Source organism: Anabrus simplex, chromosome 10 (genome assembly GCF_040414725.1).
Source record: "Anabrus simplex isolate iqAnaSimp1 chromosome 10, ASM4041472v1, whole genome shotgun sequence".
NCBI classification, from domain to species: Eukaryota; Metazoa; Arthropoda; class Insecta; order Orthoptera; family Tettigoniidae; genus Anabrus; species Anabrus simplex.
In genome coordinates, this window is record NC_090274.1 from 5,378,960 (window position 1) to 5,647,997 (window position 269,038).

Here is a 269,038-nt window from a genome sequence, read left to right on the forward strand (position 1 = left end):
TCATGGCCCCAGAAGAGTGTGACAGGCTTCGGCAGCCAGCACATTTCCTATCCTCACTGCTAGATGGGGCTTCATTCATTTCATTCCTGACCTGATCCAGTGACTGGAAACTGGCTGTGGATTTCATTCATGAATGATATCCTCTACATAATCCTCACACAAGTGTTGTATTATTAAAGTGAACACACATTTTGGGATTAGATTTCAACATTTTTCTTATTATCTAAAAAATCCCTACCCTCCCTACCTTGAAGATGTGTAGAAATGCATGATGTGAGTGGAAAGCCTCAGAACTGAAAATATTGTTATCTACTAACACTTGAGAAACTCAGATTTTCCAGACTAAATTGTTTATGACTTATTATGAATCTTGTTCCAAGATCAAATTTTTTATTTCAAAATTACAGTGTTAAGTAAAACTTAAGTTTTCATGTACTTACCGTGAATCCTCTGCATTTCAGAAACCAGCTTACAGTTCAGAGTAATTTCTAGAGACAGCTTAATTTTTTACATTGGTATTAATGGCTTCTTAATGTGAGGTATCTGATTCTTATTTCAAAGAGTATGGTTGTCCTGATCCTGGTTTACTTCCACATTTTTCACATAGTGGTCACCTTCATCATTGTTCGTCCTGCTTAGGGATTTGTCGTGCAGTGTACCAGCCAATCATCGCTTAGATCATCCCTTGCATCTCTATCCTATGACGTTCAGTGTGTAGTCCACATTACCTTGCTTCTGCTCGCATCGTATGTCCCAGACATCATTGTTTAATTTTTTACCAATTTTCCAGGATTAGTTAAATGTCAAGTTGTTTTCCTATCCCAGTTGAATTTCAGTTCAATATACGGATGCCAGCTGACTGTCTTACTTTGTTTCTGGGATTGCTAACCGATGTCATGCCTCTTACGTAGTCAGCCAATATTCAGTACCATGCCAGTACCTAGACATCAGTATCAATGGGAATGTCATTAATAACATCCAGTTTGCTGAAGATATGGTTGTGTTAGTGAGTCTTACTGATCTTCAAATTGTTATTAGCAGTACTATAAAAATCAATGCAGTATTATTTTTTGTATGAATACTGGCAAGACTAAGCTGTATATATTTTCAGAATGCCAAAGCAAGCTTCCCTGTACATCAACAACACAGTTGTTCAGCATTATCCTTGAAATACCTTGGAACTATAGTAAATGACCATTGCAATACCAAGAAAGAAATCTTAACCAGAATTGGGCAAGCCGAAAATTTGTTCAGAAGTGCAAGGGTCCTATTCTCTGCGTTTAGTTCCTAGTTCAGATGTTGCGATGCTCTGTTTTCCCTGTCCTGTATGGTTTCATAGATGGCCACTCAGCCCTTTGTTAGAAAGGTGGATTGAAGCTTTCAAATGTACTCTTACCAAAAAATGTTTTAAATATCAGTGGTAGAAAGGAAGACTTCAACCTGTTACATAAGAGCTTCTAATCACCATCAAGGAGCAAAAGCTCAGGTACATCAGGCAGTAATTCCTCATCAAGGGGAAAATGGAAATGCATCTATCTGTGGGGAGATGGAGACATTCCTGGCCTAAAGTCTTGCGCTTCTGATATGGACAAAGTACTACTAAGAACTTGTAAGATACTGTTTTGCAAGTAATCATAAAATGGGGTCTAATGCATACAACCAAAAAGCATCAAAGGCATTATACCTCTTCAAGATATCTATAAAATGATACATGAAGCTCGTGAGGCCACTTCACCCTTCAAAATTGACTACCTGAACAGGAATTTTAAAAATACGTACTCTGGATCATGAGCTAGACATTCTGCTGTGTCTTGTGTTGGTATTTGAGAATAAAGAAACTTTATACTCGTACATTTTGTCCACTACACCAAAGAACATAAAGTCATGGGTATGTTCTTAGGCTTAGAAGGTAAGAGAGTGAGTTCATATCCCCAATTCTGTGCTCAAAGTTGAGAAGACAGTGGGTTTACTCAGCTGACATCCTTCCGCAGCATCCAGTACTGTATCAAGTCTAGAAGCAAGAGATTCCGCCCGCTAATAAGGTTTTCTGAATGACTGTGATTTTGAACGTGGCGAACAAATCTCCCTTCAAACAGATACGCATAATTTTCATTGCCATGTAAAGGACAAGCTTGATCTTTAACCCTGGAGAGGGCGCGTCACGGTCTTTTTGACTGGGTTCAGAGATAAATGTTTATTGTTCTTAATGTAGCGGGCTGCTAGCTTCCATCCCCTCAGTTCCTAACATTGGACTCATTCACTATCAATGTGCTGAAACATTTCACTCCCCACGCTCCTCAGTTTCAGCCTGAGTGCATTGTTCGGCGAATCTAGTCTAAAACTCCTGGTACACCCCACGACGTATGTGTGTTGATAAGTTTTCTTCTACTTTTTCTGTTAATATAGTAAGAATGTGTCAGTTTTGTATAAAATAGTGCCTTCATATATATACCGAAGCACAACACATCATGGATAGAAACAGGGAAAGAGAAATCGAAAGACTTTTAGAAAATGAACATTCACCAAGTGTTCGGATTGCCTGAAGAAGAGCAGCCCTTTGCAACTCCACATGACCTAGAAGGACCTGGAAGATGCGCTTACTGTAACTGAAGAAAAGAACAACAGAAAACCAAGACTAGATGCCATGTATGTCAGCGACATATCTGTAAAAAACACTCGGCAGTGATGTGTTCGATGAGGTATGGAAATTCAAGAATCAAGTGATGATGCAGAATGGACGCCAAGTGTTTAAATACCTTGGTACATTATTTACAAGTTGGTTCAAAATTATTTAATAGTTTTTGCTTCTTGTTTCCTACCTGGTCTAAAACACTGTGCACACCTCAAGGGGTTATTTTTACATGCCCTTTCCAGGGTTAATGTATGCAGTTCACCAAGGAGAAAACTTGGTAACAAAAGCTCTTCGGCGAGTTCATCATACAAGAAACTGATCATTTTTGCTTCATGATCAGTGCAAGATCTAAATTATTTTCCTCTTCCACATTAGAGTATGTTGCTTAGTGAGATGTTACATGTGTCAGAATTCTTTACCACCTGGAATTGAACTAAGAGCTTGCATAGATGATGCTATTGTTCTAGTAAACACAGATGACGAATGCAGGTTGCCATGATTACAACGGTTGGGAAATTTATGACGCTAATTCCAGATCTACCCCCCGGTCCACGTTGCTATGGCGTAGTGTGTAATGATTTTCTGCTTTCTATGCTCTCGAAAGAAGGCCAATGAACAGATATCCTTCATAGACGCCACCCTCTTCACATGACTTGTATTCTCGAAAGAAGGCCAATGAACAGATATCCTTCATAGAGGCCACCCTCTTCACATGACTTGTATAAATATGTTTTTGTTTGATTTTAAGTTACTTTCTGTATTTATACGTGAGAACTCGTAGCTCAGACCGAAAACACTTCTGCATGAGCATTGTATAACTTTTGTATCATGTTGTAATATTCAGATCATGTACATTTGTTTATAAACGAGCAAAGTAAATTGCAAGATACAAAAGAAAACCACATCTTCAGTTGCCTCCAAACATTGTCATATCCTAGTAGATTAGTAATCACAAACTGCATAGCCGAAATCCATATAAAACGTGTCCATGGGTCAGTACTTGCCATTGAAACCAAAAATATCTGTTAATACTGATGGCCATGGAAACTCACATCAACATCTTTTGCTTTAGCGTTTATCCCGCTCAGATGTGGGATCGACTGCACGGATCTGCTGCCTTCATATCATTCCACCTCAGGCCGCATTTTACCAAAACCTTTCCCAATGTTGTCAAAAACTCAGTCTAATTCAGTGATATCCGCTTGAAGACATGCAAAGAAGAAGGGTACTATTAAATTCCATAGAGAAAAAAAATCACACTCTCAAATAGAACAGATCAGAGGACATACTTCACAACTAATGGTAGTAAGACAGTAGACCTTATTTTCTACAGCATTGCAATATACATATCTTATAACATACTGTAGACTACAACACTAAGAAAACAAGTTCCAGTACTCTCCATCTTTGGCAATGACCTTGACACCCTAAAGTATCAACAAAAATCAGTCTCCAAGCATTAGCAGAAAGGACAGAAGAAATTAAAGAAATACAAAAAATAATATACTTGAACATGACAACTGCTGCTCCCACACTTCAGAAATGAATCCAATCAACAATGATCAATCAATTAATCACTACTGATCTGCATTTTGGGCAGATTCCCTGTTGTTTTCCTAGCCTTTTCTTAGATGATTTCAAAGAAACTGGAAATTTATTGAACATCTCACTTGGTAAGTTATTCCAATCCCCAACTCCCCTTCCTATAAATGAATATTGGCCCCAATTTGTCCTCTTGAATTACAACTTTATCTTCATATTGTGATCTTTCCTACTTTTAAAGACACCACTCAAACTTATTCGTCTACTGATGTCATTCCACGCCATCTCTCCGCCAACAGCTTGGAACATACTACTTATAACTTACAATCCAATAAAGGTATTTTATTAGTCCACCTATTCAATACTGTCCACTTATAAATGGTTACAAATACATACTATTACATACACCTTTGAGACATGTTTTGCCCTTTCTCTAGGACATCTTCAGTCTTAAATCAATCTTAAAATATTACTCTCAAAAATTAAATAAATGACAACAATAGCAGCATTGTCCAAACAAAACAAGACAAGTGAATACTGTTGTAACGGAAGATCATGTGTAACATTTCACAGCAAACACACAACGAATGGTCCAGTAGGCGCTCGAATGTTCTCTACCAGGGAGCCCTACACACAATGTGACTACATGATATTCTGCATTTCTCACGGTCGTGTACAGAGGTTCCAGTTCACACCTCATTTACAACTACCCTAGGAGAGTGTAAATTACCTTCACATTTAATGAAAACAGTAGCAGCATTGACCAGGTCTTTCGCAAGACATAGTTCCTGTGCTTATGATACCACTTTTATTTTGTTAGAACATATGTTTTTACCTTTGCATTTGGAGGAATAGGAGACAATTCATTGAGACATTTTATAAGGCCTTCAAAATTTGATATTAGAAGGTGGTTTTAGAATGACTAAGTCATAGTGCTCCAATGACATTTTATCACAATTTTATTTAGTGTAGTCCATTTATCACACTTAGTGTACCAGAATTTTAAGTATATAAGGTTACAGGGCTAATTTTCTAGCTTCTTGTTTTAATTTTTAAGAGTAATATTTTAGATTGATTTAAGGCTGAAGATGCCCTATAGAAAGGGCGAAACATGTCCCGAAGGTGTATGTAATCGTATGTATTTCTAACCACTTATAAGTGGACAGTATTGAACAGATGGACTAATAAAATACCTTTATTGGATTTTAAGTTATAACAACTTTCAATACAGAATAATCATGAAGTTTATAACATGTAACATACCACTTAATTGAGCAGTTCATTTCCTTTCTCCCAAACTTCCCAGCCCAAACTTTGCAACATTTTTGTAATGCTACCCTTTTGTTCCAAAACTCCCAGAACAGATCAGGCTGGTTTTTTTTTTTGAATCAAGTAAGCCTGGTGAGGGTCCCATACACTGGAACCAAAACTCTAGTTGGGATCTTACCAGAGACTTATATGCCCTCTCCTTTACATCCTTACTACAACCCCTAAATACTCTCATAAGCAAGTGCAGAGATCTGTACCCTTTATTTACAATCGTATTTATGTGATTTATCCCAATGAAGATATTTCCTTACATTAACACCCAAGTACTTACATTGATCCGCAAAAGGAACTTTCCTACCATCAATGCAGTAATTAATACTGAGAGGACTTCTCCTATTTGTGCAACTCACAACCTAACTTTTAACCCCGTTTATCATCATACCATTACCTACTATCCATCTCATAACATTATCAAAGTCATTTTGTAGTTGCTCACAATCTTGTAACTTATTTATTACTCTGTACAGAATAACATCATCTGCAAAAAGCCTTATCTCTGATTCCACTTCTTTATACATATCATTGATATATACAAGAAAACATATGTCCAGTAATACTGCCTTGAGGAATTCTCCTCTTAATTATTACAAGGACAGATAAAGCTTTGCCTGCTCTAATTCTCCGAGTTCTGTTTTCTAAAAACATAGCCACCCATTCAGTCACCCTTTTGTCAAGTCCAATTGCACTCATTTTTTCCAGTAGTCTCCCATGATCTACAATATCAACTGCCTTCGATAGGTCAATTGAAATACAGTCCATTTGACCTCCTGAATCCAGGATATCTGCTATATCTTGCTGGAATCCTACAAGTTGAGCTTCAGTGTAATAACCTTTCCTAAACCCAAACTGCCTTCTGTCAAACCTGTTATTAATTTTGCAAACAATGCTAATATATTCAGAAATAATGTTTTCCCAAAGCATACATGCAATGCATGTCAGACTGACTGGCCTGTAATTTTCAGCTTTATATTGTAGCAGATTTTAGAAGGCAGTGAAAGACAAGAGACAAAAGAAATAATAGATAAAAAGGAAAGGAGGAACCTGATATCGAAAATTCTTTAAGATGATGTGTTTTTGCTTGTAAAGTCTTATTTTTATACATACAGCAGTGTAAATTAAATGCATTAAATACTGATTAGTGACCAGGACTTATAAGCAGTAACATTGGTGACCCCAACGTGATAAAAATAACGGCAAGTTTTCGAACATAAAGAAGCCCCCAATAAAACAACAGCACACTGTTACGTGAGTAGAAGTTTTCAGTCGCATTTATTTCATCATCCCATGATGAATATCCATCTTAAGCCATAGACTGTGTTGTAAATTGTGTATTCATAAACATATACAACAGGAACTAACCCCGAAATGGCAACCCAAGAAAACAAAGATATTCCAACCGTAGGATGCGAAGCTAACAAGGTTAGCGTAAAATTTCCTCCGTTTTGGTCTGAGAAGCCCGAAAACTGGTTTTTCCAAGTAGAAGCCCAGTTCAACATTAATAGAATCACATCTGAAGAAACCAAATTAATTACATAATTGCCCAACTCAAACCAAAATATATCGAGAATATTTGGGATATAATAACACGACCAGGAACTGCTAAATATACAGCCGCCAAATCGCGACTCCTGGATATTTTTAAAGAGAGTGAAGATGTGAAAATCAAAAGATTGTTTACTGGTCTAGAGTTAGGAGATTACAAACCAAGTCAGCTTCTTAGAAAAATGCAGTCGTTAGCTGGAAAAGATGTGACTGATAAGGTTATTAGAACCCTTTAGTTAGATAAGCTTTCAGATTCAATAAAAAATATCCTAGTCATGAGCAAAGAATGCCTGGAGCGTGTCGCAGTGATGGCTGATAAGATGTTGGAGATGAACACCCGCAATAACTTATTCAAGGTTGATACCCAAGATCCAAAAGGTACTATAATTAATGAGCTAGTTACTAAGATTGCTCATTTGGAACAACAAATTGCTATGATGTCCGTAGGACAACACAGCAATCAAAATCATAGTCCTCGCCGGCGAAGCTCTAGTTGTAATCGAAGCTGAAGAAAAAGAAGATACGACCCCAAAGGCAAGTACTGCTATTACCACTTCCGATTTGGTCAACAGTGCATTTCAGAGAAATGTAAACAGCCTTGCTCATGGAAGTCGTTGGAAAACACCAATGAGCAGTAGAATTAGTGGCTAGTTCAACTGCCGAGAACCATGATAGAAGCCGCAAACACTGGTTATTCGTAACAGATAATAAAACAGGCCTGCAGTTTCTTGTTAGCAGTGGAGCAGGTGTGTCAATAACTCCACCAAAGAACTGTGATCGAATCGATGATGTGTTTAAACTTTATGCTGCCAACGGGACTGTAATTCTAACGTATGGTATCAAAACCCTAACTTTGGATTTAGGTTTACGCAGACAATTTCAGTGGCCAGTTGTAATTGCTAAGGTCAACAAGGGTATATTTTTAAAACAAATTTAATTTATGTGTCATATTTGTAACAAACAGTTAACAGATGGCGTAACCAAACTTAAAAGCAAGGGTGAGGTTATGTCTATTTCGGAAAATTAAACTATAAGTACAGTGAACAAAAGTATGCAATTTGCCGACTTGTTCAGGTCCTATCCTGAAATAACATCGCCAGATTTGGTACCAGAAAAGATTCCACATAATATTAAACATTATATTAATACCCAAGGACCTCCAGTTTATTCTAGAGGAAGATCGTTAGCACCTCATCGGTTACAACAAGCAAAACAAGAATTTCAATTTATGCTGGACTATCGAATTATCAGGCCATCACAGTCAGAATGGGCTAGTCCTCTTCACTTGATAAACAAGAAGAATGGATCTCTTCGTCCATGTGGAGACTATAAGAAACTGAATGAACGAACAGTTCCCCACAGGTATCCTATTCCAAGACTTGAAGACTTTCATCACATCTTGGATGGTGCAACTATTTTTTCCAAAATTGATTTATTCAGGGTGTATTTTCAGATCCCAATAGCAGAAGAAGACAAGCATAAAACTGCCATTATCACACCATTCAGACTTTTTGAATTGAATGTCATGAGTTTTGGACTTAGGAATCCCCCATCGACATTCATGCAGTTCATCCATTGAGTGTTGCATGGGTTAAATTTTGTATTCCCGTATCTGGATGATATATTGATTGCCACCAAATCAGTTGCAGAACAAGCATCACTTACAGCTAGTTTTAGAACGGTTGTCAAAGTATGGCCTCCATATCAACATGATTAAATTTGTAGTAGCTGCAAAAGAACTTGAATTTCTAGGGTGCCTGATTACACCAAATAGTGAGACCACATCCTGAGAAGGTACAAGCAACCAAGGATTATAAGTTACCTGAGACCGTGCGAGACTTACGCACATTCCTCGGTTTGATCAACTTTTATCGTCGTTATCTGCCAAATGCAGCAGAAACTCAAGCTATTAATAATTTAATAGAGCACACAATTTGTGTATATAAAGCAATTACATGTCATTTAAACATAAGTCTACTATAGGCCTATTTCTCTTAGAGCATTCCACAACATGGTAACGAGTACAAGTCAAATTACACAGTGCACACACACAACTATCATCTGGTTCATGAAAGATCCTAGTTTTGCAGAGTTTATAGAGGTATCCATGAATTGCCATAGAATTGATAAAATGTTGGAGATCCTGGTTTGTATTGGTCAATGTTCTATTCGTCATTGCTTCAGTCAAATAGAATTCAGGACAAATATCATTCCTTTTGGCCACTGTTTCATCCAAGAGTTTCTTCCATTGTGCTGTATAAGGTAGAGCAAGCTTGAATCTCAAATCTTCAATTAAAAAAGGCTCCTTTGCGAGTTCATAAACCAGTCTTGATCTAGTAAATCTGAACACACAGGAGTTGTCTTTAAGAATCGGGCTTTGACTTTTTCTAGAGTGTGTAGGTCATTCTTTGTTAGCTTATCCCAAATGATTTCCAGTCCATATGTTAAAATAGGGATTATTTTTGCGTTGAACATGGTCATGGCCGTCTTAAGAGATAATCTATTTAAATTCTTGATGTCAAATATTGCTTTCATAGCTGCCACAGCACATAGTCTAATTTGAAGTCTAAAGGAGTTTACTGTCATCTGCATCGTCAAGCCCAGATATTTAAAAGGCATCCCTCGGCAACTACGGCATCTGCAGTACATCTCGCAGTTCACGACTGACATACGTCATGTCAGTGGTAGAGATAATGTGGTAGCCGATACTCTGTCATGACTTGATGAAATTTCAGTAATTGATTATGAAGTCACAGCAAAGCATCAAGAAAATGATGAAGAGCTGAAGGAGTTATGACAAGACAATACATCACTGAAATTCAAACAGTGTCAGTTAGGTTCTCAGTACATGTTGTGGTATGATGTGTCTACTAGCATCATTCACCCCTTTGTTCCAAAGTTATTTCGCATAAAAATTTTCAAACAGATTCATGGTATGGCACATCCTGGCGTGAAAGCAACTGCCAAAAACGTTGTTGCCAAGTTTATATGGCTAGGAAAAAGGAATGATGTGCGCAAAAGGGCTCAATCTTGGATTAGTTGTCAACAAAACAACGTGACAAGGCACACTAAGTCTCCAGTTGGAAATTTCGAGTAACCAGATGATAGATCAAAGTCGTTCGTGTAGATATAATTGGACCCTTGCCATCATCAGAGGGAAACATTTACTGCCTCACTTGCATTGATCAATTCAGCAGTTGGATGGAAATCATTCCAATGGCCAATATCACCGCCCAATCAGTAGCAAGTTCTTTTTACAACAATTGGATAAGTAGATTTGGAGTTCCAGAAGTAATTGTTACGGACCACGGGAAACAATTTGAATCGGAACTATTTAGCAATTTCGCAAAGCTCTGCGGAGCGAAGGTGCAACATACCACTTTTTACCTTCCCCAGGCAAATGGAAAAATAGAACGGCTACATCGGACTCTCAAAGCAGCAATCAGAGCGCACAGATGGACTCAGAGCCTACCGATAGTTCTACTTGGTCTACGAGCAGCCATTCGAGAAGACTCCAACTACTCACTTGCAGAAATGATGTATGGAACTATGATCAGACTTCCTGGAGTGTTTTTCAAACACTCATTGCAGTTACAGTGCAATCCAGATACCTTTATGACCCAACTCTGGGATCACATAAAGCATTAAACCTAGAACAGAGACATCCAGATCTACATTTATTCACAAAGACCTCTCTTGTAGTTCACATGTGTTCTTGAGGACAGACAAAGTTAAAAAATCCCTCGAGCCACCTTATGAAGGACCGTTCAGAGTGGTAAAGAGGCAGGACAAATATTTCACCGTCAGTATCAAGGGCAAAGATGTTAACGTTTCCATTGATAGACTCAAACCTGCTTATATACTAGTGGATGAAGAAACAGAATGAGATACAGTGAGGAATCCTAACCTACCTCCTATAACACCCCCTGTTTCCAAAAAATACCATGCCAACCAGAAACAGGAAAATACCTTCCAGAACAGTGAACGAGCCAAGGCTACACGTAGTGGTAGAGTGATAAGATTTCCTACCAGATATTGGGACAGAATTCAGTTCATGACTTCTTAGGTTAGGTTAGCTTAGCTTAGCCTTTTTCATGTATATTTCATAAAAGTTTTCATCCTCTGTTAACATAACTTAGTTACTGGCAGGAGAGTGATATAGCAGATTTTAGAAGGCAGTGAAAGACAAGAGACAAAAGAAATAACAGAAAAAAGAAAGGAGGAACCCGATATCGAGAATTCATTAAGATGATGTGTTCTTGCTTATAAAGTCTTATTTTTGTACATACAGCAGTGTAAATAAATGTATTAAATACTGATTAGTGACCAGGACTTATAAACAGGAACAATGCCTATCGCCCTTTCTTTTATACATAGGGACTACTATAGCCACTCTCCATTAATTAGGTACAGCTCCTTCATGTAAACCATAATCAAATAATACTTCAGATATGGTACTATATCCCAACCCATTTTCTTTAGTATATCCCCCAAAACCTTATCAATTCCAGCTGCTTTTCTAGTTTTCAAATTTTGTATCTTATTGTAAATGTCATTGCCGTCATAGGTAAATTTTAATACTTCTTTAGTATTAGTCACCTCCTCTATCTGGACTATCCTTGTAACCAACAATCTTTACATACTGTTGACTGAATACTTCTGCCTTTTGTAGATCCTCGCATACACACTCCCCTTGTTCATTAATGATTCCTGGAACGTCCTTCATGGAACCTGTTTCTGCCTTAAAGTACCTATACATACTCTTCCATTTTTCACTAAAATTTGTATGACTGCCAAATTTTACTTGTCTCATGTTATCCTTAGCTGACTTCTTTGCTAGATTCAATTTCATAGTAAGTTCCTTCAATTTTTCCTTACTTCCACAGCCATTTTTAATTCTATTCCTTGCCAATCTGCACCTCCTTCTTAGTCTCTACTTCTCTGTTATAATATAGTGGATCTTGACCATTCCTTACCACCTTTAAAGGAACAAACCTATTTTCACATTCCTCATCAATTGCTTTAAATCCATCCCAGAGTCTGTTTACATTTTTATTTACCGTTTACCACCAATTATAGGTACTTTTCAAAAACTCCCTCGTGCCTGTTTTATGAGTCATATGGTACTGCCTAATAGTCCTAATTTTAATACCTTCCTTTCTTTCACATTTTTTTTTAACTACCACAAAAAGAGCTTCGTGATCACTAATACCATCTATTACTTTAGTTTCTCTATAGAGCTCATCTAGTTTTATCAGCATCACATCCAGAATATTCTTCCCTCTAGTTGGTTCCATCACTTTCTGAATCAGATTCCCTTCCCATATTAACTCATGTGCCATTTGTTGGTCATGCTTCCTATCGTTCGCATTACGTTCCCAATTGACATTTGGTAAATTGAGATCACCTGCTACAATCACGTTCCTTTCCTTATCATCTCCCACATAGCTGATTATCTTATCAAATAATTCTGAATCAGCATCAGCGCAACCCTTTCCTGGTCTGTACACTCCAAAGACATCAAATTGCCTATTATCTTTAGAGATGAGCCTTACACCTAAAATTTCATGTTTGTCATCTTTAACTTTTTCGTAGCTTACAAATTCTTCTTTCACCAGAATGAATACTCCCCCTCCTATCATTCCTATCCTATTTCTATGATACACACTCCAGTTCCATGAGAAAATTTCTGCATCCATTATATCATTTTTCAGCTATGATCCAACTCCTATTACAATATCTGGTAAGTATATCGTCATCGGCTGTAACTCGATCCAAGTATATATAACTTCTTCCTGTATATATCTATTAAATTACTTGATTCCTTTCTTGATAATACTTCTACAGTTCTGCACTAATACTGTAATGTCATTCTTACTTGACATCCAGTTCCCTGTTCCCTTATCACCGCTCCCTAGGCCACCCCGTTTCCTTGAATGTACCTCCCTATAACACTTCTAAACAAATTTCCTAACTTATATGTACTACTGCGGTTTAAGTGGAGGCCATCTGAGCACAGATCCCTATCTCCTACCCGCCCATTAGGATCTAGAAATCTCACTCCCAGTTTCCCACATACCCACTCCATAGTCTCATTTAAATCCCCAATCACCTTCCAGTCAGTATCGCTCCTACACCTACACCTGTAAAAGAAAAAGTCACCAAATGTTGGTTTGATGCCCAATGTTATCATGAATGACATCTGACCCTACAAGCCCTGCACCAAGCAAAACGTACTGAATCTATTGCACTGCAGTATACTAAGGAACAGATACAAAACCCTACAAAAAGAAAAGAGAAAACAATACACAGAAACCGAAGCACAGAAATTAGCGGATGCAGCTGCCTCTGGTCCGTCCATAGTCCTTAGCCCAGGAAAATGCTAGCACTCCCTAGAACACAGATTAAAACTTGGCAAAATCATTTTGATAACATTCTGAACCCAGATGCCAGGATAAATGCATTCCCCATGTTAACAGCTTCCCAAACAACAACATATAATTGTATCACGGATGATGAAATTGAAAGCACCATCACTAACTTAAAGAAATACAAAGCAGCTGAACCGGACGGAATATACACAAACATATTATTGCATCGTACCCACTACTAATAAACATCTGGCAAGAGCTTTTCAATGAATGCCTACAGACAACTGATATACCACAACCATGGAGAGAATGAACCATCAAAATTCTTTATAAGGGAAAAGGCTCAACTAATGACCTAAATTCATTCAGCGGTATGAAAATGAAAACCTACAACCTCTTTTCCAGTCATTGACCGGGTCAGGGATGGGATGAATAATGCCCCCAACTTGCGGCGAGGATATGAATTGTGCCGGCTGCCACGGCCTGTTGCACTCCTCTGGGACAATGATTAATGACTGACAGATGAAACAAAGTGATAGGGGAGAGTGTTGCTGGAATGAGAGATGACAGGGAAAACCGGAGTACCCGGAGAAAAACCTGTCCCGCCTCTGGTTTTTCCAGCACAAATCTCACATGGAGTGACCGGGATTTCAACCGCGGTATCCAGCGGTGAGAGCCTGGCGTGCTGCCACCTGAGCCACTGAGGCTTCATTCAGAGGTATAGCATTGGAAAACAATTCATTCAAAACTATTAACAACTGTTTTAAATGAACAGCTCACTGAAATACAAGGTCCACAACTCCCACAAGAGCAATATGGTTTCAGGACAGGTCGCTCCTCTTTAAAGGCACTGAAGAATATACTGAGTGTCATCTATGACAATATTCGCATACTAGGGCAGAAATACTAGACAATTTTCACTGACTATAGTAAAACATTTGACAGTTTGGACAGAGAAATTCTCTCCAAAAAGCTAGATACATTTGGAATTTATGAAAATACTGCAACACTTCTCAAAAATACATTCTCTTATACATGATTAGGACAGATGATTCAATAACAACATAATAAGACAAACCAGAGACGTGTTACAGGGACATCCTTTAAGTCCTCTTCTCTTCAACATTGCCTCCACTGACATTACAAAAATATGTCTCCCAGGGACATCTCTATTCATCTATACTGGTGATATGGCTTTAGGGTCACCAAACAAAAACGTCCTTCAAAATTCATTCAATCTCTTAATAAATTGGGCCGCTTCAAACAAAATGAGCATAAATCTAGAAAAAACAGTCCACATGGTATCAGGAATGGTGGAAGAACTACAGAGAATGACACTGTTCTTTTCGAAAAAGAACTTTCGAAAATTGTCGAGGCCTTCAGATACCTAAGAATGACCTTACAACCAACATCTAAATCAATTCCATGTACATACTAAGGAGAGAGCTGAGGCAGCGACCAAGGCAATATTTGATATTAAAAATATTAAATGTCAAAATTATTCCAATATTGTGTTATGGCTTAGAACTGACCTGGGAAAGCCTCATTTTATCAGATCTCAGGACATTGTGAAGAGTGAACACTTGGACTATCAAAATTTACCCCATCAAGTCTTGCATATGAACTCACAAGGGAAACCTTTCTATTTGAGGTCCTACGACTAAGATTCTCAATCCCATCAACAGTAAACTGGTCAAAATTACTGCAAGAAAGAAAACAGAAGAGAGAAGAAATATGGCCGGAATTCTACGCCACAAGTGCAATGATGGACCAAACATGGATGCGACCTAACCAACCACTTTGATACGTGATCACAAAATATGTAGGACTAAGACATTCCGTGAACCAAGTCGTACACGTGTGTGTGAGATATGCAATGAATACTGTGAGAGGTACCACGTCATTAAGTGCTCAAGGAGAATCAGCCAACTTTGTAAATCTTAGCTACATTTGTATGCAAAACTGTGCACATTTCTTGTATTAAAAGGGATGAGTGGTTTTAGTAATTTGATTTCATTGGGTAAGTTGTAGGATTTTATATTTTTAAACTCGAGATAGGCCATATTTTTTTGGAATTTGCGAGGAATATGCTAATATCTTGGTAGGATTGCAGGGAGGGATGTTGCGAGTTTTTTTTTTTTTTTTTTTCAGTTACGTCAAGTTTATTTAATATTTTAAACATTTAGATGCAAGTAGAAGATTCGAGTTATATAACTTACTTACACCATAATCTAAAGCATTTAGTAATTGAATCGCATGCATGTTCAGCATCTTTTACATTTTCAGTGTTTTGGGAATAGTCTAATATTTTTTTGGCAGTATTTCTCTCCGTGATATTATTTTAAAGTTGCAAAATAAAATAATTCGACCAAGCAATTGGCTGCACAGTTTGGGTCACATAGCTATCGACTTGCACTGTCGGCAACCTGCTGATTGTTTTCCGTGGTTTCCCATTTTCACACCAGGCAAATGCTGGGGCTGTACCTTAATTAAGGCCACGACTGCTTCCTTCACACTCCTAGCCCTTCCCTGTCCCATCGTCACCATAAGACCTATCTGTGTCAGTGCGACGTAAAGCAAGTAGCTTCCTTCCCACTCCTAGCCCTTCCCTATCCCATCATTTCCAAAAGACAAATTTTTTTTTTGTTTTTTTTTTAAAGTTATTTAAAGAACTGCCAACACTCTGCCTTATTCTCAATATAAGCCATTGTTCTGTGAGCTGTCTGTCGCAACAGCTATCAATTTATAAGCACATAATCTTCCAGTATCTGTACATTAAGGGGCAGAAGGCAGTGGCGTGTTACCAGGATGTCAAAGCACCTTACACATCCACAGTATTGCATTTTAATATACCCTGGTGTATTGCAAATAAGCCGGCCCCGTGGTGTAGGGGTAGCGTGCCTGCCTCTCACCCGGAGGTCCCGGGTTCGATTCCCGGCCAGGTCAGGGATTTTTACATGGACCTGAGGGCTGGTTCGAGGTCCACTCAGCCTACGTGATTAGAATTGAGGAGCTATCTGACGGTGAGATAGCTGCCCCGGTCTACAAGGCCAAGAATAACGGCCAAGAGGATTTGTCGTGCTGACCACACAACACCTCACAATCTGCAGGCCTTCGGGCTGAGTAGCGGTCGCTTGGTAGGCCAAGGCCCTTCAAGGGCTGTAGTGCCATGAGGTTTGGTATTGCAAATAATGAATAAATAGGTTTGTTTACAAAAATGCCATGGTGAAGGTTAACCCTTCGACCGCCAACCTCATAAACGGTGTCCATGTCCTATACCGCTAAGGCCTAATGAGCACTTTTTACCTTGCAGTAAATTATTCGTAATAACTTCTGTTCAATTTAACGTAAACTGGATGGACATTTTTTTTGTTTTGAAGGTAATGCTTCGAGCATTTTATTGATGTAAATTAATGCACCTTTATTTTATGAAGTGATAATTCAAATAAATATTTTCTTTCTCTCAAAAAAGTTTTTCATGATCAAAAACGTTAGGGAAAAATATTTTTTACTATCAGAAACTGCATTATTTTAGAGAGGTGGTGTTTCCTATGCTACATATAAAAAATAGAGCTTTATGCACAATATTACCAGTTACAACATTTTTATTATTATTATTATATTAATGTGAAATTTTGTAATCTCACATTATATGCAAATGCTGCAGTTCCTGGTTCATTTTAAGTAAAAAATGATTATTAATATCTATTTCACACAAACTTTACACTCAATAACTAACGTTTTGCCTAAAAAATATGATACAAAGAACTAATATTTATACATGTTTATCACGTGTTCTAGCAAATGTGCTTAGGGAGGCACAAAGGGTGTATACCCTTCTCACACTGTTTACAAATGTATCTGGTCTTTTTCCATTTACCAATTGACTAGTACTAATATTTCTGCATACGGAACAGTTGCGTTGTTCTTTTTTTTTTTTTTTTTTTTTCGGTAAAAGACCACCGCGGGAGCTGAATTGCCGCTTGGTCACCAAGCCACCCGGCAGCAAGTTCCTCAGCAAGACTTGTTGTACATAGTCTTATTTAATCCAATACTAGTCCAAAACGTGTATTATACATTATTAAAATGAATAAATAACTTGGAAAATATTTTTCCGAAACGCCCAATCAATCGGACGTTGGCAGTTAAAGGAAACTAGAACTCGGAGAATTAGAGTAAGTGAAGCATTGTCTGATCCTCCAGTGATTAGGAGGGGGGGACAGAGTAATTGTACCTCTTGAGTGATCTCAGAGAAGGAGTACATGATGAAAATAAGTCCAAAAGACAATTGAACAAAATCAGATAGTGCAGAAAATATTAGATTAGTAAATTAAGTCTGTTTCAGAAGGTAATTTTCTCACAACAGTAACCTGACTGTCCCTATCAGTAATTCTGACATTAACATCAATAAGTATTGAGGTCATAGTATGACCTAACCGAACTCTAACGGTGCTTTGCAGTACACCAGAACAATCACCGGGTCTATTAGTTAACGTTACGACCAACAGTGGTTCATTTATTATGCATTCATTATAATGGCAGCCATATAAAACCATTGGCTATCAGAATGCCAGATAGAGAATAGAAGAGTTAGGAGAGACAGAGGGGGGAAGATAGCATGGCATTAATGTTGTTATAATGCTAACTAACTTAATGTGGTATATATTAATTTAGTACCATTAACCTATTAGGGATACTTTCTGATGTACAACAGACATTAATCAACACTGAAAAGAACGGGTTTTCAACAGCCTGCTCGAGAGTGAGGTACAAAATTTCTGGAATCCCAAAAAAAGTACGAGTGCTAACTCACCACGTGGTCCTAGATCATCCCTAACTACAGAGTTACTTAGATTTTTCTGTATTTAACAAAGAGACAAAGTTATCATTAATTCTTTAATATCTACTAAAAATCATATGGCCTCAGCTACCATATGCAGGAGTTTTGCTTTGATGTCATTTAGCATGCATGCCCCTCAGTTTCAACATTCCATTGTACTTTATCCTCCCACAAGGCCAACCCCTCGTCCACATCGTGCGAGGTGGGCAACGGCATGAAGTAGGGGATTGCCTGTAGTGGTGATGTACAGCGGGGACTGTGTGTGCCCCATGACCGCTACGGTAGCTGTGAAGGCCCTACTGAAATCCTGAAAAGTGACGGCTAATGGGGCTATGGTGAAAACCTCAAGGGCAGCAACGGCGGAGAAGTCCTTTGGTACGGCAAAGCTGGCAGAGGCAGCCCTTCTTTTGGGGTTAAACAAAGAAGAAACCACTGCGTTGTGGTAAAGAGGGATCATTAAAGGCTAAGGGAGATAACCCCTACAGAAAAATCCTGCAGTCTAGCGCAGACAGGAGGCAGCCCCTCCGCTGGACTTAGGGTACTGTGGGCTGAAAACTCGCACACCTGAATTAAAACTTATTACAGAAACCAGACAAAATTTATGCCAGCCGGATTTTATAGAGAAGACGTTTTCAATGAAATACAGGACACACATCGGATCCTGGAATGTGAGAACTATGTATGAAACTGGCAGACTAAGAGAAGTAATGGCAGAAATGAAAAGGTATAAACTGGAGATATTTGGGTTGAGTGAAACAAGATGGACAGGCTACGGAGAGATGAGGACAGAGGAGGGTGGTGTCTTCATGTACTCTGGAAGAGAAGAAAATGATCAGCATTCAAGTGGAGTGGGTGTCTTACAAAGAAAGCAAAAAATGGCATAATAGAATGGACCCCTGTATCACACAGGATAATTACTGTACGAATAAGAACCAAAGTTAGACCTGTGACCATAGTACAGTGTTATGCACCAACTGAGGTAACAGAAGAGGAAGGGAAGGAGGAGTTTTATGATAGGCTGACATCAACACTGGCAGGGATAAAGAAGAACATTGTGGTATTGATGGCAGATCTAAATGCCAAAATCGGTAGTGAAAATGAAAGAAGAGAAATCATCATGAGTAGACATGGAATAGGAGAAGAAAATAATAATGACCAGAGATACATAGACCTATGCAGTAATTTTGGATTGGTTATAGATGGATCATTATTTCCACAAAAGAACTGCCACAAAATCTCGTAGGCGTCACCTGATCTCCGGACAGAAAAGCAAACTGATCACTTGGCAATAAGTAAAAGATGGAGACATTCGGTCCTGGATGTGAGGAATAAACGGGGAGCAGATGTAGGGATCAACCATCACCTTATGATTGCTGATATTAGATTGAAGGTGGAAGCACCAGTAAAACAGGCAGCAGTATGAATGAAACGTTTCAACTCCGGGAAATTTGGGAAACTTGAAGTGCAAAATGAGTTTAAGATAAATTTGAAGAACAGGTTCGAAGCCTTCGCCAAACAACCAGATAAAGAGGTAAATACTACATGGAACACAGTCAAGGAACTCTTTCATGACACATGTGAAGAGATAGTGGGCTATATAGAGCCAGGTAGGAAAGAATGGATATCGGATGACACTTGGGAATCAATCCAAAAGCAAAGAGAGTGCAAGGCACTCATCAATTGCAGTAGAACAAGAAACCAGAAAGCAGTAGCAATTAAAAAATACAGGGAGGCCAACAAGGAGGTTAAGAAGAAAGTGAGGAGAGATAAACAAGTGTTTACAGACCAACTGGCAACACACGCAGAAGCAGCAAGAGTCGGCAACAGCAATGAAGTATATGTCATTATGAGAAAGCTTTCTAGGAGGAACTTTTCAGGGGAGAAACCAGTCAGATATGCAAACGGAATAGCCTTGACATCTAAGACACAACAATTGGAAAGATGGAGACATCACTTCAATCTTGATAATCCAACATATATGGCACCGGGCAACCGCCGGATTATCGGGAGTAAAAAAAAAACAATTTTCAGGTAAATACAGTACATTTCTATTTCTGGAAATAATAATACTCATACAGGTTTTGGCTATGAAAAATAATCATTGATTGTTTTTTGTTTCTTTTTATGAAAAACACACTCTTGTAACCATTTTAAGCACCAGATCATCACTTGCGATGCCATTTTCTTCTGCCCATTGAGAGCATTCAATGTGTCGCTGCTGGTCACAGTTCGTCAAATTGAAACCTCCAACATCTGATCGAATTTTGCTGAGGATTTCTTCATCAGACAGGGACTGAAAATTTTCCTCGCTTGTCCCTTGAAGCCAATCGGTGATATCCTCGCTTGTCAGAGTAACATCCACTTCACATTTGATAGAAAACTCTTGCAAAAATTGGGAAGTCAATTATAAAGAAGAGTTATCATCTTCAGAATGGTCAACCACGTTTTCAGAACTGAAAGCATGGGTCCATTGGCCAAACCTTTTTCCACGAATGCTGGATAGTGTCATTATTAACTTTGTTCCAGCTGTGAGCTAGATTGAAAACGACGTCTCTAATGTTTAAATGTATTACTCCATCAGTTTGTTTTATTATATCAGAAAGGAGTGATTTTTTTGTAATTAACTTTTATTTCTGGATTACATTTTGGTTCATGGGCTGCAAGAGTGGTGTCGTGTTCAGAGGCATGTAGAGGACTTGAATTTGCCTGTTTTCAGAATGTAGATCCTCTTCTTTAGGGTGTCCAGGAGCATTATCCAGAAGTAGCGAAGCTTTAGGAGGTAAATTGTGGTCTTTTGAAAATCTTTTTACACCCGGTATAAAATCTTGCTTGAACCATTCGGTAAAAACATTGCGGGTAAACCATCCTTTGGTTTGGTTTTTATAGGTGACTGGTATTTGAGATACGTTTTGAAATGCCCTTGGATGCTTAGCTTTTCCTACAACCAGTAACGGAACATGTGTGTGCCAGTGGAATTTGCACAAGGCATGAATGTCAATCTGTCTTTTGACATTTTTCTTCCTGGGGTACTTTTTTCGGACGAGTGTATGAAGAATAAACCACTTTCATCCGCGTTGTAAACTTGCTCTGGCAGAAGACCTAATTCTTGGATTTTTAATTCAAATTTCTTCTGAAAAGGGTCAACGGCCGAAACATCACTAGACAACTTTTCTCCTGTGACAGTTAAGAAACAAATCCCAAATCTTTTCTTAAAATTATCAAGCCAGCCATCGCTAGCCCAAAAATCGTCCTTTTTCGTAAAAATATTTTGCCTTTCCACGAAGAATATCACCCGATAATGGTTTGTGCCTGGCACGCTCTTACATAAACCAAGTGAATAAAGCATTTTCCATTTCAGGACACTCACCTGTTTTAACTGTCTTTCTTCCCTTCAAGTCCCCCTCAGCAGTCCTAACGTACTCCAGGATTTATCACGGTTGACTTTGATGTTGTATATTGTAGATCGTCTAACGCCATAAGTTTGTGCTAGGTTCGCCGTGGTTTCTCCTTTGTCAAGTATAATTATTATCACTTGTTTTTGACACAAACTTAAAGTCACGTGCTTTCTTTTGGTCTACATTGCAGGTAGTACACTAGATAAACATGCTACAAAATACAGTACCTACACACATACGTACAGTACGTACTACTGTATACACTAGGTTGTAAACTTGATAACAAAGACGAAAGAGCTAATGGTGGGAAAGCGGTGTATAGAATGAGTAGATAGTGAAGGGAAGAGGGAGGGAATACAATATGATACGTGTTTCCCGAGAGTGCCGGATTACCAAACGGACTAAGCGGACTGACCATCCGCCGGATTATCGAGATTGTACTGTACTCAATAATCTTGGTGAGGATTCAAGAACTGAAGAAGGTGAAACCATTTTGGAAGACCCAGACATCTCGGTAGAACCATCAACACAACAAGAGATTGCACAAGCAGTGAAACAAATGAAGAGTGGCAAAGCCCCAGGTGTAGATAACATTATCCCAGAAGCCCGAAAAGTAGATCCAGATTTAACAGCAGAAATCATGGAGCCGCTTCTAACACTAATATGGAACAAAGAACATTTTCCTGAGGAATGGAAGAGGGGGGTCCTTATCAAGATACCGAAGAAAGGTGACCTCTCAGATTGCAGTAACTGGAGGGGAATAACGTTGCTCTCGAATAAGCATAGCCGTTGAAAAGAGACTACGTCAAGAACAGGCAGGTTTCAGAGAAGGTCGGTCTACTGTGGATCAGATGAACACACTAAGGCTAATCATTGAACAATTTGCTGAGTATCAGACACCTCTGTATATACTTTTCATTGATTTTAAAAAGGCCTTTAATTCTGTCAACTGGAGGAAAATGTGGAAGGCTATAGAAAAATTTGGAATTCCACAAAAGATAATCTGTCTTACACAGGCAATGTATGATGGATATACTGGTCAAGTAGAAAATAAAGGGAAGCTGTCTGAAACTTTTGCTATAACATCTGGAGTAAGACAAGGATGTTTGTCTACTGTCATCATGAACCGGATTGTATGCTGAGAGAGGCAACAAATAGAAAGCGTGGCATTCACTGGGGATTAAATAACCGATTGGAAGAACTGGATTGTGCGGATGATCTCTGTCTTCTTGCAGAATGTTTTTGGTACATGAAAATCAAACTGAATGACTTAAAAATAGAAGCTAAAGAAGTAGGCTTAAAGATTAATAACAAAAAGGCGAAGGAAATGCACATAAACCATTGTAACAATTCTAGCTTGATTCTAGATGGAATGGAAATAGAAAAGGTAGAGGAATTTTTGCTAGTTATGAAGCATGGTAAGCCAGGATGGAGGTGCTTTTAGAGATATGGTGAGTCGTACAAATAAAACAAAAGGAACATTTGCAAAGTTACAATCAATATGGAGATCCCCTCACATTCGTATAAAAACGAAGCTAAGGATATTCAACTCAAATGTTAAATCTGTGTTACTGTAGGGAAAGTGACCAAAGACATTACCAGAAGGTTAAAGGCTTTTATAAATCTGTGTTTGAGGTACATTTTGAGAATATGGCACCCTTCTCAAACAAAAACCTTTGGGAGGCCACAGGTCAAAGTCCCATACAGGAACAGATAATGAGAAGAAAATGGAGATGGATTGGGCATACCCTGAGAAGACCACAAGAAAGTATCACAAGGCAGCATTGAGCTGGAATCAACAAGGTAGTCGTAGGCAAGGCAGACCGAGGATTACCTGGAAGAGAACCTCAGACAGAGAGACTGCTGGAGTTAACAAGACATGGAGGGAGGAAAAAGCATTGGCAGGAGATAGAACTAGCTGGGGAAATTTTGTTGAGGCCCTATGTTCCACCTGTAATTAAGGGAAATAAGTCAAGTAAGTCATAGTACCTTACCAGACTGCAGAGAAAACAAACTCTGATGGGCAATCTATCTCTCTCTCCAGTCGTTCCACTCATGACTGAGTATCGAGACCCGAGGACTTTGTTTCTTTTAAAAGCTGGTGCCATTCTGTACGAACTTGCGTTTTCAAAATAGTAATTCTCCCTGGTAAGTCCATGATCTCTCTTACTTGATCGGGCAATCTGTGGCTGACATTTAATTAATTTAGTTGGATAAACACCAAACGAGATGCCAGAGATCAGTTACATGCCAACATCATACAGCATGGAGTGTTGAATGGACTTTTACCCACCATTCAAAAATCCAATTACCTCTGCTGGGTGTGAAATCGTGGTCCTCGAATAATCTGGAGGCCAACACTCTTCCACTAATTCACAGGGGAAGCTTTCATATCTAGTGAAAATATGGAGATCATGATTCTAGTGAAAAGATGGGAGAGAATTTTCAAAATGTAACTCCTTGATTAGACAAGAATGTTCACTCTTTGAACCTCTTTCTCAAGACTGATCACTAGCATTGTCATTTCCAAATTGATGCAGTTCTTCTTACAGAAGTTTTCAGCAACCATAAAAGAATTACTGGACAACACAAGGATGCTGAAACTTACTTACGGAATCCATGGCACACGACATCATAGTGAAAGGTAAGCCTTATCCCATATTACTTGTAAGAGAGTGAATTTGTCAATGCTGAAGATAGCGACCAGCCAACCTACCCCTAGAAATAGGCTATATGTACTTTCAAACAAAAATATAATAACATTGGCTGAAAATTAGTGGAAAATAGCAGCACTCCAAGAATTCAACACGGATAGATGCCATTATAAACAACAGCACAATAAAAACTCCCTAAATAAAGTCTATCCCTTTATGCTATAACCAAACCAATGGTGATAAATTAATACACGCACACATCCAGACAAGTCTAACCCCTTACACTGTAAAGAAATCAAAGGCGAAACATTAATATATGCCTAAGATCGCTCACTTGTAAACACCTGCTAGGAAATAAGAAGCTCACTAGCAGAAAAAAAAAAAAAAGCAAGCTGCAGTGGAACAGCTAGCAAACTCGCCTCTGAAGCCCATAAGCAAGCTCTACCAGACAGAAATGAATTACATAGACATAAGTGAAGTTTAATAACCGTCGTCACAACAAATGTACAAAGATGGAATGCCATTCAGTATCATAAAACCAGACATGTGAACAAATCTGTATATATAAGAAAGTCAACAAAATGTTACAGAGATTAATCTCTAAAATAAGAATTGATGAAAGTGGAAAATTAGCACCGACAAATTGCAACTGAACAAACATGTATTTTTTATAGAAGATTTTTCACATAAGTAAAATTAAAAACTTAATACAAACCTTGTACTGATGATTAACAATATTGGTAAATTAAATGAATGGTGTTCAGGTAAAAGGCCCTTACTCACCTTTTATTTCAAATACTTTTTTTTTCCTGATACATCATTTCTCACACTTAAAGATTTTTTAAATTAACTACCTTAACCCTCATTGCCATAAATCACCAAATAATTGAAATTTAATGTTCATGTAACCCTCAAAACATAAATATTACATCCAGGTAAAATGGTTCAACCCTCACTAGAATAAACACCTACATACCCAAAGATATTTTTATCGGCACAGGTTTTCCCGGTATCACAATACAAATTACAACATGTATTCGACTATCTCAGTATTGATGCATCAGTATCAGCTTGTATAGTAGTCTGCATCACTGTCACGAAATACTGATACCTCGCTAAGAAAATAAAATATCTGCTGATCAGGATTTTTGAGAAGAGTTCTTAAATATGTACAGGTTATATCAGAGTTTATAGGATTCTGTCCAAAGACTATTAAAATACACAACTTTACTGAATGGCAACAATAGAACAATAGGTTACATATCATGGTTTAGTTGCCAAAATAATACAGGGCATTATTTTATCTATTCAGGGGATTCTTACTCACCCGGCCGCCTGCGCTGCGAGTCTGTCTCCCACCAAGCACTTTGCTGTAATGCAGCCAGCGCATTTTCACACAAGATTTCCTGTACTTTATGAAGGTATTATGTACATACACACGCTCACGTAATGAAAATGGCATTGGAACAACACACCGAGCACTAAACATGTGAACACTTGACTAAACTGAACCTTATATTGATAAAGATCACAAGAGACTGCTCAGAAGGAGAGCTTGTGGCACCGAGAAGCGCATCACGGCAAAGTGCTTGGCTGGAGACAGGATCGCAGAGCAGGCGACCAGGTGAGTCAGAATCCCAGAAGAGATAAACTGTCACTGTACATGGCTTTTGTTGTGCTTTCCAAAGAGAAACTTAAAGCAGTATTTTGTTTCTTTCACACAACAGTTGCTAAACTAAACTATTTTTTATGACTTTTTAAAATCTTCTACTAATACTAATCTGATTGCTAAAATTTTTGGCCTAGCATTCAGAACTAAATTGATGTTTCACGATTTGGTCTTGGTGTATATATTGAACTAATATTTGACACAAGTCTCGGATACTTTTATCGTGATTCGTATCCATACCTGTATTGCGACAGATCTTGACATGAATGGGACCCTTTACTCTTACGCCACATAAGATGATTAGTTGAACAAGCTTAAACATCAAGTCGCAGTGAATTGAAATTAAAATTCTGCCGTGTTTGATCTGTGTATTATGTGATGTGATTTAGTTTATAACAACACATTTTTGCAAGTCACAAGAAAATGATGTGGCAGTTTGGTAAGCGAGTCAGATGTTACAATCGTTGAAAAATAATGTTTTACGATAGCTGAAGGGGCAGAGAGGAGAGATCCTTCCTTAGTGCTTGGCAAGGACCCACCAATCTGCCCAAAATGATTTCTTACTGAAACTAAAAAAATGCTACCATTTTCTTTGTTATTACTGCGAGCAGCTGTCATCAAGACAATGTTCATATTGTCTCTGATAGAGCTTGCATGTGTGGTTACAGGGTTACCACATTCACTGAAAATAAGAAATGAGCAGAGTTTAAACAGACATGGCAGTTTGATCAGTTTGTACTCACAACTAGCACACTGTGCCCCCCCCCCCCCTTGCACTAATAGAGGAAAATCATTGATCATTAATTCACATTTTTTCCAGTGTCCAAGCCAATGTCTATCACAGATTAGAGGCTCATTTCTATGCCCGGAGCTCATATTTCCTTATTTATTAACTTAACAAGGTGTTTGATTTTATAATGGTCCGTATTGACTACAATCACTACTTCAATAAATACTCCTTCGATACTAAAAATCAGCCTTGTCAATACTTAGAGTTATTTAATTATTTGTTATCACCTAATACACCGTACATGTTTCGAGGACCTTACTGTCCTGTTCCTCAGCAGGTTTTTTTTTTTCTTTTTTTTTTTTTTTAAATAATATTACACCACCAAGTATCTCTTGGGCATCTTTATTTCCAATACCAGCAACATTTAACTGACGTGATCTCTGTTTGGAAGATTTTAGTAAAAATTTTAAGAGGTGCTAATTTTAATAAATTGATTAAATATTTAGGTAATAGCCAACGATGGCATTTTAAGAAAACTGTAAGTAGAATAGTGTAGTTTTAGTGTTCTTTTATGACATTTATGATATATTTTATTTTAATTTTGACACACATTAGATTTCTATTGAGAGATATTTAGAACTTTGGTGTTTGATGTTTAATAATAAGAGGTCCAAGAGATAATTGGTAGTGTAATTTTAAAACAAACGCTGAGGGAGAGTACAGTAAGATCATCAAAACAAGAACGGTGTACAAGGTGATAACAATTAATTAAATAACTCTAAGTATTCACCACAAGGCTGATTTTATATATCAAAGGACTATTTATTGGAGAAGATACTGTCCATATGGCAAGAAGAAAAAGGCTTTTTATAGCTCTAACCTATCCTTTATCTTTGTCATTCAACGTTCACATTATTCAGTGGCTGTGTATAATGCACCAACATTGGCAACCATGTTCATTGCATTGTGAAGTCATTTGAGCCACCTCCATGTTGGATCTATAACCTATATTTTCACGAACTGGCAACCAAAGAATTACCGAAAATGAGTTCAAATTCTAGGATGCTAGTATTAACAGTAATTACAGAATATAAAACATTGTTTTCATAATTATATTATTCAAGTTAGGTAAATAGAATGAGCCAAAATTTAGTTTCCATGTTCTTGAAAAAAATTACCTTTTTGGGTTATGTCCCATTACCTGAACACCATGAAAATGTATTTACTCACTTCCTAAGAACAAATGCTATATACAACAATGCTTCTCTTGTAACTTTACTAGGAGGTCAGTCTTAAAATTAAGACACACGTTGTGGTCCTTCTTTTCATAAGGAACTGGTAAATTTCAAGATAATTGTAACTTGACACTCACATAACACTGTTATACTATACACGGAGACTGGGCAGGCTTAATTAATATGCCTGCGTATCACAAAAACAATTCACTTCTTTACCAAACTAAAATCGGGTATGTAAACGAATCATATCCATTAAATTTCATTATAATTCTTGTCCTTAATGGAAGATAATGATTGCTTTTAAGCGAAATAAGGGTAAAATTAGCGGTAAATTAATAAATATGATTATTATTACAGAAATATATACATATGTACTTTGCTACATTACGACTACGTCACAGCGCTTCAGTATGTCATTTGTACATATAACACTTTTGTGTGTAAAGTCTTTGCTTTGTTTGATGTTACTTGGTGGCGCGAGTTGTTGACTTGTGCTCATAACTCATCGTTTAATATAATTATTGGTCCAGCGATCATGCTATTTTTCTTTCAACAAAAATCCTTTCTGTGTTATTTGCAATATTCTTTTCACCTCCATTTTCCTGTCTCAACTGCCCACGCTAGTCATGATGGACAAAGATATTGAGAGTTCACAGACGCAGCACTTCCATTTCTCGGTGCTAGCCCTAGACCTCAGGAAGGAAACAAAAGATGCTACGATGAAGCGGAATGCTACAGACGAGAGTCGAGTCTACAGCGAAATATTCAGCGTAGTTATGCACGTATGTTTCTTTAAAAATAATTGTATTTATTAATTTACCGTCAATTTTACTGTTGATTTGCGTGAAAGCAATTATTATCCTTCATTTAGGACAAAAATTGCAATTAAATTTCATGGATACGATTCATTCACGTAACCCACTTCTTTACCAAACACAACTAAAATCAATCAGAGCACTACATTGTTGAGATCTGCTCCCGAGGAAGAGGGCAGATCCACATCGTCCGGAGGAACAAACTTGCCAATCGGCTTATGGGTGCACTTGCTCTCCCTAAGTTTCCACATCTCTCGCTTCAGCTTGTCGAGTATGGCGAAGTTGGGCGAATTCACCGACGCCTTGCTCTGGAGCAGTGTGATCTCCTGCTCCTCCTGTTTCTTCTCCTTTATGCTCTTCACCGACCGGCTGCCGTACAAGCGAAGTAACGAACCCCAGCTGTCTATGTGAGGGTGCAGAGCCTTCAGGATAGCCTGCGACGCTCTCTGCTTCCCGTCACGTTTATTTTTGCATATCACCTTCGCTGTGTGACGACCAACAGTCATTGTGAACTCGTTCTTCTGGTGCCTCAGAGTGTTCACATCGTAGTTTATGTGCATCTCGCCTAGTCCGAAGTTTCTCTGGAGGCAGGTTAGTAGTATGGCATAGGGTGACGGTTCTGTTGTCTTCCCACATAGTTCAGCCACTCTCGGGTCTTCTATCTTTATCTCGTCAAAAAAGGAGAGGTCAGTGTCTGGTCCTTTCTGTGTCACTCGAGCTCCAACCCTCTGGTCAGCCTGGATCTTGTCCCTCATTTCTGGGATAAGGATCTCTAGTGTTGCTTTGGCCGCGTCCGATTTTGCCTGCTTCTTGCTAGTCCCGTAGCCAACGCCATACTGCATGCCATTGATGGTAACTGTAGCTGCATATGGAGTGGCTGCATTCTCGAGTTCCTTGAAACTGTATGAGGGTTGTTTCTTGAGAGCATGTTGGACATACTCGTGGAGGATACAGACGTAGCTCTTACCGTTCGGATTCATGATCCATTCCTTCTGTGGATGACCTCCATCATTGTAGCCCGCGTTCTCAGGGTTCTGTATGGGGAATTTGATAAGTTTGGTACCTTCAGGGAGAGTTGGACGCTGTAGTTGTTTCTGCTGCTTCCTCTGCTTGGTGTACTTACGCCTCTCCGACCAAGACTTGAACCGTAACACTTTGATGGTCTTGAAGTTGAAGAGCTTTCTACAGTAGTCTTGCACCTCCATGTGAGTTAGTGATTGGGTAGCTTTATTCTCTTGAATGGTCTCGATAGAAGCATTGGGAAGCGAGGCATCCACCAAGGGTACAGGACCCCGCTGTACCTCTCCATCCGCAGAAGCACGAACGTCATTCTCTGTTGGTTGAACCTGCTGTCGCTTCTCGGCTCGTACATCGAGTGCCCGCCGATATTGTAAACAAGGTATTGCACTCAGGGGAATCTCATGTTTCCTGGCACTACCAGGTCCCAGGAAGTAGGGCTTGGACGTGGTGCACACTCTGCTCTGCTTGTGTAAGTAGATGGGCATTCCACTGTTGTGGGTCACCTGGACCCACCCTTCTGGCAGCATATCAAAATGATTGTGGCCAATTTCTTCAAGGACGACCTTTTCCCGTTCCTCATAAGGAGACTCATTCTCACCCTCTTTACCATACTTCTTCCTCCTCTTAAACTTTTCTGGTAAACCTTCTTCTAGCATTGCTTCTATCTCTTCGTCAGGAACATCAGAGTCAAAACTGCGGTCAGACTCTCCGTCGTCGTCATCGTCATCTTCGTCATGATCAAACTCGTCCAGGACATCGAATTCCCTTAAGGCCATAGCGTCTTCGTCGTCGTGCATGTCTTCGCCTTCCATACGATCTTCCGGAGGGTTTTCGGGATCTGGCCGTTCGGCCGGAGCAGCACACTCAGATTCGTCCATCTCCACACCGCTCATTCCAACGACTGATGATAAATAACTTTAAATGACACCGTAATCAAATAACTTTGCCGTCCTAGCGAGATTCTTTGTCTCTTACGAATGTCCAAATATATTTTCTTCTTGATAGTTGAGTGAATTCTTTCCTGAAAATAATTCAAACATATAATTACAATATTAAACAAGTTTGCACATTATCTTTTGAAAACTGCTCCTTTCATGGATATAGAAATGTACGTACCTCCTATAGTCTATTTATACTGCTACACCGGCTGCGACGAGCAAAAACTATAGTAACGGCTGTGAACATTCAGTTCAGACGCCAACCTGGTTCCATTCTATTGGTCAGCTGTCGCCATTAGGCTAATCGAACGTTATTCATTCGATTGCGATTTCTATCCGCTTCCGTAAAATTATACAAGCACTATACTGCTTTTTAAATTTTGTGGAATTCTTCTTTATACTTGAACTCTGTCAATAAATAAATTACATTTACAACAAATACCAATTTCTTAAGCTTTTCCAACGTTGTCCGACTATCGAAAACTTTACTAAAAGTGAGGTTTTGTTTCTAAGTGAGAGTTGTGCAATGTGCATTTAGCGAGGACGAGATTCAGGAGGGATTTGAGTGGCTTGCACACCGAGCACAGAATAACAGGGCTTGCAGGGCTGCCACATGTGGAGAGAGAGAGAGAGAGAGATAAATTACTGTAAAAGAATTTTGTGAACTTTGAAACTGTCATGCATGGCGTGTATTATATAATCGCGGTAGGTCTTTCTCTGATGTGGATGGATCTCTAACGGTTACGCCCAGATATTTTGGAGTGTCAATAGTTCTGCAATTTGTTACCAGATGATGAGCTTCCTTGTGGAAAGCACACACCCAAGATTTTGTAGGTTTTAACTGGTGTTCACTGTAACAGCATAACAGACATTCAAGAGCATTAGAAGATTTCTTTTAACTAAAGAAAAAAGGAATAAAAATACACACTATTAAACAAACTGGTGTCAAATCAAAGAGAGAGAGAGAGAGCGAGACAAATAAGAAAGAACACAATGGCAGGTCTATCTGGGGAGAGGGAGCAACAGAAAAAGGAGACAAGGTCAGTCTCCACATCTTCGAATAGACAGACTCAGTTCTCTGCATGTTAAGCTTGTAGTAGAGGAAGTAAAGTTACAACCATGAAGCAGTAAAGTTATACAGTGAGTGGGCCAGCTTATTTGCATCCCCTTGGCTCATCACTCCCCACTCCACAGCAAAGCAACAAGCACAGCACTTCGCTCACTTTATCAATGCACGACATGAGATAACAATTAAAATTAAGAAAATAAGTTCGTACCTTTTAACATTTTTGTAGCCGACCATGCTGAGTTGTTCTTTGAAATCAAGACTTCTTTTCCAAGTCGTCTTAGAGATTTTGTAGGCGTATGTTCTAATCTTTCTGCAAATTCATTTACTTTTTCCTCATTAAGTACACATTTTTTAACACTTCACTTCTTATCGAATAAAGAAGCAATTCCTTTCAATTTGTGTACGAGTTTCCACCGATGTCTCTATGTGGAGGGCATGCACCTGGAAATTGTGTTGCAAATCGCGTAACGACTTCCCTGCAAGACTCTGTTTTCACATAATTATCGTACATAAATACCCTTTCCTCCACTGTGTATACATATGGAAGCATTATGAGAATTATACCCCGAAGTAACACTTTACAACTCGAGAACAGTTCGAGCGATAAATCAACACTAAGGACAAACCTGAAGTGCTGTCGCGCTGTGTAACGGGCAGTGATGAGTCAAGGGGAGGCAGATAAGCTGGGCGAACCGATGAGGGATGCTCGCTGTAGTACTTGCAAAAAAGAACACATGGGATCAAAAGACAAACCGCAGAAAATCCTTTGTTTGTAAGTCTAGGACGGGAAGGAACTGAACATCTGTTACTTGCCATCAGTCTGTTGTGTGTTAGTCAAAACTGCTTCCTTCCTGAACCGCTGCAGTCCTGTATGTGAGCAGAAAGGCACGCATCATGGGTGCTGCTTAATTGTAGGCCAAAAATAGAGGTACACTGTTTAGTATTTATTTGGTGTATGGCATTACACATGAAATAAAATGTTGAAAGCACAACAAGGTAATAAAAACATACTATTAGAATTTAAGGGTGGATTGCTCACTACACTGAAGTATGGATGGAGCAGTCAACAAAAAGTAATTTATATCTATGATACAACATTGAGGGCATTCAGTGTCTGTTGAGCTGCACCACAATCGCATGTCGGTGATTGCACTTTGCCCCACTTGTGTAGGAGGTAGCCGCATGTTCCATGGTTGGTCCTCGGCCTGTTTAGAGATAAGAGAAAGGAAGAGGATGTACAGTATAGTCAGTTTATGTAGGGGTGTGGTTTGGTACAATAGCCTGAACCCCACCATGAACAGCTGCAGAGATAAGATTAAGCGAAGCAGAGGAAGCAGCTTCATGAAGCAGTCTCGTTCCCTCGTTGACAGAGCAGCTGAAATGCATTAATAAATAAAAATATATTTAGTGAGAAACTCAATCACTTTCCAGACATTCTGCATTGCCTCAAGGATGAAATGGCGTATGGCTTTTTTTAGTGCCAGGAGTGTCCAAAGACACGTTCGGCTCGCCAGATGCAGGTCTTTCGATTTGACTCCCATAGGCGACCTGCGCTTCGTGACGAGGATGAAATTATGATGAAAACACATACACACAGTCTCCGTACCAGCAAAATTAACCAATGATGGTTAAAATTCGTGACCCTGCCGGGAACCGAACCCAGGACCCCTGCGACCAAAGGCCAGCACGCTAACCATTTAGCCATGGAGCCGGACATATCAAAGATAAGGTTTACCTACTTAAAAAAAAAAAAATTTGAACATTAACATGATCTGATAAATAACCAGCAGCGGCTCGGGGCCTGCACCTAACTTTGCAATAATTTGTAACATTGTTTAATGCACAGAAATAATATCCACTTAATTTAACAAAGCTGTTTCTTTTTTCACTTTCACATTTATACACAACATCCATTCTCCATTCTTCACAACAAGTGAATTTGTCAATCACTATGTTGATCAAATTGATAATACTGTCCATCAGATTCTTTCCTACAATAATCATTCTCAATGCTGAAAGCTGTTCTTCTGACGTACTCCTTAAAATGTTTTTACTCATATTAAAGTATAGAAGAATCTTTCAGGTTCAGCCATTGTCAGGGGTGTGGTCACTATTATTCGGAGCAGAGTCAATACTTCTGTGCAGCATTCGCTAACTCCAATACTCAACATTGTATCATACATCTTCATAAATCCGGAGAGATTTTGGAACTCCCGTCTTTGATATAAAACAGTCAGTTCGGTCACCAGTCGCTCTTTGCACAAGAACGGATAGGCTTCAATAGTGTCATCAAACTCCCTGGATGGAAAGTTGTTTGAGTCAGCAGATCCTTCAAAAAGAGACGCACTGAACAACTTTGCAGCTTAGTGAAAGCAAATCCTTCTTTTGCCTGACAGGAAATAGTGTCACACACCTCTTTTACAACTATGTCCTCATTTTTTCCTTTCCTTTTCCTCGCTGACGGAGCGTTTTCTTCAGGTTGATTGACTAATAAAGGGATCAAAATAATAATAATTAAATTATTGTTGTATGGTCCACTTTTTTCAATACTATGTTATGCAATATTATTGAATTACATTACTGAACTAGGGACTAGTTTCGGCCTTTGCTGGCCATCTTCAACCTTAATATAATACATCTAATAACTAAACAAATGTAAAAAGCACATTGACATGAAAACTAATGTACAAACACACAATTAACATTAAATCTGGGATAAACTAAGTGTAATATAAAAATTAGGCTCTAAATTCTTAGCATCTGGAGTATCTTTGTAATTCGGCGTTATGCTGTTGTTGATCCTGAATAAATAAATAAATAAATAAAAATAAAAATGCTCATCATCCAGACTCTTTCTTGTATTGATATTCATAGAATTGTTAGTTCCATCACTGCTAATCATTACAATTTCAACTGCAAAACAGGAACTGGTAAATGTTGATTCTGTAGTCAGATCATCAATCACCAAATCTACCTGAGTGGTGTTTGCAGTATACAAGCCACTGAATGCCACTGTAAATAACCACCAGGTGACGCAGAACATGTTCAGAACATTTGGTTAGGAGAAGAGTTCAGTAGAGTTGCTTTTACTGACACCTTCTTTACTAATTACACCAGACCACATCAACCAACGTAAATAAAATGAAATGTTCCCGTAGTGCTTGTTAAAATCATGCTGAAATGCTGTTGGACATTGTCAGGACGGCACATGAATATATGGTTAAAACTCTGGCATTGAAGTCTCCTAGAAAGATAATTTTACATGACTTGTGGTATGTATTTTAGAAACTCATTAAGTTGGGAATAGAATTCTCTCATCATCGAAGGTGAGAGTCAGAGGGTATACACTAATTATTGTATCCCACTGGTTACTAGTGAGCTGAAGGTGAAGGGTCATAAGCCTTTCATTTATATCACATGGGAACTCATCAAGATGATCAGCAATTATATTCTGGATAGCAAAAGCAACTCTATGGATATGGGGCTCATTCAAATTCTTCCCTTTCCAAAAGAAGGTATAACCTCCACCACGTTCCTTCAGTTGGCCTTGTTTTGCTGAGTGCAGCAACGACAATGTTGAACCTTTTCAGTTCACGAGCAACAATCGCTGTTCATCTTTGTGGCCGATGATCTGTGTCACTGTCCCTCAGAGTATGTATGTCCAAGTAGCAAAATTCATTCGTATTTTGGTTCGACCGCAAGTGATGTATCCCTTGGATGCAACTATCCAGTCGGGTGGTATTAAGCTGACTCAAGCTTAGTCACGAATGCAGCATACGAATTGCTCTACACCCCATCCTCGCGCAAAGCGAAGGTCACATATTCGCCATCTACATGCCGGTTTGTTGCTAGGAGCTCCCAGATAACATAATCCTGCATCTGTCACAACTCCTTGATCGTCGCAGACCTTACAGTCGTGCATGAAGAGATGGTACAATTCTTCGGAAGATGCCTGTGTGTGTCATCTCTTAATGTGGGAATGTTGTTGCACACCAACATTCAAATCAAATCAAAATCAAAATCTCTTTATTTGCAAATGAGGTGCCTACCTCGGTGGCAAATGGTACACTAAAATACATTATTGTCAAGCACTAAATATTAAATTAACAAGAGAACAAAATTTTCCTATAATACAATATTATACAATTTACGCTAACAATTTTTTCTATTAAACACACAGCTCATCCTTAGTAAATTTATATTGTTTACAAAATTCTACTAATAATATCTCCTGTACTACTTACAAATATAGTCAACTGATATACTTTATGTGGAATTACTTCAAATGATACTGTACAACTGGTATAAGATTAAAATTTACATTGCATTTATTTACTTTTTTCTGTTTTCCTTTACCCATTCTGGAACCTAAGTAGCATAACGACCTGCTGCGTCTTAACCAGAGCCCCTTTTGCCACCACTTTTCAGAGTTCCTGAAGGGCCTTCACAGCTACCGTAGCGGTCCCAGGGCCCTCGAAGTCCCCACTGTACTTTACCCCTACAGGCAGTCCCCTACTTTGGCTGTCCAAACTCCTTAGACTAGGGGATGGAATTAATTTATTCACACACATTTTTTTATTTACATTAACCTGCACTGGTCGAATGCCCTCTAACATTTCATTTATTTTCTCTGTTGCTGTTTATTCTCTTCTTGAATATCTGTACAGATTTTGGAAAAGGATCAAACACTACCCCTGGTAAACTGTTCCACTCCTTTACACCCTTCCCAATGAATGAAAATTTACCCCAATCGCTTCTACTAAAATTTCTTCTAATTTTACATTTGTGGTCAGTCCTGCCGATATAATTATTTTCCAACTGAAGCCTCTCACAGATACCTCCCCATGCTGCTTCTCCTGTATAGGCTCTATATAACCCTATAAGTCTAGTTTTCTCCCTTCTCTTACTTAAAGTTTCCCACCCTAGTTCCTTTAACATTTCTGATACACTACTCTTTCTCCTGAAATCCCCTGTTACAAACCTTGCTGCTTTCCTCTGCACACTGTCTATTTCTTTTATTAGGTATTCTTGGTGAGGATCCCAAACACTGTTTGCATATTCCAATAATGGACGAACCATACTTAGGTAACTTTTCTCTTTTAATTCTTTGTTGCATCCTTTAAGTAGCCTCATTATGACATGTAATGATCTGTATGCTTTCCCAACAATGTCATCAACATGACCCTTCCAGTGCAAATTACTTTCAAATTTTACACCTAAGTATTTGCACTTGCCATCTTTTGGGATAACTACCCCATCCAAAGTATATTCAAATTCAGTTTTAAAACTCCTGTTTGTAAATGTTGTAACAGTTGATTTGCCTCCATTAACCTTCTGTTGGATACTCTCAAGGTCCCTTTGTAATTCTGAACAATCCTCAATGGTATTTATTTCCCTATAAACAATTATGTCATCTGCATACAACCTTATTTTTGATGTTATATTATTCCCTAAATCATTTACGTATATTAAGAAAAGTAACGGACCGATTATACTACCCTGTGCAATTCCCTTCCAAACGTTCTCTTCCTGAGATACATTATTTCCTACTTTGACTTTCTGAACCCTTGAATTTAGAAATGTTTTCACCCAACGTGTAACCCTTACGTCCAGTTCTATTCCCTCCAATTTCTTTAATAATATTCCATGTTCCACTCTATCAAAGGCTTTGGAAAGATCTATGGCTATGCAATCTAACTGGCCTCCTGAATCCAATTGATCTGATATGTCCTGCTGAAATCCCACCAGTTGTGCCTCACAAGAAAATTTCTTTCTAAATCCATACTGGCTCCTCATGAACCAATTTTTATCATCACATATCCCTCTGATGTACTTTGATATTAAACTCTCCAGTATTTTACAAACTATACTGGTCAGGCTGATTGGTCTGTAGTTTTCTGGTTTCCTTTTATCACCCTTTCCTTTATAAATTGGTATTATTATAGATTCCTTCCATTCCTTTGGTATTACACTATTATTTATGACATAGTCAAAGAGAAATTTTAAATAAGGCACTATGTACCACCCCATTGTCTTTAACACCTCCCCAGTAATTTGATCACTTCCTGCTGCTTTTCCTTGCTGAAGCAGTTGGATTTCTCTGAAAATATCTTCATTTGTGAATGAGAAGCTTCTTGTTTCCCTCTGTGTCTCTCCTTCTGTATCTTCTGTTTCGGTTTCCAACTCCTGACAATCATCTACTGAATATCTGAATTCCTTACTAAAGAGGTTTGCTTTCTCAGTATCTGTTAAATAGTGTTCACCCGCTTCTCCCACCATTGTAGGAATTTGGATTCCTTTTCCTTTTTGATTCCTGATATATGAATACAGCTTTTTCCATTTCCCTTTGTGGTCATTACGCTCTTGAAGAATGCCATTCATATGATTCTCTTTTGCTTCCTTTTTCACTCTATTCAGTTCCCTCATTAGCTGTTTTCTAGTTTCTCTACTCTCCCTACCTTCTTTGATTTTCCTGTTTACTATTCTACATTTTCTTTTTAATTTTCTTATTTCCTTTGTATAATAAACGGGGTCTGAGGTCATTTTACCCTTCTTAACAGGTACAAATCTCTTCTCTCCTTCCCAAATGATTCCTTTGAATTTAGCCCAAAGTGTATCCACATTACTCCCTTCACTTATCCAACAACTGAATTGTGATTTAAGGTAAGTCCCAAATTCATCAACTTTAGTTTTTCTGTACAATTTCTTGTCTTGTGTGACCCTCTTATTAAGCCTTTTTGGTATCAGTCCTACATCCATTATTACAGCCTTATGGTCACCTATTCCTTCAATTACCTCAGTTTTATCAACAATTTCCCATGGTTTAATCAAGAATACATCTAGTAAGTTATTGAGACGAGTTGGTTCTTGTACTACTTGTGTAAATCCTCCCTCCCAGATTAACTTATTTGCCAGTTTCTGTTCATGGGCTTCACTTGTAGCTCCATTCCATTCAACTTCAGGCAAGTTTAGATCTCCCCCAATTATTACCACATCATTATTATTGTTTTTATGAGTATAATCTATTATTTTCTCAAATATTTCCACGTCCCTTTCCTCTCTTCCTGGCCTGTATGTTCCTATAATTCCCACCTCCATCATATTATCACAAATTAATTTTATCCCTAATATTTCATCCCTTTCATCGGTAAACCATTCATGTTAACAATAAGTTTCCTTCACCAGAATAAACACCCCCCCTCCCTTTTGATCTCCTCGGTCTCTACGATAGACTGTGTACCCTTGTGGAAATACTTCTCTGTTACCCACCCCTTCTCTCAACCACGATTCCACTCCTATCACCACATCAGTCTCATAAGATTCCATCAATGTACCGAATTTTAATTGTTTATTTACTACACTCTGACAGTTTACCAAGAGCAATCTCAGACCCCCTTCCTCCCTAAAACTTGAGTATTGCAATTGGTTAACTTGAAATTCGTTACTTTTCTGAGTTTCATTTTCTAGTTGGCTGAGCCAGCTTGAAGTACGGCTGGCTCTTTCTACTAGTTTTCCTGGTCAGTATTATAACTCAAGGGAGTTGCCTCTTTTACAGTACATATCTTAAGATTAATAAAATCTAGAACAATATTTGCTATCTTCTGTTTACCTGAATTGTTTAGATGAAGGCCATGCTTTGTGTAACAGTGTCTCTCGAAACTGCTGCTATCAATTACCTGTGTATTACGAAAATGTTTACAAATTTTTACCATATCTGTATTAACTTTGTCCACTTCAATGTTCACACACGAGTCTCTTATCAAATCATGCCTGTGGGGCACGTTCACTACAAAGATGTTAGTATGAGTCAGCTTACCTAGTGTACATTTAAGTTCAGAAATGACATTCTTAGCGTCGTTGTGAGCTACGTCGTTCGTCCCGCCGATGATCACTACTGCATCACATGATCCTTGGCAGTTACAGAGCCTTTGCGCAGTGGCATAGCAACTACGACGATTAGAGGTCCTGAACTGCTGCAGCCTTCATCCGCATTCCCAGCCGTTGGAACTACATTAGTTGCTAATACACCTGGCCCACCGTTGAGGACTTCTATGCTGTTAACCATTATTGGTTCATCCGCCTTTAGAGATAGTTTCCTACCTCAAGGGCAGTAGTGCCCTAACCTCCATCTGCTCTTCCGCCTTCGAAAGAAGTCATTGGCATGATAGAGGGGGTGGGGGGGCTCCGTATCCCGGGAGTCATTCAAAGATATGAGCTTCATTGATGTTTCCGTATTGAACTGAGATCACAGAGATGTGCCACTCGGTTGCCAGAGCCTCGTCAGTTTAAAGCACAGTGTACTGCATGCAGGTGAGGCTGACATATGAGTAGAAGATTTCCACTCCTTACACTCTTTGACAATATGAAAGTGACTGAGGTATGAGAGATGGTAGTAATGCCATTCCTTACGCAGCCAGTTCTTTCTATGAATGGTATGAGAATATCGCTCATAGGGTCGGTTGGTGTATGCATTTCAGTAGGCTTGGTTGACTGATATGTAATAGCAACTTCTGGCACAGTGAGGAAAGCAATGGGAAACTGCCTCACTCTTCAGTTCCCTAGTATACCTCTTTGATGACGCCTAGGCTTTCTATGACAGCTGATGGCAGAGCTGTGGAGAATCAAACCAGCTTTCGGGCTGAATACCCAACGTACAGTTTACAATGACTACACTGATGAATCACTATAGAAGTTACAGTGCTTGAAAAATACGTGTGTGAGGTTCATCTGCAACCTTTAATAGCCAGAGCATGTGACATCGTCCTACACCAAACTTGCCTGGCTCCATCTATGAAACAGACGTAATCTTCATTGTCTAGTCTTACTGCAACAAACTTTAAATCTCAGTTCTCCTTACCTTCGGAACGTTTTTATAATCTCTCTTTACACCACGAAAAACAAACCACAGTGCACAGAACATGCATATCCTTACCATACCTGATCACAAGTCCTCAGTATATGGCAATTCGTGAATGGAACAATCTGCCACAAGACGTCACGAGGATATCAGTGTCCAAAAAATGTAAATGCGCATGCACAAAATATATGGTGAAAAAACACAAATAGCAAGGCAGTAAGACATAATCACTTTCCTTCTTCCTTATCCTCTTTCCTTTTAAGTCCTCCCCGACCCATCTACTTCATCCTTCCCCCTGTACTTCTCTCAACTTTTGTGGAAACTCACAGTACAAGAGTAGCTTTTATTTCACAGATAATTCTATTTTGGTTTGTATTTCTCTTTTTTCCCACAACTTTATTATTGATGTATACCATGAAGGTTGTACTCGTTTCTTTAATTTTGTGCTCTTTCCCCTTATCTTTTATAACTTTTAATGTATAGGTAGTTACTGTTAGCTATAGTTCAGAGAGTTTAAGTTTATGATAGGTTAGTTTTTAATAATTTGTAAGTAGTTATTTATTAAACTGTTACTGATTAAATATAAGACAGTGACAAAAGCATGCTCGTAATGAGGAGGCAAAGGCTAAGTTAGGAATGAACTCAATGTGTGAAGTTGTGCAGTTGAGCTGGTGTCGGTGGTGGGGAAAATATTATCCAGACACCATGAAATAAGGAACGTAGAATACAGAAATTTTGGTAATATACTTGTCGATGTAACATATTTAACTGATTAAAGGTTCAAGACTACAGGTTAATATCCGTGCGAGGAAAGCTATCGCATATGTGCCATGCTGATCCATTAATAACTGGTGTAATCACCTCACTGTTGAATGCAGGCGTCCAAACGTGCATGCTTTGTGTCATACAGGTGCTGGATGTCAGCCTGTGGTATGGAGTTCCATGCGCACTTGGTCAGTCAGTACATGGACGGTTAATGCCAGTTGTGGATGACACTGGTGTTGTCGTCCAATTATGCCCAGTACATGCTCGATTGGGGACAAATCAGGAGATCAAGGAGACCAAGGCAGTATGTCAACACTCCGCAGAGCACAATGGGTTACAACAGTGGCATGGGGACATGCATTATCCTGTTGGAACCACCCCCAGGAATGCTGTTCATGAATGGCAGCACAACAGGTCCAATCACCAGACGTATGTACACCTCTGCAGTCAGGGTGTATAGAATAACCACAAGAGTGTTCCTGCTGTCATAGGAAATTGCTCCCCAAACCAGAACTCCTGGTGTAGGTCCAGTGTGTTGACGCCACAGACAGGTGGAATGCAGGCACTCACCTGCCCTCATTCTAACCAACACACTGCCATCACTGCCACCAAGGCAGAACCAACTGTCATCGGAAAACACAACAGACCACCACTCCATCCTCCAATGAGCTCCCACTTGACATTACTGAAAGTTTGGGATAAATGGAATGCATGCCGCAGGATGTCTGGCTCGAAGCTGTCCTTCAAGTAACCAATTTCAAACCCTTTGTCGTGTCACTGTGGTGCCAACTGCCACTCAAATTGCTGCAACAGACGCTGTCCACCGCACCACAGCCATACACCGAATGCGCTGGTCCTCCCTCTTGGTTGGTCTGGAAGTCCTTGAGCAGGCTACAATCAGAAGTGGGAAGATTCAGAGATAACTTGAAGAAATGGGTGTGAATGTGGACAACATAACTGCTGATATGTTTTTGACATTTTTGAAATGCTCTATTGGTGAAAAATATCTAATTCCTTCCATGGAAATTTAGAATTTTCCATTCGGAATTGCTAGGCGGGCAATAATTCCATTGTGGAGATTTATCTCCCGTATGCAGTTATCAGACTGTGCCTCTTATAAGGGCTTCTGATATGTTCACCTGCATACACCCCAACATCAGTGGATAGGGTCTGACACATCCCACTCTGATGAGTCTAGTGTCAGACCTAAGACGAAACACTGGTTAATAGAGCGAACGCCTGAAAAGCCTTACATCTGATATCTTGGTCAAAGTCGTTCATGTTAGGGTTTGAAACAGTTTGAATATTTCTTTAGAAAGAAGCATGGTTATGTTTTAAGGTCGAAGCATGTAAGTAGGATACATATTGTTGATTTAATTCATTGCTTATTGGATAAAAATATTTGGAAAATTCCGTCGTTCTTGTTGATTAATTTCCCATTGGTGCATATTCAATCTGGGAGGAATATGAGTTGTCTGTAATTGTCTTGTTGACGTTAGCTGGGACCAATTGTTCCGGTTGTGTCTGAACGGCTAAGCTTGCTACTCCTAGTGTAGTAATGATGATCATTACTACACTATAAGTGGTATGTTCCGAGCTGTCAGCGGAGAGATGGCGTGGAATGACTACATTTGAGTGGCGTTTATAAAAGTAGGAAAGATCACAATATGAAGATAAAGTTGGAATTCAAGAGGACAAACTGGGGCAAATATTCATTTATAGGAAGGGGAGTTAGGGATTGGAATAACTTACCAAGGGAGATGTTCAATAAATTTCCAATTTCTTTGAAATCATTTAGGAAAAGGCTAGGAAAACAACAGATAGGGAATCTGCCACCTGGGCGACTGCCCTAAATGCAGATCAGTATTGATTGATTGATAACATCTTGCACAGAGGATGATCTCCTACAAGCCACTCAGCGCATTGGACATTACACAATGCTAGACACGTGTATGAAGATCTCACATGTTATGTTTTGTATACTTCAAACTGACTTGTACATTAACTGTAAACATGTATGTTTTCGACTCGAGTATAATAACTAAAAATTATAATTTTACTTTTTTGTTTTTGTTTTATTTTGCATGTCTCGGACAGGTCTTATGACATTAATCCGATTGGACACAGGTAGGACTAGGAAGGAAGAGTCTGTGGCCTTACAGAAATTAAGGTACACCATTTGCTTGGTGTAAAATTGGGGATATGAGGAAAAATCACCTTCAAGGCTGCCGACGGTGGGGTTCGAACCTACTGTGTGCCGAATGCAGGCTCAAAGGTACGGGAACAAAACTACGTAGCCAACTCGCTCAGTGAATCATTCAACTGCCGTCGGCAACGAAGCGAGGAACTCATATTGCCTACAGTATGTTCTCCCTCTGTGGGTGGGGGTGGAAGAATAACACCCACGGTATCCTCTGTCTGTCGTAAGAGGCAAGTAAAAGGGGTCCCAGGGGCTCTTAACTTGGGAGTGTGGGCTGGTGGCCGCAGGGCCCTTAGCTGAGTCCTGGCATTGCTTCCACTTACTTGTGCCAGAATCCTCACTTTCATCTATCCTGTCCGACCTCTCTCAGTCAGCTCTTGTTCTTTTCTGACCCCGACTGTATTACAGCATTCAAATCCTAGGGGGTCTTTCATTTTCATGCACTTTGTGGCCCTTGTCTTTCTTTGGCCGATATCTTCATGTTTCGAAGTATCGGATCCCTTCCATTGTCTCTCTCTGATTAGTGTTAATAGAGGATGATTATCTAGTTGTTCTTCCTCTTAAAACAATATCCTCCTGTGGGTGGGGGCAGTAGAATAACACCCACAGTATCCCTCCCTTGGTCAGCTCTTGTTCTTTTCTGACCCCGACGCTATTACGTATGGGGGCCTATGGAGTCTTTCATTTTCATGTCCTTCGTGGCCCTTGTCTTCCTTTGGCCGATACCTTCATTCTTCAAAGTGTTGGACCCCTTCCATTTTTTCTCTCTGATTAGTGTTATATAGAGGATGGTTGCCTAGTTGTACTTCCAGTTAAAACAATAATCACCACCACTACATTAGGTTCTGTACATGCATACTGTAGTTCATGTCACGATCCAGTCAAAAGAGTGTGTTAATCCGTATCCGTTGTCGCTGCGATAGGTATTAATCACCCCTGTCGTACCAAAAAACGAGGAAAGGTTACCGGTACTGTGAAATATTCATACAAGCTCGTAACGTACAAATAGATCAACTCATCTGCCCAAGATACCCGAAATAAATGCAATACAGGACATTACATATCAGTATTAGTTTGCTTATTGTTCCCGTCAAGTTTTTCTCGTATAACAGACGCGCCCAAGGTCAAGTTCTGGGTACATTACATTATTTTTTCGACTTTCGAGAATTTTCATCGTTCATGTTGGTACGAGGAAAGTGTTTATATATATAGGAAGACGACTACGTTTTATAGAATATCAATAATTAACAGTTATAATATTTTTTAATATGAGAAATTGCTGTAATGTTCTTTAGGTCCTTTAGAAAAATCGAAATTCCATTTTCCTTGAATACGCCCGAAATTGCCAATCTACCGGCGTTATTTTTTCACAATAGCAATGTTGTAATTTTGTCTAATAGGATTAGGAGGATTGCTTCCTAAACTTTTGAATATTTGTAACATATTTGAATGGAGAATATTTCGAAACGCGGAACTTCAACCAATGCTTCAACCAAATATTCCTGATTTGTATATAGCCAGTGAGCAACTAGTGTCGAATTTGGTAGCCCTGATGTGGCGTCCGCTTATGCAATATTTTTTTTCTACGAATGCATTTTATATCATGTTGCATTTGTTGGGGCTGAAGAGGGGTTGACCTTGATTGCTTCCTTGCGGTGTTGCATAAACACTCGTACTCTTTGGTTCACTGTCGGCATTATTTAGGGATTGCAGAAAGCGCAATGATCGTCCAGCAGTTTCAGATATTTTTTGATAACCCGCACGCTACCTATTATGCTGGACAAATGGTGACGGGGAAATTGACGGCAAAAATTCTCCTCCCGACAAGAATTCGAGGTACGTATCATGTGTTCAAACAAAGTTCTGGTGGATACGTGCGGAGCATTGACACCAAGTTAGGATTTTTTTTTTTTTTTTTTTTTTCTTCGTGATTTCGAAATTTTCTGCCGCCTTTCCGGCACGCTGATGGTGTTGCGGCTGCGATTTGCATTTGGCCGAATGTCGTACTTGTCAGTTGTCACCAACTCTCGTGTCAAGGAATACGTTCACTTTTTTTTTTTTTTTTTTTTTGAAATGTGAAATGGTCAGTAGTGTGGTGTGCTGTGTATAAATAATTATGTATGGAGATAAACGCAAAAAGGTTTGTTTGATCCAAGTGAATATCACCAAATACAGTAGAGACAATACGCGACACTTACAGATTTAGCCTTGTTAAAATGGGAGACAATTCGGCGGGGGCGCTCCTAGTGACTTGACCTGAAAAGTCGCGCTAAATTCAAATATCAATGGAAATGCATATACGAAAATGGATACTTAAATTACGTCTAGAAATAAAGTGTTATTGAGATATTAACTTCCAAGTTGCTAAAGTAATTCTGGATAAATGAATGAAGAATTATTTAAAGACTGAAATTAGACACATAAACAAGATGTGAAATGGACTGCTGTGAAATGGCTTGATTATTCATTTATGCATTCCTTTTTTTTTTTGCTTTAGCATTCCTGCCTGATTTTTTACGGTCAGATTTGTCTTTTTTCTCATTTAAAAAACATTGTATCATCACATTACGACACTTGTAAATAAAAATGTCGGCACATTCCTTACACACATGATGCAATGAATTAACATTTAAAAGATGGACAATTTTCCTCTTAACATGAAGCCTTCTAACAGAAAAAAATCTATAAAATCCCGGCTTTAATCTGAGAAGAGGGATAAAAGAAATAAAAGTATGAAAATGCTGTTGATAGCGATGCTTTGAGGAATATTTACGTACAATTAGAGTAAAAATATAACATACCCTTGGCTGTATAGTCGAGGATTTCTAAAGTCGCTGAAAATGATCTGAACAGATTTTATAATTCTTATATAAGCGTAACATCCCTTCTTTCTTGTACACCTTATCCAAATCACTTCTGTGACATTTCAAAACCCACAGATCACACCTACAACAACACATCGGTATTGAAGGTTAACTGCTGCACTATACAATGAAATATGCGTATTATATTTTAAGCCAGTTAAAATATGGGTCGAGCAGGTCAGAAAATTATGAAGTACTATAAAAATCTCTTTGTCACTGGAAGAATATATATACAAACACAATATTACGTATATTTTCTTGTCACGAGGGAAGTGAAAGAAAGACCGCGCATTCTTCTCTAATTCATAGTTACTGCAGCCAAACACAGCACATACCTTTCCCCTCACGTTGAGAGGAGATATCAAGGAATGACACACGCTACTATTTAATTATGTCAACTCACTGAAAACGCATAAGTAACACCAAAAACTTCACACACAAATACACATGCTCTTGTGACAGAATCGGTAGTTCTCAGGTCTACTTGGTAGAGAGAGCTCTAATAGCTGTCCCTCAATATCTCACTGAGTGTCGCGTATTGTCTCTACTGTATTTGATATCACAGCTAATAGAAATCGGAGACTACCGATATAATTATCAAGGGGTGATGCTTGATGTTTATTTGCTTGTGAACAACATTGGCATCGTATTGTTAAGTCGGATAGAATGCAGCGGGACATTTGAATGTTGTGGACCGGTAGACAGTTCTCGAGATTCATCTTCACGTACTACGTTTCATGGCTTAAATGGTATTCTGTGGTTTTGCAGTATGAAACTGGGGCCCCGGAGTTCACTATGCATGAGGGGTCGAACTTCATTTAGGTTTGTGTGACTTAATTTACCACCACTGGTCTGTTTACGGCATAAGGGGTTAGAATGTGTTAGATTTTGTTTGTGTGTATTTATCACCATTTACTTGACAGGAGAGGTTAGACTTCGTTAGGATGGGTGTATATATTTCCGTATCAGCATAGTACGAGATGGGTAACCATTGGGCAGAATGCCAATGGTGCCCACTGTTCAAGAGTTTTACCGGTTGAACTTCAGAGAAAGTCCTAGGTTATCACCACCAGAGTGTGCTGCAGTAGCACACATACAGCATGGAGGACGCTCGGTTGTTGTTATTGTCTTATTCAGTTTCTCACTCAGTGCTTCCAACTGTTGCTGAAACACACTTTATTGTTCTGTCCACATTGTTGCTAGTGACAAAAGCCATTGGTCCAACACATCGGAGACACATGGCTTAGAGCCTCTTTTTCGTGACAGACCATTGGCCTAAAAACCAAGACATTTAAAATATTAAGTTCCCAGAAGGAAACAATTTAATTTCATCGATTGCAAATGTTATCAATACTTGCTCCCTCGAGACAAGACCTTTCACAATACAGACGTACACGCGGTCTTCTCGGGGAGGACAGTGCTCTGAACCTCTCTACTTAGGAACTCATGGGTGGTGGCAGTGGTAATTATTGTTTTAGGACCTGTTTTTCTCTTGCCATGCGGATGGTTAGGATAGGGCCTGGACAAGCAAAGGGAATCTGGGGGCAGGTTTACTTGTACAAACGTGCCAACTCCCCCGATTTAAGCGGGAGACTTCCTATTTTTTGTCCTTCCTCCCTCTCTCCTGATCGCAGAGACTTGTCGCCCGATTTCAAGAACAGATTTAGTATTCCTGTATTTTTTTAATCCCCAGGATTTCCTTGTTCTGTGAGTAGCTGGAGAGAATTGATGTTCAGTGGACACTGGCAAGGCAGATGCAGTCAGCTGGTGGCGTTCTTCAATATGACAGAATCTCTAACGTGATGCTTTTTATTTTATCATTTCCACATAGCAATGCTGACTGTGAGACTATTTTTTAGCATGTTTACAAGGACAAAAACCCAATTCCGATCAGTGCTTCCCGAAAAAGAATTCAGGAAAAAAATTAGACCTTAAAATCCGTTCAACAAGGCCATTGCTTGATCATAAATCTAGTTCAGAAATTGTTGAAAAGGCCTAAGGCGGTTACAATGAAGAGTCATGTGTTCTAAAGCTCAGATACATGAGTGTTTCAGTGTTCATAAGTTAATGGAGAAATTATGTAATTGAGTAATATGATGTGTTAAATATTCTTCAAAGTTACCTATCAATGACGTGTCGTAACATGTCGGGATATGCTGCAAAACAAAAATCTCCTGGTTTTTGACTTTTGAAAGTGCTCATGCTTTTATTCTGCCAGGATTGGTAATGGAATCTCATTATCATAATTGACGGGAATGACATTACGTGACACTTTACAATGGTCAATAGGAATGCAAGTAGCTACTTCAGCAATGAAAGTGGTGTGTAATGCTCTTCATTAGATTATAAAAGTAAATGAACTTTGGGTTTTTCTTACATTCTTTGATCATTGTTACTTGAGCGTGCCGTGTGCTAAGAAGAAGAATCTTGTTCTTTTCCATTGGTACATTATCAAGGTGCACTGTATGTTCCCAGTCTATCGCAAAATGGGTTAGGTGATAATAGTGAAGACAATTTTCCACAAATTTGCCCCAGGTTTCAGAGAAAAGAGCAAACTTATTAGCTGGCAGATGCTCAGCTCGGGTTGATTTCTTGTCAAAATGGATGAATCTGAGAAGCTCTCGAAATCTATCTCTGGATATTTTGTCCCTCATGGATTGCTGTCCAACCACATCCCGGCGACTGGAGTCAGACATTGATGATGATGATGATGATGGATTGCTGTCCACAAAAAGGCGACCATGGATCATTCACATACAGACCTTTCTAACACAGAACACCCCAGGTGTTCGTTATAGCAATCATAACCTCCTACTCCTCAAGTGACACGTCCGGTCCGTTTTCTTGAGTTCTCTCTGAGTGATTGATTCTGTGTGTCATTTTCTTATTAGACGAAGCATCAATTCATCAATGAGGAGAAGGCGAAAGCCACTAATGACAGAGTCGTCAACTCTGTGGTAAGCATATGTTGTGGGAACTCCCCACTCTTTCTGGACGTTCACTGCAGCCCAGCCTTCCAAATTATGAGTTTGAATGCAAGACCTACCAGTCATCTCAGTCTTAAGCGACCCTTTCCACTGATGAAACACCAAACTGAAATTGATACATTTGAGGCGAGTCGGAGGCAGATTAGCACTGTCAACTTCTCTTGCTGATAATTCACCCTCTGTCTCATTATAATCTTCGTCCTAGTCTCCCTTGTCACTAGCAAAAAATTGTCATTTGAATCGGATAGTTCACTTTATGATACATCTGAATTTTCTAGCATACGAGACTCCTATTCAGTAAAAAGAAAGTAAGAAGAACACTTTCTAAACAATGAAATGAATATAATAACCCCACTGACTGGAACACTTATCTGGCAGTAAGAGCCTAACAGTGGTAATAATCCAGGCCAGGTACACACTGTTGTCTGGCAATGCACACTCTTGCATTGTGATAAGGAATTGTACACGTGTCAAAATGACCCCTTCTGGTGTCCTGGGTATGCCATATCAAAAATCTATGGAAATGTAAATATTTTGCTGGGTGCGATACATCACCGTAAACTGGAAAAACCTATGAAAAGTGAAGATATTTGATAACAAGAAACAGGCAACTTTTCGGATGAACAAACTTCATCCATTGACTGTTAATTGCTCTCGATGATGAATTGTGCCATTTATTTAGCAACTGAAGATGATATGTCAGAGAATGAGCAACGATTTACATGTCGTCCCAAAAAAAAAAGACTAAAGACATTACAATGATTGTGACAATGGCAGTAGTCGTTCCGCATCCTTATAGACGTACTGTGATCGTTGATAATTCTAACCTTCCTCTTGTAGATAACAGCGACAATGAAAGTAAAGGCTGTGCTGGTGACAAAGGGGGACGGTAATAGAGAAATGAACACTGTTTATTCTAACCATATACTATTAAAATCTCTGTCTCGGCTGGGAATCAAACTTGGGATCCTCTGAACCAAAGATCTCGATACTGGCCTTTCAGCCAAGGAAACAGACCATACTCTGGTGAAGTACAGGTCATTAATAACTTGAAGATGGTTCAAACACTCTTTGGTTAACTAAATTGTACATTCCTTTCAACATAATAAGAGCATTTTGTGAACTATTTGGGACAAATCCATTGTGTTACAAATTAGGTAATTTTCTGTTGAAAGTGCAGAAATAAATCAGGGTGGAATATTAGCTTCTTTTTTTTATTTTAATGAGTGCAGTCACACTAATAGCTATCAGGTTAATTGAAGAAGGGAAAAAATCCAGCAAATTTTAGCCCATAAATAAAATGGCATTCAGTAGAATGTGGAATGATGCTGAGATGTTTGTTTTGTTTTTTGATCATGAAGGACCTGTCCTTCAAGGAATCAAACATGGAAATCCATTCAACAATTATCACACAATTATTTATGTATTTATTTATTTACCGGGCTAGTTGGCCATGTTGTTAGAGGGGGGGGGGGGGGGGGCGCAGCTGTGAGCTTGCATCCAGGAGATAGTGGGTTCGATCTCCATTATTGGCAGCCCTGAAGATGATTTTCCATGGTTTCTCATTTTCACACCAGGCAAATGCTGGGGCTGTACCTTAATTAAGGCCACAGCCACTTCCTTCCCATTTTCAGACATTCTCTATCCCATCGCCACCATAAGACCTATCTGTGTCGGTGCGACGTAAAGCCAATTCTTAAAAAATATATATTTATTTAATAAAAAATGTTACTTGGAGGGTCAATTTTATTTTTACCAAGGTTCTGGAATTATATTAAGAATGAGCCATCTCCCAAGGTCAAACTAGGTACTGAATACCTGCAGTTTTGTGTTCCTTACAAAATTGTGTATATATTCTTATTTTAGGATTATACTCTGAACATTATGGTTTCTAAATTGGCATTTTGGTTCTGTCTGGTGGTAGTGGGTGGAAACACAGACATCCAACCAATCCTAAGGTAACATTCATATCAATTTATTTTGGTTTAGTGTGGTCTCAAAACCTAGTTGTCAACTGTGTTGTGTACATTCACCATGTGGTACCTATTCTCTCTCAGCGTTTATGGTATTCAGTTCGGTTTGCGACCTTCAGTAATTTTTGTTTTTCGTAATGTTATTTCTATTCTTTATCTCTCTAGTGCATTATAGCATAGTTTACAGTTTAATAATAATGTTGTTGGCTTTACATCCCACTAACTACTTTTTACAGTTTTCGGAAAAGCTGAGGTGTTGGGATTTAGTCCCGCAGGAGTTTGTTTTACGTGCCAGTAAATCTAACGACGTGAGGCTGACGTACTGTATTTGAATTCCTTCAAGTACCACCGGAGTGAGCCAGGATCAAACCTGCCAAGTTGGGCTCAGAAGGCCACTCAGCCCAGTTTACAATTTAGTGTAGCATAAGTTACTATAATAATGTAGAATTATTATTCAGTGTAGCTTTCTTTACATCCATGTGAAAGTTAGTGTATCTAGTACCACGTCTCAGTGTAGTTCGGGAAAGACATCAGTGGAGTGTTCCCTTTGTAGGGCATAAGCTCCTTGCTGTGCAAGCCATTAGCTGTGAGTAATTTCTTACTTCCTCATTCTCTTTTAGTGTCAGATGTCGATAGTAAGTGCACACAGGGTCTTAGAAGTTTTTGTGAATTTGTTTTTGCTCGTGATTCATTAGTTTTTCTGAATATGGTATGTGGGATGTGTGGTGCGGTTGTTCTCGCAATGGTAGAGCGCTTGGCAACAGGCAAAGTGATGCTCACGTGTTTTGCGTTCTGCCAGTAAAGCAGTGGGGAGCATAATTTAGATGTTCTATGATGCAGTAGTTCGAAAATAATGTACTTCTGTAACGTGATGTGATGTTAGAATTAAAGTAATGATCAAGGAGATCTACCAAGACTGCTCCTTGAAGGGGCTGAAGCTGAGGTTGTAATACTGTATTTACTTGCCTATAATGTCCTCTCTTTTCCTCATTTTCAACTTCAAAAATAGGTCAAGGTATGAAAAGTGAAAATTTCATTTAATATAGATTAAGTTTGGAACAGTTTAAAACCAGAAAAAGGAACATTTAACGTCTGTAAATCAACATACGATTTTTTTTTTTTTTTTTTTTTTTTTTTTTTTTTTTTTTTTTTTTTTTTTTTTTTTTTTTTTTTTTTTTGCCATTAGAGACCACGTTAGGTAACAGTTACATGTTTCTGCTATCCTCACAGCCCAAAACTTAAGCATCCTTTCTCTGGCAGCCTGTCTTCTTTCTTCCGTCCACCTACGGTTAAGTTTTGGGTTCGTCATGGAATCCCTGGAATTTTGTTGATCACTGCCCTAAACTTTGTTTGGTTTGAGATGTCTTCTGAATTTAGTCCCACCTGTTTGAGATCCTTTCTCACCTCCCTGAACCATTTGTCCTACACTTTAGGTCTGCTGTCTAGTATTGTGAAAATCCTTTTCGTTAGTCTCTTCTCATCCATTGTAAATAAATGCCCATAGAATTTAAGTCTCAGTTTTCTCATGGACTCAGTTAGCCTTTCATTGTCGCGGTAAAGTTCTTCGCAACCTATGTATACTGTCCATCCACAATCTTTGGACCCATTATTTTGCAAAGGATCTTTCTTTCGAATTTCTCAGCTTCTCTCAGTCCCGCTTTCCCTGTCTTTTGGAGGCATTCACTAGCATACAGACATTCCGTTTTAATCACTGTATTGTAGTGCCTTAGTTTAGCTCGTCTGTAGATGGTTTTCTTCTTGCATATACTGTAGGATATGTCCTACGAAAAGCCACAGCCATCTTCTCCCGTCTGGTGTTGTTTGCGTCTCTTTCATTAGTTTTCAGTTGCACATTTCATCCAAGTACTTAAAGCTATCAACTCTTTCTATTTTACTGTGTTCTGTCTTCAGGTACCGAGGGGCTATTTTGATGTTTGTTATATATTTAGTTTTTTCGAAAGAAATCTGTAGTCCTGCTTTTTCTGCTTGTAGTTTTAGTACATTCAGCTGTTCTATTGCTGTGTCAGTATTCCTAGATAGCAGCGCGAGGTCATCAGCACAGGCAAGGCAATTAATCATGACACCACTCTTTTTTTTGCTATTTGCTTTACGTCGCACCGACACAGATAGGTCTTATGGCGACGAGACAAGCACAAGGAACAAAGATTTACAGCATTTATGGTTTCAAATATCACAGGCACATGGAATTCAAACAACGCAAATAGCATTAGGGAAATATCGCTTAAAATTAATATGAGAGAGTTCGAACAAGGTTAATCGATTGGGTAAAGTTGGATTTGATGCAGTCCAGCAATATTATCATCACAATACTTGATTCTTTGCCAGAAGGACTCACTGATTGAGGTTAGAACTTGAAATACTGCAGCTCAGTTCAAACAGCCTCTAATTATTCAAATTTCTCATTTCATGCCTATTTGCCTACCATCTACAGAGCCTGCATGATCTAGTGCCTGGAACTACCTGAAGCTAGTACAGATTGGAATGGAAAGCCCCATTAGAGGTTCACCAATCTCTACTTGCTTTAAAATCCTTCCCCAAATTACCAAGACTTTGTGAAATTTCATGCACTTAAAACGCATCATTTCAATATTTACAGCATTGCAGTTGCACTCCAGAACTTTTATGCCCGCTTTTTCATATTTTTGTTTCTTCACACTGGTGCTTTTAATTTGTCTCTCTGGTTACGCCAATAAGGAAATACACGCGGCTGCTCGTTGTATTTACGACTTGCCACTCTCATTCTTCTTTGTGCAGCATATACTAACACATTCAACTTGAAGGATGCAGAAAAAACATGTTCTCTTGCTCATTTTCACTCCTGATTTTGTACTGGTCGCGAAGCTGGAAGAGCCTTGAGAAAGGGAGTACAAAGGTCAATGCACAATCAATCAATCAATCACAGGTGGTTCAGAAGCGTGGGTTTTACCGTTAACTAAAATCTTGCCCTTGCTGCCTGTTCACTTGAAAGATTCCTGTGTTTTCCCCCAAATTCCTTTTTTAAAAATAATATTTTCTTAGAAATTAGTTGAAAATGAAGGGGCAGGTGGGTGTTATTGAGCAAGTAAATACTGTACTATGGCCATATTATGATGAGACACAATTCACTGCAAAATGCTCTGCTGCTAGGAAAGACTAAAGGCAAGGGGAGAGGGGAATGCCACATGATGAGATGAATTGGTGTTGTCAGATATGAATCTGGAGTGATTTTGGGAAACAGGACAGGATGGAATAGTTGTAATGGTTCATGGGATAAGAAATGATGTAACAATGACAGTAAAATTGCCTTTCTTGTATTATGATTTTGTTCTTTCAGTTTTAAGCATACTGTTTATAGAAATATTGAAACAGGGATAGGAGCACAGGATAAGATTAATAACAAAAATTAAGGTCATTGTCTTTTTAATGAGTAACAGAAAAAAATGTAATTACTGCCTGCAGACTGATTGGCACAGCATTCAAATACCAGTTTGAAGAATATGGCCTTTGAAGCTACTACTGGACTTCGTTTTATGTGCAGTCTGAAAATCTTTACTGTAGATTTTAGTGTTGCACACAGGTATTGAATGAATTTACTCTTTAATTTAATGGTTCTTTTTTTACTACGATTCTGTCCTCTAGCAATACACATGGTTTTAAACCTGATGAAGTGTAATACCCTTTCCATAGCTCCACTTAGACATGGGACCGGCAATAACAGGGTTTGTTTATTTTCCTCTTTCCACAGGAATCGAACTGAACTTCCACGGTGAAGCCAAAGTAGAATGGGAAAAAACTAAGCAACACCGTAATGCTGAGGGAAACATAGAGACAGTCTCCATTCCCCACAGCGCCAATGAACTGTACTTTGAGAATTCTTTCTACATCTTGGGAGGACCTGGTGAGTATTGCCATCTCACGTCAGATAGCATCAACTCCAACTTGTATCTCACTGGCCCTTGACCTGTTTTTGGCCAGTATGTGTCCACTGTGACGAATGGTAATTAGTGAAAATTCATGCAATGACTATTGCTAGGCTGTGAAGCAAAACCTGTGATGAAGGTTCCAACATCTGCCATGTATAGGAAACCGTGTGTTAGGAAGGAGGAGGACGAGGATAGTGTTGTATGGGGACAGCACAAACACCCAATCCCTGAGCCAAGGGAATTGCCCATTTAAGAGTGAAATGCCTGAATCCTGCTGGGAATTGAACCCGGTGCTCCACCAATCACCAAGCTGTGGTAATTGATGTACACACACAGCTCACAGCCTTCTCTTACTGTTGTTTTGTACATTTTTACACTACCTCTGGTAGTGAGACCTAGGGCTGATTGGAGGAACAGTATTTGAATGATTAGGTTTAAACATTGCCTAAGTATAGCTGTCACTTAAACACTGTCTAAAGCTGATGTTGAGCATGTTTTAGAAGTGAATTACAATCAGAGGTTATGAATTATGTTGAGACGATGCCGAGGAGAAAGGGTAGTCCAGCGGCCTCTTGTTGGTGAGACCTAGGGCTGATTGCTATTTGCTTTGCTATTTCATTTGAAATGTACAAGGAGATGCAGTTTAACGTATGATTTTGGTTTTCAGTGGATATGATAACATAAGGTACTTGAACACGATAACTGTCAACCTGACTGTGATTCTTAGCAACTGATGTATTTTATTTTTCTTGGTATAATTTCCATGGAGTAATAGGTCCCATCAGCTACACCTCTCTCAGAATAACTAGTTCCGATCATCAGAGGCTGTCCCATACATCAACCAGGAGGAATTACCGTATTTTTGGGACCATAAGACGCTGCAGACTGTAAGATGCACCCTGAAAATTTAAGGAAAAATATAATTTCACTGTCATTTTCAAACAAAATTTTACAGAATTAAATTTAATTTGTGTATGAACATAAATTACCAATAAGCAGTGCAGTACTAAATTACAAGTATGTATTGTCTTTCTGCTGGCCTATTACCATGTAATTTTGCGTATTTCATAACTTTTCATTTGAATGCTAAGTCGTAAAGATCTTTTCTGTACCACTGACATTGTGTATGGTAAATTATCTCTACCAGAACTTGCTACTGATTACAGAGCGAAACATATTCTTTCTACCCTTCCTTGAAGGTCACCTATAACAGTAGTTAAGGTTGCAGTTCTTTGTGTTTGCCTGGAACGATAATGAGGCAGGCGGGGAAGGAATTGCCAACCTATTTGTTAGGAATTCTCTGGCAACTCACATTCCGTCAGGCAAATGCTGTCGCTGTTTCTTAATTGCAGGAACAGAAGGGGTCAACTGTTGAGAATATTGCAAGGAATATTTTGAGCATTGTTGTTGCAAATCGCGTAAGTATCGGACCGTAAGACGCAGTCATATTTTAGGCAGTATTTTTTTTAAACAAAAAGTGTGTCTTATGGTCTGAAAAATATGGTATATTATATTTACTGTCAAGTACACTTATAGTTAAACTACGAAGTAGTTTGTATATGTGGGTATGTGTTGTTGTTGTTTTTTTTAAGCGATAACTTAGATAAGGTTTTGACCACAAGGAGATAGGAAAAGGCTGGGAAAGAAGCGGCCGTGGCCTTGATAACAGCCCCAGTATTTCCATGATTAAAAATTGGGAAACTACGGAAAACTATATTTTCTTGGCTGTGGGGTGCAATCACATGATCCATAGAACTCTCTTTGTTACAGAGTGCTATCATTTCACCTTCACTTTACCTATGCTATTTAAACTAGACTCAGCATAAAGACAACACTATAATCAAAGCTACACGTCGTCTTATGGTGGCATGTCACTTTACTCTCAATAAGTTAATGTGAGATTTCATTTCCAAAGAAAGTGGTGTTCTTATCTGTGAGCAAGTCATGCTCATGATCAGCCGCATTGTGTAATATTAATATATATACAACAGACAACAAGTTAGTAATGTTTGGCGCACACACCAACAAATTTCATTGGTTGCGACAAGCAAAGAGTAGCTTGGGAGGTACTTCTATTCCCATTTTTGAACCAATATTGAAGCTTAAATGGCTTGTAGCTAAACATTGAATAGCTGAATATTGTTTACGCAGTGGAATATAGGTTGTTTAGGTAGACATTGTCCAAGGCTTAAAGCTAGTCTTCACTTCTGCAATCAGCCTTTAGTGTTTACAGTGCATCATTTCTTGTTATAATTGGTTGTGAAAATTTTGCTCATTACACACATTTTGGCGGCTGGGCAGAAACAGGTCTGGCCAGTGCCTAGAAACATATGGCGACATGCATTTTACATTAGATAGATAATTTGTCTTGGAAGATAGTGGATGCTAATCCACACACAAAACGTGTGCAAATCGCCCAGATGTTGGACATTCGTACGATAACTTCAAACATAAGTGTAAGCAGCGTGTATAGTTCGCATCTCTAAGCATGTTTTCCCTTGATGTTCTACTATGCTGGTGTTATTAATATGTATTATTTATTTATTTATTTATTTAGTTATTTATTTATTTATTTATTTATTTATTTATTTATTTATTATAATTGTAAATACTTGTTTGTTTGTTTGTTTGTTTGTTTTCATCGTAATTAGTTTTACGTTCAAACCTAATCTTTAATTTAACAGCATAATTGTTTTTATTTTTTATTTTTTTTAGCACTTTCCCCTCTTTATGACGTTACCATTTTTTTTTTTTTTTGCGGTCTCCCCAGTTTTGACTGTATATTGCTTCATTATAGCAGACTTGAAGGTAATTCTTGCATAGTGTTGATTGGTGAGGAACACGTTTCTTGTAGTATTTTTCCAGTTCACGCACTTGCAAGTTTATACTATGGAATATTGGCTGCAATCATTGCACTGCATTAGTCTTTATAAAAAGGGTTACTTGAAGATGAAGGCTGCATTTGTGTTAAAAGTATTTGTTTCTTTGATCGTTGGTTATTTTCCTCCGTGCATGTTGTTCAAGCTGGGATTTCATGGAACATGCAAGATGTTTGTTGCATGGTTGACAAATCACTACTTTGCCATCATTTGTAAAGGACTCATCAACTGCAATCCATGATTTTAACTTTAAAGCCAATGAGGACACAACTGGTATGAAATAAACTTAGTTGAGACATTTCAAAAGAAGAGAGAGAGATACTGTGAGGCATGCCATGCAGTGTGCAGTTCCCAGCCTATACAATACCTGCTGCTGTTGTGGGGTACTTATTCTTCGTATCTGTACTCTTTTTATGGGTCCATTCAAGGTACCCATAGTGAATTAATAGTGGTGCTCACGATCCCTGCTGTAAACACATATCTAGATATATTGTTTTATAGAAAGGGCCTGATGTATTTCAGAATTATGCTTTACTAAAGTCACATACATGCAAGAGGTAATTTCTACCCTTATTTTTATGTCATTGCAAACATAACAAAATACATTATGGTTTCTTAATATAGCTGCACCATTGTGCAGAATTTCAATAAAATCAGAGGATGACAGCTACATAGGCCTATCCATGAAGTAAGTTCCAATGGATCGTAAAAGGAAACCAGAACATTGGAAGATAATGATCTTTATTTCTATGGATTCAGTGGTTCATATGCGTCTCACATATCTTAGTGTGGCATCAGCTTCTAAATGCCTTTGTAATATGAGTCAGCCGCCAATGACCAAAACCATGATATAACCGCTATCTGATGCTCAGCATCACTGTGAAAACGTTGTGCCAGAAATCTCTTCTGTTGAAGGAAGAGTCGCTGGGCATAAGGTTGGGGCTGTATGTAGTAATGGGATATTCGATTCATTTTATTGAATCAATTCATTTGATTCCATTCACATTACATTACTGATACAGTGATCCAATTCACTGTACATTAAGAGTCGCCGTTCCCATTGCATCTGTGTAGTGTGTACTGTCAGACAGCAGCCACAACATTCAATGCTTGCTGCTGCCATCTGGTCTTCACTCTCTGAACTGCTTTCCTATGTGTCATCTAGCTTTCATAATCAGGTTTCTCTTGCAGCCACCTCTTCATATCAAGTTTTGCTTTTACAAAGCCCTTCCCCCACAGTCATAACTCTATTAAATAAGTACAGTGAAACCTCATTAGTGCGTTCCTCATTAACACGTTTTCTCGTTTAGCACGTCGTAAATTCGAAGTCCCGATTCTCATCGTATTAAATCTATACAAAAATCCCTCACTTATCATGTCTCGAATTTTCGCTATTACCGCTTAGCGCTTAGTATTTTTGCTAGTCCTGAAAATATTATTTGTCATCCCTTGTGAAATGAACGTGATTTCCAACTCAGGTAACAGCCCTCGCCACAGTTGCGTGATAACGGGAAAAGGCTGTGAATTCTTGAACTTCACAGGATAAATTGCACCTTTGGGGAGCAACCATTAGCCTCAGAAATGCTCAGTTTTGCTTGCTGGTTAGCAGTGAAACTGCAGAGTTTGTGCTTGTATTTCTCATTCCATTCAGAAGTTAGAAATGTATTTCCTGTTTAGTTTTACAACATTTTATCAAGTCAGAGAGCTTTTATGGGATGACGAAGTACCCAAGAGAACAAAATTAACATTATATAAACAGTATTTGATACCAATTGTAACATACGGACTAGAAATGCTTGTAACTAATAAGTGACAAGATAGTAAGATCCAAACAGTAGAAATTAAATTTTTAAGAACATCGGTTAAAAAATCAAAAAGAAATAGATTTCAAAATGTTGCCATTGATACTTTCACGGCTTGTACTTATAGACATGGTACTGTATAGGCTTTTGGGTGAAATTCTTTACGTTTCGCAGAGAACTCTGAAGCCTTTCTCGTGGACAGTCGAGATTTTCTTCTGATGACAGTTCTCTGCGAAACATAAAGATTTTCACCTAATTTTCATGACTCGGCATAAGCCCAAAAGCCTACACTGTATCATGTCTAGAATTCAAAATGTTAAAATCAGAGAAGAGCTAAATAGAGAACCGTTGGTACAGAACATACAGAAAGCTAGACTGAGATGGTGCGGACATGTAAAAAGAATGGGAAAGGAATGGGTTGCAAGAAGAGATTGGAAAGAGAAATTAAGGGAAAGAGGCCAGTCGGAAGACCGAGGAGAAGGTGGATGTATCAGATTTGGAAGGACATTAGAGAAACTGGATTGGATGTGGTGGAAGTAATGGAGGAGGAAAAGTGGAAGGACAGAAAAGAGTGGAGGAGGCTTGTTAACCACACCCGGGCGACTGGATTGGGACATTGACGATGATGAGTTTTACAGTGAAGGGTAGCGAATATTTGTCATGCGATAGCGTACGTCTGGAACATATATTGTGTGAAGTTGACCAGCGTGGTACATATTTGTCTTGTGATAGCATAATTATGGATACGGGAAATGTCGTGAAATTCCTTATTAATGAAGACAAAATTAAAGTCTGTCGGCAAGTTGACTGGCATCCACATCTTCAAGCGTGCAGAATTGGCATGAATGTTCAAACTCGCACATTCCCATTCCAACTCAATCACTCGATTTTAGTGTCGAAAATTTCATTTTTAGGTTCCGTATAATCATGTTCTTCTCGCCTTTTAATACTCTCTTCTCTAGAGATTTCACTGTACCTGCGGATATCTTCCTCATCCATTCGCTTTTTCAGCTTCTGTCTGGGTAGGGAAGTGTACCAAAGCCCTCCACCTTACTCGATCTTTCCACCACTCCTCTTCTAGTACTTTATTTCTATCGACTCCTCTATTTGCAGTACAGTCCACAACAGAGCTCCTCATTCTAGGCCGTCGCCTAGATCTCTTTGCAGTCTCTGTATCTATGAATGTTCTCTTTGGTATTCTCTCTCCTGGCATTCTCATCATGTATTTAAAGATAAAAACTTCATTGTTCCGTATTGAAATTATTGATGTTAAAAATTAAATAATTGAAAAGGAGGTTCAACCTATTCAATACTTAAAAGAAGGAAATGCAGTAATCACATTCCTATTTAAATGGGACCGGTTTCGACCTTAGTCCAGGTCATCATCAGCCGTAAAAAGATGTACAATGTTTATGAATATTGGAGGTCAGTTTCACACTTTGATAGGCACAAAGACACGACACCACATTCTGTATGCACAAAGTCACAACACTATCAACTAATAAACGAAGATTAAAAATAACTAGAAGTCGCAGACGAATAGATTTGTAGTAGAAAGCCGCCAGCTCCTGGTGATCAGCGCGGCACATTCAAGGTCATGCGCTGCGGTCGAACGCCAAAGTAGAGTGGAGAATGTTTTGAAGGTCTAGAATTTGTCACGGTTGCGGGAAGTTAAGTACGTATATAAAAATATACGACGCAAATCAGAATAATTGAGTGAGTACTTGTAGTGAGTACTCCTGCAGTGTTGTGACTTTGTGCATACAGAATGTGGTGTCGTGTCTTTGTGCCTATCAAAGTGTGAAACTGACCTCCAATATTCATAAACATTGTACATCTTTTTACGGCTGATGATGACCTGGACTAAGGTCGAAACCGGTCCCATTTAAATAGGAATGTGATTACTGCATTTCCTTCTTTTAAGTATTGAATAGGTTGAACCTCCTTTTCAGTTATTTAATTTTTAACATTCTCATCATGTGTCCAAACCATTTTAGCTTTGCTATATCAATCTCTTCTAGAAGTGTACATTCTTCCACACTTCTCCTTATTTACTCATTTCATATTCTATCTCATCTTGTCTTTCCCTGTATGCTCCTCAGGAACCTCATTTCAGCTGCTTGTATCTTACAGAGGGTGGCCAAATTATTAGACTCAATACCGCCTTATATTAAGACACAGTACAAAAATTACATACATAATAATAATAATTGACACAACTCAAAAATTGTACACAGACTTGTGATATTTCACAGTTCTCAGAAAGTAACACCTCCACTAAATATAGAGAATTAGATGTAAAAATGTCTGTGTTTACAATAAGTAGCCTACATATTAAATTAAGTTGCTGTACGTCACACCGACATAGATCTTATGGCGACAGGGGATAGGAATGGCCTTAATTAAGGTGCTGCACCAGCATTTGCCTGGTGTAAAAATGTGAAACCACGGAAAACCATCTTAACGGCTGCCGATGGTAGGATTCGAACCCGCCATCCCCCGAATGCAAGCTCACAGCTACGGGACCCTAACTGCACGGCCAACTTGCTCGGTCATCTTTGAAAATATGTGTTTTTCTATCAGCATAAATCGTCTTTTATTTTGTATAGGCTACCCGAGATGTACAGTGGCCCACTGGTTTTCTGATTCAACAACTTTTTATTTAAGCTATTGCATCAGTCGGCTCACTTACTCACTGTCGACATACACCGTTGATCTCGTGATTTGTTTCTTGATGTCTTGTGCTTTCATGCTATTTAAGAATTGAAAGAGTACCGAGCGGTTCTTCCCATTATAAAACAGACAATTTTGAGTGGTCATGAGCATGACTCATAGTCATAGGGTAGGCTAGAGAGTTCAGTTGAATTAATTGTTGAATGTCATTTAAGTTATAATACTGATTCATTAAACCAATAAATAGGATAACCTAATCCCCTAACTATTTACAAGCTAGGTACTTTGGAATTATTGTTTTGACTACATTTTCAACACTGCAAATAAATCCATCTATTATTTAAACCTCTCTGTAAGAAGAGGACAGTGAATGCAACTGGGTATTATTTCCAAATGAGCTGAGAGCGGGAGTCCATTATAGCGTGCGATTCTTTCAGTGTGCTATGGCTCTGTATGTCTCGCTGCAGCAGAAGTATGGCTCCCCGCCAATGTCCAGTGTACCGATAATGGACCGTGTGTGTGGTGTGTCTCCCTGATCCTTGAGTGCGCTACTCAGCACTGTCTGCTGCGAGTCAGCTGTAACGTGTGCCGTGAGCTTGCACTCGGGCACTTGAATGAATCGATACACTGCTTCGAATCATACACTCAGTAGACAACACTAACTGTATGGGGGATGGTCCAAGATGTCCCACCCAAATTGCTGCAGAAAGAGCTTGTATGTTCCGTACCAAATAGGGCATTCATTGTAAGCAATCATCCGCATTTTCCGTATCGATGTTATACACTGTTAAAAGAAATAAAAACACAACGGTTCCACCTGATGGATACTGTTTATTTGCCTAAAAACTGTAGAACATGTTTCATCTACTTTGCAGACATCCTTAGCTACATATGTTTTAGCATATTGTGTAATTAACAAGGACACATTCTTACTCTCTTTATGTTAAAACACACATTAAGAACATTTTTAAAATTTAACTTAATTATACTTAAAAAGTACGTCATGGAAAAATGACAAGAGCAGGGGTGGCAGGGGGTGTTCATGGATGGAAAGGAAATATACTACATTAACTAATTCTCACTAAAATATCTTGCTAATAAGAATAGCTTAAAGCTATAAAGTTTGCCATTGTCGCTGTTCATGTGTTGTGTAAAAACTTTTTTGATAAAATCTTCGTAGCAAATCTGTCGACGATTCGCGAAGTGTATGATTATTTGGTGTCCTTCTTTAGAACACTACTCTTGATGTTGTGTTTGAAAGGGAGCTTCTAGCGTTGCTATTGACGTGTTGAGAAATCTTGTGACTGTCCTGTATTTGACTGCTGGCAATTTACTACTTTTTAATAGGGCATTCATTGTCATACGAGAACATTATGCCTCACTCAGCTTTCCACGTCTCTTGCTCTCTTTCACCCTCCGCAGCTTCTACTGTGTGTCAGAGTAACCACTCATACAGTACTTCTCAGTCGGGAGGAGACTGTATGAGGCCAGACATATTTACCTTTGCACAGCTTTAACACAACTGCAAATGCACCAGGCTTTTGCAGCATGTTTCTCCTCTACCCCTGCACGGAGACCACCAGCAGCTGCCTTGGGACTCATCCGGTACTTACTTTATGGATGGAGCTTGAATTTTAAAATTTTTTGTTAATATTTCATATTTGAACATTGATCTGCCTTTTGGTTTCAGCATGCGACATGCTGCTTCAAGCGGGAGACCATATGTACAACTTCAGCATGCAGCTTCCCACCATTCTGCCCTCGTCTTTTGAAGGGCGGTATGGGAGCGTTCGCTATTCGCTTCAGGCGTCCCTCATCTGCTTGGGACAGAACAATCACCATGCCAAGGTCTACTTCACAATTCTGACCGAACTGGACTTGAACCAGGTCGTGGGTGTCAGGGTAAGGAGATTCTCACAATTTCCTTAAATTTGAATAGCTATTTGGTTCATGGATGGTGTGATTGTGTTAGCAGAGAGTGAATAGGCTATAAATGGAGTGCTCAATGCTGAATGGTAATAGGTGCTAGAGGGGAATAAGGCAAACATCAAGACAGGCCAGGAAAATATTCAGCAAGTATCAACTTCCATTGTCTAGGAAGCATAATAACAGATAACATGAGATGCAATGGGGAGGTAAGGAATAGCATTGCCATCAGCAGAAAGAAGCCTCTTCTCTGTAGACACTTGAACGAGGGGCTTACAAAGAAGCTGGCAAAATGCTTCTCTTGAGTGTAGCGCTGTTTGGAGCAGAGACCTTGACACCAAGGGAGGAAGATGGGAGGACTTGAGATGTGGTTGTGGAGGAGAATGGAAAGGATATCCTCGGTGGAAAGAGTATGGAATGAGGTGGCATCAGAGAGAGTTGGAGGAAAGAGAGACCTCAAAAACAATCAACAGTGTTCTGTGTCCTAATTCCATATGAAGACCTTGGAGGGGTTTGTAATTGAATCCAGGCTTTTGGCACGCAGTCTAGTGATTATAAATTATATACCACCAACTCTCCTACCCTGCCAGTCAACATTCTGATAGTGAACATTTTTTCAACCTCAATATTCAGTAGCTCATTGTGGGTCGAAACATGTTCTACGTATAAAATATGTCTATAATTTCCATTTATAATTAAGTTGTAGTCTAGATTGGGTCTTCATACGGTGGATTACAATTAAAAGAGTTTAGTGAGAGTGATGTACAGTATTTGCTGCACAAATGGCGGTGAGTGTTTATTTTAATTCTTTTCTAGTCTGCGGCCTCTTCCCTGCCTCAGTTAGTAGTTTGCTGCTGCTAGTTCTGCACATAACGTGTTGTTTATTGATCAGTTTAAGTTTTAAATTATTTTAGTGAACTTTCACGTCAATAGTGACTGCAAGAGACGTAAAGTGGATTCTGAAAATCGGTCCTTCAAGCATGAATGGGAACTGCAATTATTCATCTTTGTTTCGCCTGTACCCCAAACGCAAAACTGACATGTCTAATATGCAATCAGGCCTTGCTTTGCTTAAAAGAGGGAATTTAAAAGTGGCATTTCAACAATAAGCATTTCAGTTGGACCAATAATTTCCACTTGTCAGTGATGCAAGAAACCAGATGGTTAAACGGTTAAAAACTTCATTAGAGGCCGGTCAAGAATGCATGAGACGAGTTACCGCAGAAAGGAGGGCAACACATTAAAGGTATCCCAGGGGAAAGAATTCATTTGTCAACTCAGAAACTGTGACAGAGTATCTTGTTGAAATGGTTGGCACGTCATTTCAGAGTGACGTGAAAGTATGTAATTCAAGCCATAAGAAGTATACCGCTGTCTGTTACAAACATACGCAGTGTAGAATTGTTATCATACTCAAGTAGGAAATGAGTGATGCTTCATTGTGCTGGACTCCGTGACTCTGAATGAATCTTCGGATAGGACTAAGTGTGCTCAACTGTGGTATACATTTGTTTCTGGAATGGTGTTTGATTTGAGGAAGAATTGCTTGTCTTCAAGGATATTGCATGCAGTCGTGCAGACACAGCCACTATGCACCTTTATGTCTGACAATGATATGAAATGGGAAAATCTGTTATCAGTGGTAAGAAATGGTGCTCAAAGCCTGGTGGGATATAAGTGTGGCCTGATACATCATATTCAAAATCAGAATGGTAATGTTGTGTTTTGCCACGCATAATTCATGAAACTGCATTGTGCATATTATTATGAGTACAGCCACTCGTATGATTGTTTTTTACGTCAAAGATAATCTTTGACGCACACATTTTTTACAACCTACATTAAGGAACTCGGTGCCGTGCACGCAGATACTTTGTTTCACAACAATGTTCGCTGGCTTAGCAAAGGAAATACGCTTTCCAGATTCTTTGAACTGAAAGATGAAATCAGAAGAAATTAAATACAGTAACCAGGAACATCATTTCATCAACTTCTTTGACGACAAAGCAGGTTGAGTGACATATTTTACTACTTGAACAGTCTTTACTGTGACCAGGTACATGAACTACATGAAGCTGTACGACTCTTTCGAGCTAACTTAAATCTCTTTCTTAAAGACTTGAAGGAGGGAAACAATTTGTTTTCCCACTTTTTTTTTGGTTCATTATCTTGTATCAAAAGTTTGTACCATCTAAAAATAGAATTTGATGAACAATTCATTTGGCTCTACAAATTGGGTGACCTTTTCTTCAGGCTGTGAGAAAATCCTTTTCCATTAGTCCTTGATGTCCGACTCGTTGGTTGAACGGTCAGCGTACTGGCCTTCGGTTTAGAGGGTCCCGGGTTCGATTCCCGGCCGGGTTGGGGGTTTTAAACTTAATTGGTTGATTCCAATGGCCCAGGGGCTGGGTGTATGTGTTGTCTTCATCATCATTTCATCCTCATCACGACGCGCAGGTCGCCTACAGGCATCAAATAGAAAGACCTGCACCTGGCGAGCCGAACCCGTCCTGGGATATCCCGGCACTAAAAGCCGTACGACATTTCATTTTCATTAGTCCTTGATGGGAATGGTGTACCAGAACAACTGAATTGTAGTAAAATTTTGACAAGGCATAGGTACAGATTGAAATGTTATAGCTGTAGACGACTGGAGAAAGGACAGAGAAATGCGATTGACACTGTTGGGGTTTAACATTTATGTATGAAAATATAATTTCCAGCATGAATTTTGTGAAAAGCATTTTCATATCCTGAGTAATTCATGACTGTTTCAGGGACTGGTTAACCATTGCCAGAAATTTGCACACTTCAGACATTGAAAAGATTTCGTAAAACGAGGCATAGTTTTTTTTCACTGATGCGGTTGTATGGTGCAATTGTATACAGTAGAGTCTCGCTCAACCGACCTTCGCTTATCCGACACTCCGTGTTATCCGACCCGACACTGGTAGTCTTAATTTGAACTTTAGGTGGATGCAATTCTGGGACACGGGGTGTGGAGGGTGCGACTGTGGGACAAGCACTGGCAGTCATGCGGTAGGATTGTTCAATGTAGTATTGGTTGGGTGCGGATGTTATAGTTTTCATATCCTCTGTGAGTATGGCGAGTAAACGTAAAAAAGTGATTGTTTCTGTGGAAGACAAGTAGAGTGGGTTAAAGAGACTGGACAAAGGGGAAACTCTCCAAAAAATGGCTTCAGATTATGGTGTTGGACGTGTTACAGTGGGAGACTGAAAACATACGAGGGAATAAATTGAAAAGTGGTGCTCTACCAGAGCAACAAGTGGTGCACTGAAAATTAGAAAAACCAATGAAAAATGTGGGTACGAAAAAGTAAGTGAAGCACTATTTCTTTGGTTCACTAAAAACCAGGAAAAGGGGTTGTCAATATCTGGCCCCATTCTGCAAGAAATGGCGGTGTATATCCAGAAAAGGAGTTTAATATAGGGACCCTAATTTTACTGCCAGTGCTGGGTGGCTTGATCGGTGGAAAAAACGGTACGGCATTGGGCAGCTTAATATCTGTGGAGAAAAACTGTCAGCTAAATCCGATGAGGTTGTGAAATTTAAAAGACAATTTCAAGAAATAATTCTTGCTGAAGGATTATCCGGTGATCAGATTTTTAATTGTAATGAGACTGGGCTGAATTTCAAGATGCTGACATCAAAACTCTTGCAGCCCAAGGCAAGATGTCTGCACCTGGCTACAGGCGTAGTAAGAAAAGAGTACTGCATCTACTGTACAATTGAATTAACAAGTCAATAAATAGAGTCCCAAAAACATATTACATAATACAGTATAGCCTTCATATTTGTTTTAGTTCATTTTCAAAGTTATTCCGTATTAACCGACATTTTCGGTGATCCGACGTACTCCAGGTCCCGTTTAAGTCGGATAATCGAGACTCTACTGTATATCAAATGTGCCTGTTGTCACCGAATTTAAATTATCATTGATCTAAAAAAAATTTTGTATATGAATCTATTTTATGAATATATATCTTAGGAAAATGATGTGACTTCGGCTCAGTTGTTCTTCGAATGGATAACAGCGTCTTTAAGGAGCCAACATATATTGAATTCCTTGACCAGCAACTTAACCCTTTCCACTCAAATTATTTGTAAGTCCTGATTTCTCCCCACTCGTATTTATTTCTGTCAGCATTCTTCATTTTTTTAAACCTTGTATTAAGTACTGGTTGTAACAATATATACAGGAAGGAACTACAAAATTAATTAATTTATGGTATTTACAATGCACAAAATAATGTTTTTCACTTTCTTAACGGTATGCCTTGAGTGTGTGGAAGCGTTCAAAGCAAATGCCTGGATGGAGCCCTGGTTGCTTCTCACAGGTTTTATAGAAGTGGACTGTCTCTCTCCTCCCTCCAACAACTTTCCTGTCACTGCAAACCTTGCAATCTTTAGTTTTTCCTTCAGGATGGGGGTACAGCAGGTGTAGCTTGCCATTCAGCCTCACTTCTTCATCCGTTGAGGAAGGTCTTCCCCTTTTCCTGCTCTGTGTATTCCGCACATTTCCTACAAGTTGCCTTACCAAGTTTTTCCTGAACTTCAGATGGGTGATTCCATTGTTACCTTCTTTGAAGAGTAGGAAGGCATTCACTATTGTGATCTCCAGAAGCCAGAAGAACATTTTTCTCCACCACTTCACTGATTTACGTGTGAATGGGTATGAGCTAGCATAGTGGTCAGAAAGATCAACGCCCCCCCCATGTATTGATTATAAGCCCATACGACTGTAGGTTTCTCTACAATTTCCTTGGCACCTTGACGTCTTATTCTTTGCACAGGCTGAGTGGAATCGTCATAGAAAGTAGACAGCATAGCAATAATTCGCTTGTCCTTCCAAACCAAGCAAGAAGTGTTATCTGTTCGGAGTGCAATAATGTCATGTTGTTTCATTCTCTTTGTTGCGGCTTTTCTCACTTGTAATGGCAGACCTCTTCTATTTGCCATTACAGTGCCTGTAATATGGACCTTTAGTTTCAGTAGCTCAGCTGCAAGGTCGTAACTGGTATAGAACCAGTCCGTAAAGACATGAAACCCAGTTTCGTTGGTGGCTTGCAAAACTTTTGTAACCAAATGAATAACTATCCTGCAAGTGAAGGGTAAATCTTGCCTAACAAGTGATTGTGTGGTTATTGAACCATAATATGGTTCAATAGCACATACGTATCCGGTACTCGAGTCTGACAGTACATAAATACGGAGTCCCCACTTTGATGGTTTCTGCTTATTGTAACACTTGAACACGACACGACCCTTGAAGCCTACAGTGCTTTCATCAACACTCAGATTCTTTCCTGGAATGAAGTGTTCCCTGAATTTCGTGTCCAGGTACGACACTATATTTCTGACCTTCGAACCTCTAGATTGTGGGCCTGCCCTATCAGCATCAGGGGAAGAAAGATGGAGATTCCAGAATATCTGTAGAAATATGTCTCGAGAGAACACATCTTTGTAGAACACCTGCTTATCCAACCAGTCTTCACTAAAATAATCCTGCATTTCCGCCTTACTGTTCATCCCCATGTTGATAATTACACCAATAAATGCCTTCAGCTCTTCTAAAGTCACAGCTTTCCAAGAAAACTAGATAGATCTCTTCTGAAGTGGCATATTTTGCTGTATTTTCATTTCGGCAAATTTGTTCGTCTCATGGACAATAGAGGTTAGCAACTGATCAGTAAAAAATAGCTGCCAGTACTCTAGTTCTATTTTAGGTCTATTGCCACATGTTATGAATCCACTCGCTAACCTGAAAGGAAATTTGGGTAATCCTGCATCACCAGTTCTCCACGATCTCCAAGGTATATTTGAAGTCAGCACTGTATGACTGGGACCGGGACGAGTCATAATACTACCGCCTCCTCTATGATTTCTTGTGACACTGATATCGATATCATCACTTGAATCACTAATGGATATATCACTTTCATTGCCAGATTCAAAATTTTCGTCGCTTTCATGGTTACTATCAACAAAATCAGCTGAAATAGACGCAAGAATCTCAGCTTCGGTCAGACTGTGCGCCGCCATGTTGCTTCACGCGACTGCTTTCCATTGTCAAGGAAACGGAGCAGTTTTGCCGAGCAAAGAGAAACTAAAACACTCGTATTTTGTTTCTTTCGGTTTCCGGAAGGGACCAGCACTTACGAAACGAAGTACAAAAGTCCTGGCTTGCCAGGTAACCTAGCAATGAGTGGCGAAACATTGTGTCGACCGTGGGTCGACACACGAGCTATAACGCTAACTGACGGCTGTCGACTTCAGGTGGACACACGAGCGGAAAGGGTTAAGGATTTCTATCTTTAACAACTTTTTTTTGACAACTGATTTTGATATGCTCTATTGGTGGAAAAGAATCTAATTCCCTCCATGGGAACTCAGAATTTCCATTTGGAATTGCTAGGCGGGCATTAATTCCATTGTGGAGTTTTATCTCCCGTATGCAGTTATCAGACTGTGCTTCATAAAATAAGCTTCTGATAAGTTCACCTGCATACACCCCAGCGTCAGTGGGTAGGGTCTGACACATCCCACTCTGAAGAGTCTAGTGTCAGACCTAAGACGAAACGCTGGTTAATAGAGCAAACGCCGGAAAAGCCATCCATCTAATTTTTGATCTAACTTTTTTAATGTTGTACGATGCACTGGACTTCTTACGTATCTCTATCATAGAGCTATTTTCTAACATAGTGCAGCACGTCTCTCAAGTCTTATCTCATTTTCTCACATGGTATGTACAATTTTGAGACCTTATGTGTATTTACATTGTTTAATTTCTTCGATACTTGTGTATTTAATTTGCTTTAGGCTGTTGATGACCCACTGTTAGATCGAAACTAGTCCCTAACCGTATATGTAATTTAAACTCCGTACAGTTTGTATTGAAAAGGTGGACCTTAATAATACATGATTTTAACTCTGTTGACATGAGTAATAACAACTTCTTTCAGCTCTCCTAATTTTTTGACAATTTGCAGATTCGTTAGTTTGCCAGAGGAGGGACAGTATATATATATATATGATGTGAGTAAAGGTCAGGAATCACAGATAATGCTATCTGTGGATGATGTTTTACTGTATAGAGTAGTAAATGAGTTGCAGGATTGTGTTGTGAGATGGACAGCAGACAGTCTGCTCAGTTGATGGGGTGATAGTACCTCATGGGAAACACTAGGTGTTAATATAAGGCATATTAATCATATTAACGAGGTAGTTAAGAAAGGTTACAGATCTCTGCACATGGTTACGAGGGTATTTAGGGGTTGTCATAAGGATATAAAGGAGAGAAGTATAAGTCTTTGGTAAGACCGCAGTTAGAGTATGCGACCCTCACCAGCACTACTTGATATGAGAACTGGAAAAGATCCAAAGGAAAGCAGCACCCTTTGTTCTGCAGGATTTCCGACAAAAGAGTAGTGTTGTGGAAATGTTGAAGACTTCAGAGATGAGATGCTCAACTATCATCAAGGGAAATGTTCAATACATTTCCAAGTTCTTTGAAAACGTTTTAAGAAAAGGCTAGGTAAACAATTGATAGGAGTTTTGCCACCTGGGTGATGGCCCTAAATGTATATGATTGATGAACCTGGTACTCAGATGCTAATTCATATTAATGTACACCGTATTTACTTTCTTCGCTAAAGTCTCTCCGACTTGTAGTATGTCGCACTTCTAACTTGCCTGTGTTTTGATCAGGGGAAAAGCATACGTTGGCAATGTTTTTTGAACTTTGTTCCATACAAATAAACGGGATTTAATTAAAATTTATATGTAAAAACAGAATTATGCAGAACTGAGTTAGGTATAAACCAGTCTCAACTGTATATGTTTCTACAGTAAAACCTCGATAATTCAAAATCAGTTAATTCAAAATGCCGCCTAATTCAAAGAAGCTCTCGTTCCCGTAAACATGACATACGGTTTTGTTTGTTATTTAAATTGTTTAATTCGGAATACGGATAATTCGTAATTCGAAGTACAATGTCAGTCCCATTACCGAAATTCAGACTTTTAATTCTAAACTGCCTTTACATTTTAAAAAATTAGTAAGTTACAGAGTAATTCAAAATTTATCTGCGTCGTGAAAGAACGCGTCTTCCGGAACGTGCAGGGGTAGCTTTCTGCACTTTCACACACTTCGGGGTGTCTACAGTGTACTTCATAATTGCAAAGTTCAAGTGAAATCGGAATTCTTTTGTATTCAACGTTTTAAGGAACGCCGTAATATCACGCAGCAGGCAGTGTGCGGAGAAACAAAATCCGCGAACGCTGGCGATGCCGACGGTTGACGAAAAAGCGTGGCCCATACAATCAGTTCGTAGGCACCGAACAATATTGTCATTGCAGATGAAACTGCATTGCTTTCTTTTAATGCCGAGCCCAAATGGTCTTATGGTTTCAAAGAAGTGCCAGCCAGGAAATCATGCAAAGGTCGGAGCAGGGGTCATTATACTGTGTTGCAATGCACACGGAAGCGAGAGAATTCCTCCCCCCGTCATAGGAAAGTTCGATAAGCCATAATGTTTTAAGGGCGATGGGCACTTTCCGTGCAAGTACAGGGCATCTAAAATGCATACATAATCCACTTGCACATGGGAGCCAGCATAGATTTCTCCTCGTCTTTGAATCGTGCTTTTTTTTCTTCTTTGTTTCGTTGCGAGAGGTTATGTTTGTCAGTGAGTTATCAAAGTGTATTATTTGAATACTCTAAATGCACTTTCTTGGATGCATTTTGGAAATAGTTTTGTTTTTTCCCATGGCATTTGAAAGGTTAACTGCATGCAGTAACGGGCCTTAGAATATAATGTAACGCGGCGAGGGTTGGTACTTCAGTACTACGATTTGGCGGTTAATTCGAAATCACGTCATTCCAAGTCCGATTTTTTAGTCCCAACGACTTCGAATTAACAAGGTTTTACTGTAATTATGTCCCTGTTTTTCTATATCTGACTTGATTTGACACTTGTTTGTTCCTTTCTATCACTTACATTGACTCATAGTGATCCTTTTCTCCTTCTGTGCTCGTCTTTTGTACCACCTTCATTCCTCTTTTATCTTATGTGTCTTTCCTTTTCCTGTGTTTATCCAGATTTTTCTTCATATCCTATGCTTCCCACATAAAGATTGAAGATCCGTTAAGATGGCCCCACAATGAGTCTTGACATAGATGAAGCTGGGAAGCAGAAATGATCTCACAAGGTGATGAGAAAAACTGGGAGAAGAACTGGGATTGATGAGTAAAAAGCCCATGTACAGTATTTGAAGATTACAGTCCAGTAAATAATATTAATAATGACTTTGATCGTGAATGTTGCTGGATGGAGTCTTCCAAGTATGGTAAATTACGTCATGTATTATTATTAATTTAAGTTACAATAAGCTTAGGTAAATCAAAATCTTTGAAAATAAAGTGAGGGCACTGATATTGTAAGTTCACTTGTGTATAAAATTTGTCTGGACCGAGCCTGAAGACAGCAGTATGTAAGATGTGAAATCTGTTCATGCCTCTCCCTTATCTTGCTTTGTCTGCCTGTATGTTGTATGTTGGGTATTCAGCCCGAAGGCTGGTTTGATCCTCTTTAGCTCCGCCAACAGCTGGCATAAATATCCTAGGCGTCACTGAAGAGGTGTACTAGGGAAATGAGAAGTGAGGTAGTTTCCCGTTGCTTTCCTCACCGAGCCAGCAGTTGCTATTACATATCAGTCTGCCAGCCCACTGAAATGCATGCACCAACCGACCATATGAGCAATATTTTCACACCATTCATAACAGGGACTGACTGCATAAGGAATGGTATTACTAGCATCACTCATACCTCAGTCACTTTCATATTGTCAAAGCCAAGGATGAGACTGAGACAGGTCAATGAAAGTAACAAATTTGATATAGCCCATACCAGAAGACATAGTGCACGGTAAACACTACATCTGCCTATACTAAAGTATGTAAATGGAATCTGTGATGTGGTAGTGGCCAGACAGGTCCAATTAATAGTCCCTTTACCGTGCTCGATAGCTGCAGTCACTTAAGTGCTGTCAGTATCCAGTATTTGGCAGATAGTGGGTTCGAACCCCACTGTCGGCAGCCCTGAAGATGGTTTTCCGTGGTTTCACACCAGGAAAATCCTGGGGCTGTGCCTTCATTAAGGACCCAGCTGGTGCCCTTCCTATTATCGCCATGAGACCCATCTATGTTGGTGCAACGGAAAGCAACTTGTAGAATAGTCCAAGTGGGACAGGGAACATATTGTATGTTGATGCTCCACATTTGGCTGATGATCTTCAAGCAGAGAACAGGTCAGAATGCGAGAGTAAAACTGGTTTCATATTGGAAATAGGAAGCTGCATACTAATATTTTTAAATAACAATAGCCTGAGAGAAGTGAGGTGCATCACACAAGATCTGCGTAGTGCAGGACCCTCGCTCGCTTACTTCTCGAGACTAGTTAGATGAAAGTACAGGCTTCGCATTATGTGCGATCATATTTCACAGGTTCTGTGAACAGACTTGACTTCTTCTTGTCCTGGCTCACTGGATGTTGATGATATGTACAGGTGTAAAATATTTACAGGATCCAGTCCAAGTGGTGAAGGATAAGTTCCTATGCTGCTGCTGTTGTAAGTCTGGACCTATCACAGCTGTGGTGTCCATGCCAGCATCAGGATTCGTTCCCGGTCAGCAGATCCCCGTTACTGTCGAAGTGGACAACGTCACCAACAAGACTCTCTCCTCAGTCATGTGCTCTTTACAGAAGGTATGGTGAGGATCAGAATTGTTTAAACTCTTCATTTCCTACATAAGAAACCTTCACTGCATAATTAAATCAAGAATCTTCAGAATAAAAAAATGGTCTTTTATGCTGTTTCATTCATAGCATCATCATGGCCTACCTCTTACATCCATTGTTCTTTGAATATCTGTTCAGGTAGGATTTCCAAAGTCTGCCACTTTCCTTGCTCCCAAATACATTGTCCTCTACGATACTCTTGATAAAGATTTTCTGTCTGAGGATATGTCCTGTAAATTTATTTGTACTCCATTCTATTTCTCTAATTAACTCTCCATGGCCAGCAATGTATTACAGCGAAGGGTGATTTTAGGAAAATAAAGTAATTTCATGTAAAACCACCTAAATACTCCTAAGACGATCCTAAATTATGCATTCATGCATAAAACTAACATATATTTCAGTCTTTGCTGAATTTCAACACTGATCTGCTCCAGGAATGAGGTTTTCTTATTTTGCAAAAATTTGTTACTGTATAAACAGCATGAGTGTAAATGAACAATTTTAGTAGTATGATGTAATTTGTGAAATTGTGATTGTAAGTTTATTACTGTAATCACAGTTCACTGACTAAATTCAACAAGACCGGGCGAGGTGGCCACGTGGTTAGGGACATGCAGCTGTGAGCTCGCCTCCGGGAGATAGTGGGTTCGAATCCCACTGTCGCCAGCCCTGAAGATGGTTTTCCGTGGTTTCCTATTTTTGCACCAGGCAAATGCTGGGGCTGTACCTTACTTAAGGCCACGGCTGCTTCCTTCCCATTCCTAGGCCTTTCCTGTCCCATCGTCGCCATAAGACCTATCTGTGTCGGTGCGACATAAAGCAAATAGCAAAAAAAAAAAAATACAGCAAGAGAGACAAATAATAATAATAATGATTTTCCTAAAAGTAAGCATTGTAGCCTACAGTTCTGAATATATTGTAATAATTGCTCACTGAATAAATATGACATGGAAGAGACAAAATAATAATCATAATAATCCCGATCACCACACTAATAAAAACTTTTATGTCTGAAACACTTGGGGGAGACCATGGTGCAACTGTTGCCCTTTTAGTCCAGGATGTTGTTTTCTTCTTATTTGTGTTTCCCTGAATACAAGTTTTATTTATAATTATATCAAAATCTCATTGCTGGGCTGAGTGACTCAGACGGTTGGGGCACTGACTTTCTGACCCCAAATTAGCAGGCTCAGTCCGTATTTGAAAGTGCTCAAATACGTCAGCCTCGTGTCTGTAGATTTACTGGCACGTAAAATAACTCCTCTGGGACAAAATTCTGACCACGGCGTCTCTGAAAAACGTAAAAGTAGTTGATGGGACGTAAAGCCAATAATATCGTTATTATTAAAAATCTATTCATCAAGGAAAGGATAACAATGCTGTAGTGGATCAGTATCTTGATCCTGAATAATAGTGTATAAATTGGGATCGTAGATGACGCGCCAGGATCAAAATTACTCGTCTGTCCAGGCAGAGCCGAGTGCATCTGTAAGGTCACTTGTGATTAGTTTTCTCTCGGGCAGAAAATGTAAACCACAATGTTCTGCAAACAAGCACAGTCAGTGAACCCAGTTGATAACTTGCAAAGAAATGTGCGTAACATAGTCGTAATGTCAGCATCCAGCTAATGTTTTGAAGTATAGCTTATGTCATCTGTTGACTGTTCATGTAACTATTTGAACTCAGAGAACCGGTAACATTGTGAGGTATTTTGCTAGCCCATATGTGGGTTTCTGCGTGTAGGGATACGGACAGGTAACCCATACATAAGGTTAACTTCCTATCATCTCGATCTTTCTGTAATACTTGTCCAGTTGGTTCTTTTCATCTTCCTCCAGACCCACAGACTGTGTTTCCTAGTGTCGCTGAAAGTTTCAGTTCCGTGCTGTGGAGTGCCTGTGTTAGATATTTTACTGTTGTTTGATTCCAGTAAGTCTCTTATATTTTCAGTCCATGCAATGGAAGGGAATGTTTAAGTCACAGCTAGAACCTGAAAAATTAACATCTATTTTTTTTTTCAAAATTAGCATCTATTTACAAAGTTAAAATAATCACATGGTATTATTAATTTTAACGATTCCAAGTTTATGAAGTGCAGTTATTGTCCTTGGTTCAGACAAAATACAAATTCATTGTTCAAACAAAAGCATTGTCAGTACTTCGGCATTGCATTTTTTCCAATTGCACCGTCTGCGCTCGCTATCTACATTGTTCATTGGGGTCCACAAGAACTCAAGAGAGTATTTTAGCAAATATGCTGAACTCTGTCTGAACTGCAGTTAATGCAAGCAGGACATCACATTTTTCACTTTCTTTCATCTGGGTTTGAATTGCATGTTTCAGAGAACAGTAACCAGACCAGATATTGTTTCATGAGAGATCTGTTACTCCAAACAATTTCTCAAGCTCATCTAATTTATTAGTGTTATTCAAAATTATATTTTTTGGATACAATGCTTGAGAAATTGACACAAAATGCGTATGGTTGGGTCTTTAGCTTTCTTGCGTTCAAAAATGCAGACTTTACCATCACAACCACATTATTTAAATCTGTCATCACTGCGACCCAACTATTGCCAACCAAGCTGATCTTATGAGCTTTCAGTGTGGCTAGCTTGCACTGTGAAGAATGAGCAGCTTTGGCACATGTGTCTCTACATGCAGCGGGCTGTAGAGGAGTGAGCTTAATCAAAGCATCTTTAGTTGTTGCAGAAAAATTCCCCTCAAATGAAGATAAAACTGGTGTCAAGGTTATGCAGTACTAGGAAACGCAGTGTTTTGCCAGTATTGCTGGGTGGGAAAAGAAAAGACAGCATTGTACTCCTGTGGGAGTGAAGCCTATTCATTTCTCAGTCATTCAAATAGAAGACAGCCTGAAACCAGCTATTCCATTGGGTTATGACAGGTGCAGGAAAAGCTTTGCTTCCTTTGAAGCACCATACTTTGATGTTAAGAATTGAAAATAATTACATGTCGTAATACCTAAACCGTACTCGATCAATGAAATCGAAACTTACCCGGTAAATATATTCACGTAAAGTTTTCACACATGGCAGCTCTTCATTTGAAAACTCGAATTCAAGTGATTACGATGAGTGATATTGCGTAATTCAAAAATTTATTTTCTTCCTAGAATCTGTATATTTTGAATTAATGAAGTTCTTATGTTGTTTTTTCATAAATCTTCTTTTGTTTGTATGTTTTAGTGATATTTTCAATACGATATATCAGAGTTCAGTTGTGAACTGCTTGTACGACTCTCTGTTGTGCTGTGTGTATTGCTAGATATCTAGTTATTATCAAGAAGAATTTCTGTTATTTCAGGTGGTAGTATTCACGACAGTTCGGCCCAGCAAAGAGAGCAGAGTCGACACTGAGAAAGTTTGCCAGTTGGTACTTGGTGGAGTGAAACCAAATGACAGTAGCGTCTGGCAGGAGAGAATGATTCTACCCGTACTGCCCCCTTCAGTTCTACAGCACTGTAACATCATAGACATCAACTACTGTCTTGTGGTTAGTTAGCTCTTTAAATATTCAGCTAAGAAAGCTAACAGGAGCAAAACATATACTAAAATCTAAAAATGCTGACACATTCCACTCTCCAACGGGCTCCATGTAGCCTGCCAGCTTTACATCTGCTTCATTTTTTATCACTAGACCTTAAATTTTCTTTAACAATTCCTTGTTACTCTACAAATAGTCAAGCACATGAACAGTACAAGTCTGTTATAGTGAGAATTCATAACAGCGAAAAATTTACTTGCTTTAGCAGATTGTCGTTATATTCGATATTTCATTAAAGTCAGAAAAGATACGAAGAGGAGAAACCCACAAAATCGGTATGAAACAACAATCAGTTCGTAGATCATTTCCCCACTATGGCTTAATTGTTAGTTATTTCTCTAATTTCATTACTGTGTGAATTCTTAAACATTGTAGTAGAATTACTCCAGAAGCTTGTACGGTAAACATTCCGTTTTCTTACTCAAACAGCATGACCTAACGTAACTTAACCGTTGTTTACATAGTCTTGTCTTAAATAATTGCAAAGAATTTGGTAATTTATGGAACATCACCCTTGCTAAATTATTCCAAACCCCAACTCCTCAGCCTATAAATGAATATTTACCCCAATTTCTCCTTTTAAATTCCAACTTAAACTTCATATTGTGATTCTTCCTACTTTTAAAAACACCACTCAGACTTATTCATCTATTAATGTTGTTCCACGCTATCTCTTCGTTGACAGCTCACAACGTGCCACTTACATGTTACAAATCTCATGATTGGTCCGTATTGAAATGTACATTAATTCAACAATGATATAAAAGTTTATTGTTTAACGGGACATGTTTCTCCCATGACAAGTAAATCTTAATTTTTAAGAACCCAATGTGTATTGAATAGGTGGATCTCAATAAACTTTTGTATCATTGTTGAATTAACATGCCACTTAGTTGAGCAGCATGACTCCTTTCTCCCAAGTCTTCCCAGCCCAAACTTTGCAGCATTTTTGTAACACTGCTATTTCTTTGGATTCTTCCCAGTTCTTGAATCCAGTAATCCTGGCGAGGGTCCCATACACTGGAACCATCAATCAATCAATCTATACTGATCTGCATTTAGGGCAGTCGCACAGGTGGCAGATTCCCTATCTGTTGTTTTCCTAGCCTTTTCCTAAATGATTTCAAAGAAATTGGAAATTTATTGAACGTCTCCCTTAGTAAGTTATTCCAATCCCTAACTACCCTTCCTATAAATGAATATTTGCCCCAGTTTGTCCTCTTGAATTCCAACTTTATCTTCATATTGTGATCTTTCCTACTTTTATAAACACCACTCAGACTTATTCGTCTGGTAATGTCATTCCACGCCACCTCTCCGCTGACAGCTCGGAACATACCACTTAAATAACACTTGTATGTTTTAATATTCATCCACCTATTCAATACAATACAATTTTTTAAAAATTAGGACATTGTCCTTATTAAAATTGTTGACATGAAATTAGTATATTAGATGGTACATGTTTCGCCCATCAATAGTGGGCATCATCAGCCATATTTTCGACCTTAGAATAGATCAGGTAACTGATTGGAAATAATCTATGAATGCTGTTAAAAACTATGTCGTATAAAATATATTGGAGATTGTTAAACAACTATTACAATATAAAATATAGTATGCCGTTATTTGACAATATTAGTGATAATATTGGAGTCTATAACATGGCAGTTGTTTAAGGATTATGACATAATAAAAGATATTGAAATGAAGATAAATATCAGAAAATACATTCCATTTAGTTGTCAAATGGCGTATTGTTAATTTTTTGGGGGTAAATTGTGACATTCCTCAAAAAACACAACGTATTTTTTTACTCGGAATCTCTCTTTTAGGTACCGAATTGGTGGTACATTTGTGGTATATTGTAAAAGTAATTGGTTGCATGTTTTCTATCAGTCTGTATGATTTGAATGTTCCACTTGACTAGAAAATGTGTAGAAATCGCAAGAATGTATCTCAAAATGTTTAGTCTGTACTCACGGAAACAGACGGATATACACAAGAAATAGAACGCTACGGGGAAGGATATGCATTATAATGTCAGAATTAACAAATATTTATGAATAGTTTTTGGTTTTTTAAGGTGTTAACAGTTTCTTAAGTAATGTTATTCAAGCAGAGCGGATGTGTATCTCCTTCAAGTCCCACTCAAAGCGTGACTTCATCAGAGCGACGGTACGCCCTGCACATCACGAAGGCAGTGCTTCTACACATCATCTATATTCTACTCATCTATCATCACTTTCTATGCACTTTACTATAACTTATGTATTTCTTTTACTGCATTCCTCCCCCATACATGTGATGACCTTGCTGGCTATTTCGCAATGCACAGACGTGTTGAGTGGAAACATCTTAATTGGAGCTAAGCTGACATCTTCAAATCCAACTGCGAGCCATCTGGTGATGAACGAGAGCATCGATTCCAATAGATGAACTGTCAAATATTCTAAAATTCATACTGTCATTATTAGTGCAATCTATATCATCTGATGACCTAGCGGACATCAATTTTTGTGAAAGAGAACAAGTGCATTGCCACTGCCTGAGGCTCCAAGAAGCCATGTGTCTTGGTGTGTGCTAGTTACAAACTGATAAGCCCAAATTGGCACACTGGGGTGAAATGCTGGCAACCAAGAATGAGTCGTTTCCAATAACAAACTAGTTATATTGGAATTAAGAGAAATCATCGTCTTGGACAGACCTGTTTCCTCTTCTGAAGTCTCCGTGAAAAGTTTCCTTTGACATGGCAAAAGTCCAAATGCTACATTATCATGTCTAGAATCTGTTTTAATGTTTTAGCTGCACCTGGTTATTTCCTTTACTCTGGGGCTGGATTTGGTGTTTATTTTAACACGCATCTTCTTTTACATGCACCACTTGAACACTTCTGTCCACATGGGTAGACTTCATTGTTCAGAGAGTGATGCCATGTGTTGTTGAACATTTGAGTGGAAAAGGAAATTTTAGTGAAGTGTTGTTGCTTTCAGGTGGAGGTGAGGGTGCCGGGACTCCATCACAACCTTTCAGTGTCCATCCCGATCACTGTTGGAACTGTTCCACTTCGATCTTACTGGCCACCCAACCTTCCCACTGCGCCTCCATCAGTTCCTCCACATGCAAATCTCCGTAAGTATCATTATCTACCTAAAAACTAGCTTGATGAAAGAGAAAATTATTTATTTATATTTGATGACTTGTTTCGTTCTTTGTTCTTGTCCTGCTTCTTCTCTTGTCTTTGCTTTTGAAATGTTGCCAACAGAATTTAGTTTCTCTGTATTATATCCGATTTTCTTTCCAGCTCCACCTTCCTACGAGGAGTGCATTTTCCGCCCAGGTGGCGGATCGGATGATAGGCATAATGCCAGTGCTAACTCAGCGTTCATGCCTCGCTACCCTACCTACCACTTTTAATGGAGAAACTGAATTCCTGGTTGATTGCCAGAAGAAATTTTATGGTGCTATTTTCCAAGTTATTCTTATAATGGCTCAAATATCGTATTCCAAGACCGAGTCTGGGAAGCTAGTGCCCTTATCAAGAGAACTTATCAGGCATGTACCGTATTTATTCATTTGTAATCTGTACTGTTTTCAATCTAATTTCAACCCAAAAATTCAGAGACAAGTGTTCAAAATGGTGAAGCTCAAGAAATTGAAAATATCTTCCTGTTCTACTCATTGTAATGTAATCAAAATGTGCTTTTTAAATTATTTTTTTCCGAGGTGAATGGTTACCACCCAGCATGCATCGATGATTCCAGTAATATTAATTCCTCTCTAAAATGGAATCTCACTAGATTTGTATCTTGCAGCATGTGAGAAGGTAAGGCAGTCAGCATTGGTAGTTGCAGATGCGGGTCCCTTCTATATACCACCTTCTGCACTGCATCTGCATGGATTTCTTTGAGTTTTGTTTGAACATAGACTGGTATCTAGAAACTTACACTGTTTGTCTTGGACTACATCACCGTGACTGTCCCAACGCTGAACGAGTTTCTCAATACCCTCCAGGAAGAAAACTGTTTGCTAGTAGAACCACTCTTCCACAGAGTCACAAGTCGCTTGATCAGTAGTGAAAACTCCTTCTGCATATCAAAGACATAATGGTTTCAAGGGGAGAAATCTGGAGGGGTAAGGCTGGTATAGCAAAAATAACACAGTGTGGCCGTTATTGCATTGGCTCATGTGGTTGCGCATTATCACGGAACATTCTACAAGGTTCACAGTAACATTGAGCACGGCACTGACTGGTAGCCACTCGAGTGACAACGAAGAACAGTGTCAAAATGACCATGCAAGCTGAAGTAAATGTTTTTGCTTTCATTGGTCTTGATGTCGACGTTTGTCTGTATTCCTCACCCATCCTCTTTGTTGTAAGCTCAAAATGTTGGCACCCGGTTTCATTATCAGTCACAGTTTTCTCCAAGAAATGTTCTTCCTTGCTTTTTGGTGGAGATATTCGAGGCATACCTGCATCGGTTTGTTGGTGAGGTGTCAGGGAATCCATTGGCACAGTGTGTTCTGTTGGCTAGGTGGGGATGTGGGTTGCTTTTGATGATCCTTCAGAGTTTCTGTAAGATGTCACAATAACGTTAAGTGTTGATCGTGGCTTTGTTTGGTGGCCACTCCATTGATATTGATGAACATTATCGACATGACTTTGCCATTTGAAGTGGAGGACTTTGGTCTTCGTGATGAAGGACTTCTCCATTCCAGGTTCATCCTCTTTGTTGGAGGTCGTAACAGTGGTACCAGTTTTCATCACCAATCGTGGTTTTCTGCACAAAGCAGCCGTCCATAGAATATCAGTTGAGATGTTGCAGGCAAATCCCCATCCATATTGCTTTTTCCCTGTGATGCTGAGGAACCCTTTGGAACACATTTCCAAAACCTAAGTTCTGTGTGCACGTTGTTACGTACGAAGCTGACGCCAAGGTTGACGTAATGATAGTCCTTAACCACGTGCCCGCAGTGTCATTGTTTTCAAGCTTCATTTCCGACATAGGAGGATCTGTCCTGCTTACCCATTCACCTCGGAACTCTGTACATTACTTGAACACAGTGCTTCGTTTAAAGCTTGGCGTTCCCGTACTGGGTTCGCATTCGACCAAAGAATTTACTTGCTGAAGCACTTTCTTTGCACAGAAATTGAAACATGCCACGTTATACTCGTTGGGACGTATCCATTGCTCAGCAGACGCTTTCTGTGCTGTCAGGATCAACACAAAGCCAAGTTATTTGCAGTGTTGCCAGATCTGCCTTTGTTTCAATTAAACAACACTTAAACATTTTCAAGGAAGATTTATAGTCAGCAGCAAGTGATTGGCACGCTATGTATGAGTAAATACGGTGTATTTTATGAAAATGTGATCATGTTATCAGATGTAATGTTGTTTGTTATTTGTCTTTCGTCTCTTAGAACTTGACAAAATATGTCTGGATACACAACTCTACTCGTATTTATTTTGCTGGAAAAGTATGTTTGTAGTGCTGTCTGTTCTTATGGTTAAAACTGAACGAAAACTGAAATTAAGTTCTTTACATGGATACGTAAATCTGGAAACGAAGAATTTGTAGGTTTTGCTTTTATTATTTACTTCTACCCTCTGTACTGCATGCATCAAAGCAGGCATCTGGATGAAGGCCTACTTTCATTGCAAAGATTGTAAAGACAAAGCAGAAGAAGAAGTAGACGTGGGTTTCTCTTTGCGTCTCTTTGTACTGTCTGTTACTGCATTTACAATAGTTCTTTGTAGTATTCTGAGTGTGTACCTAGATAAAGTGTGGCCCGTAATCTTGACTGACAGAATACATTCCACAGACCGTAAACTGGTACTTCCCAGATATGATACTGTCCATGTGTTGTTAAAAGCTTAAATGATCCCATGAACGTGCGCTGTTCTTGGAATAAACATATGTTGCAACATATCCGACGTACAAGTGCGCCCATTTTTAAAATAATTTGTTTCATTAATGGCTCACTATGTCTGAGACACATAATTTGGTGCGGGTATTTCAGTGGGCTTGGCAGAATGACATGTAATAGCAACTTCTGGTTCACTGAGGAAAGCAACAGAAAACTACCTTACTCCTCATTTACCCAGTACGTCTCTTCAGTGATGCCTGGGCCACCGATGACACCTGATGGCGGAGCTGTTGAAGTCCAAACCAGCCTTGGGCTGAGCACTCAACATTGGATGTACCAGTCATTTGGCTATAGTGAATTTAAACATCTGATCCTGATTTGCGTATTACTAAAAATTCTACTTATCCTCCTCAGGCCCACGGTCCAAGCAAAAATGTTTTGAATGCAAATTTTAGAATTTTGGGATGCTAGAAATATCAGTTTTACAAAAAAAATATGATAATGAATTTGAAACTATTTACTGCCCCAATACCGTATGAAACCTATAGGTTACAGAGGGGCTTAATGTTTGTGATGGAAAAGTATGGGATATTTTCTTTGTACAATGTTGGGTACTTTAAAATGCACTAAAGTTAAACATCAGTTCTCTATATTAAAATACCTGAAAATAAATGGAGAAAAATAAACTTTCATACAAATTTAGGTCGAATGAGTCAACACACTAAAAGTACACAAGTCAAACATAACAAATCGTAACTCATGGAAAACTTTGTAGCAGTTCGCTTTGCATTCATACACAGAAACACCTTACAAGTGGAACACATGACCCTACATTTAGGACTGTCACACCCTGGCAAACGGCAGCGGGAAGGTTTCACATTTTCCGGGATTTCTGGCAGATGATCAGCATTCTCTTTGCGGAGAGTGTCGTGAGGCAGAGATGTTGTTGCCTTCCTTTTTTGGGGCAACATTCCAAATGTGGTTCTCTTTGTTTCATCTTTCTCTTCCATCTCAACTTGTCACTGCGAGTTCACTAGTGAGTGAGCCACCTCTACTCGAAAGGCCAAAAAGTCAAGCTTCTCCCTCTTGGGACTGGTTGTCATACCATTTAACAACGGCTACTTGACCGTCATCTCTCACTAACATATCATGGGTTCCTCTTCCTGCCCTTCTCATTTCAGAATCAATCCGAAGCTCATCAGTCGGTATCCTGTTTTTTTGCAGAGTTCTTGTGCCTTGACCTTCACACTCAGAATGGAGAATATCCAACAGATGAACTGAAGTGAAAAATCTGTCCATGTATACTGCCGAGCCAGGTGGTAGATATCTACATAATATCTCCCTTTCCTTCGTACAAAAAAAGTCAATAATCAGTTCTGTGGGAAATAACACCTTAGCTGCATTCTCCCTGAGAATGAACGAGCAAATGAACACCTTGTAGCATCTTCCACAGGATGAACACAGAAAATGACCTCGTAAGGAGTTTATAATGAATGTTGCTCCGCGAGGCTGTAGTGTCTCCGGAAGTTTGATCGTAGCAACACACCGTGGCACATCTTCAAGCGTATCTGAGTCAAAGGAACCTCATTCAAAATCAGAGGCTCTGGATTGGCTACCAAGCAGCCAATACAAAAATTAGTGCTCCATCGCGTTTATCCACATTGATCAAATAAAATCTTCAGCCCATACTTCTCAACTGTACGCCAGGTTTTTGAACCACTTGTTGCAACACTTTCTACTGACTTTAACCGTCTTTACTGATGTAGTCACTGTTTCCCATGCAATCTTCACTGTCATGAAAGCCAAAATATTAGGGAGTTCCATGTTGTATAAATGGCTCATCAGATTCACAACTAATGTGTAATATTCCAGGTTATCAATTATAAGAGCATTGTTCTAGATAAATAAAAAGTCAGCATTGAATCTCAGCATGTTCAGTTAGTTCATTACCACTACTTTATCAGTATTTTAGCCAATTTAAAAGGTGAATCGTATATAGTCAGCTTTATTGGGCATTTAAAATGATCCACACGATTTGTTTGAAGCTCACATCTCTCCTTCAGTGGAACCTTCTGCTGCTATCTGTATGAATTCTGAATGGGACATGGCATGTATGATGGCTTACCATCTCAAGAACATTGGTACTAGAGGTCTTATCCTTCCTTGAGATTTTCATCATCCTATGGAAGTTCCATATTTCAGATTCTCCCTGCATTGTATAGTGCCCAGCTTTTGGAGGCGTACAATAGAACAGTCCGTACAGATTTTGCCTGGTGTGAAAATGGGGAAACCATGGAAAACCGTTGTAAGGGCTGACAACAGTGGGGTTCAAATGCACAATTAGGACACAAGCTAACAGTCCTTGACCCAAACTGCGTAGCCAACTCTCTCTGTCATCGTCGTTCCCCTTGTCCAGTATGATCTTGGATTGGGTTGTGGATCACTGATCTCCATTTCTGCCTGTCTTACCACCATTCATGTTCAAAGAAGTGTCTCTTCCGTAGGTCTTGTTCAGTTTGTTCTCTCCTTCGTGTCCTGGGTCTACCACTCGGTGTTTTTCCTCTAACCTCCATTTCAAGCAGCGACTTTGGGATCTTTGTTCGTCCCATTCTCCATACAACTAGTGTTTCTCGAATTACTCTATTTCTTTTTCGGTCCTGTCTTACTTCTTAGCAATTGAGAGTCACTTGTCTGGATTTGAAATGCTCAAATAAGAAAGCTACCAGGAGCGGAATATATAAGTCTAGGAGCAGCGGCTTACCTTGTAAGGCCACATGGAAACAAAAAGATGGCTCCAAAATTTTTGTCTGCACCTTTTATCATCATTATTATTATATCCACTGGCGAATGCCGTATGGGTTTTACATTCCTCTGCTTTGTTCGTTACAACACACAGAGATTCGTAGAGTGGTTCTTTTACGTGATTTCCTCGCATCCCTTACTCCACAACAGTCTCACACTCCAATTTACTGCGCTCTTGTGCTTATATCCCATGTCATATACTGCACTCTCAAAGTACTGAAATGTTCTTACTACCTGTAGTGGTTCCCTGTGGACTGTTACACCACCTCTTCCATTCCTCGATCCTCATGTAAGAGCTGTTCACCTGTTCTTGTACTTCCTGTTTGCTTTGACCCAACATCACAATGTTATCAGGAAATAACCATGGGTTTATATATCCTGGTCCAATTTTCTTTTCCACCCCTCGTGATAACAAATACAAGAGGGTGATAAATCAATTATTCCTGGTTGGTTCCAGACACGAGAAATTGAATGCCATTCCATTTGCTTAGATGTTCTGAAATGGCAGCGAAGGCTGGATTTGAATTCTCCTAACAATGTTTAACTATGTGCTTTTTTATATGTGACATCATTCTAAACTATCGTACCTATTTTACATATCGTACATCCTTCCGTATTATCAAGGTAATAAAGATAACGCTGTAATGAGCTCAGGTACAGAGAAAATGCAGTAATGTGCAAAACCGGCTTGGATACAGCCATATGCTACACTTGAAAGTTTTCATAAGATTTGCTCAAGGTTCTTTACTGGAGCTAATTATTTGAAGAAATAGCAGTTATTACCTACAATCTGTTTTACTTTTTAATCAGGCCTGTTTGAATGGGGGTATAGAGAATTGGAATATTAGGCCTTTATAAATGGTCGTTCATAACCTGATCACTGTTATGATGTTTGTTTAAGTCACTAGACCTCTAATAGTTTCTTCTTGGTGTTTAATCCGTAGATTTGAATTCAAGGACTACATTTCACTTCCTTTCTTTATTATTTTCGAGTATAACACCAAATGAAGAAATTTAACAACTTGTAATTGCCGAGATGTAAAAATCAACAGCCAAGATATTATTACTCACAAACTGTGCATGCCTCCCTTTACCCAAATTTTATCCCTTTTATAACGTTTGCAATTTTTTAGGTCCTCCTGCATTACTTTTTTAAAATGTACAAAAGACCCAGGTGTTGGGCTCAGAAATATTTTATACCTGAGGTTTTGTGAAGTTTAATAAAGACTGCTGTCAATTTGTGATTTCTGAATTTAGTGTGTATAGAGGAATGGGGGCTGTCTCCATACAGTATTTTATCAGTATGATGTATTTTTATACTACTGAGATTTATATCGTTTTAAAATAATTGTAAGGCATCAAAGTAAAATATTTGAGCATTTTTGTTTGTTTTTAATCAATGTTCTGGTGCTTTTATTTTAATAAATGAATTATATAAAATGTTATGCAGAGTATTTTGCTCCCTCTTTCTGCGCTGACCTATCCTTGTGTTCATGTCTGTGTGTATTCCTTTTCATATTCCCTTCTATAGTAAATAAAATTGTAATTTTGTTTGTACATGGCTACTAAAATTGATCATGCAGGGTACTTTCGCATAATCGATAAAGCAGATATATATACATCTTTAGACTAGTCTCTACAATTTCGTAAAAGTGTCATCAGGGAGAACAAGGCCTTGTGTGTCCCAGTGCCCTTATGGGAACCAAATTGTTTGTCACCAATGACCAGTTTGCATTTTTTATGAATTCTGCAATGTATTATCTTTAGAAACAATTTAAGAACTTGACTCATGAGTCTACTGGCTAAATCTTCTTAGAAATGGGGATAAGAACTGATTTAAGCCATTCTCGTGGGATGTGTCCTGTCCTCTTCATATAATTTAAAAACTTGCTTAGTAATCCAACACTGTTTTCACCAAGTAATTTTAGAATTTCAGGGACCTGCTGCTCTTCCAGTTTGTAATGAAGTCACAACCTTCTGCACTTCCCTGACCAAAATTTCAGGTCCAGGCTCTGTACTTATTGGGCCTAATGGTGAAATTGGATTTGTTCCTTCTCCAAATAGATCTTGCACTTAGTTCACCCATTCTTCCTCTGCTTCCTCCTCACTGGAAATCAGTCTGTTCGCTGCATTCAGTGGTCGAGTGTAAGGTTGAGTTTTGAAGTTACTGTTCCTTTTTCGTACCTTTGTATGCAAATTACACATTCTTAACGTGACCTTACGCAAGTGCAAGCAGACAACATGGTCGAGTATTTGGAAACATCCAAGGGGGAAAATGGAATTAAAGATCTTTCCCAACAGCTGAAAGGAGCAATCACATCTGCACAGAACTCGACTCTGGAGATGAGAACTGAATGAACTACGAAAAATTGGATAATGAAAGAAATATTGTATCTAACGACCTTATGAAAGGAATGTTGATTTAGTGAAGAGGATATTTGTTACAAATTAGATTAATATGTTGGCGAATGCAGTGGTAGTGAGTCTGAAGTTGTACATATAATAATAAAAATGCTGTGGGAAGCAGTTGGGACAGGAGATGAACCTGAGGGAAATCGAAATACGGTATATTGCACGGAATAGGAAATGCTCAATCAGGTACATCCTTCTGTTAAAATATTAGGCCTACGTGGACAAAAAAAAATTATCAGTTAAAATCCTCCCGTTAATTCTGTTTCGCTCTATGGGCCTCTACATAATTAAATAATATTCCAACAAATGTCAATTCATCTTCCAATCCCATTCAGTGAAAAATAGTTCATAATTTGTACGTCTGAGAGGCAGTATGATTCGCTATCTAAATATCTTCATCCGACGGATCCCGAAAATGAAATAAATAAATTGGGGGATTCAGGGTGAAGTCCTGCATTACCAAGAAAATAAGAGCCCCATCAGGTCGAACAATTCAGACGACTTAAAGAAAAAGCAACTTAACATTAACTTGCACCATGTTGGATGCTTCTTGATGTGTCATTCCAAATGGGGGGTTTCTGCATGTAATTAGGTGATCTCATTGTATCATTTTAGAATAAGTATAGTGTATTTTCCTTTGTTACAAAATTTGAAACCGATATCTTAAGTGGTTTTTACAGAATAAATTATTTAGTGAAGGTACTCCACAGTTATACCTGACAAGCAAATTATTACTCTAGGTTTCATCAGACAGTGAGTGAAAGATATTGTGTGGGAAAGGGTTAAACATATTTCATTCTTAAAAGAACATCAAAATCTATCAAGTCACACTCAGATATTTAGAAATAATATTTATGTTTATCTTTGTTTAATGTTTGTTTCCACTCCGGCATTAACTGGCCTGATGATGTCCTTTCAGGAATGAAACATTTAATAGTGTGTATTTTTATCCCTGGTTTAATATTTTTTACAGCTATGTTGTATAATATTTGAGGGACTCTGGTGCAAAACCTGCCAGATGTATAATTTATAGTTTGAGAAAAACTAGAAAAATGTATAGCAGAATAACTGTTAATATTATAATTGTTTTCTCTTCTTTTTTATTATTTGTATTACTTTCGTTCTCTATTCACAGTATGTTTCATGAGATTAGTTGTAACAAATCGATAGAAATTTACATTTGATTTTACATTAGGCAGATTTTGCTACGCAGTTCATACACATCATTTTTAAAATAATCTTTAAATACTGGTTTGGTTTTTATATTATTTCAAACTTACTACTTCATATACAATAGTGATAATTACACAATGAACAGTAGTTTACAACTTTTGGATACTGTTTTAGTCCATCTATGTTGTTATGCACTATGGATCGCTTTAAACAAACTGTGTACCAATATTAGAACCCACATCTGAATCACGTGGTTCGCAAGCACCCTGTGGGAGTATATCTTGTAAATTTCCTATCCCTCCATCCACCACACCTTTGTGATATGAGAAATCAGGGGCATCCCTCCATGAATCCCCAAAGTGTATTTTTAGTGGCATCTTCACATCCTCGATTTTTGTTGCTGAAACAGAAATTCCTGACAAAAAAAAGAAAACGGATTTCCTCCATACCTCTGTCTGACGGCTACGGCTCGTTTCCATTGTTTTGGGTTTGGGACTCTGGTCTTGGAGTCCTTGGGACTTGATGCTCCCTCCATAATTTAACAACCTTGTGCTAATGTGATCCACAGTACTGTCTGTAATGTCCATAATAATGCAGCTAATCTTCAACAAATTCTGACAGATGGCTCCTAATTTGTAACTGCATTAAGCAGGTTTTGCAGCGGAGTCTCATATTCAACAGCCTTTTAACATGGCTAAATAAACGAGTTTGATACAGATGTTCACGTGCTTGCGTAGTTTATGTTCTGGACCTCCAGACACTAGTAATAACCCAAATTGTCCAAAAATGCATTAAGCTGTTTTTGATACAGAGTCCCAACTCGTGTGTTGACAGACTGAAGAGCCTTTAAGTTGAGTCGACTGGAAAGTGTGGCTCGAATACCATAATTGTGCAACAATATAAAGAAATGCAAGACTTGCGTTGATGTAGTGGGTGAGAACAGTATTATGAATCAACAATTCCCTGAAGAGGTTGCCTTTTGTTCGCTGGTAAGGCCACATCTATAACACGAAAGCATATGCCGGTAAAGATACCTTCAACGATCAGATTCTGCTGCAATGGAACTTACGGAACGATGTCGGGATACTTCACACTTTCTCTGCACTGACAGTTACTGCACATCAGCTGAGCTAGCTGAGATACACACGTATTGGCATGATTAGGACAAATAAAAGCTACAAAGCTTTAAAAAAAATTTAGGGTCCACCTTATTCGATACTATACAATTTGTTGTGTAGATGTAATTACAACATATTATGTTTATTCAGAACTAGTTTTGACGCTATACTGCGTCATTTTCAGCTGAACAGAGGCATTGGAAAACTGGCAGTCATATAAATATTATCATCATCAACATTATTGCAAATTAAAATCTTATAATTTACAATTAAAAGTATTGCTATAATTATTGTAATTTTAAGGTGAATTCAAGTTAAAATTCACACACAAAGTTATTAAAATAGTTACATTCATAAAACTCTTTGTACTTAATTAAATACACTCAGTAATTCTGCGTATAGTGCTATCATATAAACAGATTACATAAAGTTATACAGTAACAGTATTGTTCAGTGAAGCGAGCCTGATGAGGTGGGAACATACATAAAGTCCTTAACCTATTAACAAGAACTACGTTTACTAGTTCAAATTCGGACCTGTGAATAATAAGAAATGTAACAGTCATAATGTCCCAGAGGGAAGGCAAGATTTAAGACCGTGTCCAGTATCGTAAATGTTTATATGACTCGCTTCAAAAGGTTGTTGACTGAGCAAAGCGTAATGAAGCACTATGAGCAGTGATATGATGGAGTTCAAGTGCTCACGATGGGTTGGGACAGGAAAGGAAGAATAGGGGTAAGTGTGAGGAGCGGCAGCAGGAGGGGGACGAAAGGAATAACAAGCGAAACTATCATGCATAACAAGAAAAACTGAACTATTGACTGGAACCGGTACGTTTTTAAAAAATGCAATAGAATTTTGATTTTTCGGAAATCTCATTTGGACTGAAGTATTGATCTAAGTATATATAGTAACATTCTGTAACATCAAGCAAACTTCCCTTACCTAAAATCTCCAGGATCTCAATGTCTTGCTCTATAGTTGTGAATTTATGTTTTAATTCGTGTATGTGCTGGCCTACAGCAGAAAACTTGTTATATTTTAGAGCATTAACATGTTCTGTATATCTGATTTTGAAGTTCCGTCCTGTTTGACCCAGATACGTGCAACCGCAATCATTACATCGAAACCTATATATGCCCGATTTGGAATAAGGACTGGATCTATCTATTTTTTTATTTTTTTATTTAATCGTATGGTGGTTTTATACAATATATATACACAAGGCAAAATCAAACTTTAAAGTCCATCCTCAGCCATTCAGTTAAAACGGGTGTGAGAGCGAACAAATCGTCAGGAGTGCCAGGGTACGAATGAAGAGGACAGCGTTGGAGCAGGTGCTGAATCGTCTGTTCTTCCAGGTTACAATCACACATTGGTGAACTGATCCAACCCCACTTGTACCTGAAGTAATTGCAACAATCATGTCCAGTTCTTAACCTTTTGATACGGCACCAGAGATTCATCGATAGGTCAAAACCATTTGGCTTCTTTGTGGGATGAAAATGAAATGGCGTATGGCTTTTAGTGCCAGGAGTGTCCGAGGACAAGTTCGGCTCGCCAGATGCAGGTCTTTTGATTTGACTCCCGTAGGCGACTTGCGCGTCGTAATAAGGATGAAATTATGATGAAGGTGACACATACACCCAGCGTCCGTACCATTGATAATTAACCAATTTTGGTTAAAATTCCCGACCCTGCCGGGAATCGAATCCGGAACCCCTGTAACCAAAGGCCAGCACGCTAACCATTTAGCCATGGAGCCGGACTTCTTTGTGGGATCAAGATGGTGGACATTTGTGTTGACCATTCATGCTTCCAGCTTTCATCTGCAATGAGTTGACATGCAGTGACACTTGCTGGTCTTCTTGACTGCAGTCGCTGCAGTGACGGATGGCGCAATTCCTGGTGCAGTGGCAAAGAGGGTGATGCAAAGATTTTCTTGGCTTCCCTTAGTAGAGCTTGCTTCCGCCTTAAGTGAAGTGGAGGGATGTGACTCAGCACAGGTAACCAGTGACATGGAGTTGATTTGATGGTACCAGTAATGCAACGCATTGTATCGTTCAATTTTGTGTCTTCACATGTACACTTTCCAACCAGACAGGAGCACAGAGCTTATGTAGTATGTTGTTTCTTGCAGCGACTTTATGAGAAAGCTCATTGATATGGTCTTTGAAGTTCAAGGTTCTATCTAAAGTGACTCCAAGATATTTTGGGAAAGGACTGTACCTCAGCTTTCGTCCACTGAGCAGAGCTCTTGGTTTGTAGTTTGTAGCACGGTTCACTAGATGGAAACAAGAGACTTCAGTTTTTGTTGTGCTGGGGATCAATCTCCAGGTCTTAAAGAAAGATGACATCTTCTTGAAGTCCTTTTTGAAATATGGTAATACTAAAATTCAAAACATCTTAGATAAGAAACAAGAAAACTTGAACAAAATACTTTACAATCTAACTCTAAATCAAAAAAGCATAAATCAGTCAAAAGAATCATCCATTAACATCGAACCCAATTCAACAAATCACCCCCCCAACTAAGAATCTAACTGATGTTGTTTTCGAGGACAAAGAGTTACAGATCATCAACAAAGGACCCAAACATAATTGGTCTAGTCCATACAACCAAAAGCAATACACAACAACCATTGCTGAAGTAGAACAAGTCATAGCTCAGCTTCCAATAGATCAACAACTTGAAACTAAATTTGAAGTCAAAAATAAACTTCAAGAAATATTTAAAGATCAGAAAGTTAGCACACCCCATTTACCTTCTACAGACATCAAAGGATTAAAACAAAAAATAAAAGATAATAACCTTATAATCACAAAGGCGGATAAATGTAATGTGTCAGTTATTATGCACAAAAAAGAATACATAGAAAAAAACTGAAGCATTTTTCTCAGATAATGCTTTCACAAAAATTAAAAAAGACCCGACTAACTCTGTCCAAAGAAAACTAAAACAAATACTTGAAAACATTAATTTCATCCATAATGAAAATGAAATATCAAGCCTAATTAATATGAATCCAAGACAACCAATAGCAAGAGCTTTGCCTAAGATACACAAACCTGACATACCCATAAGACCAATCATTAACTTCAAAAACAGTCCTACCTACAAAACCTCTAAATTTATCAATAGCTTTCTAAAAAAGTACTATACTTTCCAAAGTAGAACCATAATCAGTAATTCAATAGAATTTTGTAAAATTATTAAGAACACTAAATTAAAACCTTCTTTCACCTTGAACTCATTCGACGTTACTAATGTGTATTCTACCATCCCCACGAAAGAAACTCTAGATATAATTAAGAACAACTTAAGGACACATAAGAAACTTAGTAACCGTGAAATAGAAGAATTTATGTTACTCTTAGAATTTACACTTAACAATAATTACTTTTCCTTAAATAACACAGTATATCAACAAAGTGGTCTCTCAGTGGGATCTCCAGCATCAGGTATCCTTACTGAAATATAGACGGATCATTTAGAAAAACATAAAATTTTAAATGACGAGAAAGGTATTATTATCTGGCTAAGGATTGTTGATGACATTTTTTCAATTATAGATGAACAAATAAATAATAGCACTAATTTAATAGACCAAATCAACAGTTTAGACCCTTTTAAAAAATTCACGTTAGAAACGGAGAACAATAAAAAACTAAATTTCCTTGATTTAACAGTCGAAAAGAAAGAAGAAAAGTTATCATTTTCAATCTTCAGAAAACCGACTCAAACTATAAATACCATATGAAAACATTCGTACCATCCTGAGGCACATACAGGAAGTTCCTTTTTAAGCATGTTAAATAGAGCCTTTAACATTCCCTTGTCCAAAAACGATCTCCCAAAAGAAATTAATCTCATTTACAAAATAGCGATAAGCAATGGATACACAAAACACTACATAGATAAATAAATAAAATGAAGAATAAACGTCAAACACAGCCGGTAAAAGAACATAAAAAGAAAAATTTTGCCACTTTTATTTATAATAATGGGAACATTTACCAGATTACTATTATATTTAAGAAATTCGATTTTAAAATCGCTTTTCGCACCAATAACAACAATCAACATTTAATTTTCAATGACCAAAGCATTGCAAGTAATAATAAATATTTAAATTCGGGGATATATAGACTTAAATGCTCAAATTGTGCCATTCATACATTGGGCAAACAGGCCATAATTTCTTAGTAAGATATCAAGAACGTATTGATGCTGAAAAACATAGGAAGTACTCGGCCATTAGTCTTATATGACTGAATATAAACACAATTTTACATCAATAGAAAGGGACTTGACCATCCTACAAACGTTAAACAAAGGTAAATTAATGAATATCTATATTGAGATTCATCAGGGAAAAAAAACCCAGCCAGAATATTAACGAAATTACGAAGAATATCAATATACTGTTAGAAGAGGCTACCAAATTAGACTCGTCTAGAAAAGCCATCAAAAAGGATCCCAAAAAACAACCAACACACCTCCTTCCAATTAGCTCCACCCTACACAATATTCCCCCTACTTTTCCTTCCGTTTCCCCTAGCCTAACACAACTCCTCAGTTAGCTCCACCCTACACAACATTTCACCTGCTTCCCCCATTTCCCCTACATCTCCTTCTGCAATTCCTCGCCCACCGCAAGAGCCTCACACACGCTCAGTCAGTTAATGACACAGCATAAGGGAGGATGCCAAATACGACACGATCGACTACAAGGTAAACAACTCCATTATCCTTTTATCCTCATGAACATACATTCTTACAAGATTTTCTCCTTTAAAATATCCTCCATTTTACTTATTTTCTTCTTGTTTCAGACTTATTTTAATAGTCTAACTGCAACTCAACTTCAGCTACGGTTATTTTTCAAGAGTTCCCCCGATAACTATACTTTAAGAAAATCTTTTATATCTCCAATTTTATCTTCAAGATTAACAAGTATACACGTCTCCAACATAAAGAAGAACCCTTACGCCGATTTTGCTTCATCACTTGGATACTGACTTCTTGGAAATTTTAACCCAACATGAATGAACATTTTTTTTAATCATCATAACTATCACATGTATTTTAATTGTCTTACCATTTTGTCAAATCTTTTAGCTAAAGATGTTCCATAATCAGAACAAAACATATCCTAGAGATTAAGCTGGATTATATCATGTAATTAATAAAACCATTATATAGAAATTGACAAGTATTGGAAGGTGGGAATCTCCTTATAACTTAAACTTAGTTCTTGAGGTCCTCCGTAAGAATTTGTTCACCATCTTCAAAGTTATTTCTCTGTGCTACCAGTGCGATGTCATCAGCATATATGAATTTAGTTGATGTTGTGGTTGGTAAATCATGAATGTACAAGTTGCATAGCAATGGTGCTAAATCAGATCCCTGTGGTAGACCGTTATTTAGTTTTCGTTTGTGGCTTTTAGTGTTGCCTAGAAATACTTCGAATTGTCTTTCACTAAGCATGTTAGAGATTAGATTCACGATTTCTCAACTTGGTACAACTTGCAGTAGTCTGTAGATCAATCCCTGTCGCCAAACAGTGTCATATGCACCTGTCAAGTCGATGAAAACAGCTGTTGATTTTAGTTGTCCTTGAAAACAGCTTCAATATGTGTGGTTAGGGCAAGAACTTGATCGGTGCCGCTGTGTCCATGTCTGAATCTATCTTGTTCAGGAGGAGTAACAGCTTCAGTGTTACTATTATCGGTACGAAATGAAACCTTGACATTATGCTTTTTGAAAATATTAGTAGACCTTTATATTCCTTATTAAAAGTAAATGTTGCAAAAGTCTTTTGACTAGGTTTATCTTTAAGTAACGTGGTTGGTAAGCGATACTTAACATTGTTGATTATACGTTCGATAAAGTCTTCTTTAGAGCCACGAACCACCTTACTTAAAGATAAACCTAGTCAAAAGGCTTTTGCAACATTTACTCATAATAAGGATGTATATAGATTTACTAATATTTTCAAAAAGCATAATGTCAAGGTTTCATTTCGTATCGATAATAGTAACATTGAAGTATTGCATAATTCAACTTCAATCAATAAATCCAGTCCTTATTCCAAATCAGGCATAGATAGGTTTCAATGTAATGATTGTGGTTGCATGTATCTGGGTCAAACAGGACACAACTTCAAAATCAGATATACAGAACATGTTAATGCCGTAAAGTATAACAAGCTTTCCGCTGTAGGCCAGCACATACACAAACAAAACATAAATTCACAACTATAGAGCAAGACATTGAGATCCTGGAGATTTTAGGTAAGGGAAGTTTGCTTGATGTTACAGAATGTTGCTATATATACTTAGATCAATACTTCAGTCCAAATGAGATTTCCGAAAAATCAAAATTCTATTGCATTTTTTAAAAACGTACCGGTTCCAGTCAATAGTTCAGTTTTTCTTGTTATGCATGATAGTTTCGCTTGTTATTCCTTTCGTCCCCCTCCTGCTGCCGCTCCTCACACTTACCCCTATTCTTCCTTTCCTGTCCCAACCCATCGTGAGCACTTGAACTCCATCATATCACTGCTCATAGTGCTTCATTACGCTTTGCTCAGTCAACAACCTTTTGAAGCGAGTCATATAAACATTTACGATACTGGACACGGTCTTATATCTTGCCTTCCCTCTGGGACATTATGACTGTTACATTTCTTATTATTCACAGGTCCGAATTTGAACTAGTAAACGTAGTTCTTGTTAATAGGTTAAGGACTTTATGTATGTTCCCACCTCATCAGGCTCGCTTCACTGAACAATACTGTTACTGTATAACTTTATGGAATCTGTTTTTATGATAGCACTATACGCAGAATTACTGAGTGTATTTAATTAAGCACAAAGAGTTTTATGAATGTACTTATTTTAATAACTTTATGTGTGAATTTTAACTTGAATTCACCTTAAAATTACAAAAATTATAGCGAACCTGATCACATAATTTTTTAATAGGTTGTGTTGTAAACAAGGTTGGGTTTACAAAAAGCACAACTTCTTTATTTGCTTCAGATGTAAAATTACAATATTTACACTAACAAAACTGAAAGTTATCTCGAAGCAAATTGAACTATGAATTTGGAGAAAGAGTCTGTCTTTGTACACTATATACACGTTGGAGTATTCACGTTCACTACTATTTCGGAAAGATAGTCTTTGTGACATGAAAAGTTCTTGATAGTCGAAAACTATCAGAAGCACTGACGTAAATATCTCAGAGAGTCCTTCCTTGTTGAAGTGTCTGAGTTCATTAACGTAAGTTCAATGACTGAAGAGTTCCTACTTAGCGAAACTAAGTCGATAATGGGAGCTTGCATTAGCTAGGGAATGATAGTGGCATATAATGGTAAGACTGGGCTTGGACAGCGGAATAGGCAAGAGGAGCGGTGACCCGAGGTGAGACCTCTTACTGCCAGAAATTCAGTCCACCTGGCCGAAGCACATTTTCAAGAGGAGTAGCCTCCTTGCTCGACGTAGGGTGTATTCTGGAGCTGGACACCGGGGTCAGTGGGCGTCTGGACAGGCTAGGAGCTCCTTTATATAGCACACACGACGTTCCAGGCACGCGCACTGAGGGCTGCGCGTCGAGGCTCGAAGAATAACACACTGGCACGCGTGTAGCTGGCTGGCGGATCGAGAAGGGAGCGACGGACATACAACAGGTTGGTACAACACACCCACAAATTTTCGACTTGTTGGGAAAGGAAGGTGAATCCCTATATCTTTTCATTTTAATTGTAATATTATAAGATATTAATTTGTGTTGATGTTGATAATATTTATATGATTGCCAGTTTCCCAATGCCTCTGTTCAGTTGATGATGATGCAGTATAGCATCAAAACTAGTTCTGAATAAACATAATATGTTGTAATTACATCTACACAACAAATTGTATAGTATTGAATAAGGTGGACCCTAAAACATTTTCAAAGCTTTGTAATCTCAGTTCAATGTCCGGCTCCATGGCTAAACGGTTAGCGTGCTGGCCTTTGGTCACAGGGGTCCCGGGTTCGATTCCCGGCAGGGTCGGGAATTTTAACCTTAATTGGTTAATTTCGCTGGCAGGGGGGCTGGGTGTATGTGTCGTCTTCATCATCATTTCCTCCTCATCACGACGCGCAGCTCACCTAAGGGAGTCAAATCAAAAGACCTGCACCTGGCGAGCCGAACTTGTCCTCAGACACTCCCGGCACTAAAAGCCATACGCCATTTCAGTTCAATACAGACAAAAATGAGGTTTATTATTTTAAATAACAGCTAACCAAAGGATGTCGAAAATGTTGAACTTAACTCTCTATTGCATGAATTATATTTCTTTTGCATTTAGTGACAAACATTTCAGGCTTTGATGTTCAAGATGCGTTCAGTGTCTTATATTTACCAGCTGTTCATAACTGGAGCTAATACCTTAACACTCGTGTATGTGATGTGGTTTACCCTTATCCACACACACACACACACACACACACACACACACACACACACACACACACGATTGTTTGCTATTACGAGGGTAATCCCAAAAATAAGGTCTCCTATATTTTTATTAATACAGAACCCTGTTCGTGGTCACAATATTGTGAAGAGTTTTTCCTCCGCACGCTGCGCTGAGGCACTCTGACTTGGCTTGGCAGCCGTTGAGAATGGAGCTCCCATTGGATGTTACTGCAAAGTGCGCGCAGTTATTCGGTTTCTTTTACGCAAAAGGTATTGAACCGATTGAAATCCATCGCCAATTGACGGAAGTGTATGGTGAGTCGTGCACGAACGTCAAAAATGTTCGTAAGTGGTGAAGAGAGTTTGCAGCCGGTCGGACTGAAATTCACGACGAACGAACGAACGAAGGAGCGGGAGACCATCGAAGCAGACATGAAGGTTGAGCAAATCATGCGTGAAGATTGGCGGATCACCCTGGATGATCTAGCACTTTAGTTTCTGAGGTTTCCCAAAACGCCACTCACAACTTTCTGAACAGCATGGCGGCGAGCTGGTATGACATGAGCATACCAAAACTGTCACAGCATCTACAAAAATCATTGTCTGGAATGGTGATTATGTTGAAAAATAGCTAAATGTTCAAGCTGTAAAATGATGTAAACGATTGTAGAAATAAACAGGTCTATGTATTTATAAAAAAATAGGAGACCTTATTTTTGCGATTACCTTCATACTACACTAAGCTTATAACATTCAAAGACAGATCATTACTGCCTATTGACCACTGGTACATATTGTAAGGCACAAGTAAACTTGTATGACCGTACGTTAGTAATGTCTTTGATTTTGAGCTGGAAGATACTCGTGAAGCCTCTGGTAACTGTATGGAGAGGCCACACGGTCATTGGTACACCTGGATGTTGACGGGTTTGTAGGCATCACTGGTATACGTGCCATAAAACTACCTCTGTCTTGTCTCGCACACATAGGTTAAAAGGGATATGTTGCCTCAAGGCAATGCTATGCAGTAAAGGGTTAAATATGTTAATGTGACCAACATAAAAATATTTTCAAATTAGTAGCATTATTCAGATTGAATATTACTTTTTAGCATTTATAAAGTTTTCACAAACATTTGGCATACAAAATTTCACGCTGCTTAGTTGGAATTTGCTGAGGAGGTTATCATATTCAGAATTTCTGTTATACAATCTGTCCCCTTAGCATCAAAAAGTTCTGTGAAACCCATGGCATCAAGCCACTGCAAGAAGTGATGCAACACCACAAGCTATTGCAAATGAACTAGTTAATACGTCATGTAAATATATTCCAACAACCTACATTGCATATAACCGATTTGGCACCATGAGAATATTATTAAAATTCACGCTTGGCCTCAGTGGAACTGGCTCAGCCTATCCCGTGGTCCTGTTTCCTGATAGGGGACAGGGATGAGGCGAGACAAATTATATGACATGTTTTTGTGGCCAGACGCCAACCTCACTTGAGGAGCTAATGAAGATGAAATGAGTGATGGGTAATAAGGTGGAAGGAATCGACTGTGGCCAATGAATAGGAAGCATTCTGACATCTGCCCGAAGTAAAAATAGCAAACCAAAGAAAGCCATTCTCAGGACAGCCGATGAGTTACGAATCTGCTGATCTCCCAAATACAGAGCTTGGCACCAAAGCCATAGCGCGGCCAGTCCACTCGGTTCACAATGTGTTAATAACGATGCTAAATTCTTAGGGTATGACCATACTGCATGTAACGAACCCGTTTCGGGGTCGCTGAGGCCACCTGCTTCAATCAACTAGTCCTCGAAGTACCAGAAGACCACACTGCTGAGGCTGCATCAGTCAGGCAGAAGTTGTGCTGAGGCTCCTTCTTAAGGTGAGCCTCCTGTTGTACACTCTGTATCCTCGCAAAGACATAAAAAACAAACTGCAGCTGATAAGGTTGCAGAACCCATGATGGCCTTTCGACATGCAAGAACAAACAAACTGGCATCATTGGAGACAACAGAAAACTCAACTCTTGGTTTTTTGGAATTTTATTTTCAAGTTGCTTTACATCGCAGCGACACAAATAGGTCTTATGGCGATGATGGGACAAGAAAGAGCTAGGAATGGGAAGGAAGCGGTCATGGCCTTAATTAGGGTACAGCCCCAGCATTTGCCTGGTGTGAAAATGGGAAACCACAGAAAATCATCTTCAGAGCGGCCGACAGTGGGGTTCGAACCCACTATCTCCCGAATACTGGATACTGGCCGCACTTAAGCGAGTGCAGCTATCGAGCTCGGTTTTGGAAAGTCTAGTTGAAGATGTAGAAGAAAGCGGCGATTTAAAATAGATGTGATGACTCTTCTGAACCGCCATCCGGAGGAGCAAGACCAGTCATCGAATCGTCCACTATCAGGGCCTTCCCCTTTCCATTCCGTTCCTCCTTCTCCTGACACACCCTTCGGCAATTTATCAAATGACACTGAACTGTATACTCTTGTGTAATGTGAAGTATCCATATCAAAAGGAGTATTAAACTAAAGATATTTACCCCACTACAGGTTCTATTATTTTGTTTTACTCACCTCAGTCTTACAAGTTTTTTTTTCTTCTTCTTCTGGGACTATGCTCTTTGTGTCTTGTTTTGTAATCTCGTTCCCAGTCAACTTAATGAAATGAAAATCCACAGCCTGTTTCCAGTCGTTTGACCGGGTCAGGATTGGAATGAATGAAGCCCCCATCTAATGGCGACGATAGGAATTGTGCCGGCTGCTAAAGCCTGTTGCACTCCTCTGGGGCAATGATTAATGAATAACAGATGAAATGAAATGATATTGGAGAGTGTTGCTAGAATGAAATGATGACAGGGAAAACCTGTCCCGCCTGCGCTTTGTCCAGCACAAATCTCACATGGAGTGACCGTGATTTGAACCACGGAACCCAGTGGTGAGAGGCCGGCGCGCTGCCGCCTGAGTCACGGAGGCTCTCAGTCAACTTAATAAAAGGTCGAAAGTTGCGGGGGTCATCCCGTGTAATTAAGAAACTTACCTTCATAGTTCCGCAGTTCATTTATCAAGGACACTCGCCTATTATTTTCAAATCTTTTAACATTTAAACGATGAACCCAAAATTTTGTGGTGGTTTTGAATTTAAGAACAATCACTGGTATGCATTCATCTGCATCCTCTTCTCCAAGCGACATCTTGATGACTGCCTGAGTTTGCTGCAGTGTGGTAGTACCCTTAGTCTTAAAGTATGGTTTGTTTCTTCTGGTAATGGAAGCAGAACATTTTTCTCTTTGCAATAATAATTTAATAATTTATTTAAACAATCTATTATTAGACTTAGCTACCAGTCAAAAGGTCGCATTTAGTTTTCATTATTTACTTCAGATATTGCATTTATAATCCAACTTAGAAAATATGACACATTAGTATGTTTATTTAAAACCTCATCGTTGGTAACTGAAGTAACATCTGATCCACCAGAGTGAATTCCAACCAAGATGCCCTCAAAATACACAGGGCTTCCCGAATCTCCCTGAAATGAAAAAGCAAATGAATGGTTATTAACCTCTCCATATCAGCTGTAGATAGAATGTAGGGTTTACATCATGCTCAAACATTTGATGGCTGAAGTTTCTTTAATAGCCTTTTAAAATTCAAAATTTTAGAATTTTGAATTTTAGATTTACCGTTTTATGATTTTTAAGATTTTCTTGTTTGACTTTTGTAGGAAATTGTTCATAATTAAGTATTTCATTTAATAACTCGTGTAACTTAGTAGTTTGAATCACTGGGCGAGTTGGCTGTGCGGTTAGGGGCGCATCCGGGAGATAGTGGATTCGAACCCCTCTGACGGCAGCCCTGAAGTTGGTTTTCCGCGGTTTCCCATTTTCACACCAGGCAAATGCTGGGGCTGTACCTTAATTAAGGCCATGACCGCTTCCTTCCCATTCCTAGGCCTTTCCTGTCCCGTCGTCGCCATAAGACCCATCTGTGTCGGTGCAACGTAAAGCAAATAGCACAAAATATATATATTTAAAAAAATTGCAGTTTGAATCTCCTGTTGCCCATCTGATTCAGTATGTCTTCATTCGTGATTTAGTCCACCCGTCTCACCTTCAACCAGATTTCAAATTTTCTATTATTTTTCTTTCTGAGCTAGCTATTTTCCATATTTCACTTCGATGCAATGCCATGCTCCAGACAAAAGTCTTCAAAAACATCCTTTTAATTCTTACATCAATGTTCGAAATAAGCAAATTTCTTTCCGTAAGATAGTTGTTACTCCTGCCATCGTTAGTTATTCTACAATATTAATCTATTCATGTCCGACTCGTTGGCTGTATGGTCAGCGTACTGGCCTTCGGTTCAGAGGGTCCGAGGTTCAATTCCCGGCCGGGTCGGGAATTTTAACCTTAATTGGTTAATTCCAGTGCCTCGGGGCCTGGGTGTATGTGGCGTATTCAGCATTAGAAATAATCCTAGGTAGGGCCCTCATCTTCACAGACATGCAGGTCGCCTAATAGGCCCTCTACGAGAAAAAGACTCGCACCAGCCCTCTCCGGAGGCCATACCCCTTTATTATTATTATTATTATTTATCTCTTCATGATGTAATAATTGCCGTGTAATAAACACGCGTTTCATGAGGAGAAAACCGTAAGCCAACGCACACCAATAGATATCTCCATGCAGATTCTCACCCTCACCCTGCCCAGAAGCATGCTATCCTTACAACTCTTAACTACTAGGACCAGGAGGATTTGTGTAGTGTCTGCTCTACAAGAGAATTAACACCAAAGCTTTGATCTCTATTGTTCTGAAACCGATGCATAAACGGATGTCTGTTGATAAAAAAGATATAAAAGCAACAGCTTACCTACCTTACATACGTAACACAATGGATTGTATTGCTAAAATCTTACATAAGTACAATGTACAAACTGTATTTGGAACTTCAATTAAGATTAGGCAACTCTTGCAACCAACTAAGGACAGTTTGCCTAAATTGCAACAACCTGGTATCTACAGAGTTCCCTGTACTTGTGGCAAGACTTTGAGAACAATATGTACTCGCAATGAGGAACGTAATAGGTGTACCAGACTCAACCAACCTGATAAATCAGCTGTTGCTGGTCACGACGTCACGTTCCAAGGAGTGGATGTTCTTGCCTGTATAAAACAATATCACCCCAAGTTCGTTCTCTCAGCAACCATTGGTGTGGTTGCGTTTCTGTTTTCTCCTGATGAAAAAAGGCAAGGTACCTTTCGAAACGCGCACTGCGTGACTACGTGGAAACCTTTTAGCTTTTGTTTTATATTATATTGCTCTTCAATATGGAATAATATCAAATTTATTACCTATGAAAAAGAGTGGTGTTATGAAAATGTCGGAAACCTTTGGCTGGGAAGACTTGGGGCAGCAAGGAGGCAAGTTGCTGGAGTAAGCGGTGTGTAAAACTTGTAAGTTTGAGAAGTTCCACTGTTCCACCACTCTGAAATCTCACAATTCTTCTTACATTAAAATAACGTTGATTTATTTTAAAATTAGTCGGTACATGTTTCATCTTACATAGAAAACAGTACTATAAATAATTCATTTGCTTAAAGCGAAAATATACAGTATCAAACAGGTGGATTTTATTGATTTAATGTAAAACGTGTAAAGTGTCCGCTTAAGTCAAGTGGAGAAAACTAATGGTGATATCCAATGTCGAGAATTCAAGGTGTCCGCTTAAAAGAGGCTTATTTAACATGTGTCTTATGAAAAATAAAATAGGTTCCGTGCAAAAAATGTGAGCGTTAGAGTAGGTTGGACTGTATTATCTGTAAAGTATCATTGCTCCACTCATTGACCCTAGAACTCCTAAAGGGAGTCTCCCAGACTCACCTCGTCATATTTTGTACTGTTTACTCGTTCCTTTTCTTTGCAGGAACTTCTCATTCTATTTATGCTCATAAACACTATGTTTTATAATATAATGGCTTCATTCATTATTTTAATAGCCATTCTTCATTATTATGCACTTTATTTTGACATTGTTACGCTGACACCCAGGCTCAGTCTAAGGTACTCGCAGGTATTGGCTTGCCCACCTAGAATATATCTGTTGTGACACTGTGCTAGTTTCTATTGTAACAGTGGCTCTTACTAGAAACTGTTCATTGAAAATGACTAAGACGAAGCTGACAGAATCTGAAATCGGTATGATTTAGACAGTGAGGATGATTCGAGTGAAGGTGTTTTCAGTGAAGATGAATCAGACTGTATACCAGAAAGTGATGAAAATGGCAGTGAGGAGGAGGATCATGTCAGTGTAGTGAGTGAAATAAACAATGTGCATGAAGTTGTTGATTCTGATTTTATTGATACCAACCAACAGATAGTGTGTGTGTGGAAAAAATGGCTTTGTTTGGAATGTGCACCCTCCAGAACGAAGCATAACATCCTCAGTCAAGCTGCCACCTTTGAAAACAACTGACTTATACTTCACATTAGACATACTTGAAAATATCGTCCTTCACACCAACGCAGAAGTTGAGTGTGTTTACACTGAGAAAGGAAATAAAAAATGTGACAGTGTCGAACTGAGAGCATTGATTGGACTACTCATCACTGCAGGTTATTTGAAAAGCAACCTGTCTAATATCACAATACTATGGAGCAAAAAGTATGTACCACCAATGAGTCGTCAGAGAATTGAGGAACTGTTGAAGTCTTTGAGTTTTGATGACAAGTCTACAAGAAGTGAAAGAAGAAAGAAGGCCAAGTTTTCTGCTTTTAGGGACATATGGAAAGCCATAAAACACAATCTTGGGAAATATTACCTTCCAGGCAAGAATCTTACAGTGGATGAGCAGTTAGGACGTTGTATGAGCTCAAAGCCGGATAAGTACGGAATCAAATTTTTTGTATTTGCAACTAAAAATTTCTATCCTTTGAGAGGATTGCCATACTTGTGAAAAGAAAGGTACAAGAGAAGTACAAATGTTGGTTTCAATGTTGTCTCGCAACTTAGTTCAGACATTAGACACAGGAATATTGCAATGGATACTTGTTTTACATCAATGGATTTGGCAGATAATTTACTCCACAATGGTCTAACAATTGTGGGTACGAGGCCTTCATACCTAAAGAATTTTTCTCAAATAAGATCGGGGAGGAAAAAGTTCCATGTTTAGATTCACTAACAATCATTCTTTGGTACCATAAGTACCTAAGAAAGGAAAATGGATTGTACTTCTTTCAACAATGCATCACACAGCATACTTCATTATTGAAGAGGATGAAAGGCCTGACATGATTCTCTACTATAATGAGATTAAAGGGGGCATGGACTCGCTCGATCCGATGTCACATACATACACGTGCAAGCGAAAGACCCAAAGGTGGCCTCTCGCATGCTTTATAAATTGTATTGATGTGTGTGGAATTGCAGCATATGTCCTTTTCTTGGAGAAAAATCCCACCTGGAATATTAAGAAAAAGAAATGTAGACGCCAGGTATTTCTTGCTGAGCTAGCAGAGACATCTGAAGTGAGGACTCCGTAAATCTACAGTTCATTGCACTCAAAGTATTGCAAATGACACTCAAAGTTCAGTTTCTGTGATGTCAAAGAAGAAACAGTGCTACCTATGTGATCACAAGAAAACCGTGGACGAAGTGTATGTGGTGAACACTCAAAGTCCACCACAAAATGCATCCAGTGATATTATCTTTGTGCCTGAAATTTTCTCAATTATAGTGTAAATAGATAAGATTTTCTCACACTAGCTCCGTACTTGAACACGGATAATGCTAAAATAAGTTGAATTTGAATAAATTGTGAGTTTTGTAGAAGTAACTTTTACTTATGCTACTGCATGAGCAGTAAAATCTTAAAACAATACAAGCCTGAGAGACTCCTCTTGGGAGTTAGCGTTCATAAGATAGCTTAGGAGTTCTAGGGTTAAGCAGAGATGTCAAGACGGCAGAACAACTGACATTTGTCAGCGACGTTGACGAGCATGTCTGGTGTGTAACAAAAGTTGCAAGAGGTCGAGTAAATACTTAAATGACCACCATTATCAAGCATTGCAAACTAATGCACAACAATATGGTGGTGTGGTCATAGGAGCTACAATACCTGTGGAACTGGAGTTTGAATCCCAGCCAATCCATGTCTGATATGCGCTGTGATAAAGCGGAGGTGGGACAGGTTTTCTCCAGATACTCTCTTTTGTTCCTGTCAATTTCACTCCAGCAACACTCTTCGTATTTCATTTTAACTCTCATCTGCTCCTCTTTGAGGTTGACACGAGGAACGGCCGTAAAATGTTGCCACATGGGATACCCGACCCAGTAAATCGAAATGGGACTACCGGGTAGTAGCGAAGTTCTCATGGTGCTCGTCAACTAACGACTACGGTACATGAAGCTGCTTTCTTGGAAGTTGAACATCGGCAGCCAGGATATTGTGGAAATTAATAACAATTTTTTAAGGGAAAAGTGAATATGATTAGCTTTCTGCGAGTATTTTAATGTACACCGGTAACTCACGAATATCGACATGGTGTTTGTTTACTGCTGAAATACTCTGGTAATTGTACAAATGAAAATCCTGTATACACTGAGTGTGATGTGAATAACGAGTTGCTCCTCCGCAAGCGCCCTCAAAACGGCAGCAATACGGTGAGGCATCGACTCTACAAGGTGTTGGAATCGTTCTGGAGGGATCTGGACTCGCACTGCTACCCACAATTGGTCTTGTGTAGTTGGTGCGGGGTTCATGGAGCGTATACCAGCAATGACAGCATCCCATAAATGCTCAACTGGATTACAATCGGGGCATCTGTAGTGCCAATCCATTGACATAATTTCACCGGAGTGCTCCTCCAACACCTGCGTGTCACCACAGAGCGGTGACATGGCACATTGTCTTGTTGAAACATGGCATCTCCACCAGGGTACTCTAGTGCCAGAAAGGGATGCAGATTGTCTGAAAGAGTGTCCACATAATGTGCACCTGTCAGCGCTCCCTGCAGCCGGACATTGGGGCCTAATTGCGACCATGAGAACGCCGCCCAGACCGCTGCTGAGCCATCTCCCGTCCGGACAGAACCTTGTTGACACGCAGGATCTATAGCTTCATAGGGCCACACTCTCACGCGCCCATCAGCTCGATACAACTGGAACCGGGATTCATTGGACCATACCACACGCCGCCACTGTCGATGTTCGTGGGCCCATGCGCGTCGTGGAGCTCTGTGTCGAGGTGTCAGCAAAGAGACGTGAGTTAGTCGTTGGTTGGTGAAGCCTATGCAGTGCAGTTGTCTCCTTACAGTCCTGACAGAAATGGGGCCCTGACTCCCAACATTCAACTGGGCAGTGATCTGACTCATGGTAGCCTGTCCAGCACGCAGTGTGGTTCTGCAGATCGTTCGTTAAACACCTGTGCTCTTTCCATGCGACACTTTACGTGGGTGGTAACTGTTGTAAACAAGATAAGGTTTACAAGAACACAACTTATTTATTTGCTTCACACAGAATTCTACAGTATGTACAAGAATAAAACATAAAATTGTCTTGAAGCAAAGTAGATGATTAATCTTGAGAGAGTTTCTGTTTCTATACACTATGTACACTCTGTATGTATTTACACTCACTGCTATCTTGAAAAGATAGTTCTTGGGAAAGATATAGTTCATGATAGTTGAAAACTATCATTTGCACTAGCATAGATTAGCTAAGAGAGTTCCTTCTAACTTGAAGTGTCTGAGTTCATAAAGCTTGTACTAAATGAAAGCTATGTTCACAATTAGAGAATCTAATGTGTGTTTCGGAGCTTGAGTGAGCTTGGGGATGTGTGGCATACAACATCGGGGCTCGACATGGATGAAAGAACGGGAAAGTGGAGTAGTGACCTGAGATGAAACCTCATACTACCAGAATTCCGTCCACCTGGTCGAGACACATTTTTAAGAGGAGTAGCCTCCGTGTTCGACGTTCAGTGTATTCTGGAGCAGGACACTGGGGAGAATCCTCATGAGTGACAGACAGGGAGCTCCTTATATACTGCACACGACGTAACAGACACGCGTACCGAAGACTGCGCATCGAGTCTCGAATGATCCACGCTTGCGTGTGTGCGGCTGGCTGGCGCTGAGCGAAGAGAGCGGAGGACATACAACAGTAACATTCTCTCTGCGATATTGAAGATCCATCCTTGACACTGTTGACCTCGGAAACCCAAATTCACATGTAATCTCTGCAATGCTATGACCCACCCGCCGTGCGCCGATGTTCATGCCACGTTCAAAGTCTGTTAACTAGCGACGTGTTGCCATCTTCACGACACTGGTGTCTCTGACAGACTGCTCAGCTACGCCGCAACGCTCAGGGGCCATACATGGCACATTTTCTAATGGGACACCTCTTCCCATGACTTTTGGCCACTCAGTATATTTGTATAATGATCAGTACCCTTCAACACTGCAGATGTTAATACATTTTCAAAAGCTGCTTCTCTTTAGACACACTGTTTGAGGATTTTAAAGAAAACACTGATATTGACTTGTAAAATAATGACATGCAGAGATGACAGTTAAAAACCTGTGACACGAATAATTTCAAGTGAATATTCACATCACTTAATTTGCAGCTGACAATTCAACTACCTTGAATATTTGTTCATTGTTGGTGAGCATTGCCTTCCAAGACTATTTCTCTTTATATGCTTTAGTGTGGCCAGTATATTGGTTCATCTGGAAAATAGCCCTCTCATTGACTCATTGTACTGATGAATAACAGACAGCAGCCATCTCCACCACCATTTGGTAAAAATATTTAGTTATCTGCCCACATAAGTAAACCTGATTATTGTGACTTATTGATCTCTTCTGCCTGTTAAATTTATCCTTTCATCATCATCAGTTAACCTTCTCCAGTTTCCCGGGTGCAGTGTATCATAACTAATTCATTATGCTCATTTCAATGCACAATAAGATATACTCTTTTCTTCTACAGTAGGAGACATAAAGTAGAGAGAGAACTGTTGTATTCCATTCAGAGTCAAGTTGAGGTCACAACTGACACAGGAATCAGCTAAGTATTCATCAGGGTAACTTCTATTTTAAGGGCAAATAAAAGGAAAAAGAAAAATCATATCTTTGTCCCAATTAGGTGTGTTGTTATGTTTAGCAATGTGTGGCATGCCACAGAGGCATGGTCCTTGCAAGGTAAGTGCACAGTAATCAGACATGAAAGTTTGTGTATTTGACATTCATATTTTTGTTGTTTCATTTACAGGGTATTCCATAAGGTATTCTCCTGACGTAAGTACCACAATCTGGAAGAACTGGAGATATCTAGGTTATCATCTGCAAACTGGTTTACGAGGTGCCAGGTGAGGGTCAACATTTTGAATATCAAATGTAATGCCAGGTATTGCCACTAGAAATACATTTCTATAAATGTGAATTGCCATGATGTAGTGGGGAGGAAAGGCTAGCGACTGAGTGTCATAGTGCCAACCTCCTGTGGGTGGGAGCGGTAGAATAACACGCACGGGAGCCCTTTGCTCCTCACTTTCATCTATCCCATCCAACCTCCCTTGGTCAACTCTTGTTCTTTTCCAACCCGATGGTATTAGAGCACTCGAAGTATAGGGAGTCTTTTATTTTTACACCCTTTATGGCTCTTGTCTTTCTTTGACCGATACCTTCATTTTTTGAAATGTCAAATCCCTTCCATTTTTTCTCTCTGATTAGTGTTATATAGAGGATGGTTGTCTAGTTGTACTTCCTCTTAAAACAATAATCACCACTACCACATCATTTCTTCCTCTTAGCCTACTTTGGACCACGCTTGTTCAACTGTTGCCCAGTATTGGCGCATTTTTTGCCGGTGTAACTCGTTTCTCTCATCTGTCCAGGAGGTACCTTTCTTCCGGGGTTTTTCCTGAAATCCACGGACTTCTTTCAGGGTACGTCTGTCTTGAAGATCTGATATTCCCAGTTCTTTAATGTTCTTCTCAGTTTCTGTCAGCTAAGTGGTGCGGATCTTCCTGTTCTGCCAGAAGATGACCACGTGATTGCTTAGTCTTTTGGAAGGCGTCTTACTATACGGCCATAGAAGGCTACTCTCCTTTTCTTAGCACAATCAGAAAGCCTCTCTGTGTTTGTAGAGCTCAGAATTGTGCCGTCTAATTCATGTTTACTAAAACAGAGTAAGCTTAATGTATTTGTAATTGTTTCTATGAGTTAGTAAATGTAGAATATTTACCTCTTGAGCTACATTCAATGGCTACTTCCTCTGACAACCTAATTCTCAGATCTTTATTTTGTATCACTTTGGCCCCATAACTGTACAGCGTTGATGATAGTTTCAGTAACTACTTCAGCACAGACAACAGTGCTCACAAAAGGAACGAGCTATATCCAGGAGATCGCTTGGCAGCCAGCGTGAAGCACATAAAATCAAACTTCTACCAGCTGACCCGCTCGGCCTCAGCCCAGCCCATCGTGCAGTGTGAACGTGTTAATTGTATCGCGTTGGTTTGTTTCGCCATCTGTGTCCACTCGGACATACCCACAGTGTGTGTCGCATGTAAGTGTACTTCAGTTTTAGAGTGATGACAGTATTCACTTACATTCATTCCGGACCTTAAGACTTCGTCTGGGCTTATCGTGCAGAAAGCATGATGAGGATCATGAGCAGAGGTTGGACAGTCTTCCAGGGGTATAACGACGTTGGGAACTTTTCGGAGAACATCAGAAATTGGCCAGCCAGGATTGCTTGCATACTTCTGTAATGAAAAAGAATGTAATTGTTTCTTAGAATGAAAGGACATTTACCTCAGATATGCTGTAAGAATTGCTAACCCTAGGTATTACCAACATATGTTTTCTTTAAAGCCTTGGTGTCAAAGTGTAACACTGAGCAAGACCTGTAAACATTATTATTTTGAATTGGTAATATCAATTGCACAAGAATGGAGAGCTCATATCTGTACGAAGCCACCAGGTAGTAAAATGTTCCAACAGAATTTCTTCAAACGAACACCAGCATCTCGTACCTTGTCTCATAAGTGCAACATGAAAATGTTAAAAGAACAGTATGAATATTATGAAATGTAATGAACAATTTTGTTACATAAAAGATATCCATTCTTAAGCGAAGATATACTCTGAGTGCCAACAAATACAGATTAGCCATCTGTTGGAGTAGTGTTCACACGCATAACCTGGAGGTTCTGGGTTTGATTCCTGGCCAGACTAAGGGCTGATACTCTGTCTAACACTGATTCTGTCAGGCTTTTGCGGGGTTAAGCTATATGGGTACAAACTATCGCAGTCATACTTTCCTCACTAGGTGGAGTTTGAGAATGATCCTATTCAAAAGAAAAATTCCTCCCCGGTTAGGAATCAGACTCAAGACCTGTAAGTTCAGAAGTAGCACACTGACCACTAGACCACAAAGGCAGTTTGTTCATTTTAAATTTTCATTTCAGTATTAGAAAAAGTCCGACCTTAAAAAATGTCTCCATTAACAGATGATTTTCTGCCAAAGTATGGAAGTGAGCAGTCAAGGCAATGGCGTGCTACTACCAGGTGTATGCATGAGTCTTTTCTGGTTTCACTAAGAGATAGCGCCAGCAAACAGTACGCAGCATATGAATTTGACACATATGTTAGTTTGTTCGTCTGACATTAACGTACCAACACACATAAGCTGAGTCCGCTCTGTGTTGTATCTTTCAGTGATCATGCCAATGTTTTTGCCTGAAAAGGAACATTTGTGGCACGCATTGCTTTTCTTATTTAATCAAAAGAAAAAGGCTGTGGAAAGTCATTGCTTGCTTGTAGAAACATATGGTGAACACGCTCCATCGATTAGAACGTGAGAGACATGTTTTTGACAAGTTAAACATGGTGATTTCAATGTGAAAAACAGTGCACTCTCTGGTAGCGGTATTGTGTATTATGAACTCTTGAAGCCCGGCAAAACCGTTACTGCACAACGCTATCGCCAACAAATGATTAATTTAAATCACGCACTGATCGAAAGAGGACTGGAATGGGCCAGAAGACATGGCAAAGTGATTTTGTTACACGACAATGCGCCGTCTCACACAGTAAAACCAGTAAAAGAAGCCTTGAAATCGATTAGATGGGACATCCTTCCGCACCCGCCGTACTCCCCAAGCTCTTCGCATCAATGTAGCACGTGCTCGCAGAGCAGCACTTCAGCAATTTGGAGGAAGTTGGAAAATGGCTTGATGCATGGTTTGCTGCAAAAGACAATCAGTTTTTCTGGCATGGTATTCTGAACTTACCTGAAAGATGGGGGAAGTGTGTAGAAGCCAATGGCCAATATTTTGAAGAAACAAGAAATGAATTTCCCTTGAAAATTACATGTCTTCCTTACCACAAAAACCGGCAAAATGTTATGCATACACGAGTGTTCTACTAGGTGGAAAGTCCTCAGCATCTACCTGGCAATGACGACAGCTCAGTGTGGGAAAAGGAAGGACAAAGACTTGAAGATGTATCAAATGTTTCCTTTGATAAAATTATTCCCGTCCCTAATTCTTCTTCCAGTTAACACATTGACAACTGGCCCTGGAAATCTCCATAGTACTGCAGCCAGCGGTTGTTGACGGGCCCCGGAGATCTCCGTTTTTACGTACGGGCATCATTTGTAGCTTGTTGTGCTATCTATTGACTATAATTTTAACTACTTCCAATCATGTTGTGGAGTATAGCGAACGTAGATTTTAGTGTCGATGTATTTTTAATAGTACGGTCTTTGTAGCCATGGAAACTTTGTATATACACGGGTGTTCTTACACGCCGAGAATCATTGTACAAGGGCAACATGCCCTATGTGACAACAAGGTATTTCAATATTTATATGCAGATTCATTATCTGATGTGCCACATGGGTGATGAGCTGTGAGAAATCTGGTAGTTTCTCAGCTGACAGTAGGTGACAGCCAACAGTGGGTGCCGGGCTACAAGAATTCTCACTTTTATGCACCTCGTATTTCCTTGATTATTGATGAAATTGTGGGTGAGATTATGAGTTCCAAACGGTGCAGTTATGGAATATAAATTATCTCTGCATCTCTCTTTCTTTAAACCTTCATGTATTTAACAAAATATTATCGGATATGTAAAGTTTATCCTTGGAGCTCCAGTGCAAATGCCAACATGGCACGGCGTATTCAGTTGCCGACAGCTACCGATAATTGTGATTAATTATGTACAGATCGGTTATAATAGGTACCGAGTGAAAGTGAATTAAATATTTCTAATGATTAATGGCTAACACCAAACGGGGAGTAGCCGTAAAGAGAAATCCTTGCATACTTGAACACAATGAGTATACGAATGGTACAAATACGGCGTTCATACTACACTGTGCTTAGAATGGCTATGAAATGGAGCCACAAATGGTACTGCTTTGAAAAGTATCACAACGTACAGACTGCGAAGCAACCTAGTGAGTACATGTTCCAAGTTTGAGGTCGATATCTAGAATTACAATAGTTTAAGTGCAGCAGCGTAATTTCTTTCTTGGAGTCTTGAACTAACCGGTCTACATGTGGTAGCAGCCTCCATTTGGGGCCCGTCATCAATGTGTTCATGATTATTTGCCCCAATTTGTCCTCTTGAATTACAATTGTATCTTCATCTTTCCTACCTTTGAAAGCTCCACTCAAGGTTATTCATCTACTAATGTCATTCCACACTATCTCTCCACCGACAGCTCAGAACATACCACTTAGTCGAACAGCTCGTCTCCTTACTTCCAAGTCTTCCCAGCCCAAAGTTTGCAATATTTTCATAACACTACTCCTTTGTGGTAAATCACCCAGAACAAATAATGCTGCTTTCATTTGGATCTTTTCCAGTTCAAGAATCAAGTAATTCTGGAGAGGTGACAATACTCTAATTGGGGTCCTTCCAGTGACTCATGCGCTCTATCCTTTACATCTGTACTACAATCCCTAAATATGAAGCAACTCTAGAAAATCTAAATTAAACTGTTCCCAAAACTTCAAGTTGAATCAAGGAATAGTCCCTTGAGCTTCTACCGTTAATCCTATCACTTTATTGCAGTCTCAGTTACTGAACCTTTAGCCCATATACTTCTACCTACAGTACATAATCATGAACATCACATACACATGACTGGGAGTGTTTGTTGAAGATTCCCATGAAGTTTGTCGATGCGGTATTGTCCCTAGTGCTTGGTAAATTTTCCTCTTCCATAACACTAGCGTAATGTTTGTCCGCTGGATTGTTCATCTGCCGACTGAGAACAGATTGTTGCCCTCCCCGAGGGTTCCACATGTTGACTATAGGCTAATCAATCAATCAGTCACTACTGATTTGCATTTAGGGCAGAGTTTACCTAGTCTTTTCTTAAATGATTTCAAAAAAATTGGAAATTTATTGAACATCTCCCTTAGTCAATTATTCTAATCCCTAAACTCCTCTTCTTATAAATGAATATTTGCCCCAAGTTGTCCTCTTGAATTCCAACTTTATTTTCATGTTGTGATCTTTCCTACTTTTAAAGACACCACTCAAACTTATTTGTCTATTAATGTCATTCCATGCCATCTCTCCACTGACAGCTTGGAACATGCCACTTATACGTTATAATTCTCATGTTAGGCCCGTATTGAAATGTATGTAAATACAAAGTATGTTACAAGTGTCATTTTTAATATCCACCTATTTAATACAAAGAGATCTAGTAAATTAAGAATTAAATCTTATCATAAAAGTTACAAGGGAAATGTTTCGCCCATATTAAGGGCATCATCAGCCTCAAACTCAAACCTGTAAGGTGAATAATCAGGATTCTGATTGTTCTTACAAATCGTAAAAAGAGGATATCAATGTAGGTGTTTGTCTAACATAAAATTATTACAATGTTCTCGGTTAAAATCGTAGTATCAAGCTGCATGTCACAAGTTTACAAGGCTACACTCTCCGGAGCGCTGAGTCAGTGCACCCAAAACCTGTTGAGGGTAGAGCAATAAACAGCTCAATCTTTATAATGAAATAGAAATGTGTTACCTTGAATACTCCTATTGGAGGATAAGAAATAGTAAAGCTGATAGGCTGTTAAAGATGTTAATTTTGTATATTAACATAAGACAACAGTCTTCTTAAGTAGCTTTTTGTAGTCGTATTTATTTTGCTTGAAGGAGCGAAAGTCAAAGGTATATTGATGTTGATTAGAACTTTTTGGTGTGAAGTCTGTAACAAGAGGAGAGTGAGTGCTTAGGAAGGGTGTTTTTGAAGAGAATGTGGGTTTAAAAAGAAAAAATGGAGAATGTATAAACACTTATCCTTTCGTCTGTAAAGATGTAAATCAGTTATGGAACGGTTAGTTGAAGAAAACAACGTTATGTGTATGTTCATTTATTTCCTTGACTGTTATGGTGTTAATCAGTTGCTATAGTAGCATTGAATGACTGACACTTGTGCTTCTAGTATTGTATCGATGTGAGATTGGCGGAGGAGGGTGTGGTGGAAGGGAGGGGGTAGGTGGGGCGTTAAGTTTATGTGTTGTTGGTTGCGAGAGATTTGCGTGGTCGGACAGGGAGGGAGTCGTGTTGAGTTGCGGGAGATTTGCCGAGGCAGACATGAAAGGAGTCATGTTAGTTAAAGTAGTGGAGGTTCTAGAAGATGTTAATTTAAGATTTTTAAGAATGTACAGTAGTTATGTTTTGAATTTAGAGTTTTTAATAATTTAGGTAAACTTTTGTATAATGGATTCTTGACTTCAATTAATTCATTGAGGTTTAGATTTTTGTTGTAGTATTGATCCAAAAATATATAGATGGTTTCAAGTTCATTCATCAGCTTTCCTTTGTCTACTCTTTTAATAATTGTGAGGTCTTGTTCTATCGTTGTGAAGTGATGTCCTGTTTCTTTCATATGGGAGCTTATAGCTGAAAATTTATTGTGCTTATTGGCATTATAGTGTTCTAAGTACCTAGTTTGAAAACTCCGGCCTGTTTGACCAATATAAGAGACATTGCATTGCGTGCAGGTGAGCCTGTATATGCATGAACCTGAGTAATTGTTTGTACTTGAATTGACTGTGTTGTGATTAAAAAATAATTTTTGGTTAGTGTTTGTTGTCCTAAAAGCTATACTGGTATTTTTGTTTTTTTATTGGGTTCAAGATCTGGTGAAAGTTTGGATTGTTGTAGGTGGATTTTTTGGGTTTGCCAGGGATGAGGTTTGTTGTTAATTTGAATTTGACTTTATTTATTAAACGGTTAATCATTTCAGGTTTATATCCATTGATTTTTGCTAAATCCTTTATATAATTTAGTTCTGTTTCAAGGTTCTTGGGTGTTAGAGGGATTTTTAAAGCTCTGTAAATTAAACTGTGAAAAATGGCCAATTTATGGGAGTTAGGATGTAAAGAAGTATTTTTGATTGTTAATGTGGAGTGAGTAGGTTTTCTGTAAATTTGAAAATCAAAGTTGCCATTAATGTGAGTTACTGTGAGATCTAGGAAATTTAAGGATCCACTGACTTCATCTTCCTTGGTGAATTTAATATTTTGGTCTAGGTTGTTTAAATAATTTAAAATATCGATACTATTATTGAGATTTTTATTGATAATTACGAATGTGTCATCTACATACCGAAGCCATAAGCTAAGGCCTTTTATTTTATTTATTATTTTATGATGTTCTAAAGAATCCAAATAGATGTCGACTAAGATGCCTGATAAGGGATCTCCCATAGCTAGGCCATCTTGGTCGTAAATTTTACCATTAAAAGTGAAATAGTTGTATTTTAGCACAAAGTTTAGGATTTTTATGAAGTCTTCTAATTCAAGTTTGCTGAGGTTGCTGAGTTTTGTAAAGTTGTCTTTGATAATATTTAGTTTTCTTTGTTGGTACATTAGAATACGTATTAGTAATGTCAAAAGAGCACATAATGTGATTTGGTAGAATGGTGAATTTTTTTTTAATTTTATAGAAGTCTATTGAATTTTTTAAAGGTGATTTATTGTTAAACCTGTAATGCCTTTTTAGAAAATAGTGGATATATTTTGAGGTTATATATATGTCGGACTATTTCTACAGTTGATGATTGGGCGTATGGGTGTGTTTTTCTTATGTAATTTAGGCAATGCTCTGCCTGTGGGGGTTTTAGGGTTCATAAGGATTACTTTTTGTTGTTCTTGTTCATTGAGAAAAAATGTGGAATTCTTTAATAGTGTTTTTAAATTTTCTTGGATTCTTATTGTGGGGTCTTTATTGACTATTGTGTAAGTCTCATTTGTGAAACATTCTTCTGTTTTTTCAATGTGATCTTTCTTATCTATTAAAACTGTAGTCCCTCCTTTATCGGCTTTAGTTACTGTTATGTTGTCATCTTTTATTTTGTTTTTTACTTCTTTAATTAATTTTGAATAATTGAGAACAGCATTTTTGTTTAAGCCTTCAATTAGTGTTGGAAGTTTCTTTTTTATGTCGTATCTAGTGTCATTTTGTAACTCCAGAGAGAGTTTTGAAATATTCATCTCGACTTCTGCTATGGTGGTGATAACATTGTTTTCTTTTTGTATAGTAGGCCAATTGTGTTTTAAACCTTTACCTAAAAGTTCAGTTTCTTTTTCTGAGAAGCTTGTGTTCGTCAAGTTAACTATGGCGGGAGAGTTGTTTAAAGAAGGAATGCTTTTTTCTAAATGCATTTTGGGTGCTTGTAGTTGATTTTCTTTTAAGTGAGCCAGTTTTTTTTTATCTAATGTGAACTGTTTCCTGCTTAGTATATCATTTAATTTATAATCAACATGTACTTGAAAAGAATTCCATTCTATAGGGTTCATATTGAGACACTGTTAAGTGTAGTTTGTACAGTTGTAAGTTTAAGAGTTACTTCTTCTTATAAAAAGTTTTTATTTCGTCCTTAAGTCAAATTTCATTAGTTTTGTTTTGGGGTTTTTAATAAGTTATGAGCTGATAAATTTCTCCTTTCAGACATGGCTCAAGAATCTTGGTACTAATTTTAGTCTCAGACATTCTTTTAGGAAAGCTATGTCTTTACTTAAACTGCTAATCTTAACCTTCAGGTTGAGAAATTTGTTTAGCATATAATAGGCCTGGTTGGCTTTTACATTTCACGTTATAATTCTCATGTTAGATCCGTATTGAAATGTACGTAAATACAAAGTATGTTACAAGTGTTATTTTTAATATCCACCTATTCAGTACAAAGAGATCTAGTAAATAACTAATAAATATATACAATATCTTCACATGTACGAAGGTTGGAACTTAAATAGTGGCAACTATTTATTTACAACAGATACAAAAGAGTTACATATTAGCAACCTTTACTATCCTTCACTGTAGTCACCAGCATTGTGTATAACCCGTTGCCAGCGATGTGGAAGTTGTAGTATACCGTTAGCAGAGGCTGTTCTGTTGATGGTGCGAATGGAGCGGTCTACTGCCTGTCGAATCTTTGCATCAGTTTACTTTTTGAAAAAGTCATTTCTATGTAAAATACTCAGCCCAATTACTTTAACCAGCACTGGTTTTATATCGCAAGAATAAATACCTCAAAGCGACCCCAGCCGATCAAAGTAACTACTGAACCAGTCTCGAGCGCTGAAAAATCCTTGGTGGGAAGAGTGGCAGGCTGTACATTTGGGTTCTGAAAATTAAAGTCTGGATCTACCTGCAAGCGAACAAACAGAAGATTTGATTAATGTTAACACTGTGGCAACCTCAACTTATGATTGCATTACAAGTATTTGGACTTTGAGACTCTTGAGATTTGCCAATGACATTGTTATTTCATCTAGAGAAATTGCTGAATGGTACAGACACTATCTTGGAGAAGAGTAAAAGGTGAAATTAAATAAATATAAAATAAAAGTAATGGAATGTAGTTAATTTAAGTCAGGTAAATATTATTTTAGGAAACAAAGTCATAAACTAATGGCAGCAGAAGTAAGAAAGACATAAATTGCAGAATTTAGCATTCCATCATAAGATGCAGCATCTGGTTAAACAAGGTGAAGAAGAGTGGGAGACTGCTGAGATAGTGACAGAGTAACTAGTAGAATGAAGGATACTTAGGAACAGATGATGATGTCAGAATGTAAGAGCAAAAGACCATCACTGGAATTCTGCAAAATAAAGAAAGAAAAAAAAAATAGTGAAGTAAGAGGTCTGGTGTGGTGGTTAACTGCTCAACGCAGGAGCAGGCAGAGTGTGCGTTACTTACTAGTATGAGACAAGGACACTACTCGCGAGTAAGTAACGTAAAATGTGCTACATTCAAACCACTGTAACTTTCGGCACGTATGCACGAAGAATGTTGGTACAATATAACACACACTTCCTATTCCACATCACAAAGTACCTCCCTTTGAACCACTTAAACAGGCATTCCTTCCCAGTGGCGGCCCAACATCATGCACCTCGCTATCGCCTCCACTTTCCACATTAATTTCCATCACTTATACCAGGCAAGTTGGCCGTGTGGTTAGTGGGTTCAAACCGCACTGTCCACAGCCCTGAAGACAGCTTTTTGTGGTTTCCCATTTTCACACCAGGCAAATCCTGGGGCTGTACCTTAATTAAAGCCATGGCCGATTCCTTCCCACTCCTAAGCGCTTCCTATCTCGTCGGCACCATAAGACCTATCTGTGTCAGTGCGACATAAGTAAATTGTAAAAAACATCACTTGTCAACAAACTATCATTGTAATTAAAATTACTATCACCGGAGTTGTCGTAACTGTTGATCAGATGCTGCACTTCACAGCTTCTCGCCATAATTGGTTGTCACAGTGTTAAAATTAATTACTTTTTAGTTCCTTAAAGGAAAGGAACAGGTGAATAGAGAATTAATATATACACCCCGGAAGAGGAAACTATGTTATACCAATGCCAGTTAAGGCTTTAACAGCTGCAATCACAGCAATAGACCCAGTTGTTAGGTTGTTTTCATGTTGCAGAGTTTCACACAGAAGGTACCATTTGGACTCATCGTGCTGTCTACACAGACCTGCCTGTTATCAGTACGTTATCCCTATGTAAAAGAATATCTGACCTAGTTCACAACCATACGACACATCGTTTCAGAACAGAGAGGCTACATGGTGCGGCACTCCATGCTGTCAGGTTAAGGGGCATCTACAAGAATAAACGTCAAAGAGAGAAATATGACAGTGTGGAGAAATGATGGAAGAGTTTAGATTCACTCAGGATCAAATATCTGGATAGTAAAGCAAATAGTGGAAGGACTGTGAATGCGTGGCAGTGGAAAATAAAATAATAACTAATATAAATAATGAAAGGGAGTATACCAGTACGTATTTACCCATAGAATACCTAGGACAAAATAAAGATCACTGGCAATATATAAAATATGTATATAACAGTTCTAAATTAACTTATACTGTAACGTTTAAGGTAGTAATAAGAATTATTTAAAAGCATGCACTAAAGAATTTTAATTCCCATAAACAAATACTATTTCCTCAGCTTCAAGTAAAAATTGAAATGGCGTATGGCTTTTAGTGCCGGGGTATCCGAAGGCATGTTCGGCTCACAAGGTGCAGGTCTTTTGATCTGACGCCCGTAGGTGACCTGCGTGTCGTGATGAGGATGAAATTATGAGGAAGACAACACATACACCCAGCCCCCATGCCAGAGAAATTAACCAGTGATGGTTAAAATTTCCGACCCTGCCGGGAATCGAACACGGGACCCCTGTGATGAAAGGCTAGCACGTTAACCATTTAGCCATGGAGCTGGACTCAGATGAGTGGGATGGCAGTGTTATGGTAAATTTCCAAGTAAAATGGGACATGTTTCATCCCCATGGGGATATCTTCAGCCATAATCATAAGGTAAAGTATACGGTAAATAGAACAGATCCCACGAGTTTTATATCGTACGTTTGCTGCTTTCTTGGCAAGAATTCACAAGTTTCATATTTCCTCTACAAACAAGAGAAAGTTCCCCACCTCACGAGTGTTTGGTTAACTGAAAGAAGATTCTCTTGAACAAGATATAGTGCCATAACACATCAATGAAGTTTCTAAGATTGTTGTTGCATCAGTGAACCTAATGTTTTTATGACTAGATGTTAATCCATTCATTTGATTGTGTTTGCTTTGGTTAATCTACAATGTGTCTAACAGGTCAAGTACAGGGAAGTTAGGATTTTGCCTCATTTAACCCTGTTTTAGTCTTTTTTAATTTATATATATAAAATAAGAGTTTTATCTGTACATTGCTCAGAATTTGAAAAAAATGGTATATTTGTATCGGTCATGTCCACACTAACAACGAAATGCACTTTTTAATTTTCTGTCATGTCTGTCCGTCTGTATGTACGGGCATCACAAGAAAATAGCTGAAGATAATTTAATGAAAATCGATATGTAAAGTTGGGGAATGAGGCACTGCAATCTAAACTATAAATAATTTTATTCATGCTGACTGAAATGGTAGTTTATGGGAAGGCCTAATATTTAATTTCAATATCTGTGTTATTAGTGGTCCCATCGATAAATACTACATAACATTTAAATTTTTGATCATTTATGCCTTATACATTTCTACTGTACCGGCTATGATAACAGAATTCATGAATTTAGACTTATCTTGCTTAGTCCATATCAACGTTACTAACATGTGTTAACTGGCGAAGGCGTGGTCCCTATCGACAAGGAAAATTGTGAAGATGATTACAAAAATGAGAAAAAATCTTAATGGAACAATCTCTTGAAGAATAAGATAAGAGAAGAAGGAGGAGTTGGAAGAAAACTAAATGTGAAGGCCTTAAACATTGAAAATTCATAAAATTCATCAACAATAACGTCACATTGGCCATTGTTTGTTGTCTTTTCTGGTGCCACTCATCTCCGATAGATGGGATTACTGCTGCATTACGAGTAAAACAGCTTGCCTGAATATTAGCAGGAAGTAGCTAGGGAGTTAGATAAATTTTCTGATAACTAATGGTACGTAACACACTGGTTCGTGTCCAGCTATTCGATTCCTACTCTGATGCGCTGATGAACAGGGTGCAAAGTATGGAGGGCGGCAGAGGAGTATCCACGGCTGTCTGCGGCGAAGCACGGGCACGTCATCTAGTTCAGTATATAGTAGCTGAAGATGTCCAACATTTGGAGGAAACACATACTACTAACATTGAACAGGCGACTCTTCACTGATTAAATGAAATATTGAATAGATGGATCTATAACATTTTAATGTACAGTATGTATAGTTGATGAAACTCGTATGTAAAAATCACATGTTAAAAGACACTAGGTAGTTCTAATAAGTGTTCTGTCCGATGCCAATTAAAAGCATTAACCGTTGTCAACTTGTGCATGTGATTAGAGTTGAAAATATGTAGAACTGGTCACAAAGTGTTCATTTTTCCTGCAGCTTTCTTTTGGAAAACTTAAACCTACAAATATACTGGTAAAGTTGTATTGTAGAAATGTTACAGCTTAATCCAAACAGTGATAAACCCGTAAATATAGCGCTCACTTTGCTAAGTCCATAAAAATAAGTACAGTGACCGATCAGTTCAAATGTTGTGCCAGAAGTCCACGGAAGGTCTAAACGAGAGATAGTTCACTTTTCCTTATTTACGTTAGAATTTTGTTTCCTAGCAATGATAGATATATTCTGTGCTTCCAACCATAACAACAAATATGGCTGTGCCACAAAAGAGGAGATGCCTCGGCAATGATGATATTGAAGAATTTTTAGTTGAAAGTGATGCAGATAATGACTTTCTGGACATAGAAAGTGACAATGAATATGATGTTGGCAATGTTGCGATAAAAAGTGACAGTGAAGATACGGACAATGACATCACTGATGAAGACGTAGGCGGAAAAAGTCAACCTCCTCCAGTGAAACGTTCATAAATAAGTCATCACAATTTTCTTGGATTGCTGGTCAGTTTACTCCAATACCTCACACTTTCTGTTCACGCAATTCAGGTGTTGTAAACGATAGATCACGTGATGATTCTCCGAAAAAGGATTTTGTTCTGTTTGTTGAGTTCTGCACTGGTACAGGTTATTGTGGAGGTTACCAATGAATATTACAAGAAGGTCCTAACAGTTTACTCAGTTTCTCTGAATAGTAGACTTCAGAAGTGGAATGATATGAATGTGAATGAAAATTTGTCTCTCTGTTGCATTTACAATGATGACAAGCTGAAGAAACCTTACATGTGTCAATCATATGATGTAGGGTTTGTGTGTTATACCTTGCTTTGAACAGTTAAAGATCTCTGGTGCAAACTGTGGCACCCATAGTATCCGTTCCAGTAGAATTCCGCTCTTGTCCACAAGGGGATGAAACATGTCTCATTTTACTTGGAAATTGTTAATCTGAAAAGAAGTGTATTGTAAAGGTGGAATTCACATGGAATGTCAAGACTTCTCACCGACCTCCAAAAATCAGGAATTGAACCCACGTACTTGATGTCATGAGTCTGACACTCTACCACTTATTCACCAAGCCAGTCATTTCCAGAGTTAAAAGTAACATTATTAGTGTCCCTGTAAAATTTTTGTGCGGTTTGAATGTCTACTTTCAGGAATCAAGCTCTACTTGCTGATTTTAAATTACCTTCATTACAGCAATATCATAGAAAAGATTTGAGTCGGTCACAAGAAAATCTTCATAAATTCTGTAGTAGGTTACTCGATGAACGTCACCGCCTTCTTCAAAATAACTTGTTCCAGCTCGTACTTTGATAAGCCGACTTGGTTTCCTGCAAAATAAAAAATAAAAATAAAAAAAAGGCACATGCAGTTACTCATTATTCAACAGGCAAAAATAACATACTTGAACATTAAAAACCATAGAGCACCAGAAAAATTATCATTCCTTGAAGGATGCAAAAGCTCATAGACGAACACGCAGATCTCCCTGAGAGTATAACGCATCTGACCTTTTAACTCTCAACCACAGACATGCAGATGTCTGCTGCTGTGTTTAGTATTGTCAGCACAAGAAGAGAACAATGGATGTGAAATACATTGCCTGATGTCCGTTTAGATTCCTTGGCCCAGTTATTAAAAACATGGATGAAATATATTGTAATCTTCAATTAATAATATCATAAATTCTCATTCTTGCACCGACTACTGCTTGTAAATGCACAAGTAGGCTTCACATTTATTTATTTAGAAGAAACATACTTAATATGAAAATAATAATAATACAGTAATTAAACTCTGTTAAAATGGAGATTTCTGTCTACATTTACACAACACAGCATGATATCTGTCGCAGTGGTTTCAACAGAGAATGCAAGTACACTGTGAGCTTGGATCTCGGTAATTCTCGATTTTACACATTTTAAAATGAAATGCATCAGCTGCAAATCTTGTTACGAAATGTTGCTGTTTGTATGAACCTTGTTTCCATTCACTACTACTTTTGACAGTTTTTGGAGACGCCAAAGCGCCGGAATGTTGTCGCCCATAAGTTCTTTTATGTGGCGACTTGGGTAAGCTCAGCTGGTAGAACGCTGCAGAGCAAGTGAGGAACGGGGTCTGCACTCTGGCCAACCTAGGGAAGTTGCACATATGTGTGTGTGGGCGAGAGATAGAGAGAGAGAAAACTAAGTCACATTCTGTCCTCAATTTAAACCAAGCAAATTTTATCGGAAGAATCTATTTCTACCACTGCTAATGTTGATGTAACAGCGTAAAACTCACCCGTGAATGCAGTGGGCAGCAATGAGAACCCAGGAAGAATGTATGATACCTCCAGCACAGACTGCAAAACTTGAACTCATATCTCCATCACGAACAAGCACCTGCACCTGAGAGACAAATAAAACACAGACGATATAGGCTTATGCCGTGTCAAGAAAATAAGGTGAAATTCTTTACGTTTACCAGAGAACTTTGCTCCGCGTCTTCAACTGTACAAACGTAAAGAAAGCATCAAATAAATAGCTGCTGTATTCTCTAATATGTACAGACCCATTTCTGCTGTTATTACAGATCAAATCTGAAGAGCAGGGCCTCGCAAGATGCAAAAGAAGACTTCCCTAGGTTGACCCTCTTCCTCACTTGCTCTACCAGCTGAGCTTACCCAAGTTGCCTCAAAACAAAATGCTGGTCTGATGCACGGTGTAAAGAACCTCTGCACTTCTGTTTGCAAGAAGTAAGTATAAATAACCACCTAATCGATACTTTATTAATGCCTCAGGCAAAATTGAATAAAATTAAAACTTACAGGACATGTTTCGACCACTTAGTGGTCCTCTTCAGCTGTATAAATAAAGAACTGAAAAGAAAAACATTGACAATAAGCACAAATAAAAGTTCTTTGGAGACTCCTTTGATAAAAATGGAGGTCGTCAGAATAGGTCATCTTGCCTTTCGTTCTTGTTTGGAAAAGATGTTTATTCTGCGCTGTCTAGAGGGTCTGTCTTTGAGCATGACCTGGTGAAGTAACGATGTGATACAGTTTGACAGTTCATGGAAAGCTCTGGAGAAAAGGGAAGTAGAGTTTCATCGTCATCTAAAATAACATGTGAGGGAGGAGGGAGATTGGGCTGTGCTTCTGCTATGTCGTGTTTGATTATATCTCTTGTTCGTCTAGTCTGTTTCATGTCTACCCATTCTAAGTATTTGCTAATATTCTCATATAAGATGTTTTTATGCTCCTTGTTTTCGTTGAGATTCTCTTCACCGTTTTCCAATTAGGTGGTTATTTATACTTACTTCTTGATTAAACATCGATACGGTCATGAAATGGACAACTTCTGTTTGCACGCGTGACAGGCCCTCCTCAAGAACTTCCAACTATCCGTGTGAAGTTTGTTGGCTTTACGGGGAAGTGGGGACAGGAGAGCCGTCTCAGCAGTTGTATAAACCAAAGAAAGTGCAACCATTACTTTGAACTCGGTCTGAGCAATATTTTCTTCATACTAGCGGGTTTACTTTATACTTGTGATCTGCCCTCCAGCAGACAGTCCCATCTTCTGCTGCCCTCTTTGTTTTCAGGTAGCTCTACTTTCCTCTTCCTTCCTCTTCAATGCCACCTTGTTCATACTCTTTCTACTCACGATATCCTTTCCATTCTCCTCCACAACCTAATCTCAAATCTTTCCATCTTCCTCCCCTGGTGTCCAGGTCTCTGCTCCATACATTGCCATACTCCAAACAAAGCACTTTTCCTGCTTTTCCTTATCACCACGTCGAAGTGTCTACGCAGGAGTCTTTTCTTTCTGATGAAGGCCTCTTTAGCTATAGTTATGCTATTTCTCACCTCCTCGTTGCATCTGTCATCTCATAATAAGAGATGACTTTTAGTAGTTCTTTTGAAAGTGAATTAGATAATCATTATACTGAATATGAATAGAGAGAAAAACAACATAGAGACAAAAGTGTAGTGCTGTACGTATTTTCTTTCAACACTGAAATTTATTTTAAATGTATGACACTAATCCACTATCTTATGATAGAATATTGTGGTACGGTCCTATTTAAGTGCCTAACAATGAAAAGAAAAGGTGATTATAAACAAATTGAACAAATTAAGCCAGATGCACATTTCAAGGAAATATTGAGTAAGCTCATAAAAATAACGCACTTCTGTTTTGTTGTTATACACTTCACTGACCTCAGAGACGATCTCAGGGACCTCTGTTCACATCTTCAAAAGTGTGTATTGCCACCTCTTCACCAATGACGGCATTCAACCTTTCAGGCATGCTCCTGGTTAATGCGGTAATGTCCTGTTGAGGAATCATCTCCCATTCTTCCAGGAGGGTGTTCCTTAGGTCCTGTACAGTCTCTGGCTAGTGCCAAAGGGCTGTTCTCCCCAGTTGGTCCCAAGCGTGCTCAACAGGATTCAAATCAGGGCCTCAAGCAGGCCAGGCCATAGCACGAATCCCTGTTTCATCCAAGAACTCTTGCACAATTCTCGCAACATGTGGGCGTGCAGTGTCATGCATTAGTGTAAAATCATCACCAATAAATGGAGCGAAAGGAACAACATGCTCCAGAAGGATTTCTTTCACATAGCGATGTGCGGTAAGTCTCCCATTCCCCATGAAGACCAAATCTGTCCTTGCAGCTGTCTTGATTCCTGCCCACACCATCACAGAACCACCATGAAAACGCATCCTGAATGAGAATGTGCAAGGGAAATAAGTTTCTCCTGGCCTTCTCAAGACTGTCTCTCTTTCGTCAGGTGATCAGAGGCCAAATCACGACTCATTGGTGAACAACACTTGATCTCATTGTTGTTGGATGCTGCGTTTTTCGTGCCGCTCAGTGTATTTTATTAGTCATTTTGAATATAATATCCCTAAAATACTAACAAATCATAATATTAGGCATTCACTAAGTGAATAATTTATGAGAAAAACTGATACAAGACGCCTTACTGGATCTTATGTTTATAAAAATTAGGCCTTTGTGCTGACATGTTATTCATTCATTCATTCATTCATTCATGCAATGTAACTCTCCAAGTATATATGCATCGCAGAGATTCATATTTTTTTCGAAAACGATTAGGTTGCGGACCTGACATGTTTAAGTAAAATGTGTTTGCCTTGTGTTCTATCACCTCCACTTGGTCCTAAACAGATCCTGCGTCATGACATTTGACCTCTTTTCTTTAAAAAACAAAAGCGTATTGACCAGTTACTGTGGAGTGTCCCCCAGCAGATACAATGAAGTTCTCTGAAATCGGTTGGACGCAGGAACCGGCCTCTCCTTGGAATCCTCGACATCTTGAGGGAAAGTACGTCACAGAAAAAAAAAAAAGGAATGACCACATGATATTGTTTAAGTTTCTCGCAAGTTGGCCATGCGGTTAGGGGCGCACAGCTGTGAGCTTGCATCCAGGATATAGTGGGTTCAAACCCCACTGTTGCCAGCCCAGAAGATGGTTTTCCGTGGTTTCCCATTTTCACGCCAGGCAAATGCTGGGGCTGTTCCTTAACGAAGGCCAAAGCCACTTCCTTCCCACTCCTAGCCCTTTCCTATCCCAACATCGCCTTAAGACCTATCTGTGTCGGTGTGACGTAAAGCAAATTGCTAAAGAAATAAAAGTTCCTCGCAGATACACTTTTCTCAAAAACAATTGAACCTGTAGGTATAATGGTTGTTGTGGGTATCCACAGCGTTTGTGTCTACATGGGAGGTAATTATATTTTGATAATTAAAATAAAGTCTGATAAAATATTAAATGCAAAAAACATACATTACTACGAACTATTTTTAAAAATATCTGTACGTGTTTGCATTTCCTGAGAATACGCTCTACAGGGGCACCTGAAGCATGCTGGCATCAAGAAATGGGCTACCACTACACTTAGGTAACCCCTTTCCGGTGGTTGGTTGTCAATTCTCCAACACCTGATCAGTGGAGATGGTAGCCTAAGGTTTAGTAAATTAAAGTCTGGTTTTGTGGCTAAATGGATAGAATGTTGGCTTTGGTCAGATGGCCCCAGTTCAATTCTCAGAATCAACCCCTCATACTCTTAATTCCTCTGGCTTCATTTCATCCTCATTAGGTCATCACCAATTCTGTACAGATGACATGCACCATTATTATTATTAAAATTTTGAATTTTACAGCAATGCCAGCGGTCGTACCCATCGTTCACTGGTTTATTAGCTTCCTCGGTAGATCAAAGAGAACGCTAAACTTGAAAGATTGCATTTCATTTTAGCAGATCTACCTATAAAAAGAAAACTATATTACTCCCATAACAGCAGCCCTGCATGTCTTCCTATAAGGATGTAGAAGTAAATGGGAGTGAAAGACAAGCACTCTGTTATCTATGGCTATGAGGTGAGGAAGTATATACGATGAGAAAACTTCCAGAGAACTTTGAGTCTTTGAGCTATCTCTCCTTTGTTGGCATAGGTGATGTGACGGAACGAAGCCTAGCACACCTATCCCCCCACCCCCCGGTTCCCGTACGTATCAGGCATTCAGCAGCAAGCTGCGCGAGGTGAGCCGGGGGAAGAAGGACGCAGTGCCAGGGCTGCAATAGCCTTGCACTCAGAAATACGAGCAACATTTTTTCTCATTGCGCTCAAGTTTTGTAAATGGAACAAGGAAGGAGTGAAAGTCGAATGCGTTATGATAAGATAACTGTCTTCCTTAAGTAATTGTGGGAGCAAGGAAAAAGCATTCGGTTGTCAATAGATGTATTTATCTTGTTTGAAGGAGCGAAAGTCGAACGTTTATCGACGCTGATAGAGCTCTTTGGTGTGAAGTCCTTTCGTCTGTAAAGATGTAAATTAGTTATGGAAAGGTTAGTTGAAGAAAAACAACTTTCACTCCTTCAGCCAGTTAAATAGACTATAGGCAGCTGAACAGCCACTTAAGAAGGCTGTTGTCTTTTCACAACATACGAAATTGGCATCTGTGACAGTTTATCAGCTTTGCTTTTTTCTGATCCTCTAACAGGAGTATTCAAGGAGGCACATTTCTGTTTCAGTATAAAGACTGAGCTGTTTATTACTCTACCCCAACAAGTTTTTCAATGCTCCAGAAAGTATAATTGTGTGAACTTTTGACATGCAACTTGATACTGCAATTTTAGCCAAGGACATTCTAACAATTTGTATGTTTGGACAGACACCTACAATGATACCATCTTTTTATGACTTGTAAGAGCAATCAGGATCCTGATTTTTTACCATACGGGTTTGAGTTTGAGGCTGATGATGCCCTTAATATGGGCGAAACATGTCCCTTAACATTTTATAATAATATTTAATTTCTAAAAAGATCTCTTTGTACTGAATAGATGGATATAAAAATAATAACACTTGTAACATACTTTGTATTTACGTACATTTCAATACGGACCTAACATGAGAATTATAACGTGTAATGTAAGTGGTATGTTCCGAGCTGTCAGCGGAGAGATGGCGTGGAATGACATTAGTAGACGAATAAGTTTGAGTGGAGTTTATAAAAGTAGGAAAGATCACAATATGAAGATAAAGTTGGAATTCAAGAGGACAAACTGGGGCAAATATTCATTTATAGGAAGGGGAGTTAGGGATTGGAGTAACTTACCAAGGGAGATGTTCAATAAATTTCCAATTTCTTTGAAATCATTTAGGAAAAGGCTAGGAAAACAACAGATAGGGAATCTGCCACCTGGGCGACTGCCCTAAATGCAGATCAGTATTGATTGATTGATTGATTGATTGATTGATTGATTGATTGATTGATTGATAAATTGTTAGCATGCTGGCCGGGTTCGAATCAAGGCCGGGTTGGGGATTTTAACTTTTATTACTTAATTCCCTTCCGTTCCATGCTTCAGCACTTCCCCCCCACCCCCCCACCCACCCACTCACTTTTTATCTGTATTTTTAAAAGGTTAGACAGAATCTTTTTTCTCTGCTTCAGCAGATTTTCTTTGGTGAAAATTTTGATAAAATCATTTGCTTCATATGTGCCCTAGACTCAACAGACGCAGAAGCTATCGAACTGGCCCAACAATTACTCAACAACAAAGACCTAGAGTTGAAACTTTTTGCAGTGCATAGCTACAAGTATTTACCTGATGTGATTCAGAGTTTGGAAGAAGTTGATGAGTGTTAGGGAGAACCTCGATGGATTTCCTAAAGACAAATTCAAATTAAATTTGAAGAAAATTGTTTTTGCTATTTGCTTTACATCACACCAACACAGATAGGTCTTATGGCGTCGATGGGATAGGAAAGTCCTAGGAGTAGGAAGGAAGCGGCCGTGGCTTTAATTAAAGTACAGCCCCAGCATTCACCTGGTGTGAAAATGGGAAACTATCTTCAGAGCTGCAACAGTATGGTTTGAGCCCACTATCTCCCAGATGCAAGCTCAGAGCTGTATGCCCTAACCACACAGCCAATCTGCTGACCTCAAAGCACCAGCAACATTCTGTCTAAAACATTGAAATGTTGTGTACAATCCAATATAACAAGTTTATGAATCATTAGAACCCAGTAAAAGGAATAATGAAAGTCGCGTAACTGGTTTAAACCTTAATAATGTGATTTCATCAACACCTTTTTGTATATATTTTCAGAACCTTGTTTCTCCCTTTTCTGACCACAGTTTCCACCTTAAAATCCTTTCCCTAATTATAAGAGTCATTCACAAATATACTTTCTCATTTCGAACATTACCGTGCTCGTATGTCAACTACTCACCTCCAGGAGGCAGATGTATTGTAGGAGTGACTTAACCCATTTTTGATGTTACAGATAAGCCAAAACACAAGAACTTCCACCCTTTGTATTTAACCTGATACGATCGCTGATGGATAACCCAACAACATGACAGATAGATCTCTTATCCGAGAATAGATGGCAACACTTAACTCTATTTTTTTTTTATTTTGAGGGTTAACCCATTTTTCAGGCTTGCCTTCAGTTTTATTTCAAGAAGTAAATTATAAGAAAAGATTGCATTTTGTTAATAGTAACAATTACCATAAAAGTATTCATTACAGGTAATATGATTTCATTTACTCAGTTAAATCTGCTTACCGCACTAGCAAACTCTGAGATGTCAGCTGCGACTCCTCCGACTATTCGATCTGGATAATCATATTCATCTTCAAGGGAAAGATTGCCATATAAACTTTTCAAATATTCATCGTAGCTGAGATCCGTAACAGTTGCATTACTGGTCGACAGTTTGAAGTCTGAAATGAGACAAAAGCTGCCGTAGACTCAAGTAATGGCAGGAGAAAGACAAGAGGCATTCCTTAGCAAAACTTGCTGGGACTGTTGTCTTAAAAACTGTTTCTGCCTGTAAATGAAGGTGTTCAAATGTCATTAGTCACAATCAGTCCACTACCAAATGAAGCCCTCTTCCATCCTTTTCTGTAGTTCAGCTGTAACCAGAAAATAGAGCTCAGAGAATTAGAGTTCATGAAGCATTATCTGATCCTGTAATGAATAAGAGTGAAGGCAGTATTATTGGACCTTTATGTTATCTTACACTGATCAGCCTGAACATTATGACCACCTACCTAATGGCCGGTATGTCCACCTTTGGCACGGATAACAGCGGCGAAGCAGTGAGGCCTTGGTAAGTCACTGGAGGTAGTTGGCACCACATCTGCACACACAAGGCACCTAATTCCCGTAAGTTCCAGGGAGGGGGGTGATGAGCTCTGACGCCACGTTCGGTTACACCCCAGGTGTGTTCGCTCGGGTTAAGATTGGCGAGTTGCGGGGCCAGCGCATCAATTTCAACTCGCCCCTCCATCACACACACTCCTGGCCTTGTGACATGGCAGATTATCTTGTTGGGAAACGTAATAGACATGAAGGGGTGTACGTGGTGTGCTACCAGTGTACGATACTTCTCGGCCGTCATGGTGCCTTGCACGAGCACCATTGGACCGATAGATGCCCACGTGAATGTTCCACAGAGCATAACTGAGCTGCCGCCAGCTTGTCTCCCTCTCGCAGTACAAGTGTCAAGGAGCTGTTCCCCTGGAAGACGACAGATTCCCACCCTCCCATCGGCATGATGAAGATGAGACAGGTATAGAATCTCTTGAAGATGGGAAGTGTTTGTAGCAGATTTTATTTGTAAATCTTTTTAAGTAGTACTTACTGTATGATCTGGAGTGTTGTGCTAGAATATTTTATTCGTATTCCATTCAGCTACCTAACCTGTACAGTGTGAGAAATATTTTTCTACAAATGTTGGTTGTAACTGTAGATTACATTTCTATATTCACTGGAACAGTCCAGAAAATTTGTGACGCGAACTTTTAGAACTGGGTGTGTTGGCCTTTGTTAGTTATGCATTCTAGAAATATGTTCTTACTATTCTGGAAATGGAAGATTTGTGATCATATGTGTCCGAGAAAGTGATTTAAAGATCGCGACCGCAGAAAGAGTTGTGAGTGGTCAATCCGGGCAAGCTCCTGTGTTCTGATTGGCTACTCTGTTACGGGGATACATGGAGCAGAAAGAGGTGAAAGAAGGTACCAGGTTGAATGGGTCTATGTACAATATCAAAATTAATTTAAAACTTGAACGGAAGGTTCTTAAAAAAAACAACAACTCAACAAATAAGAATATGTCAGATACAAAAGCAATCTTGAAACGAGACTAGGAAAGTCCAAGATTAGTGATTTTTACAGATTCTGGGCTTCAGGCCTCTAGTTTTACAATTTTACAAATGGAAGTGGTATTATTTAGTTAAGGGCAGAAATCCCCTAATTCAAGAGCACTTGCTCACTAAATTACAACATATATGACCTCCCAAAGCCACACTTTACTGTTACAAAACTTTGATGTACCGTATTTGCTTGACTCTTTGAACTTATAGGAAGCTCTTGTCAAGGAATATCTAACTTGTGTGTCTCTAAGAACATGTAATCGGTATTTTCCGCATTGCTGAAACTGTTTGTAATTTATTCTGTAAGATATGTTTGGTAAAGAATATTTTTGAAAATCCAATATCACGTTGATTTTTCCGACAACCGCAACCTAGACATCTCCATGCCTTTGGTAGGTTCCCAGCACCGTCCCACGTTCCTTGTTTGTTATCGTCAAGTTGCCCTCACTGATATTTACTTCTCCTGTTTTTCGCCGCAGTTCATTACGTGGTCATGGTGTGTATAGTGTTTAGATACCTTGTAATTTGGTTTGCTTTCCTCCCTTTAACTGTGTTTGTGTAACCCCTGAAGTACCAGTTACAAAGATATCAGGATTCATCAGACCAAGCAACACTCTGCCACTGCGCTAACAGCCAGTGACGATGGTCACGTGGCCATTTGAGTCATAGTTGCCAGTGTCAAGGTGTTAACATTGGCGCATGCATGGGTCGTCGGCTGTGGAGGTTCATCCTTAGGAGCGTTCGGTGCACTGTGTGTTCAGACACACTTGTAATCTGCCCAGCATTAAAGTCTGATGTTAGTTCCGCGACAGTTCGATGCCTGTCGTGTTTTACCAGCCTGTCCAGCCTATGACGTCCGACATCTGTAATGAGGAGTGGCCGCCCAACCCCTGGGCGTTTGGACGTGGTTTCACCACTTGTTGAAGACACTCACACAGCACTCCTCGACAAGTCGTGCAGTTTCCAAAATGCTCGTTTCAAGCCTCTGGACCATCACAATCTGCCCTCGGTCAAACTCAGATAGATCGCGCACCTTCCCCATTCTACACACAATCAGCACGCCCACTGATACTACATGCACCGTGCGTGTGTCTGACTAGCAGTCATTCCTCATGAGGTGACGGGTTTATGTTGATAGTAGGCAAGTGGTCATAATCAGTGTATATACATGATATGACTATGGAACTGGAATCCAATTCAAGACATTTTGCAGATAAAGTTATACTGTTAAGAGCAATAAATAAGTTACAGGATTGTAAGTGGCTGCAAAAAGACCTCAACAATGTTGTGAGTTTCGCCAAGTATCTTCGTTTTAATTACTGTGAGTATAGTTCTTGTAATTTCCTCGTTAACGACCGGCAAGCTTTCAAAGCCTAGCTGCCGGACTGTGTTTATATTCCTTCTCCGCGGGGTGCAAGGATTTCCCCAACTCTAGACACAGCGTTATCAACTCTTGTGTGTTTTTTTGTTTTTTTCTTTTACTAGTGGCTTTACATTGCAGTGACGTAGACAGGTCTTATGGCGATGATGAGATAGGAAAGGGCTAGCAGTGGGAAGGAAGCGGCATGGGCCTTAATTAAGGTACAGCCCCAGCATTTGCCTGGTGTGAAAATGGGAAACCACGGAAGACCATCTTCAGTGCTGCCAACAGCGGGATTCGAACCCACTATCTCCCGGATGCAAGCTCACAGCTGTGCACCCCTGACCGCACCGTCAACTCACCCGGTCAACTCTCAGTTTCAACTACATTGCGAGTAATATAAAATATAATATAAACATAGGTAATAATTTTCATATTATTCTGTACTGAAGAGCAATATAATACAAAACAAAAGCTAATGATTACTATTTATTGTACCCTAAGCCGGGCTGAGTGGCTCAGACAGTTAAGGAACCCCAACTTGGCAGGTTCGATCCTGGCTCAGTCCGGTGGTATTTGAAGGTGCTCAAATACGACAGCCCCGTGTCGGTAGATTTACTGGCACGTAAAAGAACTCCTGCCGGACTAAATTCCGACACCCCAGCGTCTTCGAAGGCCTTAAAAAGTAGTTTGTGGGACGTAAAGCAAATAACATTATTATTATTATTATTATTATTATTATTATTATTATTATTATTATTATTTTTTCAATGTTATTTGCTTTACGTCCCACTAACTACTTTTACGGTCTTCGGAGACGCCGAGGTGCCGGAATTTAGTCCCGCAGGAGTTCTTTTACGTGCCAGTAAATCTACCGACACGAGGCTGTCGTATTTGAGCACCTTCAAATACCACCGGACTGAGCCAGGATCGAACCTGCATTTTTATTATTATTATTATTATTATTATTATTGTACCCTAAAAAAATTACATAGGCTATATTTGATGAAGCTCGTTTCGGTCTTGGTAGAGGCCTTCATCCATCAAAATCATTAAAGTTAGGGCAAGACATGAATTATTAATCATACAGGTTTGGGAAAAGCTGCTGCTGTATTATTATTATTATTATTATTATTATTATTATTATTATTATTATTATTATTATTATTATTATTATTATTATTATTATTATTATTATAATCATCATCATCATCTTCTTGTACCCCTTTTCCCATATCTGTTGGGTTGCTGGTGTGAACTGAGTTGTACATGTGGACCTGTCCCTGTTTTACGTCCGGATGCCCTTCCTGGCACCAACCCGGAGGGGTGTAATCACTATTGCGTGTTTCTATGGTGGTTGGTAGTGAGTTGTGTGAATATGAAGAGGAGAGTGTTGGGACAAACACAAACACCCAGTCCCCAAGTCAAAACAATTAATCAGACATAATTAAAATCCCCGACCAGACCGGGAATCGAACCCAGGACCTTCTAAACCGAAGGCCTCAATGCTGACCATTCATCCAATGAGTCACGGATAATAATAATAATAATAATAATAATAATAATAATAATAATAATAATAATAATAATAATAATAATAATAATAATTTGAAATATTACATTAATGTTAGCAGAGAATACTTTCTAACAAAATAAGGCAAGGCAAATATCAGCACAGTTAAACCTATCGGGATACCAGTGCAGCTTGAAAAATGGTACTGTCCTGTTCAAAATGGGACATCTGGTTACTTTACAACCCAGGAGGAAATCGGATGATAGATACCCTTAATGGGACCAAATATGAAATGACATACAAATTAGTAGACTGAGCACCGTTCCAGGAAAAGCAGCAGGAAGATGAAATTACTCATACTGCTCCCACAGGACGAACCTAGGCTACTTACTGAATAGAAGAGCTGCTGACACAATGCACAATGGAAACATCTTGAGAACTAGGATTTTGCACTGAATCTCTGTCATGTGTCTTTTTAATGTTCACATATCTCCTAATGAACCTTCTGTAATGATCATAATTAATATATGTAAATATGTCACGGATAATAATTATCGCTCATGGAGAACATAACATACCCTTTGCATAAGAACAATAAGCTTTCATTCTCAGCACGGTATTCTTCATTGCTGGAAAAGCAGGAAAAGAACAAAATGACATGGAAAGGATCCAAATAAGAGAAAAATCCTCATTCCTCATCAAAATTCTAAGAGCAATTATCGTCTGAAGTCATATGCAGAACTGTACCCTAGAAAAGATTGTATTTTTTATGAGGAATTTGTATTTTTTATGAGGAAGCACTATCTCATTTTTAATAATCACCTATCTGCAATGCCACAATATCATGCAGAATTCTTTTTATCTTCTCTTCACTTAGATACATACCATTTCACGGACATGTGCAATCAGTCAATCAATCAATGATCTGTACTCGTTAGATCAATTAACATAAAGAGATGTGTGTTTTTTCATGTGGTTTGAAGTTAACCTTTTCACTGCCGATATATTGAGCGACTATCAGAACCTCTCCATGCTGAATTATTATTTCTTAATAATGTCTACAATTATTTGGAAAATAATAAGAAATAACATTTGAACTGGCAAAAGAATTCCAGAATACCTTTCAGTTTCAGGACAGACAAAATCAGGATTATCCATTAGAGCCAAAAATGCATTATCCTATAAAAAGTTGATATTCAGTCATTGATACTTGGACACTCACATTCTGATTTAAGAGTATTCACAGCTTCTGTAACTTTGAACTCCGAGGCACGTGTCGTCCGCTACTGGAAGCTCTTTTCAGGACTGTCAGCCCAGGTTGCATACTGAGCTGAGATAGTTAACTGCAGATAGCATTAAAATGGAGTCTACATTTTGACTTATGGTTCATTATGTTCCTAAAAGACGTAGCTTGCTGCCACTCAAGTTTGAAAACTTTTTTTTCCTTGCTTTACGTCGCACAGACACAGATAGGTCTTATGGCGATGATGGGACAGGAAAGGTCTAGGAATGGTAAGGAAGCGGCCGTGGCCTTAATTTAAGGAATATTTGCCTGGTGTGAAAATGGAAAACCACGGAAAACCATCTCCAGAGCTGCCGACAGTGCTGTTCGAACCCACTATCTCCCGGATGCAAGCTCACAGCCGCCAACTCGCCCGGTACGTGATGTACTATCACGCACAAGATATCTTGGACGTAGCAGTGTAAGGGTTAAATAATATGTGTTGTTCGTGTAAGTGGGCTAGAAACGTATTAAAACACTGCAATTCTTAGGAAAATCTTAAAAATTGGTGCTTCCTGATGAAGAGAACATCCTGTTTGAAACAATGTGTTTCGTTGGATGCGAAGGTCATATTACATTTTGTAACAGAATATAGACCTTGGTTTGATTGAATCCTTTAAATAGAAGTGAAAATTTCTGAATGATGTTGAGAAATGTTGATTATTATGATGTGGTTAACAGATTCTTGATTTGGACGACATGGCACAACCCCCTGTAGGTAGGGGCAGTAGAATAACATCCGCTGTATCCCCTGCCTGTTGTAAGAGGGGTTCTCAACTTAGGAGCGTGGGTTTGGCAACCAGGGGCCCTTAGCCAAGTCATTTCATTGCTTCCACTTGTGCCAGGCTCCTCACTTTCATCTACCCTATCCGACCTACCTTGTCGACTCTTGTTCTTTACTGACCCCAATGCTATTAGGTTTCCGAGACCTACGGAGTCTTTCATTTTCACGCCTTCATGGCCTTTGTCTTCTTTTGGCCAGATTCCTTCCATTTTTTTCCTCTCTGATTAGTGTTATATAGAGGAGGGTGGCCTCTTAAAACAATAATCATCACAATCACTGATATGGGCCGTTCTGACAGGACATCAGAAGATGTATCCAGTATCATCCAAATCAAGAATCAATTTATCAAATGTCACCTTGATAAATAATTCCAATCCCTAATTCATCGTCCTACAAATGAATATTTGCTCTTGAGACCCAACTTTATCTAGTGACGACCTTACTCACTGTCTGGCCTCTGTCTTCACTCCCTACATGCACGCAACATCTGCCTGCTTATCTTGTGACATCACTACCTGTGTCTACTATGTTCGAGAACATTCATGGATGTACGAGGGGTGTACTATGTACGTCTGGGTATGGTTCACATTTCACTTTTGAAGGTGGTGACGTGTAACTAGTGTCTTGTTCCACCGTTTGGTAGCAGCACACGCAGAGGGCCAAAGAATGCACTCGTCATAGCTATTTCATAACAACACTGTCAGCGTAGGAGCAGACAACATGGAAAGTAACCATCAGGGAAAGCGCTATACAACTTGGTTCCTATGGAAAGAAAGCGTGACCACTGCAGAAATTCATCGGCGCTTGGTGGCAGTCTGAGGAGAACATGCACCATCACATGCAACTGGGTGGAAGGTTGGAAAACAGGACGCACATCGGTGGACAAGGGAACCAGTTCTGGAAGGTATGTGACAGTGTCAACACCAGCCAACATTGCCTCGGTCAAACAGGCCACACAAGGAAACAAATGTATCACATTTACGGAAATGGAGGCAGCCATGGGAATTAGGCGAAATACCCTGCAGTGGATCGTGCACGGCAACTTAGAGTTGGGGAAGGTGTCATCCACGTGGGTGCCTGGACTCTTGTCTGCAGACGAAAAGCAGAGGCATGTGGACGTGTGCAGAGAACATTTGCAACGCGATGATTAAGAACCAGCCAACTTCATGGCTAGGCTTATGACTGGTGATGAGACATGGCTCTATTACCATGAACTGCAAATGAAACAACAATCGATGGAATGGAAGCATAGGGGCAGTCCACCGCCAAAGAAATGTCGTACAAGTGATTATCACCCGTTCGGGAACATGAAGAAACCTCTGCGTGGTCGCCATTTTGCAGAACTGGACACAGCTGTGAAGGCACGGGTACGCAGCACTCCGAAAGAATGGTTTCAGGAAGGTCTGGAGAGACTGACAGATCGATGGCAAAAGTGCATACAGTTACAAGGAGATTATGTTGAGAAGGTGGATGTACTGATGTGTAATAAAGTTTTCTTCTTACTCACAGTTAACTTATATTCCTTAGATTTCGTTTGGACTTGTTGCTCTGTTTCTCCCCAAATGGCAAACACTAATGCATTCCAGGTTCATGAGTAGTGTTGTACACCTCTCATTCCCTATTTGTACACTACTTTCACAGTTTTCATATAGCAGTTGGATCTTACGAATTAGAGAACTTGGAGCCCCTGGTTTATGCAGACATTCCCATATTTTGCTCCTTGGAATACTGTCGTAGGTTTTTTCTATATCTAGGAAAAACTACTTTCAGATCTTTCCCTTTTTACCAGTTCTTCTCTATTAGTTGTCTAGCAGCAAAAGTTAGGTCTATTGTTCCTCTGTTGCCTCTGAAGCCGTGTTGTTGTTCTTCAAACTGATGTTCTATCCTTGTTCTTAATCTCTTCGCTATGATCTTTTCCAATATCTTGAGGCAGTGTGATAGCAGGCTAATTCCTCTGTAGTTTCTACATTTTCTTCTGCTTTTTTTCTTGGATACTGGTATGATCAATCCCTTTTTCCATTCACCTGGTATCTTATTTTCTCTCCAGATTACTCCTAGTGTTCGATGTAGCCACTGAAGACATTGTATGCCTGCCGCTTTGATTATATCTGCTGGTAAACGATCTGCTCCTGGTGATTTTCCTCCTTTCATAAGCTTCAGGGCATTTTCTGTTTCTGACCATGTAACTGGTCTTTCTTCTTCTCCATGTTTGATAGGTTCATTGTTTTGTGCTTCTCTTCTTCATTGTCATTTAACAACTTGTCAAAATAGTTTCCCATTTCTTCTCTGATGTTTTGTATATTCCATCCTCTGTTTCAATTGCTTTAATATCCTCTTTGTCTGATCTCCCACATCATCTTTTGAGTGAACATCTCCCAACTCTTATCCTTCTCTTCCTTCACAATTCTCTTCACTAATAATTTCTTATCGCCGGCCCCGTGGTGTAGGGGTAGCGTGTCTGCCTCTTACCCGGTGGCCCCGGTTTCAATTCTCGGCCAGGTCAGGAATTTTTACCTGGATCTGAGGGCAGGTTCGAGGTCCACTCAGCCTACGTGATTAGAATTGAGGAGCTATCTGATGCTTAGATAGCGGCCCCGGTCTAGAAAGCCAAGAATAACAGCCGAGATGATTTGTCGTGCTGACCACACGACACCTCGTAATCTGCAGGCCTTCGGGCAGAGCAGTGGCCGCTTGGTAGGCCAAGGCCCTTCAAGGCCTGTAGTGCCATGGAGGGGGTTATCATTTCTTATCTCTATATATTTGTTTGAGGTCGGCTATTTTGTGGTAAGACACCTTGTATTTGTTTTTGCTCTCAACATCTTTATGTTTCTTTGCCATATTTCACTCTTTGATAGCTTTTCTTACTTTTTCACTCCACCAACTGGTCTCTTTCTTCTTTCTTTCTCCTCTTGTTTTGCCACTACTTCTGTTGCACAACTTACTAATGTTGTTTTAAACAGGTTCCATTCCTCCTGTTCACTTTGTGTTTTTTTCTTTGGTACCTTTTCCATTACTAAGTCTTGAAAAGCTTTTTTATGTGCCTCATTTTCAATCATTCATTCTTGGTATTTTCTGTGTACTTGGTGTTCGCACAACCTTATAGTTCAAGTCAGCTATTAGTAGCCTGTGATCGTTGTCTAAACAGTCGCTTTTACATCCCTCATGCCTTCTCCACTTTTTCTATCTGTTATTACATAATCAATGACTGTTTTAGTTCTTCCATCCTAGCTGTATCTGGTTATTTTATGGCTGTCTTGTTTCTTGAAGAAGGTGTTTTTTATTATCATGTTTTTTATGGCACAGAAATCTAGGACATTCTCGCCTTCTGCATTCCTTCCCCCATATCCAAAGGGCCCCATCACCTCTTCATAGCCTGTTCTATTTACTCCAACTTGGGCATTTAGATCCCCCGTTATCGTAATATTATCGTCTTGTACATGGTCCTCCAAACGTAATTAATTCCTTGTCATAATGCATCTCTTATATCTCAGATGCTTTACAAGTATGCATTACTCGGGAAGCTCATGAAGAGAGTGGTCCCCGAGTTAATTGGTGTTGCAGCATCAAAATTTGTGGAGGCGAACTTAACACATTTAAGATATCTTTGTTGAGTTATAATACTTTCAATCAGTTTTAATCAATGGGAATTTAGTCCTTCCTCTGTCTTTGCTGGATTTCCTCTCCTATAGTAAAAAAGAAAAAGGGGAGGGGATGGGGAATCTATTCAGGTAATCATTTTATATTTGCAATATCTGTTAAAATTTAAAGCTGTATTTTTGTTAATTGGTTGAGGGAAACCTTTCTTGTTACATGTAGAAGTGCTACATTTAAAGTCCTGCGTTTCTAGTTTATAAATTCAGACAGTGGTTTTTAAGGTATTTATTATTGTAGTCATGTTTACTTTAGTTATATATTTGTTTTAATGACTCTATTTTCATAGTATAGAAATATCGTTGATGTAATTTAGATCATTATTTTCTCCATATTTCTTCTTCTTTTCATTCTTTCTCCATGTCATTATTTTAAATTTTTATTTACATATGCATTAGTGTGTTAGGAAGGTACTCTACTGGGCCTACTGCCCGAGTACTTTCAAACGAACAACAAACAAAGAAACAAATAAATATTGTATCTAAATGAACCAACTTTTTTTTTCAGTAAAAAAAAAAAAAATTAAGAGAAGATCCATGGCTCAGGAGGCAGCGCACCGGTGTCTCACCGCTGGGTTCCGTGGTTCAAATCCCAGTCACTCCATGTGAGATTTATGTTGGACAAAGCAGAGGCGGGACATGTTTTTCTCTGGGTACTTTGGTTTCCCCTGTCATCTTTCATTCCAGCAACACACTGCAATATCATTTCATCTGTCAGTCATTAATCATTGCCCCAGAGGAGTGCGACAGGCACAGTTCCTATCCTCGTCGCTAGACGGGGATCAACGGAAAAGTACCTCACTCCTCATTTCCCTAGGACGCCTCTTCAGTGACGCCTGGCTGATGGCGGAGCTGTTGAGGTCCAAACCAGCCTTTGGGCTGAGCACTCAACGTAAAACAACACACAACACTGTATCGCGTCACAATCAAATTAGGGTTTTCTGATCAGAAGTAAAATTTATAAATCACAAACACAAACTTGTACATCAATTTGGTATCTCTTTAAACTAGGTTTTGTCTCCAACTATAAAGTTCTTCTTTTCCAAAAAAAACAAAAGTTATATTGGTGCTAATATGAGCTCAACTCAGTCAGGGTATCGAGTCTTGATGATTTCAAGTCTACGTGGTGTATAATGTTATAATCAGAGCTTATTATATTAGCTTTTAGTACCTGGAGTGTCCGGGGACATGTTCTTAGGTCTTTCTATTTAACGCCCGAGGGTGGCCTGTGCATCTGGATGTAGGATAATGTTGGTGATAGTGAGGTAGGGAGAGGGTGAAACTCGGTGCCAGCACGTAGCCTACACCTGCGTTATGTCCGCACCCAATGAACAAATCGCCATCAACTTGTCTTCTCCAATTATCTAATCAGTTAATTCTGGTCAGACTCTAATTAGCGTCTTACCGTTGGCTTATATGCCCTCTCATTTACATCCTTACTATAAAATATAAATACGAACACTGTGGCGAGGTTTGGAATTGAATCCAGGCTTTTGGCACTCCACTTCTCCTTCCTGTTGGCCAACATTCTGATGGTGAAATTTTTTCAACCAACAGGGCTCGAACCAACTAACCACGGTGTGCTTATTGTTAAACTCTCTATGGTGAATGGTGTTGCATCCCATTGTTAAAACATTTTACCCCCCTTTTTTCTCTAAAAATAGTTTAACTTCCCTATACCTACATTATCGTATTTCTCCGACTCCAAGACGACGTGTTTTTTTTTTTTTTTTTCATGTGAAAAATCATCAAGGGTCGTCTTGCAATCAACAGTAAAGAACACCACTGGCAGCTACCTCGGTACCATGCTGCTTCCCTTAAGCCCCCACCGCGCGCGCGCACAAAACTCGTTGACCATCAACGTCCGCGTCTTTATTGAACATCGCTAGTCGCTGAAGCTTGAAGCGAGACGTGCGTCTATAGCGCCAGCCGATTCATCACGCTCAGTTAAGTTTTATAGACAACACGTACTGTATATCGTCGTATTGCGAGACACGTGAACAAGTATTGCCGGCATTTCAACGGGTTCTCGCCGATATTATGATGCCAAGTTTAAGTTAATGGTTATTAAACACGCGGAAATGAATAATTGTGCAGCCGGAAGAAAATAACCAACAACCAATGTCCGGCGTAGGCGTGAAGACAAAAGTAGCTTATAAATGCATTCATTGGCCCGCAGAAAGGACGCTTTAAAGAAGTCGAAGATGAAATTGTGAGGTATGTGCGCGTAAAACGCAAGGGCCATAACACACCGTACAAAATTCGTTGACACCGCTAGCAGCCTATACCTCTCGCTTAGGAAAAGTACGGGAACAGTTTTATAGACAGGAATATTTTCGTGATGGATCGTCGTATTGTAGACACACGTAGAACACGTATTGCCAGCAAATCATCGATATTATGACGCCAGTTTTAAATTAATGGTTACTAAAGACGCGGAAATGAATAATTGTGCAGTCACAAGAACATACGGCATAACTAAAGCCAGTGTTCGGCAAAGAGCTGCGTGCTGTACAGCTCGCAACAAGAAGTAGTACATGAAATTGTGAGGTATGTGCGCGAAAATCGCAAGGTCGGAATGGTCATAAAACTAGATGCGAAGAATTCCCTCAACGTTCAAGGGCGGTATCAGATATCTCTAATGAAAATTATTAGGGAAGTAGGTAGGATTTACATGATACTTGTGCGTGTTTTTTTCTCAAATTAAATATGAAATGTTTTATAAATATAATTACGATTTTACGAAGCACTTTTTAAGCCTGATTAAATTTTTTTGAAGGCAAAAGTGATGGTCGTCTTGGATTCGGAGAAATCCGGTAGATAACAGTTGTTTGTTTGTCCAGTCCTTGTCCCGTATCTCTACGGGGTCCGGTATGAGGTGAGATGAATCTGTCGTGGCAGGTTTTATGACCGGATGCCCTTCCTGACGTCAACCTCATTAGAGTAGTTAATGAGATGAAATGAATGACGTGTTATATGCTAGAAGGAAGGAAGAGGGTGAAACCTGATGCCAGCACATAGGACCAAGGAGTATGCTCAAGGCTTAACGTCTCCATCCGACAGAGGAATCACCATCAACAGCGTCGTTCGCCCTCACTCCATATGAGCACTGCAGAGAGGTTTGGAATTCAATCCAGACTTTTGGCACGCAATCTAGTGTATACCACCTCTCCTACACTGCCGGCCAACATCCTGATGGTGAAATTTTTTCGACCAATGGGACTTGAACCAGCTGACAATGGTGTTCAGATCGTTTGCACTTTTTAAGCCTGATTAAATTTTTTTGAAGGCAAAAGGGAGGGTTGCCTTGGATTCGGAGAAATACGGTAAATAACTATTATATGTAAAAAATAAATGATTATTACTTCTGTATTTACGGTCCATGGTAAACTCAATCGGATCCAGTCGTTTCCTTGTGCGTACCTCTTAGGACGCTGTTGGGTTTGTTAGACCCGAATGTGTAAATTCTTTGCACTGAGCTGTGAGTGGTAATACATGCCTCAGTATTTGAGTACTCCAGTGCTTCTTGTTATTAGCCATACCCAAAGAATTTTGTACTCACAACAAAATTAATTATCGAGGATAACTTCAGTTTTTGTAAGTTTACTATCTGCCATGATTCCAGACGCGTTGTCAAGTACAGAAGTTGTGGCACATCTTATCCTACCATGTCAATGTTGTAATATTTCACTCTTTGGGCTATCATTAAAATGTTTATCTCTACCAAGCAGAACAAATGCCAAATGGTAACAGAGTTCTTGTCACCTCTCTAATACCTAAAATGCAAACTGTCACAGTCTTTTAATTTTCGCATTTCTACTTTTAGAAACTCCACTTAAGCTTATTTGTCTACTAATGTCAATCCTCACCACTACAAAATACAATAGCAAACACTCGAAAACGAGTAGGTTGGTCTTCCATTCAGAATTCTTCATCTGTGAGTCCGTAGGTGACTGAACGGCCCAACACGGGAGGCACAGATGGCAGATAGTCCCAGGTGGAGCAGCCATTGTTCTTTTTGCTTCCTTCGTTGCCTCTTATCATTTGCTATTTGTCTACGGTTTTCTCCTACAACAAACAATGGTCAATGTAATGTTATTGTTGATCAATTTTATGAGCTTTCTATATTGTAGGCCTTCACATTTAGTTTTCTTCCAACTCTGTGATATTAGGGCTTCTAATGAAATTATTTATAATGCAGACTGTACTTTCTTATTCCCAGACTTTACATACTGATTTGCATTAAAATCTGTTTACCCATTTTCTTGTGACTCGGCGCTGATATGGACTTAGCAACAAAAATCCAAATTCATGAATATCTCTTATCACATAAGTATGAGACATAAACAATCAGAAATTTTATACCATATAACTTTAGATATGTAGTAATTATCGATAGGACCATTAATAATGTAAATATTTAAGAATTAAATTTTAGGCTTTCCCCTAAACTACCATTTCACTCAGCGTGAATAAAATTATTCATGGCCTAGATTGTAGCGACTTATTCTCCAACTTTACATACAGATTTTTATTGAATTATCTTCAACCGTTTTCTCATGATGCGCGTACGTACGTACGTACATATAGACAGACAGAAATTACAGAAGATTAAGAAGTGCATTTCCTTGTTACTATGTACATGACCGATACAGTAATACAATTCTTTTTAAATTCTGAGCAATGTACAGACAAACTCTTATTTTATACATATATATTAAAATGGCGTGCGGCTTTTAGTGCCGGGAGTATCCGAGGACAAGTTCGACTCACCAGATGCAGGTCTTTTGATTTGACGCCCGTAGGTAAACTGCCCATTGTGATGAGGATGAAATGATGATGAAGACGACACATACACCAAGCCCCGTGCCAGCGGAACTAACCAATTATGGTTAAAATTACCGACCCTGCCAAGAATCGAATCCGGGACCCCCATAACCAAAGGCCAGCATGCTAACCATTTAGCCATCGATCCAGACTATCTTATATTAACACCTAGGTACTTACAGTGATTATTCACACCACATTAAAACTGGGAGGACGTGTTCCCTTGGTGAAACTTACAAGGTGACTTTTCATCCTTACTACCATAATACCATTGTCTGCTGTCACATCTCACAATCCTGTAAGCGCGGGTGTGGAGCCCATGGATATGCTTGAAATGTTTGTATTTGAAAGGAACATATCAGTATCCACAAACGGTTTTGTACAATGAGCTTTTGTTAAATTCAGAGTTTAGAATATTGAAGGCAGAAAGATGTGGTAAAATTTATTTATAAAATATAATAAATTTGAAAATTCATAATTCTGAGTTCCATTCACTCCTGAATTTCCATGTGTCACACCTGAATTCAAGATTCTATGTAACATTTTCAAATAAATTCAAAATTCACCACTTTACAGACTATTCAGTATTTATAACAGTGCATCTCGGAAAAATAACGCTCTTGATTTCAGTGCAAACATGACAGTATTTTTAAAAGAATTCACAGCGAGCATTAACATATAACAATTATAATAAAATACTGTATGCTCAGTATATTAAACTATATTCCAACACAAACTCCTGTAGGTGCGGGCGGTAGAATAACATCCACAGTACCCCCTGCCTGTTGTAAGAGGCAACTAAAAGGGGGCCTTCAATCAGGCTCCTCTCTTTCATCCGACCTCCCTTGGTCAAAACTTATTATTTTTCCAATCCCGATGGTTTTAGAGCACTCGAGGGCTAGGGAGTCTTTCATTTTCACACCCTTCATGGCCCTTGTATTCCCTTGGTCGATACCTTCATTTTATGAAGTGTCGGATCCCTCCCATTTCTTCTCTCTGATTAGTGTTATAGAGAGGATGGTTGCCCAGTTGTACTTCCTCTTAAAACAGTAAACACTATTGCAACAAAGACTTGTAAGCCCCAGCCCAGAATAACAGGATAGACAGGATTAGATTCATTAAATTAGACTTGTTTTAATTAAGTTAGGCTAGGTAATATTAAGTAATAATTATTTATAATTTTACTTTGTATCACAAAGAATGCTGCTGTAATTGGGTTGAAAATTCTGTAGCAACCCATAAATTAAATATCATCTGCAAATACCCTTACAGCTCTTTACTCGTATCATTTATTAATACTGCCTCGCAAGGCCCCCTCTTAATCGTTACAGGATCACCTACTCTAATCCTATTCTGTGGCATTTGTGTATGTAAATCTCCATCTTACCTTGAATTTCAATAATTTCCATCATTTAACATGTGTGTCCATATGGCCCGCATAGTACTAATCTTTCTCCGCCTTTCTCTTGTCTCTGCTAATCAAACCACAATTCCAAAATTTAATATGCCCTTCAAACAGGACATTCTCTTCATCAAGAAGCACTGATTTTTAAAAATTTCCTACAATGATACTGTTTTATTATATTATTAAGTGAGAAAGCAACATGGTTAAATAAAACCAACAAAATGAAAAAAAAAAAACACAATTTCTAACCAGGTCAACTTATAAGAAAAAATGCTTGTCAATAGACACTAAGATCCAACACTACAAAACTGTAATTATACCCAAAGCCACTTATGCTTGCAAAACCTTGTTCCAAATTAAAAATGAAAGAAGAACTCATCGGCTCCTCAAAACTGAAAGAAGAATTATTAGAACTTGCATAAATAAAAAGCACCAGGTTGAAGGAGTCTGGAGAATCCTCCCTAATGAAATTATCGAGAGATTGCCCCAGTTACCAGCACAATGAAGAAGAAAAGAATCTCTTATATCTGCCACATCTTACGATTACCAGAAAACAGGATTTTATGACAACTAGTGATGAGAAATCTGGGAAAGAAGACAGGAGGGCATTGGATCAAAGAAATTTAAGAGGATCTCAAAACAGTTGGAGTCGAAATTACAGATGCAGAGAACAAGAATAAAATTACCACCTTTCTTAAGACTCATAAATTTTCAACTTAAATGATGCACAGAAGGCCTGTAGAGATTTCAGACAAATTAAGAGCACTGCAATCAGAACGGATAAAGAAGTACTGGGCAGATAAGAAGAATCAAACAGTACAACCTTCAAAGAAAAAATGTACATGGAAGACTTAAGTGGTCCAGTGTGGCCAATAAAGTTAATAATAATTAGACCCATTCCATGAACAACACATATTCTTTAACTTCAAACCACACCTCTCTTTAAGTTAATTGATCTAACGAGTCCTTATAATACAACTAGGGCTTCATGCACTCATCACAACACTATTTCATTCTTTAAGAAATATTACATTTATGAATTCCTAAGACAGGTCAATTATTTTATGTACAATGATTTTAACATATCATTCCACTTTTTTCAAGAGACATTACTAAATTTAAGTCACCCTTACATACAGTAGATTCATGTGTTTTTAATGCATATTTTATTTATGTCTTCTAGTTTATAAGAGAATGATTATTCTTTACCATTGTTTGTTACCTGATGATGTCGTGAAACAATCATAAGCAACGAGTTTCGTTCTGGATCCGTATCGAGAAATTGATCACAATCAAAGGTAGGGAAGGTTCAGACTTAAATGTACTGAATTGGTGAACATTCCCTACCTTGAACTGTGTCTTCAAACAAGCCAAACCATGTACTGACCAACTGTAACTCATCACGAGTAATACAAGTATTCATTAGGTTCACCTTAATTAAACTGTTACTCACATGCCCAGTATGAATTCTGACAACATCAGAGTCATGTATAAGCCCGGTACCCTGCCAGAATGGCAGCTATTCCCAGTTCAATCGCTCATCAGTGTATAACGTACTTCTGAGTAGTTCATAAATGGGACGCAGTGCTGTGTGCAGTAAAATGAATTTTGCAGCTGCACATTACAATAGGAAACAAAATCTTTTTAAAACAACATAAACTTAGGTTCGATTCTAGGTTAAATCAGGTTGACCTGATACCAGATAAGTTTCACGTATAATAACAACATACACTTTTTAAACTATATACACAAAGTACAGTTAGTCAGTAAGTCAATATAGAATCAGAGGGAACTCCCTAACTCTTAACATTTTCAGTCTTTTCAGTTCCCACTATTTTTCTCTTGAAGTATCACTTTTACTTTTAGGTCCATAAAATACAATTAATACTTAGCTGATGTATCTTTTCCCTCCTTTCTTGCCTCTTCTGGTTGGTGGCCTTTGACTGAAACCTGGTTGTCTCTACTAAAGAAAGAGGCCGTTTCACAGATTCAAACTCAGACCCTCTCCTCAACTCAAGGTTGAACTCTGTCTTCACTAAAACTACTCCTGCTTACTATTTGAGCACCTTCTTACTCTTTTCAATACCACCTCTACCGACTTGGAGAATACTATTATTCTGTAGCCTGTCTTTGTTGGAAAGTGCACTCTACAACAATTGGTTGATATTTACTGCTACTCGCGGACTTAGTCATGACCTACACACTGACCAGAACTACACCCTACTCTATTATGTACGGTCTCTCGATGTACACGCCATACTCTCTGTACAGACTTCACTGCCCTGCTCGACACTTCATACGAAACTTCTGTCTGTGTACGAATTCCACTCGCTCACGGAGTGTCCTGAATGCCACACTTGGCTCTCTGACACCTTCTCCCTGGGTGCCCCAAAACTTCAGTTTTTATCCTATTCCTTCTTGAAGTTACCATCATCCCTCTCCCTACACGTGAATGATTGCCCCACATGATTCTCCCACCCTGTAGAAGTCCAGCAAACAAGTACAACTCCAAAATTCTGCGTTTTTACTCCTACTTCTACGTGACAAACTCGGCCCTACTCCCAACATCTTTGGTGACAACAAGATGCTGTCACAATATTTCACCATGTTTGCTTCGTACTGATCAAATAATGCTCTAATACACTCAAAGGAAATTGCCACACATTCATTCACCACATCAACTCTTGAAGTACTATTTCTTAATGATGTAGAGTCACTTTCCTTAAATTTAAATACAATTCTCAAAACCTTTCTTGGAGGTTGCAGGTTCAAAACTCGCTTGAGCCCATTTGCTCCACAATAATGGATGGAAGAGAAAGTCATTGACAAGAGATGTAAACAAAATATTACAAAAGCACTTCAAAAAAATAAGGTAACAACACCTTGCACGAAAAACTCTATTTTACAGGCAGATATTACTATTCAACATAGTTACCAAGCAATTGTTCCAATGGTACAGCAAGGCATCCATGACAGCTTGGAATAAATGTGTGTTAAGGCATTGAAGTCATGCCATATCGCCATTTGAATCGCCTACCACGCCGGTGCCTTCAACAAGTCTGAAGAGATGGAAATCTTGTGAGTGCCAGGCTAGGGCTGTGTGGAAGATGGTTGATTTCCTCACCACTGGAGAGATCAGTGAATGCTGCCACTTATTGTGACACACTGGACGTAGCATTTCGCAGATTTCTCCCAACAGTGTCATGTTGTTGCACGACAATGCCAAACCACATGCCGCCAACATCACGTGTGAGTTTTCATGGCACTTCCAGTGGCAGGCAGGAATATTTTCATGGTGGTTTTAATTTAGCATACAGAGGATTTCTACTCAAACAATGTGCTATTTTCTAAATTCTTTTCGAGGTATCTGTGGGTACTGAGAACTGAATGTGTTCTATTAGGCAAATGGACAACTGGGTAATATTTTAGGGGCTTAATATTCTCAACTCTCCTATGAACAATCGTGAAGCTGCTACAACATCGCTTTATAAACTTTAACAAAAGGAAACAAGCTACGATAAAAGTAGCATATCTTAACCGTGTTGACACACACTAACAAACTACTGTATCAATCCTTATGTACCTGTATGTAGACCAAAACAGATAACTGGAGCTTGCACAACCCTGAGGCAGGAACGTGGGAAAGTACAAGCTGACTGAGGGGAAGAGACTTGTGTCCGTGCACGTAGGTATTTCTAGCTTACGGCGGGCAAGGTTCGACACCCAAGGCCTATATGAAGTGTCGAAGTGGATCACGGCAAGGAGAGGGCTAAATGGAGGTCAATGTCCACTGCCTGACCCAGAAGCTTCCATGGACAAGAATGGTGGAAGAAAACAGCATAACAGTCAAGGGAAAAAAAAAATATATTAAAAATATTCTGCTAAGAATCTCAATAAGCGATTCTGGCACCATGAGAAGGTCTGCAGAGCCACTTTTAGTGTTCCTTGGCACTTACAGGGTTAAATACTGGAACATAACCTAAACATTAAAAGAATGTAGTTTTTATTGTTTAAAAATATCAAAACACACATTAAGTACAAAAGTAGGTTAAAAGTAAAATCTTCCTTTTTTTCTCTTCCAAATATATCACACTTTCTTCATGATCCACCTGGCGTAATCCTGCCGAGATTTGCATACAGAGAATACAACGGTACAAGAACAGCTGGGTGCGTCATCAGTGAAGCAACGCTTGGGCGCATTTGTGGATTGTGATGTAGCAAAGACGTCAGCAAATCCTTGACGCAGTTGTCGTACAAGGAACTGTCTACCGGTAAGTAAGATCCTCGCATGATCTTCGTTATGATACCTGTAAGAGACTATTAGGTAGTGCATCATATTTTGGAAGTATAAGCACGGTAATTGCAGATGATATTGTGGCAGAGATGAAGTACATAGGCAACGCGACAAGTAGAGTGAGATTATTGAAATTTATGAAATGAAAAATCAGAGTGGAAAAGAGTAAGACCATGCGTTGACTAGAAGAGAAAAAAAGAGAAGGGAAAGGAATGTTAAAATTTAGGGGACAAAACCTTGAAATTGTGGAGAGCTAAAAGTACTTGGGAAGGGAAATGATTCAACAAGGAAATGCATTCTACCAGTGTGTGAGTGTAGAGGAAGGAAGTAAAGAGGTGATGCATGAGATGTACTAACATATGCAGCAGAGACCTGGACAAGAGAACAAAATCCAGGCCAATGAAATGAAATTTTTAAGAAGTATGATAGGAAAGACAATAATTAATAATAATGTTATTGACTTTACGTCCCACAAACTACTTTTACGGTTTTCAGAGACGCCAAGGTGCCGAAATTTAGTACCACAGGAGTTCTTTTAGATGCCAGTAACCGGGCGAGTTGGCCGTGCGCGTAGAGGCGCGCGGCTGTGAGCTTGCATCCGGGAGATAGTAGGTTCGAATCCCACTATCGGCAGCCCTGAAAATGGTTTTCCGTGGTTTCCCATTTTCACACCAGGCAAATGCTGGGGCTGTACCTTAATTAAGGCCACGGCCGCTTCCTTCCAACTCCTAGGCATTTCCTATCCCATCGTCGCCATAAGACCTATCTGTGTCGGTGCGACGTAAAGCCCCTAGCAAAAAAAAAAGATGCCAGTAAATCTACCAACACGAGGCTGACATATTTAAGCACCTTCAAATACCATCGGACTGACCCAGGATGGAACCTGCCAGATGCGGTCAGAAGACCAGCACCTCAACCATCTGAGCCATTCAGCCCGGCGGAAAGACAATAAAGGACAGAGTAAGAAATGAGGACGTCAGGAAGGAAATGAGAGTGAAAAAGCTTATTGATAGAATGGAGAAGTTTAAGTCAATAATTGAGAAGAGTCCACGTGATATCTTCAAAAGATCTGTCAAGTAATTTATATTAAAAGTACAGGTTTTTCCCTCATTGAGGTCATCTTCAGCTTGCAGAAGATCATATTCCAAAATACACAACAAGTACACAACAAATAAACACTCTAAAATAATTTTTATAACACTATTGTCTTCCTTGTTTTACTTTTTAATGCACAGTTGTTGCATAGTATGTCATACTTTTCTTGATTTGTTACGCCCAACTAAGAAGCACGTTTGAACTTATTAGCACTTGTTTTTGTTTTTCTTCTCTTCCTAATATCTCTTCGTCCTCTCACTGTTTTCCTTTTTACCTTGTTCAGTCCATCTTGTATTTAGTCGAGTGGGCTTTGCAGAAAATTTGTATTTGTAAATTCTGTATTTTATTCTATGTTGAAGGATTTCTTCATTAATGCCAATTCCATTTTGGGTCTTCACTGATTTGTTTTTCCCAGTTATTGTGATTTTTCATTGATCACGCTAAGTTTGAAATTTTCTTTGTGAGCCTGTTATTATCCATTCTATACACATGACCAGCAAATTGTAATTGCCATTTCGTGATTGAATCTGTGATTTTTTCTGTAACTTGATAGATTTCATGTGATTTCTTTTTCATCCAAATTCCATTTTGCACTTTGGTCGTAAGATTTTCCTGAGGATTTTTCTTTCTTTTGAATCATCTTTATTCGAAATCTGCCACCAATTATAATACTTTCAGGTGCATAAAGTGTCATAATTTTGCCTTTTTTTATATAGTTCTTTCATTATATCTGTTCCAAGTAATTTTGGGTGGATTCAGTAGATCATTAACTGTTGTTGCCGGTCCCAAGCACGAGTAAAGGAGGAGGGTTGACGTCAGGCAGGGCATGCGGTCATAAGACTTACTGTCAAAAACCAAACAACAGCCAGAATACATCGTGAGGCAACCTCTAGGGCTCAAAACCTTACTTGTAATTTTGAGATCAACTACGGTTGATCTCCACATACGCTCGGTTCACGTTGTTTCCGATCACCCTGTATATGCAGTGCGTCAGGCTTTTTTTACGATTTGCTTCATGTTGCACCGACACAGATAGGTCATATAGCCATTATGGGATAGGAATGGGCTAGGAGTAGGAAGATAGCAGCCATGGCCATAAATAAGGTACAGCCCCAGCACTTGCCTGGTGTGAAAATGGGAAACCATCTTCAGGGCTGCCGACAGTGGGGTTTGAACTCACTATTTCTTGAATGCAAACTCACACTCACTTGCTCAAATTATTTTTGAGTGTTTACTTGTTATGCTGTGTATTTGCTGCAAGCTGGAGATTTCCCCAATGAGAGGGGAATAAACATGTACTGGTAATGAAAAGGATGGACTCTTGTCAATTATTGACTCAACTATTTACGCCAATATGGATATTAAGAATGAAGTTCATTATATGCAAGAATGGAGGAAAGTAACCTGGAAGAGGGAAGAATGCTGAAGCAGCGAGGGCACCACCCAGGCTAAGGTGGTTGAAAACGATCAAAAATAGTATTGAAGGAACCTGGATTGGAACACAGTTAACACATCGGTGATGGGCCCCGAGATTTCTTGTAGTTTCTTGGCCGACTTGTAAGTGACGGGCTACAAGAATTCTCGTTTTTATGGACCCCGTGTTTCCTTGATCGCTGCTACAATCTGGTGGTGAAATCATAAGTTTGAAATTGTGTAGTCGTGGAATAAATAGTATAAGGCAACTATTGCTCAATCACCTTCTTTTCTTTAAACCTTTCGTAACAAAATAATATCGAAAATGTTGAGCTATTCCTTGGAGCTTCAGTGCAGCTGTCAACATGGCGTGGCGCATGGATATTTGTGTTGAATCATGTGCAGACTGGTTATCAGATGTAACTAGAGACAGTGGATTAGATATTTCTAATTATGTGAGTGATCCTGACAATGCGTTTGTTCCTTCTATGTCAAATTGTGGACAACAATTTCATGTGTTGAAATACAGCAGTGACTCAGACGCACACAAATCGAGTACAGATAGCATTTGTGGTATTTAGTAGGTTTAGATACAGTCAGCAGCTTCTCAAAAGATAATCCAGTTCATAGTTTAAAAATTAGAGGTCAATATCTAGAATAGTTTTTGTGTTATATGAGTTTGAGTGCAGGCGGTCAACAGGGGGTAGTAGCCTCCATTCAGACCCGGTCACCAATGTGTTGAGGAGGAACAATGTTGCCATCAACATCCCAACCCAGCGGGAGCTGGACGGAGGGGGAGGAGGAGTAAGAGAAAGGAACAAACAAGTGATAAATGAAGGATTAGAACACAAATAAACGAGTCTAAAACAGAGCAAGGAATACTTACAGGAGCATCAAATGCCTTGTTCAAGGTGAGCATCTCGTAGAGGACACAACCTAGAGCCCACATATCACACTTCTGGTTGTACTCTTGTCCCTCGCAAAGCTCCGGAGAGAGATAGTTGGGTGTCCCCACCACTGAGCTCGCCTTGCTGCGGCTGGAGAACAAGAAATACAGTGAATACGCTGAAATAAAACACCCCTGCCCGTATTTCTTATTCAAACGAATTAAAATCAAAAGTCAAAATTGCAATAGGAATTACATCAAAAATTGAAGAATGAAGCTGCTTTTGTATAATTAGCTCAGAAAAGGTAAGGTCTGATATTTCTGAGCGTCAGGTTTATTTTTTAACTTTGATTTCAAATACATAAGGTGGGAGAATGGAATTCACAGTGGACGACCTCATGACAAAAGTGGTAAGGAAAATTGGGAAAGGAAAAGTGAAAGTGATGATGTTTGCAGGATGACTTGTTAGTCTGGGGAGAAAAGGAAGATGATATTCACGAACAGTTTGATGCATGGGAAGAGGACGTGAAACAATATGGAAAGAAATAATGCCAAAAAGAGTGAGATAGTAATCACAGGTAGAAAGAAGGAGATGGACAATGCTCGGAGGGGAACTGCTTAGAAAGGTAGAGAGTTTCAAGTACCTGGAAAGAATCATCGAGGAAAGTGGAAGTAATAAGGAAATAGTCAAGCAGGAGCATTCCTGAAAAGTGTCAGAAGCCTAGTTTGGAGCAAGGATGTCCCTCAGAGAAGCTAAAGAGTGATATACAGGACGTACTATGCAGCAGAAACTTGGCTAATGAGGCAGAGAGCCATGACTAGGATACAGGCAAGTGAAATGAAATTTCTGAGAAGCAGGATAGCAGTGACAAGATGGGATAAGATGTGAAATGAGAAGGTTAGAGATATAGTAAAAGAAGAGCCACTACAGAATAGGATAGAGGCATCTAGACACATGAAGAGAATGACAGAGGAAAGTATACCCAGGAAGATGCATGAAATGGAGATAACAGGAAAACGACCAAGAGACAGCTAGATAAAAGGAATGGAAGAGTGTGTACAGAGAAGAGGAGAGGACTGGAGTGAAGAGGGAGAAGTGGTGGGAAGACAAGAGAAGAATGACAGGCTTATGTTCCAAGAAGCAACTGGAAACTGCATGTGGTGGTGATGAAAGCCTTTCCAGTGAATTTAGCGGTCTCAGTCATGACATGTAAGGAATCATGTCAAAACTGTTATTTTAATGATTAATTTTGCAAAACTGTTAATCTACTTCAGTACCAAGGCTTCAAAATTAAAATTCTAAAAGGAATTGTAGCTGACCGATTACAATGACGAAATGGATCAGTGTTGTTCGACAGAATATTACCTTCCTGTCGCCGACCTCATTTGAGGTGTTATGCTCTGTACGAGTTGCTAATCAAAGGCTTTCCTGACTCCTACAATGAATTACAATCATTCTATCAACATTTTTCTTCATAACAATCCTATATATAAATTCTAAGAATGTCTGAAGTCTGTATTGGTAGCTCACCTTTCTAAAATTTTTGATAATCCAAAATCTCCAACCTTGATAATATGTTTCTTCCCGCACAAGAATATGTTTTTGGTGGTGAGGTCACGATGAACAACGTTGTTGGAATGGATGTGACGGAGAGCCAGCATGATTTGTGTGAACAGGTGAAGTACTTCCTGTAAACAATATCCCTGGTTACAGTAAGCAGAACTTCAAAGAGATGCAAAGGATCAAGCTGTTAAGACAAGTATTGAGGAGCGCTATTTCCACTTCCGGAAAATAAATGATTATTTCGTCCACATGCAATACAGTAGTTCAGTATTGCCACGAACAATCCTGACGAGAAAGGTGTACTGTAATTCCTTAAACGTTGTACCAAACCCGATCATGTGCCTTTTAATTTAGTGTTACATATTCTATCAACCCATGATATTCTGAGCAGACATTGGTAGCACCACATCTCAAAGGATCAAAGTTTTTTGGAAATGCTCTGTGTTAGGGTCCAGGTCTTAACACCATAAAGTAAGAGAGGGAATACTTAACACCAAAGTAAATAGAGGCAGAGCCCCAAGACCCTGTTACAGACGAGTTTACTCATTCTCTTGCCTATTCAGTCCAGGACCTGACTCGTTGGCTGAATGGTCAGCGTACTGGCATTCGGTTCAGAGGGTCCCGGGTTCGATTCCCGGCCGGGACGGGGATTTTAACCTTAATTGGTTATTTCCAATGGCCCGGGGGCTGGGTGTTTGTGCTGTCCCCAACATTCCTGCAATTCACACACCACACATAACACTGTCCTCCACCACAATAACACGCAGTTACCTACACATGGCAGATGCCGCCCACCCTCGTCGGAGGGTCTGCCTTACGAGGGCTGCACTCGGCTAGAAATAGCCACACGAAATTAAAATTAAGTCCAGGACCTAATTTCATCAGCATTGCTCCAGCTGTGATCAACAATGCAGGGGAGATACCTAAAACGTTGGACTTGCTCCAGTGATGTGACAGGTTGAATGACGTATTTGATTACAACCAATACTTTGGCTATTTTCATGTTTGATTGCCAGTGTTTCGCCTCAGTGTGCCAATATGAGCTCAACAGCTGGTCACTTGCATGGCTAAGTTCATAGAATGGAGGCCTCTATGTAGAATACTTGGAGCCACAGCTAGACCCAATGCACTATGAGAGACTTGGTCTCTTTTACATAAATTGATCCTGCTAGGCCAAGAATGATTTAGCTGGAAAATTAATAATTTGCAATAACAGATCATTTATATTGGAATTATCAATTTACTCATTCAGGACAAATATTTCAGGCTCCCTATGGGGATCAATATATATATATTATTGTAACAAAATTTTGATATTACCAAATAAAACCTGTCTTACTATTTGGTAAATTTGAACTAATTGTTGCCAACATTATGTATATCCATCTCATTGTGAGTTAAGTTTGTGTTCTTTTTACAAGATTTGTGAATGAAAATGTTTAAAATGAAAATGAATAATAAATGGTAACAGCTTAAAATGCACCACCCTAGGCGGCTGCTTCTGAATATATCTCTGGGTGTCGAGTCATGGCAAGTAATACGAGGTAAGATTGACACAGTTTACCTCTCAAAATAATGTAATTGATGCTGAGGTGCGTATTACATCTCTAACCTACCTGTTGAGCCATGAGTTTTCCCTGCCGTTCTTTAAGGTAGTCGCTCATAGTCCCTCCTGCAGCATATTCCATCACAATGTTTAAGGTCATATTTTCAATGAAACTCCCATAATAGTCTATTATCAATGGGTGAGAAAGTTTCGATATTACTTGAACTTCGTTGTGGGTCACCTGTTAGAGCAAAAATAATCACACATTATACGGGTTGATTTTATTTCACAACAACACTATGTGTTGGTTTAAAATAGATTTGAGGATGGGATTCAGGGATCATAGTCTGAGGAGAGACGTAAGAAAAATGTCGGGAAGAGTTTTCTCATTACAACTCCAAGCAAACAGTAGTGGAGTTTGGAGGGGGGCATTTAGTTTTTATTCCATTTTAGCCTCCTAAAACTAGGATTTATATAATTTTTTTATACAAACTCTTTTGTCTTATCACATAATCCATGCCTTTAATTTCTCATTGGCGGTTGCAAAGTGGGCTTCGGCTGGTCCGACGGCTCTGCACTTCGACCGGCCAATCGAGCAGAGGAGAGGTGGCCACGGCTCTACTGTGACTCTACGTCCCTGCATTCGCGAGAGGAAAAAGGCTGGTCCCCACCGCCGGCTGTCCTGAGAATGGTTTTCCATTCTCCTGCACCAAGGTATAGGCAGCAGCCGCCATCCGTCTCACATTCTTCGCACATTTCCTTCACCGTCACAAATCTCCCAGCCTAAGAGGCGTCGTCACCATCCCCTTCGGTGTAGGAATGAAAACATTTTACTAGTAATTTTAATTTCTTTACATGTAAAAAAATTACTTAGCAGAAATTTGCACAAAATGTCATTTGACACAGTTAACTGATTCGTACAGCACCACAGCAAGCAGTAGAGACTAGCTCTAAAGCGTGATTAGTGTCTGATGGCGTACAACCTTAGTTGCGTACTAAATTAGTTTTATCCACGTGCTGCAGTGTGAGTGAGAGAGGAGGAACGTTCACGATGGCTCCTGGCGACTAGGTTAAGCTGACGAGGCTTCATTTCGCTCTCAGTAGCTCAGCAGCAGTTACCCCGTCCACTACCTCCATTGCCCTACTTACCCCTCTAAGCTTGGGGCCTCATGCAGGTTTGTGCATGTAGGAAACAGTGCTATATTTTTGCCAAGGTCATGAACAATAAGGTATGATTCACCCGCCTGCCACATGCATTCGTCACTGTCACTCAGCCTCTCTCTCTCTGTGTGTGTGTGTGTTTTTTTCTATCTAGTGTGTTACTTTCTTAGTGCGTAGTCCAGCACTAAAGGGATTTTTTTATTGTGTAGTCATATTATACTTCTATTTAATTGTAACAGATTTGTAATTGTTCTTTTGATGAAATTCATTGTATAGTATTGAATCAAAATCTCAAAAAAACTATTATTACCGCAGTTGAATTGGTAAACTGTCAGCTTTTCCTACTCTGTTGAAATTTGCTCAGAGAGCATAAAAAACTTACGACTTTGTAACTGTTTCTTTTTTTTTCAATTTTGTTGTACGCACTAACACACACACACACACACACACACACACACACACACACACACACACACACACACACAAACACACACACACCGGCTCCCCACACTTCTAATTCACAATTGCTGGAATGTATGTAAAATATATGAAAGGGGATCAAATATAAACAGGACTTTTTTTTTTTTTTTTTCGTTAGGGCAATCTATGGACCATGGTGCTTGTGTTTTAGCTGTTTCTTGATGTTGTTGTCGTTTGCCACAATTCGTGTTCTTAGCAGTTGGTTTGGCAGCTGTTTTCTTGTTGGTACCCCGAGCTTTTCTGATGGCCCAGTAGTCCTTCATTTTCTGGCTAAATTCAATCTTACGTTCCTCAGACCATTTCCTGGTCTCATCTTTTGGTCTGTGGGTAACTTCTGTGAGGGATGTTACAAAGGATTTAGTTTTAAGAGTTGTATGATAGTTACTCCAATCAGCTATGCCATTTTGATTTATATGGAGTTCCAAAAGGTCCTTCTCCACTTGCTTCATCCACACGAATCCAGTAGCTTTGCCCTTGTTAGCAGCCTTGAAGATCCTATGGGGTAACCTATTTGAGTCCATTCTGGATAGGTGTCCGTAAAAAGCCAGTCGCCTTCTTCTGATGGCATCTATGAGATTTTCTTGGTGTTTATATAGCTCACGATTTGGTTGATACCATTGGCTTCCATCTGGTAAAGGTCCCACTATCCGTCTCAGAAACTTTCTTTCTTGTACCTCGAGGGCTCTACACTCTGCTGCATAGTTTCCTGCTTTGTAAATGCATTTGTCCCAGTGTATGGGCAGTTTTTTGATGCCCTCATCGCAAAAAGAACAGGGTGTATCACCAGCCAGTTGCACACAAAGTCTTCCACACTCTCGTCATCTTCAAATCATTGCCATCCTAGAGCTTCTTTAAGCGGTCCGAACAAATGAAAATCACAAGGTGATAAGACCGAGCTGTAAGGAGGACGATCAAGTGTAGACCAGTGCATTTCCTGTAGCTTGGAGACTGTTAGAACTGCAGTATGGGTCCACGCATTGTCATGGAGGAGGTTGACCTGTCAAATCTGTTGGTCTCCTCTTTTGCGGCGATATGCAACCCTCGCCTTGTTCAACAACTCGCAGTAGTAAGCAGCATTGATTGTGTGTCGCTCGTGCAAAAAAATCAATCAGAAAAATGCTCGCTGATTGAAAAAAAAAATGGTTGCAACAACCTTGCCAGCTGACAGTTGAGTCTTGGCATTCAATGATGCTGCCTCCCCTTTTCTCCGCCGCTCCTTACTAGCTTGTTTGGATTCGGGAGTGTAGTGGTGGACCTATGTTTCATTGCAGGTGACGATCCGACTCAAAATGCATCACCTTCTTCTGTAAACCTTGCTGTAAGCCTCAGACAGACCTCCAAACGTCTCAACTTCAGATTTTCGGTCAAAAGGCGAGGGACCCATCTGGAACACACTTCATAGAACTGTAGGTCGTTTGTGATGATTGCTGGGCAGCTCCCATAATGGATTCCAACTTGTTCTGCAATTTCTGATACTCTCGTCGTCAATAATGTCTTTAACCGCACGAATGTTTTCGTCTGTAATGCCGGTCCGAGGACGGCGATCATGTTTCTGATTTTCCACACGTTCTAGCCTTTCCTTGAACATTTTATGCCAGGCAAACACACGCATCCTTGACAACGTTTAATCAATGAACTGTGCAGTCAATCTCTGGCAAATTTCCGCCACTATAACTCCTTCACGAGCAAGAAATTTTATAATTATGTATTGCGCAGTGGAGGGGTGCACCTTTTGCTCCAACATTGTGAGCGTTACTGACAAAACAGCGTGAAATATCTAACAGTACGCTCACCCCACTCCTAACAGTCCTGCCTAAGCATAGCAGAAGTGCAGTGCCAGCCCCATCACCTGTTGATGTTGATCGACCTTCGTAAGCCACTGCTGCTTCCTTACCATAGTATTGGATCCAAATATATTTTGCCTCTCTGGAGGCTAACATTTGTCCAGTCCGAACATTACCAGGTAGGTCCCAGTGAGATAGGAACTATTGCGTACCTGCAAACATGATGAAGTCCTTAGAAATGCCCGCCATCACCTTATTTGAATCTTGATGCCTTAAGGGAACGTCAATATAATGTGCAGCAGGAAATACATGGAGTTGGCGGAAAGACATGATAGCCATTCCAACCCATTCGACTCGTGGTTTCATGATTGACCTTACAGTTCACTTCAGAGGCCTCTGAAACTCAACCATTGGATGTTCATAAAGATAAGTGTAACACCCACATACCAACCTTCAACTCCATACTTCAAAGCAAAATATAAATTAGCATCTATAGAATTAGTGCGTAGCCCGCCTGGTGGCCATGATTGTCAAGTCTGACACCGTTGTTAGCCAGTTCGAGTCCAATTCATCAGAATGTTAGGGTAGAAGACATGGTGGTATACAATTTATAATCACTAGATTGCACACTGAAAGCCTGGGTTCAATTCCAAACCTCTCCGTAGTATTCATATGGAGTGACGGCATATGCTGCTGTCGATGGTGATTCGTCCGTCGGATGGGGCATAAAGCTCTGAGCAGATCCCTTGGTGCTATGTGCTAGCACTGGGTTTCACCCTCTTCCTTCCAACTATCATACATCATGTCATTCATTTCATCTCATTAACTCCTCTAATGAGGTTGATGTCAGGAAGGACATCCCATCATAAAAACTCGCTACGAAGATTCATCTCACTTCACATCCAACCCCATAGAGAAATGGGAAAACGTTTGGACATACGTGTATACATACATCTAAAGAAGTAGTGAGTTGTAACTTAACACATTCACGCCCAGATCCGGGTTATTACCTAGAGCGCGTGTCCTTGCTGTGGACCGTATCTGAGTTAGCCCGGATAAGCGCCACCTTGAATTGTCTTGATTTATGAACTTCATTTTTCCATATTGATATTTACCAATCGTCACAAAAGGAAAAGAAAATTCCACCTAATCAATACATTTATTTACATGTAAAATATTACCGTACATATCTAGGACCGGTTTCGACCCTTTATAGATCATCCTCAGCTAAATCAGAATCATATTTACATTTTTATCTTATGCCTCTTAAGGACCTTCATGACATACTATTTTATACTTTCAATAAAAACTTTTCTTAAAACCTTACAAAATTACAAGTATTGTGATAAAATTACAAACTTTATCTTACTATATACATGCAATTGTGGCTGAAAGAATTCGTCTTTAAGCTTATTTAGCATTTATGATAGGTATTTTGCTTATTCTGCTGAATTAAGCCCCATTCTATAAATGTGTACCCTTATTTGAGATAAGTTTGTTTATGATCGTGAAGTTATAGCGATAAGCTATCAGTAAAATGTGATGAATAAAATTTTGTGTGTTAACTTCAATAAAATATCTTATTACATTTTTACATTAAAGTATTGAAGTATAACAATGCTTTAGGTAGACTATAAATGTGTGCTGACTACTATAAAATTTCACATAAACACACTAAAATATTTTAAAGTGTAATTATTATACATTAGAGTCTAAAATATTTGTTTGCCTTAATTTTTGCATTGTTTTATAATGAAATATTGCAACAATTTGCCTTTACATAACGTTAAATATTTAAGATGGTATATAAATATGCTATATATGGATGGCTTATAAGTCCAATTATTAAGTGTCAGTTCCTTCTTGCGCAAATTATAAGTTCCACTATGCGATGTTTATGTTTTGTGTGAAACACAAATGTCTATTAACTGAAATGTTTATTGTTTACTTCAAAAGTTTTTAACACCTAAATGTCATGTAGTGTGGCCAATGTATTTGTGACACTGGAATATATCTAAAAATATAGTTGTTGGCCTTAATTCTTGTGTTATATTTTGCACCATTTGCCTTTTACTTAAGAATTTTGATATTATTCTATGCCATATATTGGTCTTTTGAGTTCCATTTGTGAATGACAGCACTTTCCTAAATTTATAAAATGGATCGATACAATTTCAAATTCCAAGCTTTGATAAGCGTTACTTATGCACTATGTGTATGACTCAACCACTTGTTTACTGTCTTGAACATATTCTGACCTAACTTCTGTTCTGGAGTTTTCTCCCATCAAATGCCGTAAAAGTTGGTGGTTCCTTTCCTTTTTGAGGTTGGTAAAATCTGTAAGTCGAAATGAGTGAAGTGAATTAGATTTCAATTGAAGTGTGATTTAGTGTGAATATGTAAAGCCTGAAATAATGTACTTACTGCTGGGTGTTTGAGATGCGAGTTTCTTGGCCGTCTGCCACGTATTGTATCTCGTACTGATGGTTCTGGTGTTGTCTGTTGTGAGAGGGGCGGAGGCAAAAGTTAAATGTTAGGTTTTACTGCAAATATGCTATCAGCTATCTTTTGGTTTAACTTTTATTGCTGAAAAGTGGAAATAAAATTGAGCAAAATTACTGACAAAATTAAATAGACATAGCAAAAAATATACGAAAATAACTATTAAAATTGTTGAAATTAGGCCGACACTTTCACCACAAAACAGGTGCCTCTACTCATGATATATGATCCAAGTTGTGCGAATTTACAAAGCAGAGCACGTCACACAAATGCGTATGAGGTACACACACGGCCTGTGAACCTGGTGATTTTGTCCTACGAGGAAAAGGTGAAGTGACACACTACATGAAGATCTGAAACAGATAGCATTCAGAATGTCTCGCAGGAAAAACAGTGGAGATGTCCTGTAGCTGTGCAGGTCCACTGAGCCTGACTGCAGTATGATGAAATATATTAAAAGAGAGGGTGTTAATTTTCAATCCCACCTCTACCTTCAATTACTTTACCTCTTCTTCACTTTCTTCCATAGGATATACTGGTATCTGTTTTATCACTACTTGTTTGTGATCACTTAGTCGCTCGTATAAGGTGACATTTCTGCAAAGAAAGAAACACATCAGCATACATATGAGCAAAGAAGTGGAACCACAGACGATGTTATACTGTACGGAGTAGTGTCTAGACAATCAACAGGTTGTAAGTTTTACCAAGAGGAAATGTCCTCACAGTGAAAGTGATCACTCTAAGTACCTACGTGTTAACGTAAGGAACAATCTTTATTAGGATAATCACATTCACAAAGTTTTAAATAAAGGTTACAGATCTCTTTTTATGGTTAAGAGGGTATTTAGGGATTGTAGTAAGGGTGTATAAAACATATCCCACCGGGCGAGTTGGGCGTGCGGTTAAGAGCGCGCAGCTGTGAGCTTGCATCCGGGAGATAGTGGGTTCGAACCCCACTGTCGGCAGCCCTGAAGATGGTTTTCCGTGGTTTCCCATTTTCACACCAGGCAAATGCTGGGGCTGTAGCTTAATTAAGGCCACGGCCATTACCTTCCCATTCCTAGGCCTTTCCTGTCCCACCGTCGCCATAAGACCTATCTGTATCGGTCGATGTGAAACAAATAGCAAAAAAAAAAAACATATCTTGTACCAATTCTAACACATGGACTGGAAGTAGCAGCTTTGACTAGACCTGAAAAACGTTGCCTACAAGCCACTGAAATGAAGTTCCTTCATTCATGTCTCCAAAAGGCAAGGAGAAACCAAATAAAGAATGCTATTTGCTTTACGTCGCACTGACACAGATAGGTCTTGTGGCAACGATGGGAGAGGAAAGGCCTAGGAATGGGAAGGAAGTGGGCGTGATCTTAATTAAGGTACAGCCCCAGCATTTGGCTGGTGTGAAAATGGGAAACCACAGAAAACCATCTTCAGGGCTCCCAACAGTGGAATTCCAACCCACTATCTTCCAGGTGCGAGCTCACAGCTGCGCGCCCCTAACCGCATGGCCAACTTTCCCGGTAAAAATAAGGAATGAAAATATTTGGGAACAACTTCGACAAGACAAGAGTCTGTTGGAAAATCTCAGAATTAAGCAGATTATGATGGTATGGACATCTGAGAGGGATGCCTCCAAGAACATACTATGACTGGGCGAGTTGGCCGTGCGGTTAGGAGCGTGCAGCTGTGAGCTCGCATCCGGGGGATAGTGGATTCGAACCCCACTGTTGGCAGCCCTGAAGATGGTTTTCTGTGGTTTCCCATTTTCATACCAGGCAAATGCTGGGGCTGTACCTTAATTAAGGCCACGATCATAACCTTCCCATTCCTAGGCTTTTCCTTTTCCATGGTCGCCATAGGACCTATCTGTGTTGGTGCGACATAAAACAGATAGCAAAAAAAAAGAACATACTATGGAAGGAATGTTGTTGGTAACAGCCCCAGAGGAAACCTTGGTGATAGTTGGGAAAAGCAAATTTTCCAAAGACCTTCCAAAACATGATGTAAATACATACATTATCAGTACAGACCGATATGCCTTTCAGTGTTCAGTCTGCAAGCCTCTGTGAATTTAATGAACGTCACCCTCTATTAGCAACTAGTGCTGTGGTTTCATTCAGTTCTATACCTCTTATCTTTAAATCATTAGAAACTGAGCCTAACAATCATCATCTTCGTCTCCCTCTATTTCTCTTACCCTCCATACCAGAGTCCATTATTCTCCTAGGTAACCTATCCTCCTCAATTTGCCTCACACGACCCCACCACCGAAGCCGGTTTATGCGTACAGCTCCATCCATCGAGTTCATTCCTAACTTAGCCTTTATTTCCTCATTCCGAGTACCCCCTGCAATTGTTCCCACCTGTTTGTACCAGCAATCATTCTCGCTACTTTCATGTCTGTTACTTCTAACTTATAAATAAGATATCCTGAATCCACCCAGCTTTCGCTCCCGTAAAGCAAAGTTGGTCTGAAAACAGACTGATGTAAAGATAGTTTCACCTGGCAGCTGACTTCCTTCTTACTGATCACTGTTGATCACAATAATGTAAATTGATAGGGAAAAAAATTTAAAGAAGAATATCAGCTGGGGAACAGAACGAACTGGAAGAAGTTTATAATAAGCTTGCTGGAGTGGATAATTGATATTAGAATATGGTTTCAGTGTGTGGGAGCCTTACCAGGATTACCGGATTCGAGAACTGGAAAATATCCAAAGGAAAACAGCACGATTTGTTCCATCACAGCCTAATTAAAGTTTATCATTTTCATATTCCGTATTGATGACATTATAATTATATAATTATTGTAGACAAATGAAGAAATCCAATGAATCAATACAATATAAAATTCATAATTCAATTCATTTTAATGATGGTAATTAACAGGCATACTAGGAAATGAGAGGAGGGCTAGTTTTCCGTTGCTTTCGTCACCGCTCCTATTACATATCAGGCTGACAAGCCAACTGAAATGCACATGCTAACCGACCATATGAGTGACAGTTTCACATCAGTCATAACGGGGATTGGTTGCATAACAAATGGCATTACTAGCATTTCCCGTACCTCAGTCACTTTCATGTTGTCAAAGGCAGGGATAAGAATGGACCAAAACAGAGCAGTAAGATCTGGAAGGCAAGAGGAGATATCAAATAAAACAGGACCTGAATGGAATGAAGCAAAGCCCAAGAGGAACTGCACCTGGGCACTAGGAGACAATTAAATCATGAGGAATAAGAGAGGTCAATGACAGTAACTTGGGGTATTTGTTCTAGGTCATACCAGATAACAAAGCACACTGTGACTGACCATGGGCATATTTAGTGGGCTACCAACAGTAGCCCTAGAACTTTACAAATATAATTTAAATTCCTTTAAAGAAAGAACTTTTCCAGTTTAATATATTTTAATGATAGACTGTGCATTTCTTGAAATTTTACGCAGTATAGATACATCCTTAGTTTCACACTGAAAGTTTCAGGTGACACAAGGATGGGAAGGAAGCAACTGTGGCCTTAATTAAAGTACAGCCCCAGCATTTGCCTGCATGAAAATGGGAAACTTCGAGAAACCATCTTCAGGGTTGCCAATGGTGGGATTCAAACCCATCATCTCCCAAATGCAAGAGTTTCATCCTTTGCTTCCTCACGGAATGATTTGCAAACGTGGCAGTATTGAAGTAACTGCCCATCTCAGCAGTATAGTGGACTGCTAGGCTAGGGTAGTTGCCAATGAGCTTACCGGTTTCTTAGCAAAGCAGTAGCGACCAGTGCTTTCAGCAAGCATGTGAGTGTGTTCTAGTACTTTAAATTTGTGATTTATGGAGGTGTATGCAACTGCATTTAGGTGTGGTGATTGCAACATCCAGGAGCCTGGGCATGGCACAGAGAAGAAAAAAAGATGATGATGGATGATGATGGTGATGATGATGATGTGATATTGTGAAAAAATGACAAAGAAAGCTTCTAGAGGTTTATTCTGTGCCAATGACTGGATAAGAAAGTTTCTGTTATGTGCCTTTTAACTACTGTTCATATGGCGAGAAAATTAAAAGTGCGAACGTGGAAAGACCAACTCTTGAGTCATGGTTGTTCTTGGAGTATGTACATCATTTCACATCATCTTCATATTATGGTAAATGGAATTGTTATGTTGTAGTTCAAACTAATTTTGCCAACCATTTGTGTTCTTATAACTTTCAAAGTGATTTGCCAGTAGACCGCCAACACTCTTATTATAACCCCAATAAGCAATTTCTTGTCCATTTTCCACAAGACCATTCTATTGGGCAATGTGTAGGGCTTCTTATTTATCCAACTGTAAGTCAATTCTTGTACAGTGAAACTTCTCTAATGGACACATCTAAATTATGAACATTTTAAATTCCCAGGCATAAATACAATACATAGTTTAACGGCAATATAACTTCTCAACAATGATCACAGACACTGGAAACTACCCCCTTAACACAATTAAACTTCTTAATAAATGACAGCTATAAAGAAACAGGTTGCATTTGACACAATAATACACAGTATTTTGAAGTAATGTGCATTGCTTCGTGTTACTACCAAATGTTTTTCTTGTGATCACAAGTCTAAAGATTGGACTTTTCCCCTAACCAATACTTAAAACATTTTCACATTGCAGTACCGCTTTCTACCCTATGTGTGGGTCATCTTCAGCTGCTGAAGATCCTTGATCTTATTACAAATAACATATAATATTAAAACATTACTTGTTCTAATTCTAAATGACTCATTCTAAATTACATTAATGCGTTGTAGTATTAAAATATGCTTGGAAGAGGAATTTAAAAGTCTAAAATTGTTCACCAGTTTGTTATAATGTCACTGATCTTGATGTTCAATCACATACTCATTCAATTACAGTATTACAATGTTGATACTCTTATTTTAAGTTTTAAAAATGTCTTATTATTAAGTTAAAAAGGTACTGTATTTTGTAAAACTTGCATCAGTAGGAAGTTTAGTAATAAAGTATCATATATCTTGATGTACTTGTACAATAAAACAGGTGCGATTCGCATGTTTTGAGCGGATAAATTTAAAATCTTCTTGTGGTTTGCTCAGGGTCAACTTGTCTGGGTTTGATATTCCATTTTCTAAAGTGAGAATGTTCCCTTTTTCATAATTGCAATCTGTTGGACTGTGTCAGATTATTTGCTGTCTGGGGCTCTCATTTGGGTGATTGTCGGGAGCACGCCGTGCACACAGTACTTAATAATAAGACATTTTAAAAACTTAAAATAAGAGTATCAACATTGAAATACTGTAATCAAATGAATGAGTATGTGATTGAACATCAAGATCAGTGACATTATAACAAACTGGTGAACAATTTTAGACTTTTAAATTTCTCTTCCAAGCATATTTTAATACTACAACGCATTAATGTAATTTAGAATGAGTCATTTAGAATTAGAACAAGTAATGTTTTAATATTATATGTTGTCTTTAATAAGATCAAAGTTCTTCAGCAGCTGAAGATGACCCACACATGGGGTCGAAACCGGTACTGCAATGTAAAAATGTTTTAAGTACCTTATAATAAATAATAGTATTGATTAGGTGGAAAATCAAATCTTTATACTTTGATCATTGGAATTATCAATATGGAAAATGAAGTTAATAGATTATGAAATGTATTTCTTTTTAAGAGTATTTTTTGTAGTTATCTTCAGAAGTGTGTGTCACATATTTTACGATATCAGAGAAACACAAATGACTGACTTTAAAGGAAAAAGTTGAATTCATGAACATCAACTAAGAAGCGATTTTTACTTTTCTTTTTGAGACATGGTGCTATTGGAAAAACACGGATCAGTAACATTTAAAGAAACAAAAGTAACATCCTTCAATTGTGGCCTGGAAATAAAAACGCTCATTTCCCAATACACTGGACTTGAAAGTTGACAACTCATCGAGCTCGTAGCAACAACATGTTTTTGAGTGGATCTCTTCTCCGTGAATTAGAGTACCGTGAGTTTAAAGCATTTGTGAGCTGGGCTTGAAGAGTTCAGGATTAGGCATGACATATTTTCAAAATGTCTGTGGCAAATCATTTTCAGAGTGGAAAGAGACACTTTCTTTTCTTAATAACGGACATTTATTGTCACCCCAGGCGTGTCCATTATTGAGAAGTTTTGCTGTATTTCATAAATTTGCAAGTCATGCTACTGCAAACGAGTCTTTGATTTGTTGTATTTATGGAAGTGAATTATTGTTAGAATAGTCTTCCTCTGACTACACATTAGCTTTGTAAAGATCAATGGTAGCCCAGATCCTCAAACCAATAAACGCCACTGTGATTGTAAATTGTAGCCTACTAAATCTCATTTCAACAGTTTGAAGCATTATCATACTGCCTATATTTTATTATTGGATTCTCCCTACAAAGGAGGATACAGTCTCTACCAAGAGTTCAATTAATATGAACCTATCCAAAAACTAAAGAACTTTTGAAGGATGAAATAATGGCCGTCCACTAAACTGGGAGGCTGAGGCATGTCAGATGCCAGATAGGCCTATAAGAATTAAAAAGCAAATAAAACTGTTTCTATACCACACTGTAAATATTTCCTTTCTAACCTTAATTATGTATGTAAAATATTTTGTAATTGTATCTGTACATTATCACAATAGCAACCCATAAATAGTAAAGAAATGAAATATTTTATAATACTGTAGAGTGGTACAATTGCTACATAAACATTTTAAAATATATACAGTCACTCCCATAAATATTTGGCCACTGATAAAATCCGCAAAAAAGTTATGACAATAATGCAACCATGAGCAGAATCTGAAACCAAATGTGTCCAAGTAATGGAACTTCATGTGGTTGCTCATGTCGAAGAGGAATTGTGGAGCACTGATGCACATTATGCTGCAAAAGAAAGGACGTTGTGCACATGGGTGAAATGACATGCTTCAAATATGTTTGGTCATAACGGAAAGGCCGGGATTGCCACTGTGTTCGTTGACAGCAACAGGGCAGATAGGGTTGCAATACTTTCAATTCAGTAGTGCGGTGTCACAAGACGCATCGTGCCAAAGTCATTTGCTGCAGTGTTGCAAGCTGGTATCAAAGTGGGTGCAAAAGATAACACAATACCACGTTGAAGAACGCCAGCTCGTGATATTCCATCATGCATAGAAAGATATTGCAGATGCTTAACATAAGCAGAACAACAATTGGAAATATAATAAGACGATTCAGAAATGAAGACAGGATTAATTCAGTTCCCCAGACATGCAGACCAAGAAGGCTGACAGAATGAGAGGAGCGGTTTATGCTTCGGAATGGGAAACAAAATCCCAAAATTAGTACTCCAAAACTGGCAGCAGCTGTTTTAGAGGGGTGTGGAAAGAATGTGGGTACTGAAACCGTGCGAAGAAATGAGTTCTTTGGAAGAAGCGCTAACAGGAAACCATATATTAGTGCGGTAAATAAAAACAAGCGGCTAGAGCTCGCAAAAACCTACATAAGCAAACCCAGTGCTTAGTGGGAGTATGTGTTATTTGTTGATGAGTCAAAGTTCAATGTCTTTGGGTCTCATGGAAAGCAATTGGAGTGGCGGAAATGTCATGAGGAACTGAGAACAAGCAATTTACAAGCAATGGTAAAAAATGGTGGAAGATGTGCAATGGTGTAGGGATGTGTTGCATCGAACGTGATTGGTGCACTGAGTTTCACTGAACATACTTTGACAAAAGAGGGCTATTTGGCTATCCTCAAAAACAATTTGCGACAGTCTGCAGAACAACTTGATATACAGCGTACTTTCAAGTTCTACAAAGATAACGACTCCAAGCACAAGTTGTAACTTGTCAGGCAGTGGCTACTGTACAACTGCCCAAGGTTTTGGAGACTCCACCACAATCATCTGACCTGAACGTCATTGAGAATGTGAGGAGTAAAATGAAGGCAGCTTTGTAATAGTGGTGGCCAAGTTCCCTCACAGACTTGAAGAGGAGACTGCTACAAGAATGGGAGGCCCTGATTATTCTCAAGAAAGTTATCGCCAATACGCCGAATCAACTGGAAGAGGTCATAAAACATCAAGGTGGACCTACAAAGTACTGAATGTGTAACAGTGTTGTGAATTATGCAAGTTTATGTTGCTTCTTGTATAGTGGCCGAATATTTTGAGGCAGCATTAGAATTATTGCTTTTATTTAACGTACGACAGATGGCGTACTAATGACTGTCAGAAGAGTTTGACTTAACATCACAATGTTTGTAGAATGTGTTGTTATGTTTTCCTACATGTTTCGCTGTATTGTACGTTATCATTATAGTGTAAGAATAACTACCCCAATAAAAGTGTGTCAAAAATCAGAGTGACCGAATATTTATGGGAGTACCTGTTCATTTTACTGAATTTATGGCATGAGATATCCATCATGTAGCCTCAACCATGATAAGATTAAAATGTCGTCTCACAAAATCTAGAAATAGTTTGTAAACTGACAGCTAAGGATTGTCTGGTATGGATCCTACTACAGTATGTCGGTTCAATTTGACGAGTTTCCAAATTTCTAACTTCAGTAGTTCGAAACTTAGGCGATGCGGCTACAAAATTCGGATAACAATTCCCCGTAAATTAGTGATGCATATCATTCGTGACTGATTTACGGCATGTTAGGGTTGAAGTTACCATTTTCCGTATCTTTGACTTAGTTTTTGACCATTGAGAAGAAAGAACATTTCTTCACAAGACTTTGGCAAATTAAATTGCGCATTAAAATTGACATTAAAAATGTATGGATATTTTAAAAGTACACGATTTTAGAGGGAAAATTTCCTTCAATGGAAATGGGAAGCGCCATTTTCTATTCGTTGCCCTGGCTTTCCTCGTTGCCTCGTATGCTCGTAAAGGCAACTTCTAGGCTAAATCTAGAACTTCAATTGCATCTATGCGCGGCGGTGACGAATCTCAGAAACTTGCAACTCCTTTGATGACGACGGCGAAATTTTCAAAACAATGTCAGTTGAAATATTCACAACGAAAAATTCCATGATAAGGACTCTAAAAAAAAAGCAATATTGGAAAGGTGAAAAAACCTGTAGCTTACTCTTTATTTACTTAGTATTTTTTTTTTTTTTTAAGACAACAGATCGCCAAAATATCAAGTGGACATTGTACCTTTTCGCAAAGTTTTAAGCGCCACGTTTGAAACTCGACTCTTCCACTACTAAAAAATTGTTTCGCAACATTAAGTCCAAATATCGAGTTTTATTTACCTACTCTGTTGCAAGACCGACTTGTCTATTGTGAGGAATCACTATCAATTGTCACTCATTACAAAATAGTGGATTTGAACACGAAATCGCTCATTGCGTAGCAGGCATTGGGTGTACAGCCGGAAGAAAATATCAATGCCCGTTCCTACCAGCAGTGTCATGTGAGAGATTCTTACTTTCCGAATTTGGAAGTGATTATTTAAATAATTAAATAAACAGTAACTGGATTCGAAAACGTCTTCCAGGAGAGAGAAAAGTCAAGAAAAGGACACAAGTTCCAAATTTACGATCAGTTCTGTTGTTAACCACTACTTAAGATCCTCATCCGTCAGTTCAAATCCTCAATTCGAACCCCAACGTCTGAGGTTTCAATACCAGCAACTGATGAATTAATTTACACATTTAGTTCAAATTCCTAGTCTAAATTACAGGACATCATCTGCACACAAACATGGCAATTATGTTTCTAGTATGCGAACGGGTTAGACAGTCACACAATAAACTACGGCATCCTAAAATGATATTATTATTATTATTATGGCATGTTGCCCTCAGTACCGATTTCGTATCATTTTTAGTACTACGAGTATAGAAATAATTAAAAAAGAAGTATTCGGAGAAATACGGGCAATTCGGTTGGACATGTTCTATAAATAATAAAGCCGTGAACAGCGCTTTACGAAACTATGAAAAATTAAAGTTCTGACCCAAACGCTCCTCTGCCAATTGATCGCAAGAGGCGATAATTGTCCATTTCCAAACACTGTGCAATGTGCTAATGTATCACGGCCGACTGTTTCATTTGTTTCTGTCACGTCTAAGCAGCATTCTCTATAATTGGTAATACATATAGGCTTAATAACATTTTCGTGAAGTTGGATAGTTTATTATGGTTACGCCGCACGATCTTCAAGCTTAAACTGCAGTGTTGCCAATATGGAAACTATGATCTAGAAATTATGTCTGAACACAAACGCACTTACATGAAAATATATTCATGTGAAAATATGTAGAATACGTAGCAAGAGAATATTATATTTTCCTGGACGCATATTTCGTCTATGAATAGTTTATTCAGTCCTAAAATAATATGATATGTTGGTAAAATTGTATCATTCCAAGCAACCCGCAGGCCTGTCGTTTTGTGTTCTCCATAAAATGTCATATTTGTATATTATAAATTACGGCTTCTTACTACGATGAGTATAGAATGGAGAGAATGGTGTCGTTTATGTGCAAAACCTGTTGGAAATGGTTGTCCACCCTTTGAAAACACCGATCAGTTCTTGAGGGAGAAAATTTTTAAATATCTTTCGATATCGGTAAGTTCGGAAGGTCTATAGGATGTGTCAAAAATTTCTCTCTCCCTCCAGCCTCCATTTTACTTGACGAAATGTATACGCTTATATCTTCGTTATTGAAAGTATAAATATGTGTACAAAAATGCATTTTGGATTATAGTCTTCAAAAACCGATTGGCTGAACAATGCAATAATATGTTTATTAATCCTATCACACCCCTCTTATATGTTTGTTTTGAATGTTATTTGTGTACTATTGTTTGTTACATACTGTACATTCGTGTGTGCTATTCGGCGTTCAATATGACAATTTAACAAAAATGTTCTTAATTGTAAGTGAAGTAAATTGGTAACATTTTTACTTACTAGGTTGATAATCAAGATGAACTACCACAAACAGTGTGCGAGTCATGTTCTGAAAGAATATCATCCTTTGATCGGTATGCTGATCAGTGTTTAGTAGTTCAAGCAATGTTTCGGGAGATGAAGGAACAGTGTGATGATAAAGACTCCAAGGTTGGACTGATTCGAGAGGAATTTTTACAGGAAAATGAGCAGAAAAGCAATGATGAGGAGGTAAGTAAAGCACGTATTTTAGCGTTGAATGAGTATTGATGCATTATTCGTGTGACCAACTGCCGAAAAAATGTTCAGCTCGTGAAACATTGCAACTGAGTGGAACTGACACTTTAGCCCATTGGATATGATTGAGGGGTACCTTTCTTGTCATAGTGGTGAACTGCTGTATCACAACAATAATCTAGTCTATTTCTCTATATAGTGTGAACATTATTGTGATGTTATTAGTTATTCCAGTTGGAAGGATTTCACATGAATATTCATTAAGTTGTAATTTAATTGTTTAACTATTTGATCTACTCATCAAGTTAGTCTGTCACATTTTTTAATTCTAGCATTCTTAAGTGGACGTAGTGGTTTACAGTGTGCCAAAGAATGTATGGTAGGGAGGTACATATTAGGTGGTATCAGATCCCCAGAGTCTCACATCTGTTGCATGTTTGCTGCCTACAAAACAAAGTTGTGATGTTTCTTTTAGCCAGGATAAATTTGTGAGAACTGCTTTACCTTCTTTGCTTATTTGTTCAGTTACATAACACATTATACTCCATTTCAAATACTACTCTGGGGGTGGGGTTGTATACAGCACAGTGAGCAGTATCAGTGGTACTTGATATATTTTTCACCTTGTTTCCTCTCTGAAGAGTGTGTTATTTGGATAAAATGGGAAAGTGCTGATGGTACCTTCCCATGGAAAACTGGCACTGAGTAGTTCAGAGGAACTTCATTTATGCAGACTCAGTGAGTTAGAAATAATTTATGTTTTTTGCCTTAATAAATGAGGAAGAAGAGAATAAAGTTAAACTCCCAGTTGGTGGGTGCCAATTCAGTGTTGTGATGAATGCTTGGTAACTTTTGTTTCAATGTGTGTTTAATTTACCACCATCGATCTGTTTATTTGCTGAGTAAAGCGAGGCATGAGGGGTCAGACTACATTCGAGCGTTTGTATACGTTCAAATATACCGAGCGAGTTGGCTGTGTTGTCTAACACTGTCGTGTGTGATGTCTTTGCTCACTTAAGTTCTTCGGTGTCATTTTATTGATTTTTCTCATTCGATGTAATTAATAATAATAATAATAATAATGTTATTTGCTTTACGTCCCACTAACTACTTTTATGGTCTTCGGAGACGCCAAGGTGCTGGAATTTAGTCCCACAGGAGTTCTTTTACGTGCCAGTAAATCTACTGACACGAGGCTGTCGTATTTGAGCACCTTCAAATACCACCGGACTGAGCCAGGATCGAACCTGCCAAGTTGGTGTTAGACGGCCAGCGCCTTAACCATCTGAGCCACTCAGCCCGGCGATGTAATATGAAGGGCTGTCACTTCATGTGTCCTAACTGATTCATTAAACGATTTATTGGTCCAGGGATCATGCTATTTTTCTTTCAACAAAATACTCGCACTGGACATATGGACAATCATAATGAGAATTCACAGAGATAGCACTCCTGTTCCTCAGTGTCAGCCCTGGACCTCAAGAAAGAAGTGAAAGTCGGCGCAAGCAGCAGAATGCAAAATAATGGAGTCCTATTTACAGCATATGATGATGGTGGTGATTCTTCCATCGGATGGGACCTTAAGCCTTGTACAGACCCCTTGGTGCTGTTCGACAGGAGTAGACTGTGCCGGTGGTGGGTTTCATTGTTGTATATCACATCGACTTACCTCATTAACTCTAATGAAGTTGACATCAGGAAGGACATCGCATTGAAAAATGAGACAAGGCTTGGATATACAGGGATCATTTTGAAGATAAAGTTGGAATTCAAGAGGAAAAATTGGGACATTCATTTATAGGAGGAGAAATTAGAGGTTGGGATCCAGTGTTCTCCCCAGCGGGGTGGGGATTACTATGTAAAAAATCAAAAAGATAAAAATTCAGTTTATTCCTCTCAGGGCAGTAGGTAAATATTAACTGCAAACTTGAACTATTTTAGTGTTATTATCATGAGCAAGATATAACAGAGTATTCTGAATGTGTAGTGTTCTACTGCTTTACCTAGGGAGATGTTCAATAGATTCGCAACTTCCTTGATCGTTTTAAAATAAAGATTAGGTAAACAATTGTTAGGGAATCTGTCACCGGGCGAGTTGGCCGTGCGGTTATTGGTGCGCATCCAGGAGATAATGGGTTCGAACCCCACTGTTGGCAGCCTGGAAGATGGTTTTCCGTTATTTCCTATTTTCACACGAGGTAAATGCTGGGGCTGTATCTAAATTACTCCCATTGGCGCCAGAAAACCTATCTGCATCAGTACGACGTAAAGCAGATGTAAAATAAAATGCAGTTTAGTGGCAACTGATGATGAATTGTGTGAATATCTCACTAATGGTTGCTGTGGACTTGCACCACTTTTATTTTATTTTGAGTGCCTCAGTTCCCTGTGTTATTTTTTTATTAGTATAGGATGTATAGTGAGTGACCAGCAGAGGGTCAACAAGGGTACATCATCTTGCCACTTCTATTCATCATTGTGTTGGACTTTGTCTTAAGGAAGGCTGTGAAAGATGTGGGTGTGGGCAGTAGCTTCTTCTTCTTCTTCTTCTTCTTCTTCTTCTTCTTCTTCTTCTTCTTCTTCTTCTTCTTCTTCTTCTTCTTCTTCTTCTTCTTCTTCTTCTTCTTCTTCTTCTTCTTCTTCTTCTTCTTCTTCTTCTTCTTCTTCTTCTTCTTCTTCTTCTTCTTCTTCTTCTTAATATGTCTTAGGGCTGGGGATCACCCAAAAATTAACGTGACGTCACAGAGTGTTTTACCTAGCAACAGTGATCTTGAGCAGTGCACAGGCTGTAGATTTGTATAAATAGTGTGTGTGGAAATAGAAGGCACTAGTTCAAGATATGTAGTGTAGTACTACAGCCAACTACATCTACAGTGCATCAAGTTGTTGGTAGTCGTACTAATATTCATATCAGTGGTCTCGCTCTTACGATATAGAGTTTAGTAATGTTCAGCAATTGTTGCAAACAGAACAATATCATCAACACATCACAGATTATTTATTGTGACCCCGTTAACAGTGCTCAGGTGGGCTGATCAGAGTTGGTTGACATTACTCTCTGGCTGAAGATTGTACTCAGCTCCAATAGATCATCAGCCTGATTGGTCTTTGCATAAGCACTGATAAGTCAGAACTAATGAGGGTCAGGGCTGGAGCACCCCTGTGAGTGGGGCAATAAAATAACACCCACGGTATCCCTTGCCTGTCGTAAGAGGCGATTAAAAGGGGCCCCAGGGGCTCTCAACTTGGGAGTGTGGGTTTGCGGCCACGGGGCCCGTAGCTGAGTCCTGACATTGCTTCCAATTATTTGTGCCAGACTCCTCACTTTCATCTATCCTATCCGATCCCTCTTGGTCAACTTTTGTTCTTTTCCGGCCCCAATGGTATTAAAGCACTCGAGGCCTAGAGAGTCTTTAATTTTCACGCCCTTTGTGGCCGTTGTCTTCCTTTTTTGAAGTGTCAGATCCCTTCCATTTTTTCTCTCTGATTAGTGTTACGTAGAGGATGGCTGCCAAGTTGTATACTTCCTCTTAAAACAATAATCACCACCATCACCACATCAGGGCTAGAGGCATACAAGTTAATATAAACATTTAGATTGGTGCTTTCACGGCCTGTATCAATAGACATCATAATCTTTTAGGATTTGCCTTGTCAAAGAAAATGAAACAGCAATTATTTGCACTTCGCTCCGCATCTTCAGAAGAAAAAACATGTCCGTCCACGAGGAAGACTTCTCTCACGATGACCATTTGAACGTGAAAATACTGGACTGTTGGTCTATTGAAGTGGTACTCTTGTTCGTCACCAGATGGCTCGCCCTGGGAGTGGGAAGTGACAGCACCATCTTAGCTGGAAGTAAGATGCTTCCTGTTCAGGTCTTCTGTGTGTTGCAAAATAGACAGTAAGGTCATCTGCTTAATCAAAGGTGAAAGGGGAGGAATATGCTAGAAGAAATAAATATAATAAAAGTACAAGAGATTGACAAGGACAAAGGAATTGAATGAAGATGAAAAGGAAAGTTAGTAAAAACAGAAAAATTGGAAAAGAAAGTGTGGATGGAGTGCAGCATATGCAAGAAGGGAATATTACACCAAAGTTAAAGAAACAAGAGTAAAAAGTAGTAAGAATTAACAGAGTAACAGGTACTCACAAATTATTAAATTATTCCATATAGTCTTGAGTGGTGAGGAGAGTACGAATTTGGGGAAAAACTGAACGAAATAATGACGGTGAATGGCTGACCAGTCTTCCTCTTGAAACTATTAGGATTTTTGTGTATTTCCACTGCTTCCTGTATGATCGTAGGCCTGTAGTGTTTTGTGCAAGTAAGAGATTGAATATCTTGGAACACAACATCATGACCCAACAATAGAGGCGTGCTCAGCTATTACTGACTTGTCTGGCTTGATCAGACGGATATTTCTTTGGTGTTTTTTGATACGAGTACCAATGGACTGGCATGTATAGCCAGTGTATACCTTGCTGTGAGTTCAGGGTGTAAGAGTGGAGACAAATTGTCCTTGTTTTTACGTAAACTGTGACCAGTTTTTGTGACTGTGCCAAACACTGTTTTTATATTGTACTTGCGGAGGATCTTGGTCATTCGATCTATGGTATTGTGGATGAAAGAAAGGTAGGCAGTTTCCGTCTCTTCATTCTGCAATGCTTTTGCTTAGTCATCCGCCTGGGCTCTATAAATCTGTGTGTTGTCGTTACATTATCCTTGTAGGTGACTTTGAGTGAGTTCATCTCTTCCTGGATAGTTGATGATTCATAAATTCATTTCTACCTCGTGGTGAGTGTTGTGAGAATATCCTGTTTTTGTACCGGGTCCGGCGGGATGAATAGTAGGATATAAAAAGAACAGAACATCAAAACAAATAGAAAGATTTATTGAAACACACATTGAAAACAAAGAACAATATATGCCATTTACTTGGTTTTGAATATAACACTCAACAGATGGTCACCGTCGCTTTCAGGGCATTTCTCCAGGCGGCTAACAAAAGTTTGCATCACCCACTCTAGCATGTCCAATGGGATCTCCCCACAGCTGTACATATCCTTTCCTTCAGTTCAGCCCCAGTATGAGAAAGCGTACACTTGAATGTTCAAATATACCGAGCTCGATAGTTGCAGTCGCTTAATTGCGGCCAGTATCCAGTATTCGGGAGATAGTGGGTTCGAGCCCCATTGTCAGCAGCCCTGAAGATGGTTTTCTGTGGTTTCCCATTTTCACACCAGGAAAATGCTGGGGCTGTGCCTAATTAAGGCCATTGCCGCTTCCTTCCCACTCCTAGCTTCTTCCTGTCCGATCGTCACCATACGACCTGTCTGTGTCGGTGCGATGTAAAGCAAAAAAAAAATTCAAATATCCACACAAGAAGAAGTTGGAGGCAATCAAATCAGGCGACTGTGCTGGCCAATGAATGTTGCTACATCAAGAAGTCAATCGACAAGGAAAATGTCGTCGCAAGACGGTCATAGACTTGTGGCCCATGTGAGCTGTTGCCCAATTCTGTTGGAATCGTATGTCGTTGTTCACCCATGGAAGGAGAAAGTCATTTAACATTTGGACAGTGATAACTACAGCACGGCCATGAAGATCCTCAAAAAGTTATGGACCTATGATCCCAAACAAAGCCACGCCGTACCACACCATCACACATTCACAGCTAAAGAGCCTGTATCTGTGATTCTGTTTCATGACACCACTGTCTAGATGAAAATGAGCGTCATCCGACATCAGTATGTTGTTTTACATCTGCAGCTCGGCTGCTAAAGGCTCTGGGAAACGCAACGCAAAGGTTCTTCGGGCATCTTTGTCTTGTTCTGTGCGACCTGCATTTTTCATGGGTGGGAGTGCAGGTCATCATGGATGATGCGCCGCAGGAAACGATCGATCTGACATTCCTGGTGCCAAGGCATGTCTGGCAGCAGAACGCCAAGGACTTCAGGTAAGTGTTTGATGGACCTCCTCCACTCACTCCGGAGTCCCCTGTCTCTTTTGTCGTTCTGGGCTTTTCTTCTTTGCGCACGATGCAATAGTCCTGAATTGTTGCACCTACCGTACAATCATCTGATGATCCAGGACTTTATGATGTCTGCCCAATTGTAAATGGCGACGAAATAGTCGCTGAACAGTCATGTGAGGCAGACAGATGGTGTGGCTATGGGAAGTCAACTTTCGCCAGTGGTAGCTATGGAGCATTTTTAACTGTTTATTCTGCTGGCCTCTGTACTGGTTGTTGGTGAGGATCTGCATGGAAATAGCAATTTGTCCAGGTAGCCTTACGATAGACTAGGGTTGCCACTTTTTTATATAAGAAATAAGGGACATTTACCTAAAAATATGGGGGTTTTTCACAAAAATAAGGGCAGTTGATAAATACTTGAAAATCAATTTATTAATAATAATTAGTTTCATTAACAATAAGATAATTATTGAAATTCGTAAAAGAAACTACTTACGCCCTCTTAACAGTACATACGGAACAATGCATTACATATGACAAAACGTGCAGAAAAACCATTATTAGAACTACCTTATTTTCTCCATCTGTACTTCACATTTGACATAGCTCACTTCAAAATTTCACTGTCTAACTCTATCATGCCATGGAACTCTCTACAAGACATGTTCATGTTTCCAGTAATTAGTAGTTCACTTTTAATCAGATCTACTGAACACCTGTTTCTACTCTGTGACCACTTGTTAGACATTGAGGAGAAAATGCATTCAACAAAGATTTTTTTTGACCCAGGAACACTCGTTACAAAAGTTTTTCTAATTCTCTTAGTTTCTGTTGTAATTTATAACTAATAAACACTGGATTTTCATCAGAATCTGACATCTTAACGCTGATGTCTTCGACGAGCTTTGATAACTTCACAATTTACGTAGGCTCCAAAAAGAAATAGAGCTACTTTGAACTTCAGTGGCGCTCAAATCAGCTACAGATTTGAAAATATTTAGACAATAAAAAAAAACCACTCGTTTTTACAGGAGTACAGTTCATAATACGGGACGAAAAATTTTCACCTCAAATACGGGACAGGTGGCAACCCTACAATAGACGATTGATGGGAGAATTAAATTTCTCTGTCCAGCTCGATCTCCATAGTGAATTTAATGGAAGGATGCTGCTGATTTGGGTAGTCTAGAAAGTGGTGAAGTTTCTCAGGATCCTCTGTCCAGACCACAAAAGTATCATCAACATACTTCCACCATATCATCAGTTTGATGGATGCCAAAAACGTAGCCTACTCGTTAAAAATGCTCCATAGGGCTACCACTGGCGAAAGTGGACTTCCCATCTGTCTGTTTGTCAAATTGCCCATCCAGCAAGAAATAGCTGAAAGTCTCGCCCTCTCTCTATCTATCTATCTATCTATCTATCTGGGTCTCCGTTATCCACTTTGGCATCCTTCCCTCTTCCATCCTCTTCACATATCCAAACCATCTAAATTTATCCCTTCCCATTTTGTCTTTCGTATCATATTTCTTAAAAATTTCATTTCTCTGCCTGGATTTTATTCTGGTTTTTTGTCAGTGCCCAGGTCTCCGCTGCACATGTCAGCCTCATTACTTCCTTCCTCTACACCAGGTTTCTCACACTCTGGTAGAATACATTTTCCTGATCCTCATGTCCGGCCCTGCATCCTGCATTTGTTCTCTTCCCAAGTACTTGTAGCTCTCCAAAGTGTCATGGTTTTAATTCCTGTCCGTCCCCTTTCTCCTCTAGTCCTATTCTTTTCCGTGCTGATTTTAATTCCATTTTCAATAATATCCCTCAACATGTCAGGTTGCCCTGTTTGGTCCCTAGACCTGTACTTTACCTTTGTCTCCTTCACAATTTCATCCATAACCATTATGAATAACAGTGGTGACAGTACACTTCCTTATCATAGTCCATTTTCATTCAAAAAGCACTCTGTTCTCTACATGCATCTGGACTCTGCTGTAACAATTTTTATTCATTGCTTACACATATTCTACCATTTGGTTTTCATATCCTTTCACTTGCATTAGCCTTTTCTAAATCAAGTAATGCCATCACCAAATTTCTTCTGTATTCCGAATGTTTTCGCATTAAAGGAGCAAACAAGCATTGCTGAGGAGAGCTGAGAAGATCTGACCATTACCCTCTTTACCTCTCCACCAAGAATTCTGCCATTCATTACGACAAAGATCGACCTCTTTCAGTGCAGGAAAACTCATCACTGATGGGTTGGTTTTGAATCAAAGCTGAAAGGCTGAGTAGTCTACGAAAGCATTGGAAGCACAAGTTCATTGCTGGGATCCTACAATGACCCCCGCCCCCAAAGGAGCTTTATTGCTGCCTCATCAGGGTCAGGAGTGGACACAAGTGTGGCTGCATCAGCTCAGCAGCATGTGACTTTGTTCTGGAGGAGACAGTGCTGCATTCTGCATGCTTTCCCTGGAAGTGCCTATGACATTATCGTATGGACCTTAATTTATAGTTTGGTCTATTCTGTATAATCACCATACGATTTCATACCTTTTTAACATTCTGTAATGTTACGTGGTTTCTGGCACAGTTAAATAAATAAATAAATAAATAAATAAAAGTTATCCATCAGTAATTTATTTTCTTCTGTTGTGTGTTGTTTTATGTCTAAGTGATAATTCATTTATTTTTGTGATAAACTGAATCTTTTCTTCTGCTGTCTAGATGATTGATTCGAAGAAGGACATCGAACTCCTTGCGATCGAAGCTGACCCATTCATCCCCTCTGACTGTGGGGGATCTAATGCCAAGAAAATGAAGCAGAAACTAGGCCGTAAGAGAATGACGAAGCAGAAGACTGTTCCTCCTAAACCACGGTCAAAGAAATTAACCAAAATCCAACGCAAAATGCGGAATGAGAAAGATTGCGAGAGGAGAATGAGCAGTCGATTGCAAGAGATTGCTCAACTGCAAAAGGAGTTCGAGGAAGCTGTGTCTAACACAGATGCTGAAGTCAAGGAAGAAGTCGAGGAAATCGATGATGGGGAGGAAGACGATCAAGATGAGGAGTTCAGACCAACAGCACCGAAAAAACGTAAGTCGACGTGGTTTTTCTTGGAGTATTATAACATTAGCTGAGTATTGTAGCATTTTGATGAACTGTAGTCAAGCATCTATTCTTCTACTGCACCATAGGAATGGAGGAAGAAAGTAAATCTCTGTTATGATACCGGCTATCTTAACATTATTTTTGGAAACTTCCATTCCTGATCCAGATCATACTCTTAACCTACCAATTTTGAATTATTATCTAAGCCATATACAATATTTACTAAAATCTAATACACAGCCCAATTTTAAAAGGCTTGAAAAAAAAAAAAGTTTGCTTGCAATTGTAATGCACAGCTGAAAAGCAGTTGTAAAATTTAATTTGACTGCGTACAACTGTCAGTTCCGTTCACGGACTTGCCAGCATTGCAGCCTGCCGATTTCCGTGTTTTTATTCATAATGTTACCGTCCACCTGAAGCTCACTTGATAGGAAATCCTTCGGATTTTGTCTTCTCTTTCTTCATTAAGTCAAATTCACAAGTCACAATGAAGCTTTCGTTATCAACAACGCCTACAAAAATATGGTACTGAGCGAGCAGCTGTGTGGTTTGGGTTAAGTAGCTATCAGCTTATTTCCGGGAGATAGTGGGTTCGAACGCCACTTTCAGCAGCCCTGAAATCTTTTTCTGTGGCTGTACCATAATTAGGGCCACGGTCACTTCCTTCCCACTCCTAGCCCCTTTCCTATCCCTTTGTCGCCAGACGACCCATCTGAGTCTGTGCGACGTAAAGCAGATTATAAAAAAATATATACACAATAAAATACCAGTATAACAAATTAATTTGTGAGGCTACAAAAATTTGTTATACTGAAATAAGTCGGTTCGTAGTTGACATAATCAGTAAGATTTACACTTGTTGTCACATCCAACTTTTTACATATATGCTTCCAGTTCTCTGTTTCTGCATCCAACTCTTCACTTTCTGTGATGTTGTCTTCTCCATAACCCACTCCAGGTTTTCTAAAGCAGTTCCTGGTTACCTCTTTTTTCAGTGATCCCCATGCAACACTGAACATCTGCAGTGCTTCCAATAAGTTGACAGTAAGGTCTCTCTCTAAGGCAGAGTTATACAGCATACGCCGGACCACACAAGCTCGATAATGCCGCTTCAAAGCGTGAATTATCCCCTGTCTTCATAAAAGGAAAGAAAAATTCCACCTAATCAATACATTTATTTTCTTGTAAACTATTACAATCTAGGACCGGTTTCGACCCTTCATAGGTCATCCTCAGCTATATCAGAATCACATTTGCATTTCTATCTTATACCTCTGAAAGACCTTCATGATGTATTGTTTCATAATTTTTCAGTGAAAACTTATCTAAAAACTTACAAATTTCTAAGCGTTGTGTTAAAATTAAAAATTAAAATTACAAAACTTTGTCTATTATATACATGCCCTTGGGCTGACAGAATGCATCCTTGGGTTGATTAAGCACATATCTTAAGTATTGCTTATTCTGTTGAATCGAAACCCTTTTATACTTATGTACAATCGTGAATAGACTATCAGTAAAATTTGATAAATAAAGCTTGCGTGATAATTATAATAAAATATCATGTTACATCTTTATACCTTATTGCTGGAGTGATATTATTTTAGGCAAAATATAAATGCGTGTTGACCTCTATAAAATATTTTTACATAAACACACTAATGTACTTTAAAGTCTAAAATACTTATTGCTTGGATCTTGCGTTGTTATGTGGTAAAATATTATAACAATTTGTCTTGTATAACATCAGATATTGATAATGTTTGAATATGCCGTGTATGGTTGGCTTTTAAACCTAATGATTAAATGTCAGTTCCTTCTTGCATAAAATTACAAGTTTCATATTATGGTGATTATGTATTGTATAAAACATAAATGTCTATTAAATTGAATGCTTATCATTTACTACAGAAGTTTTAAAAAACACTTGAATGTCTAGTAATATAGTCAGTGTGTTTAGTGACACTGAAACGTGTTGGCCTTGATTCTTGCGTTATATTTCCATAATTTGCCTTTTCTTATATATGTCGAATGTTGAACTTTATAGGTTCCATTTGTATAACTGTGAAATGGATCAATATAAGCTTGATACGTGTTAAATTATGGAATATATGTATGATTCAGTTCTGGCCTAACTTCTGGAGTTTTCTCCCATCAAATGCCGTAAGACTGTGGTGGTTCCTTTCCCTTTCCCTTTTTTTAAGGCTGGTAAAGTAACAAATATGTATCCAAATATCCCCACTGACAAAACCTTAAACATAATCAGAACTAATCTCAAAACATATAGTAAATTAAGCACATTGGAAATTGAGGAATTTATGATATTACTCAAATTTGCAGTCAATAACAATTTCTTTAAATTTCACGATACAATTTATCAACAAACAGGTCTACCTATGGGATCACCCGCCTCCGGAATAATAGCAGATATAGACTACTTAGAACATACTGCATTTAGTAAAATTGAAGGAATATCTTTCTGGTGCAGATTTGTGGATGATGTATTCGTCATCATCGACAACAGAACAACCAACGAAAATGCAATATTGGATAAAATAAATGCCATAGATACATGTATACAATTCACCAAGGAATCTGAGAGTAACGGTCAACTAAATTACCTAGATCTAACGGTTACTAGACACGAAAAACATCTCACCTTCAAAATTTACCGGAAACCTACACATACAATAAACACCATAAAAATAGATTCTAATCACCCTAATCCACATAAAAAAGCAGCATATCAAAGTATGATTTATAGAGCGTTTAATATACCGATGTCAAAAGCAGATCTCAAAGATGAACTACAACTAATTCACGAAATAGCTCAAAAAAATGGTTATAGAAGAGAAATGGTTAATTCCATCATTCGTAAGTTCAAATCACGACCCAACACCACTCTGACGAAAACAGATCAACCCAGAAAAAATTACGCAACTTTCACTTTTAATAATACGGGCGTATATTCACTAACCAATGTTTTGAGGAAGCATAACATTAAAATAGCATTTAAGACTACACAAAATAATAGGCATGTCATATATAATAGCAAATCAGTAAATAGTAGTAACAAATATCTTCAATCAGGAGTCTACCGAATGGAATGTAACAACTGTTTAACAAGTTATGTCGGGCGTACAGGCAGGAATTTCACGACTAGATATAATGAGCACGTAAACGCAATTAGGCATAATCATTTCTCGGCAATAGGGCAACACATGCATGAATATAAGCACACTTTTACGGACATAAATAACGATTTAAAAATATTAAATGTAGAACCTAAAGGTCCTTTGCTTAATATAAGTGAAGAATTATATATAACACTAGATCAGTATGCAAATCCTAATTATAACATAAATGAGTTATCCGAAAAAACTAATATTTTGTTCAATAAAATCGTTCCTATCTTAAAAAACGACTACGTCAAAATAGTCAACAGACGACGTCATACACAAGCTACGGCGCAGACAGCGAACCTCAGCGACTCCGCCCATACACACGTAACAACCTCCCCTACTTATCCCTCTGCCCCTCTCACAACAGACAACACTAGAACCATCAGTACGAGGTACATTACTCGTCAAACGGCCAAGAAACTTGCATTTCAAACATCCAGCAGTAAGTAAATTAATTCAGGCTTTACAAATTCACACAAATTTACACTTCTATTGAAATCTCACTTCATTCATTTTGGCTTACAGACTTTACCAGCCTTAAAAAAAGGGAAAGGAACCACCACAGTCTTACGGCATTTGATGGGAGAAAACTCCAGAAGTTAGGCCAGAACTGAATCATACATATATTCCATAATTTAACACGTATCAAGCTTATATTGATCCATTTCACAGTTATACAAATGGAACCTATAAAGTTCAACATTCGACATATATAAGAAAAGGCAAATTATGGAAATATAACGCAAGAATCAAGGCCAACACGTTTCAGGGTCACTAAACACACTGACTATATTACTAGACATTCAAGTGTTTTTTAAAACTTCTGTAGTAAATGATAAGCATTCAGTTTAATAGACATTTATGTTTTATACAATACATAATCAACATAATATGAAACTTGTAATTTTATGCAAGAAGGAACTGACATTTAATCATTAGGTTTAAAAGCCAACCATACACGGCATATTCAAACATTATCAATATCTGATGTTATACAAGACAAATTGTTATAATATTTTACCACATAACAACGCAAGATCCAAGCAATAAGTATTTTAGACTTTAAAGTACATTAGTGTGTTTATGTAAAAATATTTTATAGAGGTCAACACGCATTTATATTTTGCCTAAAATAATATCACTCCAGCAATAAGGTATAAAGATGTAACATGATATTTTATTATAATTATCACGCAAGCTTTATTTATCAAATTTTACTGATAGTCTATTCACGATTGTACATAAGTATAAAAGGGTTTCGATTCAACAGAATAAGCAATACTTAAGATATGTGCTTAATCAACCCAAGGATGCATTCTGTCAGCCCAAGGGCATGTATATAATAGACAAAGTTTTGTAATTTTAATTTTTAATTTTAACACAACGCTTAGAAATTTGTAAGTTTTTAGATAAGTTTTCACTGAAAAATTATGAAACAATACATCATGAAGGTCTTTCAGAGGTATAAGATAGAAATGCAAATGTGATTCTGATATAGCTGAGGATGACCTATGAAGGGTCGAAACCGGTCCTAGATTGTAATAGTTTACAAGAAAATAAATGTATTGATTAGGTGGAATTTTTCTTTCCTTTTATGAAGATTGGTAAATGTCAATACGAAAAATGAAATTCATAAATCAAAATTATCCCCTGATCCAGTGGTTGCAGAACTGAGGTAGTATTTGGAGGCAAAAATAAAACTTGCATGTTGCAAATTGCGAGGTACACAATTGTGAGAGGAACAGTTGTCTAAGATGAGAAGAATTCTCCGCTTTTGGGCCTTCATCCGACATTCCAGGCGCAACAACTTCCCTGTGAAGATCACTGATGTCATCCATGCCTTGTTGTTGTACCTATATTCACAGGACATATGTTGTACTCCCTTGAAGCACCTTGGCTTCCCAAACTTCCCAATTAGGGGAGGCTTCAGTTTAGAGTAGTTGTCCGTTCGTTTGAGCTTTTGTCCCCCAAAACACTTATTTCCGTTGAATTCAAGGGTTTTGTTTGGCATTAATTTGTAGGATAATGCAGTCTTGTCTGCATTATAAATATCCACCGGCGAATATTCTTTCAAGGCAGCTGAGAGTTTCTCCATCTGCCATCAGTATGCAACTTCCTTTGGGGCACTATTTGCTTCACCATTTACAACCTTGTGGGGAAAAGCCATATCTTTCCCGGGACCTATGAAGCCAACAAGTACTCCCCATAAATTCCAGGAATCTAAGCGAATGTGCAAAGGATCCTGCACGCTCGCATAACAGTGGGCCATTGACAGGAATGTTTCTAGTCCGCATTTCAACAAACCATGTATAAACGGCTTTGTCCACCTCCTCATAGTCTGCTGTCCTCATCTTCTTTCGTTGTGAGCCAAGGGCATCAACATCAATATTCTGCTCTATCTTGTTTTTCTGTTTTAGAAAAGTAAATAGTGTTAAAGGGCTGATGCCATACTTCTTCGCTATTTTTGCTTTTCTTTCCTCCTTTCTCCACTTCTCAAAGTATTGAATGTTTTCTTTTCAAGACTGTTTTCGCTTCTTTTGATCCATATTGGCGAAAGAGTTAACTGGCACATTAATACACATGTTGTTTCACAAACAAAAAACAACGAACGTGTCATGAGACGTGAATAAATGAAATGCAGTACTGAAGGTAGAGATGTGAAAAAAAAAGCTACATTTTGAATTTGTTATACTGAAAGTTCAAAATTTGTTACAATGAAATATTTTCACACACATTAAATAGGAAAAAGGGAATGGGCCTAAAAATAATTTTGGTATTCTGAATATTTAAATTGCGGACTAGCCGGGAAGGCGGTGCACAGAACACAATGACGTTAAAGCACCACGCCTCTGCACACTCGCGCCAATCAGAATCGGTGAAGCTTTGCCGGGCGAGCTGGTAGGGTGTGTGAGAGCATACTGACTATTTTGAAAGTTTTCAAGTGTAAAAGTAATTATCTAGATTGTGTTTGTGATTGCGATTGTCATGGAAGCAGAGGTAGGAAGTAAACAACAGGTTTTTGCATAAGCAAGCGGCAGAAGTCGTGTTCAAAGTGCACCAGTACTTTAAGAATGTTAAGGAACGAACGAGGGACGAGGCAGAAGATGCTTGGGGCGATGGTGCCACATTGCAGGAACTAAAAGCAGCAGCGTGCAATGTCAGTGTTTGTACAGTACAAAGAATTGTAAACGAAGCAACGTCGTCCATTAAATTGACCGGGACTGTAAGTTTATGTTCAACAGGAAAAAATCTTTGCCAGCAGAAACCAGTAACAAATTTAGATGACTTCAACAAAAACGTGTTGCGCCGTACAATTTTTGACTTGTACGCTGAAGGGCAATTTCCAACATTATTGAAACTTCTTAAGAAAATGAAAGAGGCAGTGGTTTTCAGCAGTAGCACGTCATCTGTCCTTCGAGTTTTAAATGTAAAAAATGTAACGGTGGACGTAAGATGTTATTGGAACGCAGTGATATTGCTGCAGCTAGAAGAGTATTTCTAAGGACCATTCATGACATAAGACAGGAGGGTAACTCAATCAACTATATTTTATTTAGACGAGACATTCGTACACCAAAATCACATAAGGAAGGCATGCTGGGTAATGAGTGATGGGACCGGAGGAGCTGTGGGTAACGGGGCTCGGCTTATCGCGCATCATGTAGGATCAGCGTCCACAGGATTTGTACCGCAATGCAAATTAATTTTTCGTTCCAAATCAAAAAACAGTTCGACTGATTATCATTCGGACATGAATTCCACATTGTTTAAAAATGGTTCCTAGAACAGTTACTTCCTAATATCCCACCGCATTCAGTAATTGTTACGGACAATGTAAGCATTTATTTGGTTCAATTATATAAAGCACCGAACAATAGCACACAAAACGCAGGCATTGTATCCTGCTTAACTACGAAAAAAATTCCTCACAGAAATTCACAAACCCGAGCAGAACTGTTACAGATTGTGAAAACACACAAACCCAGGTCTGTAAAGTACGAATTGGATTCCATCGCCACAGAAAAAGGTCGTAGGGTTGTTCGATTGCCGCTCTACCATTGCCAGTACAATCCAATTGAACTGGTATGGGCGAGGTAAAGGCATACATAACAGATAAGACCAAGACTTTTAAGATTGCTGATGTTGAAAAGCTCACTCACGAGGCCATAGACAGCATTTCATCAGAGGTGTGGAGTAACTGGGTTGCACATGCAGGGTAATTACAGGAGGAGGATTTCGCAAGGGAGATTCCAATGGACAGCATAATGGAACCCTTTATCGTCAAAGAGTCTGAGTCCCAGGAATCCTACATCGACACAGAGAGTGATTGAGAATTTTCCCAAGTGAACGCTTTTCACACATTTTCTTGTGCGTATTTTTAATGTGTTGTGGTTTTTATATGTGGAATAGCCTATATCTCGCACTTTTGCCTTTACTGTACTGTACTGCAACCAATTGTGTGATGTGTTACTTTTACAGTTGTAGAATACAATTCTATTGATAATAGCATGTATTATTTTGATTTTTGGAATTCTACGAATTATTAAGGTATTATTACACCCTGGTGTAATGTTGCTATTATTATTATTATTATTATTATTATTATTATTATTATTATTATTATTATTATTATTATTATTATTATTATTCCCGTTCGCATGAAGATTATTACCAGGTTAATAATAACTATGGTGATCTGTACCGAAAAATGGACTGAGACATTAATAATGCCTAACATTAATTAGTCATTCTCTGCTCGCTGAAACTCCGCCTCTGGCCACCGTAACATTTGCAACAGCGGACGTGTGTCTCTGTCTCTCTCTGTGCTGTACACAGAGAGCCGTCCCGCCATCGCGGCTGGTCTGCACTCTAGTTAAACTGGCATTTGTTACAATGACATTTTACTGCATAGTCTTGGTAGTAAAATAAAATGTGAAAACGTTCAAAATGGAAGTGAGGAATGATGAGTAATGCTAACAGAGCAGAATCAGAAAGCTAAGCCTAATTTTTGAATGCCAGAGATTGTAATGCGCTTCCCAATTTTGCAGACTAAATTTTACTGAATAAAAGTGCACATTAAATTAGAATAAATAGAGTAGCTAATGATAGGAACACATGCCAAGTCAGCATTAGAGGAGGAGACAAGCAAATATAAAAATGCATAAGAACAATCATAGGCTATTCCACATATAAAAACCACAACACATTAAAAATACGCACAAGAAAATGTGTGAAAAGCGTTCACTTGGGAAAATTCTCAATCACTCTCTGTGTCGATGTAGGATTCCTGGGACTCAGACTCAGAATCTTTGACGATAAGTTGGTTAAAATTTCATTTTCATGCATCCTAGAAACAGTTTCTCGATGGTTTCCCTCTTTTATACCAGGCATTTTCCTGGATGTCCACTGACATAACCACTTCCTTTCCAGCCTTTACTCCAAATTAACAGAAGACTGGCCATGAGATTTGCTGATCACAATATTCCAGCATCTTTACAGTAAACAGCAACATCAACAATGGATTCTTCTTACACTACAGACTCAGTTGGTCACAGCACACTCCAGTGTACGTTTGGCATTTTCATGTCTTCCATTACACTGTCCTTGATTGTCCCCTAGGTTTTATCCTCGTGTCTGTAGTAGTGACTTTCTTATGTTTTTAGTCAACTTTGTGTGTACCCCGTTTTGTTCCAAGCCATCTGCATGGTAATCTTGGCTTTTCTTTCTTGTGCTCTCTGAAAAATCATTTACCCAGAATTGATTGTTAAGCATATGCAGAACTCCCATTTCTTTGGAGGACCTCGGGGTTTCTCTCCTCCTCATCTGTAGGGCCTCCCCCACCTTTGCAAATCACTTCTTTTCTAGTGGTGGAGACATTGACCAGTTTCACCTGTACAGGGTACTGCCAACTGAGCCATCCCCAATTTTACTTGCTTTGTGACAGGTAAGGGCCTGGTTGGCTGGGTTTACAATAGATTCCACATCTGTATAATAAAGGAATGTCTTAATGTAATGGAATATTTACATGAAAGTTGATCTGTTTTACAAACTATGTTAACTTATTGTAAAGTATTACACATGCTGCTTAACTCCTTATAGTGCCAGGCAGCTGATCTATTGGCCATGTGTGCTGCTGCTAAAAATACTGGGATCAGATCTGTCGGCAGTGTTTTTCTTTCGCCTGTATCTTCAATTCCTACTGTAGGATGGCAGCATAAGTAATAACGTGCAATATCGATATCAGTGAAGTTGTATAAAAGCTTTCCTTTGACACATTGCAAGTTTTGTGCGTGGTAGCACTGCACTCTGCTGCTTCGTGCTGCTTGTTTATACGTTTGTTTATTTATCTCCAATAGTGTAAAGATGGATAAGTATATGCAAGTTGATTAAATATTCAATGTTTTAACATTAAGTGATTCGTTAGAGATTAATTTATCGACTGACAAGTGTTTGAAGTAAAAATTATGTTATTGTGTATTTAACTTGCGTGGGTATAATTTTGTAAAAACTTGTAATTCTCAAAAAGTACTATGAAGAATTGCACAAAACTTCAGTTTTTTATTCGTTATTCAAAATTAGCTGAACATTTATCACAAAGGTACCCATGATAAAAATACACTATAAAAGTAAAAATTAGGTCAAATTTTTAATATTAATTTAAAAAAAAATTATCTGTACACTTTTAAATGGAGAAAATGAAACCCTATTGCAGTTATAGTAACACTCAATGTTCTCTATTCACCTATGAGCTATGGAAAAAAGAACAGGGATTTTCCTCCAAAAATATAAGTAGGAGAATGTTTTCTCTTAGTGTGTGCATTTTTATTAAAATTGTCTTGGTTTTCTTAGCGCAACCACTACCTTACAGCCTGGCATCATAAGGGTTAAGACATTTTTTGTTTGTTTGTCAACTCCTCAAACTTGAACATTTAATACTTAATTTTTCAGTCTGTTGAAACTATTGTAAAATTAATAAAAAATACTAGAAAATGCCTGGAAAAGAAAAATATAATTAATTTAATGTTATTAATTTAAAATGTTCTTTTCTAGGTATTTTCTAGTGTTTTCTTTATATTACATTAGTTTCCACTGACTGAAAAACTTTAAAACGTTATCATCATCATCATCATCATCATCATCATCATATGCAGTTTCCAGTTGCTTCTTGGAGCATAAGCCTGTCAATCTCCTCTTGTCTTCCCACCACTTCTCCCTCTTCACTCCAGTCCTCTCCTCTTCTTCCCCACTCCTTCTGTCCATCTCTGTCTTGTCTTCCTCTCGGCCATTTTCCTGACGTCTCCATTTCAAGCATCCTCAGTAGCTCTTCTTTTACTATATCTCTAACCTTCTCATTTCGCATCTTATCCCATCTTGTCACTGCTATCCTGCTTCTCACAAATTTCATTTCACTTGCCTGTATCCTAGTCATGGCTCTCTGTCTCATTACCCAAGTTTCTGCTGCATACATCACAATAGGCATGTAGTGCGTCCTTTATATCACTCTTTTGCTTCTCTGAGGGACATCCTTGCTCCAAATAGGCTTCTGACACTTTTCGGGAACACTCCTGCTTGTCTTCCATGCTTGATTATTTCCTTATTACTTCCACTTTTCTCTATGATCTTTGCAGCTACCTGAAACTCTCCACCTTCCTAAGCTGTTACCCTCCAAGCATTATCCCTCTGACAGGTCTCTCCTTCTTTCTAGTTGTGATCATGATCTCGTTCTTCCTGCCATTAAATTTCACTCCATATTTTTCCACCTCATCTTCCCTTGCATCTGACTGTTCCTGGATACCCTCTTCCTTTTCTCTCCAGATTCACATTTGCAAACATCATCACTTTCATTTTTTTCTTCCCCAGTTTTCCTTGCCACTGTTTACATTAACTCATCCATTACTACAGTGAAAAAGGTTATATTTTAACTAATTCAAAACTGAAAAGACAATGGTTTGCACTTGAACAAACAACAAACCTGTTTTTAAATTTGCATAGTCATGTTAAAGTTAAAACTTTTTGCCACTTGTGTGGTTAGTTCATCTTTCATCCTTCAAATTTGTTCTGTTCTCAGGAGGACGTACTCCTAAGACTTTGGTGGGAGCTGCAAAGAGAAAAGCGAAAGTTCCACGAGTGATGGTGAAATCAAATTCCGTGGAAGTTGTAGATGAAGCGAAGGAGATTGCTAATGATAAGGAAGCCTCAGTACCACCGACTGACAGCGTAGAGTGTAAGGACGATGACAAGGCTGTTAATGAGAGCGACAATAACGACATGGATAATAACGATAACGACACCCATGATCAAGACGATGAAGATGATGATAATGACGATGATAGGAAAGACAATGGAATCGATGAGGAATCTAAAGACGACATAGAGAACGATGCTAATTCTCAGCCGTCTATCTTCAGGTTAGTGAAACTAGCTACTAAGAGGCCATGGTCTTCAATGAGGTATCACTCATTCAAGATGCAAGGAGATGCTGATATATATTATGGTAGTTATTCTTTTGTGTAAGCGTACTGACAGCATTACTTTTCGATCTTTACTAACACAGATCAAATGGTTAGAAAATACAAATAAAAGTAAACAAACATTTTCAGAACAATATCCAATGAGTTCATTCATCATCATCAGTACCAACTTCAGAACTTTCATCACCATCACCTTGTTGTCATCGCTGCCATCCATAGTATTAGAAATGCTACATTTCCTGAAGCTCTTCCGTATGAGGTCTCCAGGGATACGATTCCATGCCGTCAAAATCCACGAACACAGCAGCTGAACTTCCGGGCGCTGAATGCGACCAGTTGGCGTCAGTGTGTGATTATCAGCCGCCATCCATTCTGTGTAGAGCTGTTTTGAAGGCTGCTTTAAATGGACCGTTCACGCAGACATCCAACGGCTGTAGCATAGACGTCATCCCGCCCAGAATGACTGCTAGGTTGGTTTTCCCATCCTTGATATGTTTCTTCACAGCATCTGTTGTGTGGCCGCGGTAACTATCGAGAACAAGCAAGCTCTTTTGCCCGAATAATGCACTAGGGCGACGTAGCCAGAGAGACTTCACCCAGTCTTCCACAAGTGAACTGTGCATTCAGCCGGAGTTCTGAGATCTGATAACACTGGCGGGTAGATTTTTAGGAAGCGTCTTTTGCTTGAGAACAATGTACGGTGGCAATTTGGTTCCATCGGCGAGATTACACAACATTACCGTACACCGTTGTTTTTCATTACCACCTGTTCTAATGGTAACACTTTTCGCACCCTTAACATTCACATTCCTGTCCATTGGCATTTCAGAGTAGACTGGCATCTGAAATGCATTGCCAGTTTGGGAAAGCAAATGTGCATTTTCCTTCCGCAACCGAATTATGTGACACTGAAATGACAACCACTTCTCATCGTAAGCACCAGGAAGATGCTGTGAAATTGAGGTACGCCTTCGTACGCTCAACCCATTTCTTGTATAAAAATTACAAACCCATCCTTGGCTTGCCTTAAACCCTTCCGATGAAAGTTCCATTGCGATCTCTAATGCCTTTAGCTGCCACATTTTGGTTGACACACCATATCCCAATTTCCGCCTTTCTGTCACATATTTATGAAGTTTTTTTTCAGTTTCTGGAAACTGTACACTCAGTCCATGAAAAGCTCTACGATCACCACTACATCTTAATAGCACATTTTTCTTCTTTCTCCAATCGCAAATACACGACTCCTCAATATCGTATTTCCTACTAGCAGCACGATTTCCAATAATTTCGGCTTCCTGAACTACTTTCACTTTCTCACTTGCTGTAAAAGATCACAAACGCTTTGTGGAATTCATGTTGATACTCCGAGAACGTGCGTGAGACTGACGCCAAGCCGGAAGTAGCGTATACTGAGAGCGGGGGGAGCATTGTTGCCAAGCCGCGCTGGCGGTGATGCCCGATTTACGCGCATTCGGAAAGATAAAGTTCCCAAAATTTTAAATAAGACCCGCACCCAATTTTGGAAGCAATATTTTCGAAAAAAAAAACAGTGCGGGTGGTATTTGAGATTATACGGTATTCCATCCCTCATTCCAATGACTTGCATACGGCAAACATCACTCAAATAGATTTGGTGATGAACTATGGGATCAACATTTACCAGTTCCCGTTTACAATTGAATTAGTAATGATTAACAGTTCTGTGAATATTAATACATGAAAGAGTCTCGATGATGAGCATACTCAAGATGCAAGAATTTAGAACCTAGTTATTTCTAATTTACTCTTAATTTCATGCCAGTTTTTAATGTCAACTTGTATATATTTGTTTCATTTGTTTTATGTCAATTGTGTGCATGTACATTTGTTTAGTTATTAAATGTTTTATATGAAGGAAGATGGACAGCCCCGGCCGAAACCAGTCCCTAGTTAATGTAATTTAGAATATTGCATATTAAAGTATTGAAAGGTGGACCATTACGACATTAATTTAATAATTATATTGTTCTTATAAACAAGTGTTTGTCCTCTTTAATTCCAACTTTATCTTCATTTTTTCCCCTTTTCTGCTCTCCACTGACAGCTCGTCTCCTTACTCCTATGTGATCCACGATTCATTGCGACTGACCAGGTAACTCAAATGCTACCCTTCAAGCCCTTTATTAAGTATGGTACTGTTAGGCATCTTGGTCTCAGCTGTGATGTGATGTTCACATAAATATCTTGGTATTTTTATTTCATTTTACACTGTTGCGCGAAATTCCAAGAAAAATATTTTTTTCCTGAATTTCCGTCTTGAGAATGGAGTGCAGCCTATAATATGAGTGTAAATACAGTAATTATGTAGGGTGCAGGAAAAATGTCATCCAAAAATCCCAGAAAGGGGATGAGGAAACAGTCCTCTAGCTTGCAATTTTCATGAAGTTTCTACCTTGGCTAAGTGGAATCACATCTTGAATGTTCAATACTTTAATAATATCACTCACTTTAAAAAAAAAAAAAGGTTTATTTATTGTCACTTTAACTTAGAAAGTCATATCGCGACATTCATAATCATAGAGTTACAATCGCAAAAATAACAATAGTATATATTGGTCAGATAGTGATTACATCTCATTGAATAGATTTGTCTAAAAAAGTTAATGATGTTTTTACACTGAGTATCTTTGTTCAAGATGTCACATAAACTATTATTCCGATTGAAGTTACACAAATGTCTTTATTGATCATATAGATGGCATTCTAGTAAAATGTGGTCAACCATCACTCACTTGTACATGCGCAGAGGTCCTGTGTTTGCTTTGTCTTTTCTTGATGTTCTCAGTCTTAAACAATACCTTCACTTCATCAGTATGACATTAGCATTGTAGTTTGTTACTTTGTATAGTACGTATCAGAATAATAATAATAATAATAATAATGTTTTTACATTACATGCAGCCTTCTTTTTTTCTGAATATAAGTTTCCTGAAACTCTACCATGTCATTTCATAACAGAAAAAGTCAAAATATATCAGCCCTTTGAAACTCTCATTCTTATACTTTCAACAGATGGATACTATATGTATGGAAAAAAAAAAAAAAGACCATTAATATAAAAGGGAAAAAAATGTTAAAATGTTTTACTTTTTAACAATAGCTTCCAAATCAGACTTGTCGTACTGTTATTGCCATCTTCACAAGTTCGTTCCTTACTCTTCATGTCTGTTGCTAGGTGCTTGTCTTTCAGGAACCACGAATTGGCATACGGCAATTGCTGAAAAACATGCAATTTGATGAACATCGGTGTTCTGACAGTCTTTATTTGTAGAGAAGCTATTGTTGGTGTGATAATCAGGTTCATCTACGAAATCCACGCTCAGCAGTAGAAATGAGAATGCTGCTGATAGCATTTATCAACTGCGATAGTGTAGAGGGATCCAATTTTGTTGGATCAACGAAACGATTCACATTTCTTGTTCAGCTAATTACCGTATTTTGCAAAGCTGCTCGTTTAGAGTGCAGATTTTCAACTGTTCACACACCTTCACATTAAAAAAGACTCCCTTTGACTTTTCTGTCTTTAAAGAACCGAATCTGCCCCAATATACACTAGGCGTACTGCCGTGTGGTTGGTAGAGTGTAACATCACAAAACAATTAAAGACCTAAAAGTTAACCTGAACGCATTCTGGCTGCGAAAAAAATCCTGGTTATATGTAAATAAGAATGGAAGCTAAGGTAGGCTTATAACTAATTTTATTATGTAGCAGTTCTGTCTGTGTAAGTTCAACTGTGAAAAATCTCAACAATGGTTTACATCGGTATTCACATTTAATCTAGCCTTTATCACTTAAATTGGTGTTTCCACAGATGGGAATGTCACGTCTGCAACCAAGTCTTCCGAAATTGGAACTCTCTCTCGGTACATTGTCGTCAAGCTCACGAAGTTCCAGCACAAGTGGTTTGTCTTTGTGCCAAAGTTTTGGCAAGTCGAGCATCCATCATCAAGCATCGTCTCAAACACACAAATGCTTACAAATTTAGGTAAGATTTATTTATAGTTATATCTTTTCATAATTAAAATAATAACCAATATTTGAATTTGTTAAATAGCTGTCATCATTTTTGAACAACCTAATCATCACGAATGACTAATGTGAAAACTTCTTTGCATTTTACTGTTCCCTTATTAAAATCAATTTAATGGATTGTAGTAGAACTTTCAGAATTTCTTACATGTATTTGTAGAATCTGAATGCTATTTTATACAGTTCTTAGTTAAAAAATAGTGATGAGGTACATTTTCTTCTTGCTGTGCTGTCTTCTATGGAAGGTTGGAGATCATCAGAGCTGTTTTAATATTTGAGTCTGGCACATGGAAAAACAACATCATATCCCCTGTGAGTGGGGGACGCAGATGAAGAATACACCCACGGTATCCCCTCCTCCTCGTAGGGGCGACCAAGGGATGATGAAATTAGAACCATGAGACTACTCGTTAGTACCATTACGTCAGGAACGTCCTGGGTTGACATTACCTGCGATTAGTACCACTATGTTGGGAACACCATGGACCTGCGTTACCAAGGAGTAGTACCCTTATGTGAGGAATGCCATGGTTCTGCGCGTTGCCTGTGGCTAGTACCATTGTGTGTATCCCGCCAAGGGGAGGGGCACTCGACTGCATGGATTAGTGTTCGTGCGAGAAAAGGTGCCGTATGCTGTGCTGGAATGTGTCTGTTCCCCTGTGTTCAGAATGGGTCTGCATTACCCATGAATAGTACCACTATGTGAGGAACACCATGGGTCTACATTACCTGTGATTAGTACCACCATGGTTCTGCTTTACTAATGATTAGTCCTATTATGAGGGGCCGGTGGTCTGGATTGGATCCACTGATTGTTTTGGATTCATGGTCACTTTTTCATCATCATTTGTTTTAGATTTTAGTCGGTAAATACAGTTTGAAGCTTTTAAGTATTGTTTCATTTCATTGCACCTCATACCATTAAGAGCCGATGACCTAGCTGTTAGGCCCCTTTAAACAACAAACATCATAATCATCAAGCAACATCGTGCTCATCTCAGGTTCTTCAACCAGGTCTCTCCGTTGTCCTCAGATCTTCCCCTGCATCACGTGTCTGATACATTCAAGTACTTCCATCACCTCGGTGTTCTCACTCTTTCAGTCTAGGGGCCGATGACCTTCGATGTTAGGGCCCTTAAAACAACAAGCATCATCATCATCATCACTCTTTCGGTCCATGTCCGCCGATACAGCCACATTTCCAGGGTTTCCAGCTTCTTGCCTAGTTAGTGTTCACCCTAGTGTAGAAAATAGATTCACAGCCTCAGATCTAGATTAAGAAGCTTCTTCATTTTGTTGAAGGTGTTTTGTGCATCCCGTCATTCATTCAGATTACAACCAAGGTACTTGTAGTGCCAAGCACAAGTCTCTCCGTTTGCTTGCGATCACGAACTGGCTTTTTTTCATCTTGGGCCCCCAGTTGTTGCAAGCAGCACACTATCATCTGCATAGCAAATGCCTTGTGTTGTGGCTGTCTCCAGTGCATCATCCAGGATTGTTTGTGAGTAGATGTTGAAAAGCAGGGGAGATAAGACACAACCCTGATGGACTCCTCACTGGAGTCCAAGTGCACGGCAGCTTTGCGGTTCCAGTACAGATTTTATTAAGACTTAAATGAAATTATGCTTGATGAAGTGTAAAGGATCATGAGTGGACTATTCTGTCAGAAAGCAGCAAGAATAGATTAAATTTAGACCTGAAATGGTGGAATGCGTAGTTGGAAGGCAGGGATGAAATGGCTTCATAGAGCAGCATGATTAGAGAGGTACCTTCTCATTGGATGAAAGCAGTAATTGCAGCTTTCTATAAGCAAAAGAATGGGAAGGATTGCAACAACTATTGAGGCATTTCAAGGTCTTCAGAGGTTTTTTTGAAAGGAGGGTTTGATCAGTGCCACCAAGTGGTGTGGTTTCAGACCAGGACCAGATTTTTCAGTATGCTACAAGAGCAATAGACAGTTATGCTTATCTTTCGTGAATCTAATTAAGGCATTCTTGGCAAGATGTTGTGTTTACAGTGCACTATGTCTTCTGACCTGTCTCAGTCTCATTCTTGGCTTTGACAATATGAAAGTGACCAAGGTATGAGTGATGCTAGAATGCCATTCCTTTTGCAGCCAGTTCATGTTATAAATGATGTGAAAATATTGCTCATAGCATCAGTTAGTGCATGCAATTCAGTGGGTTTGGGAGACTGATATGTAATAGCAGCTTCTGGACAGGCAGGGAAAGCAACCGGAAACTAACTCATTTCCCTTGTACGCCTCTTCAGTGACACTTGGGCTATCTATGACAGCTGTTGGTGGAGCTGCGGAGGAGGGCTGAATACCCAACACACACACGTGACGGATTGGCAAGGGAAAAGGCTATTACAGAGAGTCGAAGGCATTGATGTTGTTAATCGTGCCATTGATTGTAGAACAAGTTTCTTGGTTCTGTATAGTTGCGGGGATTAGACGCTTGTTGTTTATTGTGTTCATGATATGAAATGGCAGGGTGCCAATGACTTGACTGGGTTGAAAGCCCATAATCTGACATCTTGGAAATTGAAAGAGCTGCCACGAGTGTGGTTTGCAGGTCAGCATTTCCAAGACTAAAGTGATGTCAGTTAGGGAATTTGGAAGTAGAACAGGTATTCTGCGAAGATGGTAGAAAATACCTGAAACAGGTTTTACATTTCTTAATTTTTTAGTCGGTTAAAAATTTAATTTTAAATAGTGTGATTTGCAAGAATCTGATGGTGACCTTTCAAAAATGAAATGTTATTAAATTTTTAATAAGTTGTTTCTTTTTCTGGTATACTCTGTTGTGAAAAGTTTTCTCTTCCAGATATTTTATACATTTTATTTAATCCTAAATTAGTTTCTACAGCCTGAAGAACCTAATAATTACAGGTGGTCGTATATGAAGCGACGGTAATGCAATAAACTTGCAGTTGCAATCGCTGCACAATCTGTGTGCTGTACAGGACTTAGAATATCTTATTCATTAGTGTTGGAAATAGTGAGATAACTTGCTGGTACAGTGAGGTGGGAAAAATTGCAAGAGGGTACTCAGAATGTGGAGACAATAGATGTGTATAAACCAGTTTTGGTGTTGCGATCACCTAGGACAAATGGAGGAGATTTGTTGTGGTGCCCTTATTGAACTGCGTCTGCAGTCAACATGCCAGAGTGCAGCGCTGGATAATGACGTCCTGCCAACTTACAGTATAAATTGGCATGCAGGATGAGCTGCGAAGCTGACCTATCTACACTGTACTCCAGCCAAGTATTTGAAAATGTGGTCTGGACAGGTCGTGAGGTTTCACCTCTGCACACGCAAAAGTTTGTCTTTGTACAAGTGTTTGCTTTTGTACACAACAAGGGTGAGTTACCTTGGAAAATATTAGACTTGACCTTGCATGGTAAGAGATGCAGAGGGAGATTTACTTTTTAATAATTTAAAGATAAGAGGTGTGGAATAAAACAAGCCCACAGGGCTACTTGCAAATAGAGGATTGTAGAGGTGCAGAGGTAATTGACAGAGGCTTGCAGACTGAACACCTAAAGGCACAACAGTCTGTTAAGAAAATGTATGTATATAAATTTGTACTTGAACCATTTCAAATAGGAAACCGTTGCATACTGATGGTTTTTATCTGTTGGCTACTGTGTGGTTGGTGCAAAGGACATGTCATGACATACACTTGTGCTTTTTGGTGTAATTACAACTTCTTTAAAGATTGGCATATCTGAGTCTTCAAACAGATCTCTTTCTAGTAACCTCATTGTTTCATTATTTCCTTCTTCCATGCATTTGATGTGCCCAAGCCATTGCAAGTGGTTTTTAAGGGTTGTTCTGTGCCAACTTTGTATTACATCTTGTCATTCCTAACTGTGTTGTCCTTGGTTTTTGAACTCTTAAATTACAGTATCATAAGCAAATAACATTCTTGTATCTCCATTTTATTTTTTTATTTTATTTTTTCTGCCCACATGACATTATCCAATGCTATATTTTAAATTAAAGTAAAGCTCCCTTCAGTTGTAAAGAAATTGAAGCCTGTCTTTGATCCTCCTAGTTCTTTTCTTGATGTGGCAACATTCTTAAATTTTTCTTCATCTTTCCACCAACATCATACTTTGCACTCAGTAACTTAACAATTTTTTTAGCACATTTTTCTCACATAAAATATGCAATTTGAAGTTTATATTGTAATTCTCTTTTCTTTATTTAACTGAAGTGACCAAGACATTTTCCTGTCCTCACAGTCTGCCATGACTGGAACAGTCACCAAAACTGAATGCATTAACGCATTAATGACAGGCCAAACAACAAGATCTCACAAGCTAAAAATTGGACAAAATCATCGAAGATAGATATTTTTATTCATGACATTAAGATCAGCTGGGATGCATGTTGTGACTTGCACTGCACGAGCCAATACATTGGAGAATTATACGAATAGACCTTCATAAAAATGCCCTTTTTTTTAATGTTAGCCTGTGCGTATAAGATGATTACTTTTAAATCTAAGAATTTCATTTTTGTCCGTATTGAACTGAGAATGGAAGATAGGAAACTTAAAACGGTCCACCTTTTCAATACAAAATTGTTATAGTTTATTACAACATATATTTACATTTGGAACTAGTTTCGACGCTGTATGGCGTCGTCTTCAGCCAAAATGTGGGAAATAGGCTAGCATGTAGACATTTATATTACACAAGGCGTTATATTAAACAATACACATCTTGCAAGGAGATAAAAACAGGGACAAATATAGAAACAAATGAATCGTTGAGAAAGCAAAAGTTATACATATTAAAAATAACCTTAACCACACATCTTGTAGTGCGAAAATATTCGCCTTGAATGATTCCTGAATACAAAACGCACGTGCACACATTTCCGAAGAGCCAGCAGGCAGGAAAAAGTAAAGTGAAACCTTAAGAGTTCTTCTGAGAAGAGTTCATCATTTTTTCTGTGTTCCGACTAACTAATGAAGTTTCCCTTGAGTTCCTGATAAATACACACAACAGGAAATTCTCCTTCACTCTCAACAATAGCTATAAAGACCAACGGTAAATTTCATTTTAAATATTGTGCAGAGACGTGAAGGCATGATCTTGAACATGATATAACTTCTTCATTTAACCCAATTTTTTACACAAGGTGTTACATTCAACAATACACATCTTACGAGGAGATAAAAACAGGGACGAATATAGAAACAAATGAATCGTTGAGAAAGCAAAAGTTATACATATTAAAAATAACCTTAACCACACATCTTGCAGTGCAAAAATATTTGCCTTGAATGATTCTTGAATACAAAACGCATGCGTACACACTTCTGAAGAGCCAGCAGGCAGGAAAAAGTAAGGTGAAACCTTAAGAGTTCTTCTGAGAAGAGTTCATCATTTTCTTTATGTTCGGAGTAACTAATGAAGTCTCCCTTGAGTTCCTGATAAACATACACAACAGGAAAAACTCCTTCACTCTCAACAATAGCTATAAAGACCAACGGTAAATTGTATTTTAAATACTGTGCAGAGACGTGAAAGCATGATCTTGAACATGATATAACTTCTTCATTTAATCACCTTCGAAAGCCTCTCTCTATATTACGTAGCTTCTCCTCACTGAGCAAGAAAAACAAAAGTTAATTACTATGAACCCAGGCCTACCAACAGCTAAAGCACTACCCAAAATCCACAAAACCGGTGTCCCTATTCGACCCATAATAAACTACAGACCAAGCCCCTTATATAAATTATCTCAATTTATCCAACAATTTCTTAAACATTATAAATTCTCATCAAATAAATCCATCAGGAACACTGTAGAATTAGTGAACAAACTAAACACTTTCAAGCTTCAACCATATCATTCAATGCACTCCTTTGATATAGTCAACATGTATCCCAGTATAAAAACCAACTCATTATTCCCGTTCATCGAAAAGAACTTACTTGCTAACAATCAACTAAGTAAACTAGAAGTTCAAGACTTTATGACCATATTAAGATTACTAATTAACAATAACTATTTCACATTCGATAAGATCATTTACAAACAAGATGGTTTGGCTATGGGTTCACCAGCCTCAGGAATTTTAGCAGAGATCTACCTTGATTTCCTAGAGCACACCGCCATCGACAATAACATCAAATTTGCTAATATCCAATTCTGGGCGAGGTACGTAGATGACACATTTATAATCCTAGATGAACGCTCCATAGACGCGCCTTCCACCCTCAAAAACCTTAATACCATTGATCATGACATTAAATTTACCTTAGAATCAGAGATAAACAACTCCATCAACTTCCTAGACCTAACAATCAATAGGCACCCCTCTTCGTTCACATATAGTATCTATAGAAAGCCCACTCAAACGGCCACTACTATAAGAAATGACTCACTACACCCCCAAACACACAAAGCGGCTACATATAATAGCTTAGTAGACTGAGCATTCAAAATTCCGATGTCAAGAAAAAACTTAAATAAAGAATTGAACACCATTCGCTCTATAGCAAAATTTAATGGATATAATGAATCCTTTATTGAAAGAATAATCAATAAATTCAGACACCGCCCAAAAACCACCCTAATAAAAGACAATACTAGCACTGCCACGTTTTCCACATTTACCTTCAATAAAGAAATTTACAACGTCACTAACGTTCTTAAAAAACACAACGTTAAAATAGCCTTTCGTACTAACAATAGAAGCACAGAGATCCTACACAACTCTTCATCAATAAATAAAAGTAGTCCTTTTTCTAAATCAGGTGTATATAGGTTTTCTTGCCAAGACTGCAAAAGTTCTTACCTAGGGCAAACAGGACGCAGCTTTAAAATCAGATATGCAAAACATGTCAATGCCATAAAACACAACCGTTTTTCCGCGGTCGGCCTACATATAAAAGAATTTAAGCACAACTTTACTGAAATAAATCAAGATCTTGAAGTATTAGATATTCTAAACGAAGGTTCTTTCCTAGACGTCACTGAAAACCTCTATATTCATTTAGACCAATATTTCAATCCCAACCTAAACTTAAATGATATCTCAGAGAAACCAAGATCCTATTTGACTTTCTCATTGAATTTTTCAGAAACATGAATATCCCGAAAAACAGATCTGTCTTTCACATTATGCATAATACTTTGTCACGCCACACACTTTCACCACATCACCCTCCATATTTCCCCTCCTTCCACTCCTCCTCCCCTACCGCTCCTTCCCTCTCCCCTCCTAATCCAACAATGGCCGCTCCCCAGACCTAAACTATCCAACACGCCCTGCTCCTCTTCATCTCGCACCATAGCTTTACCGCCTTATGTCCCGCAATAAACATCATAGAAACCTGCCCCCACCCTACGCGTAACGCTGCAACAATACACCACAAATACTGGCACAGTCAACCTCCAAACTCTCAGAAAACGAATTCCTTAATACCAATTTTATATTCTCGTCGAGCTGAATACCGGACCTGTGAAGATTACAAGATTATTTTGTGCATCTACAGAAGGGTGGTGTTAATGAAGCTACGTAATATAGAGAGAGGCTTTCAAAGGTGATTAAATGAAGAAGTTATATCATGTTCAAGATCATGCTTTCACGTCTCTGCACAGTATTTAAAATACAATTTACCGTTGGTCTTTATAGCTATTGTTGAGAGTGAAGGAGTTTTTCCTGTTGTGTATGTTTATCAGTAACTCAAGGGAGACTTCATTAGTTAGTCCGAACATAAAGAAAATGATAAACTCTTCTCAGAAGAACTCTTAAGGTTTCACCTTACTTTTTCCTGCCTGCTGGCTCTTCAAAAGTGTGTACGCGTGCGTTTTGTATTCAAGAATCATTCAAGGCAAATATTTTTGCACTGCAAGATGTGTGGTTAAGGTTATTTTTAATATGTATAACTTTTGCTTTCTCAACGATTCATTTGTTTCTATATTTGTCCCTGTTTTTATCTCCTTGCAAGATGTGTATTGTTTAATATAACACCTTGTGTAATATAAATGTCTACATGCTAGCCTATTTCCCACATTTTGGCTGAAGATGACGCCAAACAGCGTAGAAACTAGTTCCAAATGTAAATATATGTTGTAATAAACTATAACAATTTTGTATTGAAAAGGTGGACCGTTTTAAGTTTCCTAAGATGATTACTGTTTTTCATAAGTATATTTTTACATTAAAATGCATCTTATTTCTGATGGTACATACTTTTTAAATGTGATCCTGGCCCAATAGCATAGATCACCATTTTCTATTTCAAATTAATGTTTGTCAAGTCTGATCCTGTGTCTCTTTCACCTAATGTTGTAAAGTCTTAATTTTGAATGGAACAAAAACTTCTTTGGTAAATTAATTAATATTCTGTGTTTTCAGGTGTGAGAAATGTGAAAAGGCATTCCATCGTAAATCACTGTATGACCTGCACATTCTGTCTCATGTTCCAAAAGAAGAACAGCCATTTGTCTGTTGTAAGTGTGCTCGCAGGTTTCATTGCGAGGCATTGCTGCGTCACCACGAACGGGTACATCTGCCCCGCGAAGAAAGGCTCATCTACCCGTGTAATGTCTGCAGTAAAAAGTAAGTATATGATTGTAAGCAGTGAGAAAAAGCCAGAGGCAGTATGTTACCAGAAGATTTCTTCCCTGGCATACCTCTATAAAACAGATAAATTATAATGTTTAAGATTTACCTGTAAAACTTAAGGCAAATGCTGGGACTGTACATTAATTAAGGCCACAATTGCTTCCTTGCCACTCCCAGCCCTTTCCTATCCCATTGTCACCATATGACCTATCTGTGTTGGTGCCACCTAAAGCAGATTGTAAAAAAAAAATTTAAAAAAAATAGGCACACACGCACCGTACTTCCCTCACTGATGGTCAGTCATCAGATGTGTTTTGCAATTCTTTGACGCAAATGTTGTTTATATAATTAATTAATTGTTTAGTTAATTAGTTATTTATTGAAGGTGCTCAAATACGTCAGCCTTGTGTCGGTAGATTTACTGGCACATAAAAGAACGCGTGCAGGACTAAATTCTGGCATTTTGGCGTCTCCCAAAACTGAAAACGTAGTTAGTGCGTCAAAAGCCAATAACATTTATTTATTTTGCATATGGCTTTTATTGCTGGGAGTAACAAATGTCACGTTCAGCTTGTCTGTTGGAGGTCTTTCCATTTGACACCCATGGGCGACGTGCACATCTGGATGTGAGATTTTGATGATACTGAGGTAGGGAAAGGATGAAACTTGCTGCCAGCGTGTAGCCTACTCCTGTAGAATAACACTAAAGCTTTAACGTCACCATCCGATAGGCAAATCTCTATCTTCAGCTTCATGTGCCCTCACGCCATACGAACACTGCGGAGAGATTTGGAATTGAATCCAGGCTTTTGGCACGCATTCTAGTGCTCAAAAATTTTGTACCACCCCCTCTCCTAACCTGGCGAACAACATTCCAATGGTGGACATTTTTTCCACCGACAGAACTCGAACTGTGATGTAATGACTGATAATTAAAATTATAAAATTATTTTATTTACAACCACCTGTTCAATACATTACAATACACTCATTGAATTATAGTATAATCATGAAGTGTCTTAAACAATGGGACATGGTTCGTTCAGCATAGCGAACATCATCAGTCATTAATGCACAAAGACTAGGTCAGGGTCCTGAGCTTGAAAATTATCAAAATAGTATCCTCATATCAAAAGAGTAACCATGCATAATAAAAAACTGATAATCAACTATCAACACAATATAACATTAGACTTGAGATTGTGACAAAATATGTGCAAGTTAAAAACAGGTATTTGTCATGGAATGCATTAACGATGGCAATCAGTGAAATTAAAAACAATCATGGTGTTGTTAAAGTATGACAGTAGACATTGTGGACATTAAAAAAATACATCAGTGCGTGAAGCGTGGATTAATTATTGTGAGGATGGAATTCCCTAGAATTACGTAAAAACAAGAGTTAAAATCGAGTTCATTGAATTATCGCGAGTCCAAGTTGAACCAGTCAAAAGGCACATAACAACGAACAAACTAAGGTTGACGTATGACGTGAACTCCAATAGTTGTGAATTCCATAGGAGAGACACGATCTTGATGCCAGAAGAAAGTACAAGTTAAGCTAGTCCGTATTCACGCGCTAGCAATCAAACTAGAAAATTGTATGTATCGTAGAACACCAAATAATGGACTTGTTAAAGAGTAACGGCGATCTTGCATATAGGAAGAGTTCTAGCGATTCGTAGGTAAAAAATAGCATATTATGGCACAAGTTTGAAATCCCCTGGAACTGGTATGAGGTGTCCGCTAGCGTTGGTTGCGTGAAGCAAACTGGTGAGGGGCTCATGACTCACCTTGTGCAGTGGCTAGTAGGACATGACTGAGAGTAGGTGTGAATGAGGAGTAAATGGGAAAGCGGAGTAGGACGTCACACATATTACTTATGATATTTTTCCAGCCCCTTCCTTCTCAGAAGTCTTCGCACTAATTTTGACTTCTATTATTCATCAGGTCAAACTCGTTCCGTATTGAACTGCGAGTCTTTACCACCTGGGCCTTTGAACTAATCTGACCTTCAAGCGCAACATTCGCCCACTGCATGAAGAATCTCTATGTAAATTATTTCAGCGACATCATTGTCTGTATTCGACTTTATTTACATCATGTACACAACTGAATTTTATGTGACATTTACCATACTATGTTGTTTGGCCATTAGAACTTTATAGCCGGGCTGAGTGGCTCAGACGGTTAAGGCGCTAGCCTTCTAACCCCAACTTGGCAGGTTCGATCCTGGCTCAGTCCGGTGGTATTTGAAGGTGCTCAAATACGACAGCCCCGGGTTGGTAGATTTACTGGCACGTAAAAAGAACTCCTGCGGGACTAAATTCTGGCACCTTGGCGTCTCCGAAGACCTTAAAAAGTAGTTGGTGGGACGTAAAACAAATAACATTATTATTATTTATTATTAGAACTTTATTATCCTTCTCTATCAAGAATATTTCATTAGAAATGTTTTAATGGCTACTTTGAGCCTCATTTTAATGTTTAATATATTACGCGCACAGCCTAAAAGTTTTTATCAAGTTAATATCATTGTGACCATTTCTCATTTTCAGTTTTAACTATGTAAGGTTACACTATAGTAACCAAAATCTGCTCAACTTTTAATTCTCACATGTTGTATCTAACATTATTGTACTTGTACATTGTTTTTGGTCTATTTGATGTTGTATAATTTGAGTTGTGGGCTGATGATGAACTTGAACGAGGTCGAAACTAGTACTATTTTTTAAAGTAACTTGTAATGTAACTCACATTGCTTAAAATGTTGTATTGAAAAGGTGGAACTGTCAAAACTTATTTAAATATTAATGTAACCGTGAGTACGCCACTGGACTTCACTAGCATACCAACAATTGCATGGAATGTCAAGATTTCTTACCGTTCTTCAGAATTGAATTGAAGCCATGAATTTGGACTCGTGTGTTGGTCACTGCCACTGATCCAGTAAAGGAGCTACCTGGTAACTAATGAGAATAAGGGCTTCAGCTATCTTGTGCAGGCATTTTAAATTAATGCCTTCTAGGCTGCCTTTGTGTCAATTTTGACTTTCTAGTTACTCTGCCACATGTTGGGCAGTCCATGGCTGAGCTGAGTTGTTAATTCATTTTGTCAGTAAACACGAAATGTGTCACCAGAGATCTTTTACATGCCAACATCGTACAACGTGGAGTGTCAAATAGATGAAATTATATGGCATACTGTGGATGACCTTCCTGACACCAGCTAATGAAGATGAAATGAATCGTAGTGAATGAAATCAGGTGAGTGGGTGTGGGCTATGAATAAGAACTGTCCTGGCATTTGCCTGGAAGTGAAAATGGGGAACCACAGAAAACCGTAGCGCCATTCCGATGGAGTTACTGGATTGAATTTTGATGGGGGCCGCAGGTTTTTCATTTGGATCCTTTCTGTCTCATCGGGTGAGTGATGGCCAAGCATTCAGCAGCATCTACATCTCCAGGACATACTACTGTGGTGTACTGGCGGTACTTGATCTGCCATTCTTCTTCTTCAGATACTTAAGGTTTCCCCATTGTTCAGTTGTGTATCATACAGCTGGTGGAGAAATTGTTCGTGCATCACAATGAAATAGTGACAACCGTAATTTTATGCTAGATCAGTTCCAGATGGCATCTATTAAGCCAGGTATCGACTGTGCGCGGCTGCTGCACGTATCTGTTCGAGCGCGGCAAACTCTTTCTTTTGTGTTACTCGTAACACCATGTTTGTGATGCCGAAGTCGAGTGTGGCAGTCTCGCGCGGCAGGTGATCGACACTGGTTCCTCAGTTCTCGCGCGAATACTATGAGTATTGCACATGCAGATGTATTGTAATTATAAAGATACATACATCATTCAAAGTATCCACAGTATCGTTGGGTGTTTTTTTGTCAGTCATAAAGTCTAATTCCTTGAAAGCAAACCACTTGGATACGTAAACAGTACCTGCATCTATAAATAAACAAGATAGGATTAGTGCATTAACATAATTGCGTATGACACAGGTGGTATACTGTAAGTCAGTTTAATAAATATGTACGTACCAGAACCAGTTATGAGAGACTTCTTAATCCGGGACTTTTCTCTATGTATTACACCAATAAAGTTGTCATTTTCTTCTTTATTACTCTTGAACTCGCATTTTCATTTCCTCACCTTTGTCTTTCCAGGCATCCTCGCGCATAATTTTGTTGTGATAACTAGCACTTTTAGGATTCCACAAGATCTCTTTACATTTATACAGCTGTATCAGAGCTATACAAATTTCATTCTCCATTTCGTCGCAGTAGGACCATCCCAACTCCCGTCTCAACTGAACGAACACAGCGCACTGAAATCCCTTCGCTGTGGGACAAAAGACCGCTCCTATTTGGCTCGACCCGCTCCACGTTCATGCGCAGCATTGTTCGTCTTATTACATGTTACGAGTCTCATTATGATAGCCGTATTGGAGTACAGAATGTAAAAAGTTTCAAACAAATGTATAAAAAACCACCTTGCCAATACTTTACAATTTGTAAGATACAAATGTTACATAGATGTGAAAATGGGACATGTTTCGCTTAAGCTTTGTAAGCATCTTCAGCCACTTAATCTAAAGCTAAGTCAGGGCCCTGAACTGGGTTCCTCACTAAAGTATTATAAATGCTTTAATACAAGATAAAACAGTCATAAAAATCTAGTCTGTGGAGAAAGTGATGCGTAAATGTAACTAAAATGTCATAGTATTATATGTACATGGAATGAATACTAGTGTTTGTCTGAAAAAGTACAAGTTGATTATTTGTAGAACGAAACATAGTCATAATGATGTAACATACAATTGGATTGTACAAAATTAGTTGATATTAATGAAGCGTGGATTAATTAAAATATCGAAAAATAAATCTTAGAACGTTGTTGAATGAGAATCAGGTACGTAGAATTACAGTAGAGTTGTTGACTCCAAGTAGTTGCATAATAAGGTCAAAAGGCACTTGAAGCATCAGTGTAGAAGTGTTGTGTCTCTTTCATGGAATAATAATCTTTGTAATAGATTGTAGTCGTGAGCTGTCTAGCGTAGATTCAACAAATAGCGTGTTCAATAAAGCCTTAGATGTAGGAGAATTTGCAATGTGGCGCATGTTGAAAACTGAAATGTGTAGAAAAAATAAATGTAAATTTTGGAGCACAGAGAACATTCCATTAATGAGTGAAAGTTTAACAACACACACCCCTAGTGTTGACAGAGAGGTGACTAGCCTTGTTGGTTGTTTGAGACGATCTGGCAGTTGTTATTTTGCTACTACGTGCATTGTAGGGGTGTGTCTGTAAAGGCGAAGAATGAGTCAGGAGAGGGGCATTAGGTGGAGCATTGAGGACATTAGGAGTAGGCGGAAGGAGTGTGGCGTGAATCGGTGAGTTGAGATTGGCTACTATTGTGGTATGGAAGTTGCTGACGTGTTTATAATGAAATATTTTCATGAAATTATTTGTATTTATGTTAAAGGCTGTGAGTAATTTAGGGATTTGTTCAGTTAATGGGCTATTGGTGTCCAGAACATCGTTTAGATTACTATTAGTGTTATAATGCTGATGTAGAAAAATGTAGGCGTTTTCGAACCCGGTCATCAGTTTACTCTTGATGACGCATTTTATGAAGGTCTTGTTCAATCGTGGTAAAGTTATGGCCGGTATCCTTCATATGACTGCTCATAGCAGAATATTTTCTATGTTTTGAAGCATTGTAATGTTCCAAATATCTAGTTTTGAAACTGCGTCCGGTTTGTCCTGTGTACGTAAAAGTACATTGGGCGCATTTGACTCTATAAATTCCAGAATTTGAAAGTTTATTGTGTATTGAATTTACAGTATCGGAGTTAAAAAATATATTACGATTCGTGTTTAGAGTTTTATACACAATTTTGACGTCATGTTTCTTGAGTAGATTAAGTGGACAAAGCTTAAGCGAAACATGTCCCATTTTAACATCTATTTGTATCTTAAACTTAAAGATTGTAAAGAATTGGAATGGTGGTTTTTAATACATTTGTTTGAAACTTTTTACATACAGTGTTCGTCTTGCCTAGCGAGGCAAAGCAACGAACATTGCCGCGCGCAGTCTATACCCGGCTTAGTAGGGTGGACCTGTGTGTACTCATCTTTATTATTATATACCTGTCTGATTTTCCTGCTTTTTAACATTTTTTAACCACAAGAGATGGGGGAGTCTTAAATTTTTAATTCAAAATTCAGTTTGTACTCTATCACTTCTTCTGTACAGTCCTTTTTGGCAGTCTAGTTGTCCTGCTTTGAAGAGAAAGGCTGTTCCTCTTCAAGAATCTACAGAGCCACTCTGTGAGGTTCTTACATTGCTTCTCTTGCAGTATCCAGTTCCTTTGATGTAGCATTTTGTGTTAAACTTAATTGCTGTAATTTCTTACTTCAGTAATGTACATATTTTAATACACCTTTTTCAGTTGCTGGATACTGGCCTGAATTGATAAGGCAGTCTTCTTGACACATTTCACCTGTTCTTTTGCTTATGCCAGTTGCGTACACACAACTCACAAGCAGCAGCACTGTGTTCACTGTGCTTTGCGACTCCCAGTTTTCTAATCCATTGCTAACAACTGTGGGCTTTCATCCGTAAAAATAATTAACTCAGAGACCGTTGTATGTCATATATCAAGTGTGTATCAGGCGTAGTAGCGATGATGCATAGACCCAGCACAGCTATGTTAAGAATCGTATATTCTCTTTCAGAATTTAGAAGTACTTCATTATTTTATTCACTTGTGATTATTCTTTTTTTTTAAACCAGATTCAGCAGCAGGTCTAATGTGTCTGCTCACCTGAAAGCTGTGCACTTCGGGGAACGTCCGTTTGTGTGTGACCAGTGCGGGCATAGCTTCACCTCCAAAGGCATACTCCAGGAACACCTGACCATACACAGCGATGAGACTCCGTTCAAGTGTAGTCAGTGCAAGAAGAGGTGAGTTTACAGCGTATACGAATAAGGATTGGCAGCATGTCCACATTCTGTTCTCTTCTATCTTTTTGTAACAACAGTGACGTTCCTTCCCACCCTCTCCTCACTCCTCTGTTCTCTTCCATTGCACTGACTGGTGCCAATATAACATGCGGTGTGGACGAACATTGCTGTTTACGACAGGGTAGATTGTTAGGTCGCACAGCAGCCAGTAATAATGGAGAGGCCTGTTGCACATCTGTGAGGATGGGGCCCTACCTAAGATGAAATCTAATGATGAAGACATCACAAAGACCCAGCCCCTGAACCATAGGAATCCCTGACCAGTCGGGGAATATAACCGAGACCCCTTGTACCAAAGGCCAGCGTGCTAACCATCTAGCCACTGAGTCAGACTAGAGAGGGTTAGGTTAGCGTTCATTTAGGAGAAGCACAGTGTTCTGTGCCGCAAGATGCCTGGATGGAGGAATGGAGTATTGTTACGCTGCCATTTTCCAATCTTTCTCCTTTAGAGTTCTCTGGCCTCTATGGACATCTCTCCCTCGCTCCATCCTCATATCACCCCCTGCGGGTGGGGGACGCACATGTAGAATACACCCGCGGTATCCCCTGCCTGTCGTAAGAGGCGACCAAGGGCTGACTGAATTAGAACAATGAAACTAATTTTGAATCGTACCATCACGCGGGGAACACCATAGGTTGCCTGTACTTGCGAGTAGTACCACTAAATTCGGTACGAAATAGGTTTGTGATTAGTAGCAGTAAAAGCCTGGCCTGGTGGATTCCAGTACCCGTGCGTCGTACCCATGTGTGCAACACCGCGGGTCTGGGCGTAGCCTGTGAGTTGTACCACTATATGAGCAGCACCGTGGGTCTGCGTTGCCTGTGATTAGTACCCACTATGTGAGGAACACCACGGGAATACCGGCACCCGTGTTTAGTACACCTAGGTGGGGAAACTTCTCGGTTTGCGTTGACTCTGAGTTGGGCCATTGTGTGAGACACACCATAGGTCTGCGTTACTTGTACGTATTGCAATCCTTGTGAGTAGTACCATCTTTTGTGGAACACCGTGAGTCTTCGCTACTTCTGATTAATACCCCAACATGACACATACCATGGTTCTATTTTACTCGCGACATGTACCATTCTGTGGGGCCTTAGACGTGGATTTTGTACCCCCTTTAGACACCAAGCATCATTGTGCTTTATAAGTGGTTCCTTGGTCGGTAATAATGTTATTTTCGATCTGTATTGAGTCCGATCCACTGGTTTTTGTTTGTTTGTTTTGTGTTTTGTTGAGTTCCTGTCCATCCATTCATTCATGCCATACTTCATTTTTATTTTGGTCAGTGGATGCCTTTGCACTTTTTGTTCTTTCATTTCGTACCATTAGGGGCCGATGACCTTCGACGTTAGGCCCCTTAAAACAACAAGCATCATCATCATCACCATCCTCATATCGAGCATCTTTCTTGGCAACATTTCCTCATTCATTCTCCACATGAGCCCATACAACTGTGATCTGGATCGTGCTGTTCTGGCTGCTGTACTTACCTTTTTTTTTCCTCCACATCTCTGTCTTTCATTTCCCCATTGGTTCAAACTTGTCATTCTAATCCTACTTTTAAGAAGCTGCATCTTACAGACCTGTAATTTTTTCTCTTGCCTTCGTTATCCATATGTCTGAAGCAGAAGTCAGTATGGGAGTGTAGTAAGTGTTATACAAAATCCATTTGCACTTCTGTGGAACTTCTCTGCTCCATATTAAAACTCTTACACACTTACACACTTTCTGCCCCATTAGTTTCTGTTTCACTTTCTACAATGATGCTTCCCAAATATATAAAATTGTCTACTTTTTGTAGTTTCCCTCCTTCACATGTTATTTCCATATCTGGTATATTCTTAATTTGGGAGATAGTGGGTTCGAACCCCACTGTCGGGAGCCCTGAAGATGTTTTTCTATGGTTTTTCCTTTTTTACACCAGGCAAACGCTGGGGTTGTACCCTAATTAAGGCCACGGTTGCTTCCTTTCCACTCCTAGCCCTTTTCCATCACATCATCACCATAAGACTTACCTGTGTCAGTGTGACGTAAAGCAAATTATAAACAAAAGAGTCTTTTTACTTCTTCCTCGCTATCACCCCATATCATATCGTCTGTGGACAGCATTGTTTTCATTTTATCTTCTCCAATCCTTTCCAGCTGCACTACAAGCCATTTGCATTGGCTATTATCATGTCGACTTGTTAATTCAATTTAATCCAAACAAAGTTATAGTCTTATTGTATTACTGTAACGGCGTCTCGCTACTTCACTTCGTAAGAGTTAAATACAGTAAAACCTCGTTAATTCGAAGTCGTTGGGACTAAAAAATCGGACTTCGAATTACGTGATTTCGAATTAACCGCCAATTTGCAATTCAGAAGTACCAACCCTTGCCGCGTTACTAAATATTCTAACGCCCGTTACTGCATGCATTTAAACTTGATTCTCAGTTTATACCTTTCAAATGCCATGAAAAAAGAACTATTTCCAAAATGTATCCAAGAAGGTGCATTTACAGTATTCAAATAATGCACTCGGATATCTTACTGGTAAACATAACCTCACGCAACGAAAGAAAGAAAAAAAAAAGCACGATTCAAAGACGAGGAGAAATCTATGCTGGCTCCCATGTGCAAGTGCTTTATTAATTGGATTACTATACTGTATGCATTTTAGATGCCTTGTATTAACACAAAAGGTACCCGATGCCCTTAAAATAGAACTTTCCTATGACTCTATCCTTGTACGATTTCCCGCCATGGTACTTCTCTCGTACTTCAGAAATGTAAATAATTGCTGCGTCACAAAGTATTCTAAGACCCATTAATACTTGCAATCACCTCGATTAACAGTTTAAACCTTTCAAATGCCATGGAAAAAAAAATTTCCGAAATGTACCGTATCCAACAAGGTGCATTTACAATGTTCAAATAATGCACTTGGATAAATCACTGACAAACATAACCTCACGCAACGAAAGAAAAAAATCGGACAATTCAAAGACGATGATAAATTATGCCACTTCCCCTGTGCAAATGCATTGTTTTTTGGATTTCTTTACTGTTTACATTTTTAGATGCTTTGTACTGGCATGGAAAGTGCCCGACGCCCTTGAAACATTGTAGCTTATCGAACTTTCCTATGACGAAGGGATAAAGTATCTGGCGTCCATGTGCATTACAACACACTACTATAATCCCCATCCCTCACCCTTGTACGATTTCCCGGCTGGCAATATATCCTTTAAAACCATAAGACCGTTTGGGCTCGCATTAAAATAAAGCAATGCAGTTTCACCGGCAATGACAATATTGTTTGGTGCCTATGAATTTATTATGAGCCACGTTTTTTCGTCATTTGTCGGCATCGCCAGTGTTCGCGGATTCTGTTTTCCCGCACACTGCCTGTTGCGTGATATTACGGCGTTCCTTAAAAGGTTGAATAAAAAAGAATTCCGATTTCATTCAACTTAGCAATCATGAAATGCACTGTAGACCCACCGAAGTGAGCGTAAGTGCGGAAAGCTACCCCTCCACGTTCCGGAACGCACGTTCTATTATGACGCGGAGCGGATAAATTTCGAGTTGAAATTACTCTGCAACATACTATTGTTTTAAAATGTAAAGGCAGTTTCGAATTAAAAGTCTGAATTTCGGTAATGGGGCAGACATTGTACTTCGAATTATGAATTATCCGTATTTTGAATTAAACAATTGAAATAACATGCAAAACTGTATCTCATGTTACCAGGAACGAGAGCTTCTTCGAATTAGGCGGGATTTTGAATTAACCGATTTCGAATTATCGAGGTTCTACTGTAATACCATGTGTGTACGAAAGATTTCGGACATCTCGGTGTTCGTCGCCGAAGGTCAAACTTCCTGCCACCTGGGAATCTTTTATCTCCTTAACTGTGCTGGTTTTGTTATTTTTGGGGACAGTAAGAAAAAATGGCTTCCCTGCATATTGGAGCAGCGTTTCTGATTTATCAGAATGTTTTTAAATGCTTTAAGTGTACCTTTCATTTTTCTGTTTGAGCCCTTGTTAGCTCCAGGTATTAGTTGACTCATTGAAAGCTCCTGTATTAGTAAGTTATCTTATATTTAAATTTGGATTTTCCTTATTTTCGAAATGCAATGTTTACTCCGTTGTATGAATGGACTGTGTGCATGTGAGCTTGGTACTCGATTGATGTGCTGTTTTGGTTACGAGAGGGTCCAGCATATACGGTATTATTGTGTCTGCTTTGTCGCTTGCCATGAACCATCAGGTTGTGATTGCCTTTCATGTCATTGCGAGAACACACTTGCCTTGTACGAATCGCAGTCGTGATGGGAATACTTTGGTGCATTGGATTACACGGTCTTGTTGCTGTATTGCTTGCGCACGTTGCTGTGTCCATCTGAGTGACCCTTGGATGACCTTGGGGTCGCAATATTTGTGATGTTATCTTAATGTTGGATCTCTGTGCCTTGTCTTATTTTTGCATTTCAGTGCCGATATGTATGGCGGTGAGTGAATGGGTGTGTTGGAGTACATGTGTCGTATCAATAACCCATTTCGACTATTCATTTCCATTTTATCTTTTCATGCCAATTCTAGGCTTGTAGTTTTGCACTCGTGTTGGCTTATCACTATATTATTTCTTTATATTGTCAACTCATTTATTTATTTGGTCCCATCGTTTTTTGCATTGTTTTGACCTCAGTCATTTGTTTTGTTTTGTCATTGATGAGCGAGCTCATTTACCTCTCGGAACATTTATTACCTTTTGCCTATTCCTTAATGCCGGGAAGCGGATAACGATGGTGATGGATTGTTGAAATAAGATAAGATGTATGCGGGTGGATGGAATGACATGTTTTCGAGGAATAACATATCCCCAAGAAAGTGTGACCTTCGTGGCTCTGTTTTACAACTGCTAGAAATTGTCTTTGAACATTTAAGAGAAAAAGCAAATGTTTTTACCCCTCAGTGCGATTGCGTTGAATAATTACACTATGTGGATACAAGTTTGAATATTTGTTTGTGAATGACCAGAATACTATTCAAATGCCGGCGATTGTAATACGTATGTATGTGCTCCTATCACTATGCTTATTTTAATTTAATTCACCTTCTCTTAGTTTTATTCACTTTAATTGAATAAACCTTGTTGTTTTGCTCATCTAGCATTTCGTTCAAGTAGCATTTGGACTCTTAATTGCACTAAGATAAGAGCCCGATTTCCAGCTCATGGCTTTAGTTTGTCGGCCTTTCCCAGTCACAGTCCACGGTTTGGTATCCGCATATTATATTTCGCCGATATTGTTTTATTGTTTATCGGGGAGTTTCTTGTGGGCGGGGTCCGGTTCAACTATCAAGTTCTCTACCTTCACTGTAATAAACTGTAGACCACTCTCTAGCCTAAACTGTGCCATCTTCTCTCCTCCCACTGTAACACAGATCCCACTTGTCTCATACAAGCTGTACCAATTCCTTTTATTTCTGAACATTTTCCAAACTGTGGCTCTCCATACACCATCATACACTGCTGCTTCCTCCTACTACTCCTCCTCCTCAAGAACATTTAAGTTTCCTGTTTTCTATATAAACTTATCTTTTTCTGTCCCTAGCTTTAAGACAAAATACCGCCTGAAAATTCACATGGACACTCATCGTGAAACTCCGTATCAGTGCCCTGTTTGTCCACACCAGCTGTCAACTCGACGCACACTGCGAATGCATCTGTTGGTACATCGAGATACTAAGGCATACCAGTGTGCAACGTGTGGTAAGGCCTTCAAGCGCTCCAAGGATCTCAAGGTGAGATACTGTTTCATTCTGTAATTTAGCTCTCTGTGTAGATTAGTGGTAGAGTGATACCTCATTGTTGCAGGTTGTTGGCATGTAAAATCTCCGGTGACACATTTGCTGTTTGCCCGACAAAATGCATTAGAACTCAACTATAGATCGCCCAACAGGGTTCTGGTTTCTCTGCCATCTGGTAGAGAAAAACAAAACAAGAGAGTTTACATGCAGGGAGCGTAAATGGTGTCACATTAAAATGCCTGCTGAAGTGGTGGTTTAGCTTAACTAAGTTGAGCCTGGGCATTAAATAATACTTTGTGTTTATCTTTTTAAATTCTTCTTAGCATCCTGTCCTTAGGTGTTTAACCAGTACACACCTTGTGTTTTCTTTTTATTGCATTACTAGCTTTTGCCTGCTACTTCGCATGCACGGAAATTAATTTTGCGGCCATTTATAGATATTTTCCATTGGTTAGAAGCTGAAGTGCAAACAAAATTATTACAGCATTCCTTATGAGCAATGACAACTATTTGTAATAAATAAATAAAATCAACCCATAGGAAATTAGTGAGAGTGGTCGTGAAACTCTGGTACTGGCACCAGAATTGGGTACTTAGAGTTGACTACACTTTTACATCGCAGTAGCATGTCTCGTTGCATGGTTACTATAGGTATGGGTGCAAGGAAATTCAATCCAGAGATCACAGTAAAGGAGATCAAAAAGAGAGAAAATCAAGTGCTGTTGTTTGGAAGAAACCAACAGTAGAGCTGGGTGTGAAATTGGTGGTCTGCAAAGGAAGTCACTGAACTCATGGATCATTTCTTTCTGGTTGAGAGATGGCATTCTTGAGGTTAAAAATGTTATTTCTCAGCTGCTAGGTAATGGATTGATATAAAGTCAGGAACATACAATTCTAACTGTCTCCACTATTGGCAAGTTTCATTAACAACTGATTAGTTTATGTGTTTATTCAATTTAAACAGAACAACACACTGACAAAACTGATAGATGTCATCTCCACATTCTGTATCCCATCAACCCTCCCAAAATCATGAAAAATAAACAAATATTCAGACTGGCTCTTCATATTAGTAAGATGGATTTTTCTTAATTATATTAAAAATCTCTGGATTTGGTGTGTCTAGCTTCCTCTGTGGATGAGTGACTGAGTATTGGCCTCTGGACCCTAAGATCGCAGGTTCAAATCCAATTTTAACAAACCGCAGTGGAAAACGTTTTTGTATTTGTTCTCTCATCTTTTTCACGCTTTATAATACTCTCATCTCATCTTTAGAAATGGTAGATAGCCTGTATCTTTCACTGTACCCGTACACTGCGTAAAATGCATGCTTACAGTTAATAAATTTCATTGTAAAGTTCCGTATTGGCATTAAATTCAACTTTGAGTTTTAACGATAATTTCCACCTTGCATGCAAAAACTGACACAGACAATGAAACATTAGGCAAATTAAAATGGTTTAAAACGAGCTCAGCACTGCTAAAACATTTGATGACACTTAAAAGAGCATGGTAACATTTCAATCTTCGAAGGATAACGCTCACTGATGTGTGTTTTGTCTTCCTTTCTTCATAAACAGTGCCTTGTGATTTGATGAGGATATGCGGATGATTGGACGTTTGTATGTCAAATTGGTGCTGTTTATTGAAGTTCTTATGGGTCTTAGTTTCTAATTGGCCAGGGGAAAACTCCTTTATACCGTAGTTGAAGTTTGGTAGGTACATAGTGTTACCTTTCAACATTGATTTAATAATAATCATTAAAAAGTATTGGAGGGTGGAAATTATCTCTTGAAAAGCACGCTTGTTGAAAAAAAAAACATTTCAAGTGTTTACATATATTTATTTATTTATTTGTTGCACACTGCAGAACTTATGAGGGAACATCGGCAATGGTTAAGTCTCCGATCGCCGTGAAACTTGGAGAACACATTGAGGTACACGTAAAAAAGATGTCGGCATCAATTTTGGGTGCCGACATTCATTAGGGACCTGGAAGTTGCAACATTTCAAGTTCCACGTGAACAGATGGCCGATGCTAAGCCTGCCTCGTGCCTCACCTCTACACCTCATTTCTTCCCCAACCACTCCTCCCAGTTCCCTGCCACACGTTTCACTTCTCTCCGTGCCTGCCAGTGCTGAAAATTAAAACCTAAAATTCCACATGCAGCACAAAAGACCACGCTTCAATCTACATTATTACGACGACCTGTCACGCAGTGTGACATCGGGTGGTATGAATAAAAATGAGAATATAGTATGTACTCAACTTTTCTGAGTATATACTCCACTTCATAAGAATAAAGTTCTTGAGAATGTACTCACTAGCTGAGTATATACTCATGTTATGGAGATGGTGTAGTATATACTCACCTTCCTAAGAGTCTGAGAGTAGTTTCTCATATGTGCTATGAATAAAAGGGAGTACCTTCTCAGATTGATGAGTATATACTCACTTTGTTTTGAGTATGGCTGATAGTTGTCTCAAGCTTGAGTATATGCCAATTTTTAGCTTCTGAGGAGAAATAACATGGCTGAGTTTATTAATAATGTGGTGCCTCGTGGAAAAATTTACAAGGAGAGAAGTGAACATGTGGACTCTAATAATTTTAAAAGTCTATATCGTTTTTCCAAAGTTAATGTGGACTGGTTAAACCTATACTTATTTGGACCGGAGAAACTGGAAACAAGAGGTGGTGCTGTTAAAAACATAGTAAAATTAAAAGCATTTTAAAGATTGGTAGGTGACCCAGGATTCCAGTGTGGCATAGGAGAAGATCTTGGAATCCACCAAACAACTGTGTCTAAAAATCTTGTTGAGGTTATGGACCGCATCATGGCTAAAGCTGCAGTGTGGATAAAATTTCCTCAAACAGATATGGAATTTGAAGTTGCGAAACAAGAGTGGCAGGAAAAGTACTACTTTCCAGCAGCGGTAGGTGCTCTTGACTGCACTCATGTTGGAATTAATAAGCCTACACATTATGGTGATGAATATGTAAACAGGAAAGGTTATACAAGTATTACTGTACAGGCAACGTGCAATGCCAAGGAAGTTTTTACCAGTGTCGATGCATCATGGCCTGGATCTGTGCATGATTCTCGAGTCTGGAGAAATTCAGCTGTCCAGACAACAGTAAGTCTGAATAGGGTAAATGCTTTACTGTTAGCGGATAGTGGCTATGGTATTGCACCTTGGCTTATGACACCGTTCAGAAATCCACAAACACCTCAAGAAATTGCTTATAACAGGTGCATTACCAAAGAAAGAGTTGTGATCGAACGATGTTTTGGGCAACTAAAACAACGTTTCCCAATTATTCAGCACAAAGTACGCCTATCTTTAAATAAAGTGCCAAAACTGATCATTTGTTGCTGTGTGTTGCACAATATTGCCAAGTACTTACAGGATGAGGACCCTGAACTACAACCATTAGGTGGCAATGTAAGGTTAGAAGATGGAAATGAGGATGACATGGCAGCTGCTGCAAATATCAGGTGGAATGGTGAAGCTAGGCGAAATGAATTGGCAGAGATAATATATCAAGGTGTTTGAGTTGCAGCAAGTACCAGTGTCACTCTGTTTATTCTTCACTAAAAAAAATGTATGCAAAACAATTTATTTTTAAATATATATATACTCGACTCTCATTCTTTCATCTCTGACTTTAACTTTTTTCTGTGAGTTCCAACACTCTTATCTGCTTTAACAGCACCAAGCGCTGCAGGTCTGTGTTATTTAGAGTTCTGGTTTCGTCATTTTCATCGTCATCCAAAACACTTCTTTTTCGTTTAGGGGTGGCTACATTTGGAGAGTTGACGATTTCTACAGGACTCCCTCCTTCTCCTCCCTCTTCCAATACTACAAATTCCACTACAGGTGGAGGAATATGTTGTGGCTGAACTTCAGTAAGCCTTACTCCAACCGCAGTTGCTCCTACGAAAAAAAAAAAAACGAAAAACGTTTTAATTCACTAATTCAGTTTTCTACGGACAAGTGAATTAAACGGAGCTAAAATCCCAGGCCCGGGATTCAAACCCGGTACTCTGAACCAAATGCCTAGGTGCTATTTGGTTCTTATAAAGCAATAAATATAAATATCTTAACCTTAAAGTTTGTAGTGTTGGCACACAAAATACTGAACTTTCCACAACCTCTATAAACCTGTTCAAGAAAATAATCGTGAATATACTTTAGGAACATACCTGGAATACGTATCAATGTTGGATTGGTATCCCCATCCAACAGCTCGTGGATAATATTCTCCCAGTCCTTCAGCACTATCCTTTTATTCCCCGTTTGGTTTAGGTCGCACTTTTGTTTCACCCTCATTTTCATGTTGTTTATCCTTTTCGTAATGGTGCCGATCTCAACTTTCTTGCCGCACATAGCTATCAGTTTCGTTTGAATTGCCTCCAACGATTCGGATTTTTCTTTCCGAACCGCCGGCAGTTGGGACTTACTAAAAAGTACCGCATGTTCCCGCAATATATTCGAAAATGTTACCGGATGAATACTTTCCATATCGACGAACTTCACGAACGAACAATCAGTGCAAACTACAAAGTTACAAAACAAACCGGATCCAGTTGAGGTTATGTTGCGATTGGAACCAAACAAGATAACAGTTGACGATCGTACACAACATGAGTATCTACTCAGTTTCAAACGATCCACATGGCGGTGCGCTTGAGTATCTACTCCATCACAGGAGAATCTTTTTATTCTTACCAAATGGAGTACATACTACTTGGACTGAGAATATACTCCTACTAAATGCTCATGCTCATGAGTATGTAGTTTGAGTAAGTACTCACGTTTTATTCATACCACCCATCACCTCATGAGCGTCAAAACCTATCTGAAAACAGTTGACTGCTTAACACACCCTCAGTCGTATTGCAAGCTGTCCACTTCATGGCCGTATCGATGAGTATAATCAACAAATGGATCTAAAAATCCACCTAATCGATACTTTATTTCTTTTGCCTTTGGCAAACTTAAAAATACATTAACAAACACAGTACATGTTTCGACCACTTAGTGGTCATCTTCAGCTGTATATAAAAAATCTTAGATGATAACATTTAAAAGTCGTGTCATAAAGCTGCAGCTCCTGAAAGTTTAGCAGACTTTCTTCACCGTGACTTCCGTGATTTGCTTGAAGTTGAAAAATAATTTTAGACACGCTCAACAACATTGCGCTTAATGAATCGTCGCAAATGTTTTCATAAACATTTCAGAAAAAGTAAACTGACAAATACAATCTGAGAATTACAAAGGAGAGCGATGAGGAAGGCTGTTAGACTACGCAAAGTGTAGCACCAGTCCCGTTCAGCAGCTAAACAGACGGGCAGGTGCGGGGAGAAGGGAAACGTGTGGCGGGAACCAGAAAGAGGGGTGAGGGGTGGAGGTGTAGAGGTGTGGCACGAGGCAGGCTTAGCATTGGCCAGCAGGTATTCAACTCTGTTCGTGCGGAACTTGAAATGTCACAACTTTTAGGCCCCTTAGTTAACGCCCTAATGAATGTCGGCACACAAAATTGATGCTGATGTCTTTTTTACGTGTACCTCAATGTGTTTTCAGAGTTTCATCGCGATCGGAGACTTAACCATTGCCGATGTTCCCTCAGTGTACCAATTACAGTGGCAACTCATCATTGTACAGTTCCAGTTTCCCGGGTACTGTTAATGAGCCTGTTCCTCTTCTTCCTCACCATATTTAACTTGTCATGGAGAACATCATCCACTGTCCATCCTCTGGTAACTAGATCAACCTTGATCATGTCCATCCATTGGGTTTTAGGTCTTCCTGCAGGTCTGTCTTTCCTAATTTATTCTGGCTGTTCTTGTAGGCTCCATCCTCATCACATGCCCATACCACCATAGTTTGGATGTGCCAATTCTGTCTAATAGAGATGGCTTTATTCCGATTTCTTTCCTCACCTCCTCATTTCTTAACTTGTCCATCTTGGTATTCTGGATGGTGGATCTAAGAAATTTAATCTGTAATGCTTGCAGTCTTGATGAAACTCTTTTTGTGAGGGTGCACGCTTCAATACCATAGGTCAATATTGGTATGAAATAGCTGTTAAACATCATCAGTTTGGCCGATTTTGGAATCATGTCATCTCATAAAAGTGTTCTTACTTGTTGGTAGAATTCAGATCCTTTTTTCACTCTGTTTTATTCCTTTCTGACCAAATCATCACTGGAGATTACATTTCCAAGGTAAGGAAAACTGTCCACACACTCTAGCTGGTGGTCTCCTAGTTTTACACTTGCTAGACGCCCTTCTCTGTTGACTGTCATCACCACTGTCTGTCACTGATGTTGAGGTTATATTCCTGGAACTGGGATTTCCATACGTTGAGTCTGGTCTGTACTTCCTCTTCTGTTTCACCCCAAATCATGATACCAGCAAAGGTCACTGCATTAATATTGTAAGTATTTTAAAAATCTCTTTTGTAACTTTCCAATCTGTCAGACATATAATTGACACCTAGGGCTCCAGACGTTGCTGGGATATTTGATTTTTGGTCTTACTATAGTATTGAACAGATGAATGCAAGTTTATGTGTTTTTGAATGGTTTTATATTCCTGATAATGAATCCTAGGGCTTTGTATGACTCAGCTACCACTTTCAGTAGATGCAAATTGAAACAAAGCTTGTGGGTCAAATAAAACCCCGAGGTCTTTCATCTCGCGAACCGATCGTAAATCACCTATCCCTTTTGGTTAAGTTTTAGGTGTGTATTCAATAATACATTTTCTCGCTTAACACTTTCTCTTTTTTTGTCCCTTGCAGAAACGTCTTGATGAGGTTTTACTGTATCCTCGAGACGAGTTTGGTTTAAAGAGGATTATCCTCCTTGCTGGAGATATCGTACATCTCCTTTTGCTTCAAGGCATTAACAGTTGTTGACCTGGCTCTATGATGATGAGTTTCATACAAGTTCAAGGACAAAATGAGGAATGAAGTACTGTACATACTCTCCTATAACACCCCTTTTCTTTTCCCCTAATTTTCTACTTCAAAAAATAGGGAAGGGTATAATTTGTGAACATTTTGCGTAATATAGGTTGGTATGGTTTAAAAGCAGAAAAAAGGAACATCTAGTGTCTTTAAATCAGCACACAAAATAGTTATTTAAATCACTGTATTTACGCAAAACGTAATGTACCTCTAAACAGTTAACAACCCCTCCTTCATTACCACAGCTGACTGGTCACATGACTAAACAACATGCCCACGCCACAACCGCAGAGCGCCGTGAGGAGTTCAAGGTCGTGAAGCGTTGCAAATGTCCAAAGTCTTGCGACAAAATGGTCAGATACAATCACTTTGTCGGTTTATACTGATGGAAGCTGTTGGCACAGTGATGTCCTTCACTGCAAACTCAGTCCATTCAACTGTTCTGACTAACCTCTACTTGCTTTAAAATCTTTTCATGCAATACCAAAACTTTGTGCAGTTTCACATCCTTTAAATTGCATTATTTCGTTATTCACACTGCTGCTGTTGTCTCTCGCTTCCCTAACCCACTCCAGAACTTTTATGTCCACATTTTCGTATTCCTTTCTTCACACCGTGGGTTTTCCTTTTCTCCCAATAATTTGTGTCTCTGGTTACGCCAATAACAAATCATACACAGGTGCACTTTGTAATTACAACTCAGCGCCCTCAGTCCTCTTTAAGCGAGTAAATACGGTAAATAGGAATATAACCGGTGTTGAGGTCCCTTTTACCAGCGTAATAAAGAAGCACTGACTTCGTTGGTATGGGCACATTAGGAGAATGAACTTCGTCCTTTCTGTCCAAGACCAAAGAAACGCTGGGTAGAGACTGTGAAATCAGATATGGAGGGCAGAGGTTTCAGATGGGAACAGAAGATTAAGACAGGAGGAGATACACCACACCTCGGGAACTGGAGTTGGAAAGTGTTAATGCTAATGATGATTAACAAAATCCAAGCAGCAGAGATGAGATTCATTGGAACTATGAATCAAAGAACCAGAAAAGGTAAAAATGGAAGCGAAGCATATAGGAAGGAAGCTGGCACCAAAATGTCTATTACTGGTATCACAGAGAGGTACCTGGTTGCAATGGACACGTCTACATATCAGAGATATGAAAGGAAAGTGCCCAGCCAGGATGAAGGTCAAGTATACAATGAATGGAGACAGAGATGAGGGATCGAGAAACTGGGAGAGAAGTGGGAGGAACAGAAACAGAAACTAATGACAGGACCGAATGGTGAGTGCTGTCAAATACTTTAATACACCAATACCAGACAGCCTGCTGTTTTCAGCGAGAAAGTCGATAGTGCTGTTACCTATACGGCTTGGTGTGACCAACTCTTCAGTAACATATTGCCATCTGGATTTTTCTTGGCGCACTGGCGTGTTGTTTATAATGTATATTTGTCACTAAATAATCTTACATTGCAGTTATATTCCAAGAAAAGTGTTATGCGCTGAACAAATCACCCAGCAAGATAATGGCATGGGAACTGATAAGGACCGCAAGTATTAAAAAAGTAATACCTCACATCTGTGCTGACGTTAAATTCTATGCCCCTTATATTAAGAAATCAATCAAATACTCTACTGAAATATTAGTGGGTCGTAAAACCAGGGTCGGGAGATGCAGAGTGGGTCTCGGCCCATGGGTGGCCGCAGCTCTGCACTCTGACCGGCCAGCCGAGCAGGGATGGGGTGGCCACGGCTCTACGACTCTGCATTTGGGTGACGGGTCATGGGTGGACCTTACAGCTGGCCCCAACCGTCGGCTGTCCTGAGAATGGTTTTCCGTGGTTTTCCATTCTCCTGCAGTAAGGCGAATCCCGGTACAGTTCCTAGTATAGGCCACGGCCACCAACCTCGTCACCTTCACCGTAACAAATCTCCCGGCCTGAGAGACGGCGTCACTGTCCCCCTTCAGGGGAGGATTGAAAACATTTTAGTAGTAGTAGCAGCATAACATTAACACCTATGGAACTCTCAAACTTGAGGGTCCACATTATTAAATAGTGCTCCATGGCTAAATGGTTCGCATGCTGGCCTTTGGTCACAGGGGTCCCGGGTTCGATTCCCGGCAGGGTCGGGAATTTTAACCATCATTAGTTAATTTCGCTGTCACGGGAGCTGGGTGTATGTGTTGTCTTCGTCATAATTTCATCCTCATCATGATGCGCAGGTCGCCTACGGGTGTCAAATTAAAAGACCTGCACCTGGCGAGCCGAACCTGTCCTCGGACACTCCTGACACTAAAAGCCTTGGGTCATTTTTCACAATTGGAAACTTGTGGGCCTGTAGCATAATGGTTATTGTTGTGGTCTTGATATTGAAAATTGAAAGCCATAAGTTTCGAAGCCGGTCAGCTTTTTTTTCTTTTACTGTAAGAAAATTATCAAATTTTTTCTTACGTCCCACTAACTACTTTTAGGGTATTTGGAGAGACCGAGGTACCAGAATTTAGTCCTGCCGGAATTCTTTTACGTGCCAGTAAATCTACCTACATGAGGCTGACATATTTGAGCACCTTCAAATAACACCGGACTGAGCCAGGATCAAACCTGCAAAATTCTGATCAGAACGCCAGCGCCTCAACTGTCTGAGCCACTCAGTCCGGCGTAAGAAAATTATTTCAGTGTATTAACTATTGGTATAGGCTTGAGCACCGGTCCAACTAATTTAATACGTATGTATGGTAATTCTTCATGCATAAATTTGTGAAAGAGATTTAAGGACATTCTGAACACTTCTTCCTTGTCAGGAACATCGTAGTTCATTCACGTAACCCCAATATGTATTATATATATATTCCTGTCTTCAGAGGTCTTCTTCTTCATCCATTCCCTTTTCCAGGGTAGGGTAGTGTACCAAAGCCCTCCACCTTACTCGATCTTTCCCACCATTCCTCTTCTAGTAATTTATTGTTATCAACTCCTCTGTTTGCAATACAGTCCACAACATAGCTCCTCTACCTCATTGAACAGCTTTTTCTTTAGAGGTAAAACAGAAAATTCAAAGTACAGCAAAAGTGAGATAGCAGCGTGAGGTGAGTTCCCCTGTAGTGTTTGGAAAGATTGGCCGTACCGAAGAAAAGAAGTAGTCAAAGTAATGGACCAAATCTCATGCTCCTTAATTACAGCTTCTCTTTCCCCAATTCTTAATAAATGATGAATGTTTTTAAGTTATCTGCTCCCTTTGGCGCTTTGGCTAAATGGTTAGCGCTTCGTGGCCATTCTCTTGTTTTGATGATACTTTCATTCTTGGAGTGTTGGACCTCTTCCATTTCCCTTCTGATTAGAGTTAATAGAGGATGGTTGCCCAGTTGTACTTCCTCTTAAAAAACAATCGCCACCACAGAATGGTCAGTGTACTGGCTTTCGGTTCAGAGGGTCCTGGTACGATTCCCGACCGAGTCGGAGGTTTTAATCGCATCCGTTAATTCCTGTAGATCGGGGGCTAGGAGTTTGTGCTCATATTCATACACATCTTCAAATATATACAACACATCACACAGAAACAACCACAGAAACACGCAAATGTGAATACATATCCCTCCACATAGGGTTGGTGTTAGGAAAGGCATCCGGCCGCAAATCTAGGCTAAGTTCATACAAAGTCCTGTGCGAGGTAATTGGGAAAAGGCTAGAAAGAAGAAGAGTCCTCCCAGAGGCTGGGTGGATCCTCAAAAAATTCTGCTTTTAATTTTTAAGACATAGTGAAAGGCATAGCTAATATACTGTAATGCTCGTTTGGAGATTTATGAAGGAGGCATTTCATATTTTAAAATTTCATTCTTAATTATTATGATTGTTCAATTATTTTAACAAAAATATTCCCAATGTGTGTAGATGCATTCCTCTCAACACACCAACACGCTAGATGTCACCAGCGTCGCAGTTCGCACTCCACTCAATGCTGTCGAGATAGAGTTGTCCGGTATTGGTGTATTTGGTGCTGTGAACCACATCTGGAAAATTATTGCAATCATTGATATAAAAAAGTCATTGCACATGCCAATCTAATGAACATCATATATTTTATGAATATCGTTATTAGTCATACAGTCTGATTGTCTGTGGTAAACCTTGTGAGTTATCTGTATGGACGTCAGGAGGAAATGTCCGGAATGCGTTCCGGTAAACTTTTAATACTTCAGTGGTCCCTAAACACTTCCCTGTGTTTTTCAACCCTTACCATACATCAGTTCCTCATTCCTGAAAGGCAGGCAACTAGCAACAGACACGAAGAGAAAGAAACGAAGGTAGAAATGCCAGTGTGATGAGTGCAGTTTGTAATGTATTGTGAAAAATAAGGTATTTTGAAACAGTTTTTACCTTCGCATGAATGTTTACCAAGGGAGGACAAGATCAGGAATGAGAAGGTTGGAGAAGAAATGAGAATAGCAGATTCTCTCCTCGTCAAGGTGCAGGAATTGAGACTGTAGTGGTTTGGACACGCGAAGGGGATAGTACACTCGACAGAACTGATAGGAGAGTGAGGTGGAATGAAGTCGACCTGTGGGAAGACCAAGAAGAAAGTGGATTGATTTAGTGACGAAGGATGTACTGGAGAGAGGTCATGATTGGGACAAGTTAGCGGAAGAAAGACAGGACGAGATGAAGAGGGCTCGTACACCACCCGGGCAACTGGAGGTAGTTTATGATTATGATGCAATAATGTTTAGCTTTCCACTTCATGTACTGCATATAATAGCCATTTATCAAAAGTAAAAAAAAATTTTAAAAATTTTCTTGTGTTATGAAATTATATGGTAGACTTCTGACCCTGTGTAGACCCATGAGTAAAATACTCAGAAATATCTCTTTAACTAGCGAATGTTGGCTGACATGAAGAAATTGCCGAGAGTTTCTTAAGAGTGAATTTTTAAAAACGAATCCACCTAAGACCTTCTATTCTGTGATAAATATGTATTACTGGGAAAGATCATGACTTGATCCTTCTTTATATTCTAATAATATTTGTAACAGACAGGTTTTGTCCATGACTGCTTTCTTTCCCACTTTTAGCCCTTTCCTTTGCCATAGTCGCTGAAAACATATGAGTTAGCCCAACATTTAACCACTAGCAAAACCAGAAACCTTTGAATTCTTCCTTCTTTCTTTAGAATTATGTTACAGGAACCAGATAATTCAATTGTTTTCTTTCTAAAGAAACCATCCTCACCACTGCCAATCTCCCCCACCAACACATTGATCTTTTCATCATCATCCTCATCCTCATCTTCCAGCCACCGACCTGGTCTGTTTAGAAAATTTCTCCATCATCTTCTGCCTGTTGCCATTTTTGTCCAGTCCTCACCTGCTCTTCCACTCCTTTCAACTATCTGCCCCTTGGTCTCCTATGTTCCACTCACATGTTCCTGGTTATTTTTTCACATGTCCGTACTATCTCAATCTTGATTCTTCTGCCCTGTCCTGCACTAGTTCTCTAACCCTCTCATGTTGTATCTTTTCCATTTTTGTCACTCTTATTGTACTTCTTAGAAATTTCATCTCACTAGTCTGCATCCTGCTTTTCTCTTTCTCTCATTACCTAAGTTTCTGAAGGAAATGTCAGCACGTCTGGTATGTCACTCTTTTGCTATTTTGGGGGTCATCTGTACTCCACACTAAGCTTCTAATATTTTTGAGTAATGTTTCTTCCATGTCCCTGTTTTAAGCTCCTTCACCTTTCTCTCTGTTGTTCCCCACCAGTTTTCCTGGTTGTAAGCACCCTCTCACTCTTCTGTATACTAACCTTGATCTTTTACCTACAGATATTCAGTTCTCTTCGACATGTTACAGAATCACCACAATCTCCACACCGGCCGTCGTCCATATACGTGCACGTTTTGTCCACGGACGTTTGCCAACGGATCTAACTGCCGAGCTCATAAGCGGAAAATGCACCCCGAGGAACTGAGAATATACGAAGCATCTTTAGCCGCCGCTGCTGCGGAGAACGACGGTTCTGGTAGATCTGAGGACCCTCTTCAGATCTACGTACCTCCTACATCAGACCTGGAACATCATCTGCCGAATCACATGCATCAACAAGACGTGAATCCAGTATTACACTCCTCCCCGACCCCTGAACTCAAACCCATCATTTCGCATTCTAATCCCATCAACACACATTCAAATCCCATCACCTCATTATCGGCCTCAGATTACGACAGACATCCTTCGATGTATAATTCTAGCGGAAGTATGAGTGTTTCGATGAAAACGTCGCAAGGCCCTCCTCACATTCCGAGGTCAACAGCGAACCATCTCAATTCAATGTCTGCTTCGAATTCAGAGTATACGAGTGCTTCACCTCAAGACGTGAGTGACATTAATCGTGGTACACTTGGTCACATGACCGAAAGTTCTGAACCTAGTGTAATTTCGTCAATGATGGGTATGGCTTCAGCATCAATGCCTAGGCTTAATGACAATAATAGTTGTAGAAATCCTCACCAGCAATCTAGAAACAGCCAGAACTTATTGATGGATCAGGATGCTGGAAGCCGCAACATGGCTGCGATGAATCTTAATATTAGGCGTAACATGAACTCTGCGAGTGAGTCGTTACTGAACACGAGTCATCTTTCGTCGTTGGCTCCGCTTAATCTGAACGTTGCCGAAATGCACTCGAACCGGCACCAGCACCATCTATCAGACTCTCCTTCGTTGTCAGAAATGGAGGAAGTTAACTACATGTCAGGAGCTCGTCGGGGATTGGACACTTTCGTTAATTCCAGGGCTCACATTCCTAATCTGAACTCCAACATCCAGATACATCGTCAACAACAGCACCAGAGTCTCACTTCGCTCGGCCGTTCGTTGGCGGAGAGAGATATGGGGGTACCTTCTAACCTGAACCGGATGCACCACGGTCAGCATTCCGGTGGTGGTTCAGCAGATGTCGGTGGATTGCAAGGTTATTCGTCTCTCAATCATTTGTATCAACATCACGGTGAATCTATGCCATCTGCCGTAGCAGCTGCTATTGCCCATTCCGGTAGCATGGGCGTACCAGCCTTCCCCGGTAATCCGTACATCCATCACAACATGGGGTACAGCAGAGGGAGCGCCAATATGTAAACTGAATGTTTGTGTGCATGTCGAAAGGTTGAAACAAGGTAATCTAGGATAAATCCTGCTTCCGGTACATCTTAGTCATAAAGCATTATAAGGCATTTCGCATTGAAACTCATTCAAGGTTTGCTGTCATAGAAGCCATTGCATAGGAAAAGATGAAGAATGTCCTTGCCAAGAAGTTTGTGTAGCATGGCTGTGTGTGTGTCTCCGCACCATCTTGGTATCTCATCCTATATACAGTGATTTTACATTATCTTTTGGTCAGGGCCAGCACAGCTTTCAGGACACAGTGGTTTGAAGGTCACACCAGTCGTGTTATTAACACGTGGCTGACTGCTTTGTGCATTTAGTCGAGTCAGACTGCTGCTATCACTTGATTTCTTTCACAAGAGTACGTAGACATTACTGCCTTCTTATCATTTTTCTGTGTTAATTTTTAGTGTAAGAGTGGTGTGTGTGTTTTTATTAATGTCCTATTGAAATGGTAGTGAGAAAGTTCACATTAGAACGAGTTTTCACGTATGACTCATGTGAGAACCGAGCTGAGTTCTGTAGGCAGTTTCCACAGAAATTCCCTGGTGTACAAGTTCCAAACAGAGATATCATTAGGCAGCTGGTTCTTTCATTTAGAGAGATTGGTTTGATAAACGCTGAAATTCATAGGCAAAAACGGTGTTAACTGAAGAAAAACTGGCTTAAATAGAGACAAAATTCAAAACCACTGTGTCGTTTGTCCCAAGAAGTAGACGTTTTAGAGGGATTAGCCCATGCAGCAACTGAAATGTTAAAACTGAAACTAGGTAAGTTCTCATTAAACATGAAGTATAACGTTTTGCTGCGTCAGCCAGAAGATAATTTGGCCTCACCGTATATATCCATCTGGTTTTTTCACAAGGACAACTAAAGCCTTGAGTGAGATTCATTGTTTCATGCCTCAACATTTTTGTTTTAAGTTTTTAGACTGCCGACATGATAGAGTATATGTCGCAAGTAGTCTTTGTTGTGAAACAAATGACCTAGTACTTCATGATCGACTGTTCAAGCGACTTAGCTCGTGAGGAATCTATCCCTCTTCAAGGTCTAAGGGTAAGAGCACAGTGACGTTGCCAGACTTGTCCAAGGTGGCCTTGGCGGTAAGTTGGTGGGGAAGTATATGAGAGTGCTCATGTTAACTCATAGCAGGTCCCTTTACAACCTGTATATGAGCTAGATGAATGAGTCCAGTCTATCTTTCAGGTGCTTAAATAAAGCTCCAGTTGCAAGAAACTTACACAAAGAGCTTAAATTCAATTAAGAAAATGAATACCAAATTAAAAACTACTGGTAAAGAGTAATTAAAATAAATATCAGATAGGGTGAAGCCTCCGTGGCTGAGGCGGCAGCATGTCGGCCTCTCATCGCTGGGTTCTGTGGTTCAAATCCAAGTCATTCCTTGTGAGATTTGTGCTGGACAAAGCGCAGGCAGGAGTGGTCTTTTCTGGGTACTCCAGTTTTCCCTGTCTTTCACCCCAGTGACACTCCAATATCATTTCATTTCATCTGTCAGTCATTAATCATTGCCGCAGAGGATTGCGACAGGCTTTGGCAGCCTCCTATCCTCCATTCCTGGCCCGGTCAAATGACCGGAAACAGGCTGTAGATATTCATCAGACAGGTTGATAGTAATTAAATAATGGTTCTTAACAAAAGGACTATAATTTTTTAAACCCTCAAGTGACTACCAGCCGCCCTTCATGCAGAGTGGGATTTGCATGACAGTTTGCTTTACGTTGCACCGACACCGTTATATATACCTTAATTAAGGTACAGCCCCAGCATTTGCCTGGTGTGAAAATGGGAAACCACGGAAAACCATCTTCAGGGTTGCCGACAGAGGGATCACATTTCATCAGCAGTTGGCATCATGACGTAGGGACTGATAGCTGTAGTAGTAGGGTGTGCCGTTTGTAGTAAGTTCTACCTGAATACACATCCGTCTATCTGTCTGGAAGCTTATCATGAAATTGATTCTCTTTTATAGCAAAGTTGCAAAAATATGTTTTGCAATATACATCCAGATGTAGATGTTGTGAGGTTCAAGTTGGTGGGCTGTGCAAACAGCGACATTGCGCTGGGATGTCTTAACTGATCTTGGGCTGCTCTCAGCATTCCGGTTGTATGGATTGGTTAGAGATGGCGTTGGTTGCTATGCATTATACAATTATTGGAAAGGAACAACTAGACGTCAAATCAAGTCGTATAAAGATTAAAAAGTGAGGAAAAGGAACGCACATAATAGGACGAACACAATGAAAGGACAGTGTAGAAAGAGAAGACAAGGTCAGACTTGAAAACACAATATCCACGTCTTCATATAGATAGGCTTTCTACTCGTCATTCCCAGTTGTTCTACGTCCATTTCTTCTCAGCTTCATCCGGAGGGAGGGTATCAACACTCATTGAGGGGCCATCTTGAGAGATCTTCAGTCTTCTGTAGGATAAGAAAAAAGCTGGGTAAAAACAAGAAATTGGAAGAAACATAACATAAAAATAACAAAGAAAAAGATGAATACAGCTGGTAAAAGATTAGGAGCAGAGAGCAAGCACAAAAGGAGAAAAAGTATTGGAAAGGGTCAGCGTTCAAAAATGAATTCTTAAAATTCAATTCTTAACATCTACTATTCATTAATTAGTCATGCCTAATACTGTAAGTTTGGTTTGGTGGTCTCACAGCTACACTCTTCAGAACACTGTACTGTGTTCATACTGTGTTCTCAAGACCTTCAATAATGTCAACAACATTATACTTACCTGATCCTGTGAGTGGAATAGATTCCTTGGCAGTGTAAAAATAGAACATTTTCTTCAGGATTCTAAATGGGAAAGGGAAATGGATTCATTGGTGCAGGCATATTCTCTTGTGAGATTAACAAATCGGATGGAAGTTTCTTGAAAAAATTGAGTTTTTGAGGAACATGATGCCATCATTTCACATGTCACAAAACTACCATTTTAGTAATACACATAATCTGTCAAGCAGCAGGTAGCATCGTAGATGGCTAGTCCAGTGAGTAGTCAGCGCGAAGAAAACAACACGTTGTCGGTCCTCAAGCAGAGAACAACAGAGTTTAGGTATGAGTTGTGCAGATGTGCATTATGTGGGGTCACTTAACAAGGTTTAATACAGGGATATATTATACACATCTAAGAACAAATGTATACACTAACTAGTATTTATCCAGAGCTTTACATGTATGGAATTAAGCCAGTAGTACCTCAGTCTGTTTTCCCATGAGACAACAGTAGTGTTTCAGCGCTCCATGCGAAATATTACGTTCTGTTTCTACATATGATTAGTGTTTGAGAGTTCTGAATATCATTTGTTGTGCCCATAAAAGAAAATCACTCCGAGCGGAATGCTGTGTGTTGTTAAGTGAAGGTATTTTTTTAAAGAAATTCCCTGTTTGACAGTTTAGGTCATTTTTTCTCCAGCTTGTCTAACACTATATATAACAACTACAATTCTCAAAACCCACATTATTAAACAAACAATGCGATTGTTTGTTATTCTATATTTTATGTGTTTTTTATTAGTTGTTTTAATAGTGTGTTTCTTTACAGGTATGTTGTAAGGTTGTAGTTGTTTTATTTACTGTTTGACCGACTAGAGAACTTAGAGTTACATTAACTGAATCTACGTTGGAAAGTATGGCTTAATTTTTAACACATAAAGAAGTTTGACGGTGTCGGTAACTAAGGTCATTTGTCTCATACCACGTTTCCTCATATGTTGTTTACATACAGTGACTAAGTAAAGAAGTGTCGGAAGTTCTTCAGTTCTGTTATCGACATGTAAGAGGAAACGGAATGTCCTTGAGTGTGTTTCCGGAACGCAGAATTGCAAAACTGTGTTTCATTTTTATTGTTTATAGTTTTCGTAGCATATTATATGAACTAAATTTTATAGACTAGTTTAAAAAGAGCAAGCAGAAGAGAAAGAAATGATATTGTAAATAATGTGTATATGGAGTTTTAATACAGCAGAGGTGATGTTCATTGAATACTTGTGCTGATTGGCTCCCTTGACAGTGGTATTTCCTATTGATACTCCGCATGTTCATTGGAAAAATAGCAACCATTTTGAGGATGAAGTAATTTTTGAAATCAGTTTTATAATTTCAAAAATGTCCACCGCAGATGGTTTCTGTTTTTAACATTCACTTAGAAATTTGAATGATGATATTACTTCTGTATGGATAAAGAAAAACTTTCAATTTTTTTTCATAGAGTGTTGGAAGCACTGCACAAGTCTGAGGATACGCACAAAGTGATGACGGGTAAGCCGATTCCAATTAACAGAGGCAGTGGATATCATCACACACAAGCAGGGAGTCTTACGGTTCCACAGATTGGTTCAGTTTGGAGTGCGCCACACTTTTTAATTTAGGTCATTTTTATTTTTTATTCTCCTGTTTGAGAGTAGAAAATGAAGATATTATTCTGTATCCAAAGTTCCTCTCAGGCCTGAAATGAGGAACAAACAGCAGCGCCCTACGTCAGTCATTGGTATGGTGTTGGCCTCTGGATCCCAAGATGGCAGATTCAAATCTGATAGAAGGACTTTGATTTTTGAAGGACAGATTAAGTCGTACGCTGATGGCATGTACAAGGTCTGTGGTGAAACATTGTGATTAGCAAAAGTTCCAGAATGGAATAGCACAGCATACCTGTGTACTGTATTATTTTCTGGAGGTTCGTAGAGTAATGTGAAAACCCATGGCACCTATTGGCATTATTTAACCCTTGTTCGCGTCTCACTAGAAGTCGTGGCAGCTTGTAGGTACGGCAAGAGTAAGCTACAAATATTAGTCATGTGTGAAAGAGATTATTGAACTGTTCACAGTAAATATAAGTGCAATAGTACTACCACCTTAGTTCACAAGAATGACTGCTGATGTTATCGTCAGGCCTTGAGATTGGCGACTTCTTGTCAGACGACCCTTCTGTCCAGAGGCAACTTCATTTCTTGCTTTCTTTCTTGTGGAAACCCTTAAAATCTTCTAAAAGTTGTTTTCTTGTTGAATACAATATCTTACTGTTGCAGACGATTGCAACAACGGGTTTCACTCCCATTTGCCAGAGCCATGAAGACTTCCCATGATCTCTTCATTTTTAAAATTTCTTGAACTTTTATTTTAAATTTGTTCACAGTATACTTTATATTCATATCATCTTTTTACTCACCTCTTTAATTTTTACCTTTCTGTTCAAATCGAAGAAGCTATAGTTAAGTGCAGACTAAACTTACAGACAATGAAAGTGATTCATATCCTCCCTCTGTCCGGCTGGTCTTTGGTTCAAATAGATTAGGGGTTCGATTTCTGGCCGTATTGGGAATTTTAACCTTCATTTGTTAATTCCTCTGGCTTGATCAAGAAAAATAGAAGATTTATGAGCCAACAGTGAATTATATCAAAAACAAGCTTAAAGTCTTCACAGTGGGCTGGCTGCAGCGGAAACTATTCAAAAAAAAAAAAATTTGTGGCTTTTGTGGTCACAAGTCATTCAGGATTTAGCTCTATTTGCTGCCTTCATCACATCACTAGACTAAACCACACTCTGTAACCTGATGCCCAGTTTCTTCAACTCTGTGTTAAATTTTACTAAACAAATGTTAACTAACAATTGTTATTAGGTAATTTAACACTCCGGTTAAAATTCTCCTGTTTTACGACACGTTTCCAAGATTTGTTACGGAACAGTTGTTAAAGACAAATGAACACATTTCCATGACATTTGTGAACAAGTTCCGCAGTGAGCATCTTTTGTTTCTTTACATAAAGCCCTCCAAGCGGTATATAGGAGTATTTTGTTGCATATGATAGACATTATTATAGGAGACCGCTAAGATGTAGACTTGTGCAGTATAATTAATGTAAGACAAACGTTGTTATAGATTTAACTTGAAAGTATGCGAATGTGTTCGAAAAATAAAAGAACTGACTGTTATATCACAACATTTAATATATTCTTATATAAGTGCTTTCTAAGGCTGCTACAACGTTGGGAAAATGTTATAACTGATATAAGTCTTGAAAGATTTTCGGGCATTCTTTTACTGCAGGGAAAGTACTGTAATGCCTTCCCAATGTTGCAATGACAGAAGAAACTTTTGTCTTGCACTCATGAGCAGTCGCCTACAATTACATGAAAAGATTCAAAAGCCTAATATGTAAGAACTGTTAGCAACTGCTGCACTGGAGAACTCTAACCTCTAAATAGAGATCTTTGAAGACAACTTTCTTCTGACAACTCTAAAAAAGTTCTTTTTTTTTTTTATTAGTATGGTTAGTCTTTGCCTTCTTCTTACGGCAGTAAACTTACGTTTTTTAGATGCTACCATTCTGAAATTTTAGCAGCTGTGAATAGGTTGGTGAATGGCTGGTGCCATGTTAATTTAACACAAGTATTCACATTTTGTTAGTGTTAACATTTCTTGACCGAGCTTGATAGCTGCAGTCACTTAAGTGCGTCCAGTATTCGGGAGATAGAGGGTTCGAATACCACTGTCGGCAGCCTTGAAGATGGTTTTCCGTGGTTTCCCATTTTCACACCAGGCAGATGCTGGGGCTGTACCTTAATTAAGGCCACGGCCACTTCTTTCCCACTCCTAGTCTTTTCCTGTCCCATCGTTGCCATAAGACCTATCTGTGTCGGTGCGACATTAAGCCAATAGAAAAAAAAAATCTTGAACCAGGTGAGTTGGCCATGCAGCTATGAGCTTGCATCCGGGAGATAGTAGGTTTGAACGCTACTGTCGTCAGACCTGAAGATTGTTTTCCATGGTTTCCCATTTTCATGCCAGGCAGATGCTGGGGCTGTACATTAATTAAGGCCACGGCCGCTTCCTTCCCACTCCTAGCCCTTTCCCGTCCCATCGTTGCAATGAAACCTCTCATGTCTGTGCAACGAAAAGCACATTCTAAAAAAAATAAGAGGATTTAAAAAACAATTCTTGATGAGACGGCCATTTTGTTAAATTGTGTGTTAAGTCTACTTACCTACAGCCTTAACACGTATTCCTTGAAGAAACTCCACCTGAAGATATTTTTCATATTGTGTGCTTTGTTGTAATGACAACTCATAAACTGGGAAGAATTTAAGTTAAATTAGCAATTAGGGAGCACCAGGAGTCATCCGTACTTGTATAAGTGAGATGTTTTGGCACCTATAATTCACCACCAATATCAGACCTCAGCCTGCACTATGCTTCAGCATGGGTAGTAATAATAATAATAATAATAATAATAATAATAATAATAATCTTACTGGTTTTACATCCCACTAATAATTTTTACGATTTTTGGAGATGCCAGAATTTAATCCTGCAGGAGTTCTACCGACACAAGGCTGATGTATTTAAACACCTTCATATACCACCAGACTGAGCCAGGATGGAACCTGCCAGCTTGGGTTCAGAAAGTTATCCAAGCCACTCAGCCGAGTGCATAGGTAATTGGAATCTGCTTACCTGTTGCCTCAACCTCAGAGGAATACTTCTAGTTGATTGTTCAGCACTCCATGAACATCACCACACTGCTATCCTATTCGAGAGAGAAAGGAAGTTGTATAGACTGTTTTTAATTTTTCCATTATTATTTTTACTGTATAGAGAATATTATTATGCTAAAAGAATGCTGCTGGAGTGTATTCAGTGTTTTGATCACACATGGTAGGTAGTTCCTCATCACAACAGTTAACCAGTGATTCTGCCCTCCCCTCTAACGGGGCGTTGGATGTGACATAGTGTGGGAGAGTGTGTGAGTGAGTTTGAAGTGTGCACTATGTTGAGAAATATATCTAAATCATAACCCAAATTGCTACATATGTCATAGATAGAACTTATTGTGTAAAATATCTTCCTTCAACTTGGTTCTTACGATATCCTGGACATTGTTTGGAGGTCTTATTCATTCCCAGAATGTCCTTAGGTTTCTGAGGGCAGGAAAAATCACAACATGCCATCTTGTTCTTGTTGGCAGGTAAAAGAACACATTCATTTGGCTAAATTAACTGGATATTCCAAACTGTTCTCGTTAGTACAATTTGTTGGCAAAAACAGATCTTTGAAATTGACGCATCGTACAGGTGGCATCAGTTCAAAAATGCTTGCATTCTTCTGGCAACTGAGGTTGCAGATTGTTATTAGTAATGTAACTATAGGTCCCTACGTGGATCAGTGGAATGGTATCATCCTCCGGATCCCAAAATTTCTGAGTACAGGAAGACCAGGTCATACAATGTCGGCATGTAAAAGATCTCTGGTGACACAGTAGATGTCTATCCAACAAAATGAATCAAAACTCTGCATAGTGTTTCTATGGCATCTGATAGAGAGTAAAACGGACCGTTGAAATAGACACGCAGGCAGTCATTGTTTTGCCAGTTGCCATGCATAATCACCTTGTTAATATCGTTCTGGAAGGAAACTTCAGGCATCTGCTCTCTGAGAAACAGCTAATACCACAACCAAGTAAGGAACCATCTAAAGCTAAATAATTACTTCATTCCCAGAATTTTGTATGGACTTGGATTTCAGGAAGAGAGAATATTAAACACCAAAGTGTAGGAACAACAACAAGCAAACAGCTTCTAGAAGAGTGTAAGGGGTATTTTGTGGAACCAAGATGTCCTGAAGAAATGTCAGAAAGTATTATATTCAACCTATTATGAACCCATACCAACCTATGCAGCTGGATCGTGGACTACAACAAAACGAGAGGAGAGTAGAATACAGGCAGCGGAGATGAAATTCCTAAGAGGTATCGAGGGCGAGCCCAGAAAGGATAGAATTAGAAATGAAGAGATAAGGAAAAGGTCTGTAATCTTGAAACTTCAAGACAGGATAGAAACAACAAAGCTAAATTGGTATGGGCATATGATGAGAAAGGGAGACGAGTGAGTGCCAAAAAAAAAAAAAAAAAAAAAAAAAAAGCTTTTTCGGACAAGTTAACAGAAAGAGACTGCGAGAGGAAGACCCCGAAAGAGGTGGACAGATTCAGTGTGGGAGTGCATAGAAAAGAGGGGAGGAAAACCAGAAGATGTACTTAAAAACGGTGGAGAGACAGGTGGCAATGGAGGTCCTTGATTCACAACCCGACTCGGAAAGCTGGAAACGGGAAATGAAGATGATGAACCTTACATTTCTAAAGAAATATATTCCGGTAATCAATTATGCCCACCTGGTAACTATGACCATTAAAGCATCAAATCCTTGTGATCTGACACCGGGATTTGCCATTTCACGTCCTGTTGGTAGAAAAGGTTTTCACCATCAGAATGTTGGCTGGGAAGGTACGAAGTGCTGGTATACAGTCACTAATCGCTAGATTGTGTGCCAAAATCCTTAACTGATTTTAGATTTTAGCATATGATGCTGTTTCTCGTGATTCCTCTGTCCGATGTGGATTTAAGCCTGGAGCGGACCCACTTGGTGTTATTGAACAAGAGTACGCTATGTTTTAGTTTGGGGAAAAGATCGAAGGAACAGGGACTCATGTCTGGTGAATAGAATGGATGCTCCAGGACCTCCCACTTCAACATTTCCCTCACAGGAACAGCATTGTGAGAGCAAGACTATGGGCGGATGCATTTGGAATTGGAGCATACATTCAAGACGCAGTACTTCAAACGGTAGTTTGCTCCATCGCAGACATCAACAAAGGCATCTTCCACACGTCTAGCAACGGCAGCAATATGTTGCTTGGTTTACATTGAGGTAAGGTGGTTCTCCTTTCAAGCCTCGTACATGTAAAGGAAATCAAAACTGTGAGATTTGCTGATGATATTGTTATTTTATCTGAGTGTGCGGAAGATCTGGAGAAATTGCTACGCACACAGTCGTGGTGAAGGAGCACAAGATGAAAGATGGAGTGCAGTCGAATGAAGTACTACTTGGGTACTAACAGTGGCAGACTAGCACAAGCAAGGAAGGCCTTGCTCACTTCAAACATTGATACAGGAAGTAGAAAGATGTTTTTGAGACTTTTGCCCGGAGTGTGTCATTGTACGCAAGTGAAACATAGACGATGACTAGCTCAGAAAGACAGAGAATTGAAGCTTTTGAAATGCGGTGTTACAGAGGAATGCTGAAGGTGAGACGGGTAGATCGAATCACGAATGAAATTGGTGAGAGGAGAACAATTTGATTAAATTTGACCAGAAGAAGAGATGGAGTGATAGGACACATCTTAATCCGCGAGGGGTCACCATAAGTTCAGAATTTTTCTTATGCAAATCTGGAGCATGTCGCCTGTAAGATGTCGTTTGCAGAAATTTTTATTGGAAAACTGATTTGTATCACTGTAACTTGATTGTTAAATAGCCTCGGCAAAGTTCTGCTCTAATTTATCGTCTCCTCCGAACAGTGTACAGAATATGTCAAAACTGCCAAGTACGTAAAACATGTTTTCTCCACACGAAATCCTGGAACACTTTATACTATGCAATGATTTTAAGTGCTCTATAGGTTTAATTATGTATTATATAAACATTTGCTACCTACTGCTAAAGAATTTTAAAAAGAGAGTGGAAAATATAGATATTGTAGTATATAATGTTTTGAAATTAATGTAGATTGCAAGAAATGAAAATGATCTGACAAGTCTGAGAGAATGCTGCTATACGGGAGAGATTGTGTGTAGTTTTAAGAAAAATCAAAAGTAATATTTACTACTAAGCGCCTGTAGCAAGTGAAAGGGACTGCTTTTTAATTCTCACGGACAGACAGATGCAGCAGCTGTAGTGTAGGCAGCCTCGTTTCAGTGTTACTTGTAGTGTTTGTACCCAGCTTACATAAGAAGGGTTTTAACCGTTACTGGACCGTTGTTGTTGTTAGTTCTACAACTGCCCTAGATCTTAATGAACGACAATCATGCTGACAATGATCCACTGTTTCTTTGTTCTGAATATTCTAGTAAGGCCTTAAATACTCTGTGCATAATATTTTTGAATGTGACCATCAAACAGAAGCAGAATACAGGCAACTATGAGTCCTTTCTGCCCCTATATGTATCCTGCTTGGTGTATGCTTTGTTTGCTCTCAGATTAGAGATATATTGCTGAAGTTTGTGGGTGAATAGGATCGTAATTGGAGATCATTATGAATCACAAGGTAGCATAATTGACATTTCCCTGGCGCTGTTTTGAGTTTCGTAATCCCTGTCTGTGTTTTTGTTCGTGTTGAGACACTCGCAGGAGATCGGGCGTGCGTAGATAGGATATGGGAGCGGTCAGGTGGCGCTGTAAGGACTCGGGGGATGTGCGGGTTATATATGACCTTAGTGCCTGTACCTTCTACATTATTCATCCTCACTTTCCTCTCCAAGGCCCAGCGCAGCCCCATCACCTGGCCTGCAAGCTTGACTTGCGGTCTGTTTTCTATCGAATCCCTATTGATCCAGATACTCGTCACCCCTATGGTATTGTTTACCACGGGCAACGATATCGCTGGACCTGCCTGCCGATGGGGCATAGCCTGGCCCCATCCATCATGCAACGCTGGGCCGTAGCTGTGCAGGAACTTCTGCCCCATGACTTTGGCGTCCAGATGATTCTCTATCTGGACGACTGGTTGATCCATGGCCGCAATCTCACCACCGACGTGATGCAACTGATTGACACCTATCTCACTACAGTGCTCGGTATTACAATCAACTGCGCCAAGTCGGTCCTGCACCCGACACCCATTTTGACCTACCTGGGCGTGACAGTAGACATTGCCACCCTATACAAGCGAAGGGGGACCTTGGCGAGCAGTCTGCTGGTGGCAGGGGAAGGAAGTCTTGAATTCCATAAAGTATGTGTTGACACTGTTGTTTCGTACGTAAGACCTTCCCCTGCCACCAGTTGGGAATGTCGTTGCTGTGTGGTGTTGAACTGAGGAGTGTTGATTTCACTGCTCTAAAGCATGTTTTCAAAAGGTGATCAGCATTCTTGGATTAAAATCGAGGTTGCCCATGGGAAAAATGCATCAGAATGTTATCGAAGATTACATCAAGCCTGTGGCGAGAATGCATTACCGTATAGGACGGTTGCACGATGGGTCGAGGCATTGCGTGTCAGTCGGAATGGGACTGTGGATTTGTACCGCACAGGTCGGCCGTCCATTCCTCAAGATCAGATTGACATGATGAGTGGTCTCGTTTCCATTGACCGTTGATGGATTGTCGGGCAAGTATGGGTAGAGGTTGGTCTCGTAGAATACTAGATGTAAATAGTCTTTTGGGTTTCTACCATAGGAAAAATTACAAATTACCTGAAAATTTCAAGGTTTGCTGGAAGCCTTCAGATGCTCTGCAGAAACCAATTCTTCTAATAATAGTATAATTATTATACTTTATGTATTTAAAATTATATTCTTTAGTTGGTTTGGACTATTTTGTTGTTCTGTGTACAGGTGGATTTTCTGAATACATTCTATTTTTCTTTACCGAGGTGACTAGTGTACGTGTACTCAGTCAGAGGTAATCGGTCATCCCTGGCACAATTGTTACAATATGACCTTATGGTAAAAAGTCTTGGTTTCTTGTAAGTATTTTTAAGCCTGAATAATCTGTCACATTTTATCTGTAATTGTGCATTGTGTGGGTGGAACTTCTCAAAGCACTCGCCAGGATGTAATCCAAGCTTTTTTCTTCAAGTATTGCAGAAAAACACTGTCTCACGTCGTAAAACAACACAAGACAGGTGTAATGGTGACAATGGGTACTAGGACTGGGAAGGAAGTGACCAGAGCCTTTTAATTAAGGTACAGCGTCGTATGAAAATGGGAAACGCCCTGGCACTCCAGGATCACAAGATGGCGAGATCGAGTGGCCAGTTGAATTTCTTCACCCCATCTGACTCTCCCACCTGTAGTGTTCCCTGCTTCTGCACCCTCTGATGGACCAGCATTGCAGAAATGCTGACAGAAGTCATCTCGGAGCTTCTGAAGATATCTCATCCAAATCTACGACATTTCTTGGCAGACCTTCAGAGTCTCTGTCATGTCTTCTATGAAGGTCAATCGTCTAGAGGTCTAGAGTTGAATGTGGCTTCACAGTCGCAGTTTCCAACTCTTCAAAACTTAAAACTTTTCTGCCTAGGATTCTTTGCAGGAGTTCTTTTACCATGTGAATCAATCTCTGCCACCATAGTGCGGCTGGAGGGTTGAAGATCCACTTATTTTCTGTACACTGGACATTGTAATTATTTTCTGCCAATTCAGTTGATTCAGGCTGTTGCTTGCACCCACAAAGTTGGTGCCGTTATCAGTGTATGTGACCTGTCCTCACCCCTTCTGGCAATAAGCAGGTATAAAAACTAACATCTTTCGGGATGTCTGGGACCTGGTAAATGCAGCATGGGTAAAGTTTAAGGATGCGGAGATTGTTATCAGTGGAATACTGTGCAGGAGGGATACTGACTGGAAGGTGATTGAGGATTTAAATGAAACTATGGAGTGGGTATGTGGGAAACTGGGAGTGAGATTTCTAGATCCTAATGGGTGGATAGGAGATAGGGATCTGCGCACAGATGGCCTTCAATTAAACCGCAGTGGTTGGTATAAGTTAGGAAATTTGTTTAGAAGGGTGATAGACAGGTACATTCAGGGAAACAGGATGACCTAGGTAGCGGTGATAAATAAGGGTACAGGGAAATGGAAGTCAAGTAGGGACGACATAAAAATGTTAGTGCTCAACTGTAGAAGTATTATAAAGAAGGAAATCGAATTAAGTAATTTAATAGATATATACTCACCAGATATTGTAATAGAAGTTGAATCATGGCTGAGAAATGATATAATGGATGCTGAAATTTTCTCATGGAACTGGAGGGTATATCATAGAGACAGGATAGGAATGGTAGGAGGGGGGAGTATTCATTCTGGTGAAAGAAGAATTAGTAAGCTACAAAAAAGTTAAAGATGACAAACATGAAATTCTTGGTGTAAGGCTCATCTCTAAAGATAATAGGCAACTTAATGTCTTTGGAGTGTACAGACCGGGAAAGGGTACCGCAGACGCTGATTTTGTAGCTAGTTTCAGGTAGTTCCAGTCCTAATTTTTAGATGGCGTTGGAGGTCATTCACAACGAGTAGATAGTTGTAGGAAGGTCTGTAGATGGCCTGCAAGTAGGCATGAAAAAAGCAGTGTTTGTCTCGAAGTGAAGTATTTCACGTCTAACCTCAATCAGTGGGCCCATCTGACAAAGAATTAGTCATATAACATCAAGTATTATGGAGATAATATTGCTGGATTGCACTGAATCCGACTATCCAATCGATTAACTTTGTTCGAACTAATATCTGTTTTAAGCAATAGTTCCCATGATGCTCCAGTATTTGTGTTGTTTGAATTCCAAGTGCCCATGTGCTTGTTATGTAAATTTTTGTTCCTTGTGCTTGTTTATTAGAAATATATCTTCGCCAGTCCTCCTGACATCTTTATTTCCTGTGTGAGTACACCTCAGGGGCTGGAAGCCGGATTTAGGGTGGTGGGAGGGGTGGTCATCATAACCGGATGTGCGTCACTATGGCGGAAGTCACCTCTGTTGATAATAATAGTAAGGTATTGCACACAATGCGCATTGCAAGGCAATCTCTTGATTGCGGACCGAAACTACAAGGGGCCATCTGCCGTAGAACCGGAATTTGCTATTAATTTTAATCTCTATTCTATTATATCCTCTTTGCCCTCTTCATTACTTCATCGCTCACCATAATGAACAGGAGAGGTGACAAAGTGCTGCCCTGATGCAAAATTTTTCAGAATTTTCTCCATGTAAAAATAGCATAATTATACATAGTCTATAATCATGTGGGAGAAATAATCTTTCTGTTGGTGAAAGAATTAGTCTAGGCGCACACTTGCAATTTCTGGTCGTGCCAATATCAAAAACCGCTGTCGCGTGAAGTTATTCTGGTGTGCATACGGTGACTGGTTAATCCTGGATTCTTTGCAGATACACGATGGATTTCATCGAAACTGCTTGTAAAATATGCTATTTCGAGCCAAAGATTACTGAAATGACAATTCTACAAATTATGTGAAGACTTACATGAACATCCTCATTTTTATTTTTAAATCAGTATTATCGAATGAGTAAAAACAGTTTTGTAGAGTTGCTTGAAGCAATTGGACTACAATTAATACAAAAGGACAAATGATGAAAGACTATACCACTTGAAGAGTGTTAAGTACAGGTGGTGATGATTATTATTTTAAGAGGAAGTAAAACTAGGCAGCCATCCTCTACATAACACTAATCAAAGCGAGAAAAATGGAAGGGATCCAACATTTCGAAAAATAAAGGTATCTGCCGAAAGGAAGACGAGGGCCACAAAGGGCGTGAAAATGAGTAACACCCTAGACCTCGACAGCTCATACTGTCGGGGCTGACCGAGGGAGTTTGGATACAAAAGATGAAAGTGAGAAGCCTGGCACAAGTAAGTGGAAGCTCAGGGCCTCGTGGTCACGAACGCAGACTCCCCTGCCCCTACCCACAGGGGGTGTGAATGCAACTGAGCAGTCGCTTGTGCGACGCATTCAGAGACAGCAACAATCGCATCACCAAGGAAATAGGTTTGGTCGCATCACTGCGATTAAACGGTAGCATTTACGTGCATTCATATTTTAAGAGTGTGTTTTATTTTTGTTTTATTTTTGTGGCTGAACAATCGCGTGACTATAAACCGCAACTGGGCTCCTAGCCCTCACATACAAACTTTCTCAGTTTATAATTTTAGTAGAGACTGTAGTGACTGTTCTGTTCTCTGTTCAAGATATCATGTGTTCAGTTTCCTGAAAATAGAGTATTTAATGGCCTTTATTATAAAAGCAAGTTATTGTATAATGCAATGGCAAGACATTGATTTTTGTTTTCTCTTCCTTCCGTCTATGGTTCATTGAGTGATGAGAGAAATTTTTATTGTGGATAAAGGCAGTGATAAAGAGAGACATAATAACTATACAGCACATGTTCAGGCTTACCTTACCCACATCCCTCTGTCACACATTTCTCCTGTTAATGGTATTGATTGTAAATTGTATGCATGTTCCTTTCTATTCAGTATTATTGTTATTATTTTGTATTGTTATTTTATAGATGACAGGGAATTGTCAGGCAGGCTTACATATTGATAGTTTTGTGTTTCGTAAAAGCTTACAAGTTTACAAATTATCGTGACAATTTTTGTACATTTTATGATAGTTTTACAAACGTCTGTTTCATAAAACTTTTGAACTGACAGGTGAAAAGCTGAAAAACTTGTCAAATCGTAGGCAACATATAATGTTATCAGATACAGATTTGTAGAATTGTTGTTGCAGAGGTGACAGGTACCTTCACATGTAGCCAGTAACATCTATAAAACTGGGGAGTTTATTTTCGTGAAATTTTTGTAATTTAAACTCTCTTATGGATAATTAATTCTATTAATATTAGTAGAAGTAAGAGTAAGGGGGAAATTGAAACGAGACCCCACCGGGTTTTTAGGCAGTGGATGAACCTAACCTTCAATTTCAGTGACATTTAATTCAAAGAGAGATATCGTAATAGCAAGACTTCAGCTCAATAAATTGTAAACTCAATAGGACATTTGCAGTCACGGATAAATTATTCATTCATAATCAAAACTACTTATCATTCTGCCTGAGTGAATAAGAATAAAATGTAGGTTAAATTTCAGTCTTGGATTTTGCAGCTTTCTTTGAACGTTCCTCAACAACGGATACATGGAGAGGCTTTTATTGTTCGGATAGAACGCGTATATTGCCGAGAGTATTTTTTAACGTAATAACAGTTGATCATTTGTGCATTGTATTCAATGATCGAAATTGCTCTTTAGAGCCATCTAGAGCATCATACAGTAAACTTCAGGTCCGTCATAAAATTATTGCATTGATGAAACAATTCTTTAGTTCGACAAGTTATATTTTGCCTGTTAGACAAGAGAAACTTGTAACAATTATAAAACAGAAAATTGTCATGACATATTGACAGATTTGTCAAATTTGAAATAATTATTAAATTGTCACACCTGCAGAGTTTTATGAAACAGAACCCAGATGATCTTTAATAAGAATAAAATCTCAATTTTTTAAACTCTGATTTTGAAGAGTGCACCTCCCTGAAGAAGAATATGATGCCTGTTCAAAAAGTAACTGAACTTTGAAAATAATTCTTTAGGAGGCTTTTGTTCAACATAGTTAGCCTCATCTCCTTCAAAATATACCCCTCCTCTATTATTTATACAACGCTCCCAATGCCTTTTCCACGTATGGAGGGAATCTTGGTAGGCAGTTCCACCTGCAATTTCAGTTTGGAGAATAGAGAAAATTCTGCCAGGGTTAGTCCTGATGAGTAAGATGGATGTGGAAACTTAGTTGTCTCTGTGTTTGTCAAAAATTCACAAATCAGCAGCGATATAGACGTTGAGATAATACCAGACCCTCGGTTGGGAATTCATGGTTCGTAGCACCGTTAATGTAAAAAAAAAATTACAGTCAACAACACTTCTGCGTTCGATCTGACCTGTTGTTCTTACTTCAGTCTCTGTGAATATTTTCCGCACCACTGTCTCTATGCATAAACCTTTTCCCACTTTGAAGCAGAAGTGATTGTTGATAAATTGGAAACTAACGGCTGCAGAGCTATAAAAACAATTGTTTCAGAAATGCACCATGATTGGTTAGCCACTATACAGCGCCACTTACCAGAAACCGCTAAGACTTTGGAATTGCACAGTATTTCAAAGTTCTGTTGGTTTTCAACGGGCATTGTATATATAATTTATATGTATTTTTATGCAAATTCACAAACAATATGAAGCCTTGTTCTTGAGACAGTCATATGGTGAGTGTAATACAAACTCTTAAGTGCATTTTCCTGCAAACTCGCTTTTCTCTCACAGCGTGTGAACTATTATATAGAGAGATATGAAACTTTGCACACTCACTTTAATTGTGCTATTTCCAAAATAATATATATTGTTAAAAAATATATTTTGTAACAAAATTTTAATTAATCAGTGAAGTAGTCAAATGTAAAACTTGTAGAGTTTCATATTGCTATGATTGTATGTAATGTTAGTTGAAATTTTGGAGGCAGTGGTACCAGTACTTCATTAGTTGTGTGTGCGTATTTAATAACGTTTCAAGAAAACCTTGAAAAAGTTATTAGAGAAAACAAGAATTTTGTATCCTAAGAACTGTAATTCATTGAATGGAATCGGTAAGGCTTTGACTTCATATCGTAACATTTGTGCATTTGTCTATAATAATATGGCAGGTACGGTGAGAAATTTTATAGTAGTTATTGCATCGTTTCACTGTGCGCTCATAATCATCTAACCTTCAAGTTCCTCAGAGCAGCTATATTCTAAATTTATTGTAAATGCAACACAGGATTGAACAAGGATGATATGTTCTTTGTAAAAACTTTTTGAGGCGAGTTCATTCTACAGTGTAGACGACTTGTTTAGACCTGAACTACTGAATCAGTCTCATAGCCTTGCTAATGATAACCATGTTAGAACAACCGATAAATAGCTCAAGCTAGAGCACTTGGGAGTGTTTGTACTGAAATCTATATTGTATCCTCTGCCTCCGAAGCGTTTGTTGGAATTTGCTTTACGACGCACCGACACAAATAGGTCCTACGGCGATGATAGGAGCGTGAAGGAAGCGGCCACACACACTTGTGACATGATGCTACTTGTAGACACAATATTATGGGCTCTTGGGTTTATGGCGTGTCAAGAAAACAAGGTGAAACTCTTTACATTTTGTGGAGAAGAAAGTCTTCTACAATAAGGAGGGTTTGAATTTAAGAATGCATTACCATTGGAGAACTGTAGTGGTGCGCTCGTTCGTCACCAGGTGGCTGACAAGATGTTTTGTCACACCGTGTGTGCATGAGAAGTATCAGAGAGGACATCAGACGAAATCAGAAATAAATAGAAACTAATAAAATAAAATGCAACGAAAGACACCGGGATAGAAGAGAACAGAGCTGAATACATTTTCTTTCATTGTTCCTCGTTCCACCTGGTACAGAGTGAGCAAGCGTAACGATTGTTGAACTTGCACCACTAAAGGGTATCACGCTAAATGTGCAGGCTCACACGCTCCTCTGACAGTTTAGCTTATTTATAACGTACGATAATGTGGAGAAAGAAGCAGCTTCTCTCCTTACAGTATTAGTATAGATTATATTTTCCACGGCTAAATGGTTGGCCTGTGGGCGCTGTTTGACAGCTTGGGCCCCATCCTCACAGACGTGCAGGTAGGCGATTCGAATTACCTCCCGCAGGATTTTTCAGAGCCCACACATCAGTATTATCTTTTGGAAGTTATATTGGGCATCCTTTCATATAACATGCTTGTGAAGGTAGAACTATTCTGTAAATATACATGGTGTCCTCATTCTGAGATGGTGCATGCCATTCTTAAATCTCTGACAGTACCTGCCCTCTTGAGGATAGCAGGTAATAGTGCTAACCACGGACTGTAAACATATGTTAGTAGAATTGTAGCTGCATCGGTGTTCCAAGTCTGTTGGTTCAATCCCAACAAAATAAAATGAACTCTGCCATAGTATCTGTGCAGCGTAGTTCCACTTATACCACTACAAAAGACCTGCAGCTCGGTAGCTGAGGCCTACCGAGGATCACATTGTTCAAACTGTGTTGGCCAACACTCCTACATACGTGTTTCGTGTTGTTCATCTCTCTCCTCAATCCTAGGTTTTACAATTTGCTTTTTCATACATTCATTTATTTAAACATCTTGTCAATTCTATTAACAGTTTGTTGTTATTAAAAGCCGTACATGTTTCGAGAAGCTTAAACTGCTCTCTTCTTCAGCGGTATAAAATTACCACACGCTCTTGGACTGGTTACATCAGCGAGTTGGCAGCAAGGTCATACTTGTTTGGATTTGGACGGCAGATTGAAGTGATACTGTACGCGACATGTTTGGTTTTTCCAGCTAAAAATTGATCCATTAAGAGAAGGGTAGTCGTATTTGGCTCACTTGTTTTCCATGTTATAGGTCAAGGTCCTGTTTTGTTTTTCGAGTATTTGACAATGAGCTGTATCAAACCAAAGAAAGATCGGGAAGGAACATGAGTAAATGAGTTGGTTGAGACATTGAAGGTTTATTTACGTGGCATGACAGACACCTGCTTGTACCGGCGAGCCTGAAAATACTCTTCTAGGAAATTGAGTGGTGGTGCATACTCGCCCGGCACCTGGCCGTGACAGTCAGGTTTGTTCCCACGGCGTGCCACTGGCTTATTTCTCATGCAAGAAGTTACAATGAATGTGTTATAGTGAATGAAAATCAAGATTTAACAGCTGGTCAAAGGCAGCCAGCAAATTCCCTGAACTATTCACTGCAACAGTATTTTGATATTGCATCGCAAACTGAAAGAGTAAATACAGCAATGTAACCAGTACTTTGATCCGTTTTAAAGAACAGTCGAAAATTGCAGAATGCTGAATTCTAAGTAGTAATAATAATAATGTGCTATTTCATATCACCTTCATTACCTACAATGGCTCAGACTAACAGTCTTATTGACAAATCCCTTGCTGCTGTTTGCCCAGCTGATTAGTATCATCAATAGTTTCTTCAATTCCAAAAATGTAAGTCACGAGTTTTATGAATAAGCCTGAAGAGAACCTGAAAAATAAAGTTAATCCCTATAAATAAAATGTATGTTTTGTCTGTATATTATGAAAAATTATCATTTTGTTCGACTGTAAATCAAGACCATAAAGACCATTGGTCTCCTGGTAAATTAACAGAATCGGCAACTAGCCTGCGGCTATTTCTGAACTGGTGCAGTGTTTTTGCATCTGTCTCTCAGCACAGACCAGAGTAAAAGGTAGCTTCCACTTAAGTCTATCTTGTTTGCAGCACTGTTTTGCCTCAGCTACCCTGTGCAAGCATTTTAATTCGATGCTGTGTGTCTGCTTGTTTGTCAGTTTCGATGTTCCGTTTTACTCTAGGCCTACTACATAGCAGGTTAAACATAATCTCTCTTGGGTGTCTATGGCCGTTCTAATTAATTTTGTCAGGTAAGCACCAAATGTGTCTGGTGCTTATTAAGCTGCAGCTAAAATGGGACACTATTCAGAAGCTCAGTTTGGAAATGTTGGTTGGTAACCTGTAGGAACCTAGTTGAGTCTGGTATTGATGCCAAGCTCGTCTCAATTTCCTTGAGGCTTAATGTCTTTCATTTTCACATCCTTCATGGCCCTTGCTTTTCAAGATCTCTTTTATTATAGTTCTTCCTCCCCTTAATGAGTAATTTCCACCACCATCACTTAGCAACTGTGGCTCTAGATATAAATTGACCTTCCTTTCTGGCTGGCACTTTTTCCTTATCCTCCCCTCTGTAGTGCATTAAACTCTCACTTTTATTATGTAAGTATTTTAGAGAACATGTTTGCACAGTTATATATACATAATATGTACTGAATTGGGATCATCACAAAGCTTTTCCAACATTGTGATGTTCTCAATACCTTATAATAAAAGTTCCTATCTCACAATACTAAGTCATACTAATCTAATGTTTGTGTAACTGCAAAAATGTTTCTAAAATAGTAGTTGTTGACTCTGCAAAATGAACTGTGCTGTATAGATCATTTAAATGATGATTTTAAAATAATTATAATAGAATTATGGCTGATGAATAAAGTTCTCTGTGAATGGTAGCCAAGTAAAGACTTTCTAACTCTTGGAGTGATTATTTTGCAAAAGAGTGGAATAATAAATGTTACATAATTGATAATGAGCTGTGTTACTTTCTTGTTAATGATAGAACAGTTTATCCAGTACTGTCTGAGGTTAAATCTCCCTCAACAGCAGTGTCCTTGTCCCTTTGTGTTTTCATGTTAGTCCTGCTTGATAGATCACACTGAGCTAAAGCGTCCTCCCTCACTTCAGCTAGAGGACCTGAGATAGGAAAGTCTTGGGAACCGGATCACTGGTAATAACGTAGGGCAAGACCAGTGCTTTGGACATTCCCTCAGTTTAGCTAAGAATGGTACCCGACATTTGTTGCTGTTAAGACGACGCAGAAAATTACTTTTGGATTGGTCGGGCACTAGAGTTGCATATTTATAAAATGTACCGATTGTGCAGCAAATCACAATTATTTATCACATACATTGCACTTTTCCAGATAATCATCTGCCTCATCAATAGTCAGTACTGAATGACGCTAACATAAGAAAACATAGTGCTGACTGACGCTAATATAAGATACAGTCAGTGCTATTCATAAACATTGTAGGTCAGTGTGATTGTAGGTGTTTATATATATAAAATAAGAGTTTTGTCTGAATATTGCTCAGCATTTAAAAAGGATGGTATTTCTGTATCAGTCGTGTCCACAGTAACAAGGAAATGCACTTTTCACTTTTCCGTAATTTCTGTCTGTTACACGCATCACGAGAAAACGGCTGAAGAGAATTTAATGATAATCGGTATACAAAGTCGGGGAATACGTCGCTGTAATCTAGGCTATAAATAATTTTACTCACACTGAGTGAAATGGTAGATTAGGAGAAGGCCTAAAATTTAATTCTCAAATATTTGTTATTAATGGTCGTATCTTAACGAAAATCAGTAGGGGAAGTCGAAAAATAAGTCGCTACAATCAAGCCCATAAATAATTGTATTCATGCAGAGAAAAATGATAGTTAAAGGGAAGGCCTACAATGGAATTCTCAAATATTTATGTTATTAGTGGTCCTATCTTAAAAAAATCGGTATGCAAAGTCGGGGAATAAGTCGCTATAATCTAGCCCAGGGATGGCGAACCTTTTCCAACTAGTGTGCCATTTTAAGTCTGGTTTATTATTCTCATCTGTTGACTGTGCCACTTGTTCTCCATTAAGGGATGTCTGCAACCTACAACCCTACCCCCACCCCCCGCGACTTCATTTCTAAATTCCCGATTATGTTTCATAATATGTTATTTATTTATTAATTTACTGATTCATTAATTTATTTATTTTACATATATCTTGTAAATACATCTGATTGCGTGTTCCGTGGGGTTGTACCTCAAGTATGGCCACGGCGGTTTCCTTCCCACTCGTAAGCCGTTCCTGTCCCATCGTCGCCACAAAATCTATATGTGTCGGCGCGACATAAAACAAATAGTAAAAATCATAATTATTAGATATTAAAACCAAAAGTACTAATATTGCAAATGGACTTCACTTCCTCCATTAGCTTCATTATCCTCTGTAGTTTGTACGCTCAAAAATTAAACTAATTTCTCCCTCATCACATTTCCATAAGGAAATCTAAAAAAAAAAACAGCTATCCTTGTTTGTAAGGTCACATTCAAGCTTTCATCAAAACATACTGCCTGCATCTGGGAGTTATTCAAATTAGCTTTTAACTGCTCCGAAACTTCTTCACTCATTTTTATTATCTATCCTTGACAGCTGTTCATCTGGCTGGCATTCCTTTAATTCTCGTAATTACTAGTTGCTTGTTAGGGAAGTTTTCAAATAATGTGTTGGACGTCAATAAGAAACTTTCTTTCAACAACTCACCGTCAGAAATCCTTTTCCCATGTATGCTGTACGACGCAGTGAGACAGATAGAAACAGCACTGATATTATTCTTTGGCCGGAAGGATGATACAAAAGAACTAGTTTGTTTTGTGTAATGTTGGATATTTTGTGAAGCGAACTCTTTTCTTTCATCATTTGAAATGGAAGAAACATTTGAATGGCCAGACTCGAAATTGCGCTTTACTTTAAATGTGGGGGATACTATTGTTTTCGCACACAGAACACACTTCCTTTAATCAATCCAAATTCCCTTGGCCAGAGTTCTTAAAAAATACGGTCACCACCTTTGTTAAGTTTGCGATGTCTGTATACAAAACCACCAGAAAACGACATTATCTCACTTGACTTTCGGACCTATCAGTGTAGCAGTGTTACCATATTGCACGTCCGAATGGAACTAGTATTTAGATTTTCGATATTTATTTCTTACACGTGAAACGCTATAAGATATGCATTGTCTATAGTACAAGACATATATAAAATATTATTATGTTCATGTGGTGTGCCACCGAAATCGTGTTCGCGTGTCACCTAGTGACGCGTGGCATAGGTTCGCCATCCCTGATCTAGCCCATGAAAATTAAATGAAATGGCGTATGGCTTTTAGTGCCGGGAGTGTCCGAGGACATGTTCGGCTCGCCAGATGCAGGTCTTTCAATTTGACGCCCGTAGGCGACCCGCGCGTCGTGATGAGGATGAAATGATGATGAAGACAACACATACACCCAGCCCCCGTGTCAGTGAAATTAACCAATGATGGTTAAAATTCCTGACCCTGCCGGGAATCGAACCCGGGACCCCTGTGACCAAAGGCCAGCACGCTAACCATTTAACCATGGAGCCGGACAACCTAGCCCATAAATAATTTTATTCACGCTTAATGAAATGGTAGTTTAGGGGTAGGCCTAAAAATTAATTCCCAAATAATTATGTTATTGGTCGTACCTATAAACATTACATAAGTTACGTAGTACTATATTTCCGATTATTTATGTCTTATACATTGTTACCATACCGGCTATGATCTGAGATATTCATGAATTCGGATTTTTGTTACTAAGTCCTTATCAGCGCCGAGTCACGAGAAAATGGGTCAACAGAATTTAATGAAAATCGGTATGTAAAGTCAGAGAATAAGGAACTACAGTCTAGGCTATAAATAATTTTATAAGACGCCCTAATATCACAAAGTTTAAAGAAAACTAAATGTGAAGGCCTACAATATAGAAAGCTCACAAAATTGATCAACAATAACATTACATTGACCATTGTTTGTTGTGATGTGCTTTGTCTTCTGTTACCACTCATCTCCAATAGATAGGATTACTGCTGCATACTGAGTATTTTTTTAATATTTGCCTTACGTCACACCGACACAGTTAGGTCTTATGGCGACGATGGGATAGGAAAGGGCTACGAGTGTGAAGGAAGCGGCCTTGGCCTTAATTAAGGTACAGCCCCAGCATTTACCTGGTGTGAAAATGGGAATCCACAGAATAACATCTTCAGGGCTGCCGAAAGTAGGGTTCGTATCCACTATCTTCCGGGTGCAAGCTCACGCTGCGCGCCCCTAATCACGCGGCCAACTCGCCCAGTCGTACAAGTGCAACAGTCTGCCCAAATATTGGCGGGAAGTAGCTGGGGAGTTAAGTAACTTTCTTCTTTAGCATGTCATTCCTCTGTTTCATAAATTTTCCAGTACTACTGGTACAAAACACAATGGTTCATCATAGCATTCGAGCTATTCAATCCCTAGTCTGAGGCACTGATTAGAATGAGAAGTGTGCATATTTAACAGAATAATGGCAGAGAAGTGTTCACGGCTGTCTGTGGGCTGGTCATTCCAGCTCTGGAACTTTGGACTGTTAGATCGGCACCGTAGTCTGTTTACATGTAACTATTCTCATGTTTAGACCTGTATTGATATTTGCAAAAATTTGCATACAAAATTTGTATGCAAACTGTAGTACTGTTTGTTAAAAGTGAGAAAATGTGCAGTTTTCCATTTGATCAAGTATTTTCTGCGATAACATTGCTTTTAATCGCTACATTCCTACTGACGTTTTTGTAATGACCTATGTTGACTTAAGTTAGGAAAACCACAAAGTCAGTCTTTCTGAGAATCCCGTTGCGAAGCACGGGTACATCAGCTAGTATAACAAAAATAGGACAAACGCAGTGGCGGGTCGTTGTGAGAAAAGGAGACGAGGACGATTTTGATAACTTCTCGTCGTCAGTCAATCTTTCCTACCCCTGCGAAACTTGTTTCTGCTTCCCAGCTTCATCAACACTTTGACGTGGGTAGTGTAGGATAAGAAGAAAGCTGGATAAATGCAGGAAAAAGGAAGAGAGAAGATAAGTTACAGGTTGTAAATGGCTAGGAACATGGGACACAAGCCAAAGGAAGAAAGGAACTCAACAAATGATGGAAAGAAACACAGCATAAACACAAAAGGTCATCACTAGGAGAGGGAGCTACAGAAAAGAAGACAACAGCTCAAGGACTATCTCCAATTTCTATATGACTTGATCTGTTCCTTGTAATAGTCATTCTGCCATAAAATGAGTACTTTGTTGCTGCAGTTTTAAAGAAACTTGGTGGAATGATCAGTTAAGACATTAGAACATCGCCGTTTCTACAAATGCTGTCCGCACCATGAACACAGCCTCCTTGTTAACACATTGCTTACCGGATGCTTGAGCTTGTCGCATACCCTGTGGACCGGAAATTTTTCTACTGAGGATACTAGAGTGCACATGATTATAAAAATGTACATAAATATTAACCTAGTCAAGATTTTATCTTTAACTGTTCTAAATATCTCGGTGGATCTGTCTTTATAAAACCGTCTTTAGCGTCAATTCCTAATACATCATCAGTGTTTACATCATTGTCGTCATTAGAGTCACTTGAATAAATAAGCACACTATGTAAATTACAGTGTGTAGGGACTTGAATATCACTCTCACATTCAGTTTCCAGTAATTCACAATCACTAGAGCAATGTGAACGATCATCAGCATACAATTCTACTAAAATATTATTGTCAACTAACACTGTATTACGTGTTATCATTGACTGAACCGTCAGAAAGAAAGAAAGTCGACATTTCAAAACTAAATCAAGAATAAAATAAAGCAGTCCGAAACAGTCAAGAGATGTCACAGGGAGACCAAAAACGATGTTTTCTCGGGGCCCGTCACCCATGTGTTAAATTAACAACGTTTATGTACAGATGACCAAGATTTCATACTTCATAATATTTTAGCTTCCATTATAAAAGATAAAGAAGTATTAAAACTCCAATACAGTATTTTGATACAGTCAACCCTCTATGTATCGCCCATGGTCAGCAACGAACAGATATTCCAGATGAGCATACCATAGTAACTACCTCAATACAATGCCACTGGTAGCACACAGGTACAGAAGTGTCGTACAGCGTTAAAACTGTACTTGATATAATGCTGATTTATAATCGATGTAAAATTGTCGACAGGAACCCGGAAACTTTAGATATAATTTTGTGACATGGCGCATTGTCAATAATGAGCCACACACTATGATTCTTCATTCTCATGTCAGTGTTGAAATATTTGATCCCTTTATCGAATCTGACAGTGGTCATCTATGCCTTTCTATTGTTCCTATAGTCAAAGTAAACCGATGGGTTAAAATCCTTTACGAATATGAAAAGGCTGAATGCTACCAACCCTCATTACTAGCTCATTATCTTGAGTGGCATAGCACAAGGGATTTACTGTACCTGCTTTGTAGGAATGATCATGGCATACAATGGGAATTTCCCTTATGGCTTACGAACTATGGACTTTTTCTGAGAATAGCTTTGGAACCCTGTACAAAGCAGTTTGATGATAAAGAGCTTGGCATAGCTAACCTTGATCTGTTGCGAACTTCAGTCCTGTCTGTGTTATCTGTCCTGTGCACACAAGTTTCTGTGATGAATAAAGAAATTATATTAAGGCCCGGTTTCTTCAACGAATGTTAAGTGTTAACTCTGCTGTTAAGGAGTCTTAACACATTATTTAACAAAATGGTCGCCTCATCAAGAATTGTTAACACTAACAAATTGTTAATACTTGTGCTACATTAACCTGGCAGCAGCCCTGTGTTAAACCTCTTAAATGCTGAAAATGAAAACCTACAACCTGTTTTCCAGCCATTGACCGGGTCAGGGATGTAATGACTGAAACATATAGATGCTGTTATTCAATGGGGTCGCCACTCCCAAGGTGATTTATTAATGAGTGATAAATGCTATGAAATGATGATGTAGTGTGTTGCTGGTACGAAAGATGACAGGGAAAACTGGAGTACCCGGAGAAAAACCTGTCCCACCTCCGCTTTGTCCGGCACAAATCTCACATGGAGTGACTGGAATTTGAACCACGTTATCCAGCGGTGAGAGGCCGACGCGCTGCCGCCTGAGCCACAGAGGCTTCTTAACAACTGCTAAAATTTCAAAATGGAGGCATGTAGAAGACGTAAGTTTGAAGCTTTACTGCTGTATGAAGACTATTTATAAACTGAAGAAGGCAAGGGACAACCCATACTAAGAAATAACTACTTTATAGAGTTGTCAGAAGGTATATTTCTAATTACCAAAGCCATAATGAACAAGATACTAGACGATATTGAAAATAGGTTAGAGTTTCCAACAGTGAGGACAAATATCATAAGGCAGGATCCGCTTCAGACCACATGGAGGTGATGGAACACTAAAATGTGAACACATTTTACTCAAACTTGTCAGATCTGCAACCTAATAATTTCCGAAAAATTTATGAATTCCTCGATTCTAATGCCACACCTATATACTTGGAAGAGTTGTAACCCTGACAAGTCGAGTAGTGGCCAAGTGGTCATCGTACTTGTCTCCGAACGGCGACGACGTGAGTTCGAACCCCGCCATAGACATACTTTTTTCATACAAATTAAATGATTGTTTCAGGGAATGTGAAACTAAAATGTGAATAAAATGAATTCAAATTGCAGTGGAACTTTATTTTCTACCTCAAATTAATAGAAAGAGATCCAGCAGTAACTGTGAGAACATTTAGGCCTATATTCACTTCAAGTAGAAAATGAACTGTACTGCAATTTGCATAATATTTTTGTTCCAATTTTTATCTTAACGTTCCCTCAAATATTAATTTAATCTTCTTCTTCATCTGTTTACCCTCCAGGGTCGGTTTTCCCTCGGACTCAGCGAGGGATACCGCCTGAGTGTCGTGGAGCTTCAGACTCTGTGTTGGGGATACAACTGGGGAGGATGAACAGGCGGCCTCACCTGCTATGCTGAACAGAGGCCTTGCTGGGGGATGGGAAGATTGGAAGGGATAGATAAGGAAGAGGGAAGGAAGCGGCCGTGGCCTTAAGTTAGGAGGAGAAGTGGGAAACCATGAAAAACCACTTCCAGGATAGCTGAGGTAGGAATCGAACCCACCTCTAATTAGTTGACCTCCTGAGGCTGAGTGGACCCCGTTCCAGCCCTCGTACCTCTTTTCAAATTTCGTGGCAGAGCCGGGAATCGACCCCGGGCCTCCACGGATGGCAGCTAATCACACTAACAACTACACCACAGAGGCGGACATATTAATTTATTTTGTGCAAAAATCATAGCTGCGACGAGACTCGAATTCACGTCTACGAGGTTCGCAGACAAGTACGATGACCACTTGGCCACCGCTCCGTTCCGCTGTGATGTAACTCCCAAGTATATATGCCTTGCATTGGAATCGGGGATACATACATTTTTCAGAAGTTATTAGGTTGCGGACCTGACATGTTTAAAGTAAAATTTGTTCGACTTAGTGTTCTACCACCTCTACTTTGTCCGAAGCAGATTCTGTGTAATGACATCTGACCTCATTTTTTTTTCGAAAACGAAAGCGCGTTGACTTAAACCCTTATATTTGAATTACCGATGAGTGTCTCCCCACAGGTACATTGAAGCACGGTGAAATCGGTTGACCGCAGGGTCTGGCCTCTACTTGTTAGACACTTTTCATGTAATTGTAGGCGACTATGTTCATGAGTGCAATAAAATAATGCCCGAAAACCATTTAAAACACATCAGTTATCACATTTTCCCAGTGATAAGAATATAAGAATAGCCTATATCGAATGTTATGATATAACAGTCCGTTCTTTCATTTTTTAAAGCACATTCACATAATTTTAATTTAAAATTAAATTAAATAAAAATTCGCATTCATCATATCGCTTTTGTTGCCTCTTACTCGACATGTTTACGTCTTATTGGTCTCCGCTAACGATAATCTACAATAATGTCAACCATGTGTCTGTGTGACA

At 39.1% G+C, this 269,038-nt stretch overlaps 4 protein-coding genes across 5 annotated transcripts; 2 read left to right on the forward strand and 2 right to left on the reverse strand.

Moving 5' to 3' along the window:
• Window positions 1-24,798: 24,798 nt before the first annotated feature.
• Window positions 24,799-31,070, reverse strand: pasha (partner of drosha). Its single transcript, XM_067154957.2, has 2 exons — window positions 30,894-31,070; window positions 24,799-30,798 (listed from the first exon to the last, which is right to left on the reverse strand). Exon 2 carries the CDS (start codon window positions 30,668-30,670, stop codon window positions 28,892-28,894), a length of 1,779 nt encoding a protein of 592 aa, XP_067011058.2. The 5' UTR covers window positions 30,671-30,798; window positions 30,894-31,070; the 3' UTR covers window positions 24,799-28,891.
• A 14,170-nt stretch (window positions 31,071-45,240) lies between these two features.
• Window positions 45,241-112,337, forward strand: LOC136881908 (arrestin domain-containing protein 3). 2 transcript variants are annotated; one of them, XR_011018779.1, is made up of 8 exons: window positions 45,241-45,442; window positions 55,176-55,328; window positions 64,398-64,609; window positions 75,239-75,421; window positions 78,782-78,970; window positions 82,015-82,153; window positions 82,326-82,576; window positions 112,167-112,337. XR_011018779.1 is itself a non-coding variant. In XM_067154351.2 (7 exons), the coding sequence occupies exons 1-7, from the start codon at window positions 45,328-45,330 to the stop codon at window positions 82,436-82,438; spliced, it is 1,104 nt and encodes a 367-aa protein (XP_067010452.2). In that variant the 5' UTR covers window positions 45,241-45,327; the 3' UTR covers window positions 82,439-83,003. The 2 variants fall into 2 exon arrangements, 1 of the variants encoding a protein (XP_067010452.2); XM_067154351.2 differs by lacking the exon at window positions 112,167-112,337 and having other exon boundaries at window positions 82,326-83,003.
• niki (nimA-like kinase) lies at window positions 104,244-177,670 on the reverse strand. Its single transcript, XM_068229492.1, has 10 exons — window positions 177,555-177,670; window positions 168,078-168,168; window positions 161,715-161,885; window positions 160,066-160,223; window positions 158,535-158,685; window positions 127,625-127,731; window positions 126,528-126,672; window positions 121,469-121,588; window positions 113,509-113,664; window positions 104,244-104,414 (listed from the first exon to the last, which is right to left on the reverse strand). Exons 1-10 carry the CDS (start codon window positions 177,599-177,601, stop codon window positions 104,244-104,246), a joined length of 1,317 nt encoding a protein of 438 aa, XP_068085593.1. The 5' UTR covers window positions 177,602-177,670.
• A 376-nt stretch (window positions 177,671-178,046) lies between these two features.
• Window positions 178,047-243,086, forward strand: LOC136882236 (uncharacterized). Its single transcript, XM_067154791.2, has 9 exons — window positions 178,047-178,169; window positions 178,518-178,724; window positions 187,430-187,799; window positions 199,065-199,404; window positions 203,322-203,495; window positions 211,928-212,131; window positions 218,945-219,115; window positions 224,780-224,969; window positions 237,798-243,086. The coding sequence occupies exons 1-9, from the start codon at window positions 178,047-178,049 to the stop codon at window positions 239,079-239,081; spliced, it is 3,063 nt and encodes a 1,020-aa protein (XP_067010892.2). The 3' UTR covers window positions 239,082-243,086.
• Window positions 243,087-269,038: the final 25,952 nt, after the last annotated feature.

Excerpts from the sequence above, each read along its gene's own strand:
- pasha (XM_067154957.2), bottom strand. The coding sequence starts at position 30,670 with ATGAGCGGTGTGGAGATGGACGAATCTGAGTGTGCTGCTCCGGCCGAA.
- niki (XM_068229492.1), bottom strand. The coding sequence starts at position 177,601 with ATGGACAATTATCGCCTCTTGCGATCAATTGGCAGAGGAGCGTTTGG. Across the intron at positions 168,169-177,554 it reads ATTGGCAGAGGAGCGTTTGG|AAATGTCACCTTATACGAGC; the intron begins GTCAGAACTTTA and ends CTTTCTTTGCAG. Across the intron at positions 121,589-126,527 it reads ATGATATTGCTGTAATGAAG|GTAGATCCAGACTTTAATTT; the intron begins GTAATTTAAAAT and ends GTTCGCTTGCAG.
- LOC136882236 (XM_067154791.2), top strand. The coding sequence starts at position 178,047 with ATGAGTATAGAATGGAGAGAATGGTGTCGTTTATGTGCAAAACCTGTT. Across the intron at positions 212,132-218,944 it reads TGTAATGTCTGCAGTAAAAA|ATTCAGCAGCAGGTCTAATG; the intron begins GTAAGTATATGA and ends TTTTTAAACCAG. Across the intron at positions 219,116-224,779 it reads TGTAGTCAGTGCAAGAAGAG|CTTTAAGACAAAATACCGCC; the intron begins GTGAGTTTACAG and ends TTCTGTCCCTAG.
- LOC136881908 (XM_067154351.2), top strand. The coding sequence starts at position 45,328 with ATGATCGTCCAGCAGTTTCAGATATTTTTTGATAACCCGCACGCTACC. Across the intron at positions 75,422-78,781 it reads TCATGTGCTCTTTACAGAAG|GTGGTAGTATTCACGACAGT; the intron begins GTATGGTGAGGA and ends CTGTTATTTCAG. Across the intron at positions 78,971-82,014 it reads ACATCAACTACTGTCTTGTG|GTGGAGGTGAGGGTGCCGGG; the intron begins GTTAGTTAGCTC and ends TGTTGCTTTCAG.